The sequence below is a fragment of the Amia ocellicauda genome, chromosome 5, assembly GCF_036373705.1.
Source record: "Amia ocellicauda isolate fAmiCal2 chromosome 5, fAmiCal2.hap1, whole genome shotgun sequence".
Classification (NCBI taxonomy): domain Eukaryota; kingdom Metazoa; phylum Chordata; class Actinopteri; order Amiiformes; family Amiidae; genus Amia; species Amia ocellicauda.
Window position 1 is genome coordinate 28,241,762 of NC_089854.1, and position 248,521 is coordinate 28,490,282.

The 248,521-nt window shown below is 37.9% G+C and overlaps 1 protein-coding gene across 2 annotated transcripts; it reads left to right on the plus strand.

Moving 5' to 3' along the window:
- Positions 1-125,233: 125,233 nt before the first annotated feature.
- LOC136749985 (protein shisa-6) lies at positions 125,234-242,223 on the plus strand. Of its 2 annotated transcripts, none has more exons than XM_066704674.1 (8): positions 125,234-125,382; positions 126,195-127,209; positions 135,576-135,736; positions 141,751-141,849; positions 215,937-215,975; positions 226,152-226,214; positions 231,004-231,156; positions 236,495-242,223. In XM_066704674.1, the coding sequence occupies exons 2-8, from the start codon at positions 126,668-126,670 to the stop codon at positions 237,073-237,075; spliced, it is 1,638 nt and encodes a 545-aa protein (XP_066560771.1). In that variant the 5' UTR covers positions 125,234-125,382; positions 126,195-126,667; the 3' UTR covers positions 237,076-242,223. The 2 variants fall into 2 exon arrangements, with proteins under 2 accessions (XP_066560771.1, XP_066560772.1); XM_066704675.1 differs by having other exon boundaries at positions 231,004-231,129.
- The last annotated feature ends 6,298 nt before the right edge of the window (positions 242,224-248,521 follow it).

Genomic DNA, 248,521 nt, shown 5'->3' on the forward strand with positions numbered 1-248,521 from the left:
TAATAAACATACTAAATCGCTGTTATGGAATTCCTATGACAAGTCCAACCATAGTAATGAATTGTGATTAACCTGCAATATTTATAAATAGACTAACATATATTTCTTCTAATTAGTTTTGAGAACCCCACCTTCTGTCATGACATCGATTTATAGGTATTGACAATGAGGAATTCTAGTTTTCAAAAGAAGACTAATGTTTGTCATATGATTAAGAGGACGCTTCCATAGGTGTAATAGGAAGCTATGAAGGAGACAGACGTGCAAATATTGAAATTCAGACAGCTCAGTAAAGCATGAAAACAGCAAGCTACCATCTGGCCTTTGAAAGGATCCTTAATTTTAATTTGATGTTTCAGGCAAAGCAGATAAAATAAACTGCATTTCTTTTAAGTAAAAGCATGATCTTATCAGAATACCACGCAGGCTATTTAAAAAGTAAAGGATCAAAATATAAATGATCTGGAAACTTTGCAAATAAATGTTGTATAGCTCTTAATGTGCTGGCTGACAACAATGAATAAGTTACTGCTTTTTGGAAGGTATAGCAAGGTCACCAAATATGTGATTACATTGCATTCCAACAGGGTTTATGTGTTCTTGATAGGAAAACTGTGTGTGAATGTTTTAATTGCCTGTGTTTGGTGTTAGCAACTTTTTCATTTGCGAAAATGCAAATATAGTCTGAAATTATTCATAACCTTCATTTGAAACAATTAGCAAAGATGCAGAGATCCGTCAAATGTTTACACACACCTTGTCTTAACTCTGTGCAGTCAACTGCAATCTTTATAGTTTTCCCTAGGCTTAATCAATCTTACACAAAGTCTTGAAGGGGGGGAATGCTTAAGAAATAACATATCTTTCAAGGACAGGCTAACTAGCAAGCATTACAGACTCTAAAAACTCACCGAACAAACACTCTTATATTTTCCTTTTGATTCTTACATAAAAAAAGACCTCCTAAAGGTATGAGCCACGCAGATTATACTTCTGAAGTGTGTAATACAGATAATCACAGCCAACCCACCTACTTCGAAAGCCCTCTTTGAATCTCAACTATGCAGTAAAAACAATACTTGCTCAAAGCCTTATTTTTGAACATTGACTTTGCATTGTGGATATGGATTTTAAGCTTGTTTTGTAAGAAAGAATCCTTGTAAAGAACTGTGACGTCCTATTTTTTATTCCTGAAACATACATCCCCTTACATTATATTGTAAATTGGGAGATTCTAACAAAGCAGAAAGGTTGGGGAGTTCTGAATACCTCTGTGGCCAGTTGACCTAAAATAAAAACTTAAGGCATATGGATATGGTGGCTCGCCTGGATTCAGGGATAGTTAGCAAACTTGTCAAATTTGCAGATGATACTAAAATAGGTGGCTCAGCAGATACAAGAGACTGAGGGAACTGAACCTTTTCACCCTGGAACAGAGGAGACTGCATGGGGATCCAAATCTTCAAAATCATGAAAGGCATCGACCACATCAAACCAGAGGAGCTTTTTCAGATCAGCAGCGACACACAGACCCGGAAACACAAATGGAAATTGGGCTTCAAGGTGGAAAACAGGAGACACTTCTTCACACAGAGAGTAGTCACAATCTGGAACAAACTCCCCAGCGATGTGGTAGAAGCTGATAATTTGGGAACATTTTAAAATAGACTGGATAGGATCCTTGGATCACTTAGTTATTAATGGACACCAAACGAGCATGATGGGTCAAATGGCCTCCTCTCGTTTGTAAACTTTCTTATGTTCTTATTTATACCAGCTGAGAAAAAACATTGAGATCATGATTTCTGGATTTAAAACTTTTTTCCCCCCTAAAGGTCATGAGAACGTGGCTTGTAAGGCTGAGAACCTCGGTTGTTCACCATTTTTAAAATAACACCTATAGTACTGGGTCTTGACCATGAAGCAATGAAAGTGTTATCTTTATATTAATGAGGCTATCATGTCCTTTCAAAATGTGTATGCTTTTTATTTTGCAACTGCAATCTGCAATCAGGCAAACTGTGTCTAAAACTCTGACTTGAGCCTTGTGGATATGATCTGCTGTTAGCAGAAACATTTTCTAGCATTTTGGAAATGGAGCAAAATCTTTTGTATTGCAATAATATCATTTTAAACCCATATAATGAATCTGGAAATATCTAAAGGGACCAATTTGAGCTGTTTAACTGTGATTGCAATTTACACAGTGAGGTAAGCAACTTCTGCTTTCAGTGAAGAGAAAGAGAAAATTAGATTCAGTGAGCAACAATAAGTCACAATGGTCCTTATTGAAACTCTCAGAGTTGCTGACTTGGGCTGTTACCATCTGTTGTCTCCATTTCTGAAGCCTTCGATTTGACAATTGAGATCATTTAATTTAAATCTGCTAATTTGACAATTTTGGAAGCAGGTAAGGAACTTAACTTGACAACTGCAAACTTGGATTTTCACAGCAGAAGGCACCTGGTGTTAGAAATAATGATCATTAAACATGAATAAATAATTGTTTAAGAGAGAGAAATTGAAAGGAGATCATTATGCAAAATGCTGCAATAAACAAGTATCAATGTGCAAGTTACACATTTTCTATATATAAAAAAAGAAACTGGAATAAAAAGCTTACTTTCCAGTAATTTAGAGAGTATTATTAAAATCATGTAATGGCAGTAATGAAAGACAAACTGCTCTATGATGTACATTTTTGCAGCCTAGATTAACTATTCATAAATTATCTACTCAGTCCTCTATGACTGAAAGCCTTAAAAAAATATATTCTATCAAATACTACATTTGTAATTCATCAAAAGTGTGTGGTTCAAGAAATTAATTGAAACTGAGCCTTCATTAGTATTGGAAAAATTGAAAACTTTGCTCATGATTCAACACCTGGCAAGATTTACCTGTAAACTTCAAACCCACAGACATACATGGTTGATTCACTTTCTTGCTGTTGAGCTGCCTGCTGCTCAAAGCCTCTTCTGCTGGTCTAAGGAGAGTTACTTCACATGGAACTGAACTGAACACACAATGTGATCTGGGACCAAAGACAGAAATTGAAAAGATGACAAAGGGACAGGCTTAACCTATCTTCTTTATTTCAGAATATTATATTTAATGCCATTACAGTTGAGAAAAACTCAGAAAGAAATGAAAGAAGCATGCTTTTATAAGCCTACACATTTAATCTATAATCCTGCCCTTCTTTAATTAAATTTACAGTTAATGCAGAGACGGATGGGGAACATAGCTGGCACACTGAAGATATGAAGGGGATCGAGTGGCCTTTCTTTTCAGTATCTTTCTGTAAGGATCCTTCTGCTTTTCTTGATAAATGGCCGAATCACTGTAATCTATTCTCATTTGTTCCCTTCTCCGCTGGTGTTTCCAGTTACTCTTCAACATGTCCCGACTGCTTGCCAATACATGTTACAGCCCGTAATGGAATTTAAGCAGCTTGCAGTAGCTCAGGAAGTGACACTATTGCTCATTCAGCCACTATATTTGTATTACTATTGACAATTTCAAATAGCCATAGTTGTCTTTGTGATTCAAGTTTGTGTCCTTGATAACATATGGTCTGAACCATTTTGTATTTAGTGTGCACAGGCTTGAAGTCTTCAAAGTTTCATGAACAAATGGTGCTGTTTGTCCTCTCATTCCTAATACTTTTGAATGATATTTTAGGTGTTTGTTTACACATGCTGCTCACTTTCTTTCCTTCTAGAATATTGTGCTGGGCTTTTAGACCTTTATTCCTTACCTTATAAAGAGTGCCTCAAAATATAATAGGATCTGACTGTTTTCAAGGGCAAAAATAGGCACAAACTGCCTTACTTCAGAGACTGGAAAAACCATGGTTAATAACTACAGGGAATATGTATGCATTAGTAGGTGTTATGAATTATGTATTTTTTACTTTATAATCAATTAATTGTGATGATATTCTTAGTTTCCTTAGTACATAGAAAAAACATGAACTGCTTAAAAAAGTCAAGCTTACTGAAATGGTATGCCAGTTCTTGTCAATTAATTAAGTTGGACATGCTATAATATGTGCTTGGAAAAATAATACAAATTGAAGATCACTTGACAATTTGTAAAAGAGGGTTTTAAATCTGATGCAATTTGTCACAGGAATCAACTTGAAATTAAATTTGTATCACATGATGTCGGGGGGTTATTGGTAATGGACAGAACACTGGTATTCTGATTTACTCTGTGAAAAGATGCATATTTGTGTTTTGTCTAAGACGACATTTTGAAGCACGGCAATATCTTAATACCTATATAGTGTTGTAGCGTTATGGGGGGGTGTATTTTGATAAGAGCATTTTAGCTCTGAGCTGAAGCACTGATCTAAAGAAGACCTCTCCCCCCAAAGTTATCAGATTTCCTTGGCTCATCAGCGTGTGAACTGGTTTACATCAAAGTTGCAGTCTTGGGAGGATGGCACCGAGAATGGGCCAAATAGCTTGGAATCCCTGCTGTAAGATATCTGGGGAAGGGGGCCTGTAGGTAATAAAAACTCTTTGAAATGGACGAGAGCCGAATATCCAACACAGAGCTACGAACCTGGGCCAACCGGCATTTCCAAAAGATGGCATGGATTGACATTAGTCATAAATCAAGCCCCCTCCAATAGGACACTTGGGGCTGAAACTGAAATCCAATCTCACAAACTCAAGAACCAATCATCTATTGATCTGACAGACGTATAAAGAACAGCGCACGGCCTCTTTTTCTCTCTCTCACCTGAACCAGTAACTCGCTGTCACAGCTCAACCTGTAGCTCTGTTGCCAGAACCGGAACCAGAAACCAACCAAGTCTTTGCCGGCAACAGAAGAGTTAAACTGGGAGAAGGAGATTGAGCCGTACGAAGAATTCTTTAAAAGGACTTTATTAAATAAGGAAATTTACAAACTGCGCATGCCTGCCTGTACCCACCTGATCAGTGGAGTTTTACAGCTGGACAATTGACTAAGTCGACTGAATACAAAAGTGTCAGTCATTTAAATTGCTATTGAGTTTTAAGAAACTCAACCCTTGGAACCGAACAGGGCCCTGCTTTCCTCAAAGACTTTGTCTTCAAGTAACTATGGTGGAAACCCTGCTTATAAAGAAAATTTTGTGCACAACCTTGGAGTCTTCAAACCAGTGGAAAATCTGTTTGGAAAAGACTCTGTTTCACGAAACCCCAACTTCCAGGTGCATCGACTGAGTGGAAGTTCTTGAACAAAGCCGAACCAGACTGCCTTTGTTCCAAACCACACGGACCTCATGCCGTGTGTTGTTATCTGAGCCCGAAGCCAGAGAGCCCTAAGTTCGGATAAGTTTAACAGTTTGGAGTTTATCATTCATGACATTTGAGAAATCAATTAGAAATATTATTCTGTGATTCATAACTCATAACATTTAGTTTTGCATAAATATAAATGTGTGTTGCATTAAACTGTTTTGTTGACAATTTTAGAAATAAAACCTGTCAACGCAGAGAAATATCTTCTCATTCCTGTTTAACTGTTTTAGTCTGAAATTAACACACGTTAATAGACATTAGATTATTGGTGGCCCTGCCTATCCTTAATCATTGAAAAATAATCAGTTAAGGGAAATTGTGGTAACAAGTAATGATAGGATCTTTCTCGGCACCTAAACGTAAATGAGACTGATATATATATATATATATATATACAGTGAGGGAAAAAAGTATTTGATCCCCTGCTGATTTTGTACGTTTGCCCACTGACAAAGAAATGATCAGTCTATAATTTTAAAGGTAGGTGTATTTTAACAGTGAGAGACAGAATAACAACAAAAAAATCCAGAAAAATGCATTTCAAAAAAGTTTTACATTGATTTGCATGTTAATGAGGGAAATAAGTATTTGATCCCCTATCAATCAGCAAGATTTCTGGCTCCCAAGTGTCTTTTATACAGGTAACGAGCTGAGATTAGGAGCACTCTCTTAAAGGGAGTGCTCCTAATCTCAGCTCGTTACCTGTATAAAAGACACCTGTCCACAGAAGCAATCAATCAATCAGATTCCAAACTCTCCACCATGGCCAAGACCAAAGAGCTGTCCAAGGATGTCAGGGACAAGACTGTAGACCTACACAAGGCTGGAATGGGCTACAAGACCATCGCCAAGCAGCTTGGTGAGATTATTCACAAATGGAAGAAACACAAAATAACTGTCAGTCTCCCTCGGTCTGGGGCTCCATGCAAGATCTCACCTCGTGGAGTTTCAATGATCATGAGAACGGTGAGGAATCAGCCCAGAACTACACGGGAGGATCTTGTTAATGATCTCAAGCCAGCTGGGACCATAGTCACCAAGAAAACAATTGGTTACACACTATGCCATGAAGCACTGAAATCCTGCAGCGCCCGCAAGGCCCCCCTGTTCAAGAAAGCACATGTACAGGCCCGTCTGAAGTTTGCCAATGAACATCTGAATAATTCAGAGGAGAACTGGGTGAAAGTGTTGTGGTCAGATGAGACCAAAATCGAGCTCTTTGGCATCAACTCAACTCACCGTGTTTGGAGGAGGAGGAATGACCCCAAGAACACCATCCCCACCGTCAAACATGGAGGTGGAAACATTATGCTTTGGGGATGTTTTTCTGCTAAGGGCACAGGACAACTGCACCACATCAAAGGGACGATGGACGGGGCCATGTACCGTCAAATCTTGGGTGAGAACCTCCTTCCCTCAGCCAGGGCATTGAAAATGGGTCGTGGATGGTATTCCAGCATGACAATAACACAAAACACACTGCCAAGGCAATAAATGAGTGGCTCAAGAAGAAGCACATTAAGGTCCTGGAGTGGCCTAGCCAGTCTCCAGACCTTAATCCCATAGAAAATCTGTGGAGGAAGATGAAGGTTCGAGTTGCCAAATGTCAGCCTTGAAACCTTAATGACTTAGAGAGGATCTGCAAAGAGGAGTGGGACAAAATCCCTCCTGAGATGTGTGCAAACCTGGTGGCCAACTACAAGAAATGTCTGACCTCTGTGATTGCCAACAAGGGTTTTGCCACCAAGTACTAAGTCGAAGGGGTCAAATATTTATTTCCCTCATTAACATGCAAATCAATTCATAACTTTTTTGAAATGCATTTTTCTGGATTTTTTTGTTGTTATTCTGTCTCTCACTGTTAACATACACCTACCATTAAAATTATAGATTGATCATTTCATTGTCAGTGGGCAAACGTACAAAATCAGCAGGGGATCAAATACTTTTTTCCCCCACTGTATATAACGAGACGTTACCTGACATAAATACTAACCTGCGTAGTTATTTGATGTCCGACTAAAAATACTAATGAGAGACTCACCTTCGTCTTACTAACTGGTATTGTAGTCAATGTGTTTATAACCTTTTTTGTTTAACGATTTGTGTTTTATCATATGCAATCCCATGATCCTTGATTTGGTCACGGAAGTGATTTGTCTTTGATTTGTTGATCTAGAGTTGAATTTTAATTAGTTTTTCCCTTTTGTATAATTAGTGTAGTGCTACATTTAGTCTTTGTTTTTAATAAATTTGACAATTTATATCTTTGGAATTGGTGTCTGCGTCCAATTATTACGCAAATTGAGTTCTACAAGATTCCAGGATTCGTGATAAGGTGATACTTCTTTAATTTAAATGTGTAAGTGTACCTTATGCTACAGTGTACAAAGTTGGAAAGCTATATCCATTTGAAATCACATTAATCTTTTTCATCCTAATTTGTACGGGTAATGCATTTGTATTAATTGAGATCTTGTCAGAAAATTCCATCGCAAATCTTGTTGCCAAGCCTTGCTTCAACATTGCTGCTGCAAAACCATTTCTACAGTCTTTTCTGAGTGTGTTGTCATCCAATGTGTGTGCCAGAAGGCGTATCTAATTTGATTTGATAACAAAAATGAAACAACTTCCTAAATAGATAAATGAAATACACATTTAATCCAGCTAAATGTTTTCTGCATATTTTTTCCCTCTGTGCCATTATAATATGCTGGACATGAAGTGATTTTTTTGTAATGCACTGAGACCCAATCCACAGTGATTATATTTTTCTCATTTTAACCTCAGTTTTTGAAATGTTATTCTGTTTGTAAAGCATAATTTGTGCTTGAGAGCAATGTTGAGATTTCAATGTTGTGAAATGTGTTGAATGTGTATGTCACATTTTGCGTTGAGCAGTGCAAACCGTATTACAGTGAGTGTTTTGTGCATTGCAAGTACATTTCTGACCTCCCCTTCCTTTATTTAGGCTTTGCACACATAGCACAGAAGATGTTTCTTATATGGTGGCTTATCTCCTTTTCAATAGGTCTTTCATTACACATTTTGCGGTCAATTTAAAAGGCCAAAAATGGACAATATCCCTTTTCTTCTCTAACAGATGATTTGCAGCTAAAGTAATCACACTATGACTTAGGGCAGCATGAGAACTGAAACCATCTCAGTCAATCCACTTCATTCACATTTTTCTTTAACCCAATTTCTTCTGATTTGTTCAGCATAAAAAGCTTATGCACAATATATATTTTCCCCACAGTCCTCAGCCTTTTGACATGTTACAAAGCATGCATATAGAGGGTAGACATAAAATTCCATATATATTAGAAACAAATCTTGTTAAAGCAATGGCTCTTTTGTGTTTCCGTACACAAAACTAAACAGGAAAGATTTTATTCAAATTCAAGTAAAAAAGCTAAGAACATTTTTAAAAGTTAGTAGATATATTAACACCAATATACATTGCAGTGGTCTCAGGCATGTACAGTGGCTCTCAAAAGTATTTACCCCCCTTGGACTTTTCCACATTTCATTGTGTTTCAACATTAAATCAGAATGGATTTAATCAGGAGTTTTTGACACTGATCAACACGGAAAATATCTATAATGTCAAAGTGAAAATATAATCTGCAAATTGTTCTAAATTAATAAAAAATACAAAACAAAATAATTGAATGCATAAGTAATCACCCCCTTTACTATGACAACTGAATGAGCTGTGGTGAAACCAATAGTCTTTTGAAGTTACATAATTAGTTGAATGCAGTCCAACTCTGTGCAGTTAAGGTGTGTCACATGATTTCAGTTTAAATGCACCTGTCTTTGGGAGGTCCCACAGTTGGTTAGTACAATTCCTAACAAAAACATGAAGATGAAGGAAAATTCAATGCAAATCTGGAATAATGTTCTTCAAAAGCACCAATCAGGGATAGGATAGAAGAACATTTCCAAGGCATTAAATATCCCATGGAGCACATTAAAGTCCATTATTAAGAAATTGAGAGAATATGACACAACTGTGAATCTGCTTAGATCAGGCCATCCTCAAAACCTGAGTATGCAGATGAGAAGGGCACTACAAGCCTCGCAAACTCTTCTCCACCTTCTCCTCCCTCCTTGCCCCCCCTCCCCCTCCTCCTCCCTCATCTCTCACAACTGATGATTTCGCCTCCTTCTTCTCCTCCAAGATTGCAGACATCCGCAGACTCTTCAATACTCCACCCTCATCTCCCATCACACCGAAACCTCCCACCGACCTAGCTTCCTTTTCTTCATTCTCACCTCTCTCAGATGCTGAAGTTTCTGCTCTCCTCCTACGTCACAAACCCACAACATGCGACCTGGACCCTCTCCCTTCTCGTCTCTTCCAAGCAACCTCTCCTGATCTTCTCCCCTTCAGCTCCTCCCTCCTCAACTCCTCACTCCTCTCGGGCTGTTTCCCCTCTGCATTTAAACAAGCTGCTGTCATCCCACTGCTCAAGAAACCAACCCTTGATGCCACCTCTCCTCAGAACTACAGCCCTGTCTCCCTACTTCCCTTCCTCTCCAAGACTCTTGAGCGGGCGGTCCACCATCAGCTCTCGGACTTTCTGTCCCAACACTCACTCCTTGATCCTCTGCAATTCGGCTTCCGCACAGCTCACTTCACAGCATTTGACACCGTTGATCACTCCACCCTCCTCTCCTGCCTCGCTGACCTTGGGATCTCTGGGACTGCTCTCACCTGGTTCTCCTCCTACCTCAGCGACCGGTCCTACCAAGTGACATGGCGAGGCTCCTCATCCACCCCCCAACCTCTCCTCACAGGTGTTCCCCAAGGCTCTGTCCTGGGCCCACTCCTGTTCTCTCTCTACACTCGCTCCCTGGGCCCCCTCATCGCTTCCCATGGCTTCTCTTACCACTTCTACGCTGATGATGCCCAGATCTTCCTGTCTTTTCCCTCTTCTGACCCTCTCATCCCCTCTCATCTTCCTGCTTGTCTGCCATTTCCGCCTGGATGCACTCGCACCACCTCAAGCTCAACCTCTCCAAATCGGATCTCCTCTTTTTCCCCCACTCTTCATCACCTTCTGCTGACCTCCCCATCTCGATCCCCTTGGAATCCACCACACTCTTGATCCTGCGCTCTCCTTCTCCCAGCACATCACCACGCTGACGCGCACCTGCAGATTCTTCCTGAGCAACATACGCTGGATCTGTCCCTTCCTCACCGACTACTCAACTCAGCTACTCGTCCAGTCACTGGTCCTCTCCCGCCTGGACTACTGCAACTCCCTCCTGGCCGGCCTGCCTGCATCCACTACCCGCTGCTCCAGCTCATCCAGAACTCTGCGGCTCGTCTGGTATTCTCTCTGCCACGATTCGCACACGCTACTCCACTGCTCTGCTCCCTCCACTGGCTCCCGATAGCGGCACGCATTCAGTTCAAGACATTGACCCTCACCTACCGCTGTCTTGACCACACTGCACCAAGCTACCTTCAGTCACTCGTCTCTCCATACATCCCCTCCAGACCACTACGCTCCTCCAGTGCCAGAAGGCTAACTCTGCCTCCTCTCCACTCTCCTTCCTCCAGAGCCCGCTCCTTCTCATCCCTGGCCCCTAAGTGGTGGAACAACCTGCCCACCGAAGTCAAAACAGCAGAGTCCTTGACCTCCTTCCGGCGCTTACTCAAGACTCATCTCTTCCGACAGCACTTGTAATATTAGTCCTCTATCCCTGCTAGATAGCACTTCAGCTTATTATGCTCCTCGCGTTCTTGATTGTTTTCCTCCTTGCTCCCTTTCCCGTAGCCCTAGTCTGTAACCCTACATCTTGACAGCACTTAGCTTTCACCGTCCAGGATGTAGGAAGTCTCTTACTGTACTTGTGTAAATTGGAATTGGAATTTGTGAAATGTATTATTTTGAATTGCTATGTTTTAGCTAAGTTGAATTTGTAATGATTGATGCTTTGTACTTCTCTGTATTTTTGCACTTATGTTGTAAGTCGCCCTGGATAAGGGCGTCTGCCAAGAAATACAAATAATAAAAATAATAATAATAACAATAGCCCACAAAAAAAATGCTTCACAAAATTGGCCTTTATGGGAGAGTGGCAAAACGAAAGCCATTGGTAAAATCAAAATGCCAGAAGGCATGTGGGAGACTCTGAGACCAAGTAGAGGATGATTTTATGATCTGATGAGAACAAAATAGAGCTTTTTGGCCTCAATGCTAAGCACTATATTATAACACCACACATCATCCTGACAACACCATCCCTACCGTGAAGCATGGTGGTGGCAGCAGCATGCTATGGGGATGCTTCTCTGAGTCAGGGCCTGGAAACCTTGTAAATATAGAGTGCAAAATGGATGCAAAGTACAGAGAAATCCTGGAAATAAACCTGCTGAAGTCTACAAAAGATCTGGGACAATGACCCCAAATATACAGCCAATGTCAAAAGGTCAATGTTCTGGAGTGGCCCAGTCAAAGCCCGGATTCTCCAATTCCAATCCAATTGAGAATATGTGGAAAGGGTTGAAAATTGCGGATCACCAAAGGTTCCCATCAAACTTGATGTATCTTAGCAATTTTTACACATTCTTCTTTGCAAAATTTCTCATGTGCAGATGTGCAAAGCTGGTAGAGATTTCCACATAGACTCATGTCTATAATTGCTGCCAAAGGTGCCTCTACCAAATATTGACTCAAGGGGTGATTACTTATGCATTCAATCATTTTCTGTTTAGTATTTGTAACTCATTTAGAACAATTTACAGATTTATATTTTTCATTAAGGAAATTTTCTGTGTTAATCAGTGTCAGAAACTCCTGATTAAATCCATTCTGATTTCATGTTATAACACAATGAAATTTGGAAAAGTCTAAGGGGGTGAATACTTTTGAGAGCAACTGTATACACTGATCAGCCATAACATTATGACCACTGACAGGTGAAGTGAATCAAAGTTTATGTGTTAGAAGCAGGAAAAATGGGCAAGCGTAAGGATCTGAGCGACTTTGACAAGGGCCAAATTGTGATGGCTAGACGACTGGGTCAGAGCATCTCCAAAACTGCAGCTCTTGTGGGGTGTTCCCGGTCTGCAGTGGTCAGTACCTATCAAAAGTGGTCCAAGGAAGGAAAAGCGGTGAACCGGCGACAGGGTCATGGGCGGCCAAGGCTCATTGATGCATGTGGGGACCGAAGGCTGGCCCGTGTGGTCCGATCCAACAGACAAGCTACTGTAGTTCAAATTGCTGAAAACATTAATGCTGGTCCTGATAGAAAGGTGTCAGAACACACAGTGCATCACAGTTTTTTGCATATGGGGCTGCGTAGCCGCAGACCAGTCAGGGTGCCCATGCTGACCCCTGTCCACTGCCGAAAGCGCCTACAATGGGCATGTGAGCATCAGAACTGGACCACGGAGCAATGGAAGAAGGTGGCCTGGACTGATGAATCACAAGTTCAAGGTGTTGACTTCCAAATTCCCCAGATCTCAATCCAATCGAGCATCTGTGGGATGTGCTGGACAAACAAGTCCGATCCATAGAGGCCCCACCTCGCAACTTACAGGACTTAAAGGATCTGCTGCTAACGTCTTGGTGCCAGATACCACAGCACACCTTCAGAGGTCTAGTGGAGTCCATGCCTCGACGGGTCAGTGTACCTAGAAGAATTTATGCTGTTTAGGCAAAAGGTGGTCACACCAAATATGCATTTGATGTAGATTTTTCTTCTGTTCACTCACTTTGCATTTTGTTAATTGATAAATATAATCTATTAACATGTCTACTTTTGAAAGGGGGGGGGGGTACCTTCAGTTTTGCCTTGAAATGCATGCTCAGTTGGATTCAGGTCAGGTGATTGGCTTCTTCGCCTTAAAAAAGTCTTGTGTTTCTTTCAAAGTATGCTTCGGGTCATTGTCCATCTGCACTGTGAAGCGCCGTCCAATGAGTTTTGAAGCATTTGGCTGAATCTGAGCAGATAATATAGCCCTAAACACTTCAGAATTCATCCTGCTGCTTTTGTCAGCAGTCACATCATCAATAAATACAAGGGATCCTGTTCCTTTGACAGCCATACATGTCCATGCCATAACATGCTTCACAGATGAGGTGGTATGCTTCGGATCATCAGCAGTCCCTTCCCTTCTCCATACTCTTCTCTTCCCATCATTCTGGTTGATCTTTGTCTCATCTGTCCATAGGATGTTGTTCCAGAACTGTACAGGGTTCTTTAGATGTTTTTTTGCAAACTCTAATCTGGTCTTCCTGTTTCCTGTTTACATCTTGTGGTAAACCCTCTCTATTTACTCTGGTGAAGTCTTTTCTTGATTGTTGACACAGATATGCCTAACTCCTGGAGCGTGTTCTTGATCTGGCCAACTGTTGTAAGGGGTTCTTTACCAGGGAAAGAATTCTTCTGTCATCCACCACAGCTGTTTTCCGTGGTCTTCCGGGCCTTTTGGTGTTCCTGAGCTCACCAGTGCGTTCTTTCTATTTAAGAATGTACCAAATAGTTGATTTGGCCACACCTAATGTTTGTGCTATCTCTGATTGGTGTGTTTTGATTTCTAAAGCAGTACTGAAGGCAAAACGCCCAAACAACAAGCAGGAACTAAAGACAGCTGCAGTGCAGGCCTGGCAGAGCATCACCAGGGAAGAAACACAGTATCTGGTGATGTCTATGGGTTCAAGACTTCAGGCAGTCATTGACTGCAAAGGATTTGCAACCAAGTATTGAAACTCACAATTTAATTCATGATTATGTTAGTTTGTCCAAATTCATTTGAGCCCCTAAAATTGGGGTGACCACATCCAAAAATAGGTGTAATTCCTACACCGTTCACCCAATTTGGATGTAACTACCCTCAAAATAAAGATGAAAGTCTACACTTAAAGAACATCTTGATTGTTTCCTTTCAAATCCGTTATGGTGGTATACAGAGCCAAAATGATGAATGATATATTACGTGTGTGTGTGTATATGAATGGGGTCAATACTGTTATTGTGCATACTAATAGTGTACTACCATGCTTCTAGATGTAATTATTCTCCTTGTTTTTTAAACTTGCTTGTACCTTATAGCCTTAGCATGCCAAAAGTAATTTCTGTGCTAAATTCTCGCTGAACGTTAATGGGCTCAAAAGCAGACAAATTGTCCTAATTATCAATTTCAGGCAATCTATAGAATTAACAGAAGACAACATTGCAGCTGTATCATAACCACAGTTTTGCTTAAATCAAAAAGCGTCGCAACTGACAATGGTATAATTACAGTGTAATTGCAGTTAAACGTCAATGAAGGCCAATTATAATTCCAGCTACAGTGCAGCAATTAGGACATTACTGTGCCATTAAATCAAAATATGACACTTTCTTAGTTATTTGTCACAACTTCATTCACCTGTGGATTGTATTTATCTGGGCCACAGTGCTTAATTAATGTGTAATATGTGTTTACCCCAGGCTGACTGCTTTCTTGCTTTTTTACTGTTATCATTTCCCTAAGGTGTGTGCACCTCCAAAGTGACACGCGAGTGCAGCCCATGGGTTTCAAATAATGAAGATAGGTTATCTGTTTTAGCACAGCATTGTATTTATTTAATGATATTTTCTAAGCAAGCTTTAAAAAAAATTACTGACTTGCAAGCCCTGTATGCTTGAAAGATGTTGTGCTGATAAACAACCGCCGTGAGAGAGCTGTTAGACAGCAATTACCCATGAGTGGTGAAAGGAAGGCTAGGGTTGGAATACTAATAAGAGCCAAGCGCAGGGAACTAACATTGCAGCCAGAATGCGCAGAGAGCGGTTTGATGGCTGACTGCTTATTCATTCCACTTTTGCCCCAGGGCCACACTTTATTGTATCTAAACTATGTTATTTCCTTGCGGGAAATAGATCTCTGATGTCACAAGAAAAGCCAAATCCTTGCCGGACAACTATATGACAATCTATATCATTCAGTGATATTCAACTTCTTGTGATGCCGATATCTTTTCTACTACCTCTCTGGCTTTCATTACGGAAACTTTGCCTAAAAATTGGTTTGTGAGGTTTAAAATTGCATCCTGTCTTCCCTCAGTCACTTTATGTATTTGTTTATGTATTACTTTGAAGGATGTGTTCTTCTGTTGTTGCTGTGGTTATTATCATTATTATTAGTTCTCTTACAGCCTAAAATCTCTACCTCCAATTAATTGGCAAAAGGCAGCAGCTGTAGAAGTTAACAGCCAGTTGAATCATTGTTCACCATATTTGTATTTTTTGATAAATTCTTGCTGAATGGTGTAGCCTGAACCCTGTTTACTGGCCGATTTATTGCAGTCTGAAAGTGTAAAATGAGAGAGTGATCAAAGAAACTTGGAGAATAGCTGTGAAATCTGTGATCAGGATCCTATGTTTATATGCAGTGTCTTGTCCTGCAACTGCAACTTAAACTTTGAAATTGGAGAGAATAATTGTGATATGCAGGCATATTCGGCTGTGGTGTCCTTTAATGACCTGTTGGAAAGGCTCTTGTTTAAAATACGCCTAAAGGGTGGGGGGATGGTGGGTGGAGGAGATCAATTATATTAATAAAGAATGACTTTAGAGAGATCTCCAAGGGAAAAAGTGAATCAGTGTTTTATTCAGCAAAAATTAGGTTTCCGATCCACCTGGGAGATGTGAAAATTCTTTAATCCTTAAAACAGCTTGTGACAAGCCTGCCTGTTGTCGGCATTCATGCTGTGTTTTCTGCTGCTCTTCCATTGTAAGTGGAAACCTCTATCTTTAGCAAAATCCTGAATAAACAAGATTGCCCTCCTGAAATGAGAAGGGCATCATTCAATTACACAAAAGCAAAAGAGGGAAGTGCCACTGATTCTTAAAAACCCTGAAGCTGGTTTCACTTGCACAGCCAGAAAGTCTGGAAATGCCCTTCAATTCTTCTGTAAGAAATACTTTATTGAACTGGATGGATTTATGTTTCAATTCTTTCTGGTTTGTGGTGTTTCATGCTCAATTGTTAGTACACACAATGTGCTCTAGAGCTGTTTGGGTATGGAGATGCATATTGGAAAAGTGAGAAATAACACAACTTTACCATCACAAATCACAATGAAACAAAAAATGTCAGATTCATTGTCACTTGGGTTTCTAACTCTGCACAGGCCTCTATAGTGGTAGAGGTTTTGAACTCCAAAGCATGACTAAATTGACAAAAATTAGAAGATTAAAATGTTGCCAAATTAATTGGAAGTGCAACATGTGTGATTGAAAATGGTTTGACTAGCATTTATATGATTTGTTTTCTGTTATTGCTTGGTGACTAATTCACTTAGGAATGTGAAGTATATGATTATTTCTATATTGTTCTTCATTTGCCATGCACAATTCAAATAAAAGAGCAAGATTAATTATAGAAATTCAGTTGGTGTCCTCAGCATTTGTCAACACATAAGCCTACTGATTGGACAAATAACAATGTTGTTTAACTTGTTTTAATTGTAGTTTTATTTAGTTTATGATTTAGAAAAAGTAAAATTCAAACTCCTCATAATTTTGGTGACATATGGACAGAGCTTTCCTTATGCGAGATCACTTGGCTAATGCTTCATTCTAAAAGTGAGAACCTAGAGAGACCCTACCCACAATCTTGCATTAACATCTCCCACAACCCCTAATCGAGCTGTAAATATTTAAAAATTATGCTTTTTATTTGCTGGGTTAAATAAGGTAATGATTACAAAGCTGCAGTGTCCCAAGGATGCTCCTGTTTCTTGTCATATGTATCTCATGCACAGTTGTTCACAGTGAAATGTCAGACTTACAGGGCACTGTTTAAAATGGAACCCCTCAGATGACAGCAGAGCTCATGAATATAAACTGTTATTTACTGAAATGTGACTGATTCATGTAAATATAAACAAATTCATACAGTCTTATGTTTTCTAATTGGAACAATATGGATGCCTTATTATCGTGCAAACAAACTATTTAAATTTAAAACAAAGGAATCGTATCATTCATCCTTCTTCGCACATTAAAACGTTGCCTGTGCAATGGTATTTGGTAACATCTGTCTTTCACTCTTGTACATCAAATTAAGATGAATGAAATTTCAGATATACTTCTGTCATGTGATTGTATCTATATGTGTGTACATGTGTTTTATAAGGCTGGGATAATTAATCCAATTCATCAAATAGATAATTTGAATATTCAACGATTTATTTGGTATTTGAGTTCTTGTATTACGTTAACACAATTAGCTTCATGCACCCTTTTATGATTTAACTTAATGAGAACTACGTTTTTACATGTTGCTATGGTAATGCAGTAGAACATAGTGAAAATGGCAGACTGGGGAGAGAGAAGGAGCAAGACCAAGGAGACGTGTCAGGGTGCCAGCGAATGGTTCAGCCTACTTTTGCACAGTAACCTGGAATAATGTGTTTCAGACATGAACGTTTTCAGATTTCAATCATTGATGCCTGTGAATCTTCACCAATGAAATAATTGATTCAGCTAGACCTGGTTAGATGAAGAAGCTGAAGTTAATTTACCAAACAGTGGACAAACAGCAAGGCAACCCACATTAAAATTGGTGACTACATAAAACTAAATCAACAGCCCAGGAAATCAATTTGCGATTGGTTCATCAACTGGCTAAACTATGGAGTGTAAGGTTCCTCTCAGTCACACAATTGATCAGTTACACTCGTAGGTGTATACACCAATCAGCCATAACATTATGACCACCTGCCTAATATTGTGTAGGTCCCCCTTAAGCCGGCAATACAGCCCTGACCCGTCGTGGCATGGACTCCACTAGACCTCTGAAGGTGTGCTGTGGTATCTGGCACCAAGACGTTAGCAGTAGATCCTTTAAGTCCTGTAAGTTGCGAGGTGGGGCCTCTATGGATCAGACTTGTTTGTCCAGCACATCCCCCAGATGCTCGATTGGTCAACACCTTGAACTTGTGATTCATCAGTCCAGGCCATCTTCTTCCATTGCTCCGTGGTCCAGTTCTGATGCTCACGTGCCCATTGTAGGCGCTTTCGGCAGTGGACAGGGGTCAGCATGGGCACCCTGACTGGTCTGCAGCTACGCAGCCCCATATGCAACAAACTGTGATGCACTGTATGTTCTGACACCTTTTTATCAGAACCAGCATTAACTTTTTCAGCAATTTGAGCAACAGTAGCTCGTCTGTTGAATCGGACCACACGGGCCAGCCTTGTCTTTCCACGTGCATCAGTGAGCCTTGGCCGCCCATGACCCTGTCGCCGGTTCACCGCTTTTCCTTCCTTGGACCACTTTTGATAGATACTGACCACTGCAGACCGGGAACACCCCACAAGAGCTGCAGTTTTGGAGATGCTCTGACCCAGTTGTCTAGCCATCACAATTTGGCCCTTGTCAAAGTCGATCAGATCCTTACGCTTGCCCATTTTTCCTGCTTCTAACACATCAACTTTGAGGACAAAATGTTCAATTGCTGCCTAATATATCCCACCCACTGACAGGTGCCATGATAACGGGATTATCAGTGTTATTCACTTCACCTGTCAGTGGTCATAATGTTATGGCTGATTGGTGTATGTCTGTTTACACTAATAATATTTTTTCATTATTGCATATTATGTTAATGATGTATGATTAGGTCTAGGCTTAGACTGAATGTTAAATTATATGATATGTATATCATCATCATAATCATTAGCCCATATTGACCAACATGTTTTCACTTGCTTCCATCTACAACTTATTTTTTCAATGTCACGCCTGCAATGTTTATGATTTCATCTTCCCATCTATTATGTGGTCATCTTCTAGGTCTTTTTCATCTCTTGGGATCCATTCAATAGCTTCCTTTGTTCATCTTGCATCTGTTCTTCTTGCAATGTGTCTGGCCCATTTTAACATTTTCACTCTTTCAGTGATGTCACGTATGTTCATTTGTTCTTCGGCCAATTACTTTTTTCTCTCTTGTTCTTCCAAGCATACATCTTACCATGCCTCTTTGTGTCTTCTTCAGTTTCTGTATCATTTTTGTATTAAGTGACCGGGTTTCACAGCCATAATTGATCACTGGTAGTATGCATTGATCAATTACTTTTCTCTTGAGGCAAATGGGTAGACTTCCTTTCAACAGCATGCTGTTTGTTGCAAATGCACTCCATCCCATTTACACTCTCCTTTTGATTGCTTCCATAACAACTCCATCTGTGCTGATTTGTTAATATATATATATATATATATATATATATATATATATGTACAGTGAGGGGAAAAAAGTATTGGATCCCCTGCTGATTTTGTACATTTGCCCACTGACAGGTATATATACAGGTAACGAGCTGAGATTAGGAGCACTCCCTTTAAGAGAGTGCTCCTAATCTCAGCTCGTTACCTGTATAAAAGACACCTGGGAGCCAGAAATCTTGCTGATTGATAGGGGATCAAATAGTTATTTCCCTCATTCACATGCAAATCAATTTATAACTTTTTTGAAATACGTTTTTCTGGATTTTTTTGTTGTTATTCTGTCTCTCACTGTTAAAATACACGTACCATTAAAATTATAGACTGATCATTTCTTTGTCAGTGGGCAAACATACAAAATCAGCAGGGGATCAAATACTTTTTTCCCTCACTGTATATATGTATGTGTGTGTGTGATCTTACATAGTTATACATAGTTTATGAATGCACCTTTAATTGATGCAAAGAAACACCATTAACTTGTGTTGTCCAGACAGCAATTTCAGTTAGTTTGATAGCATAACATTCCTGGCATTGAGTCACACACATACACTGTAAATGAGCCCTTTTGAGCATGTATAAGCTGTCATGTATAAGCTATCGTTGAGCAAACACTGCAACAGCTTCCTAGTAACTCCTTCCCAGAGCTCCCATAGGGATGTTTTGCCAAGAATGGGATACAATTCTGTAGACCATAATTGCTGATCTCATAGTCAGTGTGGACGAGACATAGCCCTGTTACCTGCCATATCAAATTAAGCAGCCTTGTCATATTACATAATATATGCCGAACACGATACCAGGCACAGAACAGAGTAAAGAGCAACACCGCAATATGTGCTAGCTTGTCCCTGTTTAAAATCCAAGGCCAACAAAATATTGTTGGACATCTGAAAAATTTGACTGTGTCGTGGGGCTCGTTTTAACACAGTCTGTGAGCATTAATGTGTGTGTTTGTCAGTGTGTTTAAATACATATCATTTCTCCTATTAATATCCTTTTCATGAAACATCTCAACATTGCAACATCTGTTTGGCTCAAGGCCTGGCTAAGAATGATTCAGCTTTGAGTTTTTTTTTTCTCCCTAATGATCACTGCAAAGCAGCATGTCTTCAGTTTGAAATGCTTCTATCTTTCTGCATGAGCATCACCAGCTTAGGCTGAACATATACTCTAATGCGAATTTTCAAACGTGGAGGGCATATGTTAATTCAAATGCGGGCTGCTGCTGTCAACTCTAATCTCGGAGTTTCATTTTCTTAGAGTGCACGGCCACCCAGCAATAGCACTGAAATTATACTCGGCACAGTTGAGTATCCTTCTGCGGGGAAAGCAGCAGACAGCTGCTTGGTTTGAGTCTTGACCAGCTTGCCTTCCACCCTTGTCCTGCAGAAATCTTTGGTCTTCTGGCCATCTTGTTGTTTGTGGGGGCAATGATTTTGCTTATTTCTTCTTCAAAATGAATCGATCTTCTCTTTGAATATACATTTTTTTTTTAAAGAAGTCATATACATACACATACTAGTGTCCATCATCAGGCACTTTCCTGCTGTTTAAGTTACGAATGTAAGTAAGTTGACTTACTTACTCTCATATATTTTATTTATTTTTCTGTGCAATTCTCCCCATTTCTTTTTCACTGAATGTGAATGTTCTTTCATGCTGGCAACCAAGAAAATGAGCAACAACAACCAAACAACAAAAATAATAAACCCAGCCTAAGAAACTAACAAAAGCAGCTGCTTTAGAAAGGCTTTACAAAGTGAAATGTAGTGCAGAACTCTTTTAGTGTTTTACCAACAAATTATTTTAATTGTCTCTATTGGACAACACTAGCTGTAGGCAATACTAATTAGCTTTTGTTGCAGACTTCTCAGTCATCCAATTGGGAAGTCATTTCCCTATCTCCTTTAACTATGATACAAATGCACGTTCTGCATGATTCCCCAGTTTTGTTTCTGCTTAGAATATAATTTGTCACACTAACTACCCATAGCATTTACAAATATTATTCTGAGCACAAACAACAATACAGCTCTAGAAAAAACTGAGACCACTGCAAAATTATCAGTTTCTCTGGTTTTACTATTTATAGGTATGTGTTTGTGTAAAATTACCATTTGTGTTTTATTCTATAATCTACTGACAACATTTCTCCCAAATTCCAAATAAAAATATGAATGGAAAGGAATGGCTGCCATACAGTGAGGGAAAAAAGTATTTGATCCCCTGCTGATTTTGTACGTTTGCCCACTGACAAAGAAATGATCAGTCTATAATTTTAATGGTACGTGTATTTTAACAGTGAGAGACAATAACAACAAAAAAATCCAGAAAAATGCATTTCAAAAAAGTTATAAATTGATTTGCATGTTAATGAGGGAAATAAGTATTTGACCCCTTCGACTTAGTACTTGGTGGCAAAACCCTTGTTGGCAATCACAGAGGTCAGATGTTTCTTGTAGTTGGCCACCAGGTTTGCACACATCTCAGGAGGGATTTTGTCCCACTCCTCTTTGCAGATCCTCTCCAAGTCATTAAGGTTTCGAGGCTGACGTTTGGCAACTCGAACCTTCAGCTCCCTCCACAGATTTTCTATGGGATTAAGGTCTGGAGACTGGCTAGGCCACTCCACGACCTTAATGTGCTTCTTCTTGAGCCACTCCTTTGTTGCCTTGGCTGTGTGTTTTGGGTCATTGTCATGCTGGAATATCCATCCACGACCCATTTTCAATGCCCTGGCTGAGGGAAGGAGGTTCTCACCCAAGATTTGACGGTACATGGCCCCATCCATCGTCCCTTTGATGCGGTGCAGTTGTCCTGTCCCCTTAGCAGAAAAACACCCCCAAAGCATAATGTTTCCACCTCCATGTTTGACGGTGGGGATGGTGTTCTTGGGGTCATTCCTCCTCCTCCAAACACGGCGAGTTGAGTTGATGCCAAAGAGCTCGATTTTGGTCTCATCTGACCACAACACTTTCACCCAGTTCTCCTCTGAATCATTCAGATGTTCATTGGCAAACTTCAGACGGGCCTGTACATGTGCTTTCTTGAGCAGGGGGACCTTGCGGCCGCTGCAGGATTTCAGTCCTTCACGGCGTAGTGTGTTACCAATTGTTTTCTTGGTGACTATGGTCCCAGCTGCCTTGAGATCATTAACAAGATCCTCCTGTGTAGTTCTGGGCTGATTCCTCACCGTTCTCATGATCATTGAAACTCCACGAGGTGAGATCTTGCATGGAGCCCCAGACCGAGGGAGACTGACAGTTATTTTGTGTTTCTTCCATTTGCGAATAATCGCACCAACTGTTGTCACCTTCTCACCAAGCTGCTTGGCGATGGTCTTGTAGCCCATTCCAGCCTTGTGTAGGTCTACAATCTTGTCCCTGACATCCTTGGACAGCTCTTTGGTCTTGGCCATGGTGGAGAGTTTGGAATCTGATTGATTGATTGCTTCTGTGGACAGGTGTCTTTTATACAGGTAACGAGCTGAGATTAGGAGCACTCCCTTTAAGAGAGTGCTCCTAATCTCAGCTCGTTACCTGTATAAAAGACACCTGGGAGCCAGAAATCTTGCTGATTGATAGGGGATCAAATACTTATTTACCTCATCAACATGCAAATTAATTTATAACTTTTTTGAAATGTGTTTTTATGGATTTTTTTGTTGTTATTCTGTCTCTCACTGTTAAAATACACCTACCATTAAAATTATAGACTGATCATTTCTTTATCAGTGGGCAAACGTACAAAATCAGCAGGGGATCAAATACTTTTTTCCCTCACTGTACATGTAGAGATGCTGATTTAAGAAAAAATTGCAGTGGTCTCTTAATTTGTTCCAGAGCTGTATATTAGAATAGAATAGAGAACTGAGACCCCTAGAACTTCCAGGAGCTACAAGTCTTATGGTCAGCGCCAGCTGTTGTGAAGGCTAAAACATCTTCACAATACCAGGGGAACCAAACATGGGGGTATACAGCAACCTTTTGTTAAATTGTCATATACGTGGATATACTCTCTCCATTCTGTGCTGAACACTCCATTTTAATAAGGGCAACTAGGAAAAGGATTGCAGAAGGGTCTGTCTGTCCTGCACCATTCCACCTGGGATTAACTTGGATTCTTTCTCTCTCTCTCTGTCATGTTTCTGTAACATTCATAAATTATAGGCCCTTCAGCAGAACTGTTTCAGACATCTCTTTGCAGCACACTTCTGGGTAATATCAAAAGACATGATTATGTTTTTATGGCATGATGTAGGTGACATGTTTGCATTATTAACTTGCATTGTTCCTTCTTTTCTTGACTTCTAGTACCCCTGTTCTATTCTGTTTGTTCGGCCAGGGAAGGTCAGTAGTGAAAGACACATTTTATCACATTTTGTATTGAAATGAATTGTTTAGACCATGTTAAATCACCAAGATATCACCCAGCTGTATAAAGGTCAGAACCACATACCCAGCATATGAGAACTATGCAATCACATAATTGATTTTAGAGAAAAACAAATAGTGTCACTGCAATGGCTCTGTTTACATGCTGGTAAGGTACTGTCATTACCTCTTTAAGGTGGTTACAGTTTTAATAGGATTGACTATACATTAAACAAAAATCAGCACAATAAAAGAGGAGTTCAAAGAAGTAATTGTTAAATTACTACAATATTACCCACACCTCTCTGAAATTGTAATCCAGCTATAACACCTAAAAGGAAATCATGACACGCCCTCTACTGTAATAACTTTTGCAGACAATGACAGCCATTCTGTACTTTTGGTTTAAATGTAGCCTGTTGCTTGACTGGGTTCCATAGGTTAAAGCAAAGGCTTGATAGAAGCTTCATAAGTACAGTATACAGTGCTTCACAAATTGGACCAGGCAGGTCTAAGAAAAGATCTATAATTAAATCGAATACTTCCAAACACCCCTGTTAACTTTGAATGAACAAAAGGGCCAAATCCTAAAATGAGAGACCCCAAGCTCAATGCGGTTATTAATAAGCTATTTGCAGAGGTGTTTTGATCAAACTGAAGGAGCCAAGACTCGTTTTGGAGCAATTCGCACTTGTGGCGGCCTGTTCTCTCTGTGGGATGAGAGGGTAATGGCCCACTACTTTGTAGAATGGCTGAAATTTCCTTGGCAGCATGTATTAGAGTGATTTACTGCGCCTCTCTTTTTCAGAAGGCTCCTACACCAGCACATTGTGCAGCATGCAAAGCAAAGGCCAGAGATAGCTTCATTCTGAGCTTTAAGAATAACTAGATGATTGAATTGATATAAAGGAAATTGAAAATCTATTAAGTTGAAGACCAACGTTTGCTTATCATTTAGCTCATAATTAGTATTTTGCCTTTTACAAAACACTTGTTTCAAAGTTTGTTCTCTTGTGCAAGTTGATTCTCATGTCGTTAATGACATCAGTGGTTCCCAAACACTACTCTGTGGCTTGGTGCTGCACCCTTATCACATTAATCTCAAATCCACAGATAAAACACCATCATCATATTAAGAAAATAATTAAAAATATTTCTAGTGTTCTGTAGTGGTATTGCATTTTGTATTGGTAATTACCTTTTTTCCTTTGTGCAAGAAAATGTGTGTATGTTTTATATACAATTAAATGTACACTCACCTAAAGGCAAATTAGGAACACCCGTTCAATTTCTCATTAATGCAATTATCTAACCAACCAATCACATGGCAGTTGCTTCAATGCATTTAGGGGTGTGGTCCTGGTCAAGACAATCTCCTGAACTCCAAACTGAATGTCTGAATGGGAAAGAAAGGTGATTTAAGCAATTTTGAGCGTGGCATGGTTGTTGGTGCCAGACGGGCTGGTCTGAGTATTTCACAATCTCCTCAGTTACTGTGATTTTCACGCACAACCATTTCTAGGGTTTACAAAGAATGGTGTGAAAAGGGAAAAACATCCAGTATGCGGCAGTCCTGTGGGCGAAAATGCCTTGTTGATGCTTGAGGTCAGAGGAGAATGGGCCGACTGATTCAAAGTGATAGAAGAGCAACTTTGACTGAAATAACCACTCGTTACAACCGAGGTATGCAGCAAAGCATTTGTGAAGCCACAACACGTACAACCTTGAGGCGGATGGGCTACAACAGCAGAAGACCCCACGGGGTACCACTCATCTCCACTACAAATAGGAAAAAGAGGCTACAATTTGCACAAGCTCACCAAAATTGGACAGTTGAAGACTGGAAAAATGTTGCCTGGTCTGATGAGTCTCGATTTCTCTTGAGACATTCAGATGGTAGAGTCAGAATTTGGCGTAAACAGAATGAGAACATGGATCCATCATGCCTTGTTACCACTGTGCAGGCTGGTGGTGGTGGTGTAATGGTGTGGGGGATGTTTTCTTGGCACACTTTAGGCCCCTTAGTGCCAATTGGGCATCGTTTAAATGCCACGGCCTACCTGAGCATTGTTTCTGACCATGTCCATCCCTTTATGACCACCATGTACCCATCCTCTGATGGCTACTTCCAGCAGGATAATGCACCATGTCACAAAGGTCGAATCATTTCAAATTGGTTTCTTGAACATGACAATGAGTTCACTGTACTAAACTGGCCCCCACAGTCACCAGATCTCAACCCAATAGAGCATCTTTGGGATGTGGTGGAACGGGAGCTTCGTGCCCTGGATGTGCATCCCACAAATCTCCATCAACTGCAAGATGCTATCCTATCAATATGGGCCAACATTTCTAAAGAATGCTTTCAGCACCTTGTTGAATCAATGCCACATAGAATTAAGGCAGTTCTGAAGGCGAAAGGGGTCAAACACAGTATTAGTATGGTGTTCCTAATAATCCTTTAGGTGAGTGTATGTTGGCTGTATAGTTCATATTATGGTCCAGGTTGCAGTCTGAAAAGGTTTGGGAATCACTGAATTACATTACCAATCTGGAAGAGTTTAATGGTTTGATTTGATAGTTTGTTTATTACAATTGCTGTGATTTCATGTGACTTGATTTAGTCAACTCACAAGAGGGACAGGTCTAAAGTTACAGGTTTAAAGAAACAGTGTAAAAGAAATGGACATTTCTGTACTTTGAAAAGGAGCAAGTCTATCCATAATATAGTCTTACTGATATACATAATTGCCTTGAGACCTAACAGTCGAGTAACAGTACATATTTGAAAAACAACTGGTAACCATACCTGAAAATACAGAATAAATGCAGCAGCCATTCAAGAGAAAATTAGTCAACTGTTATGATGCATATGGAGAAATTCATAACCTTGCACCCATTTCAGTTTAGGTGAAGGAGATAAACTGCAGTTGATTGTGTACTTGACTGAGCTGGTCCTTGTTTTCTGCTTGTGCACCTCAAGCAAATCTTTGCATCAATTTCTTTCCTGGACTTCGAGTCTCTGCCTGTTTATAATGCAATGTCAGTACCACTGGCTCAGCCTCTATATAGAGTTAACTGCTGCTGACATCAAGTTATGTGTTCTCAGCTCACGTATTGCAGATACTGTGTAGTCATTAGAAAGAAAGAAAGAAAGAAAGAAAAAAGCATAGGGAGAAAAAATCTCTGTAGAGTTGATTAGACTTAACACGAGTTGGTGCTCTTTAGTTCAAGGTGTTTCAAAAAAATATCTTACAGAGAGCATTTGCCAGACTATGCTGAGATAAGACACTGCATTTAATTTGTACGTTTTAAAAGACAATTGCTTTGTTCAAATGCAGGGTTCTAACATACTGAATCATGTCATCAGCAGGGAGCTTTATCTATGTTCTGTGACATCTATTGATTGACTTGGAACTAAACCCTAGCTAATTTCTATATGGGCTCTGATTTGACACAATGTGTTTGTTGTAATTTCCTTTTCTTTTTTCTGTTTCAAATTTCTTTGATATTGCAAGGCTTTGTAAATTGCTGTCTTTGTTATAATCTGCAATCATTGCTTCATATTTCAGAACTGGATTTCGATATATATTTGTAACTAGTATATAGTTACAAATTGCACAATTGTATGGTATTTATAATTTTTAACTAGGTGCTGGTTGTTTTAACATTCTAGTCACCATTTATAAAAATGTGCTTAGTTTTTAGGATATGCATGACAGTTTAACTGTTTTCTTGATAGTTATGCTTTGAATCTATTTAAGTCTTTTACATATTATAGCATTCCTATGTTCTTTACAATTAGGAATGGCTTCACTTCATCCACCACTGAAGTGCAGTCTCCTCTGGGTAGTATACTCCAGCCAGAGTACTGCTTTAGGCAGGCCAGATTGAGAGAACTTGGCTTGAAATGTACCCAGGATATTGGAGTCCTGCAATTGGTACTGTGGAAATCTTTAATGGCCTGCCTTGCAGTACTCAGTGCTCAGTTTTCACATCCAGGAGCAGATTAAAACAAAACACCTCTTCTACTCATAAATGTAACTGCTGTCAAGTACAGGTTTGTAGTTTGCAATTAGCTTGTGGTCAAAGTTATTTAATCAAACACAGAGGCTCAATTACACGTCTTGACGAACCAAGGCGAAGGGCAAAAAGAGGAAGTCCTTGTGCAGACGTCACCTTTTATACAAACAGGAAGTGGAAGGGTCCTGTTTGAGTGACGGACACAAGGGCCAATGGCAGCTTTGATAGACAAAAGTCTTCGATGCGTTCCAGCGATGCGTGCTGAAAACCCCTCCCCCTTGGGCAGTGCTTCTGACTCGAAAGATAACAGCCCATCCTGGAGGCCACCTATTGGTACAAAAACATTACTTTACAGCCACAGCTTTGCTTAGTTTCTGAGATTGTTTCAAGATGGTTTAACTGTCGGCACTACTAATTTATTATTTATTAAGTGTCCAGTGCATCTTGAAAATATCAATATTCTTATAGTATCCCCCCCCCCTTTTTATTGGGTGGTTCCTAGTTCAGTTAAGGAATTTGGAAATGCAAGGTGATGTCAGTGAATGGAAAAGGAGTGATGCTTTCTACCTATGCACATGACTAAGACTCCTAAAGTTTCCTGCAGTCCTCAAAGACAAGTCAAAGTCACTCACCGAAGGAAGTGCATCTGTCACTTGTAGTAGGCTTTTGACGTTTTGTGGTCTAATGTTTATTTTATAACTAAGCATTTGGATTTAAGTAAATATCTGGTGGCATTCGACAATACACAAGATATTCTTGGGCAAGATGTCTGTCTGCTAGTTACTAGCCGATTCTAGATTTGGAAGCAAGGAGAGTTGTCATAGTTATTTCCATGACAACACATTTTAAGACCAAAGGAGATGAAGGAAAAAAAAAAAAAAAAACCCACACAAATAAAGTTAAATATACAGCAGGCTAAAGTGTGTTTCAAATCAAATATACCCTCATGTTGGCTTTATTTAATCAAATTTCAAAACGGTAAATCTATGTAATAAAAGTGTGATTCTTACTGTTCACTTTTTGTCTTAGTCTTAACACACACAACCCGAGGAAACTGTCTAATAATTAATAATATACATGTAAATATATTCAACACAAGCAGCTTTCTTTGCTTTGTGTACACAGAGTACGTGCCCGCTAAACTTTTAATATGCAAATATCCAGTTTATTATTAGTAAACTATTGTAGAAAACAAGACAATAGTAAGCATAAAGTTAAGAACAATAAAATAAAAATGTGGAAAACAAAAATGTACTACAGAAATATTAATACCAATTATGTTTTCTGTATAAGGTTTAATTAAATTGACAATAGGCTACTTTTACAAATGAAAATAAAAGTGCTTTATAAATAAATATAAACTGCAAACCTGCAGGCCAGACAAGCAGAAGCAGATAATTAATATTATTAATTATTAATATGTATAGGCAGGCAAAGAATATCATATTATTTCCCCAATGTTTAAAATAAAATGGATCAAACAAGAAACACATTGAATTTTTTTAAATTAAACGCACATCAAGAAGCAAGTGAAAGAAACTGGAGTTTGATGAATTATTATTACTATTTCCACTCTTTCTCCATTTCCTGACTGCATGTTTAGTCTTCTATTGACAGGGCTTGTGTCTATTTCTAGTCAATACTGAAGCACTGTTAAATGGACATAATTAGTGAATCTGAATGTGACATCTTTTATACAGTGTGGGCAAAAGGAGAAAATCAGTAATGAACATTAAATTAATATTACATACGCATAATGATCCCCTGCAATCCTGAAAATCTGAATACAACATTCCTTTTAATTAATTCCTTATAATTTGTTCTAATTGTAGTAACAGGGAAACTGGAACAAAAGCATATACATTTACATTTGAGAGTAAAAGACAAAACAAGCTGAATTCCTTTTGAATGTCCTCTTTTCTGGGCTTCGCCTTGGTGACTCTGTGACATTCTGTGAAAGCACATTGTTCGCTTTGATTTACCCAAATGAGCCCGGCTAATACGTAACCAGGCCCAGCTCAGCATGTGCTGCCCTGCTTTTGAGGATGGGGTAGAGATTCTTTCTTCAACCAATTTTGAATGGGAATAGGATGCATCTTTGTTACGGTTAATTGACTTTCACATTAGTGGACTAGGGCGATATTTTGTGCTTGAAAGAGTACAAAGAAGTTATCTGCAATAAATAATCAAAAATGTTTGAATAGTTTAATGTTCCTCCCAAGCAGTAATATTTCTATAACAGCCACGCAGTACACGTCTAACTTAAAGCTTGGCTCTGTTTTATTTATCTGTTGGAAATTGTACAGTTGGGGGAACACCAAGTTTGATTATGAATGCTATTAATATAATGGTAAATCTTAGTCAAGGAATCCCTTCTCTTTGGATGGTATCCTAAGTCTATTTCTAGGTATCAACAGAATATCTACACATTACATCTTAACTAGAGCCCAACCGATACAGGTTTTTTGGGTCTGAAACCAATAATTGGAAACCAAATTTCCCGATTACTGATATATTTGCCAATATTTACCTTTTTTTTGTTAGTATGCAAAACAGACATTTTCTAGCATGGATCCCTCAAATCTCTCCCTATCAGAGAGAAATTGTCAAATATGCACTGAAGGCAGGACTTTTTTTTGTATTATTATTTTACATAAAAACTTAACATTAATTGTCATCATAAATAACAACCACAAATCAAACATTGTAAAATTAAATTAGAATAAGGGAGAATAAAGGAAAAATATGCATGTTCTATACATTAGAACAAGGACCAAGGTATATGAGCAATTTCACACACAAATATAAAAATGTGCCTGTTCTCTACATTAGATCAAATAATAAGATATTGGTGCTGGTTTGGCTTATATTTGCATTTTACACGCATCAGGTTCTCAAGTCCTGCGCAGTGCTCAATAATACCGATCACACAGGGATTGGTTATAGTGCAGGCAGAAATGTAATGTTTTAAGAAATTTATTTTAAAATGCCCTCAAAAGTGTAACTTAGTTAATACATATGTTAAACGTACTGCAATACGAATCACAGGCAAAATATGATGTAGGATTTGAAATTGTGGTATAAATATCATGTATATTTTCAGTTTTATCCATCATTGTTTGAGAGCTGTCTTTTCACTTTCATTTTCTTTAGATTGTTGTCTGTGATCTGAGCTTGTTTGTCATTTTTGTTTGCTGATATCCAAGTCAACATCTTCAGGGAACATTTCCTGTTTATTTTAATTTAATAGCTATTGTGAATTTTGAAAGTGATTTAATTCACTTTTCAGTAAAAATGCCACAGTATACGGTAATCTTCAGTCATGACGAAAATAAACAATAATCAAAACCATGGATACTAAAATGCAGCACAGCTTTCAAAAACACTTTCTGTTGGTTATGATGGTTTTAGTTAAACATGTTTATTGGTTTATGAGCAGAGGCGCTGCTTATGAACAGGCAAGGCAGGCAAGTGCCTGGGGCCCCAGGCCTTTAGGGGGCCCCCGAGGTTATTTATAACATAGCCAAATGGTGATGAACGCTGGTTGGAGGGGCCCCGTGTTATTTTTTTATGCTAAAAAATAATGGTAAATAATTATAATAACGACTTGTAAAACCAAAGAAACAGGTATTTATTAATTGTCTGAAGTATGACGAAGGTTTTTATGATAATTTGAAAAACATATTTAGCCAATAGTTTGAGAAAATATATCGGTGGAATATGTGCCGATACAGATATTTTATAAAAAAGCAAATATCGGCCGATTAATATCGGTGCTCTGATACATCTGTCTAATCTTAACATTTTCATTGCTGGTTTTATGGGTTTGGGTGTATTAATCTGTGGAAGCTGAGAATTACATGTGCAGATAATTTCTGAAATGTAGCAATGGAGGTATGAATCTTTAATGCTTTAATATCAAATGTGTAAATGCCTTTGATAGTTTGAACTGTGAATATATTGTTCACAATATCTCTGTTGCTGCGTTGCACAGAAAATAAAGGTTTAATTTTAAAGAAAAAAATAAATACATTATAAAATGTAAGAAGTCTGTGTTGAGACCTCTTGCATTCTGGCAGGTAATACACTAAGACTGTAATGTCATTGATAATATGAATATAAACTAACAAACAAAAATAATAAATGACATGGTTTTTACAGTGCATACTAGCATAGAAAAGTATGTGTCATATCCTCAAACCTAAACTGTCCCTTTATTTTTCCTCAGTTCAACTCTTTTACTTTATTGGAATCCAAACTCGTCAGCAGAGGTCTGCAACCTTGGCCCCAGAGAGACAAAGTCCTGTAGGTTTCATAGGTAATGTCAGATCAGTGACAAGACACCTGGGGAACATGTTCAATTTTTCCTTAAGAGAAACAAAGTATTAGTCAAATTATATAATTTAATGGTTTGGAATGTGTAATTGAAGATCCTGTGTCTCTCTGGGTGTAGGTTAGCAGTAGTAAAGGTCTGCCCCTCTTGTATCGGCAATTCTGTTTGCAGTGGATAATTGTGTATGTGTAAGACGCACAGTTATTTCATCTAACAAAAGTTTTTAGTTTCTGTCCCTCCACATATTTTGTTTTAATATGAATTGGAATTTGCAGTAGTTTCTTACATTCATGCATTATTTAAAATAAGTGAGTACATTGACCCTAACTCTAAGAAACTGAGTGCTAATTTTTACCAAAGCAGACCTTGTTCCAGCAGATACATAGATAATTACATTTCCTCACAAGGAAGATATTTGATTCAACTACTTTTCTTCATATATTTTGTTTTAACCTGGAAATGTTTTATTATTTTTAAATTATGAAATGCTTTGATAAAACTGTGGGAAAAATTTCATTTTTTCATTGACTGTGTTCAATCACAAACTGTAAGTCACATGCCTATGAGCTGCATATGCTAAGAAGACTCATTTCGGCACGGTATTTAAAAATGCCAAATTAATGTTCAGTAAAAGCACATTATTATGATCAATGTGTCAGTACCCACTTATTAGTCAGAGGAAATTAAAGAGTGCTCAACCAACATGGAACCAGTTTGGAAAAGGATAATTGTGAAAGAGTGAATTGCACATTGTGGTAGTGTAAGAGAAAAAATAAAATCTGGCAGTACACTTCAACTAAATTCTAACATTTCTCACAGTGAAAAAAGTAATACAAGAAAGGGAGTAGAGGTATCATGAGAGCAACAAAATAATAAAAATGTATAAAACTCATATCCAGGTTAATGTTAGAGCAATCAATAAGACCGCTAAGGCACCCAGGGTAATTTCTGTCCATCTTCTTTAGGTTTCACAGTTTACCCCCTTTCAGCAGTTTCAGTTCAAATGGAAAGAACAATATTAAAATGATTCAAGTAACACGCTTAGAGATGCTGATGAAAAGCTAGACTGAGATGTCGGTAATTATGGAAGTGGAAGACAAGTGGACTTACTCTTATCTGTGTTGGGTGATCAGCAAATGAAAAGCCAAGCCAAGTTGATTTAGCAGCTATCATCATGTAGGGAGTGAGTGTGAGAATTTTGCACTGATTGACAAACAGCAATTTGACAAAAGAATAGTGATATCTGCTAGAAATCAATAAAAGAGGTTAGTCATAATATTCTGCCTTTATTCAGGTTGAATTTAATGGAATTGTTTGTTCCCCTTCAGTAGTTAGGGAGATTGGAAATCTCGATATGTAGGTTATCAGTTAAGAATCTGAATCTTTAAAACATCTCTGACAGATTATGTTTTCTGCAAATTTTCTTCCATCCATATCATGAGAATACATATAAAACTAATGTTGGTAACATTTTTGTTTGTTTGGACAATTTTCTCTTGAATTTCCAACAATCTGTTCAGATGGATTAATAAATCATTCTGAAATTCCAATGTACGGAATGGAAAAAAAATATATATATTTTTGGAAGATCATGAAATATTGGCTAAATTTTGCATGTGAGGGACTGATAAGCCCATTTAAATTAAATTTAGGAATTTAATGCTGCAAATATTTAAACAAAAGAACATGGTTTACATAACAAAGATGGATCAATATGTTTTTTAGACTTGTGTTTTGGATCTGCTTCATTGTGTACAGTAGCCTGCTGTTTAGATTGGACAACACTATACTCCATTAACAGCTGACACATATTAAATTAAAGAAAGAATAAAGGTTTTTAATAATGTTAATGTGCACACTGTCCTCACCAACCGATATATTCTGCATAATAATTGTAAAACCACAATAAGAGATCTTGAATAAAACCAAACACGTATAGTAGTAGCTTAGCATTTTACATTTTAATTGACAGACCATGAGAACTGGAAACTGTTTAATTAAAGGGGATTTTCCAAGGGGTGGAATTACAAATGTACAGATTATTCAAATGCTGAATTACTGCAGCAGTCTACATTATGCTGGAATTCTATGATTTCATCATAACGGCATAACGTTCATTCAGAACGGGAGAGATGGTATTTATTTGAAATACTTCAACAAACAGATGTCCCGGCTCTAATTGGCTTTTGGCTTTGTGCTGCAGTTGAAAACCGTATTTTTTTTTGCTCAGGACAGCTTGACTGCTTTTGCTCTGGAGTGCATTCATATTTCCTAAACATTTTAATTTATAATTAAACAGGGTATATTTTTTAACTGGTGTTAAGTGTGAGCTTATCTTATCTTATCTTATTATCTGACTGTGCACATAGAACAGAACGGATCATGTGCCAGGCATTAACTATAAATGGGGGGAGTAAAAATCATAAGCCACCTGCAGATTACCCTTACTGATGAACAGGGAAGGGTGTTGTATTCTTCAAGTCTTGTGCAAGTTATTGGTCACAGATATCAATTGTATGTAGAGTCATTGTGGCACATCAAATTAATACACCCTCTTAATGCATTGCCTTCTAACCTTCAGAGGACTTATTTGGACTGGTTCCCAGAACAAAGTGATTGAAAATCATTTAGGCTGGAGAGCCGTGCAGATCTTAGATTAAATGAATTTGGGCAGCTTTGTCAAGTGATGAATGCTCATTAAAAAAAGAATGGAGAATAAGGAAAGAAAAACTACATTGTTGTTTTTTTGTGCCAGACATGATTCCCCTCAGTGAAACCCAAACTCCATTTCAATGAGTGATGCTATCAACCCTACAAATGAGTATCCTAGTATTATAGTAACACCACAATGCCAAATATGAACCATTTAAAAAGAAAGAAGCAATAAAGACTTGGGAAAAAATGGTCTGGTCTGATTTTCAAATGTTTTAAAATGACAAACCAGAATATATTTAAATTGGGGGGATTTAAAACAAAACAAGGAAACATAAAGCTTCAAAAAGCGTTTTTGACATTCCAAAAAAAGTTAACTGTAGTTACATTAGATTGTTAATAATAATATGTATGATAATAAAACAATAGCAGGTAGGAAGGTACTATCTATAGAGTCTTATTCACATTTTCCTGTAGTCCTTCTGCTAGTCTTCAGAATTCAACAACTGCTGAAAAGCTCTTAAATCTTGTCCATTTCCACCCACATGGATTGCACCACAGAGTACCAGTATTTGACAGAAAAGACAGTTTTAATGGCCGACGATAATTACTGTAATTAAGAAGTATTTCTTTAAAGAGACCATTGATTTGAACAAGTCCTCGCTTTACAGACAGGACTTTTTCTGGGCTGTCGCAATCATTTTGCCAACAAAAGAAAACTGCCTTGTAAAATGTCTTGTGTGTTTCTTTCAGTTTCTTGCACAAAATCATACAAGCCATTTTAAATACTTGCTGTAATTTAGTTTATTACAATGAAACATAATTGCTTTTAATTTACGTGTCATTATTTTAGATCACAGTATACTTATAATTTATCCTGGAATATTTTTCTATTGTAAAACAACGTTATCTGTAATATTCTGTTTTGTTAGACTCAACGGTGGGAGTACAAATCTTGATTGGGGCTGAATGAGCTAAGACACTCCAGTTACAAGTCACAAATTCACTAAATTAATATTTTTACTTCATATGTTATTGCTGAGATTAGTTTATAAGATCATAACCAAATAATGCAGCCACAGATAAAAGGAAAACAAGCTTTTCTCTTCTGGGTTTATCAGTCAGTCATTGCAATAAGTTTTATTTTTATATGGAGCCTTTCACAAGAGATTACCACCACAATAAACTTTACAAAAATAAAACCTATACATATTATAATTAAAAATAAAAGATTAAAGTGTATATTAGTCACTTTTACATCTTATGCTTTATTACAACAAGTGTATTGGTCAAAATAATGAACCTGGGCAGTTCTTCTGTTAATGATGTAAAGAGACAATAATTGCATTCATATTTGCATTCCAAGGTGTCTGGAGGAAACAACTCTCAGTGCATATTTGAACGCTTTTATACATTGTGTCTGTGTACCTTAAAGAAAGTGAATTCTCCTTTCTCTGTGCAACCCTTTGCTGAATACAGGGTCATACAATTAACAACTGGCAGGCTTTCACTGCAGAGATGCCATTCCGAATGCCGGGTGGGTAATAATTATTGCTTAATGAGTGAGGCCTTTCATCCAGCTAATTTGCTGAATTGAAACATGAGGCACACATTCTGTGCTTGTTTGTATTGATATGCGTTATGGTAATAAACCTGTCATCAACAGGCTTCCTTTTGGATGCCAAAGGTTTATCATCTTTATTTTATGCTAGATTAGAAAAAAAAAGTATCTACAAATACTACTGCTACTACTACTAATATTTTCAGTAAAATTATCATAATTGAACCGATTTATTATTATCCAGTAGGGTCTTGGATGGTTTGAAAATAAATCTTCCCTTAGAGAAATAGTTAAATCAATTTTATATTATCCTCCGATATCATTCAAAATCATCCATTCTACAACTTTTGTGGTTTTCAGGTGATTTACAGAGGTTATCCATGCTCATTAGCACCCCAGCCCACACCATTCAATACCAACCCAGCCTACCCCATTCTTAACAATTCCCCAGTTCAGATCACCTGTTTGTTGTGATATTACACTTTGCACCTTACATTACATCATGTCCTGAACAGGTTGTATAGACATGTCCAAACAACTTCCCCAGTGAGTGTTGTTAATATATGTCACAGATATTGAACTGATATGTCCTGCAGAGCAGCATTTATACTTGACAAAGCATTTATCAGAGGTTAAAGATGAAGTGGGGCAGAAAAGTAACCACAAACAATGGCGATATCCACCGTGATTTACTGATAATTTGGTGTAACTGAAAATCAACATGCAGTTCAAAAGTGGTCGGAGACATACTGATGAAGGTTAATAATGGAATTAGGTTTCACAAGCTTTGAATCCAGTGGCCATTTGTCACAGCACAGTCCTACATGCTGTCGGTTTTTGTCATGTTGTTGTTCTTTCACAAATTAGCACCCTGATCAACGTGGAAAATGTTTGAAATGATCTACCTTATTATTCAGATGTATCCTTGAACTGGGAGTTCAGTTCCTTTCCAGGTATTATTAAACAGGTGTATTAGCTTAAGTTGGATGTCTGTACATATCAACCAATCAGTTCTACGGCATCGTTAAATTTTAAAATCATCGCTTTATCAAGCACAGAAATTGAGCAGCAGTATACAGGCCCTTGGGAGCTCTATTAACAGTACCAGGTACTCTATACAGTGAGGGAAAAAAGTATTTGATCCCCTGCTGGTTTTGTACGTTTGCCCACTGACAAGATTGTAGACCTACACAAGGCTGGAATGGGCTACAAGACCATCGCCAAGCAGCTTGGTGAGAAGGTGACAACAGTTGGTGCGATTATTCGCAAATGGAAGAAACACAAAATAACTGTCAGTCTCCCTCGGTCTGGGGCTCCATGCAAGATCTCACCTCGTGGAGTTTCAATGATCATGAGAACGGTGAGGAATCAGCCCAGAACTACACAGGAGGATCTTGTTAATGATCTCAAGGCAGCTGGGACCATAGTCACCAAGAAAACAATTGGTAACACACTACGCCGTGAAGGACTGAAATCCTGCAGCGGCCGCAAGGTCCCCCTGCTCAAGAAAGCACATGTACAGGCCCGTCTGAAGTTTGCCAATGAACATCTGAATGATTCAGAGGAGAACTGGGTGAAAGTGTTGTGGTCAGATGAGACCAAAATCGAGCTCTTTGGCATCAACTCAACTCGCCGTGTTTGGAGGAGGAGGAATGACCCCAAGAACACCATCCCCACCGTCAAACATGGAGGTGGAAACATTATGCTTTGGGGGTGTTTTTCTGCTAAGAGGACAGGACAACTGCACCGCATCAAAGGGACGATGGACGGGGCCCATGTACCGTCAAATCTTGGGTGAGAACCTCCTTCCCTCAGCCAGGGCATTGACCTCTGTGATTGCCAACAAGGGTTTTGCCACCAAGTACTAAGTCGAAGGGGTCAAATACTTATTTCCCTCATTAACATGCAAATCAATTTATAACTTTTTTGAAATGCGTTTTTCTGGATTTTTTTGTTGTTATTCTGTCTCTCACTGTTAAATTACACCTACCATTAAAATTATAGACTGATCATTTCTTTGTCAGTGGGCAAACATACAAAATCAGCAGGGGATCAAATACTTTTTTCCCTCACTGTATATTGGCTCAGAGCCTCTTCCATGTGTACATTTCATAGACCACAGCTATTCATGTAGTTGCTTGTTGGACATAACAGAAATTACAGCATGTGGAAATCCTAACAAATATGTACTCTGTTTTGTTACATAAATGTTACTTATGTTAAGTTCCTTCCATTCACTTCCATTTCAGCACAGAACAGCTTTTGATAATCTAGGTCTTAATTTGTGAACACAGAATGGAAATACTATAAATGCTAAATCAGTCCTCTTTATGCAGTCTCTTGCATATGAGGCTGGCCGGTTTTTCAGAAGAAACATGAAAGATAAACTATTTACAGCAATAGGCATTTCAGGATTTTAATGAAAAGGACTGCTGGCATGTTGGAAATTGTTGTTTTTCTCTGATGTGATAGAACCTAATTAAGATGACTAACCTTTCACAGTTTTGCGAGCTTTCGCCATTCTTATCGTTTAGTGAAGGTCATTTGCATTGTCAGTTAAACGCCTGCTATATATAATTTTGCCATTAAAGTGTCTGTTCTCTGCGAACTATGCAAATCTCACCCAATGATTAGGAAGGAAACCTTGTGTTTCCATGGTGGTTACATTGTACCAAATGTTCAGCAATTTGACTGGATCTGTCTTATATTTAACTATATATTATCATAGAGCCATTACATAGCATGTAACAGAAGCCTTTCTTTCGTTCTTTTTCTTAATGATTGTAAACCTTTGTGTTTTCTGCTGGTAAATAACTACTGGAAGAGTACAGTATTACCTCACTTTTATAATATTTTATCTAGAAGCCCTTCTGAACAGCCACACTAAGACATTATGGATGTCCAGTAGTGCAGATCTGTTGGTGGAAACATGTGCTTTGCATTATTCACTGTATAACCGTTATGTAACAATAATCCGTGTGTGTGTTATAGAAATGACCATCAGATGCTGGCAAGGTGTTGTAGTCAATGTCACTGTCTATGGTGGCAACATTAACCATGGTAGCTTTCAATGATAAATCAATGTTATTGCGCAGTCACTATTGTAATATTGTTAACAATTAGATTTTGTCCATTGGCTGCTACTTTGGTGCTAGGGGTGCTGATTGGCCACTGCTACTGTCCTGTCAGGTTTTCTGGCTTCAGTTGTTAACAGATGTTCAAACTGGAACACCTTTAGAGTGCAAGTTAGAGCCAACATCTGAGAGACAGAGAGCGACTGCAGGATTTGTTGGAAAATGTGTGGTTTTAGTTAACTCTCTACACTCTTAGATTAATGCAATAAGGAACGACAGTGGTTTAAATCGTACCGAAAGACAAATCATTGAAGTACTTCATCCACAACATATGTGATAGTCCCTTGGATGAACTAGCACTTCCAGCCACCTTACAACTGGACAAGCACAGTTTTCAGCCATTTGTAATTTTGTGGTAATAATAATAGTTCTCTGTTATCTTAGAACCGCTTTCCAGTTACTAAACAGCTAATTACTCTTGACCTACTAAGCTAATAAATCATATATAACCTTTCTTAGCTCCACTCTTAATGAATAAATCACGCCAGAGTGTTTGAAAGTGTTTGAGTGTTAGATTCTATTATACAGACAGTTGACAAGTCCTCACAGGGGAATGGTGCTAAGTTGTTAATGAGACCTGTTTTCTTCAGGTTAGAAGCACAAACACTTCTGTTGGGATTAGTTTTTTTTTTTTTTTCTCTTCTTCAGATGAAAGTTTTAAAGGATTAGATGAGACAACCCCATCAAAATTAAGAGATTGTTGAAAAAATATACTATAATTGTAATTAAAATACTTGCCGTGGGACCTGTCAGAGGTGCAAAGTTTTCAATTGTGTTCTACAGTGCAAGAGAGCGAAAAATTGTCTGGGATTTAAGCCCTGTTCACACTTGCATTTTTATATGGATTTTTTTTTATTGAATAGTCCTTGAATGTCTGTCCACACTCGAAGCCATTGCAGTGCAAATTATTTTGTAACTGCCAAAAACAAATAACATATATATAAATTACTGCAAAACGTGCTATATTACTTGAATATGCAACCATTTCTAAAGGAAGTCACTGTGGCCATTGTTGTAATTAGTTCTGAACTCATGTGACCTTGGCATATTGCATAAATGGGGACAGGTATAACACAACTGTATCAGTAATGTACAGGTATTGCCAACTGAGTTAGGACCGAAAGCATCTCCTTGATTGTGTATTTGCAAATGGAGACGAGCACGCAAGAAACACTCCCAGCAGGTTATCTGTAATGTAGGGATCATTTCCTCAACATCTGAAGAAAAAATCCCTCCTGTATCCATGGTATTCTCTGAATAAGTTATAACACATATCTAATAAGATGTGTCTAAAATTGTGAATCTAATGTGTAAAAATCCTTGGACTGAGACCACCATCCTTTAAAATGAGTGGAGAAACTGGTGAGGCATGAACCACTTTACCTCAAGTTAGCATCCCTAAATTAAAGGAACAAATGGTGCATGCAATAAATTCTCACCAATTCTCCTGGGCCTCAGTATGCTGACTGGAATCAAACTAATTTCTTTGGGCCCCATCTGCCATTACGGGAATACATTCAGAATTTCAGATACATCGCATTGTCTTGAAGTGCATCTGTGTGCCTGTTTTTTTGACTTTGAAGTGTTATTCACTGACTGCACAACTTTTTTTTTCCTTCCATCCTCCTCAGCTTTGTAAGTGTAACTCATTTCACAGGGGCTTGAACAGTGTAATAGTACCTCTAATGCTTCCTTGTACTCCCCATAATATTCAGATATTTCTCGGGACATATTCACACAACAGTCCTCATTTGCTTGTAGCTGCTTCCTTGCTTGGGATTTGCAGGGTTTTTAAAATAGATATAGAGCAGAATTAGTAGAGAGTATCTAAGCCCTGACCTATAATACAACCAAACAAGAATAACTGACTTTTTGCAGGATGAGTGAGTAACCAATGGAATCTATTGAAACATGCCATTGAAGATGACATTATATATTTTTGATTTTAACCATATTATCAAAATACATACATCCTGACACCACTTAGAAAGCAGAGTTCAATTATGGTGCTAGAGTCTCATTAACAAATACAAGTGTTTGTATACCTATAACATGTACAAATGTGTACTGCATCATGTAATAAGACCATTATTACTCATTACATAACTACAATATGTGACATATATGTAGATATATTACTGGAAAGATATTACTTGACAGAGTTCTTGCAACCACATTTTTGTTTTTCTCTTTTTGTACTTTAGGTTATGCTCTCAGCTTTCTGCGCTAGAGATAAATTCAAAGTCAAAATCCTTATTCCCAGTCAACATCTCTATTCTAACATGACACACTCATAAGCAGTGTTTGTTAATTAAAAATGTAGCACTTTTCTCTTTGGCAGCTTTGACAGACCATTTTCAAACAGTTAATCTGCAAGATAAAAGCCCGCCATTGCGATAAAGCATTTCCGAAATCTGCAGAGTGCTTTCCTTTGTACTCTTATTGTAATGAGCCTAAACTAACCCTTGAGTAAAGGTCTTTAGATAAACATTAATCCTCGTAATTTAATTTACAAAGTTTATTTCCAGCAATGTGTTAATGTGTCAATGGGAAAAAAGGGAAAAGCACCAGGTAATAAATCTTTCCAATGTGTGCTTCTGCACAAATGGAATTAGAAATCAGGGGATTTTACCCAGAAGACCACACTGATATTTGTGTAAAAAAACAACTGTACCACTGAGTGATTCACATGCCACGGAGTGATTCATTAAAGGTCTGTGTTAGTAGGTAAATTTCACAGTTTTAGACCCTCACTTAATGGACTAGACTGCTTGGCATTCAGAAAGAAGTAGAAAAAGTGCTTTCATCATAATTATGTCCATACAAAACCCACAAACCTGATGGAGTATTAGTGCGTCTCATTAGTGTGTACATATTTAAGTAGGTTGCATACTATGATATACAGTATATTGAACTGCCTATAAGCACTTCTGGTATTAATACAAATACTATATATCTGATAAACATATTTAGATGTATTTCATCAAGTAAATGGTGTAATAGGTTATCAGTCCCATGACATTCGTCTTGAAGAAAATAAGTGTTTTGGAGGATATTCATGTAACACAAACAAATTGCAAATTGTTGCTTTTTTATTTTTCCTCATGCACCCATTTGTTACATTAGATCAATTTCCTTTCTGTTTTGACAGGGCAGTATGGGTTTTTGTGTATGCATGTATGTATGTATAAATGCATATAACCAGACATTTTTGGATAAGCCTCCTTGTACTGTATTGTTGACATCTATTGAAAAACAATTGCATCATTCATTAGGACCATGGGTGGGCCTGCACATACTAAAATACATGTGAACATTGTGTCATGTTTGTCTTTTGTCACAATAAGTCTGCTAGGATAGTGTATGTACACTACCGGTCATAAGTTTTAGAACACCCCCATTTTTCCTGTTTTTATTTAAATTTAAGCACAGTTTTTAAATACAGTTTCCTACACCATCAAAAGGAACTTGGAAACTGAAGGAAACTGACAGGAAGAGGTCTGGCAGACCCAAAGCCACAATAGAATCAGAAGACAAGTTTCAGAGAGTCAACAACTTGCGTGACAAGCGGCTCACAGGACAACAGCTTCAAGCACAGTTTCACACTGCTCGAAGTAGGCAAGTCTCAGTTTCAACTATGAAGAGAAGACTTCAAACTAAAATAAGAAAAAGAGGCTGGCCTGTGGCCATGAAGCACTGCCAGTGGACTACTGAAGACTGGAAGAAGGTCTTAAGGATCGATGAATCAAAATTTGAAATCTTCGTTTCATCACGCAGGGTTTTTGTACGCCGTCGAGTAGGCGAAAGGATATTTCCTTAGTGTTTGACACCAACTGTCAAACATGAAGGAGGTGATGGTCTGGGGCTCTTTTGCTGGATCAAGAGTCGGCGACATTCACAGAGTGAGTGGCACCCGGAACCAAAACGGCTACCACAGCATTTTGCAACATCATGCAATACCCTCTGGTATACGCCTAGTTGGTCAGGGGTTCATCCTACAGCAAGATAATGACCCAAAACCTGGACTGGACAGAAGCGTGAAAGAAAAAGCAACACATTTGTGGGAATTTCTGCAACAGTGTTGGGAAGAACTTTCTGAACAATATTTGATTTCCATTGTAGAAAGAATACATTGAGACATTAAACTGTGTACATTTCAATACAAACTGGAAAAAGTAGAGGCGTTCTAAAAGTTTTGACCGGTAATGTATAGAATTTATAAATGATTTCCAGCAACTACTGTACAATTGTGCCAGGATTACACAGTGATATACATGGCAACTTGATTTATCTGTTACTGCACTTGTCACCCAACTCTGTCACATAACCAGCCTCCATGACTGGGATATGGAAGGATTTCAGTGGTGCTCTGTGTGTAATCAATTCTGAAAAGTCAGATGTCATGCCAGCATGAGACAAGCATGTCAGAGACATAAAACTTATCACAGAAACACAATAATTTGTGAATGGGGGAAAAAAGGTGTTGGGAGAAAGATGTGCAAAAGAATAGGATCCAAGACCACATAATTAATGGTTTTGGTACTGTAGTTGCAGTAATCATACATTCATACATACACACCAATACACACAAATCAGTGGCATCTTTAGATCTCCCTTATTTGGAAATTACAGCTTTTAAACTGACTCATCTTCTAGGTTAATATTCCAGAATAATTAATTAAGCCACTTAATCAGGAGGAATCTCCCCCTGGAAAAAAAAGTATTATTATTTAGGACATGCTGCCCACTTTACTGCAACTTTTATAATCAAAAACCCAACTTTGTGTTCCTTGCTAATATCTAGTTTGTGTTCCATAGAGACAACATTAATCAGATTGGAGGTTCACATTATTGGACATTCATTCTTAATTGTGGTTACCCATCCAAAGGACAGAGGAGGAAACTAATATAGTTGTGTATAAATTGTAGTCATGAAAGAGTTTTAGTAGAACAAGTACCAAAACATTTTTCTCCTGTATTCTTTAAGCCTTTTTGAGCATGGAAATTCTCATGTTTTGCCAGTGTTCATGCAGGAATTATGGTTTCTGTCAATGTAATACCTTATTATAACCTATTTAAGGTTGTTATAAAGGGAACAAAAAAAAAGAATTGATTTGAGTGCATGAACAATCTTGGTGCGAGTATTTTTGGTTTATTTATTTTTATCACACAATCCATCACTGCCCAAATCAAACACCATTCCGTGCGACTCGAAGCCCTGCACCAAGGATGCAGAGGGTGAACTTGATTTGTCCGTCCTGGTTCTGCCAGCCGACTGTAAAAAAAGGAAGCATTAATCAAGTGAACTTGGCAGACAGCGGGAGAGTCCAGAATTAACATTTCACCATATTTAGCCAAGGCAGATCTTCAGAGAGGTAATATTTCATTTCCAGGAATACCCTGTCCCAGTTAGTTTTTTTTAAAGGGCTACGGAGTCGTCTGAGGAGGAGCCTGCGGGGATTCTTTCCTACCCGGTTCGGAAATGTTCTCTGGACCTTGGGGTTAAAAACTCTGCACTTTTATGGAAGTTTGCTGCAGGAGTTCACATGTAATTTTCACACAGGAGGCTGGGATTTGATTTTCCTTTTTCTTTTTCTTCTTTTTCAAAACATGTCAGTGCTTTAAAGAGATAAGGACACTTACCGTGTTATAAATTGACAGACTGTAGTGAATGTTCTTGTTGCTTTCACAGTAAGACAGGCTAATGGCCATGTTAAAATGGACAGCCTTGACTTGAGGAAATAAGTGCTCCCACATTCACAGCATGAAGCATGGAATCAGAGCAGATCCAGAAACAGAGACTTATGCGGTAGCGTGTCCTTACACATCATACAGGGCCTAGCACAGGGGCTTGTGAACAGGGTTGACATTTTGACTGCTGCTTGGAGCAAGGGAGCTTGGGGATGCTTATTTTAATAAGGCACAGGGCTCTGTAAATGCACACATATTTCTCTATCATATTTATCATACAAGATTACCGGGAATCACATTAGACTCTCATTGTGTTCACAGGACCTTGTTCTAACAGATGACCCTAAATGTTTTCTAATACACTATTAGAGGATTTTTTTTGCACCTCACAAGAAAAACTGACCCCAATGAGTGCTGCCACTACCTCACACACCGTACAATCTATAGCTCCCTTTACATTGCTGTATATCAGCATGACACATTGCTGCACCTGTTTCACCTTTAAAAATCCCTGAAGAACCACCTGACCCATTTCATCGACAAACAATTGATCAAAGCAATCTTGAATAATAACTTAGTTGCGGTCCATTTTTCTGTATTCACCAGCCGCTGCCATGAATTGTTTGCTTCGGCTCAGATTTAACTGACCTTGACATTTATGTGGCAGGTGGATGTGAAATAAGGATTTTAAAAGGGGGATTTTCTTCTCTTACCTTATGGATAACACAACGCAATATCCTTACAGCTCACTGTTGCAAGAAAATAATTGTACAACACATTGAGAACTCAGCAGATGAAAATACTATTTAATGTTATGGAGGCACATTTCGTGTTTGATGTCTGGGTGTCTTTAAAATGCAAGGAACTCTCTTTTATGCAGGATTAAAACATAAACATATCTCACAAACATGTTGCAACAGTTATTTTGTGTAGTATATTGATATTCTCTTCAGTGGCATGTTTTCTCTTGGTTATATATGACAACGTGTACTGTGCGACTGGCCTTTTTTAAATGTTTCATAGCATATCTGCTGCAAAGAGTGAAAATCTAGTAGTGGGTCAGTCAAGGAACACAATAGGTTCGTTAGGTTGCCTAGTTTACCGTAACATCATCATTAGGGCTGTGCCGGTGACAGATTTTTGGTATCGATATACCCACGAAGAATTCACTATGGTGATTGCTATTACGGCGGAGGGCGGGGGGGTGGGGCTTTGTTTCACCATTCTGAAAAAGTAGGATGACTCTTCTGTTTTATTATTAGTATTATTCAAACTAGTTACTACACAAATATAAAATAAAGCTGAACAAAACAAACTGAATAAAATATAGATTTAAAAGAATGATATGCAAATTACATTGCAAATTGTTTTCTTAAGTATTGTGACTTAAAACCCTGACTTTAAAAGGAGCATTTGAAGTACATTTTTTAGATTTAAATAGGCCTACATATTTTAAAGAACTGTATGTAAATTAATCAATACATTAATCAATGTTGTTGTTGTTGTTGTTGTTGTTGTTGTTGTTGTTGTTTTTAAGTGTTACAGACATTTGCTTTCAGTTATGTTATGTGTGGAGGTTCCGTGCCAAAAATACCCACATGACTATCTGGCTTTAATGATGATCACATCAGAGCTGCCATATTTCATCATTCATTTTAAAAACAATTCTTAAATGGAGCCTAGAGTACCTTTCTATTTCTTTCTGAAACAAAACAAAAATATCCTACAATGATAAAAAATAGAATACTATAGAAAACATGCTCTAATTTATTTTCAGGTGTTATAGGCTATGAGGAATCTAATTTAGAATTAAACTTTATGCTCACAGCACTTGGTCATGGAGCAGCCACAGCAGGAATTCGAACCCGGATCTCCCGTGCTGCAGTGCAGCGACCTCACCGCAACACCAAACAGAGAAACTTCAGAACCACTACATTAAAAAAAAAAAAAAAATGCCAGTATTGACGATACATTATTTTTCACCGCGGTGAGGACATGACACCACGGTGAGGCGATATACCGTTTACCGGCACAGCCCTAATCATCATACATAATTTAAGATCACAGGGCAATAAAAAGAAAACAAAAATGTATTCCTCACTTTCACATAATTTCTCAGGAATGTAATTGTTGCAAATAACCTCAGACATGCCTTAGTTTCCAGTACATGGGGAAAGAACACATTTGCAATAAAGAATTGAGCATTCCTATAGCCAAGATTTAGGCCTAAAACTGAAAACAACAAATTTATTTAAATTCATGAGACTTTGTAACACAGCGATTTAGTGCTTGGTGTTGGTCTCTGGCTTCCTTAATTAAGCCTTTCTTTCAAACTTCTCTTCGAATGTAGATACTTCAAACACAGCTGAATAGTTGCACTGCAGACAGCCACCAGCTTTCATGCGCATAGGTATTGCATATCAACTGAGATGACCTTGTGGTAGAACAGCTGATGGTTCTGTGGGAAACAACCACATTATCTCTAGCCAGGAGGAGATGAGCAAAACGATGATTGTGATCCTTCACGGAGTGCCACTGCTTATGTGTGGTACTGCCATGTGTTCAGGACTATTTTCAGCTTCCAAGTGTATTGAGGAGACACTAAGCAAAAATGATGGAAAATGCCTTAAAGCATTTCAGTTGCAGCACTTCCATGGCTGCTGGTTTCATTATAAATCCAACGCAACCATCTGGAACAAAACTGGCCATGAAACTGTAAGCGAAACCAGATACTTTTGAGAGATTTTGTACTCTGTGAATTTTCCTACAAGTGCAAGCAATGCAAAATGTCCAAGTAGAGCTCGAACAGAGAGAGATGTTATGACGTTAGTCCTAATGCTTCGTGACAAAGCAACTCCAGCACAGACTCCGTAATGCAGAAGTGTTTTGTGTGTTTGTTGAGAAGCCTCTGCAGTCCTTACATTTCATTTTTCTCCTGATTGCTAAACCAGGGAAGCTGTTTTACAGTCCACCCCTGTCCGGGTGTTAACGCAATACTGCAGTTTCTATACCATATTCAATTTTCAACTGCTTTCTTGGTTAGACTGGTAAGCAGATAAAATCCAGATCCAATTTATATGGAGGGTAAAATGTTTCACAAGAAGAAAAAAAAAAAGAATGGATGGGAATACAAACAATCTGCACATAGAAGGATTTTGTTAAAGGTGTATATCTGTAGTTTAAAGACGTACTAGCTTAATTAAAAAATGTTAGGTAACAATCTCAATTTGTATTTTTTCACTCTACAATGAAATGCAACATTATGAAATGGTCTACTATGATTGTAAACTCCTTATATATGTGTATACTAGGGGTGTAACAGTATGAGATTTTCATAGTATGATAACCATCACATCGCGCTCTCTTTCCTGAAGCCGTGAGCTTGGCTTACAGTATGCTGCTCCTGTTAATGTTAACTATTGTTTGCAGCTGCAGTCAGGACTTAACTCTACACTCATCTGGTCATTTCTAAAGAGTGTAACACAGGTGTTCAGAATTGGGACGCGAGGGATACATGCAGAATCCTGACTCCTTACTGGGGCAAGGGGTCTGCAGCTGTACACCGAAATAAATCCGCACAGACCGGAACAGGAGGGGACGAAGAGAGAACTACAAGAGAGCCATATCAGAACACGACACAGAGAAAGAATGCTAATGAGTTGGAGAGAAGGTGGGCCAGGATAAACGAGACTAAGGAAGGGAGACCCAGACCACGAGGGGCTTGACTGGTGAGTGGCAACAACGTGAGGCAGGCAAGACGGCCTATTTGGAAGAACGCGGAGGGGCGGAGCAGATGTATGCCTTCCAGACATCAATGAGGTGAGGAGAGCCGAGCCACCCAGCATACGCGCGCCCACCGCGGCAGCTGTCAGGCGGAGCTTTGGACAGAGAAAGAAACCCTGCTGCCAGTCCATTACAGACTGGGCTCGCCTGAGAGACACCCCTGTTCACAACTACCCCCACCCGGTGACCCCGGTGCTTTGATGGCTCAACAGACTGGGATTAAATTTGAGATCGTAGCCCAAGCCAATTCCTGGAGCAACAAACAGAAGGCCGTCAATCTGGCCGCGGTTCTGGAGGGCTCTGCCGCGCAGACACTGCGAGACCTGAGCTGGGAGCAAAGGACTGATGGGGCCGCACTCATCGCTGCACTGACCCGATGCTTTGGCAGCCCTGAATTGGAACTAAAGCTAATGGAGCAACTGAGCCACAGAGAGCGAGCAAGGGGAGAGAGACTGGGAATCCTAGTGGCAGATTGAGCTATGTAAGTAATAAGAGTGTATAAAGATCTCCCTATAGAAGCCATCAAGTGCTGAACCAAGCTCCATAGAAGAAGCCCTGAGCTGGGCAATGATGGTCAAAGATATTCTGGGCGAAGGGGAACTGAGTCGGCTTCCGGGTGCCCACCGACCAGTGCGGGTTCTTGGTACAGACCGAAGGGAACCATCAGACAAAGAGCCTGAGCCCGCTTGGTCACACAACTACCCCAGAGAGATAGGGTTTGTTGGCGCTGCGGAAAGACGGTGCATTTAAGGGCTAATTGTCGGAAACTTGATTGACGGGCTGAACCTATGGAGCAGATGTCAGGAAACGGGGGAGGGCTCGTGTAAGATGGGTACCGCAAGCCCACGGTTCCACCCCGACGAACCAAAGGAGTCTGGAAACAGGAGCACATCGCTGGGAGGACAGGGGGTCCCCTGCCGTGCACTAGTCGACACAGGATCCAACATTACCACTATCAGGCCGGACGTACTACACAGAGCTGAATGGAGCGCCCGGACCCTGGTGAAACCTACATCGGTTCAGCTGAAAACTGTAACCTTTGAGTTAAAACCAATGCAAGGGAGAGGGCAGATGGTAATTAAAATCGGGATTATAATGATGAGGCATGAAGTATGGGTTGCCTTGGTAGAAGACCCGGCGATTATAGGGTTAGACTTTCTTAAAAAAAAAAAATGGGGGCAACCGTGGACTTGGAGAAGAAGGAACTACGTTTCCCGGGAGGCATAGGGCTTCCCCTGGAGTTACCTGAAGTAATTGAAAGTGTATTTGCTTGTAAAAATAAATCACTGGTGGTTCAGCAGCAGCGGAGCCGAACGGCTCCTCCCCCGCCCAGCACAAGCACTCTGACAGCATGCACACAGCGTCTGCTCGCACTAACACCGAGGTGATCAAAGCGCACAGGGATTGAATCCAGAGTGAAAGGACAGACTGTGGTCAGTGCTCACCGAATTCTGCAATAGTTTCGCTAGTAAACCCGAAGATGCTGGCCAAACTCCCCTCTTGAAGCATGAAATCCATACCGGTGACAAGCCCCTCATCAAGCTCCGTCCACGTCATTTAGCCCTCGCGAGACAGGGAATTGCGGATAATTGCAGAGATGCAAGCAGCTGGATTTATCAAGCGTCTGCAAGTCCCTGGGCTGCCGGCGTTGTGTTAGTGCCCAAGAAAAGCGGGGGACTGGCACTTTTGTGTGGACTACTGGCGTCTGAACGTGGTGACACGCAAAGATTCCTACCCGCTCCCATGCATTGACGAGTCCCTTGATCTCATCGCCGGCTCCTCCTGGTTCAGCTTCTTGGATCTGCGAAGTGGTTATTGGCAGGTGGAACTGGCTCCAGAAGCGCGTCCAAAAACAGCATTTTCCACGGGTAAGGGCCTCTGGCAGTTTAAAGTAATGACTTTCGGTTTATGTAATGCGCCTGCCACGTTCGAAAGGCTGATGGAGAGGGTTCTTAGCGGGGTGCCCCCTACAGATTATTTAGTGTATTTAGATGACTTACTCGTGTATGCCCCTTCTTTTGATAAAGTGCTTGAAAAACTGTGCTGGGTCTTTCAGAGGTTAAAAGAAGCAGGACTGCTGCTTAATGCATAGGGAGGTAGCTTTCCTAGGCTACCGTGTGGGGAAAGATGGCATTACAACTGACCCAGAGAAAATCGACGCTGTAAAAAATGGACTGTTCCTGCGAATATTAGACAGCTAAAGAGTTTTCTGGGACTGGCTTCCTATTACAGGTGCTTTGTGCTGCAATTTGCCACTATTGCCACTCCATTTCATTAGTTGCTGAGGAAAGGCATACTGTATGAATGGGAATAGTCATGTCAAAATGCATTTGACAAGCTGCAGGGATTGCTTACCAGGGCCACTGTCTTAACTGCTCCTGACATTCAGCTGCCCTTCATTGTGGACACTGATGTGAGTGACCATGGGATGGGGGCAGTCCTCTCACAGCAGGGTCCCAAAGGTGAGCAGGTCATTGTGTACTACAGCCGGTCTTTCAGTAAAACTGAGAGCCGCTATTGTGTGACCATACGGGAATTACTAGCTGTGGTGGCTGCCACCAGTCACTTACATCAGCAGCCTCCACTTTACCCACCGCACTGATCATGCTTCACTCCGCTGGCTGATGAACTTTAAGCAGCCCGAGGGACAGTTAGTCTGGTGGCTGGGGCAGCTTCTATTGTCCCCTCGGAGAATTGGCACGCAGCTCAGGAGAGGTACCCAGACCTCCGGCCTGTCTTTAGCTGGCTACAATAGGGCCAGCAGCCATCATGGGAAAACTTTGCTGACCTGTCTGAAGCCACCAAGGAACTCTGGTCCTTATGGAACTGCCTGGCGCTGAGGGATGGGGTCCTTCAGAAATGGTGGCGTGATCCAGCTGGGAGAGCCAACCACTGGTACGTTATTGTGCCCCAGGAATTGAAGGAACTAGTGCTTCAAGCTAACCATGGGGCAGTGGGGACCGGGCATTTCGGGGTGGCCAAGACCCTTGCCTGGCTGCGACAGAGGTACTACTGGGGACGCTGTCGGAGAGATGTGGAGGATTTCTGTTGCCGCTGTGACCCCTGTATGCCTGCAGACAATCTCATGCTCCATTGCAGCCACTTCGGACAGGGAGCCCCCTGGAACGAGTGGGCTTTGACATTCTGGGCCCCTTTCCGGTCTCCAGCCGGGGAAACCAATTTGTGCTGGTTGCAATGGATTACTTCACTAAGTGGCCTGAGGTGTATGCAATCCCTAACCAGGAGGCGGAGACAGTTTGCCAATGCACTCCTGGAAGGATTCTTTGCACGCTTCGGAGCCCCCCTGGAACTGCTTCAAGCAGCCGGGGTCAGAATGAAGCGATATTATGACGTCAGAGGACAAGGAAGAGACTTTGAAGCAGGAGAGCACGTCTGGATTTATGTGCCCATGAGGCGCAAGGGCCGATGTCCCAAACTGCACAGCGAATGGGTGGGCCCCGGCGAGATCCTAGAGCGAGAGGGTGAGGTGGTGTACCGGGTGTAGATGCCGCAATGTGGAAGAAAAGTTGTACTGGGACCGCCTGGCTCCTTATCATGAGGGACCCTCTTCTGTTACCCCAGACCCCAGAGTTCAGTCCCCACATTTGTCAGGGAGTCATCAGAGAACTCGCGGCCACCCTTGCAACCATCCTGAACCAGATAATCAGCCTGGGAGCCCCATCCATTGCTCCCCAGGTAATATCCATTCTCACGGGCCAGCTACACTGGACACAACAGGGGCCCAGCTTGAACAGTGCGGTCAGAACCCTCGGCCTGAGAGGCAATGCTGACTGCCAGCCCGTTTCTGTGATGCCGCCTATCTTGCCTGAGGACGGGCAAGGGCTAGGGGGGGCTGTGTTACAAACTGGCAAAAGAGACCGTTCAACTTGTACAACTGTACTTGTGTTGTGTTTGTTCCCCATCCTGTCTGACTGTTCCCTTCCATGTCAGTGACCCCAGATTGTTACATTGTTGGGTCTGATATAAAAAGCCCAGGCAGAAGGCAGCGCGCTCTCTGTTCCTGAAGCCATGAGCTGGGCTTACAGTATGCTGCTCTTGTTAATGTTAACTATTCTTTGCAGCTGCAGTCAGGAGTTATTAAAATAAAACCTCCTTAACTCTACCCTCATCTGGTCATTTCTAAAGAGCGTAACATTATTATTATTATTATTATTATTATTATTATTATTATTATTATTATTATACCATTATTTGCCATGCATGACAATTAAGCATTATTATTTTGAGCAAAGGTGTAGGAGTTAATTATCAAGTTAATTTCTCTCAGTTAAGGAGTCTGTCTCAAAAGTGCGCTGGGATTACAACAGCATTACACCGCATATTAATAAAATAAAATAAAATAAAAAGTGTACATGTCATCCTGCTCTGCTGTATCTGATGTCAGGGACTGTGGGGGTGAATTGTCCTCCACATCAACACTTTCACACGAAACATCCGACACAGTAACATCGCTTCCCCTGTCATCTGCCTTTGAGCGCCAGTGGTTTAAATCAGTGAAATACCTGGTGTGAGGTCACAGGAGTCTTCCGGGTACAGGAGTCAGAGGTTTTTTAATAAACAATCTAACAAAATGATGTTAATGAAACTTTCAGGGCATATTTAGAAAGTATAGGTACAACTTTTAATGTAAAAAAAAAAAAAAATGATGATACCCCACCTTTAATGCAATACCTTGAATGAGGAAATGGCAACGGTATGACAACTGTCTGTTTTTACAACCGAGGAAACCATCAAACCGTTACATCCCTAGTGTATACATACATACATTACATACACATCTGGTTTATAGTCCAATGTAAATCTGCAAATGTATGTTTAATATAATGATACATTTTAAAATCCTGTTCTTATCGTTAATGTTTTAATGACCCTTGCTTTACTGGTGGTCTTTTCATTATGCATCACATTGAAAATGAATCCAGATTTAGAGTAGGTATGTATTGCTATATGCTCTGTAAGATGTGATTTTCTCCCACAACATATAAACAAGAAAAAAAAAGTAGAGATTACGGGCATAGTTTAACATAAAGAAGCCCCGAAGCCGGCAGCATTGATTCTGTATTGATTTGGAGAACCTAGACAAAAGAGACCTCCCAGAGGACTGACAGTGCTTTGTGTAGGAGTATCTCCAGACAGACAGATAACACAGCCCTGGAAAGTAATAAAAGGGCATTCTGCACTGCTCTGTGTTTTTAAAGAGTGCAACTCTTCTAAATGGGCGAAATAAGATGTAATACAGCTAAAGCAGACCGTGATTGGTTTTTCTCCCTCCAGGCCACCGCAGGCTGGAAATGAATGATAGAAAATGCCCACTATAACCTAATACATTTCATAAAATAAGAAGTTATTGACAAATTCTACATGAGCACAAGAGATTAATACTCAAAATCATTTTTGTGGGCAGGGAGGCATGGAATGGACAGGCAATGGCCGAGGTGAAAAGCACCAAGTTGACAGGCAATCTTTGGTTTTGAAAATAATTTTGCTAAACCTTTGCAATGAGGCCAAAGGAAGCAAAATGTCCACAGCTAAGTGGGCCTCTGTAGATGTGGTCTCTAGTGTACCTGAATAGCCCTGCTTGATACTAGGCAAAACAAAAAACAGAATAAAAACAAAATGGACTGTGGGGATTGGTTCCTGGCAGTTTGCAACAAAGCAATTGTTTTAAACATGCAAAAATAACTTTCATTGATGACATATGGCACATTTTGGCAGGCTCTTTTGGCTAACTACTGGCAGTTTAGAGCCCTACTATCTTGGATAAATTAGTTTCTGGCAAATGTTCTGCAACTATATTGAAAACATGGCGATGCTGCCAAATTGCAGCAACCTGTTGCAGAGTCTTCTGGCAGTGTGCTTGGTTGCTGCTAGAGAGCAAAGCGTTTATGGTAGACTTCCTTATGGTGATTTCTCCAGACGGCTTCAGAAGTGAACATGAAGTGATGCAGCTCACTGTTTTGCTGTCTGTTGCTATTTTATAATTACATTTTAATTGCACAAAATGCAACCAGATCCCTCAGATTAAAATATCCGTGGCTGCTCTTGCCAGTATTTTGTGGAATGAGTTATCATCCAAATGAATGATTTACCTTTTGTATGAATATTACACATAATACAGTATACCTAACTAATTTCTTAGTTATTTTTAAATATTTAATATCCTTTTTAAAATTGTTTCAATCAACCTATTTTAATGTTATGATTGTAATTAATCATTTCAACAGAAATTAACTTTTACATTATTATTATTATTATTATTATTATTATTAATAATAATAATAATAATAATAATAATAATAATAATAATAATAATAATATTATCCATAAAACTTTAAATTATAAATTTATTGTGGATAGGTCACCAAACGGTGAAGCCAATACCTCATTGTTGACAGATAGTCTCCTTTTAATAAAACTGTGTAAGTTTTTACACTTATTAATCTTCTTTCACGAAGTTGCAGGGAAAAAGGAAACTCAGTGTTTGCGGAAGTTATTAAGCATCTGCAAGCATTAGAGCTTCACATATTGAAGCTGAAGTGCACAATCATAAAGCCTTGTCATATTCTTCTCTTGCCATCTCCAAAGGATTCATAGTTCATGAACTTTGGGAGATTGTCCTTGCACGGTTCCTTGCACTGCTAAAAGAAAAGGACAACATAGCTTTTAAAGAAAATGTTCTGCTGTTTGTGAATCTGAACATAAGCTAAGATGCTGTAAAGAGTAGTGTTAATGCAAGAGATTATTTGCAATTGGAGGTTTACTGCAGGAGGGATCTGTTACTCTTGGATACTGTATGAAATAGTATTATGCAAACAAGTTGCTTTTTTTTTTTGGAATGCATACAGAATATTTTAACCCTAATTTACAGAGCTTGTTATAATTAGAGCCTGTTATAATTTCCTATTTATATTTGTTTCATATTTATCAACTGCATGTCAACAATGTGCAGTTAAGTCTGCTTATCTGCTGAATTGTGTGTTCATACTTAATTAGTGTTTGTTTGTCAAGTTCAGTGGGTGTGTTAATTTCCTAATATCCAAAGTTGTTCTTATACTAATCTGAGAGGGCTATATTTAACAGGATATGTCTACAATGAAGTGGAACAAATATAAGCCTTAAGCACTTTGTGAAAGATGTGCTACGTCTGAAAATGTATTTATAACAATGAAGTCACACCCGAACATTGGCTAATGTATTTTTTTTATGTAGACAAGACAGTGCAGGGATATTAATTAGTATACTGGCAAACAAAGGTAGATTGATTACCTCTGTTAGTGAACGGTAAATACAAAATTCAGTATATTTACTTCTGAAAATGCCCTCCCAGCACCAACCTGCCATTAAAGTAGTCTGCAGGACTGAATTATAAATCTTCTGCTTAAACATTCAGTTTAAAACTCATTAGGATATTCTTTAAAGTACACTGCCAGGGCACTTTTACGCCCCTTTAATTTGAAGCAATGAAATAAGGGACCTGGTTCATATTAATCTCAGTTTTGCATCAGCGAAGGTGGAACAATTAACTAACAGCAAAGTTGGATGGCAACTGAGGAACCTCTTGGGGATGCGGTGATGTAATTAACATATAAATGTAACTAGCTGTTTAGACATAGGACAGCCATCGGTATGCATTTCTTTGCAGGTTGTGAGCCTAGTCTTGGCAGTTTGGGGATGAAGTTTACTGTCAGAAAGGTATTCGAACACCTTTTTTTTTTTTGAAGATGATAAGGGGTCCCGTTATGCTCATGTGGTGTTTTGTACCATTTTTATAATTTGAAAGGGATTACCGAACCAGTTTATGCAATATGATTTTGTTATTTGCTCACATCACGCATTGCCTACTTCCTGCATTAGAGACTGGTGCTCTAACTCTGGATGGTTTTTAGTCCTCTGTCTTTCATTCATTCTGTTATGTTAGTATTTCCTCCATAAAAGCCGACATCTCCTGCAACGTAATTCTGTTTGAGGGTTTTGAAGCTATAACTTTATACACACCAACACAAAACAGTTGTGTTTCAGTCCTTGTTTGTGTCAAAGGACAACACAAATTAACAGATGTTTGCTGCCCAAATACTCAAGTGATTGAGCCAGTAAGTAAGCCTTTTCAGTTTATTAAATTATCTTATAATTGTATTCACAGGCCCTGGCAGTAAGCTACAGTAGAGACAGGTTATTATTTTCCATGAGGACAAGACATTATTGGTTGCGCTACACTTGCTGTGAACTCATCTACATCCATTCATTCTAAGCCATGACTGGCAGTATTATGAAACTGACCCTTGTCTCATGTTCAGAATTTCTATCCTCTTCAAATTGGTTTGTTGGTTATTTGTAACTTGAAAAACTGATATATTTCTATGTGTATGGATTCATTCAAATCGCTAGTGTTTTGTCAAATTGTCAGTTGAGATTAAGTGTAATTCAGAAATATGTAGCACTATGTTTTTCTCATTGAGAATTACAATTATTGAAGCTTTTCTTGCAAGTCTTTGTGTGGTAGTGAAGGACAGGTGTGTTTTCTGATGCTGTTGGAACAGATTCTAGGCTGCTTTGAGACAATAATGAGGAATGGGAGGAAGAAAATATAGGTCTTAAAATAAAACCCCTTCTGAGCAGCTTCAAACCTATGCAAATCTTATTTGAAAGAAGTAGCTCTTTGTTTTTTTTTAACATATTTCTGTGTAAATGCTGGGATAATACACATATGTAGAACCACACCTACACTGATCTCATGAACCTCGAGTAATTAACAGGGCTGAAAATGAAGCATACCAAAGACACTTTCTTGGCTCTGAGCATGTCGAGTTTACTGTCTAAGCTTATGGTAATATCAATAACAATTACATTTCCGATTTTGTGTTGATCAGTATTCCTCATTGAAGGCGTCCATAGATAATACCCCGAGGCGTATGCACAGCCAGTCATACATAACAATGACATTGATCTCACTTGGCAAATAGTGCTGAAGCTGCCTTGTGCACAATTTGCAGAGTACCTATAAAATATGAAATTAATATTCACACATTAAGGTAAAGGCTATCTTTGTTCTGCAGTTTGATGTGCTAAATAAGATTTTTGCTGGCTGCCACAGAGACAGTGTTATATGAAGTACATACTGCTGGGGATGGCAGGAATCATATCCAAGGACAATTTGGTATTGAAAGAGCAATTATTAACCAAGATGAGCAATTACAGGCAGTGATAGTTCAGATAGTTAATACTGTAGGCTGCAGCTATAGAATTAAAATGGCAATCATTCGTATGTGCTAGTGCATAAGTCCCTTGACTGCAAGATCTTAATGACTATTTGTGCAGAAAAAGCTACAGTATGGTACCTGTGAATGAAGCATCACATCACAAAAGATGGAAAGATTACCTTTTCTATGTTTTTCCAAGTTCTCAAAAATCAATATTAGCAATAAAATAATAATACATTTTAAAGTACTGGTTAAAAGAAAAAAAAGAAAAAACAGCTAATTTTAGTGAATAATGTTTGTTTTGTGTTTTTTTTTTTTTGCGAAGGTTTCCATTTATACAAAAAGCATTCTGAATTGCTGAAGAGCTGTTTATCGCAGATGATCTTATCATTGTATTGTTTGCCTGAGCGTCATGAATAGGGAATCACTCAAAAGAGCTTCCTGCAACTACAATTGCTCACACATTTTTCTCAATGCCTACCAGAATCAGAATGTCTTGTTTTCTGATTAATATGCCCTTCACCTGAGAAACCATGACAACAAACAAATAATTTTCAAACCTTGTGTTATGAAACTGTATGCTTTTCCATAATCTCTTTGAGGCATGCACAAACCTGCACCTCTCCAAGACCAGAGCTATAGACTACTGTGCTAGATTTGTGCCAATCCATGCAGTGCTTTTTGAAAAAGTATATTCTTTCTGATATGAAGACAGAATTCATTTACTGGGATAATTAAATCATTATATGTAAATCCCTGAATGCATATTGGTCAATACAAGTAACCATATACCATAAGATACTGTATGGCAAGCCAAATTATCATTTAGAGATATTAGCCAACATACAGGAAAGCATTTGAACATGTCTTTAAATTATTTAGAGATATTTCTAAATGAACAGGAAGTCATTTGCAGATATCTCTAAATGATCTAAATGATAGTGTCTCTCAAAAATATTCACCCCCTTGGACTTTTCCACATTTCATTGTGTAACAACATGACATCAGAATGGATTTAATCAGGAGTTTTACCACTGATGAACACAGAACATTTGCATAATGGCAAAATGAAAAATATAATCTGGAAATTGTTCTAAATTAATTAGAATTACAAAACAGGAAATAATTGCACATTTTCCGTGTTGATCAGTGGTAAAAACTCCTGATTAAATCCATTTTAATTTTGTGTTGTAACACAATGAAATGTGGAAAAGTCCAAGGGGGGGTGAATACGTTTGAGAGCCACTGTATCTCTAAATGATTTAAAGATATCTGCAAATTATTTAGAGATATCTTTAAAAAGCACCTTAATTAGATATCTGTAAATGGTTTAAAGATATCTGAAATTAAATTCAAGATATCTTGAAATCATTTAGAGATATCTCCAAATATTTAAAGATATCTTGAAATACATTTTGAGATATCTCTAAATGATAATTTGGCTTGCCATAATCCTGCAATTTCAAATGTAATCAATACAACAGCCAGATTTAAATTAATTAAATACGGTACAACTAGGACCGGCGCTACCTATAGGCAGAGTAGGCAATTGCCTAGGGCCTTGGGGTATACGCAGAGCCCCCCAAGGAGAGAACATTCCCCCTCCCGCCCGGCTCTCATGGAGAAAACACCATCAGCACCCGGCCCCCCCAACCCTCTCACCAGAGACAACCAAGACATAACATTTGCCTAGGGCCTCCAAATGTCTAGAACCGGCCTTGGGTATAACCTGGATTGTTTCTTTGATTCTTTTCTGTAATTTTTTCCCTTTTTGTCAGTTAGGATCAATAATATTTTTATATGAATCGTTCCATCACTGAATGACACATGACACTTGTACAGCACCTTTGTAGAGTAAACAAATTTCAGAGTTGGGAGTGGTGTAAAATGTTAAGTCTTAGGTGCATTTCGTCTGCATATCAGTGTTTAATTTGTCACATTTAAGTACTTGTCACAGGTTTTGCTGCTCAGGCTTCAGGACTGATGCCATCGTGTTGAATTTTAACAACCCTGCATGAGCTCTATGAGATTAAAGATGGTACATGCAGATCTCATTAGAGAAAGGAGCTGATTGTTGTAACACTGCCAAAGGAGGTCAGGAGTCTAATGTCTAATCATGTCTTGTTCTCATACCCAGGGTCACACGGTTATCTGATTGTACACTGTCAAAATCCCAAACTTAGTGCAATGAGGATAACACTAGCACATTTTCTTTTTTTTTCCAGAGTATATAGTGCTTTCCCCTGTATTTTGTAACATTAGTATTTGTTTTACAGAGGATTGGACATCAACTTTAAGCATTAAATGAATGCTTTTGTTTAAGCAGAATTGAAATGAAAAGCACTCTTATTTTAGAAACGGTGAGCTATTAGACCTTTAAGTAGAGATGATTCATCATAATGCTTGAATTTGGAATAATTTACATGCCAAACCTGACATGTTCAGCAGATTTTTGGTTCTTAATTTTCTGAGTGACATTAATAATGTCTCCCTCTCCTTTTTTTATACCATGCCCAATTAAACACCTAGTGCGGCTTAAGGCAGGTAGCCAATAAACGGATTACAGAAGTAATGCCCTAATGGAATTTCTGAGGATGGTTAATTTATAAACTTCTGCTGCTTTACAAGGTGAATGTGGCTTTGAAATATACCTTCTCAGTGTCAAGCCTGCACTTTCAGTGGAATCTTTCTAAAGTTTTCATGCTTAAACCACTAGTTTACATGAATTTCATATCTTACTTTTTCTAAGCTTACAGTTTTATTAGTATTAATGCTAAAACAGCTTAATTATCAGACGCTAAGATGAGCACATGTTCAGTAAACTTATATATCTTTACTAGATCAGATGAGCTTAAAACCAATATTTGTTACACTAAATAAACCCTTGAGGGTGGAAATACATGTTTGCTTAAATATTTGTCTTATTATTGATTCCGATTTAAAATGGACTGTGCTCAAACATTACTTCAGCTAGGTCTTCAAACCTTAAACTTCAGGTGGTAATGTAAATCATTGAATAAAAGACAAAAGCAATGTTTGGCACATAACAAACTTAAATATTGGAAATGTAAACGTTGCCTCTGTAGTTGAAAATATGAAATAAATGGAAACCTGACAAAAGTATGCAGGCAGTTTTCATATGATGTGATCAAGACATGCATGTGGATTTATCATGCACTACAACAGGCCTATATTGAATACATCCTTTATTTTCCATCACATTATTTTTCATGTGTTTTTATGATTAGGTTTTCTAACACTGGTATTTTGTTGATAATATCCAGAAAAATAACAAATAAAATCACGGTCAAAGGAAGATCTGTCTTGACCTTGAGTCGTGGTTTCCTTGAAATAGCTGGAAGAAACTCAGGAAGTAACCATGGAACTTATTTGCAATAAAAAGTGATAAATGGATGGATTATTTATCTCTTCGAAGTCTGCAGACCAAGCGGGCTGTGCCAATTGTTTTTGCAAAACCAGAAGGCCATATAAGAAATATATTTTCAAAGACTGCCTGGAAGACAAGAAAAAGTAAACCTACTCGCAGTTTGCAGTGCTTTTTATCTTATATAAGCCACCTTTTTACCATTCAAAGCCCTAAAATCTTGTGTGCCTTAGATTTTTCAATGAATACAAAATGCTGTTTGATTCTTCCACACAATATATAAATAATGTCTTTTCAGTGAAGTTACAGGTGCATTACTTAAAAATACATTTTTTTTCTTTTCCTTCTTCTGGGTTCTGAGTCCTGCTGACATCTGAAGTCACTTAAATCCATCCAAGGGGCAAGTAATTTCAATATTGTCACTCAAAACACTAGATTACTGTATATTTAATGTCAGCCTAATACAGTGTCGGAATGTAAACAAGTAAAGCCTTGATTAAGGTACTTGTTTTAAATATCAGGTTTGATGTAGCAAATTCTGCAGCAGAGGGAAATAAAATAAACAAATGCTTGAGATTACATTAAAAAGCGGTACAGCATTGCCATTTAAATGTTAATATGTCATTTGATTTACATTGACACGCACAATGACAAAGCAAGGGAAATTAAAATACGAAAAGTAAATGAAAAAACCTTTCAACTGTCTTTGAGTGTGTATTTCAAGGAGAAAAACGTCATTTTGCCGTCAAATCAAAGTCAAACACATTTTTAAGTCTGAATTTTTATTCAGTCCTAGTTCTTTCCAACTCCTCTAGTAGCAATAACTTCCAGCAGATGCTGGGGAATTTCAAAGATTATGAAATACTGCCTTCAAAGTAACAGCTGAACTGGTGTTTTGCAATAATTTTGCACATTATCATCATTGCCTGTTTTTCATGTATTTCTTCTTAGATTTCATAATTTGTGTTCAGACGCTGAGAGTTACTAGCCCATTGCTGAAATAATTAAAACCATGTGTTGTTGCATAAGAAATAAAAATAATTGAACTCCTAGGTGATTCAGTAAACACAAATTGAAATAAAACTATGTTGTACTGACGAAATTGGGTTCTTCTGAGAGTACAATGTGTGCGACAATGACCTCTAACTTTTCCCCTCTCTTCAAAGCAGCAGGTAGATAACTTCATAATTGCTTTGGCATTCTTAGAGTCTTAGAGTCTCCCACATGCCTTCTGGCAAACTCTAGCTGAGATTTGATGTGAGTTTTTTTTCAACAATGGCTTTCGTTTTGCCACTCTCCCATAAAGGCCACTTTCGTGAAGCACCCAGGCTATTGTTGCAGTATGCATAGTGTCTCCCAGCTCAGCCATTGAAGACTAACTCATTTAGAGTTGCCATAGGCTTCATGGTGGCCTCCCTGACTAGTGCCCTTCTCATCCGGATACTCAGTTTTGACGACGGCCTGATCTAGGCAGATTCACAGTTGTGTCATATTCTCTCCATTTCTTAATAATGGAATTTACTGTGCCCTGGGGGATATTTAATGCCTTGGAAATGTTCTTCTATCCTATCCCTGATTGGTGCTTTGGAAGAACCTTATTCCGGATTTGTTTGATGTTCCTTCGTCTTCATGATATAGTTTTTGTTAGGAATTGTACTAACCAACTGTGGGACCTCCCAGAGACAGGTGCATTTAACCTATAATCATGTGACACACCTTACCTGCACAGAGGTGGACTCTTCAGGTGGATTTAACTAATTATGTGACTTCGAAAGACAATTGGTTTCACCACAGCTCAATCAGTTGTCATATCACGGGGGTTATTACTTATGCATTCAATTATTTTCTGTTTTGTATTTGTAATTCATTTAGAACAATTTGCAGATTATATTTTTCACTTTGACATTATGGACATTTTTCGTGTTGATCAGTGCCAAAACTCCTGATTAAATCCATTCTGATGTCCTTGTAACACAATGAAATGTGGAAAAGTCCAAGGGGGATGAATACTTTTGAGAGCCACTGTATGCAGTGTTTTTTTCTCCGCCCATTTTTTTTTCCTCTCTCTTTTCAGAACATATCTGAACAGCCTTTTAAGAACATAAGAAAGTTTACAAACGAGAGGGGGCCATTCGACCCATCGTGCTCATTTGGTGTTCATTAATATCTAAGTGATCCAAGGATCCTATCCAGACTATTTTTAAATGTTCCCAAACTTTCAGCTTCAACCACATCGCTGGGTAGTTTATTCCAGATTGTGACGACTCTCTGTGTAAAGAAGTGTCTCCTGTTTTCCGTCTTGAATGCCTTGAAGCCCAATTTCCATTTGTGTCCCCGGGTGCGTGTGTCCCTGCTGATCTGGAAAAGCTCCTCTGGTTTGATGTGGTCGATGCCTTTCATGATTTTGAAGACTTGAATCAAGTCCCCATGTAGTCTCCTCTGTTCCAGGGTGAAAAGGTTCAGTTCCTCAGTCTCTCAGTTGGACATTCCCTTCAGACCTGGAATAAGTCTGGTTGCTCTCCTCTGAACTGCCTCTAGAGCAGCGATATCTTTCTTGAAGTGTGAAGCTCAGAACTGCACACAGTATCCAGATGAGCTCTAACTAGTGCATTGTACAGTCTGAACATTACTGCCCTTGTTCTCAATTCTACACTTTTGACAATATACCCTAGCATTCTGTTTGCCTTTTTTATTGCTTCCCCACATTGCTTGGATGGAAAAAGTGAGGAGTCCACATAGACTCCTAGGTCTTTCTCATGCGTTACTTCATCTAGATCTGTACCTCCCATAGTGTAATTATAGTGGACATTTTTGTTACCTGCATGTATTACCTTGCACTTGTCCACATTGAATTTCATCTGCCAGGTGTCGGCCCACAACTGAATATTATCTAAGTCCCTTTGAATAGCCTGTGCTGCCAAGATTGTATCTGCTGAGCCACCTATTTTAGTATCATCTGCAAATTTGACAAGTTTGCTAACTATCCCAGAGTCCAGATCATTAATATAGATTAGAAAAAGCAAAGGCCCTAGTACTGATCCCTGTGGAACTCCACTAACAACCTCACTCCAGTTAGAAGTGACTACTCTAATTGACACCCTCTGTTTCCTATACATCAACCAGTTCATAATCCATCTACTTACATTACCCTGAATGCCTACAACTTCCAATCTGAGGATCAGTCTTTGGTGTGGAACCTTACCAAAAGCTTTTTGGAAATCTAAGTATATCATATCATATGCTTTCACGTGATCTACAGCTGCAGTTGCATGTCCAAAAATGTTTAATAAATTAGTAAGACATGATCTGCCTCTTCTAAACCCATGTTGACTATCTCCAAGAATATGGTTTTCATTAAGATGCTCCTCTATTTGCTGTCTTCCAGTCAGTTGGCACATCCCCTGTTCTAAGTGTCATTTGGAATAATCGAGTTAGCGGCCTATAAATAATTTCCCTAAAGTACTGTTGGAAATATCCCATCTGGCCCAGGTGATTTGTTTGTTTTTAATTCTGCTAGTCCCTTTAGAACCTCCTACTCATTTATCCTGATCTCTCTTAGGGTTTGACTGGACTGATTGTCAGCCTGTGGCATGTCATCTGTTTTTTCTTTTGTAAAAACCTCTGTGAAATACTCATTTAGAATATTTGCCACATCTTGTTTGTTTTTCAAGATACCTCCATTTTTGCCCTTTATCTGTTTCACCTCCTCCTTTATTGACCGCTTGCTGTTGTAATATTGAAAAAAGCTCTTTGCATTGGTTTTAGCTCCAAGAGCTATATTTCTTTCTATTTCCCTCTTTACTTTCCTGAACCCTTTCTTAAGATCTCTTTGCAGCTCAACATATTCTATGTATTTTGTTTCATCACCATCCCTTTTGTATGCGCTATACAACATTTTCTTTCTCTTGATATTTTTTTGCATACCTCTATTAAACCATTTTGGCCAGTGTTTTTTGTTCCTCAATTTGCTAGGTTTTGGTAAAAATTGCTCCTGAGCCTCAAGTAGTATATTCTTAAAATATACCCATCCATTTTCAACTAACTCTGTATCCAGTGTGCTCCAGTCTACGTCTTCTAAGTGCCATGCGCTCTCTCTGGTTGGTTCCCTGACAAATTGAGTTAGAAAGCAGTCATTTACCATCTCAACCATTTCCATTTCTGCTTCTGTAGTCCCCACTGGGCTTTCCCAGTCTAAGTATGGGAAATTGAAATCCCCCATTATAACAGCCACATCCTTTCTACATCCAGTCCTGATTACACTGTACAATGCAGCATCTTTCTGAATATCTGAGTTGGGTGGCCTGTAACACACTCCTACCGCTAATCCTCCAGATCTCTTGTTCAAAAGTTTCACCTACAAAGATTCTGTTCCGTTACTGGGATCTAATACAAGTTCTTCTGCCTCAATGTCATTTTTCACATATAATGCTACCCCACCCCCTCTTCGATTTTGCCTGTCTCTCCTAAACTGTGTATATCCTTCCAACTTGTATTCATCCCCATCATTTTCTGTAAGCAATGTTTCTGTCACTCCTACAACATCATAGTCACACGCTAGCACTGTGGCTTCCAAGTCTAACATCTTGTTCCTTATACTCCTGGCATTGAGGTACAAACATTTCAGGACTTTCCTACTGGCAGTTTCCCTTGGTTTTCTTTCCTTAGTGGAACATCTCCCATTGTCAGAGCTCCCTGTCCCCCTGGTTCCAAGTTTAAATGATTCTCAATTTCACTGCACATACGCTCTCCCAATGCATTAACCCCCCTTCTGTTTAGATGTAGACCGTCCGGTTTGTACAGGTCCCATCCATCCCAGAAGAGAGACCAATGCTCCATAAACCTAAACCCCTCTTCCCTACACCAAGCTTTCAACCACGTGTTAAACTTTATAATCTCTGCCTATCTCCCTGGCCTGGCACGTGGTACCAGAAGTATTTCAGAGAAAACTACCGTGGAGGTTCTGCTCTTTAGTTTTGTTCCTAACTCTTTAAATTTGTCTTGCAGAACCTCTGTCCTACCTTTTCCTATGTCATTGGTTCCAATGTGGACCATGACCAGTGGATTCCCCCCGGCTTTGGCCAGTAGCCCGTCTACTAGTTTAGGGAGATCTGCAACCTGAGCACCAGGCAGGCAAGATACCATGCGGGTCTCCTTGTCACTAGAACACACTGTGTGATCTACACCTCTAAGAATTGAGTCTCTTAATATAACTACCTCCTTCTTCTGGGGGGGAGTGGGCACCATGGTGCTCTGGTGCTCAACTGCCCCCCCATCACCCTCTGAGCTGTCACTGTCCAACTCGGTGTCCAGCAGTTGGAACCTGTTGGGCAATTCAAGCTCTTGGGGTGTCTCTAGGGGTTGTGCACACCCTTTTCTGCGGTTACGACCTACTTTAATCCAGCAGTTCTCTACGCTGTCCTGCTCTAAGGTCTCAACTCTCCTAGGTTTTGGCATGCACACCATCTCTCTCATGGGCTGATTGACCATTTCTTCTATATCCCTAATACAGCGCAGATCGACAAGCTGAGCCTCAAGATCACGAACCTTGATCTCTTGGATTTCAACCTGCCAACAATGTTCACAAATGAAGCCTTCTTGGATGAGTTCATCCAGGAAGGCAATCATTCTGCAAACCTGACACTGTAGAAGCCACATGCTTCTAAATGTTACTTTTTTTTTGTTTCTTTATACTTCTCTTGGTTCCGCTGCTAGTCAACTGCCTAACTTTTGTCAGCGAGAAACAGCACAGCTCTTTCTCAACAGCTGCTTTAAGTAGCTTTTGTCTACCTACACCCAATTCACACCTAACTGGCCCCACCTGGCTCCTCCTGCAACAGAATTCCTGCTAGTCCTAGACAGAAACTCTCTTCTACAACCTGTTTACTTTCACCAACTCAGCAGCTGAACTGAATTGACTTCAATTTAGGCAAACTACAGACAATGCTAACGTCAATTTAAGGCAAACTTAAAACAAAATGAGCAATGCTAAGACTATTCTGAAACTAGTCAAACAACAAGATGGCTACCTCTCACCTGTACTCTCTGGTCTCTCTCTGTGGCAACTTGCAAATACTTCTGTTTACCTCTGGTCTCAACAGCTGCTTTAAGTAACTTTTTTAATCATGTCTTGTTGTGTGCCTCCTCTTGCTGCTTGTTTGCTTTCTTCCCTTTTGTGTGACGTAGGTGACACAGGGATGTCGGGTGCTACTATTTCCTTTTCAACGGGGGGTTGATGCGCTGCAGGTGTCCCTGGTTAATCGTCCCTATAAAAGACCTGGAACCGAAGAGAGAAGAGGAGCCAGATCTACAGCCGCTGTTAAATGTTGCATAGTTAATTTTCTTACATGGCTTACTGACTTGTTTTGGCTAACTTGTTTTTTTATTTAATTCTTCCAGGAAGTGTTTGTGTTTTTGGTTTCTCTTGGAGCACGTTTGCTTTAGTATAGTAGAGTAGAGTAGCAGAGGAGTATAGTAAGGTTCCTCGGAAGACTCACCCTTTTGTTTATTCTGGAGTTACAGAAATACATCTAAATGAAGATAGGGAGGTCTTAGCGTACCTGGCTGTGCTGCCACACATTTGCTGTCTGTTTAACTGTCTATGTATGTTTATTTTGTTCATGTAACTATTGTTGGTAGGAGAGGAAATAGTCTTTAGCACCGCTGTATGTGAATAAACCTTGGATGGTTTTACTGACAATGTTGTTGTTTTGGTGATGTATATATATGTATAATATCTGTTATGTGTTTACGACTTTGTGGGTGACTTTATTATTGAACCCAGATGTTATTATAACCCTGGGGCTTTGATGATTGTAACATGTCTACATATGGATCACTCAGCCCTTAGCTGGCTATTGTTACTGCCCCTTTTTGGCCACATTTTCTTTGCCCTACAACACTCTCATTAATTTGTAAATTAACAACTTCTTCCTCTACCTGCCTCATTTGGTACCATCAAACCCAGCGGAAGCATAGAACAAAATGATAGCTCATTTGTTTTTTAGCATAAGACCACATAAGTCATGTTTAAAGATGGTTGTTTACACTTATTTTTCTCATATATGCTGAATTAAAGCATCAAGAGTTGATATCTGGCATAGGATGAGGGTTGAAATATTTAATATACATCTAGCTGTTAGTTTAGCTATTGTCATTGATTCATAATATAGATTATCTTTCAAGTCGAGAATACTACCCAAAGGGGATGGGACATTGTACGTTACCATGGGGAAGTCATGAATAATATGGTGTTTTTTTTTCCTTTACAGCAGGCAGAAGGAGGGTCTGCCTGATTGACAGCGCACAGCGGCCTTTGGGTAGTATTCTCCTTTTTCAGATAACCAGGGTTGCATTCATAACCTCTTGCAGCCACTAAATGTATTTTTTTCCCTCAATGACAGTATGAGAAAGGTAGACAGATATATCACAATGTCTTGTAACCTGGCTACAATTCTGAAAATCCCTTTCTAAAAAACAATCAAACCCACCACATCTGAACTTACACCATGTAAGATATATACAACATACAAGATATTTGCATTGTTTCACAGTAAGTCTATGACACTTTTGCAGCTTGCTGTAGAGAGATGCTTACTTCAGATCAAATTACAAAACAAGTAAATAAATGCAGTCTTCGATCTGGGGAATAAGTGAACGGTCACATTACAGCTAATCTATTGAATGCCTTTTGCAGACAGTTGTGTTTTTTCACAAGCATGTGTGATGCGTTTTGCTGTCGTTAACATATCTGTGCTGTGTTCCACTGCTTCCTTACTTACTTATGCAACAATAGTGGGCGCAGCTGGTGATGGCAGTTGATGGCAGGCGCTTTACTTGCAAGTCTGACCAACACCATCTGGTACAAGGTTATCAAGGTAATATGTGAAATGGCGTGCTTTCCAAAAGACACAAATTGTTTCTGTAATTATTGTTATGTGGATTAGTAAAAAGGTCCCCTGTCTTTGTTTAGAACAGGCTGTTACACCCTACCTGGTCAATCAGACAGTTCTGACACCTACAGTCGGAGCAGACAAATTCTAAGCATATTTTTGTATGGAAATTGTTACCATTGAATGAGAAATGACCCTTGTACAGATTTAATGTTGAGCAAATGCTCATGCATACACCACAGATAGTTTTACAGATGGTCAACTGTTCTTTTTGTTAACTGCTCCTTTTATTGTATATTCAGATTGGTTGGAGGTCATCAAATCACCTGGCTTTCTGCTTTGCGGTAGATAGATCACTGTTGTATCATGTTCCATTACTTCAGGTACCCAGTGCACCTTTTGCATGGCCTTTTCTTGCGAATACACATTTTGGCACCACCAGACACACACTCTGAATACCCTACAAGCTACAGGCAATATCAACATAAAAATTAAGCTGCCCTGTTAAACTTATCCAAAGATGCTTTGTAGTGTAAAGATGATTGGCTAAACTATACTCTGCCAGGTTATACTGGGGGTCTTGCATGAAACTTCTGCACAAATGGGCTTTTAAACAGATGGCTGCTTTAACAAGGGGAAAAAACATATTTAAAAGTGCTACGCAGGGACATGTGAACATGAAAGAAAACAGTAGAAAAGACGATATTAAATTCTTACAGATGGTATACTCTAGCAACCCGCAGCATTACCACTGTGTAGTTTCAAGTAAAAAGCACACACATACATCAAAAGAAATGCAAGCACAGGCATTTACTTTGTTGTCACTAATGTTGGATAACCATCCTTTATTTTCAATTTCAGATTTTCCCATTCATTCCCACAGTCGTCTCCAATTTGGTATTTCTAAATTGAACAGATATCCTCTGATTTAGCCCCAGTGTCCCCTTCAACTATGTCAGAGGTTGACTGGATTCTCACACAAGCTGTCTGGATCTTGGGATGTCAGGAGGATACTGTCTTTTTACATTGCCATACAGAAGTGGAAGTAAGCAAGCTTAAATGTCAATTGAAGGTCACACAAGACTCTTACTCATCCTACCCAGTTCCACAGGCACTGAATCAGGGACCATTGGCTTGTGGAGAAACTCAAGATAAGCACTCCAGACCCAGTCATATTTGATCGTGTGAGCTGCCACGACTGTCTTCTACACAAAGTCTGGATTAGAAACCTGTGATTTCTATACTATGAGATGGATTGAGGGCTTTACTGGATAAGGCTTTGAGGGAAGCTGGTTTGTGACCTTCGGTTGTGATCAGTACCTTATATGAATTGATCTTGCCATGTAAAAGCTGGATAAGAAATGCACTTCCACTGGTGTTGAGCAATGTCTCACCAGTGCTCTGTTGAACTGATTGATTGATTAATTGATCTGTATTGAAATCTAGTCTGTTATCTATCATCTGTAAGACAAACTTGACCCAATATGTGCACTTGTGAAGGACCAAGGATTTTTATGCAGTTGGAAAGCTTCACATAATTCAGTGGTTTCAGAGGAAAGCCTCGACATTTATGAGCTGTGTTAACTCTTACCTTATCTTTTAAGATTTTGGCAGCAAGCAGTAAATGTAGGAAAGAATGAGTGAACCAATGAATGAATAAGCAAATAAATCGATATAGAATTATTGACAATGTGAAAAGGCTTTGATTTTGATTTTGAATTACTGCCAACATGTTCCAGTACGTAATTTGGTTTCTAGGCCTAGTTCTTTTCACACAAGCTAGGTTTTATACATGAGATAAGACAAAAATCAAAAAGACAATGTGCATTTTAGACATGTAACTAACTGCACGTCTTAGACATGAAATACAGTAGGGTTGAACAAAATTAGCATATAATCCTTTCTCCTCCAATATCAGAGATATGGCTCTGCTACTGACAGAATAAAGCAGCAGGCTTAGCCTTCATATTAAAATGGTTTGTAGTGGTGCATCTGCAGGAAGTAAATTAGCTCCCCCGTGACTTCTTTCAGAGCTCACAGCCATATTTCACCGAGCTTCACTTCTCACCTCTGATTCACAAGAGTGAAGGTGTGGCAGTTATAAACACCTGCACTCTCTGTTTTCAGATGTTACCTCGTAGATGAGGTCAAACAAAAATGGCTTTTTTTGCAGGTGAAGAATAACATCTGAGAAGCAGCTGAAAATGTGTTACAGTACACCATCCTACTGTCATAAAAGGACCACTTAAACAAAACAGAGGATTTGTGCAATTTTCCCACAGTACTGCGCACTCTCATTTACACCCCTATCAGTCTTTTGCATGACTGTCCACTCTAGACCCTTTGTGATGCAGGTGTTCACCCCGCTTTTTGCTGGATGTAATACTTTATCTTTATCAGATAGATAGATATTTAATACAGAAGGGCTTCTTTATACTACTTCAAGCTCAAGAAGAATCATTTTGACATTAATATAATATCCAGATAACTGAAGTGCTGTTAACTGGTGCACTTAACACTTGCAAAATGAGTGTTCTCCATCATAGACTCAAAAGGCAGTGGGCCATTTTAATGTGGTTGTACATTTCTAGATCAGACTATTTGATTGACTGGTATAAGCGCAAGGATCAAATTACATTGATGTCAAATTAAATGTGTAGGTTAACCTAATGGCGCACTCCAATTTCGATGTCATAAGTCAAATAAAAAAACAAAACCTGTTAAATCCGATATGAGCATCAACTTAAGTTTACTTTGAATTTGTCCTTCTAAAATATGCTCAACACACGACCATAGCACACTGAAAATATAGATCGTGGGCAGATTAACTTATATATGTATGCAGTTTATGTGGGAGGCTTAACTCTATATGTTAAGTCGAGTATTTGACTATTTCTCAGTCTAGACATAGTCCCCATGCATATGCAATGGTGTGCGTGACGTCAGTGTCAGTACTTGGTGCACTTTAACTTTAAAATGATAGTCATTGTCACATTTCTCAGGCACTCATGGGAAGTCATTACCTATAGTGAATTCCATTGCGTGGCAGGGATCCTTATTCAGTGATAGAAATGGGTACAATCCAGGCCTGATTATGCATAAGCTGCAGTTATCTGAAGAAAGACAAGTGGAAAGAAACATTGAAACCTCTGATTAACTGCAGAGCTTTTTTTTTTTTTTTTAATAGTGAGCTGTTTAGATAATGTGTCTTCTTCATTGGCACAGTACATTGTGTGATCCTAAATGCCTGAGCTGCAAAAGATAAATCTCGGTGTAGAGTTTCATGAAAGTGACATTTCCAAGACATGAATATTGTAGCGTGTGGATGTCAGAGCTCCCCCCTCGGGATTAGATTCGAACGAACACGGACACTCCTGCATCACCCAGCTCCACCACAGTAGATTGATAAATCCACTACGGCAAAAGACCAGCTCTCCCATTATTGAAGAGCTTGGTGTTGAAATTTCAGCAGTAATCCAGCAAGTTCTAGTAAATATACTAATAAAATACACATGAAGCTGATTGACTACGTAGGTGCCAGACTGTTATTTATTGAAGCTTTTGAGTTTTGAGCCACAGGAGGACTCCCCATGTTGAGGTCAGAACAAGCGTTTGAAGCTAAACAGCCAAAATCTCTGTAACTAGCACAACAGCTTTATGGAAGCATCCCTTCACACAGAAAATGCCATTTGACTGCTCTCTCAGCAATCGCTTTGATCGGGCTCCCATTTGCAAAGTGTCAGCTGATGATGCACGGAGCCTTTTGGGGGCTCTGGCTCTTCACAGCCAGCTGTCTGCAAACAGCCTATCAAAGGCCCTTGAGATTCCTGAAAGTGAGGTTTGTGTTTGGTTTCCAATTTGCAAATGGGCCCCCACTGGTCAGCAGGGCCCCATTTAAACAAGCAAGAGTGAAAAAACTTCTAACTTAAAGTACAAGTGCACAGCTCTACACTATACTAAACTCTAGTGTTTTAGTATAGTAATTTGCTTTCCAAAAGTCATCGTGTCCTGGAGTAGATTACAGTTTTTTGAAACTAAAAAACAGCTTTTTGTTTTAAGCAAATCGTTAACTCCTCAGTGGTGGCCTTAACTCGTGGACATTTCTCTGTGTTTAAGGATTGATGATTTAGAGAGACCAGTAAAACCTGATGGAGTGTGGCTTGCCAGGAACAGGGGCATGACTAGGGGGTGGCCCACCCCAGTGCCCCCCCCAGTGGACCCCCAAAAATTCTGAGGTCTGATTGGTCATTAGTCAAGTTGATCAAACCAAAATGGTGGGACCAGCGACACTTCCGCCACTGTCAGAAATGCGGCACTGTCAGCAGAGATAAAATTGGTGACAACGTTGCGGTGTCTGGCCACAGGGAAAATGCAACAATGTAGCAATGATGATTTGTGACCGTCATCACAGTCTTCAATAAGAATTTTCCTGAGATTGTTTGAAAGTTTATTGATTTCCCCACCACTGCATGGAAAAGATCCCCAAAACAAAACCACATTCATCATGGGCTTTACATTACACCAATTCTACATCTGACTGTTTTTCTAACAACAATAAAAGTACAAATAAGCCACAAAATTAATTAAAATGATCCACTCATAAAAAGCATATTGATAATAAACTGTATGCGTGGTGATGAATGCACGTTAACTTTAATTTGTATTTTCTTCTATACAGATTTTGTTTTTTCTCAAATAACAAATCAAGGGGTGTCAAAACCTTGATGAATATACCCCAGGTGTGTCCAACTATGGACGATTTCCTATGTACAACAGAAGGATAAATAGTGTTAAATTTTAAGATGTTTTATGTATATTTATTTATTGTGATTATGAATGAGAAATTAATCTAACATTTTAATTCCACCTTAACGTCTTCGCAATGAAGGAATATGCGGGAAACACTTTTCATTTTGTGTCACATTATAAACAAATAAAAGGTTGAGCTTATCATATTCATACAGATGTATTTTTCACTTCTGCTTGTCTACATGTGATTTTGCATGTGTGAGCATGGAACCAGAAAGACAGTTTAAGTCATTGAGGCTGCCCACGTCAAAAGCCCCATTCACTCTGAAATGCCAGCAAAATGCAGGCAAAGACTTTTGTTTGTTTTATAAAATCTTAACCTTCAGTGCAAACACTGTATTAAGAATTTTGGAATTGAATTATGATTTATTTGAAGAAGGAAATGTACCAAACCTAAGCTGAAAAATGGAATATGTTGAACCATCATAATTATATTGAAAAAATCCACCTTGCATCGATTAAGGATGGCCCCCCTAAATTGGGTCTGTGCTCCAACTCGGCCACCCTATTCAAAATATTCTGGACACGCTACTGGCCAGGAACAGGGTTGACCATCCATGAGATGTGCCTTTCCTGTGATGTAACTTCAGCATAGAAATTGTGGACTTGATGGACAGTTATTTCTGCTGACAATCCTTCAAGAACGGCTGTATCTGATGTAGCACCCAAGAATGACATGAACAACCTTTTCAAGATACTTAGCATTACCCTAATACGAAAGGCTGCTTTCAAAATTGTAAAGGATATTGTTACATTTGATGAATGAAAGGCCGAATGGCTTCTCACTCTTTCTGCTCCCGGTGCAGTAAATTGTTTTGTCTCTGTTATTTATGAGGACGGTGTGTCTACCTTTTGTTAAAAACCTAGAGTATATTTTTTACCACTGAAAATCGCCTATCTTTTTTCTCTTACCAGGAGGCGGAAGAAGGTTAGGTACTTAAATCATATAAGCTCTACAGGATATCTACATTAAAAGAGATCGACTCTACGTCGCTTCCCATACGGTAAATGAATGATTTATTGCATGGCCTCCTGCTCTTCTTACTGTGGAAGAAAAAAAGGTAAACAAGCATGTTCATTTTTCTTCAAGCCCACAGTAAGACCCAGCTCAGAAAATTGGATATGTGCTTCAGTGCTCTTCTCACCAGCTGTGACCTAGTTCATATATTCATACCAGAACTGCATCAGGAGTGAAGAAAACAGTGACAGCTGTAAAAATATTCCTGAGGGAGACACAAACAGGATTTGCTGGCTCTCATAGCATCTTTCATAACTGCTATTTAGCCCTATTATGTTACCTTTTCACATATGCTTCCTGACAAGTGATAAATGCACATCTAATCTGTGCAATAATTTTATATCTATATCTATCTATACCTATATACATAACTCTCTCTTTCTTTATAATTTTTCTGAATGCCATCCTTGAAAACAAATCAAGTATTCAAGATGGGTGTGAATTAGTCTGGAAAGTTTAATCTGGATGAAGGCCTCCCCAATATGTTTCCACTTTCTCTTTTCAATGTCATGGCTGCAATGTTTATGATTTCATCTTCCCATCTTTTATGTAGTCTTCGTCTAGGTCTTTTTTCATCTTTTGTGATTCATTCGATAGCTTCCATTATTCATCTTTGGTCTGCTCTTGTTGTGATGTGTCCGGCCCACTGCCATTTTAACATTTTCACTCTTTCAACAATGTCACATATTTTGGTTTGTTCTAGGATCCATTCATTTATTTTTCTGTCTCTTCTTGTTATTCCAAGCATACATCTCTCCATGCTCCTTTGTGTCGTCCTCAGTTTTGTAACATTTTGGAGTTCAGTGGCCAGGTTTCAGAGCCATAAGTGAGCACTGGTAGTGTGCACTGATCAAATACTATCTACTTCAGGCAAATGGGTAGATTTTTTTGCATAGCCATAACACTATAATATAACAAAAAAATGTATAAGATAACCATGGAGCAAGAATCCTAGCAGCCTCAATATTTAATTTAAAGGTTAAAAGCAATTGCTTCTTTGTGAGGTAATCACATTTTCTGTAACAGTAAGATAAGATAGAAGTAACTTACGGTTTTCTGTGAAAATATATATTTTTAAATGATTTGCTGTAGGACTGGGATTGAAATTCTCCCCTTTAATGTGGTACAAGGAGTTATACACCAGAACAAATAATAGCAGTAAAGAAGTGTGTGAAGAGTCCTAAACCTACTGCAGATGAGTTCCGAGTCACACATCTTTCAATGCCAGTGCTGGCCTGGAGAACGCTATCATGGGTGTAGATCAAAAAGGATTTGAATGAATGGAGAACTGACGGTTCGTCACCTTTCCTACTAATGAAGGCCGTAGTCTTTCTGCTCCAACCACACAGCCCGAAATTTCAGAGCAGTTCCTTTAAGTCATCAATTCTTTAATTAACGCACAATCATTGAGAACACACCTTTCCTCTCCTTTCCCATCCCTTCCCCGCACACACACTCAAGTTACCTTTTTGTAGCGAGCTATGTCCATTTGTCTCCTAGTCTTGGTTAGACAAGATGGGGTGGATTTCCAATGCAACTATGCAACTATTCTGTAAGCAAGAATATACAGAGACAAAGCCCATTCTTTGTTTTGGTGTTTATCTTTATTGTAATTCCCCTTCCCCACTGTGATAAATTATTATAGTCTACTGGATCCTATTTTCTCACACTGCATTTGACGCGGGGCATTATCTTTGCTGTACCCTTCTTTCACTTGGCTGATATTGCTTACACAAGCAAACATGGCATGCAAAGAAACCTAATAATTAGTTGGATTTCTATTACAATAAATTTATTTAGCACCACAGTTGCTTAAATAAGTAAAAAGTCATGATCCCACAAGAAAAGAAAATCAGGATTGAGCAGTTAAATACTGAAGTAGCAAAATGCTATTTTGAGATGATAAAGCTGTAAGAAAGACTTTGCATTGTACTCGCCCTAATATTTTGGTGTTTGTTTGCCTGTAAAGTAAGCAAGAATAAATTGGTTTACACAGAAGGCTTTCATAGCTGTAACACAGAATCCATGCTTATTTACAAGCTGCTTGGATTCATTTCCAAATGTGTCAGAATATCAGAATTGATTGCTAGGAATCTTGTTTGCAGCAAGCACTGCAAACTCCATTCCTGTAATGGAAACAAACAGCCAAACTCCCATCTAAAAGTAAAGGCTAAGCACCTTATTTACTCACCTGGAATTATTTATTATTTTATGTGTTCACTTATTCATTTATAGGTTTATTTAACTGACATTCATATTAGCAATATGGTATGGTGCCACATGTGATTTCATCTGGAGTCTATAGATCTTGTCCAATGTTAAATGTTAAATGTCTCATTAAATAGCATATTTCTATCTTTTGGTTTACTACGGTACATAAAATGATCTCCAATTGAACATGAATCCTAAGAAATATAAATAATGTACAGAAGAATAATCCAATTATATATATATATATATATATATATATATATATATATATATATATATATACACTCACCTAAAGGATTATTAGGAACACCATACTAATAATATTGACCCCCTTTCGCCTTCAGAACTGCCTTAATTCTACGTGGCATTGATTCAACAAGGTGCTGAAAGCATTCTTTAGAAATGTTGGCCCATATTGATAGGATAGCATCTTACAGTTAATGGAGATTTGTGGGATGCACATCCAGGGCACGAAGCTCCCGTTCCACCACATCCCAAAGATGCTCTATTGGGTTGAGATCTGGTGACTGTTGGGGCCAGTTTAGTACAGTGAACTCATTGTTATGTTCAAGAAACCAATTTGAAATGATTCGACCTTTGTGACATGGTGCATTATCCTGCTGGAAGTAGCCATCAGAGGATGGGTACATGGTGGTCATAAAGGGATGGACATGGTCAGAAACAATGTTCTGGTAGGCCGTGGCATTTAAACGATGCCCAATTGGCACTAAGGGGCCTAAAGTGTGCCAAGAAAACATCCCCCACACCATTACACCACCACCACCAGCCTGCACAGTGGTAACAAGGCATGATGGATCCATGTTCTCATTCTGTTTACGCCAAATTCTGACTCTACCATCTGAATGTCTCAACAGAAATCGAGACTCATCAGACCAGGCAACATTTTTCCAGTCTTCAACTGTCCAATTTTGGTGAGCTTGTGCAAATTGTAGCCTCTTTTTCCTATTTGTAGTGGAGATGAGTGGTACCCAGTGGGGTCTTCTGCTGTTGTAGCACATCCGCCTCAAGGTTGTACGTGTTGTGGCTTCACAGATGCTTTGCTGCATACCTCGGTTGTAACGAGTGGTTATTTCAGTCAAAGTTGCTCTTCTATCAGCTTGAATCAGTCGGCCCATTCTCCTCTGACCTCTAGCATCAACAAGACATTTTCGCCCACAGGACTGCCGCATACTGGCTGTTTTTCCCTTTTCACACCATTCTTTGTAAACCCTAGAAATGGTTGTGCGTGAAAATCCCAGTAACTGAGCAGATTGTGAAATACTCAGACCGGCCCGTCTGGCACCAACAACCATGCCACGCTCAAAATTGCTTAAATCACCTTTCTTTCCCATTCAGACATTCAGTTCGGAGTTCAGGAGATTGTCTTGACCAGGACCACACCCCTAAATGCATTGAAGCAACTGCCATGTGATTGGTTGGTTAGATAATTGCATTAATGAGAAATTGAACAGCTGTTCCTAATAATCCTTTAGGTGAGTGTATATACACTCACCTAAAGGATTATTAGGAACACCATACTAATACTGTGTTTGACCCCCTTTCGCCTTCAGAACTGCCTTAATTCTACGTGGCATTGATTCAACAAGGTGCTGAAAGCATTCTTTAGAAATGTTGGCCCATATTGATAGGATAGCATCTTGCAGTTGATGGAGATTTGTGGGATGCACATCCAGGGCACAAAGCTCCCGTTCCACCACATCCCAAAGATGCTCTATTGGGTTGAGATCTGGTGACTGTGGGGGCCAGTTTAGTACAGTGAACTCATTGTCATGTTCAAGAAACCAATTTGAAATGATTCGACCTTTGTGACATGGTGCATTATCCTGCTGGAAGTAGCCATCAGAGGATGGGTACATGGTGGTCATAAAGGGATGGACATGGTCAGAAACAATGCTCAGGTAGGCCGTGGCATTTAAACGATGCCCAATTGGCACTAAGGGGCCTAAAGTGTGCCAAGAAAACATCCCCCACACCATTACACCACCACCACCAGCCTGCACAGTGGTAACAAGGCATGATGGATCCATGTTCTCATTCTGTTTACGCCAAATTCTGACTCTACCATCTGAATGTCTCAACAGAAATCGAGACTCATCAGACCAGGCAACATTTTTCCAGTCTTCAACTGTCCAATTTTGGTGAGATTGTGCAAATTGTAGCCTCTTTTTCCTATTTGTAGTGGAGATGAGTGGTACCCAGTGGGGTCTTCTGCTGTTGTAGCCCATCCGCCTCAAGGTTGTACGTGTTGTGGCTTCACAAATGCTTTGCTGCATACCTCGGTTGTAACGAGTGGTTATTTCAGTCAAAGTTGCTCTTCTATCAGTTGAATCAGTCGGCCCATTCTCCTCTGACCTCTAGCATCAACAAGGCATTTTCGCCCACAGGACTGCCGCATACTGGATGTTTTTCCCTTTTCACACCATTCTTTGTAAACCCTAGAAATGGTTGTGCGTGAAAATCCCAGTAACTGAGCAGATTGTGAAATACTCAGACCGGCCCGTCTGGCACCAACAACCATGCCACGCTCAAAATTGCTTAAATCACCTTTCTTTCCCATTCAGACATTCAGTTTGGAGTTCAGGAGATTGTCTTGACCAGGACCACACCCCTAAATGCATTGAAGCAACTGCCATGTGATTGGTTGGTTAGATAATTGCATTAATGAGAAATTGAACAGGTGTTCCTAATAATCCTTTAGGTGAGTGTATATATATATATATATATATATATATATATATATATATATATATATATATATATATATATATATATATGATGTCCAGTGCAACAATCCTAAAATGTCTATAACTTTCTAGTACTATCTGACCATTACTGTAATACATTATCTGTATATCAAATCTCATGTCTTTTTTTTTTTTACATGGTTTTTCATGTCCACTTTGAGGATTAATATAGTTATGTTATTAAAACAGAATTTGTGGGCCATAATGGTTTCCATTGCAATTCCTTTAACTTATTCCAATAACGTATTTGTCATCTCTAATAAAAAAAACTCATAACGCTTTCTTCTCTTTATAGATAAATAATGTAAAACATTTTGATAGACAAACCCTCTATATCCTATGTACCTAAATAAAATGATATGTTCTGTTGTTGAAATTGGGCAACAGTTGCAACCAAATGAGAAATATCTGTAACATAGCCACTTATCAGACGACTAATGGTTTGATAAAACAATCCACCAATGGGTTACGGTGTTCAATAATGAATTAGTCCCTGACGTGAAGGGGCATAGTGCCAGATAAAAATTATAAATGCTGCAAAACGTTCTAATGCGCTTCCTCATTTATGACATGGGGATTTTGGCAATAGGGACAGGAATTACTGTCCCATTCATAAACAGAGACTCAAGAATGTCTCTTATAATGGGAAAAAAAAAGATAAACTGCAGTTCCATGAAGAAAAGTTTGAGGTGGAAATCTCCCTGAAGGCATGAACAAGAGCCAGACTGCTACTGTTGCCTCACTAAACTATACATAATCACACATACTGTTTCTCAGTTATCCATTAGCATCCTGCTTTTGGAAATAGGAGAGCAAATGCTGGGATGTGATCTCTGTGATCATGTGATCTTTGGTCCTGGTTTTTGATTACCACATGATGTCGATGAGATGAAAACAAACAAGCAAACCAAATCAAACATACGAAAACAAACCATATAACACACAGACAGACATATTTCATCTGCATTAGAAGGTACGTCAAAGAAAGAGTCAAAGGGCCTTTTCCCTCTGTTTACACTGTGTAACCCGATTTAGCCTGTCCCAGGGAGGTATATTGACAGTGCCTGTGCTAGCTCTTTACTCTTGCTCTCTCTCTCCCCTGCTCTCCCTCTCCTGTCAGTCACTGCTCATCACATGACTCCTAGCTCACTCCAGATGTCCGGACCACAAAGAGGCTCTCATGCTGGTTCTCTCATTAAACCTTGTCCTCATTCCTCACTGCCCACCAGGGAGAACTGTTGGATTGGCAATTTAACTATCCTCACCTTATATTTTTTGCAGGGGAGTAACACACAGGGATTATTCTCAATCATAGCCTCTTGTAAAGGGGTGACCTTCTTCTGTATTGTCTCAGTACGGTAGACCATCGATTCAAATGAAGAAACTCAAATCAAAAGAAATACAGCAAACACCCATATGCTGATCTCCAAAGACAAATGCAAGAAAAAAACTAACAGGGTATGTTTTATGCAATAGGATACAAATATTAAAAGTAGACTACTGTGCTTTGATGTATTCATTTGATTACGCTGATGTATTATTTGATTAGCATTTTATCATAAATTGGCAACATTTTCTATTTCTAAGCAATCTGATGGCATATGCTGGATGATTTATTTCAAATTAACCCTGCTTGTAATTGTGGTAATGAGACAGCATCTCAATGCCATTCAGTAAAGCTTGTTCTTTTGGTAAGGCTATCGTCATCTGTGGCACAGCTTTGCATTCCACTTTGGGTTCCAGTTCACTGGAAATTCTGTTTCTGTGAACCCTGCTGACCTCGGTCTTGCACTGATCAGGTTTAGCACTCATACAGGCCTTGAGGTGGAATCCTCTTCTGTACACCAGTCATGTCTTCTCCTGAGGGACCATTTAGCAACTGATGGAGAAGACGAGTCTCCAAACCCACTTTAACCTCCCTTTCTCTTTTTGAGATTCTCTCTGACTGCAACACCAGCTAAAAAAAGGGGCTTATTTTTCTTCTCGGTAACAACTGTCACCGAAGCCCCACACACACACACATGCTCACACTCTCACCTTACCTATATACTGTACATATTGCATTTCAACTTTTGAATGCATTTTCAGTGAATATCTTGTGGAAAAGCCATCAACCTCGGCTGAATATGATCCATTGTTTGATAATAAGCACATCATAAAACTGGCTCAGAACAATAGGGAGGTGAGTTTGTGAACGCATAAAAACAATCTGTTATCTCCAAAAATTAGATAATAAAACACAAATACGGAGAAGTGTATATAGAATGTACAACCATCCATATTCCTTCAGGTGAATTCAAGATAAATATACTTAATGTTTTGCTGGGTCATTAAAAAAAATATATATTGATGTCATGGAACCTCAAAAATGCTTTCAGCACATATCTGAGCAATTATCATTGGATACATTCTCACCTCTTTCAGACTCTGAAATTTCCACTCTCCTCCTAGGTCACAAACCCACAACATATGCCCTGGACCCTCTTCCCACTCGCTTCCTCCAAGCAACTGCTCCTGATCTACTCCCCTTCATCTCCTCCCTCCTCAACTCCTTCCTCCTCTCTGGCTGTTTCCCCTCTGCATTTAAACAAGCTGCCATCATCCCACTCCTCAAGAAGCCTACCCTTGACCCCACCTCTCCTCAGAATTACCACCCTGTCTCCCTACTCCCCTTCCTTTCAAAGACCCTTGAGCGTGCTGGCCACCGTCAGTTCTCTGCATTTCTCTCCCAACACTCACTCCTAGATCCTCTGCAATCTGGCTTCCGCACAGCCCACTCCACTGAGACTGCCCTCCTGGCAGTCACTGACTCCCTCAGCTGTGCTCGGGCGGCCTCCCTCTCCTCGGTCCTTATCCTCCTTGATCTCTCTGCAGCTTTTGACATGATCAATTACTCCATCCTCCTCTCCTCCCTCACTGACCTGGGACTGCTCTCACCTGGTTCTCCTCCTACCTCAACAACCAGACCTACCAAATGACATGGAGAGGCTCCTCATCCACCCCCCAACCTCTCCTCAAAGGCGTACCTCAAGGCTCCTTCCTGGGCCCCCTCCTGTTCTCTCTCTACACTTGCTCCCTGGGCCCCCTCATCACATCCCATGGTTTCTCTTACCATTTTTATGCAGATGATGCCCAGATCTTCCTGTCTTTCCCCTCTTCTGACCCTCTCATCCCCTCTCGCATCTCTTCCTGTTTGTCTACTATCTCCGCCTGGATGCACTCACACCATCTCAAGCTCAACCTCTCCAAATATAATCTCCTCTTCTTTCCTGCCTTCCTCACCTTCTACTGACCTCTCCATCTCAATCCCCTTGGAAACTACGACACTCTTCTTCCGCTAAGAACCCTCGATTCTGCGCTCTCCTACACTGAGCACATCACCGCGCTGACATGCACCTGCAGATTCTTCCTGAGCAACATGCGTCGAATCCGACACTTCCTCACCAACTACTCGACTGAGCTGCTTGTCCAGTCACTGGTCCTCTCCCACCTGGAATACTGGAACTCCCTCCTGGCCGGCCTGCCTGCAACTACTACCCGTCGCTCCAGCTCATCCAGAACTCTGTGGCTCTTCTGGTGTCTCTCTGCCCCAATTCGAACATGCTACTCCACTGCTCCGCTCCCTCCATTGGCTCCTGATACCGGCACACATTCAGTTCAAGACATTGACCCTCACCTACCGCTGTCTCGACCACACTGCACCGAGTTACCTGCAGACCCTCGTTTCTCCATACATCCCCTCCAGACCACTGTGGTCTTCCGGGGCCAGAAGACTAACCCTGCCTCCTCTCCACTCTCCTTCCTCCAGAGCCGCTCCTTCTCATCCCTGGCCCCTAAGTGGTGGAACGACCTTCCCACTGAAGTCAAAACAGGAGAGTCTCTGACCTCCTTCCGGCGTCTTTTCAGACTGTACTTGTAATTTAGTCTTTCATTATCCTGTAAGACTGCACTTATAGAACGTTTTGTCATACTCTTGCCTTTGCAGTAATAGAACTTGTATTGATTATTTTGATTTCCTTATGCTCCCTCTCCCGTAATTATTTACTTTGACTTAACATCTTGTCTGCATGTATCAACTTTTACAATCTAGGATGTAAGTCCTTTTATAGTGCTTATTGTATCTCCCATACACTTGTGAAAATAATAAATTCAAAATTTGTAAAATGTATTATACCTGAACTGCACTGTATTATTGTATTGTACTATATTGCACTGTATTATTGCACATAATTTGTAAGTCAAACTGGACAAGGGCATCTGCTAAGAAATAAATAATAACAATAATCACAGTATGAGAACTGCATGAATCAAAATAAATCTTTTAAGGCTAACTTGACAGAAAATGTATTTTTCTGACGGCAGTACTGCAAGGGTTATACATTATATCACTCAAAGAATCAAAGAAGTTGGTGCAATAGGAAATGTGGATGCTTAACAATGCACCTCACAAAAGAGGTGGAAATCATTGTTAATAAGTTGTGTACTTCTGTCATTTCCATCTTCTTACCATGGCTGCTTATCAGTTTATTCAGCAATTGCAGAGGCAATGTTGAAAATTAATTTCTTTACAGCTGCTGATAACCTAGACTAATCCTTTAGTGTTATTATACCCAAATCAATTACTTCAGAATGAAGCCTCCCTATTTTGGAGCTTTAAGGGCAATTTACTTTCACTTCTAATTTTCCTCTCTCCTTCATGTATACTATATTTTCTTTCATTAGTGATTTATGAAGTCTCTGACATTATGGGCTTTGAATTTTCAATTGCAGCCGCGCTTCAAAATGTGAAGGGATGGATATTGCCTCTAATTGTGTGAGTTTCTTTGCCCAGAGCAGCATCCAAATTACCACAGCTGCTCCTGCTGTCCAGCAAACCTCACTTGTTCATCAGTGAACTTCTGTAATTAACTGTTTCAGGGGACATTTATAAGCCTTTGATTGCACCGCCAAGCTATCAGTCATCCATCTGCGTTCTGCCACTCTCTCTGCTTTGTGAGCCCTGCTGGACTCCGACACAGAGAGATGCGAAACAAGAGGCTCGAGGATCTCTTTATATTTATCAGAGAAGTAATATCTTGAATGCTGATATAGAGAGGATATTTTTAAAAGTTCCCTTAACCTTCCTTCTAGGGATTTGTATTATTTTTCTTTTATCATTCAATTTCATATGCTTTTAAGATATTATCATGACTGTGCATGAAGGACATTTTCAGACCTCAGTATGAAGAAAATAAATGTAAACATAAACATTGCTGAGATAATTCTAAACATAGAAGGATTTCATGTAAAAGAGCATACAGTGCACAAATGTGATATATATACACACACACACACACACACACGCTCTGCATGCATGTACACGTATGCTTCACAACACAATTCCTCAAATCAAGCAGTTGTTGTTTTCTTCCTGTGATTATTATTTTTCATTCTTTCTTTCCATTTTGTTATTTCCCTTAAGAGAGATTCCTTTGAGGTGATATTACACATAGCCTGTCTCTGAAACGCAACATGACAGTAATTTGGAGTCGGAACAATAAGAAATTAAACCAAACCCATTTCAAAGTGATTTGGCAAGCTCCTCAGTAATTAATCATTTTAAATTAACAACAACAACAACAACAGCAGAAGAAAAACAACAACAAGAACATTCACAGTACAAGTGTAGAGCCCACACAGCTGAGCTTGTTCACTGCATCTGGAGGAAGCTCTGGTCACAGCTGTCTGTCATAACCATCATGTGACCCAGCAGTAGGCTGTACTATATGGCTATAGTTGAGCTACTCAGGAGTTGAAATTCTACATTTTGTAATTCGGTTTTAAGAAATGTCCACTCCAATCACTTCATGAAGCAGTACGGACAATGGCATAAGCTTTTATATACACACCGATCAGCCATAACATTATGACCACCTGCCTAATACATGTGTAGGTCCCCCTTTTGCCACCAAAACAGCCCTGACCCATCGAGGCATGGACTCCACTAGACCTCTGAAGGTGTGCTGTGGTATCTGGCACCAAGAAGTTAGCAGTAGATCCTTTAAGTCTTGTAAGTTGCGAGGTGGGGCCTCCATGGATCGGACTTGTTTGTCCAGCACATCCCACAGATGCTCGATTGGATTGAGATCTGGGGAATTTGGAGGCCAAGTCAACACCTTGAACTTGTGATTCATCAGTCCAGGCCACCTTCTTCCATTGCTCTGTGGTCCAGTTCTGATGCTCACGTGCCCATTGTAGGCGCTTTTGGCAGTGGACAGGGGTCAGCATGGGCACCCTGACTGGTCTGCGGCTATGTAGCCCCATACGCAACAAACTGCGATGCACTGTGTGTTCTGACACCTTTCTATCAGGACCAGCATTCACTTTTTCAGCAATTTGAGCTACAGTATCTCGTCTGTTGGATCGGACCACACGGGCCAGCCTTCACTCGCCACGTACATCAATGAGCCTTGGCCGCCCATGACCCTGTCGCCGGTTCACCGCTTTTCCTTCCTTGGACCACTTTTGATAGGTACTGACCACTGCAGACCGGGAACACCCCACAAGAGCTGCAGTTTTGGAGATGCTCTGACCCAGTCGTCTGGCCATGACAATTTGGCCCTTGTCAAAGTCGCTCAGATCCTTACGCTTGCCCATTTTTCCTGCTTCTAACACATCAACTTTGAGGACAAAATGTTCACTTGCTGCCTAATATATCCCACCCACTGACAGGTGCCATGATAACAAGATTATCAGTGTTATTCACTTCATCTGTCAGTGGTCATAATGTTATGGCTGATCGGTGTATAGTTCTGTTTGTTTGTGACTTGGGCATTCACATCATCAGCCCACAACTATGTGTCCTGCAGCATATCTTATTAATGGTTTTCAGAGCTACTACTTGAGTATTTTTTTCCAGCTAACTGAAATCCCTAGCTAGGTTAAGACCTACAAAATCATTCCCTGAGACATGGCAACGGGACAGAATATTCGCAATATGAGTTTGTGCAAATGGCACAGTTTTAACAGCATGTTATAAAGTTATTGAGCCCTGCAAGGACTTTTAATCAGTAGGAACCTGTTAAGTAGACAGGTACAAGGTACATTTGTTGCTTCTTTTCAGTTTCAACGTCTCACCTCAAGAAGTTAAGTAAGTCACGCCTTGTCATTGCACAGAAGTGAAAATTATTGCTCAAGGTAGCGCTTAGAGTGTTACCAGTCATCTGAAAGTGCGGCTCAGCACAGTCACACTGCACTCTTTTGATCTTCACACCTATGCGCCTGAAGCCCCGACCTACTTTGAAATTCTGTCAGTATCCTTCTGTCAGACGCATCTTAACCCACCCAAGAATTCTGCCCCATGTCCGTATGGGATGCGTCGCAGAGAGCATCTCCCTGAGCCTCTGTCATTGTGGAGCGAAATCTTGGTTATCAGATCATGTCTTCATGCCCCTGCTTGTCAAATGTTTCTAGGTGGATTTAACACATTGTATGGGGCACTCTTATACATAGGTTACTCAGTAATCTGGCCACTCAGTGAATTCCATTGATCACGTGAGAGCTGTGTATGATGAATGTGCACAACGTCCTCCTAATCAACACTCCAGCTGGGGCTCCATCACAGGAATGAGATGTAGTCTCGCAAACTAGCAATTTAACCCCACTCACATCTTTCTGTTGCTGTGTTTTACAATAACCAGCTGCTGTTTTCCATGACTAAGGTATTTGTACACTAATGTGGACCTATATATTTGTGTATTTGAATGCATGTGTTGTGTTGAAATGCAGCAGCAGGATGAAAAAATAGTGTTGAAAAAATGAATTTTCTCTTTGACAATTGTAATCCTGCACTAGAGCAGTGTGTCACTTGATTAGAAACAAAACCTTGCCAGACAATGTAGACCTTGCCATGGAGGAATGATATTCAAAGCAAGCTGCAGTAGTTTAGGTTTGTTTTGGCAACTTAAGGACTGTGATTTTCAAATAAGATCTGTAATTGCTGAACCATGCATTTCCTTTTATGAAAATTACAGTTCTGCTATTGTTACATTTGTTGCGAGTGCTCATAACTGGGTCAGGGTGAGACAGTTTGTTCCAGTGCCGAGGCTTATGTTATGCAGTGTTTTCACTACAGCATTTATTTATTTATTTATTTATTTATTAAACAAGCAAAAGGAATTTAAATGAGAATGCAAGCATGCTGAAATAATAACCATATGATCCTAACACAAGTATATTGTCTGTCCTACAAAGAGCAGCAATCGCTAGAAAAGAATGAATCATTCCTAAGGTGCTCCAGCGTCTGTTTCTTGTGTGTGATAGCCCTTTGGAATGCATAATTAGGAAGAAAAGATTGGAAATTTTATTAAGCCAAAACTCATTAGCTGGTTGTTTTTCCACCACGGACACGATTTGCCTCGGGTGAAAAGGAGCAGGTGTTTTCAAACAAAACAGAACCTTTTCAAGTGAATTACAACTTCAAGGATTTAGAATCTCACAAAAACACAGGAAAGACTGTAACGCCTCGTTCCATGAGCAGATATTTCTGATGTTGGTGCAGGCCCGAGATCAACGGAATAGTTAGCCAAGCTCCCCAAGGCCCTCAGAACTATAGCACGACACATGGCGGGTCTGGTACCTGCCTGTAGTTCAGGAATATAAATATTTGCTTGAATCATGCAAAAATATGGCATATATATATATATATATATACACTCACCTAAAGGATTATTAGGAACACCATACTAATACTGTGTTTGACCCCCTTTCGCCTTCAGAACTGCCTTAATTCTACGTGGCATTGATTCAACAAGGTGCTGAAAGCATTCTTTGGAAATGTTGGCCCATATTGATAGGATAGCATCTTGCAGTTGATGGAGATTTGTGGGATGCACATCCAGGGCACGAAGCTCCCGTTCCACCACATCCCAAAGATGCTCTATTGGGTTGAGATCTGGTGACTGTGGGGGCCAGTTTAGTACAGTGAACTCATTGTCATGTTCAAGAAACCAATTTGAAATGATTCGACCTTTGTGACATGGTGCATTATCCTGCTGGAAGTAGCCATCAGAGGATGGGTACATGGTGGTCATAAAGGGATGGACATGGTCAGAAACAATGTTCTGGTAGGCCGTGGCATTTAAACGATGCCCAATTGGCACTAAGGGGCCTAAAGTGTGCCAAGAAAACATCCCCCACACCATTACACCACCACCACCAGCCTGCACAGTGGTAACAAGGCATGATGGATCCATGTTCTCATTCTGTTTACGCCAAATTCTGACTCTACCATCTGAATGTCTCAACAGAAATCGAGACTCATCAGACCAGGCAACATTTTTCCAGTCTTCAACTGTCCAATTTTGGTGAGCTTGTGCAAATTGTAGCCTCTTTTTCCTATTTGTCGTGGAGATGAGTGGTACCCGGTGGGGTCTTCTGCTGTTGTAGCCCATCCGCCTCAAGGTTGTACGTGTTGTGGCTTCACAAATGCTTTGCTGCATACCTCGGTTGTAACGAGTGGTTATTTCAGTCAAAGTTGCTCTTCTATCAGCTTGAATCAGTCGGCCCATTCTCCTCTGACCTCTAGCATCAACAAGGCATTTTCGCACACAGGACTGCCGCATACTGGATGTTTTTCCCTTTTCACACCATTCTTTGTAAACCCTAGAAATGGTTTTGCGTGAAAATCCCAGTAACTGAGCAGATTGTGAAATACTCAGACCGGCCCGTCTGGCACCAACAACCATGCCACGCTAAAAATTGCTTAAATCACCTTTCTTTCCCATTCAGACATTCAGTTTGGAGTTTGGAGTTTGGAGTTCAGGAGATTGTCTTGACCAGGAACACACCCCTAAATGCATTGAAGCAATTGGTTGGTTAGATAATTGCATTAATGAGAAATTGAACAGGTGTTCCTAATAATCCTTTAGGTGAGTGTATATATATATATATATATATATATATATAATACCTCCCCCAATATGCACATGTACACAGCCTCTATTAAACAGATACCATCCCACCATATTTGGCTGTTGATGATGAATAAAAGTTACTGTAGAAGTAATTGAAAGATTGTTTTTTCATATAAATACACAAACAGTGATCCTGAAAGAAAAACAACCAGTATAATGATCTTCAAGTTAAGGTTTAGTTTTTAAAATGTAATGAATTATTCACAACATATACATTACTGCACTTTGAAATAAATACACAGTAGTCTTTAGCCCTACCATATACTTTTATTAACTGTGGCATATATCTTCCAAAATAGTTTGAGAGTGGGTTCAATATATATTATTCATGTTATTGTCTGGCGTTTAAGCAGCAGGACGATTGCTACGAAGCATAATGTAATAAAGATTAATAAAGGATGTTCCCATGAGGCCCAAAATCATTAAACCTAATATTAAATAACCACTGGCCTCCGCTAGAAATGAAAGCATGTGTCAATGGGATAACATGTGTTGCCTTAATGACCCTGCATATTGTAAAGCAAAACGAAGTTGCCCAACTTGCCAACAAAATTCATTGTCCTTGGAATACATATTTTTGTTTTGTTTTGTATTTACAACCGCAATTCAGAGTTTTTTAGACGAGATTGTTTACAGGATCTGTAGGTACCGTGTATTTTCACAGCCGCCAGTATAATAAAATAAATTGTTTACCAAATACACCTGCTTCCCTCATGCTATCCTGCCATGTGCATGACTATGGGCCTAAGACATGCCACCCAGCTGAAAAATGCTTTTCATTCTTGGATGCATCTAGTGCTCATCTATCTTTTGCCACGACTGTGTTCCAGTCTGATTTCTGGCCTTTTATTGTAGCCCTGGAGAGTTTTCAGTGTGGCTTGAAGGACCTAATGAAAGCAATTAATTTGCTGTACTAAGCCCATCAATACACTTTAATTGGTGCATAAATAAAGCAAGAATGAAACAGGAAAGAAAGAATAGACAGAAAGAAAGACCGAAAAGAGATATTACATCCAATCTTTTTGAGGAATTTTCACGATGTACTTGCTTTGCTTTATTTGTGTGTGTGTTTGTTTTTCTGGGTGGGGGCAGGGGGTTAAATCATTAAAAGTACTTGCTAATTTGATGATGTCTATCTTACACATACAGTGTATTGAAGATGTGTTGATCTTTCTTGAATATAAAGACACAAACAAACAACCTCTTCTCCGTTAGTATGGGAATGTCGCTCTGAGCCTTATGACTTGGAGTTGCATGTGCATTCAAGTGGATTCCTACCATTTGTTTGTTTGCTATGACCTCAAGGACAATAATACAGAAGGGATGCATGCTCCCTTGGGATGAAACGCCTATGGCTGATCCTCTTACAATAGCTTTTCCTAAACAAAACCATCTTTGTTTTATCTTCAGAAAACATGTTATGAAATACAAGTAAACATTTGGGTTATATAAGGCCCTACTATTTGTAGTAGTAGTATTTTAGCAAGTACTAGATGAAGACTATGGTATCATAACATTCAGATCTTATTTATTTGTAAATTTCACACCAAAATACATGTTTGCTTTGTTGGACAGCCTTAAATTCCTGTGTTCTTAATCAATAAAAAAATAGGAAAGGTTCATTTTGTTTTTGATTTAGATGAAATATCTTTCATTCAGTTGCAAATATTGACAGTTGGAAAGTTCTTAATAAATGGAACAATCTAATAATTTGTGAAATGTGTTTATTTTTTAAAGAAATTATAATTTTTGGTGATACCCTGTATATAAGAATTGATTTGGATAATCAAAATAAAGCGGAATCTAAAGCTGTAGTATTGTGGGTAGCTTATGAAAAGTAAAGTAGTAGCTGACTTGATAGAGTTCAAGCCTTCTTGTGCTTGTTAAGAATTAAGCATTTTCAGTAGGATCTTAAACCTATGTGTACAACTTTAATTATGATTGAATAATTGTGTAAAAGGTTGACAAAATGGATGTTCAGGTTCAATAGGTAGTGTGCCTTGTATACTGACGGAAGAGAGCAAACACATTTTGAGTTTTGTTCAGGCCTTACCATAACTATCACTTAAACATGGTTTACTATCACTTCAAGCAATATCATTTTCTGCATTTCATGTTTTCATGTAGACCCTGAGTTACATTTTCTGAATGAGTTAATGAAGGCAAAGCAATGCATTTGCGAATACCTGGATACTGAAATATGCACTCTCTCTCGGGTTGTTTAGTACTGCTCTCTCTGTGGAGTACTTCCTTATAAACACACTGTGACATGGGATTTAATAAGCAGATGGCTTCTGATTTGCTGGCTTTCCAATTTCTTAATCACTTTTGTTGGAATCAGAACATATTGAGTGAGTAAATGAAGAACATAAAATTGCTCTCTCTGATAATGCCAAGGGAACAACATAACAAAATCATAAAAATAGTCCCAATTATTTGTATTATTTAAAAAAATAGTTAGATTTTCTACAACTGCTACACATGGTAGATCTCATATAGTATAGTATCATAAAATATGTATTTAAAAAATAAATTAAATGGGCAGTCATTGCTTCATAATCTTAAGCTACTATGTGCAACCTTCATATCCCCAGCACCCATCTATGTAAGAGAATATTAAACCTTGTCACAGTGGGAGAAAAACTTGACTGAACCAGATTAAAATATATTCCTATATTAAGATTCATGTTGGATCTTTGCAAAAAGCCAGGCACACTTCTTATATGTGTCTGTTGCTTCATGCATCTTAATTACATTTTTCCATATCTCAGATTCAGGTTTTTTTTCTTGCTTATACTGATGCGAAGGTGATTTATGTAAAGGTTATTTTACTTGACTATGATTTATACAGCTCACAGTTTCACAATAACTATATACATTAAAGGCCAAGGTATTTTAATCAGTCTGTCTTTATTTACATGTTTTGTTTCTTCCAGTCATAGAAAAATGACAGGGACTTTTATAACAAAAATGCAGTAAAACAAGAGATCGCTTGCCCCCCGTCCATTGTGTTTTTCTGTGTCCTCTCTTACTCAACATTTGGATATGTTTTGTTTGTTTTTACTTTGAGATGAGTCCCAAAGATAGATTGAGGGGAACCCATTATATTGCCACCAAGTTACAATATCTGCTACTTTCCTTAACTTTCTTCTCTCCCTATAGTTGTTTTCTTCTTCTGTTGAAAACTTATAACTCTTCTCTTGAGTGTTTAGTGCTAACCACCCTTAATGTGTTAATGGCAAATAAACAGGCATAGTCTTCTTGATTGTTTTGTAAATACATAGGTTTATTAAATCCTTTGACAGTGCAGGGAGCCTCACTTTGAGCTCACACGAAAATGGCCAAGTACATCGTGATGAATCAAATGGGATTCATAATGTATTTGGGAGCTGCAACTGATCAACTCTTTCCCTGCAGTTACTGCAAGAGCTTTTGATCCAATTCTCCCCTAGGAGACTTACATTTGCCATTTTAAATTCATCATCGATGCCTTAAGGTCCTACACTAATGCTTAATCATAATTACAATAATTATAATTTCAGGTAAGCCAGAAAAAAGTGTGACCTGATCTGATAAACCATACTGTTCTGTTCCTGTGCAAGTCAATCTTCACCAGATCAATACTTTATTTCTCAATTATAATGTTGTATTCATTCAAACAGGTTTTTTTTTTTTTTTGCAAATACATTCTGCAGAAGCTTGGGAAATTCTGTGGTAGCACAATAAAATCGAGTTGTCAGCCCAGCTGTGTATTGTATGTGTTGGGAATTATTGCATTTTGTATGTAAGCATGAAGAACAAGGACATCTACAGGGAATTTGGTCAAATAACACCTTGGGTAAGGTCAGCAGTCTGGGGGATTTTAGCCCATTCCTGACCCCGAATCAGAATGAGTAGTTAGGAGTTATTTCTCACTGGGGTTCAAGTCTGTAAAGTGGTCAAGTCTTTGCAGTGTAGTGATATGCCATCTCCTTCTGTCTTAGCAGTGTATAGGTGATATGATCTACACCATCCTGCAGAAGATTATTATTTATTTTGACAGATGACAGTTTGTATATCGATAGACAGAAGGACTGCTTGCATTTGGCAAAAAGTATTTTCTAGCCCCCCAGCTGTTGGGGTGTGGTATTTGTAAACACTTGTAAACATGTGATGGCAGCTATCTTGGATACTCTGATATAGCCGTTCACCTTTCCCTTCCCAGAGAAAATAATTGGTAGCATTGCCATGATACGGACTAGTTATTTAATTCACATCTCTTCTGAGAGCACATTTATCAGAACCCCTGCTCGAGACATTTGACGTCAGTGATCGGCACTCCGAGATATTTCTCAGTTATTATTTCCCCTCAGATGCTGCAAACACAGGAAGTCTGCAGCAGTTGAACATGAAAAGAGTTGTTTTAAATAAAACCTCCCGTTGTTGCTGTTAGGCGCAGTAATGTCATAACAAAAGAAACTTTGAAATCTGACATATAGATGAATATGAATATATTAGTGCCGCAGGTTGTTCCACTATACTGGTTTTATTTTATTTTCAATTTGCCTGCTCTGAGGAAACACATAGCTTGTCATTCATTTTTATCTTTGCAATCAATAAAGGATCCACAAGCCAGCTGCACTCTAAACAGCGCTCCCAAATCATAAATTGTTTGAGTTATGGAGGTCTGTCAAAGCTGACTCAGGATGTTAGGTAAAGTGTGCTTTGAAAACGGCACACGGGTGGAATTGGATTCCATGTTGGCAGACCTCAAAAGATAGATGGATGACAGTGGTTTCTAAATGAACTACAAAGATAAACAGAGCATGCCATGGTTTTAAGCTTTCCTGACATGAACTGCTGAGAATCTTTGATGCTGGGGAGTATTTATTGGTATTAAATGTTGGGTTCATATAGAGGCATATTAAACAAACACACAACACAAATAAACAGCATTCGCCTCCTGATTTTGCATGAATTGAGCTACACTGGATGTTTTACATATTCTCCTTGGGCTACCTTTTCTCAGAAGTAAATTAAAGAAAAAAACATAATAAATAATATAAAACAAATAGAAAATGTAGGTCTTCCATATCTTAGTGTTAACAAAACATGATGTCCCCTGACTGCAATGATACTTTCCACTGAGCATTCTTTATGGACTTCTGAACCTAAAAAATCAGTCCAAAGACCTGTGGCCAGTTGCATTAAACAGTTTTAATGAAGATTGCATTTAGCTTTCCCCTGAGCTGTTCCTTGTGTTTAAGTCGGTTGCTTAAGTATCTTAATACAATTAAATTAATACGCTAGTTCAGGGGTCAAGCCATATTGAACACAACTTATTCAGTGTTCACTTATTCAGGTTTTTTATGTAACTGGACACTGATCTTATCTATCCAGTGAAGATCCCAATTGCTTGTATCCCTCCCCTGAATGTTAGAAAAGGCATAATTCAGTTTAAAAACATTAGACTAGATTTTCACAGATTTTTGACTAGATTTTACGTTTTTAATTTCCTTTCCTGGAAAAATGCATTTGCATTGAATTAAAGGTTACAGATCTCACCCGAAAGGCACCCCATGTGTTTATTCATTTTTAAATGGTTTCATTCCTATTCTGTCACTCTTAAATTCGATAACCCAGCACAATTTACATTTAACATTGCTGCAAGCCCCTTCTAGTTTTGTCCGTGCCATTTTTAATTTTTTTTTAATTCAAGGAAATATCATATCCAAGGAGGAGATTGTGAAGCACAAACTCTGAAGGAGGATAATTGCCTATGAATGTAAATACACTCATTTACCCTTCCACAGACTGAAGTCACCTGAAAGGGTATTTGAAAAAAGATGGTCTTTATCACTTACTTTAGGCTGATTTGGTTATATCAGGAAATTAATGATATTGACACAATGTTCTCTTGCTGTGCATTAGGGGAATGTTAGATACACTGCATTTACCATCAAAAGGCATAGTCAAATCCTTTAACATTTTATGGCTGATTACGCCAAGTTCTTTTTCCAGGTTTCTGATTAAGATTTTTTTTTCTCTTGTCATCGGATGTTTCATTTTCACAAGATCCTTGAGGATATTAGCTAACAGTTGGCATTTAAACCGAAATGTAGAGTCTTTAAAGACTTTTTTGTGCTTTATTTTGTGCTCTTTTTCAAAAGCTGGAGCCAAAATTCCAGCCCTCTGCAGTAGCGGTTCTGAGGGGGGGCAGGGGTGGCCCCTAACTAGCACCGCAGACAAAACACTGTCACAACCCCCCCTTCACACACACACCTGGGAACATCGCAGACAAGACACCGTCAGCACCCAGCCCTGCCGCACCCCCCTAGAGAAATTGATGGCCCCCCAAATATTACACCTGGCCCCAGCCATGCCCCCCCAGTTGAAAGGGACTACAACTGCCACTGGCCCTCTGGTTCCTTGTAGTTATAACTCTATTACTGCACTATGTTGAACGATATGTAGATTCATTATGTTTACAGTTGGCCTGTTTAAAAATCAAAGGTAAACCAGAGAATGTTACACTAAAGTCATTTTAAAAGTTAAATGCAATATATAATACAAATGGCCATAAGGAAATACATTTGAAAAAGCTGACATTCTGTGTAGCTGCAACGTATCCACTGGATGACCCTTCTCACAAAATAAACAAGAAAATGAAAAAGAAACGTAGTTCTGAGGTAAAGGTTAAAACAAAGCTTTATTATGTCCACCAAATTAAGTCTGAAAGGTGACTATGTTAATGAATACATGTCTTGAGGAGGCAGTGTGAAGTTCAGAGTTGTGTCTGATCTGTTCTTCAGATTGTCAGACACAGTAGCCCATCTTGTGGAAAAAGAAAATAAAGAAAAGTTAGTGAACTCGAGGGCTGTCAGCAAGCTGTCATGTGCTCTCAGCTGATGACGGATGTGTGCAGTGACCGTTAACTGCCTTAATGACTTGAGTGAAAAGACAAGACATAAGCCAGCAAAATACTTTAATAGGCAATACAGTGCAACATGAATTGTCACAGGCTGGCAGAGCAATGTGTGTGATAAGAGAAACGGCTGAAATACAACCCAACGAAGAAAACAAATGAAAAGTTGCTCAATGTGTAGGGATAGCGCCAAAAAACATTGGTCTCATTATTGAGTAATACATTCCATTTTGCTGTTTATGTTAAAAGAAATGAAGGGAAATGAAAAATAGCACATACATTCATACATGCATACAATTAAATCCAGTTCAGAGTTTACTCGAGGTAATATCATTACATGTTTTCTAATAATGTAATGGGAGCAACAGTAATTAATGACTGTTAACAGTATTTTCAAGCTACCTTCTTGATGAACCTTTGTATATCTGGAAAAGGAAATCAATATTGCTTAATCAGAATGGATAGCAGAGAGAGAGAGACTTCCATAGATCTGGTCACTAATTAGTTGGTTGTTTTAAGGTGTTATTTGTAGAAGTGCACCTTTAGTAAGTGCATCAAAGTGAACTTATCTGCCTTCTCCTGACACAGATGGCACAGGAGCATGTAAATATACAAGGTAAGGGAATTCAATTCTGCAGGTATTTCTTTTGGTAATTAGATTACTAAAATTACTGGATTACTGGAATACATTGTAATTACTCCTAATTAAAAATAATGTTTGTTTTTAAAAGTACTGTGCTTAATACTTAATTACTTTGTGTGTTTGAGGGGGTTCTAATTAAAGAAAGGTAAAATTAATAGGTTACTTTCAAATTTTTTGGCAAAATCAATGTATATTTGTAGAGGTGAAAATTTAGCGAAGGACCACCAAGTGGCCAGGGGACTTAAATTGAGCTGGTTTATTCCATACAGAGCACCTTGGAGCCACAGCAATAAGCAGACTGACTCCAGAGGGTTAAGCTTCATTTGATATACTTCATAGGCTTTATGTACAATATTGAATGTTGATGGTTTCCCCCCAATGGTATTCCCCAACCACTGTCCCCCCTCAATCCACCCCAAGTCAGCACTGTTCGTATCCTCCATACGCATCTCTTGTGCATGTATACTCCTTGTTGTCAGCATAATTGAATGGCTGTTTTATAAATCTATTTGCAATGTCCCGGCATGATGTATTTTTTTTTAAACATTTTCACTGTTACCTTTATGAATTCTATGCTCATTTTCCAACCCTTCACACTCAATTATTATCCTTACAAACAATTGACAACTGTGGTGTTCAATACTGTCACTCAGAAACATAATATACGAGCGGTTTCTGTGATGCAAGCATATTCGCAGCTGGCTGGGTCTCAGGTATTTACCTTCGCACCTTTATTGATGTGTACCATTTTTTGCCTTTTCACCTTGATTCTTGTTTCTTTTATCTCTGAACAGTCTGTGCTGCTCTGCAAATCAACTAAGCAAGCTAAACAAACTAAACAAAAATATATATAAAACAACTGATAACAGAAATCAGCAGGGGAAAAGAATTATGGATTATTTGTTATTTTTGTGCAACAGAAGATTATTTTCTCATTTGGTTTTATAGTTATGTGCTGTACAATTTGGGAAACATCTTGCCTTTCCTGTCATGGAGAATTTCAACAGTCTTTATGAACGCACAGCTTAATGCTATTGTCCCCTGCAGTGTTTTATAGTTTTAAAAATTCAAAAATGATTGACTTGACATACACACACACATACGGTAATGAACGAAAAGCAAGCTGTACAAACAAAAGCCCTGCGCTGTGGCATGTAAGGGGAATAAATCAGTATGCTCTTAAAAGTCACTAAATAAGATATTCAGGGAAGTCTGAATCAGCTTTATGAATGCTGCAGTTATTTATCTATTTGTTTCCTTGCATCATTTAAATTTAGAAATCTGCAGGTGCTATAAGCAATAAAGAACAAAAAAGAACCAATACAGTGTATAAAGTGTATTTCTAAAGTGAGAAAGGTGCTATAATAGAGACACCAGTACTGCCTTTAAATAATTGGCTGCTAGAAGTGTTCTCTTATTAAATATGGTATATATTGTACATTTATAGGATTTAATCAACATATTTGTATGGATGAACTCTAAAAGAGAGAGATCCAGGGTGGTGCCTTTTTGTGAAATAGAGACACAGAATGTTAAAAGGATCCACACATCAATGACCAAAAAAATCATGGGAAGATGTCAGGAAAATAAACAAGGCCAGGAGTGCCAGCAAGTATTTTATGTCATTGCAAGAGTGAAGCGAATATTTTGACGATTGGCCAGGCACACAGCAGAGAGAATTGATCATTGTTGCATGTACAACATAATAAACCTAAGAGACATCATAATGAGCTCCTGGAAGATGGCATGGCAAAATAGAGATGTTTAAGTGTTGAATGGATGATGACAGCTGAAGGAATAAGAATAAGGAATAAGAATTTTTCCAGCAGTGGAAGGACAAAGGTTTATGATTATGATCATACCGTTACATTTTCACAAACAGACATGATATCTTTGTATGCGTGCCCATTCCAATACAGCTAATCTAATATTTTATTAGTGGGCCAAGACATAAACTGAGAAAATGGATAAGACAAGTTACATACTGCAAGAAAAAACATTTCTGGACTTCACTGCAGAGATACGTTAGTAAACTAAAACATCTGTTCTCTTTACATTATTTTGTTCCTGAATGGTATAATCCCTTGAACACTGCCTGCTTAAAACAATAATTTGTGGAGACCCTATAAATATATAATTTATAGTAATTTTCAAATGTATTTCTTAAAAAAATGTTAACATGCACTATGTAGTTCTTTTGATCAAACCCCAACTTTGATTCTGCTGCTGTTCTTCAAAGCTTCCCAGCACCAGCTTAGCTGAAAAACAAAACCCAGTATAGATCAAACAAGGAACATTTCTTTAGGGTCAGACTCTGGAGACATGCTAAAAAGCTTCTATTTTGTCAACACAATATAACCTAAAGCATTTTCTTTGAAATTAAATGATTTTCTAGTGTATTGTATTTCCCAGATTGAACACCCCACTTTTTATGTTTTTATTATGCAAGCTTCAGACCTGATTGTACATTTATTTGAAGTATTTGATGAGGCTGTTGGTGCTGAATCATCCGGCATCCAAAAGAGTGGCGGACCGTTTTCCTGAAAGTTCTCTTGAAAAAGCATCTTAGTGCAATTTGGCAGCATCAGTTGCAACGAAATGAGGTCACGCCACTTGTAGAGGAACGTGACATGTATAAAGGATAGGTCCCTGAAGAAAGGCTTTCTGAGACAGAAACAATAGGGAAGATCTCATGGGAGACTCTCTTCCCCACTTTACAGCTGATGTAACCAAGTAGCTATGAAAAGCACAGCCGGTTCAAGGATTGCCTTTAGAAGAGCAGTGAGAAGGGAAAACTGCCCACAGCAGAGAAAAAGACATAGAGGCTGTCATCTGATTTCTCTCTCGTTCTCTTAGTGTGCTAGAGCACCTTTCCTTGCCACCATGATAACAAAACCAAATGACCTCATTTCATCTGTTGTTTATACTGAATTTATAGCGCAGTGGTTGTAAATGTCAGTCACTTTGAGAGCTTTTGGCAGACACTGCTGATTAATCTTTATTTAGAGTAGTCTTAATCAGGGCTGACTGAAAACCAAAAGTGGACATACTGCAGGCCACACTTCCGTTTCTTTAATAGTCACAGCCACCAAGTGAAAGTGAGGATATAGTGCAAAATTCTCTTAGACATCACCTTTATTTAGAAATGTGCCCAGAGATCATACAATTCTGGTAAAAATATTTTCAACACAATTTTCAAAGGCAAGACTGTTTATATGAAATCTCAGTGTACTCCATATGGCCTGTCTGTATTTTTTTTTCTCTTCCACAGCCTTGTAACATATTATCCATTATGTTGCTGCATACTTCAATATTTTGTTTCAGTTTGCAGTGAGGGTCTGATTTCTACATCATTTTACAACTGCCTTCATTTTGTGGAGCTTGGTAATGAGCTACAAATCTCTAGCGTTTTTTTTTTTTTTCTGGCAGTATGGAGCAGATGCCTGGATCAAAAGAAAAATCCACATACTGATATCTTCCTTGAAAGGCTAAGAAATAAAAACTAAAACCACAGTAGGGTGCTTATATCATTATGTACCTATTTCATGGTTGGCAAAGACAGGCCACATTTCAACTGCCGTATTGAACAAACATTACACACCTTTCATAGGGATTCTCACACACGCTTGCAGGCATACACACTACAACTGACAGTCTACAACTGTTTTCGTACTAAATATTTTTTAAACATGTACTATCATATCTCATGAGTGTAGCATACTCAATAAGTCAATCAATAACCAACTTTGGCAGTATTTATTTATGTATTTAAAAAGTCACTATGACCAAACAGAATACATTATAATGGACAGTGTGTGAGGTTTATTCTCCGACATTTATTTTACAGATGTTGGAGTGCATTTTCCATTATGTATTGTACCACGTTACTTTCCCCTTCTTTCGGGTACATGGATATCATGAAGCTTGGGGTAGCTACTTACAATTCAAGGTAGAACAGCATTACTCACTAGAATGGGACTAGAACTGAGTACAGGTGCAATTCTATTATAGAGGATACAGTATTGATTTCTTCTTAGATACAAGCATAGTGGTCTTGAAGCAATAGCAGGTGAAAAATTTGTACCAAACAGTGATAAGTACTTTAGCAATTTTAGTCGTTCAAAATGTCAAAAACTGTAGAAACTGATGTATTTTTCTGTACAGCTCTTTTGAAATGATTAAAATAGTTTAACGGAATTATCTTCACCAAGCTTTGAGACACCAGTGTTCAGACAGACCTATTGTATTTTGATATTGTCTAAATAAGTCTAAGAATTGAAAAAAGCAGGTTTTAAGGTTGCTACTTAAGTTGTGGTTCAATTTCAAATTTGCCTTAAGAAGACTTCCAAGCCTGTCATATTTCAATTCTCCAACTCAAATTCAGTGCTTGGCATAGCCTAAATAGTCAACTTACCTTATTTCCCGGAGATGAGGGCTGTAGGGTTCAACGTTCTCTGATCTAACCTGTTTTTGGCCTCCAGCACGAGTTGCAACTCGGTGGGAATTTCCACCAATTAGTCTGGAAGGCTGATGAATGAATCGCAACTTTCTAAGGACATTGTACTGTCTTTCCCCTAAGAAGACCATTTTAAATTTGATTTGTGATTTAAGCTTTAAGACTTTGTTGTTTTTATGCTTTTTCTGAAGCCTTAACAAAAGCTTTTGTATCAGTAGTCAATTGCAAGAGTTGAGCATAGATTTGGAGGCAGCAGTTCTGTTACAATACATTTATTAATATGCATCTCTTTCTCTAACTGCAAAAGGAGGGTAGATACTATCATGAAACTTTTCTAACTATGACATGTAAACCTAAATGGTAATGATAGAAAGACAGTTATGGTGTGCTGTGCCTATGATTAAACAGTCAAACTTGAAGAGTGCTTATCTGTTAATTTAATGAGTCTGTATGGAGGGGGAGTGGGAGTTATTTGGGTTATCTGCCTCACCTCATGGGAAATATGGGAGGTTCATAAGAGTTGGCAACATTTAATTTGTGTGTAGAGATCCACAGCCCTCAAGTAATGCATTTTGCCGAATATCAACCAGCACAGTCTTACCAGAAGTGCTTATTACCTCTCCCACCAAAATGAACAAATAATTTTTTCTGTCTCTTTTCTTGGCCACAATTCACAGAACGGTAGATAGACAAATGAAAATGATACCAGACAGATTAACTGCTGTTAATAACCCTGAACAGCTTTTCATTGGTTGCTAATCCACATATCTACATATTTGGACTTCATATTTAGCCTTCTGTATGTAAGTAGAAATACAGAAATTTGCAAGTGAGTGAGGAGGTCTGATGAGTGATAATCATGCCTGGGTTTCGTTATGTCCTGTTTTTCAGCAGATGGACATAAAATTGAACGTTCCTTGACAATAGATGCCAGGGGACTGCAGATTAACTCATCCAGTTTCAATCGCAGCATTTGCCTTCATCCTGCCTTGGTTTCACCCAAGACTCTCTATACTTTAGCCATTTGCCTTCTGTTACCAGAAAATTACCAGTTAAAATTACCTCACTTTTTGGTACCCTGAGCAAGTTTCTTGACTTCCCTGTGAAATGTCCTTTGCAAAGATGTAAAACTGAGGTCCAATTCTATACAGAGTTCTTATGCCATGTATCAAATGCATAGTTCTCACTCTCTTGTCTTTAAGATGCTTTTTATATTATCTAAGGCTTTATGATGTTTATATGTTTTTAATTGGCTTACCTTTGTTAGAGATTTGATGTTAGAGGTAAGCCATTAAGAAGGCTAGAGACCAATGACGTCAATGTCTTTTTTAGGGCCCGAGGAAAGAATTCAACTTGAAGGAGAAAGCAGGAAAGAGACGGAAGTACTGCACTAATTACCAGGTACACACACAGTTGTTCTTGCTAAGATGTAATATTAGAAATTTAAATCAGTGCTGTTCAGTCATGTTGATTTTCTCTATGTTAGAAGCCATCCTTTGCATCAGTTCTGCAGAATCAATTATGCTGAGAGTGAACTGCTGTTGCTTTCATCTAATCATAATGGTCATATTTCAAAGGATTGTGCTTTAGATGTGGCAAAGAAAGAACTGGAAACATTGCTATTAGATTTTCATTCCACTGATCTGATGGTGATGTTACAATCCAGCTTTGTAACACAAACCTATTCTATAGTCTATAACAGAAACACAAGATAATGTATCCCTGTTCCTAAGTGATGTGAGAGAAAGTACAACAAACAGTGCTGCAGTGTGTTGGAATGCAGATACTGCTAATAAGTGTCAGTGCTTAGGTTTGCTTCCTTAAGGTGCATCTTGGAAGGTGAGTATACAGGCCCGTTAAAAGCAATATTGAGCCAGGTTCAGAGAAGAAAACTGTGGTGTCCATGGCTCAAAGCACGTATCATATCGACCAATTTAATGGATAGCTCTGAGATCATGTGGTTATGATCAAGCACTATCCCGAAGCCCTCATGAAAATCCATTGCAACGGTTCAATTAATTGCTGCTGTTGCATGCGTTGTAACAATGTTAAAATGTGTTCACAGTAGAAATAGTCTGTTTGTTGTCATTTGTTTTGCAGTATAGTATATTAAATAGAAGAATGGTGTTCTGGTGCATAAGGGCAGAGGTTCATTATTCACATGCACAACTCAATCTGCAGACACAGACAATAAATAAAAGTCAATGTACCATGTTTGAACTTTTGGTATGAACTTAATAGTCCGACAACTTTCGTTGTTTTACTTTACTCGTAATGGTTCCTACTACCCACTTATTTTTCATTATGACTTGCACTGTGTTTCAATGACTATCGATAGCTGCCATGGATTAAAAGCAAGTGTAAAATAAAATAAGATAAGCATATATCCTGCTATATAGGAGCTAAAACTTACCCTACCCCCTTGCTCACTCAAGTGCACACATCAGTAAAACGTCACTCGAAGTGTACACTTACCAAAGGAAGTAGGGAGTGAGGGAGCGGTTTGGGATTCAGCCCTGCTCTCGTTTGATTAATATGAAAATGTGAACCTAAGCCTTACGTTGCATGTGCATAAGGGCGCAAGCTTCGTAGTACCCTATTTGCCAGTAACAATGCTGGACAGTCTTTCATTGGATGAAGTGCTCATGTGACCACCACCTTGTAGGTTGACATTTATAATATGGATGTGTCTATACTCTGTAGGCTGCTCTATAACAATCAAAATATTTATTCAACAAAATAAATACATGTTTTTTTCACTAATGTTTATTTTTGTATGAATGTAAAAGCTGTACTGCTGTTGGTATTCAGTCTTTACTGGCTCAGAGAAAGAGTAGATTACATTCAAAGCAGTGAGAAAATGATCTGTTTTCAGTTGTGGTTTGCTCTGCTATACCTTGGTTATACACAAGGTAAATATCCCATTGCTTGTCGCTGATGTTTTGATAATGAGATACCCTGGATAAAGTGACAGTTGTGCTCCGACACGGTAAGATATTTTGCTGGTTTGTCAAGACCAATGAAGCTCAAATTAATTAGGGGCATGTTTGCAAATCACATCCCTGTGACATGAGAGACTGTGTATGAAACCCATTTGTTTGTTATTTGTGTCTCTCAAGGACTTAATCAGGGATGTGTTTTGATTCACAGCACAGTGAAAGTGCTTTTAAGGTTTTTTGCATTTATTTAGTTTTGTTTCTTCTATACCCCTCTTAATTTGGTATAGACAATTATTTATTGATTTGGCTCCAGTTTGCGATCTGATATATTTGCTGTCAAGTTGTCTGCTTCTATTCACACTGTGAGTCCACAGCCTAAACAACATCATTATTGAATTGTAAGGAGAACTAATGTAGCTCTCTGTAGATCTACAGGCTACCTGTAAGACAGAGGGGTCACTAGTACATCAGCTAATTGCTCACCACTCCATGCAGAATACTAGTTAAATTACACATTAGAATTGGCTATGACTTGACGTTAATATTAAGATATGGCACAAGCTTTCCTATCACTTTGGTAGTCTTTTAATTTATCTTTTCAGCTTTTCTTTATTGAGGCCATGATCTGTCATACGATTAATAATACATTTAATATAAATTGAATAATCATTTTAATCCATAGCTTCAACCTTGAAGGGAGAAAGTAGGTAAGTGATCCACTCTCATCTCATAGTGTGAAATATATTCATAAACAGAATATATGAAACAACAACGGCAACACAATGCTCATTTATTTCCAGCAGGATAATCAATGGCACAAACCAACAAATAGTTTTACATTTCCTAAGTTTCCATAAGATCCCTGGGCGCACTGGTTCACTGCTTGCAGCCTCCACACCATTGTGTCTCTCTCTGTGCCAGTGAAGGAGGATATTCAAGTAGACATGCCTTTGACTTCTATTAATTTATGGTCAGTAGCACTCTTTATAACAACATAATACATGTTGGGTGGGGGTGGTGGTTGGGGTGGTGCACCACTATTTTAGATGCATCATTTTGTCTTTTTAATAAATCATGTTGCACTATTCTCTGACTTGCTATAAGAACCTTAATGGATTAATGGAATATTCCCATTTGTTTTGTCTATCCCTGACACTTGGCTTCTGTTATATTGTCCTATTACTTAATATCCTTATTTTGTCATTCTTTATACTGTTATATATATAATATAGGCTACATAGTATATAGATGTTATATCAATGACTTAATTGATGATTTATTGGAAGTTACTGTATTCACAGGTCATTTATATTTTAGTATTTTCAAATGAGATCCAAATGAAATACAAGCTTATTCTTAATATTAGTTTTTGTTTATAATGCTGTCAAGTTGTAATATATTCTTACTGATGTTACTAATTTGGGATTCTTAAGATGTTGTTTTTTACTTGATATGCAAACCTTTTAAAGTTTCAATATCTTCACTGTACAGTAAAAGGTATACATTTCAAAAACTCTCAAAGCTAAATGGTGAAACTTTAGATCGCTTTTTTGTGAGTGTAAAAGCACCACATGGTGTTTGGAGAGAGTAAAAAAAAAACGATGCTGAAAACCAAGCTTTCTTGAAATAACATCTGTCATATTCATTGATGTATGAAATACAACAAACACCTTCGATGCAAGTGTGTGGATCATTGAAGAAACATCTGCATGCATATTTATGATATTGCTGGGCTTTTATGGAATTTTTATTTTATAAAACAAAAAGGGACAAATGCCTTTGAATATTCATGTATTAAGAATACCCTATCTAATATGGTTTCTTGTTTCAAGATGAAACAAGACTTGAGAGTCTTCTCATAATTATTCCTAGTTCTTGACAATAGGAATTCAGCAGGTGTTGCTGACTTCTAAAGCAAAGGAATCATGAATATCCATGATAAGGACATTGCAGCACCTCGCCTTCAGAGATTGCAAAATCAGTAGGTCTTTCAGATAGCTACAGATTGTTTTTGCAGGAGAGATGGGGGGAAAATAGAGCTCATCTTCTGGTCCTGTAGAGAACAGAAGCACAGAAAGAATTGCATGAATTGCTTTTTTTTTAATAGTTTCTGCTATACAGTTTAGAGGTGATTCCAAAAATGACTTACTGTAAAGAGTATTTTTAATCAATTTCTGAAAGGAATGTAATGTCTCCTGGTGCTGTACAACTGGAAAAATGCTAGTAAGAAATGTAATCTACATATTATAAAAGAGATGCCTGCCTTATATGCTAATTTAGATAACAGAAAACCATACTATATATATATATATATATATATATATATATATATATATATATATATACAGCTCTGGGAAAAAAAATTGAAACCACTTCACATTGATTTCTGAACTTGGAGTGGTCTCTCTCTCTCTCATATATATATATACAGCTGCCTCTTCACCTGTATATATGTCTGGACTACCAGTACATATATTTTTGGGGATGCAAGCACAAGACTTTTGTGTTTCTGTTTTTTAAAGATACATTAATTTGAGAATTTGACAAAATAATTATTGCAATATGCTCAAGAACACTGGAGCTTACAAAATTAAATAACTGGGAAAAATAAATCTACCAGTTTTAGAATATATTTGTGATTTGAAATGGCAAAAAATAAAATGTTTCAATCCAGATGTTTCAATGTTTTCAGACTGTCAGCAAGAACAATCCGTCAAGAGGGATATTATAGTAGGGTTGCAGTGCATAAACCCCTCATTACAAAGACAAATGCACATTTGAAAGTTCAGTGGTACAAAACCATAGCCACTGGTCTACAGGAAAAAGTGATATGGTCAGATGAGTCATCCTTCACCATATTCTCGACAAGTGGGCAAGTGCATGTGTGGGACACCAAGAGAACGGTACAGACCTGACTGCTTGACCCCTACAGTGAGGGGGCCCGGAGGCTCTGTTATGCTGTGGGGGGCATTTTCCTGGCATGGTTTGGGTCCACTTGTCCTCTTAGGGTCACTGTAAATCATTACAAAGTTATTCTGAGTGATCACCTTTATCCTATGGTGAAATGTTTCTATCCTGATGGGAGTGGTCTCTTCCAGGATGACAATGCCCCATCCACAGGGCACGAGGGCTCACTGAATGGTGTGATGAGTATGAAACTTATGTGAATCATATGCTATGGCCTTTGCAGTCACCAGATCTGAACCCAATTCAACACCTATGGGAGATTGTGGACCGATGTGTTAGACAGCGCTCTCCACCACCATCATCAAAACACTAAACGAGGGAATATCTTTTGGAAGTTGGTGTTCATCCCTCCAGTAGAGTCCAGAGACTCGCAGAATCTGTGCCAAGGCGCTTTGAAGCTGTTCTGGCCGCTCGTGATGGCTCAACACCTTACTGAGACACTTTATGTTGGTTTTGCCTATAATTTGTCACCCATCTGTATATAAAGCAAGCTATTGTATATTCAGGACAGCATGACAAGGCTGAGTCATTTAAGAATATAATGACTTTTGTTGTTATTGGTTTTATTTTGAGAAACATCCAAACATTTCTGAAAGCTAAAAATAAACTAATATTATAATACTGCAAACAACAGGTAATTGTACATGATGTATACGGTGATATAATAATAATAATAATAATAATAATATAGTATGTCAACCATATATTGTCATCCATATAATACATGCAATGATAGCTTGTCACATATCATTATTCACCCAATATTTTGGATGTACTCCAGTAATCCCTGGAGCAAATACTGACAAATTCCAAGCGACAAAGGTCTAGGTGTTTGCCTACCAACACTCTTTGTTGGTAATACATTGTCTTTACCAGTGTGTTCAGTACCTTTCAGTAAAGTGGAATTCAGTTAACAGTGAATTAAATAATTGTGAATGCTAATCGTGACATATGAACAGACCAAAAAAATCTTTTCTATTTTAACATCCCTACAGAATCTATTTGTTTATGTATTTCCTGCAACAAATGAGCAGCCTATATTTCTCATTTGACAAGAAATATGTCTTCTGCAGGAATAATTACTTGGAAACATAAACCTGTACATTACTGTAGTGGTTTCAATAGCTGGCATCGCCTTTTGTGTTTTTATTCAACCTTAGAGCCCTGAACCTAATGACAGACTCCTTTTATGTCCTCTTTGCTTTATCTGATAAAATTAATTTGCATAATGTGACGTTATTAATAATCCACAATTTCTCATTTCCCCCTGGCTGAATGTTCAGCTTTCTCCTCTGAAGTGTGGATGTAAGCGGGTTGCCATAGTACTAGAAAAGGGGAAGCAGGAATTGCTTCCAATTGTTTGTTGTAAAGAATCCTATAGGTCAAAGCAGTGTTCAATGTGGTAGTCTGATCCCTTTAGCCAATCAGAAATCTACAAAAATATTGAAATTTACATAAATTAAATAATATACTTAATATGGTGAAGTGCAGTAATACTTTACACACGTTAAGAAAATAGGGAAGGGTTTTAACATAACATAAACATGAAACTACTCAACATAATGAAATGATAGCAGCTTCTTTCTGGTGAAATTCACCATGTTCTCAATGGGAAATATTTATACAGCTGGATATAAACTCAGATTTGCATAGAAAGAAGATTGGGTGACATCGGTGAATGTACAGAATATATAAAAGATCTTCATAAAATTAGTCAATGGCTTATCCCTTATTCAGAACTGTAAAACAGATTAGGATGAAGACAGTAAAAGACATTATATGAGCAAAGCCTAGCAGCAGCATTATCAGATTTTATTTATATTTTATACAAGGTAGAGATCTGGAATTTACATAAATTCTCATATCATCTCATCAGTTTTTACAGGAAATAATCTTTCACATAAACAAATAGCTTAAAAAGGTAGAGCATGACAAATCCCATTGACTTCATAGCTCTATACCTAATGCACTAAACTACTTACATAAAAAAAACCAGGATGCCACTTTTTGACTACAGATGTGAAGATACAGTTTTGTAACTTTGACATATTTAACCGTTGTGATGTATTTTATCATTTTGACATTTTATGAAATCACTTTTCATTATTCTCAGGCCTATATCCACTCTGTCATCATCTGCCAATGTTTTGCCGAGCCTGGATTTCCTTTCCATGATCTGCACACAAATGGCCAATTTCTTTTTCCTCTGTGCTCTCGAGTTTGACGTGCTATTTTGACTGACACTGGCAGGAGACTAATTTGTGCATGCTGTCTTCTTCACATCCAGTGGAAAATTAATTCATCAAAGCCCTTTGCACCCTTTTTTGTCTACTTGTCATATAAGCTTTGGAATGAAGTCTGTGATATTCCAACTTTTGTGCACTTTGGTTTGTAGTCCACTTTGATTATGCATGATGCAGCCTGACCCAACTTTGTTCACTTTTTTGTTTTGATTTGAAGGAGGGTACTTTTATGGTGTGCCTTTCTAACAAATCTTCTTGTAATCCTCCCAGATGTTGTTTGACATTCCTTCTACTTTTGCACAGCTACAGCTCAAGACAAATGTTTCTGTAAGGTTTTAGTTTGTTTTCTTTAGATAATACACAAAACAAAAATATAAATGCAAATTGCAACAATTTCAAACATTTTACTGAGTTACAGTTCATAAAAGGAAATCAGTCAATTGAAATAAATTAATTAGGCCCTAATCTAAGGATTTCAACTCTCAAGTTTTAAAGGATCGTGCAATTGGCATGCTGACTGCAGGGATGTCCACCACAGATGCAGTCAGGTCAAGAGACTGGTGAGGACGACAAGCCGCAGATGAGCCTCCCTGAGACGCTTTCTGATAGTTTGTGCAGAAATTCTTTGGTTGTGCAAACCCACAGTTTCTTCAGCTGGTCTCAGACAATCCCGGAGGTGAAGAAGCCAGATGTAGAGGTCCTGGCCTGGAATGGTTACACGTGGTCTGTGTTTTGGAGGCCGGTAGGACATACTGCCAAATTCTCTAAAACCATGTCGGAGGTGGCTTATGGTAGAGAAATTAACATTAAATTATCTGGCAACAGCTCAGGTGGACATTCCTGCAGTCAGCATGCCAATGTCACGCTCTCTCTAAACTTGAGACACTTATGGCAGTGTGTTGTGTGACAGAACTGCACATTTTAGAGTGGCCTTTTATTGTCCCCAGCACAAGGTGCACCTGTGTAATGATTATGATGTTTAATCAGCTTCTTGATATGCCACATCTGGCTGGTGGATGGATTATCTTAGCAAAGGAGAAATGCTCACTAACTCAAATTTGAGAGAAATAACCTTTTTGTGTTTATTGAAAAATTGTGGGATCTTTCATTTTAGCTCATGAAACATGGGACCAACACTTTATATGTTGTGTTTATATTTTTGTTCAGTATAACTTAAATTTCAACCATTATTTTGCTCTTGGAAGGCTTTCCATAACTGACATTTACATTTCAGGTAAAGTCATGGGATAAATACCATGCAAAATTTTTATCCTCCTGCGAAGTTTTCACATGTTGTTGCCAATAATTAAACTTTCAAATAGGACTCTATACAATCTGCACAATTTACTCCAAACTGATCAAGCGAAAAAATGCTGCTATTATATAAATAAGTTAGATTTTCAAAGAACATTACATTAAAAACTCTTATTAACTAATTTTACCTTCTACAACCTTGCCCCAAACATTACAATTTCCCATCCCACTGTACCTCAAACCCTGTGCTAGGTATCCCTAATACTGTCACAGAGAAATAGATGTAGGACAGTCGAGATTCTTGATGAAAATGTTTTACAAATATTTGTTAAGAATTCACCCGAATTTTCACACGACCCGATGATTGTGATTGAAACAGACAGCAGACTCTGCTGCAGAGGAACACACCTAGACTATGAAGAGAGAAATAGACTTTAGTGAGAAATGATTTCAGGAAATGTCTGCAGCATTATAAATTGCTTCTGTGCCTTTGGTAGTAAAAAGGAATGGATAAGTTGTCAGCTGCATCTGTGAATGGTATTGTCATAAACTGGATGGAAAAGCATGAGTGGTCAAATAACATAGAAACACTATGTATTCATGGGAATGATTTGGTGGTATAATTGAGATGCACACAGTGTATATGCAGCAGATCCTAGAAGTGGACACTTGGCAGCAGTATATCTCTTTGCCATACAGGGTGTGGTCTGTGCAACGTAGAAGTAAAAATAGCATTCTTCATTTTGTCTCTCTTAGACCCAGGGAGAGAACACTGTACACATGTATAAAGCCCTTGGGGACTTTGTACTGTAAACTAAATGTGTGGAAAAGAGATAAAGCAGAAGAACTTTTAGCAAGTTAGCCCTATTTGGGTTTATGAAAATACATTCTTAAAATATTTAAGATAGAAAATAAAAACTGCTTCTGTTATTATCACTGTTGTAACCAGGCACAAATACAAATCATGGCCTGGAATTAAATGTTATTTCCAATAAGTCCATTCTCAATCAGCATCATTATATCAAGAGTCAGTGAGTTGCAAAAATAAATCATCTTACAGAGAATTGAAACTGTGGAAGTTGTATAAATGCAAATGCAAAATAGTTCCCCTCACCCCTTATTTTTATAGGATTTTTTCTCTTAGATTCAGCCAGCATTGTTTTCCAGCAAAATTATGTTAGTGATACAATATATGAGTGTAATGTATTTATTTATACAAGTCTAGGCCAAAATAAACTCCATTTATCTTTTGCTACATACATCTTTTGAGGTTGCTGGAACTCCTGAATTTTCAACTGAAATGGAACCCGAATCTCATGCCTGACATCCACCTTATGAAGTATAAGCATTCGGCAATGCACTTTCACAGCATACACCCCTCCTCCACCCCAAACACTGCTCCTTGGCTCATTCCATCTCATGGCCAGTCTGTTGTTCCTTCAGGCAAGGGAGTCTAGGCCAAAATAAACTCCATTTACCTTCTACTACACATGTCTGAACTCCTGAATTTATTTATAAACCATGAATTCCTGACTTCAATATCTCCTGAAGTCCAATGGAACATTTCTGAGCAGTGTTTAAATATTTTATTGGGACAACCATCAATGGTATCAACACATAAAAAAAAAAAACATGATATGGTTTCTTAGCAACAGCAACCAGGCTTAATAATATGAAAACTGAACAAGCAATCCTGTGATCTTGAGGTCAATTCAACTTTAACTTTTGTAAGTACAGTTTAGTAATCTAAAACATATCTTGTTAATTTTCCTTGATTTCTCTTAAGGTTTACTATTTAATGGTGTTAATGTTAATACATGTATACTAACACACACACACTCTAACAATGTGTAGCTACATTCATTTTGAAGAACGTATAACTTAGGGCTGCTTCAATTAATCGGGTCTATTAATCGCCTAATGAATTGATCAACGATCAATATTTTCTCAATTTAAGCGAGCAGATTTTTTTTTTTTTCATTCATTATAATGACTGGCGATTATATGGTTAACAGAAGCGCTGATAGCCTAATGCTGTGGTATAATGGACGGCTAACAATCAAATAAATCTAGCACAAATGTAGTATTTAAATGGAAATATTAACATAAAACATTATAATTATTGCTATAAATAACATCAAAGTGCTTTTTTTTTAAACACGTCACTGCAGTTAAAACAGTGAGACAAATGTGTATTTGTGGTGTAATCACTCTGTGTCCACTTAATCTGACTACAGTTGTAAGAAGACACTTCTAATGCTATACAATGCGTATGTTTTTCAAACACAGGAAAGACTGTAGGTGATGTAGAGATTGCTATTTGCGTTTATGCAGCTAAAATGCTGTAGACATATTTTATAAGAACATAATAACATAAGAAAGTTTACAAACAAGAGGAGGCCATTAGACCCATCGTGCTCGTTTGGTGTCCATTAATAACTAAGTGATCCAAGGATCCTATCCAGTCTATTTTTAAATGTTGCCAAATTTTCAGCTTCAACCACATCGCTGGGGAGTTTGTTCCAGATTGTGATGACTCTCTGTGTGAAGAAGTGCCTCCTGTTTTCCATCTTGGATGCCTTGAAGCCCAATTTCCATTTGTGTCCCCAGGTGCGTGTGTCCCTGCTGATCTGGAAAAGCTCCTCTGGTTTGATGTGGTCAATGCCTTTCATGATTTTGAAGACTTGGATCAAGTCCCCACGTAGTCTCCTCTGTTCAGTTCCCTCAGTCTCTCAGTAGGACATTCCCTTCAGACCTGGAATAAGTCTGGTTGCTCTCCTCTGAACTGCCTCTAGAGCAGCGATATCCTTCTTGAAGTGTGAAGCCCAGAACTGCACACAGTATCCAGATGAGCTCTAACTAGTGCATTGTACAGTCTTTACATTACTGCCCTTGTTATCAATACCCTAACACTCTGTTTGCCTTTTTTTTTAATTGCTTCCCCACATTGTTTGGATGGAGAAAGTGAGGAGTCCACGTAGACGCCTAGGTCTTTCTCATGTGTTACTTCATCTAGTTCTATTCCTCCCATAGTGTAATTATAGTGGACATTTTTGTTACCTGTATGTTACACATATATTTAGGAAAAGCCAAGAACGGGTCTGCACAGTGTATTCAGGAACACAGAGTAATTCAAAAGTAATCGGTCAAACTGACCAGCCCTGCACTTCTATAGTGTTACATTATAAAGGCGAATCACGCAAGAGATCACATCACAAGAGCTACAGTACTATGGCAAGCCAAATGATCATTTAGAGATATCTCTAAATCAGTTAAAGATTTCTTCAAATATTTAAAGATATCTCTAAATCATTTAAAGATTTCTGCAAATATTTCAAGATATCTCATTTAAAAGTACATTTAGAGATATCTCTAAATGATTTGAAGATATCTCTAATTGATTTGCGGATATCTTTAAATGATTTAGAGATATCTGCAAATCATTTAGAGATATCTTTAAAAAGCACCTTATTTAGATATCTCTAAACCGTTTGCAGATATCTCTAAATCATTTAGAGATATCTTTAAATGATTTAGAGATATCTTTAAATATTTGAAGATGCATTTGCTGTGGTGAAAGGGGAAGGAGAATCTCTGCCATGTTGCAGCTAAACAGTAATTGTTTTTGCATTATAATTAAAATTATTTAGCATAGCTCTCAAGCATTGAGGCCCCATCTCAAACTCTGAATCATTGTTGCTAAAATCTCACACACTGGGTGGGAGATAAATAATCTGTGCGCCCCCCACGGTCACGCACTGTCGATAAAATCTCACTCTCTGATTTTTTTTTTTTCTATTTTATTTGTGTTGCCATTTTGTTAAGCATTGTTGTAGGCTACTGTAATATCAATGCCTTGTATTTATTAAAGTATTACTGTGTAGGACAACCACATAAAGAGCATTACACTTATTTTACTAAGTGCCTGATTAATCTACCAATTAATCAACTAATGGCCATCATTTTTTTAAATCGACTGACAGCCCTAGTATAAATATAAACTGTGTTTAAAGATGTGTACTGGTAGTGAAATTTCCTAGGAAAAGGTTCTAGGATGTTCCTGCTTGATCTTCAGTCTTTCTTTATTAGCTTTGCTTGGGCGTTAGTTATTTTTTAATGGATGATTAGGAGGATGTAATGGAATGATTATCCACAGGCAAGGTAGAATATGGCTGCCTCTGAACTCTCCACGGAGAACAGATGTAGCTGAATTCACCTGCTTCCAATCACAAGCTGGTCCCTGGGCTACTATATGGAGAGTTGGACCATTGAAGCGAGGCAGTGAGCTGAAGCTGGGGGCTAGCTGATAAACCAACCCTTGTGCTAGAATATCATCTTCCACCCAGGAAACTCAGAGGGGATGCAGGGCACTTTGCATGCTAAGAACATACTTGGGTTTAGGCCCTGGCAGAGCTTTCTTCTTTCCCTCTTTTGATGAAGAAATTGGTGCAGATTTCTTTGATTTTGTTTTGTTCCTCAAAGCAACTAAAATGTACCTACCACCAGGACATAAAATGGCCAACTCCCTCTCACATTCAACTACTTGAAAAGAACGATTTTGGGGTTAAAGAAAAGCTATAATTCTGAATGCTTTTGTATCAGGCCACACTTTCAAATCAATCTAAATTAACGATAGCATGGACAGTGTGGACAAATGTATACATTTAACTAACAAACTAATAAATACATATATAAATATTTACGGATCTTCCTGTAGGGCAGGGTCCAGGTATTGTCCCACAACACCTGTTGCATACAAGTGATGTTGTAGTCTCCACAATACAAATACTGAGGATTTAAAAAATGTAATTAAACTGCTAATTCTACTTTCTAGTTGGACCAGAGAGACAAAGCCCAAGTTGTTTGAAAGGTCATACATTAATTTGCCAGGACAGGTCCCCTTGAAGATTTCAACATCCACCAAAGAAGCATAAAATTGAAATTGAGTAAACTAATGGGCAACACAGTTGTTTACGCAGCTCTGTTGTATCTAAATGAATAAACAAATACCCAGTCTATAAGTTGCTTGGAACACTTGCATGTCTTTATGGTTTCACAAATAATGTGAGCGTGTTGCTTAAAAGCTTAAAAGAGTGATTGAGCATGAAATTGCTGTAATGAGCCAAGGTGACATTCAGAAATGCATTTTTGCAAAGGGTAACTGAAACGTAACACAAAAAGTTAAACAAATTAATACGGCTGTCCTTTCCAGACATCATCTCATCATACTAACTAGAAGTGATGTCTGGAAACTGTTGCTGCTCTAACAGTTTTTGTTTTGTTGTTGTTGTTTTTAGATGCTTCTTCTAAAAGGCCAATGTGGCTTTCCTAGTTTTGGTCCATCTAACATGTTGAATTATATGAGTAGTGTTACTTGTTTCCTGGTGAAACAAATGGATAATCACTCTGCTTTTTTCACCCATGATGCAACAGAAAGCATTTAAACTTCCTCTAATTTTGCTTTCAACTTAAAACTGAAACAGTACAGGTGATAACTTTTACTAATAGCACAACAGTAGGACTGGTACTCTCATTAAGGAAGTTATGTGGTGTAACAAGTGGCTGCTGTGTTCTTTGACATCCCGTTGATACTATAACGTACACACGTATAGTGGTCTCTTTTTAAACTAATTCAACTCAATGTGTTGAGTTGAGATTTTCTTTGATGGATGAATATAGACAAAAATTATATCCAAACTAGATTTTATTAGAAATACAGGAGAACACAGTGTAGTGTCACACCTATATTTCTTATCATTTTTGTGATATTTCCATCTTAGCATATATGGACATGGACCATAACCCCCAGAATTAGTCGAAGAAAATGCTGGGTCTGTCCACGTTTTTAAGAACAGACATATTAAAACAAACTAAGAGACTAACAGCTTTAAATATTTAACCAATGTGTAAGTGATGGGACAGTCAAACACAGATTTCCAGAACAGCCCAAAACACTTTCTCACTGACATTTCAGCCTTTGTTTAAATTGTTCAATACCTTATTTTTTGTATATTTAACTCTTTTGCATAAAAGGTGATATGAGATATTGAGTTCATAATAATCCATCATTATTGTTGTAAGGAGATAATGTCTAGATAGTGTAGTCAGCTGGGAAAGCTCAATTCAGTCAATAATGTGCTGTGCAAAGTGTGTACACTGTTTCCCACATAGATGTCGTTATATACAGTACTGTGCAAACGTTTTAGGCAGGTGTGAAAAAATGCTATAAAGTAAGAATGCTTTCAAAAATAAACATATTAATAGATTATATTTATCAATTAACAAAATGCAAAGTGAATGAACAGAAGAAAAATCTACATCAAATCAATATTTGGTGTGACCACCCTTTGCCTTCAAAGCAGCATCAATTCTTCCAGGTACACTTGCACACAGTTTTTGAAGGAACTCGGCAGGTAGGTTGGCCCAAACATCTTGGAGAACTAACCACAGTTCTTCAGTGGATTTAGGCAGCCTCAGTTGCTTCTCTCTCTTCATGTAATCCCAGACAGATGATGATGTTGAGATCAGGGCTCTGTGGGGGCCATACCATCACTTCCAGGACTCCTTGTTCTTCTTTACACTGAAGATTGTTCTTAATGACTTTCGCTGTATGTTTGGGGTCGTTGTCATGCTGCAGAATAAATTTGTAGCCAATCAGATGCCTCCCTGATGGTATTGCATGATGGCTAAGTATCTGCCTGTACATCTCAGCATTGAGGAGACCATTCATTCTGACCAAATCCCCAACTCAATTTGCAGAAATGCAGCCCCAAACTTGCAAGGAACCTCCACCATGCTTCACTGTTGGCTGCAGAAACTCATTCGTGTACCGCTCTCCAGCCCTTCGGTGAACAAACTGCCTTCTGCTACAGCCAAATTTTTCAAATTTTGATTCATCAGTCCAGAGCACCTGCTGCCATTTGTCTGCACCCCAGTTCCTGCATTTTCATGCATAGTTTAGTCGCTTGGACTTGTTGCCTCGTCAGAGGTATGGCTTTTTGGCCGCAAGTCTGCCATGAAAGCCACTTCTGACCAGACTTCTCCGGACAGTAGATGGGTGTACCAGGGTCCCACTGTTTTCTGCCAATTCTGAGCTGATGGCACTGCTGGACATTTTCAGATTGCGAAGGGAAGTAAGCATGATGTGTCTTTCATCTGCTGCAGTAAGTTTCCTTGGCCGACCACTGCGTCTACGGTCCTCAACGTTGCCCGTTTCTTTGTGGTTCTTCAAAAGAGCTTGGACAGCACATCTGGAAACCCCTGTCTACCTTGAAATGTCTGCCTGGGAGAGACCTTGCTGATGCAGTAGAACTACCTTGTGTTTTGTTGCTGTGCTCAGTCTTGCCATGGTGTATGACTTTTGACAGTAAACTGTCTTCAGCAACCTCACCTTGTTAGCCGAGTTTGGCTGTTCCTCACCCAGTTTTATTCCGCCTACACAGCTGTTTCTGTTTCAGTTAATGATTGTGTTTCAACCTACATATTGAATTGATGATCATTAGCACCTGTTTGGTATAATTGTTTAATCATACATGTGACTATATGCCTACAAAATCCCTGACTTTGTGCAAGTGAACCTAGAAGAATTGATGCTGTTTTGAAGGCAAAGGGTGGTCACACCAAATATGGATTTGATGTAGATTTGTCTTCTGTTCACTCACTTTGCATTTAGTTAATTGATTAATATAATCTATTAACATGTCTATTTCTGAAAGCATTCTTAATTTACAGCATTTTTTCACACCTACCTAAAACTTTTGCACAATACTGTACATTTAAATCAGTATTTTGCACGTGTCTTCATTTACGTATTTTCTCTTATTACATAGTATCTTTTTCTTATTTTATCAAAGACTCTTACCCCTTAATGGTTTGTAGTTTTACTACTTGTGACCCTCCATAGCCTAATCCACTAGTACGCCTTTAAGTGCATTAGCATTTCGGTAAATGAAGAGTCCAATTACAGGATACAGTGACCTGCTTTTTTGTTGCATCTCAACCAAAGCAAGCATTGATAAAGGAAGGAGTGGGAGTAGAGAGCAATGAGTGACCCTCCGGATCCAAATGAGATGGCTAATCGAAGTGGAAAGGGGTCAGAGTATTACTTCAGCTGCCCCAGGCTTGTACCCGAAGTCCTACATTTTAATCAGTTTGCTGAGACAGTATCCTTAAGTAACAGTACCTATGCTCATCTTAGACTTAGACTTAGATGTGTCAGGGTAGTTGGTTTTCACTATCTATCTACACTCACCTAAAGGATTATTAGCAACACCTGTTCAATTTCTCATTAATGCAATTATCTAACCAACCAATCACATGGCAGTTGCTTCAATGCATTTAGGGGTGTGGTCCTGGTCAAGACAATCTCCTGAACTCCAAACTGAATGTCTGAATGGGAAAGAAAGGTGATTTAAGCAATTTTGAGCGTGGCATGGTTGTTGGTGCCAGACGGGCCGGTCTGAGTATTTCACAATCTGCTCAGTTACTGGGATTTTCATGCACAACCATTTCTAGGGTTTACAAAGAATAGTGTGAAAAGGGAAAAACATCCAGTATGCGGCAGTCCTGTGGGCAAAAATGCCTTGTTGATGCTAGAGGTCGGAGGAGAATGGGTCGACTGATTCAAGCTGATAGAAGAGCAACTTTGACTGAAATAACCACTCGTTACAACTGAGGTATGCAGCAAAGCATTTGTGAAGCCACAACACGTACAACCTTGAGGCGGATGGGCTACAACAGCAGAAGACCCCACCGGGTACCACTCGTCTCCACTACAAATAGGAAAAAGAGGCTACAATTTGCACAAGCTCACCAAAATTGGACAGTTGAAGACTGGAAAAATGTTGCCTGGTCTGATGAGTCTCGATTTCTGTTGAGACATTCAGATGGTAGAGTCAGAATTTGGCGTAAACAGAATGAGAACATGGATCCATCATGCCTTGTTACCACTGTGCAGGCTGGTGGTGGTGGTGTAATGGTGTGGGGGATGTTTTCTTGGCACACTTTAGGCCCCTTAGTGCCAATTGGGCATCGTTTAAATGCCACGGCCTACCTGAGCATTGTTTCTGACCATGTCCATCCCTTTATGACCACCATGTACCCATCCTCTGATGGCTACTTCCAGCAGGATAATGCACCATGTCACAAAGGTCGAATCATTTCAAATTGGTTTCTTGAACATGACAATGAGTTCACTGTACTAAACTGGCCCCCACAGTCACCAGATCTCAACCCAATAGAGCATCTTTGGGATGTGGTAGAACGAGAGCTTCGTGCCCTGGATGTGCATCCCACGAATCTCCATCAACTGCAAGATGCTATCCTATCAATATGGGCCAACATTTCTAAAGAATGCTTTCAGCACCTTGTTGAATCAATGCCACGTAGAATTAAGGCAGTTCTGAAGGCGAAAGGGGGTCAAACACAGTATTAGTATGGTGTTCCTAATAATCCTTTAGGTGAGTGTATATGTATGTGTATATATTTTTAAAGAAGCAAAGCAAAGATACTGCTATTGAATTTTTTTAACTTGTTGTTTCCAAGCAACTGAGAGCCCTTAAACTGTGTCTGGAGTTTGTAATCACTTGAAAGGCCCAATCTTTAAGGAAAAACAGAGACCTGTCAATAGCGGAGAGATATATAGATGATTGATGTACTCAATGTGAACATTACCAGATCCACCAACTGACTACGAGTGGACTACGGTGAGGCCCTTGGATCTCACTCACTGAGCATCTTGCCTCGTGCCTTGTGGATGCTACTGTCTAATGTATTATTTAATTTTAGTTCACTTAATGTGAGTAATTTTCTCTATTCAAAACTGTCATTGTAAAGCCAAATACACAGCTGAAGCAGCAACATGAAGAATCTATGTATTAACTAATTTATGTATTATTTTAAAGGGTAATTTACTGAGGAAAATGACATTCCGTATTCTAACTTTGGGTCAAGGCTGTTGAGTGTTACAACACTGCTTCCTCTGCCATGGCAGAGATGTAATTAAAAAAATATGTTTTATAGAGTGCCTTCTACTGAAAGAGTATAACATGTACTCAGTAATGCTGTTATAAAGAGTATTACTTTTATATTGAATACGGCGGGACAATTTTGACTTGTCTTGCAAAAAGGCAGCCCTATTTACAATATGTGGTGAACATGAGCTCTCGAGTTTAGTGTTTGTTCTTTGTAAATGTTCTTGTATTGAGGCTGTTGTAGGCAATTATTGAATTAATGGAATTCTGCTGATTATTTTAATTTTAATTTTAAAAGCCTCACAGATACACATTCAAAAAGGAAATGTAGAAGTTGTCCAATCTGATCAAAGGAAGAAACAGGAAAATATATGGAACAAACATTCCATCTAGGGAAAAATGTGCAACTTAAAATTAAAAAAAAATATATATATATATATATATATATTATGTGAAGGTCAAGTGTACAAGTATTTGGAAATTGAGGAGCCAACCTAACCATTGACATTCTAAACTGGAAAAGTCTCAGTTTACTGAGGAGTTACGCCATAAGTGATCATATCATTGTGAAAATGATTGAAATAGTGGAAATAAAAACCTTTAAATAAGACCTATACATTCATGGTTATACTTGTTCCACTTGTGATGATAAGACTTATATCAGCCACTATACCTTTTTAAAATTGAGATGATATTGTAATTTTGACTCTGTTACACTTCAGTGGTGCTCATTGTTAAAAGTGAATTAGATTAAGAAGCAGATATCCATTACCTCTTTTAAGGGCTCACTTGGTTTGTAGAAGCAAATTGCTTAAAAATTCACTGAGGAATTGTATCTGTATTTTACTATTCTTTTTACTTCCCCCTTGTGTACAATATATACAAATACTTTTTTTTAAGTGAAATATTCCATTAGCCCTCCCCGTTTCACCAACTTGTGACAATACACTCAAATCCCCAGCAAGAGACAGGTGAGACAGAAATAAGTTAAAAGCTCATTTAATTTCAAGTTCCTACGATACAGATCAGTAGGGGGAGAAATAGTTTTGTGTAGTTCCTCTCACATTCCTGTGATTGAAGTTTGTAGTTCTGTGGATGGGCTATGAATTTACTTGGCAGCTGCAGAATTCAAATAATTCTAGTGATATTCAATTAAAAAAGACTGCCAATATTTCAAACTATTCCATCAGGTGACAGCTACGTTTTCTCACAGGACCCATCTTTTGAACAGAGATGCATCTGATGTCCTCATTTGTTCTTATATGTTTGGTGACAGATGTAGTACAGTGTGCAAATAGGTGGGGACTATTCTATATATACACCACAGTGACTGCTGGATTGTATTATATTATACCTCCAACATTGCCAAGTTCTTGCTATTTAATGCAAATTCAAGAGCTAACATCTGAACCATGCAATAAATATATTGCTGTGATAAATACATAAGTTATCCAAGTCAAGTATTATTTAACATCTTGTAGTGTGCTTCTATACTTTATTTAGGGGAATACCACTATTTAACATCCCAAAAGCCAGTATTACTATATTGTCATGCCAACCAACTCAGTATGGAGATTTCTGAAAACTAGATCTACTAGAAAAAGTCCAGACTGTACATGGCATCTAATAGGAAGATCATGTTAGCCCAGGGCATTTCAGGACACTGGCTTGTGTGGTGCACAATGACCTGTAAACACTGGTCAAAGAAATGCAGTAAATATAGGCTGATGATCCAAGATAGAGAAAGAATGATAAATGAAGCAATAAAGTCAAATTCAGTCTGAAAAGTTAAGGTCTAATTCACATCTGCAATCTTGCAATATATTACATACTATTGCATCTGTACCCACTTTGCCAGAGGTTCTTCCTTGTGCATAATGATATAAATCTGTCATGCATTTCATCCTATTTTTACTTACATTGATTTGTTTTTGTTTTAATTGGTACTGAATGGTGTTGCTTGCCTATATTATCCAATTCTGGCTGAGGAGAACTACTAGAAAGTTAGATACCTTTGAGATGCTCTTACCCTGTAAAAGTCTTAACAATATTTGCCTCATCTACCCTTCTGCATACACAGTTTGCCCACACTTCTAAACATGAACTTATTTTTATTTTTTTGCCCCCACCCCTCAAGCAATTATAGTGCCCTAGTGGTTAAGACAACTGTGCTAATATATTCTGAGTATTATCTCCTTGTTAAAGGATACAGCTTTAACAGAAATGTGATTTTACATTAAATTACAACCTGAGGGACGTTTACTGCAGTATTTTGTGATAACATATTTATATTTCTGTGCCAATTTGCATTAGTTACATTGTATATTAGTATCTGTCTTTTTAGATATCTTTACAGCAGCCTACAGAAAATCACTTTTCACAGTGTTTTGAAACAAATAGGATTTCCTCCTAATGATCCATTACCAGAAGTAACGATCTATATACACACTAAATTCATTTTGTCTCTGCAGCCTACTTATGCTCATCAATTTCCATGCTTAGTATTTATTCTACTTTAGAAGATGACACATGTACAGAATATAACGACAATCACAATATAAAACATACATGTTTATATGTTTTTGAGGATTGTAGTTAGTTGCAGAAAACGTTTTGAATTAAATTGATGTGATTTAAGGTAAATACATTTTTCAGCCTTCAAGTTCCACTAAACAAATTAACAACGAAGTAAAAATAATAAATAAAGAAAATATCGCAATAATAATAAATACATGTTATTTATACATTTAAGACATTGGATTATTCTCACCATTTAAATATATATAGGACCAAAAAGTGATTTATTGAACTGATTTAGGTCGCTGAAGTATTTATATGAAATGCCATTGTGAGTTATTCCTATATCAAACTATTTAAATTTGAGATTAAATCGTTTATTTATTTAAATTATACATTTTTAAAAAACAATCGACATTTTATTCGCCTGTGTGAAAAATAAAATAAAAGTTAAATTAGGTTAAATCGTGATAAAAATGTAATATATATATATATATATATATATATATATATATATATATATATATATATATATATATATATATACAAAGGTTGGTGTCAGGGACAGACTGGGACCAGTCGTGGGGGGCGGCTGTTGGTGGAGTGCGGCGGGTGACGGTGGGGGATGTGGGGTGCTGGTGAATTGCGGTCTGGAAATCCACACGGGACGACCTGCCTACACGGGAGTCGAGCGGACCACCAAACTAAAAAATGGTCCGGCACTTCTGGCATTTGCCAAAATTGCCCGATGGCCAGCCCGCCTATGTTTGGTGTGCAAACATTCCGACACACTCTTAATGACTCCCTTGTTGAAAGGAGCAACAAGAGGCGATGGGAAGTTTCTAAAGGGGCTTTGTGCATTTCTGCAAGAATAAGCCCAGTCTCCAGATGAAAGGGACTCTCTAATGCAGCTGCAGGAAGGGTCCGATACTGAGTGCAGCCTGTAGGCATAACCAGTTGCACTGTGCTTGGGGAGTGATTTGTAATTAACTGGTACCTGGTGTATTGGTGACGCTGGCACTGGAGTGATGTAAGAGTCGGAGATGTGGGCGGATCTGAGCAGGGTCTCTCTTGTGCTGAACACTGAGATTTTCCCTCTTCATTCAGGGTGCCAGTACTGAAACACTCAGCATCTGGAAACACTCGGCAAGGTAAGTGTTCTCCTGTTGCAGGAATGGCTATTTACTGCACCGGTCTCTGTTTTTTAATGGTTTGATGGTTTTTCGTTTCGAAGGAGCAAATGTTTCAATGTAGTGTTTGCAAATGTAAAAAAGCTGCTGGATGCAGGCTTTAAAGAAACTGCAGACGCAGCACTTCACTCGTAGCAGTGGAATTAGTACGTTTCTGCATGACTGGGAAAATGTATTTAAATGTATTGCTTTGTGCTAAAATATCTATACATGTGAAACCGTTTTTTATTTTAAGATTACATTGTTTCATAATGTTTATTGATTGCTTGATTGATTGATTTTTTGCATTTGGTATTCACCTTTGTAAAGTTGTAATATGCTATTGGAAATTATTCAAATAATTAATAATTGTGAATAAATGTATGCTCGGTGTGACCTGGTCTTTAGGAGCATTGGTTTCAGCAGCGGCGCCGATTTAAGTTTTGCCGACTTTGCAGTGGAGCTGTCCGTGGTGCTGATCCTATCTTTTGTGCAATGCTATAGCATGTTTATTGACGCCTACAGAGAATACATACAATTAGCAAACTTCGGTTTTTCTGTCATCTTAAACTGCCCAACAAAGCGCCCTTTGACGTAAATCCAATCACTACAATTTACACACAGCGGCTGATTTAATTGGCTTAATTGGCTTAATGTATTCTATTCCAAATGCGCTGCTTCTCTTATTCATCAGTAATTTAATCTGGCTATTTGCCTTTGTCCAAGTCATGCTCATAACGTGTAATACCTATGAATAAATCAGCTTTGTATGCTTTTTCTTTTTTTTTCTCCAGTACAGCTTTCGCACGAACAAGATGTAGAGCTCCATGAATCAACAGAGTTCTCATTGAATAGCAATTTGGCAACCTCCCGGTGGGGACTATAACACCCAGTGTTGAAGCTGAATTCACATAGAGAGATGGTGTTTGGTCCATCACATCGTCTTCTGGCAAGCGGAGCAGCAAGTCCTCGCTGGAAGATGCACCATGACTGACAATACTGTCCTGCAGGACTTGATGGATTCTGTCAGCGTCCTTACACGCCTCATAATAATATGCCTTCCTTGATTCTCCGCATTGTGGACAGTTGCAGCTGGACATCTGGAATGAAACTCTGGGGGACACCGCAAGACTTTCTCAGGGCTGCGGCGACTAGTGAGGATTAAGCATTGTGTTTTTTTTTGTTTTTGTTTTTTTTTCTGGTGAGAGAGAGAAAAAAAGACAGGTTTACTCCACTGACATAAACAATACCTATAAAATAGCAAGCCATGGGGATACAACACCTCTTGCTTCTTTTGATATATTTGGACCCTCTGAATGTACTCAGTGCCAATCCGGGGAAGAAACGGAATGGTCCTCCTAGGAAGAACCTGAAGAAGGACGTGAACGGTACTGTCGTGGCCACGGTGCCCACCCCGAGAATCACCCAAGTACCGCCGCCCAAAACTGGCAACCATGAAACGTGCCTCGGCTACTACGACGTGAGCGGACAGTTTGACAAGGAGTTTGAATGCAATAACACCGACCACCGTTACTGCTGCGGGACCTGTTTCCTCCGCTTCTGCTGCCAGTTTAAAGAGAACCGATTAAAGCAGAACACTTGCACGAATTATCACAAACCCGACTGGGTCAAAACTCTGCCCCCGTCCCCCGTTCCCACAGGAGGGACTTACGATCCGAATTTGGATCAGACCAACACAACAGTCTACATCATCTGTGGGGTAATAGCTTTTGTTATCATTATCGGAGTTGCTGCGAAAGTTGCTTATGACAAAGCAACGCGACCCCCTCAGGAAATGAATGTCCACAGGTACGTAGTTGCTCTTTCAGAGTTGTTTTACCGCTGTGGTTCGCCACATTTCTTTTAATCACGTATACATACACACACATTGCATTTCGCGCTAAGTAGCACTATATTTTAGATACCCACAACGATGCAACATGCCTGCAAATGTTATCACTGCAGCAATGCCAACATTCCAGAAAAGATACGTGTCTTAAATGATGCAGGTGTATTATTAATCTATGCTATATAATCCACAGATAATTACATGATTAGGCACAGGACGTTTAGCAAACCCTTTCACTACACCTACAAATGAAAACTTTTTAGATTTTTGAAAAATAAGCTGTAAACTTACATAAAAGCTCACCTCACAGGCATAACTTTCTCTTGGTTCTTACATTGATTTAAAATACATACTATGTTTCCTTATTGTGAGTATTTGAAAATGCTGCCTGACAGATACATAAAATGGGTAATAAATAGTGTAATGTGTAGTTGAATCACATTAGGTATCATAACAATCTCAATTGTTAAATGCCCATTAGTCAGGTACTACACTGTGTGTTACATGATCTCTGTGACTTGGTTTTCCACCATCCATAAATATATCACCCTTTTTGGACAGATGGCTGTTGGCAGAGACAAGCAAATTCTCTCCTTGTGCAATCTTGACATATCAGGCAGAGCTTCCAGTTCCTTCACAGACCACCAGCTTTGACCAATCAGTGGCCCACAATGCCTCCCACACCAAACAGACTCACGATGTAACAAGGGAACAGTTTGATAATCCCTGTGTTTTCCTTTACAAATCCATACACAAGTATTCCAGTAAACTTAATATCTTAATATTTAATTCAGAATTTATGTAATTGCTTTTCTACCTTACCTGAAGAAAAGTGAGAAAGTGTAGCATCACAAAAGATTAACTCACTCCCAATTTCCCAGTTCTATACATGATTCCACAAAATACAGGTGTTCTTTCCAAACTTGGTTTTCTGTTATCTGGTCTGGTCTTATGAATTTCAGAAAGGTGTAAACAGGAGAAGTGTAGACACTAGCAAACAGTGTTTATATAAATGTGCTGCATTGACAGCTCTTATTTTATCTGTAGCATCTATTAGTATAGAATTAAGTGGCGATGATTAAATTGGACATTTATTTGAATCTCTATTGTGCTGGGATTCTTGTTTTTGGGATTATTGAATTTCCACAATCTTCAGTTTGATTTTATACTATAAAAGGCCCTGATTGTAAAAGTATATGTTAAAATCAGATCAATTACATTTTATATCACACATTACACTCGATAGAATGCAGTTTACATCATATTAACTAAATTGATCTGTACCCCTGAAATAAATACATCCACTCACTCTAGGAATAAAAAGGAAATGAATACATGCATGGTAGAGTTTATTGCACAACACTTGCCACACACTATATATTCTGTTTTTTTTCCCCTCTCTCTTAATGTTCAACTGATTTATGATTTAAGTTTATCCATTACAAGTGTTCATTATTCCTCATTGTATTAGTTTCCATCCATATTGTTTATTAACACTACAAAGCAAATGAATCATATAAGCATTGCAAATCAGCCTGTATTTGTTCTCAATGCACAATTCCAGCAGGTCAGGTTAGGCCAGATAATCTCAGTTAGTTAAACCATGTGTCCTCAGTCAAGGCATAGATTATTTGGAAAGCCATAGAAAAAATACTTTTGGGACAACAGAGAAGACAGTACTGCATGACTTTCACCAATTTAAAAACACATCTACTTTATCCTGCACTTTATTTTCTCTATTTGTTGCTATTGATGTTTACATTTTGCACCATGAAGCTACAAAATGCATGTGTAGTGTGTCTGATATTGGAGTGAGCAAAGCAGTAGTTTTGCAGTTTGTCATGAAAAGGAAATGAAAAGCAGGCTGCCTCCGCATCACAGAAAATAGCTGTAAAGCAATAAATACAATCTCTCCATGGTATTGTGATTCTTTTTAGCATTAAATCAGGTACGTTGATCAGATTGGAATTCAGATTATTTTGTCCTCATTTTTATAACCATCACAAATGGGTTCTCCACTATGGGTAATTAGTGGGCGCAGTCCTTATTTTCTAAATAAATACCACTGTGTAACTTGTGGGAGTTTAGTTAAGACTTCCATTTAAAACTGAGATGTTTCCCTTCAGATTTACTTCAGTGCCCACTTATATACTTATATGGAATGGATGAAATGGATTCTGGCACTGAGGAGAGCATGGCACGTCTAACACAGCACAGTATTATAGACACAAATTGGAAACGCTGCAATGTAGCTCTGTCTGGTGGCTGTATTGGTGCTCCTGCCCCGTCCTGCCCTTTGTACAGCTGCTGTATTTTGATCAGGTACACAAATGCTCTTCTCCATCATTGCTTGTCCTTGTAGGATGATGCACGGTTCAGGCAAGGCTGACAGCTCGGTGATGTCTTTAGTCCACAAGTCTTGTTGAAGCACTTATTCGGTGGCACCTAAGCCTGGGTGTTTTCCTGTCTAACAGACTTCTAAAATGTTAAAATAGACGTCAATCACCCCTGGCTGAACAGGTCTGAACCTTAGCCAAGATGAGTAAGTGATACTTTGGATTGTTGGGAGTCCATTGCTATTGCTTCACATTCCCATTCACACTTGGAGACCATTTGTTAAATTAAATATTGTATTTTATCAGGTTCTACAACAAATATAGAGATAGCGATATAGAAAGATGGATACATACTGTACATATGCACATCAACGTAATGGTATTTATATTTGCCATATTCTGAATTTGCTTCTTTACAACTGATCATCTTCTAGTACTTTCTGTGGTCATAAATATTGTGTGGAATTAATGTGTGTGTGAGGTAACTGAAGTTCAGAACTCAATTAGTAGGAGCCAGTGATAAAACAGGCAAATAAATAAAGTGATAAAGCTGCAGGAAATAAGTGAAATTACCCAGGAACGTGAAATATTGTCCGCTATTGAATTCCAATGAGCTAATAACATTTTCATGATAAATGGCACACTTACTTAAATGAACAACATCATTCCAACCCTTATACTTTTGACCCTTTCAGGGTGCCCAGTATTTTTAAAACGGATATAGTGTAGAATTGACTCGGGAGTATTATCTGATTTCGGTACATAAGCGGACATACTGTTCTGTATTTCTCGATGAATGTTTTAATCTGTCTATTCACCAAAGTAATCTATCCATGATAGTATCTCATCTCATTAGAACTCATCTACCTGAAATGTCCCTTTGGATTTCCACAGTAATTATAAAATTGAATGACACATTCCTTATTAGATTATTTTGAAAAGAAATACCGCAAAGCCCTACATTGATTGCATCAAATACTGTATACTTAAGTCTCCTAATATTACTATGTGGTAGGATATTATTGACATTTCACCACAAATTAATACAAATAATTATACAGTGCCCCCAACAGTTTTTGTTTTTCCATTTCTTAATTGATTGATTGTTTCAGCCAGAAGGTCCACACACAACATTTGAGTCAAATCAGTTCACTTCTCCTAATTGCACCAGCTTTCAGTACTCTCATCATACAGCACAAATGATGTGTATGATTTGCCTAAAAAATGTTTTATTATACCAATGCGCAGATTGTCTGCCATATGTAATTAACACAACACTGACAGCTGTAGTTTCAAGGCTTTTACTATAAAATATACAGAGCACAGTTGTAGTATATTTATTTTCAGTTGTTCTTATTGAAACACTGATGGTACTGGGCTGACACATTCAAATTGACAGCCATGTCCAAAGAGTTTTAGTGGAACATAAGATTAGCTGTGTGGTATGGCCACAGCTTGCTTCTTATACTGTACATTCTTTTGCTTCACTACTATTCCTTGCTAGAACAAGATTTCTCACACTTCCCTGGTTGATGGATCCATTCTCTGTTTGAAACTTACCCAAGTACAAATAAATAAATCTGGCCCCGCAGTTTATTGCAATAGAATACAATTAAATTACCACAATGCAATTGCAGTGGGTTGAGTTAAAGGATTTCCTCTTGAGTTATTCATGTAAACCTGTTATCCATCATAACACATCTGACCTTTTAAACAGGTATGGCTAGTTTTCCACCAGCTTCTCCTGATTTGACCAAGGCCACATAAATGTTGAAATTGACTTCATTTAGTGAAATAGATCATTATCTTAAATGTTATTAGAGAACCTCCCCATACACCCTCTCATACCAGTAATGCAGTTTATAGTTTTAAGTGGTGATGTAATGCAGAGGAGTATCAGAGTAATCCTAGGACCTCAATTTGAGTACCCCTGACTTACACCATCCACTTAAAGGTCATTGTGAACATTTAGAGAAAGAATGCGATGGGGATTATCTAAATGCTTTCAAAGGTAAGCCTGTTTTCATGTACAGATAGGAAAAAGATCTCCATAACATCACGTGCAAATGTATTGTGTAAATATGTTTTACACATCTTCCTTTAGCTTAATCTGTGTTTTGTGCTGTATAGGTCATCTGTAGTGTTGACCGACTTGATTTATATATTGCTGGCAGGATTACACAAAATATGGAAGTTCTCATTTAAAGTAATTTTAAATACACAAACACATACAAAGCACCACTGCTAATAAATGGCGAGGTCAGAACAACTCATTGAAAAATGCAATACCCTAAGAATACGTTCTCCAGCGGACGTACTCAAACATTTCGCATCTTTGTCAAGCAGTTTAGTTTCTCACATACACTAAACATATATGTACAAATGGATATTCATCCTCATTTTACCCTTTTCCCATTTAAAATAATGCACTTTTTTGATTGATCCGTATATTGCTGTCTTGTGATGCACAGTTTGTGGTTAACACATTTCCGCATAGCATACATTTTTTAATTTGCTGCTCTTCTCCTGTCTTTTTAGCATACTTGATTAAGCAATGTTTATGATATGGCATCAGGAAATGTAACTGCCTTTAGATAATTTGCTTCTGAATTGGCCCATTTATTAAATTTTATGCAGTCTCTCTGTCCAAAATAAATTAGAAAGCTATTTTGAGCTTTTAAGATATTTCCATTTAAAAATGGTTAACAGTTCCATTAAAGAACAGGCTGCTAGATAGGAAATAACAGTGTTTCTCTTAGAGAGTGAAGTTTCAAGGACACAATGGTTACAATGATAGTTAAAATGATGAATGTTTGATTTTTTTTTAAAGGAGCTTATCACCACAATGACTCAATTATAATTACATGCAAATCACTTTAGCATGAAACCTTTATTGGAGAAACAACAAAAAAATCCCATCTCGCTGTAACTGGAAATAAAAATGACAGGTGCGTAGGGTATTCCTGTAGTGTAGGTGATCCAGCATTAATAAAAACCTGAATGGAATGAATACTATCAAAGCTGATAATTTAAAGCTATCTCTGAATGGTTGTTATTATTATTATTATTATTTTGTAATGTTTTCAGTGTTTAATTCCTCAGTTGAATCTAAAAAGACATGTTTTGTTTTGTGTATTACATTACACACCACCATTTACAGTTGTGTCTCTACGGTGGCAGATCCAAGTTCTGTTATTTTCTGCAGAGATAAAGCAGCAGTCATACAATACCATCAGTCAGGGTACTTGCCTTCACACCAGGACATTTAGAGAACAAGAAAAGAAAAGCACAGCATGTAAATTTAACATTGTTTCCCAGGTTTTAACTGCCTGCATAAGCGGGTGTAGGGAAATGTGTTTACTCTAACCAATGTGGTATTGACGAAGGAAACCTTGCACTTATAGACAAAGGAAAGCCTTTTGAAATTGGATTGATAACCAAATCAGAAATCTTTTCACGTAAACCTCCGCAAGTTTTAGCAGGTGTATCCGATTTCTGAAGTTATGATTGGAGAACCTGGGTGACCCATGTGAAATCCATTGCTCGATCGGTTTCGTAGTCATGTAATTGTGTGTAATCTCATTAGAAGGTGTGGCTGGCAATGTTAGGGCACTATATGTGGGACAAACAATACTCTATTTTTGGCTTGGAAATCGTGGAAGGGTGTGGGAAGTTTAACCACAGAATAGCACCGGAGGCATTGGAGATGTAGTTTCAGACTGGATCTGAACTACGTTGTTTAAAGGTGTTTTTCAGACAGACACATAAAAGCTGATATTAGAATACTTCCTTTGGGCAAAGTTAAAAGAATGAAATGCAGGCTTTTAGCCAGAGGCACTAAGTAGGACTTGATTGCCCCGAATCTGAGATTTTATACCACAGGATTGCAAAGGCAACTGATGTGGTTCTTTTCTTTACAGTGTATTTCTATTGCTTTTATACAGTGGTTTCGTGTGCTGAGAAAAAACAAATTAGTTCCATGATTTTTAGCTTTGGAAAAATACATCATGAAAATAAGAAATTAATTAACCTTGGGCAAATGAAATTAAAACTAACAAATGCAAGAAAAATAAACAAGACCGATTTATAACATTTGTAGAATATAAATTAATTATTTTATATATATAATAAAATCAGTCTGTTTTCCAGCTGTTTAATAAATGGAAGTTCCTTGAAATGTTTAACTCTTGCTCTTCCATAACATGGGAATGCTTACCATTATAAAGAAGATACATTATCACTTTATATTTGATATGCAACATAATGGTAGGCATTACATGTAATTTTAGCTAAATTGTTAAAGAATGTGACAATATAAATTATATTTTGATATATCAATGCAGTCTGGTAAATAGAATATACATTTGTTTAAGGTTGTTCGCCTGTAAGTATACTTATTCTATAAAGTGTGACATGTGACATTTTGTTAAACAAATATGAAATTAATAGCTGGCCTTTTTAAAATAATTGTCCTAGATTTTTTGTACAATAGATTGTAGTACATATGTAGTGATTCTGTCATTTTGTAATTCTAGCCTACATGGCTGTTAAATTCAGACTCCCCGTCACAGTATTATCAGGGCCAAACCCACAATGTCTTGGTGTCTTGGTGCATTGAGCGTAGAGCCAGGCCACCCTAACAGGCTGAATTAAAACTTGAGGCCGGCTATCTCTCACCCCTCTGAGCCCTGTAGCACCCTCAGCCACTGAGTCACAGCACCATGGAGGTTCTTCAGTTTGACCCTGTTTACATTTACACAACCAACCCTGTTACACGATACTGTAATGCGGCCTCTTCCAAGGAGATGCTAATGGAGGTCACAGCAATGTGATGGAAAGAAAAGTACCAGTACATTGCCTTGGGCAGCTGAGCCTTTGTTAAGGGGGTCTAGTGCCATTATAAATCCCCTGCATTTAGGATCACTCCTTGGTTTAACACACAACCCTTACCGTTGTCATGGTGTGCAATATTGCTGTGGTGGCTTTACTGAGGATTTGTAGGGGAAGTGTGCCAGGATTTTTTAAAAACAACAACAGTAGCGATAATAATAATAAACAGTTCTATATAGTTGTGAATCTAGTCTTTTTTTATTGTGCTAAATAGTGTATATGCTGGAGTAAAGTGGGGGCTTCTTAAAAAAACATAGAAATAATTGTAAATGTACTGAAGCTATTTGTTTAAGACAATTAAAAAATATATCCTAAAAGCTCTCCACAGTCTCCCTTATACCTTCTGTGAGACGCTACAGTATGTGCACTCACTAAAGAGGATGGTATAAGTCAGTGGAGCCAGCTGGGACGTTTGAAATCAGGTCAGTTCTGTCTGCGGACAAGATATGCTAAAAAATATGTACTCAGCCTGGACAGAAAAGCTATTAATATATTTTTCAATGTCACACTCGGTTATGTCAAAAGAAATACGCTGGGTGGTTGTTTTAATGGGTCGACATTGACATAGTTTGCTCATTAGGTTGTATTGTGAAACCAAGACACTCGCTGTACAGAAGTCATGTATTTAAGAGCCATCTGAATTACAGAAGAAAATGGAAAACGGGGCCACGCGTCTCGGACTGCTTCATCCTGCGTGTGATGGCAGAGGCGAGCCTCCAAAGCAATTCAAAAGTAATGTCATTTTCCTGAAAGAAAATGTTGGAGGAGAGGGGAAAAAAATATGTCCCACAAATTTTATGTGCTGCACCGATGCTTTAGTTTTATATTTTACAGTCCCTTCAGACGAGATTACTCATTTGCAACAGGTGTGACTATTTTTAAGATAAACTAATATGCAACCACAAGTCTGATTAACTCATCTGGCGCACCTGGTTTGGAGAACTAGTACAAATCAGTAACTGTATAATTGTGTCCCAGATTAGAAAGCACAAATTCATCTTTATAATAATAATAATCGTGTTTAATGATCATCTTTGCCATTCACTTTGACAAGTCTGTAGTGTGAAATTTGACTGATTGTTGGTTTGTTTCGTTTACAGAGCTCTTGCAGACATCTTAAGGCAACAAGGACCCATTCCAATATCACACTATGAGCGAGAAAACATTGCAGCCATGGATGGATCACCCAAAGAAAACACGCCTGTTCGATCTTCTTCCAAAAACCATTATACTCCTGTCCACACGTCGAAATCAAACCACGGTAGGTTCTTGTTGGATAATGCTTCCCTTATGCATTATGTACTTAACATTTTTTTAAATATGTCTTTTAGATATGTGCTGTTACTAAATGAAGTGGGGAGAAAATAAATAAATATACCCATCAACATCTGAATGTCAGTGCACAGTAGTTTCATCTATTGAACTATTTTGCTTTTGTCAAGTGTAAAATACCAGGGCAAGATAGGACCTTGTTATCTACAGAAGTGATATTTAAGAGTCATGGGTTACTATGGTAACCGTGCATATATTGAATAGCAAGGTTGAGAAAAGATTCTGAAGTGACTTTTACAAAACCAAGACTGACATGTCATGGGGAGTAACATTGTTTAGTCAATAACACGATGATGACAACGATTATTTATGTTCAGCTGTAATTTTGCCAGTTTAAGAAAAAAAAATAGATTATACAACTGAGTCCATTCTTGCCAGGATAGCCTGTTAACCAATCCACACACTCTCAATTCTCTGTTGTTTCGAAACTCTGCACAGATACTCAACAGCATTCATCTCATCTTAAGATCGTATCATTGTCGTTTTCTGTAAATCCCCAATAATGGAGCTCTGCTTGCATTCTGATTAAATGAGTCTGTCTCCATTTAGTTTCTATGTGTGAAATAAGATTAGGCATCTTAAGCAATCTCCTTTTTTGTATTAAGAACCGATCCATCAAGAATTGAGAACAGTTTACCATTTCACTCAGTTTCGTCTCCCATCTATCACTGTCATTGTTTTAATCTGCTTTGATTAATAGATGTCCCTCTTTTCCATCTGACTACTACTGTGTGCAATTCACAGTAGTAATCTGTATTTCCCTCCCAAGACCCTTGTGAGTTTTAATTCAGAAACATTATTACATTTGTTGACACGGCATTAGCACGATGATTGCTTCTCTCTCTTTTTGAAAACAGTATGTGTTCCCAGTTTCATAATTCTGTCAATAAGAAAGTGGAACAGTAATTAAATGAAAGCATTATTCAAGCAAAATTAAACAATTGCCTGCGTGAAACTAGAACTATAAAAACAAAAAAGATAAATGAGAGAATAAACAGTGAACATGCAAATATTGAAGGCTTTCTTATGTGTATTTTTAGTAAGGCGTAATAAGATCATGGTGGATGCTAGTTATAATGTGAGATGCATGGAACTTGCATAATTATTGCTATTATATTATTTTTGTTTGTTTGTTTGTTCAGTCACCAATAATACTCATAAAATCCCTTCTGCTCTGGCCTGTATTTTCTGAGTTTGTCAGAGATACCTACTTGGGGCTCCCATTAGCAAAACACTGTCTGATACGTAATTCTTAAAACAAATGAAACAGAATACGAAAACATTTACAATACAATGTTATAATAGAAGTTATTCACGCCCTGTATTATGCAGTGATTAATTTAATTGAATTAATATCGTTCATTAAACCATATTTTTCAGAGTTTGTAAAACACGCATTCAGCCTAAAGAGAACTGGAAACAATTAAAGATTAGAGTTGATTGAACTGGGGAATGATAACCCATTGATTTCCATTGGCGGCAATCAAAAGTTTAAACATCTCCTGTCCTAACTCGGTTCAATCAACCAGACAATATTCACTCAACATTATGGATCACTGAATATATTGGTTCAAATGAAGAGTATGAATACTCTCCACTGCAGTTGTATATGATATTACATTATGGGGTACAGGGGCAATATTATTAAATTAATAAACTCCCAACACCTTATTTTTCTCATTTTGTATTAAGAAAGTATTTGTGATAACTGTATTTTACACCTGGCAAGGGTATGCTTTATACTTTGTATTTTTTGTACTGTTATTGCATATTTAATTTGCTACTTGCTACAATCCTTTAGCTGTTACCCTGATGCATTTGTTAAACATGACTGCACATGTTCACAATCTGGGTTTCTCAGCAGCTGCAGAATCATTAATGCTCCGCTAACAGCCCGTAATCATCAGATTTGTCCAAATGAACTGCTTATAGAGATAATTACATGGCTACATCATACAAAATACGTTGCTCTTTGTCTCTGTGTAAATCGTGCGCTGAACAGCAGATGAGGTGAAACCCGAGAGGACTTCGCAGCATCTTTTTACGGCATCATAATGGGAGTTTTAAACCAGCTGTGTGTGAGCGAAGTAATGAGACGAGAAGAGGAAAGAGTTTATTTTGTAGTCTGGGTCAGTGTCAACTCGTGGTCATATTGTATCAGTAGCAATGATAAAAGGGTTCTGGCTACAGATATGTCCTTGGCACAACCCTGGAATGCATCTGACAAATAGGTGGAAACAAATACATTGTTTTGGTTTTGCAGAGGCCGCTGACAGATGTTCGTGTTTCATGATGCGGTATACGGTTATCGAGGCCTTGCAGAATCAGTCAACACAAGCACATTTGCGTGACGTACATTGGGCAGGTTGTGTTCCAGGTATTGCGAAAATTATCTGAATGTTTTCATTTTCTGCTTGAAGAGGGCTTGTTATTTTGAACAGAGCTAAGTTTCTCTCTTCTCCTCGGGTTCAGTGCTATAAACCTTCAAGAGTTTGGCAATATTTAAATGAAAATGTGCAGGGCTGTATCAGACTGTTCTAGGCTTCAGATGATTTTGCCTTCTGTTGGCTCTTGTAGATTTTATTGTCTCTCTATCCTGCTTTGGATGACATTTAACATTTAATATCTCACATTTAATATCCTACTATGGTTTAATGCCCTGCTTTCCCAGTGAAATGATTTACCAAATCCCTTTGTACAAAAAACTTTCATGTAAGTGTTTACTGACTGAGGACACGATCATTCCTCAACACAATGGCACGAATGAGCTTTTTTGAGTTTTTTTTTTCTAATATTTAATTATATTACTTTTTTCAATATAGCCCCCATCAGGTACATTATTGAAGAGATCATCTCCACATGTATGAAGATTCATTACATCAATACCTGGATTAGTGAAATGTAATTAAATTGGTTTAATTAAAATGAGGGCATGCCAATCGCCTTTCTTTAATAATGTGCCACGTTGTTATTTTCTTCATAAGCGCCAATAAAGCCCAAGTTTCATAAGCAAGCAGAAATCCATTAGTTTGTTGTTCCCCCCCACTGTGGGTGTAAGTGCGCACACCTACCTTTTTAAATGAACAATTTCTATGCTGACTGTAGCAGTCTCTCTGATGTAAGCTTCGTGTAGCACACACCTGTGTCAAAGCTCAGTGTGCTAAAGACCTAATCCAATTGTCCCAGGTGTTGCTCCTCATTATGATAATTTCCAATGAAGTTCCACTCCTGCTCCCTGGCTAGGCACTTTGAGTAGCAGCGCTGACTGCAAAATAGCTCCTTGGAGAAGGTTTTATACAGTTAGCCAATTAATGGAGACAGGGCTTTGAACTGAGGAGAAGCTGGCTGGGCCGACGCGAGACTGGCCCCGTTCTGCAATTTTGTGCTTTTCGGCTGCCCTTCACTGCGTTTCGCTATTCATTTCCCACTCGAGCACCGGTTCCTCTCTCCCCGTGAAGTTTATTATCTCTGATTGACAGAACAAATGGAAGTCATCAGGCAGCTGCGAACAAATGAAACGTGTTTTTGTTTTTTGCTTCCTGAGAGCGATGTGCTTCCCACATGCATTACAGAATATGGATAAGTTAACCACTCTGTCGGACATTTGGCTGATCCTGGGTTGAGTTGGCCTCATGCGTCCCTCTATCAATTATGTCACATTCTGCATCTTTCTCATATTTCGGCATAGTAGCCCGTCCACAGCTGCACTGCAGTGTTGCGATCTTACAGTACGGTGTTTGTTTTTTGTGGTTTGTTTTCTATCCATAGAAATGCAAAACAGTCATACTTTTCCCCTCCTAAAATCATGACAATATAGATAGCAATTTTCAGAAACAAACTGTATGATTGAAAAATAAGGCCATTAATGAGAAGATTTGAATCAAATGTGTGCTGCTGATGAAGAAATTAATGGCTATCTGAGTTCTGTCATACCAATCAAATGCATAAATCCATGGTGAAGCTGCAATGTTTATGATGAATGATGTATGATTTGAAGACTATTTGTTTCCTGCAGTGTTTAATTTAAAACACAGTAACATTTATCATGGTTGGAAAATATGTATATATAAAAAACACTAGAGCAGGGATGATATTCTTCAGTTTATTTGCACTGAATGGCTACAACAAATGCCGTAGCTTTCTCGATCACGGTGCCGTGGGATTCAATATAGGCTGCCTGTGTATGACTATACCTTATGTTAGAACATAGCTCACACAGACAGGGCATGGGAAGGAGAGGAACTTTTTGTGTGTGTGTGTGTGTGTGTAACGTCTCTTGCTGGCTTTCAAGGAACTCTAATTCTACTTAAATAAATAATTATCAATCAAAATAGTTTTAAATGCTTGAAAAAAAGCAGTAATAGGATTGTACTTTTACCCTACGAATCCTGTGTCTGTACCTATAACCTATATAATCATTTTGTAATTTATGTATTTATTAAAAAGCTTAAGCTAAGAGGATATTTTTTTTTGGAATCTTGAGTTTTCATTTCTTTATATATAACTTTCTGGACTCTGATCTTGCTTTGTTTGAGGAGCTGAATTGTACAACTGACCTGGACTGGATACTGACCATGAGACCTCACCGGGCACATTTGATACATCTTTTTATTGGAAAACCAAGTGAAAGTCTGAGTGCAGTCAGGGACATGAAGATGGTCACAATAAGTGCCCACACCCGGGCAAGGCTTTCTTTTGTTTATAGGGCTTGCAGCCCAGATCACTGAGCCCCGCACAGTGTCACAGTAGAGCTATAGAGGACTTTTCAGTGTAATGCATGGTGTCTATTGAAAGGGAGCTTGAAAGAGAACAGAGCACTTGAGAAGGTCAGAGGTGTTTTATCAAAGACATGCAGAGCTTTGCCACCTCATCAAGTATATACAGTACAACGTTAATGATACGCTAAAATCATTTTACACTATAGAATGGCACTTTCATTGGCCTTGTTCAGAAGCTCGCTCATTGACCTTAGTGTTAAGTGCTTATACTGAAGGATATATGATTATCCACAAATTTCACATGGGAGGATAGTAAGATGTGGCTTCCAGCCCAGAAAAACACCTTCCAAAAAGTTACAACACTGTATGACATGAAACTTTGTGTGTGTGGGTTGGTTGAGGGGTTGTCTTCCAGCATTAGTCTGACCTTTTAAATTAAAATGGCATTTCTGGCTGTACCTCAAAGCCTATAAATTCTTGATGCATAGCCTTCTATGCATTTAGTGTCACTACACCTTTATGAGTTGACAAAACTATCAAGTGTGAGCAAAGCAATTGCTTTCCTGGGGTGCTTAAAATAATAGGACTGTCCAGTGTAATTTACTGTCACGCAGTTAAGTATTTTCTTCTTTAAAAGGACCTCTGAATTTAAGGGAGGAAAGAAAATAATAACAGTGTCAGTCACTCTTTGTGCACACTCATGGAAAAGATTACTGTGGTGTTATGAGAAACGTTTCTAATTGGTAGTCCGCTGGAGATCTGTAGTTTAATGTTACCTTGACAGCATAAGAAACAGACAATTCTGAGTGCAGGGTATTTCATGAATCTGTAGAGGCTTTTAAAATACCTTGCATGAATGATGTCCACCTTCCCAAAGCAGGAAGATGCTGAATTAATAGAGGTCAGCTGCAGTGATGTGCACTGAATTTTAAACCAAATTTTAAAACAGTACAATAAATACTTTTTACATGTGGTAAATATACATTTTCCTCTCCTTTTCCCCTTTTCCTCCTGCAGAACATCTCCCTTTTTATCTACGTTTTATCTCAATTTTTTAAGTGCTTTAGTGAGGCATGAAACTTGCTTTTATATGTTTCCACCTATTTTCCAATGGTATAGTTATTTTATTGTATTATGGTATTAGCAGTGGTAGAATATCTTCTTTTTAAACGGCAGAAAAAGTACTTACATGCCTGATTTTAATGCATCTCTTCTTGGTTGTTAGGAAGTCATTATGCGAAGGAGAACTTCCGCAGCGGGGGACCGGACCTACACAACTTCATTTCGTCTGGATTCGTGACGTTAGGAAGAGGGCACCTCAAAGGTAACGTGGATCTTTATCTGCCCATTACCAGAGCACATTGTCCCACTGTAAAGTTGGGGAAGAACTCCTGGGTAAACTTAACAATAGCATCTTTGAATTTGTATTTCTTTCTGTATTTTTCTCCTGCTGTTTAAAAGCCTCAGTGTACGCTGTCAGTCCCAGCTTGCCGTGGTGATCACCCTGGCTCCTCTTGTATTGGTGGAAAAGAAACAAGTGCCTGTGAATTAGGCACAGTGAGTTTGCCCATGCTGCACACAGGCCCCCAGAGCTGCGCGTTTCTCTCGTCCTTGTCTCGGCTCTGTGGGTCCTGTGGGGAGAGTTGGAGGTTTAATGGGGTCTCTGTGAGATGCGTTGCACCGTGTGTTTTGCTGGGGACTCGGGGGGACAATAGACTTAAGTGTTGAATGAAAAGAAGAGGCTTTCCGAAACCAAGTAATCTATTTGTCTGTTTTGTAAAGTACTGTTTAACTGTATTTTAGACCTGATAATTCATGATTTTTCAGTAAGTTAATTTCTTTGAGTTTAGGGCTTATGCAATGCAGCATGGGTAAGAACTTATTAATATAGTATTACTAATTTTTCACACTTTTATTGAAACTTGAAGTATTAATGCAAAAGTTAGCCATAGACAATTTTGGGTTTTCATTTTTAATGCAGTGATAGTATCTTAAGAAGCTCACTTGAGAGTTTCCACATACACAGAATAAGGTCAATGTTTAGTCTGTGACAATTTTTTGGACATGTAGAAGCACCAAATGATGTACCAAGGAACTGAGGGTGATGGAGAAAATATTTCTTAGTTCATCTCACTCTGATCCCTGGACTTCTTTATATGAGATTCTACAGACAGGAGGTTGTTTTCCACTAAGTATGATCAAATCCCAAAATGTCCCTTTTTACAGAGGACTGTGTTTAACAGGGGAAGGCTTGTGTGTTGCATTTTGTCATTTGAATTTTACACCCCCTCCCCAGGTGAGCAGCTTTCTTGATGAAAGGAGATCAGATTGGGTTGTCAATACTCCTGAAACCATTTTGTCACCAACAAATATTTTCCCACCCCGAGTCCTTTTGCGCATCAACCGCTGTTATCAAATTTGTTTGCACCCTTCTGTGCCTTGTTTAGATTACAACATTCAGATTTGTTTTAGAAATGTTAACAGTTGAATCAGAGGAAGTTGTAGAAGAAAGCAACCACAAAATGGATATTCCACTACGGTTCTGGGTAACACAGTGAAAAGGTAATTTAAAATGATTCTGCATAAGAAATTATTCATGTAAGTCTAACCTACTCCTACATAATATATATTTATAAAGTGGATATTGTAGAGTTAAGTACTTAAATAAGTACATTTTCTTGTGTTTCTGCAGAGCAGCATTCAATAGACGGAATAGGGCAGATCCAGTGGAATGTAGATCCGGACATGCCTACTTCCTACAGTAGGTATAATACTGAATAGGTGCTTCCTGCAGATGGATTACAAACATCTGCATTCACCCATCTAATGTCAGTGTGAGCACATAGTGGCAGGTTAATAAAGGATGTCCAGAATGTCTTGGGAACAATTGTGTATCAGCCCTGACCCTTAAGGTACACAATATTTCAGTGTTCCCAAACCAATCCTTTAAAAAACCTTGATAAGAAAGTCATCATGGTGTCCAAATATGCTCTCCTAACCTCTCCAACCCCACGCCCTGTGGAAAGGAATGCAGCAGGGGCAGGGATGAGTGCTCCTTTGAAATGTCCATCTACGTTACTCTTTCCTGACATATCATTTGGAAAGAAACAGATCTCTTTACATTTAGAGGACGCAGAGGGACATGCAGGGAGATAGATGTATAAGATATAAATCAGTGCAATCACGAGTGGCTGTGCTGGCTAGATGGAAACCCCTTCTGTGGCGTGGATTTTACCACAATCACATATATTTTATGAGAGCTTTTGTCATGTATTTCAGGGGTTGCATGTGGTTAAGTGGAACAAGTCATATGCGTTATCGTCTAAGGCTTAAAATAAGGAATGGCGTCTGGTATACTTTCTTCATAGTAATAGCCATAAACCAAGCTGACAACTTCCAATCGCAACTCTGAAAGTCAAATTCAGGAAAGCAAATGTGTGGGCCATAAATTCGCCTGCCCTTGGGGGTGTGCAAAAGAGATTGACAGAATATTTGTATGGAGGATTATTTTTATCCACCAAAGGATCTTAAATTGCAATTCTTATAATCAATCTTGTTTACCGGGAGGTTGTGTTTTTCCCACCCCTTCCTTTACAGCCCTCTTAAATGAAATGAAATGATCAGCATTTTCTGGCAGCCTATCAAAACTCTCATAGCTGCCAAGCATGTCCAAAGTTATGTTTGAATTTTCCGGGATAATTAAGCCATTTGTAACTCTAACGACCTGCCGTGGAAACTGATAATGATTCTACATATTTATCATTATCTGCTGTATTTACCTTGTTTGCTTATCAAGAGATTCATGGGGTGGGCAGAGCAGGTTGGAATTCAGCTGGTCATTGAGCAGGTGTTTCGCATCACTTCGGTTGGCCTTTTCATTCGATGGTGACAGATAGTGAGAGTGGACAGAGAGATTTATGAGTTTGGACTGTTGCAGATTTATTTGATGGAAGGGCAAACAGTTGTGATGCAATAAATACCTTTGGAGATCCCTTTTCATTACTCTAAATGACAAACATGTCATTGAGCAATCCACACGGCTGTAAAGATTTATGGGTTGGCTCACTAGACTTCTGGTCATTTAGCTTTACCATAAAACATTTTGCATTTAGAATGTTAGCCCCATATAAGCTGTTGCCTTATAAATCTACACCTCCAGCCGTTTACAATATGTGTCACAACTGCGGCCAGGTGGAACAAGTTGAGCAGAAACCACTTTCTTATTCACCAGTGTATTCTGTAACATTGAACTGCACTTGAAATTAAATGTATATCAGCTCCTTCACATAGTTTTTTATTTTATTTTTTAAATAATTTAAAATTAAAATAGTTCTTCTACACACATTTTTCAGTAATTACATTTCTTACTAGTAGTGTGTCTTGTTTGAAAAGGTTGGTGTGATTCTGTAGTCTTGATTCTGCATTCGGTGCTGAATTTCATGTTTTTTTAACTGCTTATATGGAAACTAAAACAAAAATATATCCATATCTGACTTTTATAAGGTCTAAGATAAAAAGCTCAGAATCTGGGTTTTAAAGAAGCTTGCACGTGTGCATTTATTTATTATGCTTCAGAGAATTCTGATTTGAAGGTCTTTTAGATTGAATCATTTAATCAGGATGTGTGTTAAACAAGGCTGGGAAAATATGATGGTCCAACACGAAATACATTTACTGATGTTTTTTTATTTTTTAAATCTTCAGTCAGATGCATCGAATGCCTTTTCAGAAGCTATAATGAAGTAGGTCTAAAGCGCATCATAACCTTTACAGAACTATTATCTATGCTGAATCACGTAGAGTGTCACACACACCATAATAGGGTATGTGACAAGGAAGAGGAAAAAGGCTAAGAAAAATATTCATTTTAGCTTGAATGAAGGGGGTTGCAAAGAAAGATTTCACACTGGTATCCATCCATAAGTCCATTGCTATCTTTCTGGTTGCCTGTGAACAATGTGTAATGGGTACGATTGTTTGTGTTGCTATTAGAATATAGCCTAACCTTTCTTAAGCAAATAAGAAGACTGTAATGTATCTTTGTGTCTAGGTTTTAATCATTTCTAGTGTGGTGTAATATTGTGTTGGTGTTTAGTGACTGTCCACAGCAGTTACGTTCTTACCAGTTTATCAGAAGAGTAGCTATTAAACCATTATAATCATGGTGAGTTTATTATATTCGTCTTGAGAAGCTAAGGGTGATTCGATCACGCTTGCTTGTTAGCTACTCACTTAATGGTCCAAGAATCATAGCCAGTCTATTGTTCACACCATCACACAAATTGAATGAAAGATATGTATTTTACCTGGCATTGGTTTACAGTTTTTTGTTTCGGTCCTAAATATTTCCCTCTCCACATCTCTTTTACTGGTATTCATCCTTTTTATTAAATTACTCTTTTTATCAGTGGTTGAACTTTTTTCTGCCATCGGGATTAAGGCCATTGACAGCCAAAGCCAGTTTAACAGGGTTACAACCGGTGTAGTATTATGTTGATCCCTGATTTTCTTTTGTGGCACTGTGCAAGGGGAAGCAGTGCAACTCCTTCACTGTTTTTGCTTGTTCCTCAACACGTCTGTTTGGGGTATCAAGAAAAATCTGATGTGATCTGAAAACAAAGCAGTCAAGTGGACACACAACACAAAACAGATGTAATTTTTGCCACTTAATTGTTTTGCTTTTAATTCTGGTATCTGCTTGCAGAAGATTTTTTTTCTTTGTTGTTGGCATGCCATTACCTCAGGAAGATGGCTTACATGTCACAGAGGAGTCACCAAAGAGCAGACTCACAGCTATGATTCGCACATCTGGCTCTCAGATAACAGGGCAGACCCAGTGTGTTAACTCTGAGGCATGACTCAGCTCTCGTTGTGTAGCATAGCTGATCTGAATGCTATCATTGTGTCTGCGGTTGCATAACGTCAGTTACATCACATCTGAGTGTCTCAGTTAATTTAGCCTTAATGGACAGTGTTAGAAACAGTGTTAGGCAGTTGATAATCGTATAACACAATCAGTACATAATAAGTCAGTGATGCATGTGAGCATAAACGCAACTTTCTGTTTTTAAAGAGATACTTTTCTATTTTGTAATTATTATGATTAATATGATTATTAATATGATAATAAGTATTATTGGGAGTATATATTTGGGGAACAGGTGAAGAGGATCCTTTTTATCTCTTTGTGTACTCTTACATGCAAATCTTTGCTGATATATATGTGTGTGTGTGTGTGTGTGTATATATATATATATATATATATATATATATATATATATATATATATATATAACAAATTATAGTACTATTTTATATTGATATTTATAAATACATATGTGGGATTCCACTAATCCATACATCTATTATCCTGTAACCCACTGAAGCTAACCAGACGTGATGGATAACCCACCTTTATTCATTCTCTGCCTTAAGAAGGTGAAATAATACAAGGACAAGCTGGCTGATATCACACAAAGGAGAAACATTCACTTCTCTTTCCCTGTCGCTCTCTTTCTTCCTTGAAACTAGTTCAAGGATGGAGCTCAAGCAAAGAACCTATCTAGAGGAAACCAATCCTATTCTCCATGATAAAACTTTAAATACCAATGCACAATAGGGATTAAAGCTGCTGCTTACGTGAATTCTCCTATTGAAGTAGCAGGCTCATACACGTGATTAGTGACCCTGCTTGTACTTTGCTTTGTAGAATCTCTCAGCTCTTTAAAGAAGATACTGTAGCTTTCTTGTTTTTTACTTTTAATAAAATACTGTTACAATCAGTTGCCAGCTATATATATATATATATATATATATATATATATATATATAGGCAAAGTTAAATGTTTCTGTGAGGGAATCCAAAAGAATACAGTACACCTTATTATTTATTTATTTATTTATTTATTTATTTATTTATTATTTATTAGATGCTCTTGTCCAGGACGACTTACAAAATATAAGAGCAATACAAAGTGCAATAATACAGTGCAGTTCAAGGCATAACACATTTTACAAACTCAGAATTTACACAAGTGTATACAAGATGTACAGTAAACAATATATAAGGTCTTACAACCAAGATTGCAAAAGCAGTGCAGACAAGATGTTAAGTCAATGTTAAGAGCTTAGGGAGAGCCTTTCATCCTCTTCTTTCTCATTGTTGTCATACTGCACTAGAAATCATGGAGGAACACCTATAATATCATCAAAACATCCAGTGAGTCATTATGGGTTTCTTTTCATTATTCATCATAAATACCTTCATTTTTGACTAATGAAAGCCAATTGGAAAGGTTTCTTGTGGGTTACTGGCGTCCAAGTCTATATGAAGAGTGTGAATAGAGTTCAAGCCAGATGAGAATTGCCATTTTGATGAAATATTGCAGCCCATAGTGCACGGAAGAACTCATTAACATACATTAATGTGCAGCCTTGTGTGCCCAAAGAGATTTGGTATCAGATGGGGAATGGAACTTTGTTTCTGAATAATGCAACAGCTACCTAATTGTTTTTAGTTTTTCACCCCCCCCCCTTGCTTTTTATTCCTATCTTATCAGTAGAGGAACCTATGTATTACTCTGTAGATTTGTAGATTGGCATGATCATAAATATCTAGCTATATACACTCACCTAAAGGATTATTAGGAACACCATACTAATACTGTGTTTGACCCCCTTTCGCCTTCAGAACTGCCTTAATTCTACGTGGCATTGATTCAACAAGGTGCTGAAAGCATTCTTTAGAAATGTTGGCCCATATTGATAGGATAGCATCTTGCAGTTGATGGAGATTCGTGGGATGCACATCCAGGGCACGAAGCTCCCGTTCCACCACATCCCAAAGATGCTCTATTGGGTTGAGATCTGATGACTGTGGGGGCCAGTTTAGTACAGTGAACTCATTGTCATGTTCAAGAAACCAATTTGAAATGATTCGACCTTTGTGACATGGTGCATTATCCTGCTGGAAGTAGCCATCAGAGGATGGGTACATGGTGGTCATAAAGGGATGTACATGGTCAGAAACAATGCTCAGGTAGGCCGTGGCATTTAAACGATGCCCAATTGGCACTAAGGGGCCAAAAGTGTGCCAAGAAAACATCCCCCACACCATTACACCACCACCACCAGCCTGCACAGTGGTAACAAGGCATGATGGATCCATGTTCTCATTCTGTTTATGCCAAATTCTGACTCTACCATCTGAATGTCTCAACAGAAATCGAGACTCATCAGACCAGGCAACATTTTTCCAGTCTTCAACTGTCCAATTTTGGTGAGCTTGTGCAAATTGTAGCCTCTTTTTCCTATTTGTAGTGGAGATGAGTGGTACCCGGTGGGGTCTTCTGCTGTTGTAGCCCATCCGCCTCAAGGTTGTACGTGTTGTGGCTTCACAAATGCTTTGCTGCATACCTCGGTTGTAACGAGTGGTTATTTCAGTCAAAGTTGCTCTTCTATCATCTTGAATCAGTCGGCCCATTCTCCTCTGACCTCTAGCATCAACAAGGCATTTTCGCCCACAGGACTGCCGCATACTGGATGTTTTTCCCTTTTCACACCATTCTTTGTAAACCCTAGAAATGGTTGTGCGTGAAAATCCCAGTAACTGAGCAGATTGGGAAATACTCAGACCAGCCCGTCTGGCACCAACAACCATGCCACGCTCAAAATTGCTTAAATCACCTTTCTTTCCCATTCAGACATTCAGTTTGGAGTTCAGGAGATTGTCTTGACCAGGACCACACCCCTAAATGCATTGAAGCAACTGCCATGTGATTGGTTGGTTAGATAATTGCATTAATGAGAAATTGAACAGGTGTTCCTAATAATCCTTTAGGTGAGTGTACATTTGTATATACCATACATATACATATACAATGCACGCTTGCCCTTAAATACAGCAGGTATATCTTGCCTCCCTGTGCTTGATTATCTTGGATGACTTTTTACATAATTTCCATTACTTTAGTAGGAACACCGTGTTTGTAAATTAATTCCTGTCTAGACATCCTTTAAATAAATGATTGTCTTGTATTTGGGATACCATGTACCATTCCCTGTGTGTGTGTGTGTGTGTGTGTGTGTGTGTGTGTGTGTGTGTGTGTGTGTGTGTGATTGTGCCTTTGTGTGTCTCTGGAAAAGCTTCCCAAAGAGGTACTAATGCTCTTTCAAAGTAGCCTAATTAGTATTCAGCTGTGCAGACTTCCATCTTTTCAATGAATGTCTCATAAAAAATGAACATTCCTCTTGTGTCTCATTCACTCCCACTCTTAAATGTATTTGCTTGCTTTTTTTTCTTTGCGCACTGGCACCAACATTTTGGCAGCTCTGAATATCCTCCCAAAGTCATAAGAAAAAAGTAGACAAGTGATTTTAGTATTCAGTCTCCTTAGTACGAGCAAGACAGTGTGTTGTGACTGTTTAAATACCCACTCACCGTAGGGCTTACCTTTCGGTTCAGTAAATAATGGCATAGTTAAATGGCTTTCAACCATCTGTTCCCAGGATATAGATAGTGCTAGAAAGTCAGTATGTTTTAGGTTATATGCAACCATGTTTAGTGCACTAGTGCTTTCTTATTGTTTCTGTTGTTCTATCTATCTATCTATCTATCTATCTATCTATCTATCTATCTATCTATCTATCTATCTATCTATCTATTTATAAACGTATGTATAGACATATCTATCTTTCTATAGATGTATCTAGGCTGATAGATAGATAATGCATTTTTTTACTTATTTATCTGATATTTTTAAGAAATGTGTTTTGCTCCATTTAAGGGTTTCTCTGACTTTGATTTTCCATTTACATTCCATTTAATTCAGGCATACCATAATTAACACTTGAAATTATTTTAAGAAAAAATGAAGACCACTCCAAGTTCAGAAATCAATGTTAAGTGGTCTCTAATTTTTTTCCAGAGCTAAACATGCAGAAAGAAGGAAAAGGACAATTAATGTCTAAATTAATCTTTTCTGTTTGTATTATATATATATATATACACACTCAGTATATAAGAGGTTAGTTATTGTTATTTTCAGAAGGCCTGTGGAATGCTACATGTCTTTAATACAAACAAAGAAAAACAAGAATTGTCCTTTTCCTTCTTTCTGCATGTTTGCCATTATGCTATGTACTCTCCAGACTTCCCAGCACCACACATTATGTAAACAGCATTATTCATGTATAATGATATACTGTGACTACTAAGTCAATTGCACGTCTGACCTGTCTGTAGCAGAAGAGAAATGGGAGGAACTGTGGCATAATTCAGATAGAGATTGCTTTGGGTTGTGTTCTTCTTCCTCTTCCACTTCCTCCCCTTCTTTCCCTTCTCCTCCTCCGTCTCCTTGAAGGAGAATGAGCGTGCATGGGAGCTAGGAGATGGCTGCATAGTAATATTAAATCCCTTTTTGCACACATGGATTTACATTACGTTTCATTGATATATGTTATGGTGTTAGGTGTCAGGGATCATGTCACTTTTTTTTTCTTAAAAAAATAAAATAATTTATCTCTTTTCTATTCCATAGATTACAATCAAGCGTAGATTTTCAGTTTCAGCCACACATACTCCACTAGCTTTTCATCTATTCAATGGAAATGTATATTGATTAAAACCCTTACATAATCTTACTGAATTAATCTGCAGCTTCAGCTTGTGTTGGTTGCATAATAGGAGACAAGTAGATTTTTGTTTTCAATTATTTTACTTTTAATTATTGTATTTTGTGTTCTTCAAATCTGAAAAGTTAAAAGTTTGCAATTGAATAGCATTATATTATTTAGATATTAGAAATGCTATGCTAAGGGATTAATTTCCAAATGACATGATTAATTAAACAGAAGTGGTTTCCAGCTTTGTAGGCAGATGCATATAGTATATTTTCAGTTTGACCATTTATTACTATCTATCTATCTATTTATTTATTTATTTATTTATTTATGTATTTATTTATTAAAAAAATCACTATCCTGATTCTGTGTTGCATTGGGCAGATATGTCATTGGCAGAATCATTTTCTGATCAGTGTTTGCACCTCTGGGCTCTCGTAACTGAGTTACATAACAGGACAGCAGTTATTCTCAGCACATACTGGACCTTCTTTTAATTTGTATAGAAATGGCAAAGTACTATGCCAGGAGCAGTTTGGGTAAATTGCCTTTTGTGATTTTTTTTTTTTTAAGAAGATGATCTTTTTGAATGTCTGTTTCAGAAAGAAAATGTAATAATACAATGTATGACCAAGACACGCTTTTCATCAGAACTGTAAAGAAAAGAACATCCTGGCACTTCATGTTGTATCATGAAGGATCGGCCTGCATGGGCTTACCATGTACAGTGCTCTCCTTCACCCAAAGAGGACAATTAAAATAATGTATTTGTTTGCACCCCTCAAAAGAGAGATTTGTGCACATGTGGAGAACGGATTGCTGATTCATTGTTGGAGGAATCTGTGATGCGGTGGACAAAAACAATCCTTTTTGATGATTTGTGATAGAAACTAATCACATGTGTCCTGAGGGCATGCTTTCATCTGAAGAGTCTCAAAAATCAGAGAGCAGGGAGGGTGTCGGCTCAAACTGTGGTCGTGTAATTTGACAATTGTGACTGGTTGTCCCATTGGCAGCATTGAATAGCCCTGATTGCTGACATATAATGGTTTGGAAAAGTCTGTAGGAGTTTCTCACCACACGAAACGGATCCTTAAGTATGCCTGGCTAGGAACTTGCATGAAAATATATGTAAATTGAAATCATTAGTGTCCTGCAGTTTGCAAAGAAGCTCAGCTGTGTCCCTTCTGCTTCAGCTGAAAAGACGCAAATAGCTGCAAACGCATTGCTTTGCGATGACACAATATTTTTCTTCAGGTCCTCCACTGCAGCACAGGAGTAATACCAGGGGTGGGTGGGGTGACAGCTGGCTGTTCAAGAACGCAAAACGTATACGGCTTAAGGAATATTTTTTTTGTGTGAAAGATTTAGTGAAGAGTTCGTAGAAGAGTCAATCTAGGTTACAGGTGATACAAGCTTTGATCTATGGGTTGTGTTTGTAACCTGAATACAAGACTACCCTACACCTATTCACAAAATAAGAAATAATAAAAGAAACAAAAATTTAATGTAACAGACACATTCTCCAATACTTTAAACACCTGTAGCCACTTGTAACATTCAGCTTTTTATTCTCACTGTGCTTTAATTATGCATAATTGTATAATTTTGTTACAAGGTTTTTTTTTGATAGCTGAGATGGCTGTGTCAAATGTCAGTGTAATAAGCTGAGATTGTCCCTGAAGTTCAACACAGCATTTTTCTTTACAGTTCGATACTACCTGTTGGGCATGTTTAAAGTCTCTTTGACTTGACTTTTAAAATTGGAGCGTGTTCGAGTTTTAGTGCTTTCAGTCAGATATGTGACTCTTTTGTTACCTTCCAATGCAGGACATTCTTTGAGCAAAACCGTTGTTCTTTCACTTTCCACCATTGATCTCAAAACAGAATTATTTTCCTCTGCAGGTGATGGTTAAATTTGACTTAAAGATTAGAGGAGAAAAAATGGGAGTAAAATAGCATTCTTAACCTGAGGTAGAAATTAAAAATGTACAGCTTTGTTTGGTCCCTCCATTAAATAAACGGGATAGTTCAATGCTTTTCAATCTAATGATTTTGAAAACCAACTACAGAGGCCGAGTAAATTGATGTATTTTAATTATTTAGTCTCTTTTTAATTAATAAACAATTGGGAGCACATTCTCTTCTATACCACTTGGACTGTACACCATTTCTATTTAATTGATTTAATACATCATAGCTACATTCAAGGTGTTGAGGTGGGAGCATTTTTTCTGATACCTGTTCCATTTATTTAGTTACTTAGATAGACCATAAGTGTCCTGTTTGCAGCCTGTTTGTCTGTTGCAGACTCAGATATGTGTGTGAAACTGTTTTAAGACCGTTTAACCATTTTAAGAGGTCTGCTAAATAGCCACATATACAAATAGGTATTTTTTTTGGATAAGATCATTTGTTTTGCTTGTTGTGTTTCATATCTAAATTATGAGTTTTGAGAGGCCCCGAGTGAAGGTCAAAAAGTTAGGCATGCTTATGGGATCTGATATGAAGTGAAGTCCTCTTGTAATGCTTCATAAGAGGAACTCATAATACTACATCATACTAACATCTGGGTAGATGAGTGCAATTTAAATCCCTTCATGAGTTCCACACTAAATGAGGAGGAAGTTGGAAATTAAAGGGGTTCCCAATGTCTGGCCAATTTCCCGAGGTTGCATGGGGTGGGGGGCTGCAGTAGAAATTGAACCACCGATTTTGTTTCCTATACATTTCTGTTAGGGAACAGTTATTAACTTTGATTGTTGTTTTATTATTTTCCCCCAAATTACATGTGCAATTTGTAACAGAAAATGGTCATGAAGTGTACAAATATAGAAAAGCTTCAGAAAAGGGGTGGTTGTCTTTGGAGGGCTGCACCAAACATCCTCGAGGGCCACATTTGGCCCCCGGGCCATACTTTGGGAACCTCTGCTCTAGATGAAAAGGGGAGCCTACTCTTGAATTGTTGGTAACTGTTGAAATAAGCTGGAAATATATATATTTCATACTTCCATAATTGATTATGATGCTTGCTTTTAATTTCAAAGTATGAAAGTTTGTGTTAAATTATGCAGTAGTAGGTCAGACAGAAATGACAGCATGTGTTGAGATTCAAGACTTGTGCAGTAAGCACAGGCAGATAAATACATAGATTACAACCCTTTATAGTTTCCAAATAATCTATATTGTCAATATATGCAATTATTGCATCTGCTCATCTAAGAACAGAGCAAGTTTAATTTTCAAAGATACAAATGTAAAAATTTGTTTTCTAAAAATATGAAGTTCAAATGTGGACTACAGTATTACTTGATGTACCATTTGGCAACATTGATCTGGTCTCATGCCTTTGGCTGGCGTTTGTTTGATTTTTAAGGATGCTGGTATTTCCTTGTCTGTTTATGTGGCCTGGTGCTGAACTTTGTTTGAAGTTCTCCTAATCAATTCAATACGTAAATTCCAGAGAACTATGGTACACATCCAATATTAGAGACATGAAGTCAGTGGACATGTAAGGTACATACCTTGAATATATGTTGAATATATATGATACTTAAATGTTAAGTATTCATTTTAATCTCCTGTAAAACAATCTGCTTTTTTTTTTTTTCTGACTACAAAACAATCTTTTGAACATTCCTTTAAATTATAAGGCTGACTTCAAGTTACAGGGAAGAAAGAGTTGTTTAGTGGTCTTTAAATGTGCTTCTGGTGGTAGTTTTTTTTAAATAGAGAGCTCAATGTCACCATCAGCCTATATCAATCCACTACTGGATGAAGGCTCCCCAAGATGTTTCCACTTGCTTCGATCTACAGCTTCTCTTTTCCATGTCACGCCAGCAAAGTTCGTGATTTCATCTTTTGAATGGCCCGACCACCCTATTAGTTTGATCGTATCCACACTGTATCTAAATCCATATACACTCACCTAAAGGATTATTAGGAACACCATACTAATACTGTGTTTGACCCCCTTTCGCCTTCAGAACTGCCTTAATTCTACGTGGCATTGATTCAACAAGGTGCTGAAAGCATTCTTTAGAAATGTTGGCCCATATTGATAGGATAGCATCTTGCAGTTGATGGAGATTTGTGGGATGCACATCCAGGGCACAAAGCTCCCATTCCACCACATCCCAAAGATGCTCTATTGGGTTGAGATCTGGTGACTGTGGGGGCCAGTTTAGTACAGTGAACTCATTGTCATGTTCAAGAAACCAATTTGAAATGATTCGACCTTTGTGACATGGTGCATTATCCTGCTAGAAGTAGCCATCAGAGGATGGGTACATGGTGGTCATAAAGGGATGGACATGATCAGAAACAATGCTCAGGTAGGCCGTGGCATTTAAACGATGCCCAATTGGCACTAAGGGGCCTAAAGTGTGCCAAGAAAACATCCCCCACACCATTACACCACCACCACCAGCCTGCACAGTGGTAACAAGGCATGATGGATCCATGTTCTCATTCTGTTTACGCCAAATTCTGACTCTACCATCTGAATGTCTCAACAGAAATCGAGACTCATCAGACCAGGCAACATTTTTCCAGTCTTCAACTGTCCAATTTTGGTGAGCTTGTGCAAATTGTAGCCTCTTTTTCCTATTTGTAGTGGAGATGAGTGGTACCCGGTGGGGTCTTCTGCTGTTGTAGCCCATCCGCCTCAAGGTTGTACGTGTTGTGGCTTCACAAATGCTTTGCTGCATACCTCAGTTGTAACGAGTGGTTATTTCAGTCAAAGTTGCTCTTCTATCAGCTTGAATCAGTCGGCCCATTCTCCTCTGACCTCAAGCATCAACAAGGCATTTTCGCCCACAGGACTGCCGCATACTGGATGTTTTTCCCTTTTCACACCATTCTTTGTAAACCCTAGAAATGGTTGTGCGTGAAAATCCCAGTAACTGAGCAGATTGTGAAATACTCAGACCGGCCCGTCTGGCACCAACAACCATGCCACGCTCAAAATTGCTTAAATCACCTTTCTTTCCCATTCAGACATTCAGTTTGGAGTTCAGGAGATTGTCTTGACCAGGACCACACCCCTAAATGCATTGAAGCAACTGCCATGTGATTGGTTGATTAGATAATTGCATTAATGAGAAATTGAACAGGTGTTCCTAATAATCCTTTAGGTGAGTGTATAGTTGTGAATCATTTAAGCATATTTCTGTTGGTTAAACAGCTTTCACAACTAATCTCACTCTTTTCAAGGTTTCTTTTATACATCTGAATATACATGAGTAATACATTTTGGTTGACATACTTCAAAGTACCAGTTCATTCTGGGATGTGGCACTCCTGTTGTTTGTTTGGTTGGCTGGTTTGTTTCCCCTCTAACATCAGAGGAACTTGAATTCATTATTCATGGATTTTTTGAAGCTCAAAATATAAATGACTTATACAATGTTAGGAGGATGGATTCTAGGTAAATAGGTCAGTGGATTTGAAGAAGTTAAAAGGCCCACATGTTGAATGTTAGAGTAGCAGCTTTTGCCCTTGGTTTAATATGTTTTCAGGCTCCGATGCTTCAAATTCTTTAAACAGCTCATGCAAAATACATTTGCTTTGGGCTACCCTGTGCCTGCTTCTACTTCCGTGCTCCACTTGGGTATAACCTTACATTTGTTTATTTGAAGTTGAAACTTTTCCAACATTAATATTCTTAAAATGAACCACGCCGGAGAGTTAATGAAGCTAATCGAAAATAAGCCACCAGTGGAGTGAAGAAGCGTTTCTAGGCTGCTAAGTACATTGCTTTGAACAGCTGTTTTCAATGCAGCAAATCAAGGTGGAGCATGGAGGGTCCTTATCTGAAAGTCGCTCAGTGAGGGAGCTGGGTCGATTGCACAGTGGATGCACAGAAGTGGATTTCTGCAGCCCACTGCCATCTTTTGTTACTGAAGGATAGACAAGAGTCCACCTCCTAACCCACAGAAAATAAGGACTTGCAGAGGGTCAACAGTAGTAAATGGATTAAAAAAAAATGTGAATGTTCAGCTGCAATTAAAGAAGTATGAATTTGGTAATTGATTGGCAGACTCTTATTCAGTCAAAAGAACAACCAGGGCCTCACTGACCTCTTGGTTGCTGCTTTAGGTCATCTAGTTCATTAATACAAAGAGGGCGTCTCTAAAGCCAGGGACATTGCTGAGTAGTGAGAAACATAACCCAAGGCTGACATTCACCAAACCCCAATCTTGATTTGCAGATGATGAGGAATAAAAAAACTATAATAGACATTTTCAGTTTAAATCCCCTTATTTATTTCTTAAACCCGTCTGTGGATGCTGATTTAGTGTTAGTGCATATCAGCTTTATTAGGGCTATATCTCTTTAGTGATAATATATGGTAGAGTGTCCCTGTAGTAGATTAACATTGTTTGCCTTATCAAAGAGAGTGGTGAGGTACTACTATTTTTAATTGTATTATATTTCTCATCTGTGTTTCTGCACTTTAATCATATGATTGCTATACACAACATCCATATATCTCTTTGTCCTTTATTCTTAATCTGAGTACATTTCAGAAAACGGTAAAAAAAAAAAAAAACACACAACGAATCAAAAAAATGAACATTGACATACATGCATACCTTCAACACATGGCACCCTGGTCATACTAGCGTCAAGTGCCGACACCCTCAAGAAAGACGTCAGTGCAGCCTGTACAGCACCACAGTCGCTAAATGTGCAGAAATGATTGTTGTTCCCCAGTGAGAATAATGTAATTTGCCATTAGCCAATATATAGATCATGCATGAGGGCTCTGTGCCAATTACAGCGCTGTTTCTGTCTTTTGGCCACAGAGTCAAAGCTGCTGGAAGACCATTCAGCTGAACAAAGTCTGAAGCTCGCAAACATGGAAAAAATTGATTGCTATTTAATAGTTGGATCACCAAAGACATGCATCTTAAAAAACTATGGTGTGTTTGTGTGTGCATTTAGGGGGTGGGGATATACAAGCTTTCTTTTAAATTAAATTTGCTGCAGGTCTGTATTCCTCTGTTTGTAGTGTACCAGGCGAAGCGGTTGCAGGGAGAGGGGAAAAAATGTGCTTGCTTAAAAAGCAGGAAAATCAATGCAGACCACAATTAGTCTCTCAGTCCAGCATCTCTCATTATAAAGAAAACGGGTGCCTGCAATTCAAGCCATGAATACTCAGAGCGGCGAGAGTGGCTGACGCAAAGCTGTACCTAATGCAAAGCTGGCAGCCCGACTCAGTCCTTACAGTGTTGTTGTTGTTCTGGAGGCAATGTTTATGCGCTTAAAATGCTTGAAACCTCCTACTTTTGGAAGCAAACTGGCTTAATTTACCCTGTGAGATACAACACGAAAGATTTCATTCTGCTGCTGATTTGCACACAGCAGTACACACACTGCCTACAGCTCCTGTCTGTGGATGCACACTTAATGTTCCCTCAGTGAGCATACATAGTCCATGTAGTGAAAAAATCAATGTGCATATTTTTAATCCATTACGGTTTTCTTCACTTCACTTCACTTAATTTTTTATTTTTTTGGCTTGCATGGCACTGATTTTAATGTCGGAACTGTGGTTTGTTGACAAAATAAGAAACCATAGGGATCTATGTGGAAAAACCTATACTTGTTTTATCGGAGAGAACCAGGTTACTCTACATACCTAAATGCATAGGGACCACAGGCAATACACATCAGACAGCCGTTCACTAATTGTAGACCAAAGCAATAGTGTGCCAGTTTGTGTGGAATACAGTTTCTAATACAGTGCAAGATGTTGGTGTGTACAGTCTCTTCCTGATGTCTATTCCAGCCCATCCCAGAGGTGTTCTATGGGTTTGAGGTCAGGGCATGGAGCAGGTCGTGACATTTCTGCAGCAGTGTTCTCTGAGAACCACTCCGTTACATTGCTAGCTTTGTGAATACGATGCATTACCTAGTCAATAAATGAAACCGGAACCTCACCATTCAATTCCATTAGTCTGGCAGTATACTGTTCTCCACAATATCACAATACAAACTTGTGGTTGTGGTCTTCTTTGCAAAAAGACAAGCTTTCCTTTGGTATTATCAGATGTTATCAGCTTTGTATCTGTTAAAAAAAGCTTTCCATTCTGCTTAAGGAATCATACAGTATCAAGGCGTACATTAATATTTTAGTGGTGTTTTTTGTGCATAATGGCAAAGTGAACAGTGCTTTAGTTTAAAACTTTAGTAATGCTGACATGACAGAACAAAACTTGTAAGCTTTGTTTAAGCTTTGAGTTAAAGAAGCATATACTGAATACAGTAACAAGCAAGTCTTTCAAAGAAGTGTGTTGCAATTTGGACATCTTCTGGTTTGAGGATATTGTAATAAAGAATTTGAGAGGGTTTCTTTTCTCTGGAGCAGAAATGATTGTGTTATACTGTAACCTTCAAGCTTTCTCCTCACTGCTTGCTGGCTAGTGTATCAATTGGGAAACAAAGCAACAAACACACTTGGTGGGAAATTTAAGTCACAGCACTCAACAGATCCTGTCAAACAGAAAGTTTTTTGAAAATGTTGCCGCCATAAAATTTATTTTTTGTAGATTTAGTTTTTTGTTTTGCAACTGCAATTTAGTAATTTTCTTATTTACAGTAGATTGATGCTTTTAACATGTTTTTTTATTTTTATTTTACCACAGGTGTTCTCCTAGTGAGGATTGCTGAAAAATGTAATACACAAATATTGAATATTGAAATATGTATATATATTATGAAAGGTAAAAGTGTACTGCATTGGTATGCTAATGTTTTAAGCCAGCGAGACAAGCCTCCTGATGTGAACTCTACTCACACATCAGCATGCTAATATTAAAATATGCGGCATACATTAATGTCTGCCTCGATCTGCTGTTAGCTGAAAATGGCTTCCGGCTGTCAAATGGCACATTTTAACAGCAGTGCACATTCCAACTTCAACCACTTGGTACATCCCATTAACATTCTCTATCATTAATTAATATAAGGCTCTGGGATTCAAAAGACATAGCAAGCAGTAGGGCTTATAGAAATTACTGTATATCATTAAAAAAGTAGTATAAATATTTGTATATTGGGTGTGTGTGCTCGCTGTTTGTTGGTAGGTGTAAATTGACTTTGAGAAGTCGGTGTTGTTCTCCCTCCCTAGAGAATATTCTGAAAAATCCCCCAAGCATTTTAGTCATTCAGAACCAGACGATTTGTAAAATCATGCTAAATTGAAAGCCGAGGCTTCCTGCAAGCAGAGTAATAACTGCGCCCCTAATAAACATGGAATAATTGAAATTTCGAATTCACAGATTGACAGCTCCCAGAGAAAGCCATAAAGTACTGAAGTGACGACTGAGATCTCTTGATTGCGTGCATTTGCATGTATTGATTTGTTAGGATTCCGATAGCCTGATTGCTAATTAGTAACAATCAAAATTAAACTACATTAAATTAAGCAAAGATTTACCCTAACGTTTTTTATACTTTTTTTTTTTCTTAGTGTTTGAGAAATTAAATCTGATGCATTTTATAAAATACGTGTGTGTGTTGGTATGCATGGTTGTGGTTTGCAGGCAAGTAGTATAATTATTAGTGTATTTATTGTTGCTCATAAAGGTTGCATGCTTATTAAAAAGATGTAGTTGTTATTTATTGCAATTAAAAAGTAATACACACCCCTCCCTCCTCAAAATATAAAGCAGACATCAGAGCCTGGTGTTGTGTGTGTTTAAATAGCCGTTCACGTACAGTGGGGGAAAAAAGTATTTGATCCCCTGCTGATTTTGTACGTTTGCCCACTGACAAAGAAATGATCAGTCTATAATTTTAATGGTAGGTGTATTTTAGCAGTGAGAGACAGAATAACAACAAAAAAATCCAGAAAAATGCATTTCAAAAAAGTTATACATTGATTTGCAACTCGTTGACGTTTGGCAACTCGAACCTTCAGCTCCCTCCACAGATGTTCTATGGGATTAAGGTCTGGAGACTGGCTAGACCACTCCAGGACCTTAATGTGCTTCTTCTTGAGCCTCTCCTTTGTTGCCTTGGCTGTGTTTTGGGTCATTGTCATGCTGGAATACCCATCCACGACCCATTTTCAATGCCCTGGCTGAGGGAAGGAGGTTCTCACCCAAGATTTGACGGTACATGGTCCCGTCCATTGTCCCTTTGATGCGGTGCAGTTGTCCTGTCCCCTTAGCAGAAACACACCCCCAAAGCATAATGTTTCCACCTCCATATTTGACGGTGGGGATGGTGTTCTTGGGGTCATTCCTCCTCCTCCAAACACGGCGAGTTGAGTTGATGCCAAAGAGCTTGATTTTGGTCTCATCTGACCATAACACTTTCACCCAGTTCTCCTCTGAATCATTCAGATGTTCATTGGCAAACTTCAGACGGGCCTGTACATGTGCTTTCTTGAGCAGGGGGCCTTGCGTGCGCTGCAGGATTTCAGTCCTTCACGGCGTAGTGTGTTACCAATTGTTTTCTTGGTGACTATGGTCCCAGCTACCTTGAGATCCTCCCGTGTAGTTCTGGGCTGATTCCTCACCGTTCTCATGATCATTGAAACTCCACGAGGTGAGATCTTGCATGGAGCCCCAGACCGAGGGAGACTGACAGTTATTTTGTGTTTCTTCCATTTGCGAATAATCTCACCAAGCTGCTTGGCGATGGTCTTGTAGCCCATTCCAGCCTTGTGTAGGTCTACAGTCTTGTCCCTGACATCCTTGGACAGCTCTTTGGTCTTGGCCATGGTGGAGAGTTTGGAATCTGATTGATTGATTGCTTCTGTGGACAGGTGTCTTTTATATTGGTAACGCGCTGAGATTAGGAGCATTCCCTTTAAGAGACTGCTCCTAATCTCAGCTCGTTACCTGTATAAAAGACACCTGGGAGCCAGAAACTTTGCTGATTGATAGGGGATCAAATACTTATTTCCCTCATTAACATGCAAATCAATTTATAACTTTTTTGAAATGCGTTTTTCTGGATTTTGTTGTTGTTATTCTGTCTCTCACTGTTAAAATACACATACCATTCAAATTATAGACTGATCATTTCTTTGTCAGTGGGCAAATGTACAAAATCAGCAGGGGATCAAATACTTTTTTCCCTCACTGTACATGGCATCAGGCTAGCTTCTCCTATCTGATGTTGTTCATTAGTTAAGCTAAAAGTTAATGACCTTGAATACCCCAATCTACCGCATTCCATAAATACATATCAATGGCTGCAGCTTGGGTCTTCCATTAACAGTCAGTGGTAAATGCCGCAGTGAACTGTAGGGTTAAGTATTTGTAAATCAGTGACCTGTGGTGTGCATTATAGCGGACAAAATTTATTAAAATATTGATTCAGCAGGGGATGGCGACTTTGGTCTCTCTTAATGGTATATAAATACAGTATACACAGTAGATTAACACAGCTCTGACGGCACACCACGGCTGGACCTCACTGTGCATTGTCTTCTGTTATCAAAGGAAGTGCATAAAGACATGCACGGTGATAATCAGTGGTAAGTCACAGCTGTTCTGGAGATACGGGCAAAGAAGGAATAGGCTTCATTAGTCATACAGCTTCTTGTGGGGAAGGGGAGGTGTGTGTCTGCCGTCAGTCAGGAGAAATTCAATACTGTCCAGCCCTCTAAATCAAACTACCGAAAGTTGACTGAAAGAGCTGAGCTGCCATGCTTGAAAAACCACCAAGCCAAGACAGGGGCCAACATGAAGGTCCGTCCCTAGTTTAACTTGGCTACAATGAATTGACTCTGACAAGGCGATAAGACCTTTTCTCAATGATGTGAATTCTGCCGGGAATTCTGCATGTCTCCTGATTAGCACCATCGTTTTATGAAGAGGTTACCAGAGAAGAAAGGTCAAATGCTTCATTCTCCAGCTGTGTTGTTCAGTTTTCTGATGCACTAATGGGGCAGGGTGAGCACTCGTGTTTTTAGGAATATAAAATGAACACCACTTCCACGGCTGCACGAGTCTCCCAGTGCGACTGCAGTCTAAAATCCCACGACAAAGCTCTTTTACATTTACCATATAACACAAAGGAATGTAAGAGGTGTTGTGACATTTGTCTTCAGGGTTAAACACTTAAGTACTGTAGCACAGAAATGCACAGTGTTTAATGTCTAATGGTATTATTGTCAACTGCAGGATTGTCAAAATGGAATGGTAATTAGCCTTTCTGCATGCAGCCCTTTCTCTTTGTTTTTTCGCCTCGAAAAGCAGAAAATTTAGTTCACTGATAAAAGGGTTTGCAAGCAGTACACTAGAAGGATGACATAAAATAAATACAAAGCAACAATTATTTTCTTTCTGGAGAAAACATTCAAAATTGGGAATGAAGCTGAGTATTTGTGCCTTTTTTCTTGAGTACTTTGTCTAGTCTAATTCATTTTCTGAAGAACATCTAAGCTTCTGAATGAAACCTTTACTGAAAACATTTTGCAGTATTTTAATAATACATGTTTTCTGTTTATGTTGCCCTTCTGTCTCTGGGGACACAGCATGGAGTAAATATTGCTTAGTGTTGGTGCATGAGATTACTAGTTCACTTGCTGCTCATGTCCAGCAATGGAATCAAGCAGGAGAGCCATCTAGTGAATAGAAAATTATCCAATTACATCTGTTACTTAAAATAACAATTAAACAGCAGTGTGCATTTTTCATCTGTTTGCTCACTACCTTAACCTCAATATTTGACTTTGTTAGGTGTGAACAAGTAAGTTGTACAAGAGGGGATACAATTATGACTTTGACTAACATAGGTGCAAGCATTGTGGGTTTTGTCATGTTTTATTTATTCATTTCGCTTTTGGTGATGCGACACATTGAGTCAGCAGGAGTTATACATGCATAATGAAAAAATATTTAAAAATAAAAACTCCCATGTAACAAATGGTAATCCTCAGCTGTTTGGAGATTAGAATTCGTTCGCTGTCTCCTGAATGTCAATATCTGTTAGAGGGAGAGGGCAAGGACAGGGCTGAGTTGCCCATGGAAGTGCCTCCGTCAGCACGATAAGAGTGAGGCAACGCAAGGACTGTGTGACCACAGTTCACGGAATACTAAACAGAGAACCCTCAGCTAGGATGTGGAAAGGCCTGAATTATGTGCCTCTTGAGAGCGCCGATGGAGGTATGTGCCATATCTCAAAAGTATATCATGGATTTCTCATATGTGCACTGGAGCTCTTGTTTGATTAAAACCAAAACAAACTCCGCTTTTCTTCCCCCCTGCCTGTAGCGACGCAGTGCAGTTAAAAGAGCCCCGGCGTGGTGCTGTGCTTGTGTTTTCAAATCAAAATAAATAAAGCTCACAAGGATAAAAAAAAAGAGAAAAGAAAGCAAGCACATAGGGACATTTGTATATTAGGATTCTGTTACGCTTAAATATAAAGCAAAAATGTGTGTGTGTATTTGAAAAATCTGAGGATGATACCAAGAGCTTTGTACAGACTGGAAGAGTATATTTTATTTTACACCTTACGCACAATTCAGAATATGAACAGTTACATATATTTGTTGTGCTTTGAGTATCTGGATGTCTTTTGGTCCCCTTTTTAGTGCTTTCAATGGCTGGAAACCTGGAGCATAAATAACTGTTGGAGTGCCAAGTTAACATATTGTCCAAAATAAAAGAGGCGTGTCCAAGTATGTCATTTTTCCATTGTTAGGTCTCCAATGTGGGACTGCTTGATTATTAATCCAGTAAAGCTAATGAGGATGGAATGACAGACCTATTCAGACCAGGAGAATTCAATATGTTTAATGTACTTTTTAATTTGATGCATCAGTACCACTTGGGAAAATATACCATTATACCACTTTATTAAAAAAAAAGGAAATATTAATATTCACATACTCCACTGAAAATGTGGATGGGCCTATTATCCTAGACTTCACCTTTGCATCACAGTAGTACAAAACATATAATATAATATATATAATGTATACCACTTGAAAAATCCTTGTGTCAAACCCTTGACAAAAATAATCATAAACAAAATCAAGAAAATAATTGTTCCTTTGCAACTGTGGGTAGTGTTTGGCTACCCACAACATATTCCTGTTTAATTCTGACTCACTGTCTACATGCTCGAGTCACGATGAGATGTCAACATCAAATGACAGGCTTTCCTCTGAAACAGGGAATTATAATTGTGAAATAGCAAAATGTCATCAGAAGTAATAATTAAGATCTGTAGGCTGATAAGTTGTCAGAAGTCCTCATTAAGAGCTTAAGGGCTTTGGAAACTCCAATAATGTTGTGTTGAACAGAGAACTGTAAGGATCAGAGATGCACAATAAACAGGAAACACCTCCCACTTTCTCTGCAATGACTCCAGTTTTCTAAATGTCGCAGGCTGAAGTCAATTTCCCCCAGTTTCAGTCCAGCTGTCTGATTTATTATCATACTGCAAGTTGTTGTTTTTGTTGTACTATTCAGAAGTCATCCTAGATGTTCAGAATCTGGTAAGAGGAGTTCTGCCTACCTGAGCCATTTTGATTTTATCAGGTGCTTTAAATAAGCCTTCCCTAAATGTTTTTACGCAAATTGGGTGAAATGTAAATGTTCAAAACCTTACATCAATGTGTGTCATACATTTTTATGATGTCTTCAAAAATAAGCACATGAAAAATTAATTTCACCCTTCCATAAATGTTTCAGGCATAATCTGGGTATTGTACCATCTTGTGAAGTTAATTAGGCCATTGTCTGAATGGCACTGATTTATATAGGGTAGGGATGAGCAATGTACTTAACTGACAAAGTAGCTGCTTTCTTCCTGCATATCTTTAGCAGTGAAAGACTCTAAGCTAAAACAATTGAGGTTGTCACACTGTAGTTCCATTTAGAAAGTACGGACTCAGCTAAGAATACATTTAAAAGCAGGTAAGTTATTCAGAGATAAATGCTTTAAGCTCTTTTTGTACTATAGTAATGATTTGTATCTCCTTTTAACCTCATGTTTGTTATGTTTGGTATTGGCTTGCAGTGTGAGAATTCTGCTTTTTACTTGTTCTTTTTCTTCCAAAGTCTGGAATTGATCTCCAAAACTCAAGTGAAATTACTTTGTAACAGATATAGGGTAAATCTTCATAGTCTGCAGTTTTGTATAATAATGTAGGTGAAACAGCAATCTGTGGTTAATAACTATACATATAAAAAAAAAAAAAACCTGAATAATGTGCCTGGTGATTCACATAGTTTCCCGGAGAGAGGCAAAGTCATAAGACATTATTTAGATAAGCTATCAATCTATCAATGATCTATCAATGTATGTAAATTATTTATATTAATATATTCCATCCAGAATAAGGAAGCTTTCAGCAAATACTGTTTTTGAATGTTTGCAAGGATCATTTAGTATTTTAATCATAATGTCATGTTAATACACTTAAACTGCTCAGAGGATTTTCATGGTGGAGAATGGATTTTGGAACTTAGATATCTGTGACTGCCTGATGTTGTACCACACAAAATTGCTGCAAGAATATTCCTGTGATGTACAGTGCAAACTGTCATTGGATTGAATTCACACTTCCCTCATTACATTTGCTCAGTATTTAAATTGTCAATTAAATGATCTGTAAATATTGTTTTTAAATTTAATTTTATTAGTTTGCAGAATGCAGGAAGCCACTGTAAACAGCCATAACTCTAATTCCATTGTTTTACAGTCTAATATAAATATATACATATTCAGGCTTTTTGTACACTGTTTTTAGTCAGGCAAGGATTTAGAAAGCATCTGTGAAACAGAAACAGAAAGTCTGCATCATGGATTTATAAAGCTTAAAAGGCAATCAATAAATTAAGCTGATGAACAACAAAACCTTGGAACCCTCCAAATTAATGTATCCTTCAGGTATGCTACTTGTACTAAGTATAATATAATCAAAGTAAAATTTGATTCATATGTAAATAGTATACATTAACATTGCACACTAATTTGTCAACCTTATTTCCGTTACTTAATGTCACAAAGGTTTTTGTAATCGTGTTTGGTTTTCAATAGCTCTGCTCATTGTGCAAATATTAAGAGTATGTTTATGCTGACGTGTTGGGCTTTTAATAATAAATTCAGACAAGACCCTTTCCGCAAATGCTTCTTTGGCTAAAAATGACCAATACAATCAATTAAATGAGAGAAGATATAAGACGGACTCCCACTTGATAGCTGATGGTAATCAACAATGCTCCTGCTGTGTGGCCTTTCTTAGAATGCATGGAGGTGGGGTTTGTATTAACAACCAGATGTTTGGTGCTGGAAAATAACCGGAATCTCACAGCACAGGAAGTACAAATAAACAATAAAGAGATGGAAGACAACACAGAGGCAGGTCTTTATTGTGCGGTGGGATACGGTTTTCTTTAATGTAAGACATCAATCAAGGTGCCCTCTGCATGCTGGGTGGCTATTTTATTGCTGCTCATTAAAAGTGAAAATTTTCTGTGCTAGCTGAAAAGCAAAGAGCTTTCTATGCTAATTCCTTTCTTTTCCTGTTCACTTGTTATTTATTATCTTTAAACAACTGGACAGCAGAATATATTGATGACAAGCTGTTTACAGGAATCCAGGCATTAGCCTGGGAATGCTGCTGTGCCCAAGAGATTTTTATTTATGTATTTTTCATCCTTCTTTATTTTTCTCCCCATCTAAATTACCTGTGTACAGCCCTCATGTATTACATTCTGACTGGAGAACAGCAGGATAGCAGTTAAGGTATTTTGTGGCATGATTGTAATGATTGTTTAGATTGGTCTGCAGAATGTGAGGGCATCTTTGTGGTACCTGACATTTTTTAAATAAATTAATACCCTCAAGTATAGATTAAATGCCTCTGAGTTTTAACATATGCAGCATGGATTAAAAGGCAAAGCATTTGTTTTGTGGGGAGTTTCAACAAAACATGTCAAAGGAGGAATGCCACCTAATTTATAAATCTCTTTAAAATTAATGTATTGTGCATGTTCTTTTGAAAACTTTCACTGAACCAACTCAATGAAAATTTATTTTAAGCCACCTGAACAAAATATATATGAAATATATATTGGAGTAAGGACTGTCTTGTTAAACCACATACAATTTCCAGGAAATCTAGGGCAAGGGCATACTATTTTCAAAGTGCAATGTACTGTTTGGAAAAAAGTCTCATCTCTCTCCCCACAGCAGATTTTAGCTGGAGCTCTCTGGCTTTGTTTAGTGAAGCCTGATGGCTCTGTTGAATGAAATGCCAACTTATTATCTCTTTAAAACAAGATAATGTGTTTAAAGTGCATGTCTCTTCTCTTGCTATAAAGCTTCTCAAAAGCTAATGGGGTCTGTTCAGCTCATCAGCGTCATTCCAAAATATGTTCTGCAATTGTTATTTGTGCTGAATTCTCCCTAATCTTTTTTTTTTTCATCTATTGATTTGTTTTACTTTTTAAAATCATATGCTGCACGGGGAGTCACTGTACAGTGTGACATATGTATGTTATCTTTTAAACTTTTAAATGCAAACAGACATGCATATATATACACATTTATATTACAAAGCTTCCCAACATTTCTATGAAACAAAAAATACTTATAAAATGGTTTTAAGCTAGCTATATATATATATATATATATATATATATATATATACACTCACCTAAAGGATTATTAGGAACACCATACTAATACTGTGTTTGACCCCCTTTCGCCTTCAGAACTGCCTTAATTCTACGTGGCATTGATTCAACAAGGTGCTGAAAGCATTCTTTATAAATGTTGGCCCATATTGATAGGATAGCATCTTGCAGTTGATGGAGATTTGTGGGATGCACATCCAGGGCACGAAGCTCCCGTTCCACCACATCCCAAAGATGCTCTATTGGGTTGAGATCTGGTGACTGTGGGGGCCAGTTTAGTACAGTGAACTCATTGTCATGTTCAAGAAACCAATTTGAAATGATTCGACCTTTGTGACATGGTGCATTATCCTGCTAGAAGTAGCCATCAGAGGATGGGTACATGGTGGTCATAAAGGGATGGACATGGTCAGAAACAATGCTCAGGTAGGCCGTGGCATTTAAACGATGCCCAGTTGGCACTAAGGGGCCTAAAGTGTGCCAAGAAAACATCCCCCACACCATTACACCACCACCACCAGCCTGCACAGTGGTAACAAGGCATGATGGATCCATGTTCTCATTCTGTTTACGCCAAATTCTGACTCTACCATCTGAATGTCTCAACAGAAATCGAGACTCATCAGACCAGGCAACATTTTTCCAGTCTTCAACTGTCCAATTTTGGTGAGCTTGTGCAAATTGTAGCCTCTTTTTCCTATTTGTAGTGGAGATGAGTGGTACCCGGTGGGGTCTTCTGCTGTTGTAGCCCATCCGCCTCAAGGTTGTACGTGTTGTGGCTTCACAAATGCTTTGCTGCATACCTCGGTTGTAACGAGTGGTTATTTCAGTCAAAGTTGCTCTTCTATCAGCTTGAATCAGTCGGCCCATTCTCCTCTGACCTCTAGCATCAACAAGGCATTTTCGAAAATCCCAGTAACTGAGCAGATTGTGAAATACTCAGACCGGCCCGTCTGGCACCAACAACCATGCCACGCTCAAAATTGCTTAAATCACCTTTCTTTCCCATTCAGACATTCAGTTTGGAGTTCAGGAGATTGTCTTGACCAGGACCACACCCCTAAATGCATTGAAGCAACTGCCATGTGATTGGTTGATTAGAAAATTGCATTAATGAGGATATGGAACAGGTGTTCCTAATAATCCTTTAGGTGAGTGTATATATATATATATATATATATATATAAAAGAAACAACCCAGTGGGTACCCGAGTCATATTTACCCTACGAAGTATTGAAGAATGTTACTTATTAGTAAAATAATTTAAACAAATAAAATAAATATAAAATAAACAAATCAATATAGAAATACATGTTTCACCACTTTATCACTGTGACTGGCAGCCGTGTGACTACATCTTCCCACACAGAGAGAAGCACCAAGAAAAGGTGTATGAAGCCATTTTTCAGTTCATTCATTTAAAGTATATGATTATTTGTAAGCCAGATTTCATTGTCATATTCAACATTTATAAAATGTTCATAGCATACATAACATAGCTCCTTTTGGATAAGGAAACATCTTCTAAGCCACTGTCTCCAAGAATCCCATTTTACCTTTCCTGTTTTATTGCAGCTGTGCAGTACTGTACTGTAAGGTGAAGCCATTGATAAACTGCATCCCTGCTAACTAGCTTTGACTCTTTGACTGGCAATGCCATCCATCACATTGTCACAAATAATCATGACGAGCGGTGGGCACAAATTGTTTTAAAGTTTCACATTTATGCTTTAAACACTAAACATCTTAGACGAACACTGAAGAATCGCCACCTTGATTTATGAGTAATAATTATTGGTCTGTTGTTATTACTTTCTTTATGATCATTATCATTATTATATTTCTAAGATATTATCCATTAATGAAAATATTATTCTAGATATTTAGATTTTTTTTCTAATGGACTAGCACAAACCCCCCCCCCCCCTGCTGACAGGAGATCAATAAGACAGTTGTTCTGCATGAGACTGTGAAGCAACACCTCTTGACCATTCCTAGTCCAAAATTTCCTTGTCATAATATACACTGGAAACTGTCTATATGTTAATAGGATGGTCTGAAGCAGTGGCTGGTCATGTAAAGAAAATCAAATAGCAGTTAACAGAGCAGAGCAAAGACAATGGTCTCATTTTTGCTGCAGCGCCAGTAGTACGTACTGCCTGCAGGCTAAGTACTGTATTGTAGTGTCTGACACTCACTCATTTTGTTAAAGGCTTTTCTCTATTTTTGTCTCCAAATACAATCAGTTTTTTCATTTCATTTCCAATTTGCAATTGAAAAATTGTAGTCAGTAGACTTTCTTTAAAACATGAAAAAACTAACATTTTTGTTTATCAGAATGATTCATGACAAAAATACTTTTCTCAGGTGTCATAATAAACTAATAGTTGTGTAGAGGAATTGGTGCCTCTATATATTAAAAATAACTTTGATATTCCAAATGGTTTGTATTGGCTTTTAGTACTTTATACATAAAAATATACTACAAAACCAGTGCTGACAGTGTGATCATGTTGAAGGTCATGTTTGTACTAAATCATTGACCATTCTTATATTGGGGATTTGTGAAGTAAACACGCTGCTCTGGAACTATAGTGTTATACATCTTGAAATGTTGCTTCAATTGTTAAAGTATCATCGTTAATTCTTAAACTTATGAGTTATGAGTTTGTGTCCAACAACATTTTTAAAGACATGTCACTTGTATGAAAGCAAAATTACATCTTGAACACAATTATATTAAAACTATAACATTTACATTAAATGCCTGTCACTTAAAACAATGCAGATATGACATCTAGCTGCACCATCTTATTGCCTGTTTGCACTGTAAATGCTTAGAAATGGCAGTTGGAATACAAAACATCTACACAAGGAGTTTGGCACTATTTATTGCAGGGGATGTTTCGGAATCCTTTTAAGCAGAATGTACGACTGATAAATGAGAAAATTAAGCTTTAGACTGTTCTTGACACCTTCCTCATTATCCCTGCACTTTTGAAAAAAAAAAAAATACAAAGCGTCATGAGGAAATGCATCAAAAATGGGGAAAAAAGGCTAATAAAGAAGGCCTTAGCTAATACACACGGATTTGCGGATTCACAAGCCAGATAAAAACGAAGGAGCTTGAAAAAATTCCCAAGCTATCAATCTTGTGCTTTAAAGTGCAATGCAAGGGCTTTAAAAAATAATTAAGAAATAATAAAATTGGTACAAAGTCTTTCTGTCAGATTAGCATAAGCCAATTGAAGAAGACAAAGACTATAACTATTTTGTATTGTTGTTTTGTCCTTAGAATATTTGAAGATGATTCATTATTGCTAGGATGATTTTCTCTGTCGATTCGGGGTGTTAACTGCCAGCTTGTTTAAAGTTGCAACTCAATTTGTCTCCCTGTTTTTATTCATTACCACTTTATTATATTTGATTAGTTTATGGTGGGCCATTATTTGTAATGCTCTGGTTTTAATACTCATAAATGCAAAGTCAATTTCTTATTCACGGTTTGAGTGCAAAACTATAAAAACATGCCGTGGTATGATTTTGGCAAAGATAACTACAAGGTATTCATGCAACAAAAGCGAAAGCTAAGCTGATTAAGTTTCAATGCATTCTGATTTTGGTTCTTGGTTAATTTGTCCCTCATTGCACCTTACTACAGCATGTCATTATTTCTAGCTAAGGGCAGCAGCACACATCGAAGTGTGTATCAAATGATTGCAAAGTTAGTTGAAAACTGTTCCTACAATCCCAACTTCAGTCAAGATGCATTTAATGAGGAGGAGAGACACATGGTAATTGTGAGCCTCTCAGAACTGACACATCAGTTTTATGTTATTTGCCAGCATAAGGAAGTGTACCAGTCAGATGGGAAAGCATGCTGAACCCCCAGAGCTAGTTAAGAATTGAGTAACATGAAGCCTATTTTGAAATAGAAAACCAAAAAAGATGGTGGAAACTTTGTAAAGAGCTGTATTGATCTTTGTAGTGTTTGTTTGTTTCCCACTGGCAACTAAACATAAATTGATGGGAATGGTAAATAACGTTTTCTGTCTATGATTGGAGAGAAGCTCTGAAAATTACTTCGGAAGCTATCCACCTCGGTCTTGTCAATGTCTCTCAGCACCTCCCAGGGGAGACGAATCTCAGGGGTCCTTCTGAGTCTCAGCATCTCTCTCCTGTTGAGCCTCCATTTCCTGACCTTCTGTTCAGGCAAAATTACTCCCAAATTCTGCCAACTGTGAGACAAATTGAACAGCTGAACTGAGCTAGACAGAAATATCTAACTCGACTGACCCCTGGGTTTCCTGTTCTCCTTTGTATATCTTAAGGGATAAAGAGAGATCTGTGACAATATTGCATTCTAAATAAGTTTCAGACAAAAATTCAGGATTGTGTTATATGAGGGATTTGGAAGAGAGTTTTATGCCAAGAATTGGGCAGATTAAATTGGATCCCTCACAAAGGTACTCTGTTGAATGAGTCACACAGCAGAATAAACAATTTTATGTAATTTCACAATGCTAGTAGACAACTCAATAGAGTCATTTGGGAAAATACCATACTCACCATTTTGGGCTACACATATAAAAGTTGATATACCATTTGAGACAAACACAATGTCATTGAGTTATGTAATGTCCCTGGCTTTATTCCTGAATATCTTTTTTGTAGTCTTTTTTTGTTTTAATCCAAAAAGATTTCCTGTTTTATTTACAACTTCTGAAATATACATATGAACGCAAACCTAGGTTGATTAAGTTTTAAACACATTATTTTGACACAAATATAATACACCAAGGCTCTACAAACTACAGGGGCCTCATAAAGTTAGCATCAAACATGCAATGATTCCAGCATTTATGTTGCAGCAGAATTAATAACATCAATGAAACATTTTTAGTTTATTAACATTTAAAATCACAGCATGCACAGTTTTAGGAAATGTGTCTCTTGTCTGTGACATGTTTATTTATTTATTTATTTATTTATTAGGCAGGTATCTGTTAATATCAGTGTACAGTAAACGTGATTCATTGACAGAGCTGTGGATGGTACAAGGACAACATTTGCATTAAATTGCGGTATATTGAGTATTTCAATTTTGTGTCCTTCACTGGTTTGCAGAAATGAACAACTCAAGTGATCAAGCCTTGCCCCATAAATCACAGGGACAAACCAATCTGTTCTGCCCCACAAAAGAATGTGCCCTAGGCCCCTCATTAATTCAGGGAGATATTGATATTCCACAGACGCTACTTGAGTCTTCTGATTAGCTTTCCTTCCATTGGATTTGAAGTTGAACTGTGCATACTCCTCTTTTTGCCAGTTGACAGATTTTACTTCCAACTTTTTTTCTCTCCTGCTTTTCAGTGTAAACTAATAAGCTGTACTCATGCCCTATGGCAACTCATGTTCTTCACTGCTTATCAAGTGGTGCCTGCTTTTATCATAGACTTTTTACAAGCTGAATTAGTGCTATCTTTATGATAGCAAAAACAAAATGGCTAAATGTTACTTACTAAGAACGTTTAAAACTGTGCATTCTTTGGTCGTCTTGCTTCTTAAAATATTGTATTGTGGTACTTTGCTTTACCTTTCAATCTGAATCAATCTGCTCCTTTCCTGACCAACATGATCGAATGGAGGTAATTTTGTTTTGGCTTTTTAATGATTTTTCATTGAAAGGCAGTTTTCATTCTTGTGAAATAGGTAATTAAAACGGTCACAGAAATCTACAGACAACTTCAAATGTTGAATGGAGAGTAGATAAAGGCAAAATAATGTATTAAACCATCAACCCTGCAAGACATTAAGTTAACAATGATGAATTTTTTATTAACTGATCCATAGCTGGAGCTCCCGTTGAGATTAACCGCAGGTCTATATACATACCTGACAGTCTTGGTTCTTAAGCTCAATAAATCTATTGTAACCTGAGCTGTCATTTTTAATAACAGTGAAGCAGTATAATTGTTAAAGTTAGTCAATAAATACATAACAATAGAAGGTATAAAACCAATAATTAATAATGGAATGTGAAATATTTGGGTACATTTTAGTGTCACACTTAATTAGAAATGGTCTCTTTATCGTAAAGGAAGGTGAAAAAACTACTATCTATGTTAAAAGTATCATAGTTACTTTACCTTAAAGAACTATTAAACTTACCATAAATCTGCAGAGGTATAATTCCTTCAATGAATACACCACAAAAGTTTAGTTATGAAAGCAAGTGTGATTGAACGAATTTAAAAAAAGGCCCCATTTTGTAACTGTGCATTTTTTTTTACAAATCCTCTCTTCCCGGTAAAAGTTAATGGAATCAGGGCCTATATCAGAATATAGTACAACAGCTGTAGGCTGTGTTTTGCTGCGTCGGTGATGCAGGAGGAGACACTGAAAAAGACCTGAACTCTTCTAGAATACAAGTCTAAAGGCTAAGACATTCATGCTGCTGTGTCAAATACAGTTCAGTGTCCATGAATAACCTTACGTAAAAACATTTGATAGGATTGGATATCCCCACAATGCTACTACTCTATACTTGCTCAGAGCTTTCTTTCAGGTCAATTTAGGCTTCAGTAAACCCTTGTATTTAAATTTTTCTGGAGTTCAAATTAAAAATGACTGTAGAAAACTGCTTGTGTTTTCCCTCAACATGAACATTGATGCAATAGTGGCGCAGTGTACTTCATCATAGCTTATCAGATAATATGCATATTTAGGACAACAATCCATTCATTAATTACAAGATACAGTGGAATGACACTTTTTGTTTATGATGTATTAATGATGATTATGCTTTATTGGTGGTTTTAGAGTTATCGTTTCAGGAATTCTTACATTCTGCATACAGTACATTCATTTGCTGTGCACAATCAGGTTACGTGTTCATTCAGGCAACCCAATTAGTGTAGATTATATTAAACCTGGTTGAAATTACCATTTACAAGTCAATTTTAAGAATTACAGCAGTTAAATAGCATAGCCTTATGATAATTGTATAATGAGCATAGTCTTCAAGTCTGCTCATATGTTTTTCTTTTCTTTACGTTGCCTCAGCAAAGAAAGCTTAGCCTCTTAACAAGGTATACCATACACTGCAGGTACATGCAATGACTGAAGTTTATATATAATGAAATGGGAACCATAACATGGATAGATATGACAGTGTAGAACTGGAATATAAGATTGATTTAGTCAAACTCCTGTATGCATGCCTCGTTTTCATTACTGTTAAAGCCATGCTCAGCTTTCTTGACAGAGTTGGTGATTAGAACTATCATGCTGTGTAACTGACTGGGGTTATTTGACAATAAAACAATGAATGCTACAGTCACCAAGCAGAAATGGGGGGAAGGAATTCTATACCTTCTAGCTTATCTCCAGAGAAGATGGCTTCATCTTAAATTATGAATCACTCAATCACTGGGGTAGCATTCCAGACAAAACATAGTGTGAATGACTATAAAGGGTTAAAGGCCTTACAAATATGCTTTTATTGGAAAGGATTGATTTCCAGTTATTTTTCATTGCCTAAGCCAAATCAATTAATCAATCGATCAATCAATTTGTATTTCTTATAGCGCTCTTTGCAAGGTTGCCATGGAGCGCTTCAATGAGTCAATAACTTATTTCTGAGCACTCCTCCTCTTCTGTTGAGCAAGGACATCCCTCCTGCTCCTACGGGACAGGACCGGGAGTTCTGGGCGGTGATTCAGAGGGCCGTGGACTGTCTCCAGCTCCCCTGGGCCTCTGATCCTGCCCCACCGCACTCCAGGTTTGAGAGAGGTCAGCGCTCACAGCGGCCCACACGGGCCCTCCCGCCACTTCCTGATCTCCTCGAAGAACTGAGGGCCACCTGGGACCATCTGGCAACTGCCCCCGCCCTAGGCAGGAGAGGGGGAGGCTTATGCCAGGACCGGCGGTGTGCAGTGAAATCACCACGCTGGCGCCAGTGAGAGTTGCTTCCATACATATCGTGTCTCTCCCTCTTCTGACTGAGAGTTCATGTCAGGGTATCCCTTTGCCAGAGGCTGCTGGGCCTCCTAGCAGCTACATCACATACCCTCCCCCTCAGCCTCCTCCAATTGAGGCCGTTGCAGTGGTGGTTCAGGTCTCTCAAGATGCACCCTTGCCGCGATCGAGCACGCCGAGTCACAGTTACGCTGGCGCTCCATTGGTGCCCTCGGTGTGCCCCTGGGCCCTGTCTGTCACCGAGCAGTCATGATGACAGACGCCTCCAAAATTGGATAAGGAATTATATATATTATATTAAGACATACATTGCTTTTCCAGTCGATTATCACCGCGTGGTCTCAAATACAGAGAAAATACATTCTGACAATTATTCCTGTTACTATTGTTGCAGTAAAACAACATTTAATTAGTATACTGAATTGTTCTCCAGTGTTATGACCTTCAGGAACCTATCAGCCTATGCTAGTAAGGGTTTGGCAGCTTTTTCCTCAATCAATTAAAATCAATTAAAAAACTTTTTAAGGTTTTAAATATACATTATAATAACTTTGTTACATCAGCCACTCCTGCATTGCTTTCTATTACTGAGGGGGCTCTGACAGGAAACAGAAAATATTGAAAGGTATAATATTACTTAGCCTTCCACACACACCGATATCACAGGATTATGGAGAAGAAATACAAACAGACTGATGGCACTTTTTGGCTTCTGGGTATGAAAATAAAAACTGAACAGTCATTGTAAACTAAGCGAAGATGTCTTTTGGTGGAACGAGGCTCTGGCAGCAGATTGTGTCTGATGCCTTAGAACTGAAGTTTCTTGACTTCCAATTACAACTCTACTAAAATCTATTTCTTTAACATTAAAAATTCAAAGAGAGAAAAAAAGCATCCTATTGTTTCTGCTCCAGTGTTTTTGAATGAATTTAGCTGAGGCCTTCTGATGCAGGTTATGCCGTCTCCCCAGTTACCGTGAACGTCTTCTGTTTGAGTTAGATTGTGTGGTCCCTGTGGAATCCTTTGTCACCACTGCTTCTCTCATTTTAAATCTAAATTGAAGTCATATTTGTTTTCTCCAAGTTTTACCTTTTAAATCGCTCCGATGACTGCATTTTGTTTTATTATTGAGATTCTCTTCAGTGAAGCCCCATTGTTCCTGTGGAATGATGGTGCAAAATACAAGTCGGAAATTGTTCTTCTCCAGCAAAATCACTCTTTTCCATTTGAAACTCAAGTAAACACACATTCTTGTGGCAAAAGGCAATTTCCCCTTTTTTCTCCTTTACATTTCAATAGATTTTTCTCTATGAATAGTATTCTCTGTCAAAGAATTTTCGATAGGAATTTGTCTGTGTGCGTCACAGAAACTGCTTGGCATTCAGGTGTTTTTTCTGTGTATAATACTCTCATTAGTCGTTTTTCTTGCCCAGTTTGACATTCACTATTCTAAATTTGTTAAAAGACTGGTTAAAGTTTACTGTATCTTGTGAGAAACCACAAAAATGTAAACAAATCAACAACACAGTACAACAAAAGACACACGCAGGGTTATTCAAATGTAAAGCTTGCCTCCTTTTTCTTGCAACATATTCAGTTATATAGATTGATGAGGCAGTTTACTTGCATAAGTGTGCTGGCTGGCAATAAAGCTGTGTTTACCATACAGTTATCTTTCAAGCACTGCCCAAGGGGGAGGAGTTTCTGCAAAATTCTGTAGGAACCCGATTGAAACGTCACTCTATCAATACTGCCATTGGCCCCTGCGCACATCACTCCCTTCCACTACCACTTCCTGTTCTATAAAACTTGACATCTGCGCAGGTTCATCCTCTTTTGCCCATGGGCTCCCTCCCCCTCTTCTGAGTCCACACGTGCATGCAGACTCAGAGCTTGAGGTGGAGCTCATGAAGGAGGAGCTGGTCTCACCCACTCCTCCTCTTCTGTTGAGCAAGGACATCCCTCCTGCTCCTACGGGACAGGACCGGGAGTTCTGGGCGGTGATTCAGAGGGCCGTGGACTGTCTCCAGCTCCCCTGGGCCTCTGATCCTGCCCCACCGCACTCCAGGTTTGAGAGAGGTCAGCGCTCACAGCGGCCCACACGGGCCCTCCCGCCACTTCCTGATCTCCTCGAAGAACTGAGGGCCACCTGGGACCATCTGGCAACTGCCCCCGCCCTAGGCAGGAGAGGGGGAGGCTTATGCCAGGACCGGCGGTGTGCAGTGAAATCACCACGCTGGCGCCAGTGAGAGTTGCTTCCATACATATCGTGTCTCTCCCTCTTCTGACTGAGAGTTCATGTCAGGGTATCCCTTTGCCAGAGGCTGCTGGGCCTCCTAGCAGCTACATCACATACCCTCCCCCTCAGCCTCCTCCAATTGAGGCCATTGCAGTGGTGGTTCAGGTCTCTCAAGATGCACCCTTGCCGCGATCGAGCACGCCGAGTCACAGTTACGCTGGCGCTCCATTGGTGCCCTCGGTGTGCCCCTGGGCCCTGTCTGTCACCGAGCAGTCATGATGACAGACGCCTCCAAACAAGGTTGAGGACCAGTCTGCAACGGATGCGGTGTCCGAGGCAGGTGGACGGAGTATTGATATAGTGTTGGGCACACTTTCCCTATCCCCATTTGAGCCACTGAACTCAGCTGAGCTGAAACTAGTGTCACTTAAGACTGCGTTTTTGCTGGCAATCACCTCTGCAAAATGCATGAGCAAGTTACACACCCTGTCCGTACACCCACCTGTTTTGCGGGAGATGGCTCCAGGGTCGCACTATGGCCTAACCCTGCGTTCCTCACAAAAGTGCTGTCTCCATTTCAGACCTATTGAGTTGATTGCTTTTCATCCTCCTCCCTTCGCTACTGGATCAGGGGTCCACTGCCACTGCCAAGTTGCTTGATTGCCCGCACCAGACATTGTGCAAGTAGATTGCGGCCTCGCTCCTAGCTGCACTAGTAGAGCAGTCGGCCTTGTTATTGTAAGCAGAGGGCGTAAGAGTTAACCTCTGTAGCCACGCATTGTATATGCTGATTCTAGACAGTTCCCGGTAAGAGCGTGACTGCGGTCCTCACTCCTGGACATCCGGGGTGCGGTGATACGGGGCCCCTGAAGTTACTGTCTGGAGTTGTGTTGCCGAGGCCCCTAGCAGTCACCTCGGGGCCTCCTCCCTTGTGACAGTTTTGTTATACAGTAACCCCTCCCCCTTGGGCAGTGCTTCCGACTTGAAAGATAACGATTGGTTGCTAATGCAACCCCGGTTATCTGAAAAAGGAAGCACTGCCCAAGGGTTGCAAGGTCCTACCTCCTGACAAAATAGGATGAGCCTGCTCAGACGTCACGTTTTATAGAACAGGATGTGGGGAGGGACCTGTTCTGAGAGACGCGCGCAGGGGCCAATGGCAGCTTTGATAGAGTGACGTTTACGATCGGGTTCCTACAGAAGTGCGCAGAAACCCCTCCCCCTCGCGTTTCCTTTTTCATATAACTGGGGTTATACTATCGTTATAATATTTTTGTTATGTTATCTGTTATCTTAACTGCTGCTGACATTATGGATACTAAAGAAGACAAGCAAGAGGTGGGCAATTACCAGATTAGTGTAGGTAGATAAATTAGAATAAGAATCATAAACTCCTGCTATCACAATAGATAATAGCATGCTTTTGGAGAACATTAGTGACAGATCAGAAAGGTGGGGAAGTCCCTTGATCCCCTTTATCATATACACACGCAAAATGCTGTTTAACAGTGTTTAAGAGTGACTCTGGGTGAAAAATCTATTTCCTAGACTTCATCTTAATCAGTTGTTCGCACCTGGGCAGAGATCTCAATAAAACCAGGAAACAGCAGCAATTATGTCATTGATAATATAGTTTGTGGGAATGGATTGTTTTTACATGATGTTATAGTGTAATATGCAAATGGTTTTACCGGTTCTGTGGCTTTTAACTGAATTTTTCGTATCTGCTTCTTTCACTTAATACAGTGAGATGTTTTCAGAAGAGTTCATTCAATTGTCAAAACCTTTTTTTCATTTCACTTTACTGCTGTTGTTTTCAATCAGTCATCAGGGAATTTTTTGTAATCCTTGACTTTGCTTAAGGTTTCGCCAAAGAAAAATGATCATATTAATATTACGTGCGGCTGATTATGCCCAGTCACAGTTTCCTGTCTAGATGTAACATTCTATACATCACAAGAGACTTTGGGTCTTTATGAATTATTACCAACACAGTGCTTTTCACACTAAATAATTAGTAATTGTGCTATATTACATTAGTCAATTTCTTGGTATGTGACTACATTCATCCAGCCATTTGCAATTCCAATTTACGTCTCTATAGATAGCTTCCTTTTGGTCTTCCACTGAAAATCAAAAGCTTGAGAAATAAATGTAGTTAAATGTCCATGTAAATAATAAATGTGGTGATATGTATTATCTTTATTAATATGGGTCAGGTTTCCTTAAATGAGATCAAGTCCATGTTTTTTTAGCTAAACTTTCAAATCCCTTTGCTAGAATCTGTTTATTTGGCTATACACTGCTACCTTGCCCCTAAGTGATAATGGCCCTAATTTCCACAGTGTCCTGTGGAGCTCTGTGTAGCATGCTCTGGTTTTGTATTTCTTCAAAAAAAAAAGTCTCTGCTTGTAGACACCATATTGATTGTATTTCCCCTGAAAGCACTCACATGCTTATCTGCGCCTCATAAGCATTTCCAATGACCCATTTTAGACAAACGCACTTTGTAACAGATCCTGCCGAGAGAGCTTGGAACTGTTCATCGCTGTAGTTAAAGGAAACTTAAATAAGCTTGGGGTTAGAAACAGTAGGGAGGATTCACAGGTCGATTTGAAACCGACTTCACACTGGAGAGAGAATTCTTTCAAAAGTATTCTTAAAAAGATTAATATTTAACCAGTATTTGGTGCCTGATCCTTGAACATCAACGGGAAAAATGTCAGGTTGTAACACAACAAAATGTGAAAAAGCCCAATGGGGGTGAATATTTCCTGTATTCACTGTATGTATTGTATAATCTCCAGCCCAACTAACTGACTCCAAGTAAATCTTGAAAGAGAAGCTGACATTCATTGTGTTCTCATGCAGTGATAATATACTGGTATTGTTTTGTTTTCTACAAATTATAATTTATTTTAAAGATATTAACAAGAATATGTGAAAGAATATTCCATCATTTCACTCATCAAGAAAAAACTAAACCATCTTCTATGTTTAGTAAGAACTTCTGATCTTTGTTTTCAATCATTATTGTTGTTATTGGCCAGATTAAAATACATTTTGTAATGCAGAGTATCTTGCTTTACAGTCTCATAGTGACTTGGTGTTCTGCTCATGAAAAGGATCCTATCAGAAGTCAGCTGAATATCTTGGAGCTGATGTTATCCAGCATATATAGCAATCTAGGGAAGCATGAAAGCATTAAATTAAACTTGGAAAGTCATTCACGCATCTGCTAGACAAGGCCTCTGGGAATATCAGCCAAGAAGCTGGAAAGTAATACTCTGAATATTATTTAGAACAGTGTCTTATCTGTTTGTAACACATACCGGTGAGAGAGCACTTCATGACTACTGCTCATTATTGCCTTAATTAAAAAGGCGTGCCTCACATCAATTGGCACAGAAAAGCTTTTTTCCCCAAAATATAAAGCAAATTAAGATGTTTAATAAAATATACTTGTGAACCAGTAACTAAAAATGTAATCATCATCACTTGTATGTATTTGTGTATTCATTCATTCATTCATTCATTCATTCATTCTTACATTATTTATTTGTTTGTTTGTTTGTTTATTTATTTAAGGATTGAGGAGGGGTGCAAGCTGAATACTCTACATTCTTAACCAATCATATATATTTGTTGTAAAGTAAAAATAAATTTAAAAATACATGAAAGTTAAGGAAACATAAATCATAAGTTTATATCTCAGTCTCACAAGAGAAAGTATTTAAAAGTTGCAATCTGGGTCTCGTGTGACCATTTGAAATGCCCCTAATGTTGTCGTATACAGGCAATAATGTTAAATAAAGGAAAAGGGTTAAAATGTTCTACAGTTGTATTCTGGAACTTATCAGTGCATGTTTGACAGACACTGCTACTGCTGTTTTTTTGTGGTATGTTCTGCTTCAGTATTTTATTTGCACAAAAGTGTTTTGTCATGCTAGTAACCATCTTAAAAGTTTTTATTTTATTTTTTCGGAAAACAAAAACATAGATCTGGACATATCTGACCTGTTTGTTAAGGCAAGTGAAATATAATATTTCAATCTTAATATCCCCAGTGGCGCTAACATCCCAATGTAAGTCAGGAATCTAGATTTTATTGGATGATATGTTTTGCAGTTATAGCCAAAGAACTGAATTAAAAAAAAAAACATCACAAATTGTGAAAAGCTGTTTTTTGTGCACCATTTTTCTTTGTATTACATACTGTTGATCCACTGCCAGATTATACATTTCAACTTCACTAAAGCTTATTATCCATATACAACAGGCTGAACCGGTGACCTTTCTGTTCCCGGCTGGAGTCTTCTTGCCTTGAGCTTGCTGTCTTTTAACAACAACAAAAACCTTTTATTGTTGTTAATGCTTTATTCTATATACCACATACACATGGAAAATGACATTTCCAAGATATTGAGGTCTGCCTTATCAAGGTTATGTTGAACAAACTATTGTGTATTTTATTTTGGGTTTTTGAAGTACAAAACCAAGTGGTCAAACTCAGATAATGCTCATGAAATTATTCTTGAAATCTATGAAAGACTGCTCATACCAATACATGGATTTACTCAAATAATTATCTCTAATATGATTCTGGATTTGGCAATATCTCAATAAATGTCACCATGGAATTTGGCTCTGGCGCAAGAGTGGCTTAATACATTATGCTTTAAAAAATGGCCATTTTCTCCCAAATTGCTTTCCATTCTCTAACATTTTAATAAGGCATAACTCATTTAGTCTAATTTGGACTAATTTGACTTGCACCATGCGATTTGACCATAGGAGATAAGAGAAACATATATTCCTTTCACATGGTTCTATAGACAGACTGATGTTGTACCCATGTGCCACTCAAACCAAGTGCAAAGCATTGTTTTTCACAATAATCAGGAAACCATGCTAATGTGGAAGTACTTGAATGTATTTAAATGTTCTCCATCTGTACTTGTGTTTGTAAATGGAACACACTGAAATAAAATATTACAATTAAAGTGCATTGTGTTTGTTCAAGGGAAAGATAAAAAAGAACAACAGCATTATGCCATATTTGTTAAGCTGGGCTAAGATTTTAGCGTATTAAAAACATACATATATGAAGGTATTCCAAGTACAATCTCAAAAGAATTATACAATATTTACAAGATGTGTCCCTGTTTGTAAATGCTGAGCATGAAACCAAAAAAATACATCTTAATCTTCAATAAACAAATACACAAAGTGGCAAATAATTAAATAGAGTCTGAAGATGTTTCACCTGAATTCATTTCTTTCCCTTGAGGGATGTGAGGTTTACAAAACATAACAATACCACTCATTTAAACATTTTCTGTACTCTAAAGCAGTGCTGATATTAAGTTACCATAGTAACATTCCTTCTTTAATTGTATTTTTTTGTTCTGTCCATTTTCTCATATCACTAAAGGTTTATTTTAGTGAGTTGCATATAATGTGTATTGGGGATGGGCTGTGAGTTATGCCTGAATTGATGTTGCAGGCAAATTAATTATTCATTTAGATGAGTGACAATGTAGATTTTTTTGTAATCTAGAACACTGGTTTGTCAAAATCTACTACTTCTGCTATAGTACTGCATCTACTTGCAATTGTTGATTAAAAATAAATACAAATATTTAGATACAATTAAGTTTATATCCCTGCAATGTACTTAAGACCAACTTGAGCCTTATTGTTATGGACATTTTATTGTTGTTTGTTTTACAAGATTTTAGGTATATTAATAATAAAAAAGCATGACCAGGAAACGTTTCAGAAATCAAAAGTTGAAATGAAAATGAATGGCTTAAAGAAAAAAGGCAGAATTATGTCCTTCATATATTGCCTCTAATGGCATTACTAAACAACCCACGAGCAGAAGAACAGTTTGAGTCCTCAGTCTTTGAAGGTATTATCCAATTAAAAATTGATTTTTTTTTTAAATCGGCTTTAATTATTTTCTGTTAAAACGTACAAATAGGCCAATTTCAGTCTTACGTAAAGAGTTCTAAGTCATTAAATTCTGTCAGTGTTATCTGGGGAAAAGTGCAAAATAGGTTCTGTTTTTCTTGCTATTTATCATGGCTTACCAATGCTAGTAAATGGTTATGTTTTGTAAATAGCTCTGATTTAGTTATTTATTTATACTTTAATATTCCTGGTTAAGATCCATGGGAATAAGAATTTTACAATAACCATTCTTATTCTCGTTTCAAAACCGCTCTAATTAAAGGGTTTGTTATGTGTGTGTGTGTGTGTGTGTGTGTGTGTGTGTGTGTGTGTGTGTGTGAGAGAGAGAGAGAGAGAGAGAGAGAGAGATTCAAGGCAAAAGCATTCTTAGCATTCTTTAGTTTTTGGTTTATCGCAAAAAAGCATTTTTAATATAAGATTCAAATCATAAGCATTCTTATCTCCTGCTTTTATTAAAAATGATAGTGCTTGAATTTTTCTTTTTTTTTTTTGGAGAAAACTATTAATCACACAACACTTCCATAAAGTCCAAACCTTAAGCCTAACCCTAAATGCATCTACCTGTGATGATCATATGAGGTCTGGATTTGATAAATGACTTTAGTAAGGTAATAAAGAATTACTAAATGCAAACAAAAAATGAATGATTGGGTTTTCTCAATTAAAAAAAAAACAGATAGTCATAATTACTTTGTCTATTTATCCATCCCGCTATCTTTCTTTCTATATAGAATATATGTCTCTCTATATATGCATTATGTAGATATAAAGTCATTAGAACTATTTCACCTTTATCTCTAGTGTTAATTTATTGTGCTGTTATGGTAGGTTCATATGACCCTTTTTGGTCAATCTGATCTTTTAATACTCATATCATATTTCCAGTTTATACCAATTGTCCTTTATAAGACAAGCATTAAGAGAGAGAATCTAGATTATTACAATGAATGATGAGAAGGGACATAGCTTTTAGCTTCCTTCTTTTCAGCTTGCGTCCTTCTTTAAGGCCATGAAGGCCTTATTTGCTGGTTCTTTAACAATGTGATATAAAGTGTACAGAACTGTCTTGGAATCCACTCAGGTGTTTTGTCTTGGTCAATTAAGTTAAATTTGAACCTGCCAATCTCCTTTCTTTGCATCTTCAGGGTTTCTGTTTGCACTGAGCAGGAGTCCTTGGAATTAAAAGCATGTAAATGTGTAGTGGCCATGACATTATTCTGCTGTTAAGTCTGTGCTCATCCCAAAAGGTGTAGTCCAAGCACCTCTGTCATTATGGCATTGTGACAATTACAGTCTCATAAAACTAGTTCAGCTGGAAAACCTTGTACATGTACTATTTATGTATGCTTGCAAAGATGTATGTGGCTTCATTAACCCTGCAAAACAAGATCATGAACTGTGGTATACACTGAATGTGGTAGTAGGTGGGGGAGGTCCTTGTGAATCCCACCTAGATTAGTACTGCTAGTTTCAGTTTTGAAAAAGTGCCATCAACCTGGGAAATGGCTAAAAATTGCTGTTAGTTAGTTAATAGTTAATTGAGAACTGTGCTGGGACACAATGCAAACAGTTCTGTAGACTACAGTTGGCCACCCCTGCTGTAGGATATTTAAAGAGCAAATACTGTTCTTAAGAGAAAGAAAGGAGTACATTTCAGATTTGACAGACAGTCAGTACACTGATGTGTAAATTCCCAAACCTGAAATGCACAATCTCTGAAACTGAGCAGCAGCAATGATGTATTTATTTCAGTTATTCAATCCTATTCCTCTGAATGGTTTGTATATACAGTTGGGGTTGATTGAAGACATAATACATATTGAAGTGACCAATGATAATGGAGGGGGGGACTGAAATAAATAAAATCAATGGTGCTTATTTAAAGCTACCTCCGCTTGATCTCTCACATAGATTAAAAAATATGAAAATGCACTTTTACAGTATGGCAGTAGTAGTTAACGTGGAGTTTACATATTTATATTTTTAAAGGAACGAATGAATTTTGGAATATGTTAAATAGAATAAAAAGTTGCCATTTAAAGTTAATTATACTTCTCATTTACGACAAGATTGTTTTTTTTTGTGGGTGTTTGAAAAGCCTAATTTCTAGACACATCCAAGCGTTCTGCATTTCTGCATGATGCCACCATAAGCCATATTCGATTAAATACACTAAACAGTAATTATATATCCATTTAATTTTGTGTCATACAACTAAAGCGGAGGAAGGACTGCATCGACTGCACTCGCTCATTTGTGCATTTCTCCCTTGATTGCTTAGATAAGCTCGGAATTAGGTACAATGTAGCGCCGTGCCTAAGTATTTGATTAAAGTGGGCAATCATTCTTCAGTTTCACAGCTCGCAATGCACAAATTTAATTTAATTTCTAATCAGAAGGGTCTATCTGCTCTTGTGATGCTTGCCAAAATAGGTGCTGGAGCACCGTTTCATGTTTCTCAATGGGCTTATTCTGCTGCCAGCACCTGCCCACTTACTGCAGCATTTGATGAGGAGCTCAGCAAAGGCAATGGAATTGTAAAGCACATTGCCTTGGGTTTGAATATAGAGAGTAGATGACACTCCACCTTCCAGATAATGCTGTTTGGACCCGTTCATATAAATCAGAAGGTTAAAACTGTGGAGGTGGTCTTTTCCAAGACTCTTAAAAAAAAAAAAAAAAAAAAGCTTTTAAAAAATATTTCATCACAAAGAAAAATGTGCCTACTTTTTTGCCCGTGGATGAACTAAAAAGTAGTGTGTTTTATCGTGGGTGGCAAAGATTATTCTGTTTTAATAAGGAGTTGAAGAGGTGAAGTATTCAATTTTAATTCGATAACGCTGACACTAAAGGTTTGCAAGGTTTGCAGTCCAAGTCAATTTTGTTCTGTACTCACCGAGTTTATTATTTTACGAATCAAGGCCCTTTTCCCCCCAGTATTTTATTTACCTCAGCTTAACTGTTCATTTAATTGGAATTTATAGGGGAGGAGTCTAAACCTTCTATGATGTAAGTAGTATGTTATTCCCTTGTGCCAAGTGAAAGATTGATTGCTTTGCTATTGCAATATGCAGGCTTGAAGGGTTTCTAAGCAATTTTAATCCAAAGAAGCAAAACCAATTTAATCGAGCAGTCTATATGACTCCAATATCTTTACATCATTACTATTATTATCATTATTTTGGAATAATATCATAACTGTTATATCATATTAATGCCAGGTTGCTTAGAAGCTGTGTACAGCTTTCTCAATTTTAAGTGGCAAAATTATGCATTAGACAAAACCAAATGAATGGCTTTGCTTTCGTATGCGTTTGTTTTAATTCAGTCCCTTAGAAGCCAAACCAGATAATGAGCAAAATGAGACACACTGAATCTCAAGTCTTGAGTGAACCTTGAAGATGACACATTTGTCTTTTTAGGACACAGGGACATGTTACCTGTTGATCAGGAGTACCTTGTCTGGTCCTGGAGACCTCCAGTCCACTTCATTCTACAGGTCAACCCTAAATCACCAATTAAAAAAAACTGGGGATACATAGATATGGATTAATTAAGTAAACAACTTATCTGAATTTACAAAAAGCACCAGTGTAAGTTGTCAGTATTAAAACATCCTCCTTGCTACATTTAGGGGTGGTTTAATGATGATCTATGAACCTGCTTTGGGGCTCTCTGGATCCAAGTTTGGACACCCCTGCTGTAGTTGAATGGTGACCAAAAGGGGTCGGAGAAGGCCAGGATCCAGAATGTTTAGAATGTCCCTTGAAACGCTCAGTGGCCAGAAACCTGAATATAATGTTAATTCTGACTCATTAGGCAAATTTTTGATTCACTACAATAATAGAGAATAATGAACACCAGAAGAGTCTGAGGTTATTATGGGCTGGATCTGGGCACTCGTGCCACAGAGCACAACACTCCACTGCTGTTTCTCCTTTGTCCTCTCCTTCGGTAGACACTGTAATTATAAAATGTCAACAGATAATCTCTTTAATAATTTCAAGTGGAACATATTCCACTAGAGCTAACAAACAGTTAAAGGAATAAACATGCTGTTTTCCTTCACGAATCAGGAATGAACTTCTTTAAGGTGTAGCTGATTGCATAAGAGAAATAGCCAAACTCTCTGACAATGTAGGCTACCAATGTGGGTAGTGTTAACCTACAGAAGGTTTAATATGCTGTCCTAGTTAAGAGTATATTTTAAGGCTTCCCAAATGATTTTTTTGTCCTCTATCTGTCGATGTGACTGTGTCTCTTTTTCTTCTCACTCCCAAAGCATTCTTCATTCTTAGAAAAATGGACCCCGTCTTCTGTTATATTTAGTATACTGTGCATGAGTTATGGAGTTGAGATTTGGCATTTGGGTGGGGTATGTGTATAGGTATGCTTTTCTTCTCGTTTCAGAGGGAAGCTTTATCAGAAAATAAAAGCTGCTTTTTAATATTACCCCATCTTATGTAATATTCTTAGGGCTGTATGTAATCATACTGAGTTGTAAAATGGGCACAAAGAGGCAGGCAATTGTGTTGACTTGCATTTAACTAAATCGCAAAATGTCTCTTCAGACGATTGAGAAATATTTGTGTGTGTGTATATATATATATATATATATATATATATATATATATATATATATATATATATATATATATATATATAACTAAACCTTTTCTTGCTTTTTTATTATTACAAAACTTATTCTTTTGTTTGATGGTGTGTATTCACCGTCCCCTTGAGGCACATGCATTGATAGACTGCTTGTTTTCTTCTCCCACCATGTTTTAAATTATCATAACCTTTTTCAGTAAGTAACTGAGTTAACATCCCCAAAAGCCATTTTGGTTTGGGCAAGGAATACCAAATAGAAGGTCACAGAGGATTTTACTATTAAATAACAAAGGAACAATACAAGAGAAAAAGAAAATGTGATACTGTAGTCACCAACTCTTCCATTAGTAATTTACATATTTATGAGTCTGGGCCATTCCAGGTTATACAACGCTAATAAATGAAAAAAGAAAAGAAAATGGGATTAATTAAAACGAACTTCCAATTAAAATAAAAGGAAAGAAAGTTATTTCCATATATCAAATAGCTTGTGTTATAGTCAGTACAGGCAGTATTAGCTTTCTTTTAGTAGTTTAATCTCTGCTGTTATAGAGTGAGCAATTGTCCACTTGGGTTTTTTGGTTCTCTAATAAAATCCGAGTCTTAATCTACTAAAGGTTTTCATTCCAGTTTTTTTTTAAATTAGTTTACTCTAGTAAAGCTGGTCATTGAACAACACAATAAATTGGTTGTCGGTAATTTTTTTGGGGGGATTAATTCCGATAATAATAAAATATCAAGTGATATGTAACTGAATATATAGTGGTTAGTTAATCAGTATGGACTGATTAACATAATCTCCTGTTTATAGCATTCTATGGAAATGATGGATAAATAATTCTTAGAGAAAGTGCAGATTACTTTTATTCTGCTTTTTTGGCTTTAGTGGAGTCACAACTTTATTTCAGATACAGATGCTCTCCGTGTTATGCAAACAGTTATATATAAATGCAATTTTGGAGTTGCAAAAAATGTTGCAGACTTCATGCAGACACAAACTAGCATCTTCTACAAGGGAAGACCTCGCGCTCTCACAGCCTCTCAGTCTCATGTTCTTATTGCTTCTGATCAGATACTGACAGCATTGTGTTATTTCAGTGAAACTGTATTTTCATATATTCGCATACAGTATTTGTATACTGTACACACATACTTTCACATTGCCACATATATTAATAAAAAATACTGTAATGTATAACATTGATATTGTACAGTATCTATACATATAACATTGATACAGTACAGTATGTATGTATGTATGTATGTATGTATATATATACACTCACCTAAAGGATTATTAGGAACACCTGTTCAATTTCTCATTAATGCAATTATCTAACCACCAATCACATGGCAGTTGCTTCAATGCATTTAGGGGTGTGGTCCTGGTCAAGACAATCTCCTGAACTCCAAACTGAATGTCTGAATGGGAAAGAAAGGTGATTTAAGCAATTTTGAGCGTGGCATGGTTGTTGGTGCCAGACGGGCCGGTCTGAGTATTTCACAATCTGCTCAGTTACTGGGATTTTCACGCACAACCATTTCTAGGGTTTACAAAGAATGGTGTGAAAAGGGAAAAACATCCAGTATGCGGCAGTCCTGTGGGCGAAAATGCCTTGTTGATGCTAGAGGTCAGAGGAGAATGGGCCGACTGATTCAAGCTGATAGAAGAGCAACTTTGACTGAAATAACCACTCGTTACAACCGAGGTATGCAGCAAAGCATTTGTGAAGCCACAACACGTACAACCTTGAGGCGGATGGGCTACAACAGCAGAAGACCCCACCGGGTACCACTCATCTCCACTACAAATAGGAAAAAGGGGCTACAATTTGCACAAGCTCACCAAAATTGGACAGTTGAAGACTGGAAAAATGTTGCCTGGTCTGATGAGTCTCGATTTCTGTTGAGACATTCAGATGGTAGAGTCAGAATTTGGCGTAAACAGAATGAGAACATGGATCCATCATGCCTTGTTACCACTGTGCAGGCTGGTGGTGGTGGTGTAATGGTGTGGGGGATGTTTTCTTGGCACACTTTAGGCCCCTTAGTGCCAATTGGGCATCGTTTAAATGCCACGGCCTACCTGAGCATTGTTTCTGACCATGTCCATCCCTTTATGACCACCATGTACCCAGCCTCTGATGGCTACTTCCAGCAGGATAATGCACCATGTCACAAAGGTCGAATCATTTCAAATTGGTTTCTTGAACATGACAATGAGTTCACTGTACTAAACTGGCCCCCACAGTCACCAGATCTCAACCCAATAGAGCATCTTTGGGATGTGGTGGAACGGGAGCTTCGTGCCCTGGATGTGCATCCCACAAATCTCCATCAACTGCAAGATGCTATCCTATCAATATGGGCCAACATTTCTAAAGAATGCGTTCAGCACCTTGTTGAATCAATGCCACGTAGAATTAAGGCAGTTCTGAAGGCGAAAGGGGGTCAAACACAGTATTAGTATGGTGTTCCTAATAATCCTTTAGGTGAGTGTATATATATATATATATATATATATATTTCCAACTCACGTAAAATCCAAGTTATACAAGTCTTTCCAGAATGGAACGATAGCATAAGTCAGGGACAGCTAATTGCTGTTGCCAATGCATCCCACTAAGATGACAAATCTGTCCCTCTGCAGGCCCCTTTTCACGCAGCACCTCCTGTGTTTGAGACTAAAGCTATCTGATCAAAGGGTAGCATAAGGGAATGCTGAAATAGCTTCCTCATGCAAATGTATAGTGCATTGAAAGCAGGGAGTAGGCCCTGAACTGTCTTTGCCTGGATCTTTGTCAAAAGGCATATATTAGCTAACAGCCAAGCAATTCTTTATTAATGTGCTGGTTCATTTTATTACTTTTCTCATCATTACAATGGAGAGGTGCTCCTCTCAAGCTGTATTAAATGAGTTTCCATGTTTAAAAAAAAGTGTGAGAACAAAAAAGAATAGGCTCAAGACGTCCCTCTTCAGAACTGCTTTGCTTGTTTGCTTAAGAGTTGAAGCTACAGTATCTGGAGAGGTATTGCAATGTACTTTATAATCTCCATAGCAGCATAGTACAGTACACATATCTTACTAGAAAATGTTAGTGAAACTATTTTGTGTGTGTTTTACTCTGTCAGTGTCCTTGAATAACCCAGCTGGGGGGCAATTTATTCAACTCACTTTTACTTTCTTTATTCTTGATTTGGATGCTTCTAAATAAAAACAATATCTCCCTGGGTAAAGCTCCTTCAAGAGGACTGTTTGCGTTTTAGAAGATAAGAAAGAGACAACGGTTTTGTTGTTGTCGTCGTCATCGGAATTTACGAACCAGAGGCTTCAGTCTCATCCAGTCAACTTTTGTAAACCTTTTGAGGAAGAACTTTACAGACATTAGCTCGTTCTTGTTCAAGGAATTAATAACTGGAAAAGGCCTTAATTGGTCCAAAACAAATATAACACTATTTTTTGGTGGACAGCTTTTTGGACGTAGGAGGCCGAGGGTTGCTTATTTGAGCCCTTTTTTCTGTGCGTCACACAGAATATATAATGCTCCTTCAGGAAATGTTGTATAACCCCTCATATGTAATCTGCATCTGCTAAGAATGTGGCTTACCACTCAAAAGGCCAATATTCCTCTTTTTAGATTTAATGAAGACACTCTTTTTTGTTTGCTTTTTTTTGTTTGAGTAGCTGAGGGACAACAGTTGTTGGGTGACCATTTTGAAAAACAACAGGAAAAAAACATTCTCCCATCATTAGTAATGTTACATGCCACTTTCATTATTTTTCTCTGCAACTAAGAAGTCACCTAGCAACCAGTAGATTGCCTTGACAGTACCAACATGTGGCTGTGAATATTTAACAGCAGCTTTCTTGAACACTTGGGTTTTGAGGCCTGTGTGCAAGACACGCTAATGAAATGCTTTAGTGCTGAGGTTTTAAAGTTTTATGTGATGCAGTCCCTACTAAGCCCAGAATCCTGAGGGGTTGAACCCTCATTCACATTGTCAGAGCCTTTGGCTGCCAACGGTACAAAAGCTCTTGGAAGAGACTGCTTTAATTGGTTCACTGATATCAGTCATGACACAGCATCTTGTCTCCCTAGCAAATGAAAAACAGTGTCGGGTTAGAAGACCTGTCAGAAATCATCTTGACACACACAGTTTCAGAAAAATGGCAAGCTTGGCTCTTTTTTTATGAATTAATTCACTGTAAAGCTTGCTGTAAGAAATTGTTAACATCCTGTTGAAAAGAGCTGAATAAAACCATTACAATGAGCACAGCAGGTGGGGGAAGCACATTGTCTTTTTTTCTCCTTTCATTAAAAACAAAACAAAAGGCAATAAAGTAAAATCCAGTATATATATTCATCTCTTTAAGAAAATAACCAAATGGCAAATCTTCACAACATTATGGTAATTTCCTTCTCTGGCAAACAGTATCAAAAGGCTAGGAAGTCATTGATGGTATTGATGCTATGCATGTATGTACACTACTGGTCAAATGTTTTAGAACACCCCTATTTTTCCAGTTTTTACTGAAATTTAAGATATTTAAGGTAAGTGGTAAACTGCCAAAGGTTCAAAAATAAAAGTTTAGGTTACCAAAAACTGAAAAATAATGTACATTTCAGAGTTATATACTGTGCTACTACACCCTCTTAATTATTATTTGGTAAGTTACACTGTATTCCTACAATGCGCACATCGTTTGAGAGCTTATTCTCTTGGCTACCAACATGTTTAATTCTCAAACACATCCGATTTACAGTTTCCGTGTCGCCCGCCATCATTCAGAGCCCGGGGGGTAAACGCACAGTCTGCTCCGGGGGGGTGGGGGGTCTCATTCAGACGGTCACAGATCACTCAGTTTCAATCAAATTTCTTTGCAAATAGGCTTGTTTTGTTCAGAATAACCTAACGATTAACCCAGTAAATATTATTTGATGTTCTATCAAACACAGAGAGGTTATAAAAAAAGTTCTTAAAAGTTATTTAAAATTGTGTATTAGTACACAGTAAACAGTTTTCCATCTTGACATTTGAGCTCTCTATGGGTGTGTTGCTTCTACCAAAACAAGGATCATCTTGTTTTGATCAGTAGACTGTCTGGTTCCAGAATATGTCATAATTGTCAATATTTTCTGAGATTTTGTATTCCTACTCAGACCAATTATCCCCCCACCCCCCCCATTTCAGAATGCGGAGGGAGGTGGGTGTAAAAGCGGGGTGGTATAAAAAACACATTTTTCACATCAGAGAATGCTTCACATCGTTAGAAAGCTGAGAGTCTTGGTAAACAACACAACAGTGAAGAGTACACATGGGATTAAAGAGAAGCACACGGATTTGGTGCCCTTTTAAGGGTACCAGAGGGGTTTGTCAGCTTACGGTGTTACATTTTGTTAAGCAAAATTGAGTACATTGAGACATTAAACTGCATAATTTTCAATAAAAACTGGAAAAATGTAGGTGTTGACCGGAAGTGTGTGTGTGTATGTATGTATGTATGTATGTATGTATGTATGTATGTATGTATGTATGCATTTACATTTGTAATGATTTCCGTCTGAGTAGAAACTGCGTATCATTACATTAAATGGACATAACCATCATTTGATTTAACCATGAGAAAACCCTTCAAAATCAGGTTGTTTTAATGTTTCTATATAGAATGATATAATATGGTATAATATGGATCTTGACTGACATGAATTTCTATCTGTTTGTTTAAAACACTTTCAGGGACGGAAAATACACATAAGATGACAATTTTTATTAAACTGTACAAGCCCAGAATACGAGTACGGTATTCCCTCTTTCTCAGTAGCTGATGTAGTTTCTAGCTTCTTCACATTTTATCAAGCACAAAAAAGTAGGGCAAAATCCAAAGGGATTGAAGCAACTTCTTAGGTTAATGCAGCCTATGTGTTTGAAGCTATTTATATTGCTATTTTTTTTTTTTTTGGAGCCCATGTTACAACTTCATTAAATTTAATTGCCTCCTTTTGCAAATGATTTTTCTGTCATAATTATCAACCATTTTAATTTCAAGATCTATATAGGGCAAGATAGAAGACTGGTGAAGATTTTTAAACTTGTACGTTACATTACATTATAATAGGCAGACATCAATCACTTGTTTGCAAGGCCTAAACAGTTATCCTGCTTTTTTTGTTTTACTCTTAAGCTTAATCTGTTAAGTGTATGCATTTAAAGTCTATGGTTTGTCTACATTTAGATTATTAGTCTTGACTGTTAAGCATAATGACAATGAAAGGGGAAGCATTCTACCAAAAATATAGCAGAAAAATTCTCCGTCATGTTGACAAAATCAAATACAAAAAATATCACTGCTACTGGTTAAACATAAAATAAAGAAAGCTCATCCAATTTAGTATAATTACAATTTCATTGTGTCCCAGAGTAATTAGTGTTTTCCAGTACAATAGTTTCATAGAAGTTACTGAACACAATGTACAGTTAGATGACAGGTATTAGTGAAGACATTGTAGGCCCCCCAGAGTGAAACAGATGAAGTGGTCAGTCAGGGTTTACTTTCTTAAGCAATTAGGCTTTAAAACATCAGAAATAAATCCAGTAGAAGCCTTAAAAATTATAATTTCATACATTGTACTTCCCAGCTTTTCCCGTAGACATCCAGAGCTACAATATTCTGCTTTCTTGTTCTTCTCTTACTAAATAAATATAATCATTTTACAGTTTTGTGACTGCTCGGGTGTCTGTGAACACAGCTCTTCAGTGAGTCTGAACTGACTTTCTATTGTTTGATAATATGTAGTATGCTGATGTTCTCCTAAAGATGTACATTGTTTACTTGCATTCTGGCATAGTAAACTAAATCACACCAAAGCTTTCATGTGTGGAAAAAAATGTGAATGTCAGCAGATTTCATACCTTGCCACTTTTAAGTGCCTCATTTTGAGTTGGTAGAGTGTGTGTGTGTATAAATATATATATATATATATATATATATATATATATATATATATACATACGTATGTATGTATGTATGTATACACAAATAATGTATGTGTGTGTGTGTATATATATATATATATATATATATATATATATATATATATATATATATATATATATATATATAATTTGAAAAAAATAAGACACCACTGCAAAATGATCAGTTTCTCTGGTTTTATAGTTATGTGTTTGGGTAAAATTTACATTTTTGTTTTATTCTACAAACTACTGACAACATTTCTCCCAAATTCCTAATAAAAATATTAATGGAATGGAATGGCTGCCATCATACATGTAGAGATGCTGATTTAAGAAAAAATTGCAGTGGTCTCTTATTTTTTTCCAGAGCTGTATATATATATATATATATATATATATATATATATATCAATCACTCTCCTGTGTGTACTTTTGTGTTGTCTCAGGTGATGTGTATCATTCAGAATCTTTCTTGAAAACCAGCTCTCTGTCAACCCATCCCTTTTTGTATGTATCCCCCAGCGTGTTCTTTGCTTAAAAATGTTACCAGGCAGTGCAAGTCATCACTTCTTGATGTTTACCAGGGGTATTGCAGAGTCTAAAGAGCAAAAGGCCTGTTAAGGTGGCTACCTCTGTCTGCTGCTGTATTTGATCAATATAAATAATGATTGCAATATTGCAGGTTAGAAATTGTTTCAAAAGTGAGTTGGTTTATTAATCTATCATAAAGAAAAAAAGGGAATGTTGTGAACACATACTTTTTTTCTTCCTTTGAACTGGTTGATGCCTTATCCATTGGAAAACAAATCAATCCATCCAAACGCAGCAGCAGCAGATATATACATGATCTTCTGGTGCCTGAAGGATCCAACTGAATCTGCTTGGGATAAAAAGTATTAAAGCAAGCCATCCCAGCCATAGCTAGAACAGCAGCAGATCTGGCCTGAAGGGGAATGTAGTCCTGCAGTTCTTTGATGAAGCATAGGACATAATGATGGTTTGTTTGCAATGCATGCATCGCATTGCAAATACATCACCCTACAAACATTTGTTATTTTCTTTCAATTCCAATCAGTTGCTGCATGAATAGCATCAACGTTTCACAAATTTTGTCAAACTTCACAGACTAAAGTCTGAGTCCAAGTTAGTGTTGTTTTGGTGGTTAATCTGTATCACAACCTACTGGTTAGACTTTCTAATTAAACAGTCATATATCTATCTATCTATCTATCTATCTATCTATCTATCTATCTATCTATCTATCTATCTATCTATCTAATATATTTAGGACTTGAGGATCAGCTAGTATATAAAAAAAAAATCTAATAAGTTTCTTGTCTGATTTAAGCTGCTGTGACGTCAATAACTTTGCAACTATATTGCATTAATTTAAATGGAATTTTGGCTCTGCAAAACCTTATGATAGAATATAATTAGCATGCAATTATTTTAAAATGATTTCCTCTCCCACTGAGCCCTATTAATGTTGCTGTGGTAAATTCACTTGTTTTAACATATCATTTCATTTTCGTGGAGCACTTCTTGCTTCAACTGCTCACTGACTTAACTCTTTAGTTTAATAACATTTTCACATGGACATGTCCCTGGTTTTGAGGTATCCCAGCAATAAATCATCAGATGTTGCCACAGGATTTTTTTTCCTGTAGGACATGGTATATTGTTGTGCTTTGAAAAAGATGGGAACAATTATTGCATCATCCTCAGTGGGCAAAGTAATGTTCTATTGTAAATCATACAGTAATGGTGTCTTCAAAAATGCCCCTGTCAAAGCTACTAAAATTAATACTGGTAGATAAAAAGTTTTCATGATCATTTCTGTATCAAATATAGTACTATATATATCTGTGTGTGTGTGTGTGTGTGTGTGTGTGTGTTTCAGATTACACTTATCCAAATCAATATTGTGTAGCAATTTTTGTTAGTTTCTCTTTACTCCAAATACAAATGTTACAGAATTCTGTGTCTGCTGTCAGGGTCTTCTATAATGCAGTAAGAGTCTTCAGTGGTGGGAGGGGAAGCTTTTGCTGCATTTAAATGTAAAACAGAGAAAAAGGTCAAGAGACTGTTTGACAAAGTGTCAGCTAAGGGAAAGTGCCATCAGTAAGTAAAAGGACTGTTATTCGCTGGTTTGGGCTGTTAGAACTGTCAGGTTAAGAGTGAACAAAATCTCATGCTTAGCAGCATATAGGTGCCTAACAACGATATTGGAGTGATCTCAATGCGAAGATGGCCATCCATTTTCATTTAATGGAGTTTCAAACTAAAGTTCATGAGGAAGACAACCCCCAATCACACTTCACGCTCCAAGTACAACCAATGAGATACACCCTCATGTACACATACTTTCATAAACACCATGTAACATGTAACATGCATCAGTAGCTCGCTTCCATAACACCACAACCAAGCTCTTCCTGAACTACTGACTATGTAGTAGAGGTATTATCTCTTTCAACAAAAGGAACTTTTCACTTGACAGGCTTGAATGGTGCCGAGGGAACTTCCATATATGGCCCAGCCTTGTGCTAGGTATGAGTGAAATAAAATACAGTTCATTGTGCCAGGTCCCCTAACACTTGACAATGAACTGTACAGAGACAAGAGAGTGCAACTACAAGACAGAATTTCAAAACAAACCAGAAATATAAATAAATATTGCAGTGCATAAACAGACATTCCTTTAAACAAACGACTGTATGTGCAGAAACCTTCAGTTAAAAGCTTGCACAGGGATTCTAGTTCTTTTGCAATCTGCTCTGACGAGATGTGGAACTCACTGTGTTCCCCAATATTACAGTTAAATAGCTAAAGTATTCATAATAACTAGACAGACAGAAAAAATGGACACAGTCCCTTCAAAGACTGCCCAGAGGATATTCACATTTCAGAGCCTTCTTCCACAAGTACCTTTTTGGGAAAACACTCTCTATAAGTTTTGACTTCAGACAGATTGAAGTTGCACCCCCTGCTTGTTTATATTCAGCTGAAGCCTCCAGAGTCCCAAAGGATATAGTTTGCCTTCACAAAGGTAAACAGAAGGAAGAAATAGTGACAGCGTGATGACTAAGGCTTGACAGAGAATCCAGAACAGATACAATATTATAGGGATGGAAATAGGAGTCCCATCGCACAGCTGTATGATTTATTTCAAGGTTTTTTATTTTTTTATGCCTGTAGTGGACCTTGTTTTGATTATGTTTCCATGCCAAGCCTTTCTATCCATTCTTACTTTACCAGGCAAGTTTAAAATATGTCAAATCTGCATGCCAACAATGATGGAGGTAAAGGTCACCCTTTTGAAAATAGCAGATTTCCTGTATTCAAGTAATGCACCCATAGGAGCTGAATAATAATATATGTTTATTTAATTTTATCTTTTAATCATATCACGCAAATCCATGTTGGATAATTAGCACCACACTAGAAAAGGGGGTGATAAGTCACGGAGAGTACTACTTTGATTCCAGTGTAACATTATATGCATTTATGTCTGCAGGCATGAGTGACTGAACAATTCCCTTTCGCATTGTATATTCCTGCTCCTACATTTCTCTTACCACTTAGAAATAAGCTGACCCTGTCGTTCTTTGTTTTGTTTGTTTCTTGTGGTGGTATTGAGGAAGCTTCAATAATATGTACAAAACAAAAAAAGCTACAGTAATATTCTTGATATGGAAATGCCTTGAACTGCCAAGCACTGGAAAACAAAATTAATACAGCAAGGCAGCTTGAGAGAGGGAAAGGTCATCTGTTCAAATCCCTGGACAACACAGATTGTACCGAATGGAAGAATGAAATGCACTCTGTAAATGTTTTGCCAGGACCCTTCTTTTATTCACGCTGCAGCCATCTGAGATTGAAAAACCCTATCTTTAGATGAATATGTCAAGATTTAATTTAATATTTATTTATAGCGGCAACTCATTCGTATTCATAAACCCTATGAGCTGAATCCGTGGAATTGCATTCTCTTTTATCTCTCAGTCTTAGCGAAAGATTACAGGTAATTCAATCTTAGCTGCTGTATATGGTACCATGCAGTTATTTTATCTAGGGATTTGGAGTGTTTTTTTGTTGTTGCTGTTCAAAAGAAAACGTTTTATACATTGATTAGCCTAATGTGTCCTTTTAAAATCAACAGTTGAACCATACTTGGATCGATTGCTTTTCTGCACAATATGTGCATTGTGCTTTATTTATTCTCCATATGCCATCTTCAATTTTAATAATTAAGAGTTGCCTGAGATGCTTCCCCTAAACTAATAAAAGTCTGAGATATAAATGTATTGCTAAAGGAAAATAAACTCCTGCTGGGCTTAATTATAGAACTAAAGGGGGGGAGAAATAATAAAACAATCTAAATGAGGGACTTTGATTCATATACTTTACTGAAAACCAAGATTAAGTCAAGATTAAATATTTACATTGACAGCATTTAACACACAAGGAAAAAATATTATGCTGGCAGGGGAATACTGAGTTTTAATTCTATACGTTTCAAATGCACTCAAATGATTTAGTCCTGAAACCTGATGTTTTTAGTTTCAAAAGGTACCTTTTTGATTTTTAGCTATATTATTGTACAGTTAATTTCATTTCAGTTGAGCATATTACCAATATCTCTTGGTATTTACTGAAAGAATGTACACTGCTTTTGAAAAGCATATTTGGGACCTCTGTGATTAACTAGGTAAAATACAGTACTAAACCATATTATTTAGCACTTTTAGTTCAAACTGAGCTCAGTGGCCTTGAAACACTGGAGAACAGTATTTTGGTTTTGTGATGGACTTGCTGAAAGCAGAAGGTATTATTATGAATATGCAGGAAAGTGCAAATGCATCAGTGTTGAATGACACAGAAAAATAAATACATAAGATAACACTGGGTACTGAACCATACATCTGTCATTTTCACCCCTTGCATTCTCTGCAACTCTAGAAATAAGGGCGTCTGCCAAGAAATACAAATAATAATAATAATAATAATAATAATAATAATAATAATAATAATAATAATAATAATAATAATAATAGAAAAACTTTGTGCAACTTAGAAATGTCAATTTAAGCTGGCATATGAAAGGAGGATACACTTGAACATAGGCATAGAATAGAGTAGAAGCCAAGCAAATGTATTCAAAATCTTTTCAGTGCACTTTGTTTTCAGACTGACAAGCACAGACAGTCTTGGTAATGTTGCACTGTCCTAAACTGACAGGGTCATTCCAGGGCTGGCAGTAATTCATGTTCCCCTGTTGTATTTGTATTACACACCAGTGAGTGGACTGGATGACACCACTTGGGGCTTGAGTTTCTCCACTCCTATTCTCTGTGGTGTGTGGCTATGGATTCTCCCTTGAGTGCAGTGCATTTGTGACTCGATACTCATTCTATGTTCAGGGTTTTCTTTTACTTCCATCTATCTATCTATCTTTCTGTCCAGATATAAGTGTTGAAATTAGGGTAATCTCAGATGTATTAAGTGTATTAAATATCCGATATCACCGATTTTTGGTATCATTTTTGGTAATTGAATTTCTTACAGCATAACGCAAATAAATCCATTCTTATACCAAGTAAAGGCAAGTGTACTATGACTGCAGTTATTTTATTATTTTAAAAGACGTGTTCGATTAATGTCTTTCCAGCAAAGATGAATTCAGCACAGGGATGAAACAGTGTGAGTTGTTTGTGCAGTTTAAGAAGGAGCAGCGCAACTAGAAAAAATTGATTTCCCTTATCATTTGCACAACAGAAACTCATTCCGAAGTCTCCATGGGATAGGAGTTGTATACTGTGCCAGTGTGAATCAAAGCGCAGAGAAAGCTCTATCATTAAGCATAGGCCTGGGAAAGGAATGTGTACGACTGCTGTGCACGAGGCAACATCTTCTTTCGCTCTCTCTTCACCAGAATTTCTTAATGATGAGTCTCCAGAAGATGAGATGATTCCTGAAATTAATACTGCTCTCTTCGCTTTGATCAGGGAGTGGAAAGTGTAGTGCTGAAATAACTACCTGTTTTACCATATGAAAGAACTTTCTTTTTCCCTCACTCCCCCCCTCTTTCTCCATTACCCTGCACTTTTAGTTGTTGATTAAAAATACACTTAATGAAGGCATCATGTTTTAAACTTGATGGGAACTATTTAATTGTCGCCTGGTTGAGAGGATAGTGCTGTTGTCCTTCAGCAAGGGAATCGATGGTTGCTCCACGTAGATTTCCAGACTAAAATATAATTGCTTTCTAATAACACACTCAGAATAAACACTGCTGTCTCTGGCTGCTTTGAGAGGGCAGCGTTCAGAGAGCATTGAAACAGAAAGCATCAGTATCTTTAGAATAAGAATAAAATATATTGTTGATATATATAGTGTCTTGTTGCAGACTTAGCTTTTAGTTCTGTGTAGTTAATGAGGAGAACAATCATGAATTCATTCTTTTTTTCATTCTTTTTTTTGCAGTTTGAGAGAACTTTGCATTTAATGTTTGCAAACTTGGTGTTTAAATTTCTAGCCACAGAGACAGGGTCCTTTGAATCCCCTCACGGTTATGTTTGTGATGTCTGGAAGCAGGTTAAAGATAAAAGTAAAGCTGAAACCCAGCAGGCAAAATACATTAGAAACAACGCTGTTTCAACATCATATTTCAACGCTCAATATACATTGGAAATTGATTGGATTTGTTCAAATCTTAACTCCACGTTCGACCTGGTCTATACTAAACCACCTGAAAAATAGATTTTAAAAATGTCAACGGTCACTGATAAAACATTTTAATTGTAGTTACTGATTTGATAACACATTTGATGAATGCACACACAATCCCAAAATATTGTACCTTGCACTGAGATATTTTGCTAGTAACTTACACTCACAAATAGTTTTCCTTTAGAGGAATGTGCTTAAATTCTAATTCTACCTTCGTCAATTTCTACAGTATATAGCAGTTAAACATTTAAGCAGCAAAGACAAACACTTTCAATAGCCTATACACACACACATATATATATATATATATACTTGAAAAATCCTTCGTCCAGCTTAAAATGTTGGTCTTTAAGTTTACAGTGCTTTCCAGCATCTAATTGGCTGATTACTTGATAACCCTTTCCTCTATCTGATTCTTCGGCTCAGCTGTTTGTCATAGAGTAGCATATATACACTGCTCAAAAAAATGAAGGGAACACATGATCATCACAGTATAACACCAAGTCAATTAAACTTCAGGAATATCAATCTGTCCAGTTAGGAAGCCTAAGCGATTGTGAATCAATGTCACCTGTTCTGGTGCAAATGAAGGTGACAACAGGTGCACTGGAGAGGCAACAGCAAGACAACCCCCAAAAGGGAATGGTTTTGCAGGTGGTGGCCATACCATACACACATTTTGCCATACACACTACTGAGTCACATTATGAGTTGCCGTGATGAAATTCACGCAAGTTGGAACAGCCTGTGATTTCAATCGTTTACTTTGATTTTTGGTGTGAGTTTGAATCCAGCCCTCAATCGGTTGGTGATTTTGGTTTCCATTGACCATTGTTACGTCATTTTGTTCTCAACAAATTACACAATATACAGTAAAGATTTTGATCTTTAATATATTTTGTTCATCGAAATCCGATGTGTGATTTAAGTGTTCCCTTTATTTTTTTGAGCAGTGTGTATATATATATATATATATATATATATATATATATATATATATATATATATATATATATATATAGTCTGCTTTGTTTTATTTATTTTGTATCTTTATTTAGGGAATTTTTGATGTTTTTTACCATGTCACTCAAAATACACGCATGAAAAAAGTACTGACTGGGCAAATCACTTGTTTGAGAGGATATTGTGTTTGATATCTAGGGGGTCTGTTTGATTGTTTTGACTGACATGACGTGTATTCAACCTGAAAACAATGTATATTTCAACATTGATGAATTGTTGCCAAAACCACATTGAATAGTAGTTGTATTTTGTTGATCGCAACTTGATTTCAACCACAAAACCATGTTAAAATTATGTCGAGTGCCTGCTGGGAAAGGTTAAGAAATGAAGAAACTGTCCAATATACTAGAATGACATGTATATGTGAATTAGTTTGGGCAGGGAAGCACCTTATCATTTTACAAAAGCTGAAAACATTTTTTTTTAAAGTAAATGATAGAAAATGTTAACAGTAATATGGGTATGGTCTATATTTGGGGGCTATAAAGGATTTGCATTATTATTATAGTCTGGATTGCAGTGTTGATAACTACATGTCCTCTCAGAGTGAAATTATATTTGCTTTAAGACTTATAGTTGACGAAGCAAACAGGTGGGGCCTGCCATTTTGACCTGATTCATCTTAAATATATAAATAAGTGAATGAACAAATAGTGTAATAAAGACTTTAGATATGGAAATGTCAACAGATTTTGTGAAATCCTGAGGTGATGAGAATGACTGCAGTGTCTTAAACCATATCCCCAGGCATGAATAATCTTGCTCTCAAAATCTGGAAGAGTTTTGCATCTTGTGGCCTCATCCAACCCTCAGAGAAAAAAGAAAACTGCATTTTATGGGAGAATATCTTTTGAAATATGACACTCAAACAGCAAGCAGAATAAGAGTGTGCTTTCTGCTTAATACAACCTGAAACTTGATATTAGTCGTTTCAGTTTTTCATCTTAATACAAAAAAATAAAAAAACAATTATGCGTATTATTTATAACACACAGTATGCAATCACCTGACCTAGATTCTTTCTGAAGAACAAGGTTTCCTTCTAGGTAGACATAAACTCATATTAACCTCATGTACTTCAGCTTATTGAAACCATTTAACATTTCACAGCACAGCATAAATTAGACGTTTATCTGTTTTGCATATTTCCATGTCTCCTTGCAGTTCATGCAGAATATTATTCTTTATCTCTTGCTTAGTTCACCAAAGGAAACTCAACTAAATTCACTTTTAGAGGTCATCTAATTTATTTATTTTTTGACCAGAAGCAAAATGTATTAATGTCATGATCTGTGAGATCACTTTTATAGCCTACTTAGATTTGAAACTTAATATCATGGGGCGCAATCTTCTGAAGCCCTTTATGAAGCACTGTGCACTGAACTCCCATCAATATATTTTACTTCTTAATATCCTCATATTTGGACTGGGGGCAGTTAATTTAAATATTGTCATTTTTCAGCCATCCATTTTCACACCACATCTTATGTATACTACATCAGACACCTGATTATAAGATGTCGACTATATTGTAGCAGTCTGGGCAGAAACTAGAGTGGGAATCAAAGCAAAAAGGTGTAAAACAAGGAGGAGATGACGTGAACAAGACCCTTTTCGATAGGTGCCGTTAGAAAAGAATGGGATTCCAATTAATTTGTTACTATGCTAATGAAAGCAGGCCTCACTACTCCAAAAACAAAGACCTTTCAAAACATGCCACCCTGCAGCATGTTTAATTAATGTGTGCATTACTAAGCTGGAGTGCTTATCACAGCGAGTGTTTATTCTGGAAACTTAGAGCAATGCACATCATTACGTGCCCTAGCACTGGCGAAGGCAACCCATCAATAGTGCCTATGGCTTTCTAAGCAGTATGTGCTTTGAGTAGCTCTCTTTATCACTGTCTTGAATCTGTCTTATCAACCTTATAGTAGCTCACTGCTGCTGCTCCTCACGTAATGATTCACACTGCAACATAGGGTCTGAAGGGTGTTCACAGGGAAAATGTAATGTAGCTGGCCCTTCTCCAGCTGAGGAAATGCCCTTATAGCTGTAAAACGTTTTTTTTTTTTAGATCCATTTTCCTTTGTCTTGCAAACCAACAGTGTGCCTTACAGTTGAACGTTGTAAAGACGGTACATTCGGCACATTAAGGAATCACATGAAGATCTATGTATTAAATGAAAGGTTTTGGAGGAGACTGGCTTCAATCACGACTGATAAGTAAATGCATACATTAATATATGCATGCATTCCGACAAAAACAACAACTTTGAAAACCTCCTGCAAAGCTGTTTGTATTATTATTTATATTTACAAACAGCAGCCTGTGCAACAATCTAGGTAGGGAACACAAGATATGGTGCATGTTTTACATGTGTATAATATATAATCCATAATATAATATTGCCACTTAGTCTAATAGATTTGTCACAAAGTGCATACAAATTGTATTTAAGCGTAAGTGAGAGTACAAACTTTCTTAAAAAGTGAGTAGGTTTTACATTTTATTTATTCATATGATCATCATTATCCAAGGTTTCGACGTGCATTGTTTTAATTCAGATTCATACCGTAGGGGTTGATCAGATATAAAAATTAAAGCTCGTCTCAACTAGAATTCTTCTAGTCTATTTTCTTAAAGGGATCTTTGAAATACCTTTAGATGTTGTTCACCAAAGCATTGCCCTAGAGGCTAAATAGTGAAAGTATTTGTAAAGGGTCTAAATAAGAGTTTCCTTTTTATTTAACTGTAGTTTTTGGGAAATTAACTGGAGTTTATTTTGAGTGGAGGAAAAAGCCTTTTTAAAGTCCTGTTAGGCATTGTCTTTGTTGTGTGTTCACAAATTGATATCTAGCCTGTTCAGCAACACAGCTGTCCTGTTCCCAGAAGGAAAACATTTCTGCAAGGGCTAAAGCAATGCTAACATCAACTGAGAACCCCCAAGAAATTTAGAAGAGTTATTTTCTGACTGCTTTGAGCCATGAGATATATTTCAATACTTCATCATGTAAATTGGCTTGGAGATGAATGTGCTGAATTATGTAAAAAGACATAATGTACCTTCAAGTGACATCTGTGGACATATATGCACTTTTGACTGTGTTAGTCCTGTATTAAAATAAATAAATAAATAAATAAATAGGGCAGATCAATATAAATTACTTCCACAGACTTATTAATGTGATGTTTGTAATTGTAATGATCAAATTATGTAAAGCACTGTAGGGGCTTATAGACTGAAGCCTAATTGTACAGAATGCTCCCAAACTTGAATTAATACATACATACATAGCAGTTGCAATATGGAACCCTGTAATATTAAAATGAGATATAATACAATGTTTACAGAACACCAGTCCCAGAATTGAGAAGACACTTACACGCCGACTTAAGGGGTTAATGCAGCACCTAGTTGCAGACATTCATAAACAATAGTTGTAATAGCTAATAGGCTAATAGTTGTAACACAGAGGCAGAAGTACTGTAGTACAAAGAAAAAAAAGTATAACATATAGCAGGGCATTTGGTCAGTTATGTGTTGTCTTAGTCTTAGCATATGAATTGGTTTAGAATTAGATAATATTGTGAAACATTGTGTGCCCCTTAGCTGAGTCAAAAAGCACCAGGGTCCCACTGTTAGAAATACACTCACCTAAAGGATTATTAGGAACACCATACTAATACTGTGTTTGACCCCTTTCGCCTTCAGAACTGCCTTAATTCTACGTGGCATTGATTCAACAAGGTGCTGAAAGCATTCTTTAGAAATGTTGGCCCATATTGATAGGATAGCATCTTGCAGTTGATGGAGATTTGTGGGATGCACATCCAGGGCACGAAGCTCCCGTTCCACCACATCCCAAAGATGCTCTATTGGGTTGAGATCTGGTGACTGTGGGGGCCAGTTTAGTACAGTGAACTCATTGTCATGGTCAAGAAACCAATTTGAAATGATTCGACCTTTGTGACATGGTGCATTATCCTGCTGGAAGTAGCCATCAGAGGATGGGTACATGGTGGTCATAAAGGGATGGACATGGTCAGAAACAATGCTCAGGTAGGCCGTGGCATTTAAACGATGCCCAATTGGCACTAAGGGGCCTAAAGTGTGCCAAGAAAACATCCCCCACACCATTACACCACCACCACCAGCCTGCACAGTGGTAACAAGGCATGATGGATCCATGTTCTCATTCTGTTTACGCCAAATTCTGACTCTACCATCTGAATGTCTCAACAGAAATCGAGACACATCAGACCAGGCAACATTTTTCCAGTCTTCAACTGTCCAATTTTGGTGAGCTTGTGCAAATTGTAGCCTCTTTTTCCTATTTGTAGTGGAGATGAGTGGTACCCGGTGGGGTCTTCTGCTGTTGTAGCCCATCCACCTCAAGGTTGTACGTGTTGTGGCTTCACAAATGCTTTGCTGCATACCTCGGTTGTAACAAGTGGTTATTTCAGTCAAAGTTGCTCTTCTATCAGCTTGAATCAGTCGGCCCATTCTCCTCTGACCTCTAGCATCAACAAGGCATTTTCGCCCACAGGACTGCCGCATACTGGATGTTTTTCCCTTTTCACACCATTCTTTGTAAACCCTAGAAATGGTTGTGCGTGAAAATCCCAGTAACTGAGCAGATTATGAAATACTCAGACCGGCCCGTCTGGCACCAATAACCATGCCATGCTCAAAATTGCTTAAATCACCTTTCTTTCCCATTCAGACATTCAGTTTGGAGTTCAGGAGATTGTCTTGACCAGGACCACACCCCTAAATGCATTGAAGCAACTGCCATGTGATTGGTTGGTTAGATAATTGCATTAATGAGAAATTGAACAGGTGTTCCTAATAATCCTTTAGGTGAGAGTATATTGATCATTGTTCAACAATTAAGTCATATTTATCATTGGTTGATAAAAGGCAATCTATTGTTTTATTTATTGTTAAAGGTGCTTCCGTCCATTAACAGTTATTAAAGTGTCTGATTTTGTTCAACAAAAGGGGAATTGGAATTTTGTGGGCATAGTTATGTTTCTTTATTTGCAGAACACAGTACTTCTGTTTGGTATATGTGGATAAGTTAATTTAAAAAATTAGTCATTCTCGGGAGACCCTTGTTAACAAGCTTCACTCGTATTCTTATTCTGTGATACCTGTTGCCAGATCTTGATGGGTGCTTGTAATGATAAAAGTACAGGAGCTGAGTTAAGCACTCACCACAGCATTTTTTTTAGACATGAGAAGGTCAGAATGGGACAGAATGTATTTGAACCGAAGGATGATTTTGCATGGGGCTAAATCTTTTCAATGGAACGAGAAAATCGTATGGAATCTCACCTATGTTGACAAGACCACTTGTGATAAAATACTCTCTAGGGCCTTGGTGCAGTTATCATCCTTCTTTTAATCAATTGCTACATAAGTTGAGTGGAACCAAGTTCGCTGCAGTATATTTGCATCCTCTGTTGCACTGCTGATATAGGATTTATTATCAGGTTTGGCAGCAGAGTGCTGTTGCTCATCCATGCCATTGAAGGGCATTTGAACAGAGATAGGTGCTAATCTGGTTTTAGATACCAAATTGTCTCAACTGAAAATACCTAAAATATACAGGATAGTTCTTCTCTTTGATTACATAACTCCAAATTACTCCCTTACTGGTAATCTGTGGCAAAGAGTAGAGTTTAAAAAAACAATCTTCTCTAGCTCTAACTCCCTTACTACACTTTGAAGTCTGAACGATGTAAGCTTTATGCATTATTTATCCAGTATACAGTAAAGTAGTTGGCATTAAATCTATTCTGTGTCAGATATAGAGATCTGCTTGACATAAATAGTGCTTCTGTGTATTGGAGTGGAAAAGAAAACTTTGTAGTAACCAGATTTTCTTTTTTTCTTTGGCTTCACAGTTTAAACATGTTAATAACGCAACAAGCAATTCCAGGTAATCAAAATTCAGTTGCACAGCCATTGAGAGAGTTGTTGTATAAGTTAATACAGCGTGTGAAGTCTCTTATTGTATAAGAGATGTCATCTCGTGCAGTCTGGGTGAGCGGACTACTAAACTGAGACACCCCTTCACACAAAGTTATAAATAAAATCACACACACAAGGATTAGACACACAAATATCTGCACAATGAAAGACATTTTTATTTTCGTTAAATATAACAATCCCCTTCTCCCCGTCTAAAAATGGTTTTGTCCAGGATCGGACCTGCAGTGGCTGATCTGTGTTTTCATGCTGAATAAATTTAACAAAACTATTTATTTAAAAGTGTACATATGGTGAGACTTGCACCACTAGCATTTAATTGTCCTGAACTGTCGTTGGGAACTGAATTATTTTTAAATATTGATAATTCTATGCATGGGATAACATTTAGACAAGATTATAAATCACATAGGAGAAAACAACCAATCACAGAGCAATACTTCCATTTCGTAAAAATTCATATACCTCTTATCTCTTACCTAGTGTATAAATGTCATCCCATGTAGAGAATTTGCAGTTGTTTTTTCCTTCACTGTTCACCCATATCCCACCTTGGTATTGGTTTTCTCTCCAAGTTGACCTTTGACATTTGTGCCTATACATTGGAACATTGATTACTGTAAATTTGTCCTTTAGTCCGGCTGAAGGGGACCTCAGGGTTTAACCTCCTTCAATACAAAATGAAAAGAAGGAAATTGTGTGCCTGGCTCTACTGGAATAGTACCTCTGTGTTTCAGATCAAAACGTCAGTTTGTTTTGAAACCTGAAGGCTTTATGTGCCAGTTATTTTTTGTCTAACATTTTTTTTCTTTCTCTTTCCCCTTGGTAGAAAAAAACCCCAAAAACTAACTGCTGAAACCTTGGTCATACATAAGGGCCCTAAAATTAGCAGTGCTATTTCCATCTGAAGACTAAGATCGCAAATGGGCATATTTTTCTATGGGGCCGAACACAATGCAAGATCAGGCTGTGTTACATTAGTCCAATAATCAGAGCACTCTCCATGAAAATGCACAATGAACTATATTGGGTTCCATGCTCTTGTCTTTGATCACCATGATTAACGGAAAGTGCAAGGCACAGAAAGGCTAAAGCAGCAGGTCAGACAGCATGCTGTTTTAAAAGCCATTGAAAGTGTGATTTAGTGGGCACCGGAAGTTAGAAGTGAAAGGAGTCCATTAGATGAATAGAAAGGGCAGTGGCAAAGTCATATTTCTGTTTAAAAAATGAGGGTAATGTATACCTTGCTTCTTCAGTGATGGACCTTCTCCAGTTTATACCCATCACACTGTTCTGTGTATGTCCTCGTCCATCTGGCTTCCTTTGGTATATTACACTGGTGCCTACATCAGGGCAATAAACCATCCCAATTCTGCCACCCCAGTGTTGTGGATACATTTAAACCAATCAGTAAAGAGACAGAGGGCTTGCGTTGCTCCCTAAAGTTGTGAGAGAGTTTCAGGGGAGCTTTTCGATATGGTGAATAGCATGCACAATGGATAATTACACAGTAAAGATGTACGGATTTTCATGTCAGCTTTGGTATTCCCTGTGGTTAAAAAGGAAAGCAAGAGACTACCTGCGTGAACCTAAATGCGACACATCTATGTGTCAGTATGTTGCCACTCAAGTGACCAAAAATAGAAAAGTGCTCCTGTTCCCATCAGTGAGTGGGTCACAATAACAAAAAGATGAGCGGGACAAGGGAAAACAATAAGGAAAAAAGCAAAAAAATTCTTCTAAATAGAGATGTGGATGCAAGTCTCTGGGAAGAGCAATAAATAAGTACCATGCTGTGTGACAGACAGGATTTCATAATCTGCTTGGCAGGATAGGGTTGCTATTACGATATAGGTTAAGTATTGAAACCTGCTTCAAACACCAATTTGGCAAATAAATACATGTGGTGTGACAGAAATCAGAAGTTCGTGAAAACCATAATGAACTTCCAAAAATGTGAAAATAATAATAATACATATACAATACATATTTATTGGTGTGGCATCAAAATGCAATATTAATTGAATTAAGACAGAAAATGTATCTTGCACATGGCATAACCTTCGTATTAAATGCAAGCAAAATCCCTGGTGCTTTTGAATAGTTCATGCTTTTTGTTAGTTTTTTCCAAACCTTTCACTGAAATAATTGGAGACTATGTGAAAATATGTTTCCTAGTATGAGAAGTAAAATGTTCAAATGACATCCCACAGTGACTCATTGACAATGAGACTATACTTATAATACCTCTTATGTCAACGGAGGTAAGACATAGCAAATTAATTTTAAAAAAATGAAATGTCATATTTTGCCAAAATACATTTATTGTCTCAGCCTCTGTTGTTTTGTAATTACAAAATGGCTTAGTGTCAGGTTGTGAAGCCCAATTTAAATGTATTTATCATTTCTATACTACAGCAGTCTGTATTCAGGGCAGATACTGATTTTACCATTTTAAAAAAGGATTACTGTGTGTTCAACAACAATAACAAAAAGAAAAACTATTTGGAATCAAAGGGTGAAAAAAGTTGTTGTGCAAATTCCACAATGTGCATTTTACACAATGTGTGGATTTTAACATCTAATTATATGCATATACTGGATAATGGATTATTCCTTAGACAATCAAACCTGGGGTCTCTCATTTTACATAAACCGGAAAACTGCTGTAACCAGAAAATGTAATGCAAAGCTTCATTGTTTGAACAGGTACAATTTAGGGTATTGTAACTGGCTTCACTGTTCTGTAATGGGGTAATGGTGAAATATGATGAAACATAGAAAGAAACTGTCAAATTAGCCAAAATTAATTGGTGGGGCATCTTCTGGAAAAGTGTAAATCACAAAGTTCTCTTTTAGTTTTTCACATCGACTGTATCAGGAGCTGGGAACGTGAATCTGACCATTAACATTTTGACAAATTTGCAACAAAACCCAGGCATTGATTTGACCAATATGCATCTAATTGTGCATATTTGTGTACTTAATAATTGTCTGGAAAGCATTCGAGTCATATAATTTAAAACATCAAGCGGACCGGGTGACAGTTACCCTCTACATTTCAAAATCTGTGGTTTAAAACAATTGTGAATAAATTAAGCTGTTACCAAACAAAACAAAAAAATATATATATAATAGTTATTATACCTTTTTGGAAAAATGGGGAAACCCTCACTATACAGAAATTCTATTTTTTATTTTTAAAGGACAGTAGAGACTGAAGCTTGTTGCTTTAATATGATTTTGAAAGTCCCAAGGATAAAGTACATCAAAAGACATTGATGTCCATAGTTACTAAGCAATCAATGAAATGCAAGAATATACAGACATGTTTTGCATATTAACCAGATAAGATGTTTGCACAATTAGGGCAGCTAATCCCAGATTGATTTTTAAAAGTAAATCCAGTGATTTGAAATGGATATTGCCAGTGTAAAAAGTGTTTACATTTTGTCAAGATGTTGTAAATTTTAAGAATTTAATACCCCTAATATGGGACTGGATTGACATGAACAATTTTAATTTTGCTGAAGGTAGTGCAGTAAATATATGAGTACAAACAGCAGTTCGTGGGTTACAGTAGACAGCATTTGATTTCATGATAAAACCACCGACTTTGGCTCTGAAGATTCTTGACAAATCTTGATGCGTTTTCAAACTTGTACCAAAAGTACATATTTTAAGAATTTAAAAGTTATCAAAGTGAACCCAAAGATGATAAAGTTAACATCATAAAGACTATACATGTGTGTTTGTGTGTAAGTTGTATCTTGTCTTTAACTTCACTGAAATTCATTCAGATGTCAGGATATCACAAGTAACTTTTAACCAAACCTGTCTATTTCTTTTCACTTATCTTAATCCTGGGATTATCTCATATCTGGCCAATAGTCAGACATTTTGCATGTGAATGTTATTCATAACTTTATCCTTATGTATTAAACCAATATTTTTAACTATAGATTTATCTATCTGTACATCCATTGTGGGCAAGATTGTGGCATAGTACTGTTGCATTGGTATCTGCAGTGATGATACATTTACATAACACAATAACTAATTATTGGGGGTCTCCAAAGTCCAGCTCCCAACACTTACTGATGCCTTTGAAACTAATCATGTATTAAAACCTAGATCCCATACATGATTAAGGAATATGAGTCTACTTGGTTTTCCAACTCTGCACTGTAGTTTTCCTACTGAAGGACATCACAGTGGCTGTGTTTAAAATATATGATGATCTGGTGGCTTTTGTGTGCATCTCTAGGGTGGGGCTATTACATTAGTGTGGAATAAGATCAATCAGTAGATCTTAATGATCCCTCATTAAAAAGTTCTCTGCACAGTTTCATGCAGTTGTTTGCAGCGCAGGCGAAGTGAGTTACATTTTGCCTTGAAATGTTTCCCATCTTGACTTTGAAATTGGTTCAAGAGTTTGCGCTTTCCTGCATGGAATTATGGGTTACAATGTAGCATGTTCTACATGGAAACAACTGACTTTGTATCTCTGTGCTGTCAGCAGAACACCGATACATCCATCTCCATTACTGTAAAAATAAAATATAAAAAAGCTGATACATAATCAATGGTGACAGATCAAAGTTATTAGGCACGTCTTGTCATAGTTTATGGACTGATTCAACATAATTCTTGGATTAATGGCACCAGCATACTGCCTTACTTTAGGTTTGCGGTTTCTAAATCTGAAGAATGTGTGTTATGATGTCTGTTAAACAAACACTGCCTATACTGCATATTCATCTTAATAATGTTGTGTTGTGCTTACCCCTGTTATTCTGTTTATATGATGTTGTTTTTTTCCCATTTCTGTCCTGGTAGATGTAATATCTTCCTCTGCAAAAGAAACAAGTTCTCAAGTTGTCTCAAGTTATTTTGTAATTGCTGAGGTACTGGCCTGCACTGCCATGTCTAGTATTGATGTAGGAATAGTTTACAGTTAAACTCTCTTGAATTTTGAAGGGTTAATTCTGTGAATTCTGTTGTGGTGTCACGGCATAGTAATAATAAATTGTAATTCCTAACACACATTTCCTGCTCATTGTCATTGCACATGCAAACTCAGCCACGTACATAATTACAGATGTATTATTAGATCTCATTTGTAATGTTTCAGCTTTACGCATCTTCACAAAGACTCACTGATACATTGTGTCACACTGCTCAAATACAATAACCTAAAAGCAAATAATTAAATACAAATGAAAAAATAAAATAAAAGGCAGTGAAGTGGAAGACTGATTGATTGCCATTTAAATCACACAAACCAACATGCCATATATGTTTCTAGTTTCTTCTTCAAAAACCATAATGCAAACAATCACAAAGTCGTGAAACTAAGTGGTGTCTCACTATTACCCTTTTGAAACACAATAGAGATAATAGAGAACCTCTGTTTAATTATTTTACTGATTTACACATAGCATATTAATGCTGGGGCATTTCCTGCAGCTCTCTGTGAATAGGGTCCAGTGTTTTTTAATATGCTCTGTGCTTCCAAGTGAATGAAAGGAAGAAGAATAGTATTTCACAGTGGGCAGATTTTGCTTTGTTTTTTCTTTTCTGTTTCCCTAACACAACCTGAACTCCCACCTACCCATTTTGCCTGATTCTGTCTTCTAGGAGACCTACAGTGGCCGATGCAAGTGCAGTCCCATTGCGGTAGGCATGCATATTAATCTTAGTGTGTTTATCCAGGCTGTTTTGAGTCTGGCTTGTGTACTGTATAGAACTTGTGCCTTTGCGGTGGATGAACTACGATGGGGTTTTTTGACTAAGAAGACCAAGAATCCCAGAGTCTTGTGGAATGGCCAGTCACTCAAATCTGACTGGCTAGTGGAAGCCTGGTCTCAAACTCCAACTGCCGTCTAGCCGACGCCTAAGTCCTCCTTCGACATCGCGGTTTTCCACATCTTAGGCCGTGCCTGTGACTGCCTCAGTCACGAAGAGACCTGCTAAGGCTAGGATAAAGGCAGCTATGAATGATGTTACTTCTTAATAATTGAAGAAGACATCAGATATATCTGTGCTTATCCTAGCTAGCAACTCGTGGTTTCAACTCTATCCTAGCCGAAAGCTGCAAGTTCCAGTCCTCCTGGAAGCTGCGTAAGTCAAAATAGCGGGTGGCTGTGAAAATAAATCACAGTAAAAGAGAAATTGTCTGATTTACACAAGGCTTTTTTTGCACAATCAAAAGGCAGATTGTTTGAATGTTATGCTTTTGCTGTATGTTGCATTTCCTTTCTTCTTATTATTCCTTAACTGTAATGGGTGACTATTATTGTTTTCTGGTTTGTCTTTAAAGAAATGCATATGAAACGATGGCACTGGATTACGATCCTCTGTATGGTTAACTTCCAATGATAACTAAAGCCATTTTGTGCAGGAGCTAAACCAAGGGGGAGGATGCATTTATCCAGTAGTCAACATTGGAACGGTCAAGTAGTATTTAATGACTACATGTTTCACTTGCTGCTGGGACTGGAGCAACAATCTGATCAAATTAAAAGAGAAGGATGTGATTAAAGGTCAATCTCTTTCACACTCCTAATAATATGAATATAAATAATCACAGCTGCTGCTTTGCTAAACTACAATTACCGCAATGTGTTATTCTTTCCATGTTATGTAGCAGAAATGCATGGATTCTGAAAAAAGAAAACTGTAAAAGTAAACTGGTTTTTGGATATATAGACCCTTTGGCCTTAACAAAAGAGGATACTCTGGCTTTTAAGGACTGTGGTTCAATGTGCAGCTCCTTATTTCCCAGTTCCCAGTGACTCATCCTGACAGCAGGCTATGGGCCATAGTCCAGTGCTCTGTTCAATGAGCCGGTTAAGAAATGACCTCACCTTCCTGAAACTCATGATGGCAATAGAGCAGTCCATCTGCAAACATCTGTCAATGTAGCGGCGATCCTCCATTATGAACACTCATACATTTCCGTTCTTATGTCTGAATCACAGTTTCTTTAATGCAGAATGATTTCTATCTGGCTTTGGATGTGCACTCCAGCCACAATCTTTCTCTCATAAACAGGTCTGGCACAACCAGTGTGAAGAGGGAAATGAAGCAGCTGAGTTTTAATAAAATATTTACTATTTTAGTCTTTTAAAATACATAAATACTAAAACTCAACCAGCACGAAAATGTCCAGACTTGTTGCAAAAGAAAACCCATAACAAAATTTAAGGTAATACAAATCACGTGAATTATGCTAAGCCAAGTGAAGATGGTTTTTACATGTGAAAACTGACCAGGAAAATTGACAACGCCCTGCAGGAACCTAGGAGAACATGCTGCTTGCCACACTCGACTCATACTCATGTTGGACTTTGATAGACAGGCTTGTTAGAGCCAAATGCATGGGCTACAGGGTATACTGACCCAGATTTTGAAAAAGTCTTATAAATAACCACAGCAATAAAAATATGAATAGGCAGGAAGGCAAGAAAGAGAAAGTACTTGGTCAGAGCAACATAATCAGTTTAGTAATTCTCTCCTATAAGTGAAGACTACCCCATCACAGTTGTGATCATTTTAATTTCCAAGAAATTTCAAGTTTTCCAAATTTCCAAGTGCTGTTTTTTTTTTTCTTTTTTATTCCAACAGTAAGGTCTGTTTGAGAGGGGGAAACGCACCTTGGATAAACACTGCTGGCAATCTGTCTATTACAACAGTCATATTATTGGATTTTTTTTCTATCTTTCTTTCTTTCTTTCTTTCTTTCTTTCTTATCCCATGGTTATTATTTCACCTTTCCGTGCTGCAGACAATTGCAGCCATTAACAATGGAGAAGCTCGGGAGTAGTACAAGAACTGTGATTATATTTGTATGCCGTTTTGAAAAGGCCATGCAAACGGCAGTACAAGGCCTGACCTTAAAACCTCTCTGATGACATCAGTTGCACAAAGGCCCGCACCACACCTCAGAGATTCATCCAGAGATTCAATGGTGCCAAGACTTATTTTCATGTCGACCAAAATTAAATCAGACGTATTGAGAAAGCAAAGGTCTGTCTGAGGTCTGTCCCAGATCTCTCTGGGATTGCCAAAAAATATCTGCCATCCCATCCCCCTTTGCAGGACTGTTAAGGCGGTTCATTCATTTGTGAAAAAAAAACAAAAAAACACCAACAGTATGCAATCAGCCATTTGTATGCAGTAAAAAAACAACTCTGACAATAAGTAAAAAAAAAACATCTTGATACCAACCCACTTCTAGAAATCACAAATGCATTAATTTAACAGTGGCGTGGTGAGTTGCCTTCACTACAGCTTTGTGAACAACATCTGTTCCTAAGGTTTTAAATTGACCAGGAAATGCAAGGATGCTTTTTGCCTCATAAATAAGCATGAGCTATGTGCAGTTCTCATGTGTACATGCCTGCACATAGGATTAAACTAATGATACAGTCTCTTGAAATTCCATTCATAGCAAAACCCATGAATGATAACAAGGTTGATTCAGAAAATATATATTTTTTAAAAACAGTAATATTCCATTGTCCTATGACTTACATTTATCTATATCTGTCTACATATATTCATATGATTGATTAAACGTTTCTCTTTTAATGGCACTCATTATAACTTTCATATTGTTTGGACTAGCTTTTATCATACATGTAATTTAAATCCATACAAAGTTATCAATACCTTTGTCCTGCTGATTCCTCCATGGGGCTGATTTTTCCCATACTGTCTCAGAATACGAATGTTCACATACATGTAAACATTGAAGGGACCCCACTGTACTTCTGGTCTCCTACTTTCTGCAGTTTTTCAGTTTTAAGTGTTGAGCTTCTTCATTGTGAAGCAGTGGTACAACTAAGCAGAAGTCTCTAAAACCCCACCAAAGTGAACGTTTCAAAGACATAACACATCTGAAAGATGCTTGGAATACTCCCAATCCACAGCTAAACATCGATTCTTATAGCCACTCAAAGACCAAACCTCATTTCATTAAAGATGTTTAATGTACTGCTGCGAAACATAATGTCTTTGCACACACTTTTGTCACCCCTTAACAACTTCTTTTATTTCCATTTTTGGAAAGAACATTTGTGTACTACAACTAATTCGGACACTTATGACTCCTCTGGGTGACGTAAGGCAAGAGAACACTGTAGGCTACACAGCTGTTCATACAAAATGTTCAGTGGTGACCTTGTTTATTTTCTTGAAAGGGAATTGAAAATTGACACTTTGGAATTTGTGCAAATCGTTAAAAACCAGATTATAACTATGCTTACTCTTGGAAAGCTTCCACAGGTTTTCTTTCATGACTAAAGTCCCTGTTGCAATTCCTACCTGATTCCACAGCTGTCTGCTTGGTAGCTCATGCGGGCAGTCCTGACAGGGCCCTGACGGTATTACCTTGCTTGATGCATTTCCCAGTTCTTGTGCCCCACCTGTGTGACAGTTGTTTAATACTGTTTGTATTTTCCTATGTATTTTTTGTTTAGATTTTTGTTCTGTTTATTTTTTTAAGCAAGGCGTTTCTCACTTTTTACTTTTCTGAACAGGCAGAGTAAATGTCAGAGTATTGAATCATTTGAATGCCATCTGTTTATTATGCATAATTGCATTGTGTCATCCCCCAAGATATATTGACAATACAGAACAGAGAAGCTGGAAAAAGACAAAAATAAGACCACTAGTTAGAGCATTTTCAATGTGGAGCTTTGCGGTAAGAGATGTAATCTGAGCTCTAAAAAATGCCCTATTTCACAAATGTACTTTACTTTAATCTCCCCTGTGCAATAATTCATTTTGTAGATCTTGCTAAACCCGCCAAATTATGGCACAATTATGGCAGCAGTAATTGTTACAGCTGTTAGCGTACACAGGCCTGCTAAGCCAAAATTGTGTTAACAATATTGGGAAATAAACAGCTGTGGGCCAGAATTACACTTTTTAAAATTCAATTTGAAAAAAGTATGAAATCTTATTTTGCCCAAACTCTGTGAATAAATTTGTCTCAGATGTTGCTTTAGATATGTAACTTTTTCCAACTCAAGGACTGTTATTATGATTACTACCAAGTGCATTGAAATGTATCAGGCGTAATTTGAAATACATATATATTTATTGCTATTTATATTTTATTGATTCTATTATCATATCACCATCTGTATGTATTTTAAAAAGATGAATTAATGCTTAATTAAAATATAATTTGTTGATAGTACATATTTTATAAAAATGTCACCTATTCGACAACCATGACTGAGCTACTGTATTGATATTTTTGATTGCTTGATTGAAATCAATGCTATGTGATATACAAAATGAATACATTGAATAACTTAATGAATAACTTAAAATCACTACAATAAATCAGCTTTAGTGAATATGAAGTACATTTTTGTGCACAAGCACCTGGGTATTTATATGTAAATGTGGACATAACCTGGACTTTCCCTTTCCTTCATTGAAGATGTGGCAAAATACTCCATCATCATAAGCAAGGAGGCAGGCTTCTGTTTTTTTTAAAATAGATATCCTTGCATTCAATATCTTCTGAGAAGCTCTTGGGAATGTTATTCCTGGCTTTAATAACACTGCTGAAGCTAATATTATCTACATTCCTTTATGGTGCTTGTCATTAAGTGGGTGTGCAGTTAAATCTAATGTAGGGGGGATCTAATGAATCTGATTGTGGCAATGTTGTCCTTCACATTTTTCAGTCATTGCTGCTTATGTAAAATAAGGGAATGGCTAACATCTTTTGATTTTGTTTATGCAAGTGTTCAAGTCACTTGGCTTTGGTAGAAAATCACTTGATATTCCTGTCATATCCATTCAATTGCTTAGGGGGTTAAAAACATCAGATGAAATAAATAAGGATTGCAAGCATAATCAGAAACTAGACTTACTTTATGAAGTAAAAGAAAACATTTAAGAGGTAGACAATTACATTTTACAAGACATGGAGTGAACTCATAATAGCGGAAGCTTTATACCCTCTAATAATGTTTCACCAGTGTCTTGGTCTAACAGGGGACAGGTTGCAAAAGCATTGCACTATTTGAACATTTGATTGTCTTTATGTATTATGTGTGTTTTACACAGAGGTTATTTAGAAAATATTACTAACAGGAAACTAATGCTATACCTTGTTTCTGCATTGGTTTTCCATCACCTGGGTTCAGCTGAAGTATCAGACTCCGACTGAATCACCAATAGCCCTAGAACTGAAGCAGTCATATAAGTTCCCAATCCAGCTGCTTCAAAGATCACAGAACATACATATTGTATATGCATATGACTACCAAACTTTAAATGAGCTCTCTTAACCTAGCATTGTGCAATGCCACTAATTGGTCCCCAGATCAAAGCTGAGACACTGAACTGGCTAGTGTTTCTTGTTAATTATACCACAGTGGAAAGTTTGTGCAGTGGACTGAATTATTTTGTATTTTCTTTCCTGACATCTTCCCCAAGAAATGTTGAGTACCAGACTCAGTGCAATAAGTTAAGAGAGAGGTCACCTTACACTAGCCCTCGATTGTATATTTAAACTTATTTAAATGCTTATCATAAGATCAAATGTCTTCATGGATAACCAATGGCATCAGTTACAAACAGAAGTGCTCTGGAGAAAAGTCAGAATAGGACTAGCCTTCTACAACTCCCAGTCCGTGCCATGATTGCATTGACTTAAACTGTACCTGCACTAAGCTTATTCTATTGTTTTGTAAACAGTATTTTGTGAGCAAGACTTTGGCTATTGAGCTGTAACAGAATATATGCACAAGGTTTATGTCACACTGGGTTATTTAAATGTTTATTTTATGGTAGTGGCTTTCTGGCTACTTTTAAATATTTTAAAAAGATTAAGTCACAGTAGAACATTTCTGTCAGTTAGAGTTATGTCTTCCGAGGAATATAGGTACAAGAATATGCAGTGAATTGAAGTGCCAAGTCAAAAGGCGTTTTTTAGTGTTTGGTATTCTGTATACATTTGGTATACAATGCGGGCTACACTAAGCTTTTAGTGTCTTTTGTTTTTAGCCTTAATTCTGTGATGTGAAATATGAAATCGAATTGCCATCATGATGCTGTTGCTTTACCCTGAAAAACTCCCGCAATATAATTTTCTATTTCTATAGCACTGTCCATCTCACAATCAGTAAACATAGGACTTGTCTTGTTACAACAGGGTTTCATTCCCAGGGAATAAAGACTGATCTGAACTGATGTTAAATGAGTGAACCCGATGCATTTTTAAACAGCTACAACTCCAAACTTCAGATTAACATTATGCAGCACTTGACTACAGATTATTACTTTGTTTTAAGGTTTACATTGGATAATTGTGGTATTATTTATTAGATTGGGAAAATACATTGAGGGTGGTCTATGCTTACTAGTGCATCAATACCAGTACTGACCTATGTCATTTTGTTTAATACGGTGCATGGTCTGCTTTGCATTTTAACTTGTGGCCAAGTACATGAACCACAACACTTCACTGATTCATTTGCTGCAGTCATTTAGATTATTTAAGGCACAAGCACAGTCTTGATACCAGAGTGTGAAATACCAATAGCTAAGGATTAAAATAAGTAAAAGCTAATATCTTGCACATTTATATATATATATATATAACTGAGGGATTATCAAAGGGCAGTGCATGGCAGATACCAATGCCAGATTTCTTGTGCTTAAGTGCACCGAAAAGAGTCCACCTTTAAATAATGTAACGCAGCGTTCATTTAAAACAAACACAGTCATTCTAGGTTGAACTGTTACTGACACATACAGTGCATCCGGAAAGTATTCACAGCTCTTCACTTTTTCCACATTTTGATATGTTACAGCCTTATTCCAAAATTGATTAAATTAATTATATAATACCCCATAATGACAACGTGGAAGAAGTTTGTTTGAAATCCTTGCAAATTTATTAAAAATAAAAAACAAAAAAAGCACATGTACATAAGTATTCACAGCCTTTGCCATGACACTTAAAATTGAGCTCAGGTGCATCCTGTTTCCACTGATCACCCTCGAGATGTTTCTACAACTTGATTGGAGTCCACCTGTGGTAAATACAGTTGATTGGACATGATTTGGAAAGGCACACACCTGTCTATATAAGGTCCCACAGTTAACAGTGCATGTCAGAGCACAAACCAAGCCAAGAAGTCCAAGGAATTGTCTGTAGACCTCCGAGACAGGATTGTATCGAGGCACAGATCTGGGGAAGGGTACAGAAAAATGTCTGCAGCATTGAAGGTCCCAATGAGCACAGTGTTCTCAATCATCTGTAAATGGAAGAAGTTTGGAACCACCAGGACTCTTCCTAGAGCTGGCTGCACGGCCAAACTGAGCGATCGGGGGAGAAGGGCCTTAGTCAGGGAGGTGACCAAGAACCCGATGGTCAGTCTGACAGAGCTGCAGCGTGTCTCTGTGGAGAGAGGAGAACCTTCCAGAAGAACAACCATCTCTGCAGCACTCCACCAATCAGGCCTGTATGGTAGAGTGGCCAGACGGAAGCCACTCCTCAGTAAAAGGCACATGACAGCCCGTCTGGAGTTTACCAAAAGGCACCTGAAGTACTCTCAGACCATGAGAAACTAAGATTGAGCTCTCTGGCCTGAATGGCAAGTGTCATGTCTGGAGGAAACCAGGCACCACTCATCACCTGGCCAATACCATCCCTACAGTGAAGCATGGTGGTGGCAGCATCATGCTGTGGGGATGTTTTTCAGCGGCAGGAACTGGGAGACTAGTCAGGATCGAGGGAAAGATGAATGCAGCAATGTACAGAGACATCCTTGATGAAAACCTGCTCCAGAGCGCTCTGGACCTCAGACTGGGGCGAAGGTTCATCTTCCAACAGGACCACGACCCTAAGCACACAGCCAAGATAACAAAGGAGTGGCTACAGGATAACTCTGTGAATGTCCTTGAGTGGCCCAGCCAGAGTCCAGACTTGAACCCGATTGAACATGTCTGGAGAGATCTGCAAATGGCTGTGCACCGATGCTCCCCATCCAACCTGATGAAGCTTGAGAGGTCCTGCAAAGAAGAAAGGGAGAAACTGCCCAAAAATAGGTGTGCCAAGCTTGTAGCATCATACTCAAAAAGACTTGAGGCTGTAATTGGTGTCAAAGGTGCTTCAACAAAGTTTTGAGCAAAGGCTGTGAATACTTATGTACATGTGCTTTTTTGTTTTTTATTTTTAATAAATTTGCAAAGATTTCAAACAAACTTCTTTTCACGTTGTCATTATGGGGTATTTATGGCAAGCCAAATTATCATTTAGAGATATTTATAAATCATTTAAAGATATCTGCAAATCTTTAAAGATATCTTCAAATAATTCCAGATATCATCAAATATTTAAAGATATCTCTAAATCATTTAAAGATATCTGCAAATCTATTAGAGATATCTGCAAATCATTTAAAGATATCTCATTTAAAAGTACATTTAGAGATCTCTAAATGATTTGAAGATATCTCTAAATGATTTGAATGATCATTTAGAGATATCTGCAAATCATTTCAAGATATCTTCAAATGACTTCCTGTATGTAGCCCAAGATTATCACTTCCTGTTAACTTGTTCATTCATTTCTATGTAACTGAATAAGGAAACAGGAAGTGATAATCTCAGCCAAAATACAGGAAGTCATTTGAAGATATCTCTAAATGATTTGCAGATATCTCTAAATGAACAGGATGTTATTTGAAGATATCTCTAAATGATTTGCAGATATCTCTAAATGAACAGGATGTTATTTGAAGATATCTCTATATGATTTGCAGATATCTTGAAATGATTTAGAGATATCTGCAAATCATTTAGAGATCTTTAAAAAGCACCTTATTTAGATATCTCTAAACCGTTTGCAGATATCTCTAAATCATGTATAGATATCTTTAAATGATTTAGAGATATCTTTAAATATTTGAAGATATCTTTAAATGCATTTAGAGATATCTCTAAATGATAATTTGGTGTGCCATAGGTATTGTTTGTAGAATTGTGAGGAAAATAATTAATTTAATCCATTTTGGAATAAGGCTGTAACATAACAAAATGTGGAAAAAGTGAAGCGCTGTGAATACTTTCCGGATGCACTGTATGCCATTGTAATGTCTCGCATGCAATTTGCCCTCCCCAGTTCTTGTATGTGTCTATAGTTTGGAATCTATGAGAGCTGTGTCTGTCTTGTGTGTTATTGTTCTGTTTTTGTCTGTAACAGATTCTGTAATTGTTCTTCTCTGTTGCTGCTGTCCCTGACATGATGTATTTCTAAAACAGGGGTACCAGGATTTTCTTGCTTTATTTACTTTCTTCATTCTGGGCCTGCTTTAACTCCCAAGAGGATGGATTATTAGCCACCCGAAAATGTCTTCTCAATAAATGGCAGAACAAAAGCATCACAATTAACTAAAATCTCCCCCAAAACACTTAAAAACATCTGTGAAGGAACAATACGAGCAATAGTTATGTTTAACACATAATTTGATTAGCAGCTGCAGTGATGGTAAGGTTAACATGTCGGGACTATTGGGATCCCCATTATATACTAAACAAATGGCATTATTTGGGCCCCCTGTTCTAGAAAGTCATGTGACAATATTTGTTTCCAGCTCTTATCATCCTCCTGGTCTCCAGGATACTGTATGATATTATGGGGAAAAAAGAACAACTTCCATACCTACAGTCATATTTTGGGATGCAACAAAACTATTATGGCAGATAAATAAAAGCTTTCCCAAAACAAACAGACTTAGTAGGAATTCCATCCCTAATTAGAGAAATTCTGAATGGTTTTATTATTTTCCAATAATCTTGATCCTGCTTCTCTTATAGGTAACCACCAACACAACTATAACCATCTGGGTTTAACTAGCCCAAACCAGACACCGAAAAATGGTAAGGAAATAGAGAAAGGTGAGGTTGACGAAAGAGGAGACTATATAACCATTTCTGTTTGTTTTGTTTGATATCTGTTATGTTTTTCTGCAGATTTTCTTCTGCCTCCAGTTTTCATAAATATGTTCTGGTTGCCCAACAGGTATTCAATGCAGATGGTGCACAGGGCAAAAATTAATGATTAAAAAACGTTTGACAGTAAAATTATTCCTATGCCAGCCGAACTTGCTTGAAACCTTGAGAAGTGCTATGTGATTATACAAATACACTGTCACCTCCGAGAGATTATTCATTTGGAGCATTGTTATTTCAAAGTGAAAACACTTTGCATCTCCTCCGCAATATTTAATGAATATTAAAGCAGCAGTGTCTCAAGGCCTAGAACTTAACTTTTAAGAAAATTATATACAAATTTGTGGCCAATAAAATATTTGAATACTCAGCCGCTGTACTCTTTTACACATCTTTAAGGGACCCCTTAAACTTAATTGTAATTTTTAATATTGACCATATAGAGCCCATTATAGAGTATTCTGTGATCTATGACCATTTTATCACTATTCAGTAGTTTTTTTTTTTGTCAATTTTTTTCTGACACATTACCTAGGATCTTACTCATCAGGGGTGGAAGGAAAAACTGCATTTGCTGCCTTATATTGGGGTAACGCATTTATAATGGGCGGGGAAGGTTTCATTTAATATAAAATTATGAATTTGTCACACCTTAAAGAGATTATACACTTTGACTTGTCAGTCTTCATCTAACTCATAAAACATAATTGACACAAACCAAGTTAATTTCCTGTAAAGGTCAAAATATGTATGCATATCATTTCCCCAATTTCCAAGCTTTAGTACAAATTTTTTTTAGTAATAGTATGTTATTGTATAATTGTATACAGTTTTAAACAATATATGATATTGATACATTTAATTACATTTCAGGGAATCAATTGTCAACAGACTCTTCTTTTTTTATTAATGGCAGCTTTCCAAGTACCTTTGACATATTGCATTTTTTATATTGAAATTCAATTATACAATGCCCTGGATTCCATTATTTAAATGATGATTTCAATTAATCAAATATGAAACCTGCAAGGTTAATGGAACAAGGAGGCATTCTATGAAGAACTAAAAATGTAAAAAGGCAGAATATGTCGTACCTACTTGGAATGCACACACATGTTCTTCATCCAAGCAATTTAAATTATTAAAGAGCCAAGTAACTTTATTTAACCCAAGCTCGATTTTCCCAACACATGCAGCACAATCCACAAGCATTTAATACCAGACATGACAGGCTATACCTGAGGATAGCCTTAATAATTTATTGGGAAGCCTAATATTTTATTTTCTCAGAAGCCAGGAAAATAAAAAAGGATCTGACATAAATATCGAATTGTGATGTGAATCTGTACCAACTGTTGTTAAAATAATTAGTTTAGTTTAGGGTATTTGTCTCCAAACATTTGTATTGGTACATTAATTACAGTAAATGTGTATTTTACAAAGGATTATTATTGAAAGAGTAACAACAATTGAGTGCCACAGTCCTGTTGCATTTTAAAAACCAGTGGATACCTGCATTACAGTCTAACTGCATAGGATAATCCATGAGCAGTGTTTGAATTGAGGGGGTGCTGGTGGGATCCCACACCCCCCATAAGAGTTAAATCAATTTCATTTAACAATTTTTTTATTTTAAATGAAATGAATGCCCTGACACGAGGCAACTTTGTCCTCTTCTCCCAATTTTCATCAGTGTGCCAAATTCGCAAGTGAGCAAAATTGCAGTATTGTACAGCAGTGTACAGCAAGTGACTGTGACAAAGTGGAGTCTTGTCAAGTTTTCACCTGCTAAGTAAATGTAAACATACAATTCTTCTCTGAATTAGGATTGTTGTTACACTTGAGTTACTATAACTATCCAATTGTTCAGTTTGTGCTGAACATCAGCTAGTTTGTAAAGTAGCCGCTAGCTGATATTTTTTAAGTTCAGGTGATGAGGTGATGTTGCCACTATCCCTGAGAAAGTCTGTGTACATGACTGCCTTTTTGTATGTATGTGTATGTTTTTATGTTAATTATGTTTAACAGAGTTTAATTGTTTTTCTTTACTACCTCATTGTATTCATTAAGGATAATTACACCACGTGTTTATATCTACGGAACAGTATTTGATAAATACATTTTGAAATAATAAAATGGAGGTTGTAAGACAGTTTAAAAGTTATTTATGCTCATATAGACTGTGTAGAGTTAATGACAGGGCCTGCCTGTTAATACTTGTGAAATAACAGGGAAAAACACCTCATTTAAAGATATTCAAATTACATATTTATCCATAAGTTTATGGAATGGTTTATTTTGTAATCTAATATATATTTCTTAGTTACACCTTTTGGATCCCCCAATACCTCTGACACAGTCTGAACACTGCCACTGAGTATTAAAATAATCCCTCCATCACAATTTCAAGAGTATCCATGTTTAATGTTTAGTGTTAACAGATCTGTCTTAGTATCAGAGAGCACAATTCAATTAACTGTTTTCTAATAACTGTATTTTTAGATTTGTTGATCAGTAATACAAAACACAGTAGGAATTAAAAAAATACCTCTAACCAGCACATAAGGATATCCAAACCCTAATGTATTTTTAAATACTTTGTTGATGCGTCCCTTCAGTTTAAGTTCAATGCATTGACTTGCATTTTTTATTTCTTGTAAACTAAGACATTTCATTAAAATATTTCAGTACTACATATCAAAAGTGGTGTCATTCATCTATTGACAAATGAAAGGAGCACTTTAATTTGAAATGTGTAAATTGATCAGAGTAATTAAGGCAATTGCATGTTTACACCTTGCTGGTTTTGTTCAGTTGTGGTGACCAGTCTTGAAGCAATATGAAGCAATATTCAGGGCCAGAGGTCATGACCTTACACACTTATAGTGCCGCATGTGCAGACAATCAATGCTGAAAGCAATTTGTTTTCAACCAAGAGCACTTTAATCAAATCAATAGTAAGAAGCCTGCTGAAAAGTCACCCACTGCAGTAAAATGAGCAATGAAAGAAAATAAACGTGCGTATACATTTATCTGGGATTATATATATTTATGGCACAAGTAGCAACACTAAATGCATGCCTGACTGAGTTACTGTATGTTGATAGAGGGAAAAAAAACAAGTGTTATAAAACTTTAATTGCCTGTTCAAACGGTCTATTGAATGTAACCATGGCTGTAGCCTATGTTCTCCATATTAAAGGATCTGTCTATTTTCCTATTAGCGTGGCAGATCCTGTAATCATGACATAATTGAATTACAATCCAGAAGGTTGATGGCTTCAATGCACAGCTCTTTCATGTCTCGTTCCAAGACTTTAACACAAAGTGTCTCAAAGGCAGCGGTCTCAAAGCGCCGCATTAACAAGAGAGCAGAAAATAAATAAATGGTTTGAAGGTGACCCATGAGCATGAAGCATGCTAAAAGCATTGTGTACGCTGCTCTGTGATGAGGTGCTAAGATGCAAAAGAGTGTAGGTTTCACATATAATCTGGCACATGTATTGAAAAACACAATGTATGCTGTTAAATTTCACACCGTATTAGTAATAAATTGACTTCATTCATTTGAAAGTCAATTATAATCAGATTGGGGAGGCTATTTTCCCCCATTCCTTCTGGAGGCAACGATTTTCTTTGAAATGCAGATTACATGCAGATGTCATTTTTTAATTTCTTTTAGTTATTTTCTGGCCCACAATGGAATTAATTCCTATTTGTATAGTTATTAGTGGAGTTAATTTCACAATGCTTGTAGAGCTTTACATTTAACATGGAAAAATTATCCCCTGAACAAAATCAATAAACAAATCAAGAATGAGGGAGGAAAATAGGAAAAGATAGAAGAATATGTGATTCATTTGTCAGTGATACACATTCCAAGTTATTTTGAGGCTGCAGGCACACTATTATCACATGAAGGTTTTTGTAGTTGTTGTTGATTATCATCACCAACTGCTTTTTACTTTTTCAACAAGCAAAATGGTAAGTCAAGGGAAAAACTGTAATAACTGATTTCTGATTTTCAAGTGGTTGCTCCCCCCTCCTCTTTTTGAAGCCTGGGACATTCAAAATCACTGAAAACACATATTGATAGACAGCTGCAGGTGAACCTTTTTTTTCCTGCATACCCTAACAAAGAGAGAGAGAGAGAAAGAGAGAGGCAGCAGCACCCAGACATTGCTCTGACTTCATTCTGTTATATATTCTCTTTGCCTTGCTGTCTTTTTCCCCCTGCTAGAGACCCTGTCCTATTTTTAAACCACCACTGAGACCAGAACTCCCATCAAAGCCCCCCTTACACCAGCCGGGCTGTCTATCTTCCTCTGTACGTGTGTGGGAGCTCTATATCTCAAAACACAATGTAAATATTGGGGCTAAACCAGAACAGTATCCGTCACCATCGTGTGGCCTTATTTTCTGATTATCTGTTCTATTCATGAAAAACATTAGGCCAACCCCTCGGTGACGGGGCTTCATACTAACACCATTGCAGCGTAAAAATATATGGAAAAAAAGGAAGCCTTACATGCTGCCAGTGATTTTATTGTCTGCTGTCTGTGTAAATTTTCCTGCAAAAATGAATGCCTTGAAATCAACGCAGAGCGATCAAGTCTCTTCAGGCTAAACAAGCCTATAAAATGAAATTATTTTTCTAAAACAGTTCATGATCATCCCATAAAAAAATGTATGTATGTATTGTTTTTGTTCCCTACAGAGAAACCTCGGATGAACAGCATTCTAACCTCAGCCACGGAGCCGTACGACCTGTCTTTCTCCAGGTCTTTCCAGAGCCTCTCCCATTTGCCACCCTCCTATGAATCGGCAGTCAAATCTGATTTAAGTAAATACTCTTCTCTCAAGAGATTAAGTAGGTGTAACTTCATTACATATACCACGCGTTTGTTAACTACTGTGTGGACGACCAGCACTAAGAGCAAAAGGTTTTTGCCCTGAATGCATTGTGTGTTATCTCAGCGATGGTGCACAGCAATGCAATAATATCCCAAAGTACCCAAAGGGATATCGGCATTTCATCTGAAGTGTTATCGCAAAAGTAGACGGGGTGGCCAAGTATGCTGATGGATCTAATTCGGCCATTTTTTAACCATGTTTAAATTGAGTGAGTGAGTGAATTCTATATAACAACCAATACATACACTGCGTAAGATAGTTTCAAAAGTTTAGTTCAATCATCTCACAAAACTACCCCCTCCACTGACCCTAATTGGCATTGAATTTGGCAACATCCATGCCTCATACCATTTAGTCCATGTCAGAAAATGACATCTCTAAACTCAAGATATTTATCCCTATGAAAATTCCAGCAACTGATGTTATTGTATGGATCATCAAAAAAAAATACATGAACATGCATATTTGTCTGGGTATATTGATCGATTGATTGATTTTGTTTCTGGATAGCTGTGCAGATTATGTAAAAAATCGCGGGTACGTGTGTAGAAAACGGTTACTGGACTTTGTGGCTGGAATTTTCATGGGCGTACATGTGCTGTGTTGTCTGGGTGTCCTGGTGTGGGGTTTTGTGGAATCAAGTTTTGCAGTTTAAATCAATGTTTTACAGTGATATGTTTAATTTTATATAGGACATTTGAAGAAAATGCACACAATAACAGATCCTATAACTTCTAAGTGCTGCTGATTGGGTATACATTCCAACCTAGGGTGAAAGCTACCAGTATACAGTAGTGTATTTCATTTACATTGATTAAAATTTCTGTGACTTAATCTACGAATTCCCATAGGAGTCTATACTGCAAAGTTGCCTCTTTCAATGTCCGGATTTCACTTCCATCCTGAATGGTGAAAGTGACAGAGAAATTAATCCTTTTTAAAATGACATAGAGGGCCCTTCCAGATTTATTTTATTAACACCGCTTATTGATACTGCTCCAGTGAGTTAGCCTGAATCTATATCCCTAGGCCACTATTTACTTAATGTGTTTGCAACCTGAGAGCTTCTCTTGATGATGAAAACAAGAATGAAATGCGGGCAGTGAGGATTCAAAAAGGGTCTCCAACAAAAAGCAGCCCGATGCAGACCATTTTAATGCTACCGTATTGACAGCTCTCAAGGTCTGAATGTCTGAAGTCTACCAGCTAGACGACGACTGCACATACACATATCGAGTGTAATGAGAAGAGCCGTCTTAGGCAGCTGCCTCCTAAATTGTCCTTAGGCAATAGCCTCTCAGCATAAAGCAAATTATTAATTGTAGTAAAAAGATAAGTACAAAGGAATCAGCCTCTCTTCCTTAATTCTGTCTGTGTTTGTAGTAAAAATAACAGATTCAGCTTTGAAAAAATTGATAGTCCATTCTTTTTTAGTAATTTAAGACTTAAGACCACCCAAGAGATCAAGACTGCATGTTGTCGATTATCAGTAGAAAATGAATACATGATTTACTTAATACTTATAATAATACTTATAATAATACTACTACTACTACTACTACTACTACTAATAATAATAATAATAATAATAATAATAATAATAATAATAATAATAATGCATTGCATTAGTATGTTTTACTCCCTACAGTATACCTGATGCTAATTGTGATATCTGCTTTATGTAAAGGCTAAGGATGAAAGAGTGCCATAGACATTGACAGACTATAAAGATATTCAATTAGTGTCTACTGGAAGGGTATATTTCATTATCCACCAGTACTGTTTTAGTATTTTATACCGATCTTTTTAAATATAGTTCTTTAACAGCAGTTTAGCACTTTTCAAACATTTTGACTATTGTTTTAGGATAGTGTAATTCCAAATATAACTAAATATAATTTAAACAAAATTTTACAAAGTGACCAAAGTGAGTGTGGCAATAAAGAATTGATATAAGCAGAAATAAAAAATCAAATGTAATGTTTCTCAATTCAAGCAGCTTCCAATAATTACACAAGGCCATCATTCAGATATTGTGGTGTGTATTTCTGTAAAGAAATCTCTCCAAAGGATGCACTTATGATTGATTCACATTAGTCTTATTATGTACTAAAGCAATAGGTACTTACACAGTTAGGCCTATTAGCAAACTGTCATCGTACCACCACCTACAGCACTCATTCACTTAAAAAAATAAAAAAAAATAAAAAAAAAAAAAAAATAATAATAATAATAATAATAATAATAATAATAATAATGTTGTACTGCAAATCTGTAAAATGGCTGAAAATGAAATGTGAAAACTATACTGTGAGCAGCCTTTAAATCGAGGATAATTAAATCTCTTTTGGGTTACTGGTCAAGAAGAGCAAATCACACATTCCCTGTTAATTGACATTAAACACGAAACATTTTGTTCCTTGGTTCACACGCTATTTTGTTTTTCTTTGTTGTGAGTCACAAATGGCTGTATTTTACTTTGTGGATCTTTTTTAGTTTGTTGGCAGTTTTCAGCAGCTCCTTCCTTGTTTTTACCACTTTTAGAGACAGAAGGCTGATGCACAATCACAGTAAATCCAGACCTCTGATGCTGCTACAACCGTTATCTTCCCTGTAATTATAATGATCTCCTCTAATGATTCACAATGTGTTCAGCGGCTGTTACCTATCTGTCAGTTAGGAGAAATGACAAACCGTATGTTATACATTGTCATATCACTGTTTTACAAATGTCTCTTTGACAGTTTCTCCACTATGAGATTATCACCGATTTCTTGAAATGCTGGAGACAGTTTTTCTTGGACAGCTAAGAAACTCATTTCTTCTTATTCAACTATAGCTGTTAAAATTCAGTCCTTTTCTAAGGTTCACAGATACACAGGGCTATGGTTTCTAGCAAAATATTTATTCTAGTGACTGTGGGAGGAGGGGAAATAACCTTCAAGTGCCTTTTTTCTAACATACGAGATCCTCCTTAATAGGTAATATATACGTGATTTAATTATACATTGAGACCTTAAACTGAACTGCCTTATTTTCTTAGCATGCCACTACAGTAATATTAAGAGATGTAGGAGTATCTTGTGATTAATTTAAAATGATATCCAAGCAAGTATTGTTAATACTGATTCTTTGTGGGTTTATTTATTTTGCTTATTCCTGATATGCTTATGAAAAGAGCCCATACTATCCACAGGAACTCCTGTCCCCTTTCACCTTTCTTGTGCTTTCCCTCTGTCTATATATAGCGAGGAGACATCATCTGGAAGCAAACATTAGCTGGGGCAGGAAAATCTCAGTTTCGCATTAGCCCAAGCCTTGACTTTGAAAGGTCAGCAATGTGAGTCAGAAAAGGCTGAAAATGAAGTCAAACCCAGATCATTGCTGCCATTACATTTCCCAGTAATAACCCTGTCTTGATCAGAAGCCAGAGCCACAATGCGAGATCTGGTTCTATTTCTGCTTTCACAGCCGGACTGTAAGAGAATATCCAATCAAGTGGCATGCAGTTTGTTTGTTCGAGGTCAGACAGTCTCTGCATTTGTCTCCTCTGTGAGTACCTATGCAGACTTGTTTAAAATGCCTCTATAGTCATTAGGTCCTAAAAAGAGAGAAGACCAATTTTCCGTTAAGACATGCTCTGCAGCCGTTAGCATGAATCGTCTACAGGATGCAGTCTGAATGAAAAAACCTCTGCTGACATTTCCTAAGACGGGAAGTCATTTTGCCATCCATTTTCAGCCTTGACCCTGGTTTGATTGTGCTGCTCTTTCTTAACAGCTCGATCTCTCTGAGACGTCAGTAGAGTCATGGCAGTCTTTAGTCTTTAAGATCAGGGTAAAAAATAAGATACATTATGCCGTTTTAATTGGGCTTTTATGCATACACCTATAAACACCTGGATCGTCTGTATCACTGTAAGGCCTGGATTTGAAACTGTCTGTTTCTGCTGTAATGTGTGTGGTGATGTACAAGATCAACTAAAGGTTATTTCACAGTTTGCGAGGTGTTTCAGCATTATCATTTGTGATAGAAATGCTTCTCTTGTCTTCTTTTGAGGAGATCTGTGTAAATATCAAGCAGTGTCATTTGTTTCAATGCCATTCACGAGTTTTCTTATAGAGTAGTGTTAACAATATGTCTATAAGAATGGTTTCTGTGCTGAAAATGACTGCTGTTAACTGCTAACTGCAAAGATGAGGCATTTGTCTACATTTCCTTCAAAACATCATGATGCATTTTCTATTTGGCCGGGGGAAAAAAAAACTGAAATCAAATGTTGAAAAGCATTTGAGAGGATATGTTCATTTTTAAGTACAGTTCATACACAGATGCAATTATATCATCGTCTGATTGTGAAGGCCTGGCTTGCCTCTACAATGTTTCCCAACAAACAGATCGCGTAGGACAAAAGCTTGACTGTAAATTGGTCCTTTTGCTTCAGAAGTGCTTAGCTGTGTAAACAGTGTCTGCTGGTTCAACCACTGGCCAGCACATACTTAGACACTTCCCTCTTTAAATGAGCTGAGGATCGCTGCGATGACAGCCTCTCCACATCTCCTGAGCCTGTCACAGCAACAGCATTTAATATTTATGACCAAGGCCTTGTGCACTTCATCACACTGCATAGCACGGACAGAATACTTCAAATAGTGCCTTTTTAAAAAAAATCACATACAGGAAATAATCCGGGCAGTCTCAGACCGAGATATTTATGAAGGATGTACAAAGGCTCAAGAAAATGTCTTTTGTTATTTTGCTTTATGCAGTGTTCATGTTTGTAATATTTTATTGTACCGAAAACATAATGTAATTTTATAATTTCCAAGCCTTTAATCTTATCCTCTATCCTTTCTGTGTTTCAGTATGTTAAATCAATTAAAACACACAAAGATAGTTTCCCAATTATCTCCCGTCTAGACAACCATAAACAATTTCTTCCCCCCCATTTTATCGTATACAAATATATATTTATTTTTCTCGTTCCATGCTTTGAAAACCAAGAAATCCAAACAGATTCCTCGCAAACAAATGCTAACAAAAAGTTGTTGAGTGGAATAAGTTATATAGAATTGTTTACAGAGGAGAAACAGCTGTGCAAATAGAAATAGTCACCGAAATTATGACTATATTGTCAGCACAGGGGATTCTGTTCTATTCTCTTGTGGACAGATTAACAATCCTATGAATTGTGTAGGTATTTAAAGGATTAATTAACCACAGAGGGAAGACCCACACAGGAGCAGGGCAAACGTACACACCTGCATTCTAAAAAAATGTTTTCCTTTCCCCAGCCGACAAGGATGTTGACGAGTACTACATGAGGAAACGACACCTGCCCGACCTGGCAGCCAGAGGAACGCTGCCCCTGCATGTCATCAAGATGAGCCAGGAGCAGCAGGGCACGCAGCGCGAGAGACCCAGGAGGGTGCAGAGGGCCATGTCTCAGGACAGGGTGCTGTCGCCCGAGAGAGGTCCACCGCAAGACTACGGCGTGTCGTCGTACGGGGGGCGCATCCTCTCCGACGAGCAGCTGCTGTCGGCCGAGCGGCTGCAGTCCCAGGATCCCCTCCTTTCTCCGGACAAGGTGATGTCACTGAAACGCTCCGGCTTCCGTGAAAAGTCCATGTCTCGGGCCCTATCCCACACAGATGTGTTTGTGACGACACCGGTCATGGATCGGTACAAGATGACAAAAATGCACTCTCATCCCAGTGCCTCAAACAATTCGTATAACACTTTAAGTATGAGCCAGACCGCGAACAAGCGGCAGGCCTTTGCTTCCCGACGGACCCACACAGTGGAGCAACTGCACTACATCCCAGGGCATCACCACCACTACCGCACAGCGAGCAAGACCGAAGTAACTGTTTAACCAGGGGGGGAGTCAACAGCTTTTGTTTTCCTTGGAGGGAAATTTCAGTATTAAGAAGAAAAAAAAAAGAAGAAAAAACACTAAATTAAAAACAACAGAAAAAATTGGAACAGTCCCAGCAAAATACAATACAGAGACTTGGGCCAAGTTGACCTCTCTGAACCCTTTCTTGGGCTTTGGTGAGATGTATGAAAAACAAACCAACACAAAACAAAATGTATTTGCTTTCAGCACCAGCTTTCCAATTCATCCAGTCATTGAATCATGATTATATAACAACAAAAATGAATCAATTTTAAAAGAAAGGTGGATATAGGCTGCAGAAAGGAAGATGCAACAGTTTCTGTCAAAGAAAGCCGTACATTCTTAGGGCAACTTATAAGGGCTTTGCACGTTGACACATCAGGAGCGATGTATCAGTGGTTAACCTAGTGAAAGAATTAATTTTTAAGGGTGTGAAACTGGAATGGAACTGTAATAACTTTATAAATATATAAATATATTGACTATTTGTACTTCCAGTCCTAGTAATAGCTTTAGAGATTCTTCTTGAACTGAACTGGTTAGCACTTTTATCAGTGCCTCTCAAAATGTTCCATTTCGGTAATGAAGTGGTTTTGTGGGTTAATAAGCACAATAAATTCAAAAGCTCGATTTGTTTTTCTTTGGAAAAAAACAAACGTTTTCTTTTTCTTTTTTTGGTAATGGCTAGCACGTATCAGCTTCTAAAGACAATAGCAATTTACTTTGCATACCAGATTGTAAATAGGCTACGTTAGCAACAGTAAAAGGGAGAGTCATTTCTGTGGAGTATACACAGGCTTTTGAACCAAACATGCTGTTTTTGCAATACACTAGGAAGGATACAGATGAAATCAACAACAAACCATAAACCATAGGCCACCATTTCAGATAAGACATCCCACAAACACATATTTGTAATAATCAATGGGTTTAGTGGTGTGTGTTAGGTTTTTGGACTATATAGTAGAATGGAAAATGAATGTGGCTGACAGTCACATTTACCACTGTTACAATTACAATCTAATTGAGACTGTGTCCCAGTGCTCCACAGAGAAATATATGATTTAATGCTTATTGCAATAGCTTCAGATAGTCCTTTTTTTGCCATGCCATACTCGTGTATGTCCTATTTGTGCTTGGCCAGGAAAAGCTGAATCATTTACATATCAATAATTCTGTGTTGTTGTAAATAATAACTGCATATGTCAAAATTGAATAATACTTGTTGTTGTGTAATGGTTAAATTGTTACAGCTGTCTTGACGCAACTGAAACAATCAAAAAAACAAAAAAAGAACAAAAAAAGAAAATATCATTCTAATACTCGCTACAAAAGGATTAAAACTGTGAATTGTTTGTCCAGACATGTTTTGATTAAAGCAATTGCCTTATATAACGGAAATCCCAAACAATTAACTTGATTAATTTTCTAACCATTCTTTCGTCGTCCTTCTCAATTATGATGGCAGAACCGGCCTTTAATTTTGAACTTGTTTTGAGACCGCGAAAAAGGAGGATGTAAAGTGTACCAGCAATATATAGACAACACAGGTAATATATACCTCAGATTTGGGAAAAATGAATGAATTTTCTTATGAAGGTATGGGCGACTTAAAACGGGAAGGGGAGGCTTGAGCAGACAAAGAGCATAGTATTTTTTTAACCTTTGCTATATTTATACTGAATTCACTTTTCAATACGGATGAGCAAAGTTCTTACCTAGAACTATAGATATAAAAAAAGAAAGTCTTTGTGCAGAAATAGGAAGCTAATTGGATACTTTTTTTTTTTAATTCAGACAACCGATTTGCCAGCTATAACTCTCATGAGCCCCAAACATTATTATAATCCAGTAAAGATTGTCCAGAATTGTAAAGAAATCATTTATTTTCATGTCGTCTGGGTGGCAGCTGCGGCTTTGAAGAAACTTTGGTGACTTTTTTGTTTGATTCTAACGTTTCACTATCTAAACTTAATTTAGACCCCCATGTTTTTAGTTCCAGCAAATAAATACGTTTCAGCTGCAGTTTAGGCTGCACAACAGGCATATTACAACACGAATTAGTGCCAGAGTCCCTCAGCGAATGTCTGCTCGAACGATTGCCAACTATTGCACACAAAAGTGATGTTGTGCCGTCAACACCAGCCTTCTGTTACTTTGTGCTGTGAGCTGTGTGGAGGTTCAGGTCTGAAACTGCGAGATCTAGTGTTTTTTGTAAAAAAAAATAAAAAATAATAAGCTACAATTAGAAAGAGAGCCTTGACTTCACTGACATGTGAGTTTCAATGTGAGAATTTGATGTGGCTATGCCCATGGGCTTGAAAACAAACAGAAACCGAAAAGAGGGTAGGGAAAATAATTATCTGCAAGGCTTGTGGGACACTTGTCCTTGTCCTTGTCTTGACATGGATCCCCCCGCATGGCACGAAAGAGCTGTGAAGTTTGCATGGCTTTGTTTGATGGAAACTGTATTTAAAGGAGCGAAAAGCACTCTGTGACACAAAAGAAATGGCGCACAGAAGAAACAGGCAAGGTTTAGTGGTATCTTGACAGATGCCTGAAATGTAGTCCTTTAAGTGACTTCTAAAATGTGTTTAAGGAAAAAAAAACAAGAGAGAAGAAAAAAGGAGATTCTTCTAAACACGGACACTGGTACTGATTTTGATTATAGTCTGTGCTGTATGGATGCTTACTTGGCCATTAAGTCTGGCATCCCTGTTGTCTTCTACTGCAAAAGTGAAGGCGACCTCTTGCAGTACAAACACGGGTGCACTGCATTAAACTGCCATCTGAGACAGAGGAATAGAGAGAGAGAGAGAGAGAGAGAGAGAGAGAGAGAGAGAGAGAGAGAGAACATTGACCATTTTGAAATTTCAAGTTGCACGTTCTGAAGCAATTCATTTCAGGAAGGACTATTATGTACATTTCACACACACACAAGTAAAGACAGAAAGAAAGGGGTGAGGGGAAAACATATTTACTATCAGTCTATATCTGATTAACACTATTGGTTATCTTTACTAGAATACTAATAATTAACAAAGAAAAGAATCAATCATGTTTGTGTCTCCTGTTTGTAGGATCATGAGTCTTCTCTTATAACCATGCTTTGTACCCTGTGGGGTTAACTTTTATATCCATACAATTTTGAACTAAGTTGCTTTGTAATAGCTGATTACCTTGAATTATTACATAATTAGAGATTTTGTAGTAAGTACTCACTGGCTTAAAAAAACAAAATGTTACTGTAACATTTTATTTGGGGCATAATAATTCCTTAAAGGGGTAAGATGGTAATTTTGTGTTTAGGTCCATTTATGGATTCAATGTTTATGGTAGTATTGATGACAAAGTACCTTTGTATCTGTGACTTTGCACAAACTATTGGTTACTCATTGAATAAGCTTCAAAACGAGCAGTATTTGACTGTTTCTCTGTAATTTTCTTGTTGTTCTAATTTACTTATAAAGCACATTCTGTATGTACTGTATAAAACCTATAATCAGTTTAGTAAACTTAGAGTCTAAAGGACTTTTTTTCACTTTTCTCATTTATAATTACCTATGGATTTTAAAAATAAATAAAATCAATAAAGAGATTTCAACAATATATTGTTAAATACCGACAAAACAATATCACCTATTCTAGTGGCATGACTGCATTTTCTTTGGTTGGTTTGATTGTTTTTTAGGAACTAAGTTCACCTCAAAAACACTGCACCCCATGTACAAAACCTATACATCAAGAGGACATTTCACAGGTGTTCCCCAGGTATTTCATTTTGTAATCACAAATAGTCTGAGGACACTTTCCCCTGTCTGGTTAACAACATTCAATGTGTCATTAGAGGATGGAAAACAAATCACACTTGTACAATGTAAGTAAAGGGGAAACAGATATACTACCATGTATCCAAATACCATTAAACTGTGGTGTTTCGCTGTACAAAACATTTAATGAAGGAGATTCATCCTGTTCCTTTTCTTTCTTTTTTATATGAACCAACACAAAAGTGGAAAGTGAGAAAGTTAAACTTACAATAAGTGGGATGCTGTGTTTGATTTTATTCAGGTTAACTATGGCGTGCATTTACGTTAAGATATCCATACAGTTAATTCATGTGTTTAACGTCTGGTTGACAGGAATGCGCAGGTATGTGTACAGCCACACTTGATAATGTTGGGGTTTCTGCCAAGATGATGCTGATACTGATTAATTTCAAATATAATACTGATCTTAGTTAAGGTGCCAAGTATAATATTGACTGAATGTTTGACTTCATAGTTAATAGTCATCCTTGAGAACCACAAGTCTAACTGCACCTATGGCACCTTGTTATCTATGTTAGGAGTATAAATATCTCTTCTTAAAGATAATTTATTGTATGGTACCGCAGGTTTGGAACAAAGTGCTTGCCCTACTTTCAGCAATTACAAAGGACACCAAACTGGAGCATGAAGCTTCGAAAGTACGCTTTCTGTAAGTAATAATGTATTTCACCAGCAGAGTACATATTTAGTCCATACAACCATTATATACGATTTTGAAAATGAGTACTCTGTCTTTACAATGGTATTTCCTAAAATAATCCTCATTCTTGTTTGCAGGACCGTTCCTGTGAATTAAAATAGGAAAGTTTTTCTTCAAAACGCCACCTTATCTTGTACAAAATAACACCCCATAGGTCCAATATGAGCTTTCAGCTTTCAAATTAACTGGAACATGGTATTTTTCATAAGCAAGTGCACACAATCAACAAACAAATAACAAATATCTCCAATTCAGAATGCTGAGTTAGTTACTGAGAAACAATGCCTAATCTAGGGCAAACATAATGGTTCATGAAAACAGAAGGTAATTAATGTAAGTCTAACTGCTCATAGGCACATGCAATTATTTTCTATTTTCTTATACAGATACATTCTTTTTCCAGAGAAGATGATTATTGGAGGTACACTGTTCATACCTTTCTTCTGTTAATAATGTATCTTACTGTTATTATTGGACATTTTGTAGTATCTGTGCTTTTAGGTATGTTGAGTTTTTTGTTTTTCATAAAATATAATGAATTGTTTTCCTTTGCATTTCGCTGTCTGCCTTGTACATCCTCTCAGAATTAAAGTGTAGAGCTCATTTTATCTAGTTCTATCTGAACTGTAGTTCCTGCTTGATCCAGCTCCGTGGTAAGTTGAATACAATAACAGCTATGCATTGTGTGGTGGAAAAGCAGTGCAGTACTGTGTTCTCTGACGCCTTGCGAACATCGTAAATGAAAATATAAATATAATCAAGCAAACAAAGGGCTGGTAATGATTTTCACTTCATGGATTAAGCTGATCCTTCATGGGACCAAACAGAAAGCCGTCATACCTGCGCCTTCAAGGCACTGTGGATATTAATCTAAATTCTCTCTCTCCCAAGAGCACGACTGAAACACTAATTCTTTTCACAGGCTTCTTGCAGCAGGGCCAGTGGCTGTAGTTTCCACAAGCATATCGAGCAAATGGAAGAAGGAGAAAAGGGCTAATGATTTATTTCTGTACGAAAGCAGGTGGAATCCCAATCTGCTCCACGCAGCACCACATTGCCTTGTGATAAGTGTTAGGTCTATGGCGCAGTTGTACTGTGTGTGAACATGCCTGTGCCCCAGTTTGCTCATTATCAAGGGACCGTGGAAACCAAAGGCAACACAGTCAGTGATTAACAGGGATGGTTGCCAAAGCCATTACGGTAGAGTTCCTTTTGGTATTTTGAAAACCAAAGCAACGTCAGGCGTTGTCTTTCCCTTCAAAATGTGTAAACACCTTTTATTTGTTCAGATTTTGGTTCACTAACTCACTGGGTATTTTTGTAGGACTGGTTACACCAGAACAAAAAACGCGACAATGGAAAGCGTAAAAACACCACTGACATATTTTATTCAGTATGGCATTTTGGATAAAAACCACTGACGTGCAGCTGAGCCTTTAGGCCTGTGGAATAATATCACCCCGGGGTTCCCACTGATCAGAAACTCCTCTCCTTCAGCTCTGGCTCTGTTAGCACTTTGTCGATCAATTACTATTAACCAGCTGCCTGTTCAGAGGTGAGAGAACGGTTTCATTTCCGTGTGATGCATCACATCCAAGCATCTTGTCGCTGATCCATAACAGGATAGCAGGGTGCTAGAAGCGTGTAATCAGAAGCTCCCGAACAAGATTTGAAGCCTCTTCCAGGAAGTAAACACAGGAACGCTGGCGAGTTACGCGGGATGTTCTGAGCTCGACAGATTCTTGACCTGATTAGTCACAGCTGCAGCTCCATAGAGTGGTGACGAGAGTAATCCTTTGAGAATCAGCCACACTGGCCAGCAGCTATTTTGGAAGCGGTGACACCAGTTTTCTTTTTTGGTAGGGTTGGTCTTCTAATTTGCAATTCTTAAAGCAGTGTCTGTCTTTGTTTTGACCTAGTTCACACACAGCCAGTGAGAGTTTCTTTCAGAGCACTACAGAGAACATTTTTCTAGTGTTAGTATGAGGAGGTAGCTGAGCAAGACATCTCCAGGAAACCGCAAATTTTGCCAGCCAACGCTTTGATTAGGCAACTATATAGGTGTTATTTTCTAATATCAGGAGACTGTAATTAGCCCGATAAGCTTTGTTTATCGGCGTCAATAATATCTAGCAAGGAAGTGTAATCTTATCTTGCAGGAGTCCACATCAAAACTTGGCATGGAGAGATATTTAGCACATGTTAACTGAAATTGGATAAATCATGTAGTTTCTCTTCCACAAGTATTTGTCATGAGGAGAAAGCGCTCAAACAATGGGTTTTATTAGTATGTCCATGACTGACAACATATTGACAGCAGTAGAAAATGCTACTACGATTTTTGAACTTATTCCGTGTCTACCAGGATACTTCCTTCACACTACACTGGTGTTTGACCTGTAAGGATAAGCAATACATTAGACATGTTTACCATAATCTCTAAATTGATCAACAAATTAATGTAATGTTTTTGGTTGGGATTTTTTGGAAAATTGCCATCATGAAAAACTGGATAAAATACTCCTTACTGACAAATAAATAGCTGTAGCAACACAGTTATATAGCAATTGATTTTCAAAACTTGCTGCTTGGTGTTTAAAGTACATTTTACCCATGCGCAGTGTGAGTGTAAACTACCTTTTTTTCTGTACTATAATTAAAGCATTCCCTTGACACTGCAAATGTATATCAGTTAAAGATTAATTGGTACTTTATAAGGAAAAGGTGCAGTTTGTAATTGAAAGCATTTTAAAGTATCCCTTAATGCACACACATCAAAGATATTCTAATACAGTCCTCAGTCTGAGAGCTTCTGTAATCTGAAAGGCAATGGGAGAGCTTGTTATCCTGTCCTTAGCATTATCCCTATCTTATTGGAGTTTACAGATCATGTTGCATATTTATTTATTTATGTAGTTATTTATGTATTCTTTGTCAAAAGAAAAGGCAGCGGAAAAGCAATTCCTGTGTGAAAAACTGTTGTAAAAGATATACCACATACCATTTAAGTATTTGTGTGGACACTCTTCAAAAATAAAAACAACCAGGTGAAAATATCTCCAGATTTTAATAAAGCACACATAACAAGGATGAAATAAATAAACAAGGAAGTAGCAACATAAACCAATGGAGTGGGCTCTTTAACCCAGGGAAACCCAATGATATGAATTGACTGCTCACACCATCTCCAATCAGCACACCCTCTGACCACCCACACGCCTCATCAATCCCATAACAGGTTGTTTAGACACAAAAAACATTAAAAATTTAAGAGTTTTAAATGAAACATGATGACACAACAAGCTGTGACCTCCAGCTGAACTTTAAAATCCTCAGTCAGTTTTCTGTCCATATTTCAGTCATCTGACTCAGTGTATCCAATAATTACAGCAAGTCCACTGTGAAGTATGTAGGTGTTGTAAAGGTTCAGGGCAGTGCAAACCGTTTAGAAATACATATAGAAATCCATTCAAACGGGTATGTTGTTAGCTTACATTGCATTCTGTGCCATTCGTTCATGTGTTTAAAGCAGTGTTTATCACTGTTCACAGATGCTTAAAGCAGACAGGCAGCACCTGGTTTCTTATAGATAATACGTGGATTTGGAGAAAGTTAGGTAAGTGTTACATTTCCAGCAATATGTTCCACAATCGAACTTGCGTTGGCATGGAATTAACACATATCCCTTATCTGTAGTGTACAGTTTCGCCCTTTTCAAAAATGTATGCCAGGTGTTTGATCTAAATCTTTCAACTAGAATTTCATATCACAAATATTCTATTGCTTTGTCAAAATGTCCTATTATCCTGTGTGTATACAGTGGTTCTCAAAAGTATTCACCCCCCTTGGACTTTACCACATTTCATTGTGTTACAACATGAAATCAGAATGGATTTAATCAAGAGTTTTTGCCACTGATCAACACAGACAATGTCCATAATGTCAAAGTGAAAAATGTAATTTGCAAATTGTTCTAAATTAATTACAAATACAAAACAGAAAATAAGTAAATGCATAAGTAATCACCCCCTTTGCTATGACAACTGATGGAGCTGTTGTGAAATCAATTGTCTTTAGAAGTCATGCAATTAGTTAAATCCACATGAAGAGTCCACCTCTGTGCAATTAAGGTGTGTCACATGATTTCAGGTAAAATGCACATGTCTCTGGGAGGTCCCACAGTTGGTTAATACAATTCCTAACAAAATCTACATCATGAAGATGAAGGAACATTCAATGCAAATCTGGAATAAGGTTCTTCAAAAGCACCAATCAGGAGTAGGATAGAAGAACATATCCAAGGCACTGAATATCCCATGGAGCACAATAAATTAAATGATTACGAAATGGAGAGAATGTGGCACAATTGTGAATCTGCCTAGATCAGGCCATCCTCAAAAACTGAGTATCCGGGCGAGAAGGGCACTAGTCCGGGAGGCCACCAAGAAGCCTATGGCAACTCTAATGGAGTTAGTCTTCCACGGCTGAGCTGGGAGACACTGTGCATACTGCAACAATAGCCCAGGTGCTTCACAAAACTGGCCTTTAATCGGAAAGTGGCAAAATGAAAGCCATTGTTGAAAAAAACCTCACATCAAAACTCAGCTAGAGTTTGCCAGAAGACATGGGGGAGACTCTGAGACCAAGTAGGAAGATCCTATGGTCTGTTGAGACCAAAATAGAGCTTTTTGGCCTCAATGCTAAGCGCTACATTTGGCACAAGCCTAACACCGCACATCATCCTGAGAACACCATCCCTACTGTGAAGCATGGTGGTGGCAGTATCATGCTATTGGGATACTTCTCTGCATCAGGGCCTGGAAATCTTGTAAAGATAGAGGGCAAAATGGATGCATTGGGAGAAGATTAATCTTCCAGCAGGACAATGACCCCAAAAATACAGCAAAAGCAACACTGGAGTGGCTTAAAAACAAAAAAGTCAATATCCTGGAGTGGCCCAGTCAAAGTCCAGACCTTAATCCAATTGAGAATATGTTGAAAGAGTTGAAAATTGCTGTTCACCAAAGGTCCCCATCCAACTTGATGGAGCTTGAGCAATTTTGCAAAGAAGAATGGACAAACATTTCTGTGTCCAGGTGTCCAAAGCTGGTAGAGACGTATCCACATTAAATCATGGCTGTAATTGCTGCAAAAGGTGCCTCTACAAAATATTGACTGAGGGGGTGATTACTTGTGCATTCAATTATTTTCTGTTTTGTATTTGTAGTTAATTTAGAACAATTTGCAGATCATATTTTCACTTTGACATTATGGACATTTTCTGTGTTGATCTCCCAAAACTCCAATTAAATCCATTCTGATTTCATGTTCTAACACAATGAAATGTGGAAAAGTCCAAAGGGGGTGCATACTTTTGAGAGCCACTGTATATATATATATATATATATATTTGTGTGTGTGTGTGTATATGTATTTTTTAAATATATAAAATCCCCTCTAGCCTATGTGAATCCACTGTTGGATGAAGGCCTCCCCAAAATGCTTCCACTCACTTATAATTATAATAGAAACTAGTACTTGTTTTGCAAAGACTTACTCGATTATTGTAAACATAGAGACATGAACGTTAGACCAGGAACAGATGCCTGTTGGCGTGTGAAAGGCAAACTGTGTGTGTGTAATGAGGCTTTATCGCAAGAGGCCCAATCTGTGAAAGAGTGACTTTAAGCGTGGGTATCAATTGGAAGGTAGACGTTGTGTGAGTCACTGTTTGTGCATCCTTAAGAAGGACTGACTTCAATACTTCGTGTGGTGATGTGGTGCTGAAGGTGGTGTTGACATGACATCAGGTGCCCTCTTTTGCAACAGTCATGTCGTCTTTGTCTGTATTTTTAAACTTGCATTGTGGAAGGAATACTGGATTGTCTTCTAATGATACACTTGTTAAATATGCATGCGCAAGAGAACTGATTGACAGGCAGACAGAGCTGAACATCGACGAGTGGAACTATAAACAAAAGCAAATGTCACAGACACACAAGAAAATGCCTCCAAAACCCCACTAGCCATTACATCCATAGCACACGTACAGATTAATACCTACTGGATTCATCACAACCAGATCTATTTCAAACCTTGTTTAAAGTAATTGAAAAGAGAGGGTGCAAATGCATTTCTCACCACATGAAAACAAAAGCTTTACATTTAAATCCTTTACCAAAACAATGGAGGGTGTGCTTTTTTTTCTAATTTACACAAATCTAAACCCATCTGCATTTAGATTAAAACATGACATGAGGATTATAGTCTATGTAGAGAGAAAAGAAACAACAGCTGTCGGAGGTAAATTCAGTTTTGTTACAGGCTAACACCTATAAAAAAGGTACCAAAGTGCCTTCTGACACAGTTCTTCATTGGAGAAAATGTCTTCTGTCCTACCTTGAGTATGTGATTTGTGAAGGAAACCAGGGACAGGATTGATATCAACTAAAATATCTCCTTCAGCAAATCTACACAGACGTCCTTTCAGTTCCCTCTCTCTCAATTTAATAGTAACTCCTCTTTCACTCTGTGTAGTACACAATTTGCTTTCTCACTGGTCAGCAAAAACATTCTTACACTTAACTCCATCCATTTATCTATCTATCTATCTATCTATCTATCTATCCATATATACAATGGGTACAGGAGAAAGTGAAAGTCTTTTTAATAAAGCACTTTCTAAATGCAACACATTTTTCTTACGGTTTGCTTTGCCACAGCTCATTTTCGGCTGGCTGAGGTCTGCCACTGTCGATGTGTTTTTATCACTAGAAATAAATTGAAGTCAAATTAGAGAACCCATTATGGGAAAGCAGAGGATTATGGGATATAAGCAATGCTACAATGCTGGACCCTCCCCCAGCACTCACTCAACATATGAAAATGTACA

Bases quoted from the DNA above. Each gene is read 5' to 3' on its own strand.
- LOC136749985 (XM_066704674.1), top strand. From the start codon at position 126,668: ATGGGGATACAACACCTCTTGCTTCTTTTGATATATTTGGACCCTCTG. The intron at 127,210-135,575 runs GTACGTAGTTGC...TTTCGTTTACAG, and splicing joins CAGGAAATGAATGTCCACAG to AGCTCTTGCAGACATCTTAA. The intron at 141,850-215,936 runs GTAACGTGGATC...TCTGTCTTCTAG, and splicing joins AGGAAGAGGGCACCTCAAAG to GAGACCTACAGTGGCCGATG.